Raw genomic sequence first — 288,358 nt, 5'->3', positions numbered from 1 at the left:
TGCATTACATATACCTTATTGGTCCAGCTTTTTCTTTAAGGAAAGCCTAAAATTCATCAAGGCCTGGACACAAAAACATGTAACGACTGTGTACCTCATTCCATCCAATTCCATTTGGAGGCTGAGGAGGCCAATGCACTGAACTTTATTCACTTTCCTTCCATTCCAGGACTTTCTAAGACTTATGGGCTGGAGCATTATGGTCAAAAATGACCCTTCAGTGATGGGTATACAGCTGGAATGAAGGGATATACCTGGTGTTCAGACATCATTAAATGTTGCTGTCCTCTTATGAGTGAAGTTGGTGTGTGTCTTGTTCTAAATCATTGCATCACTATCACCAACCTGCACTGTTGACACCCAAGAACACTCGTCCATGAATTTATGGGGGTTTTCCATGTTCTGTCTAATTGATTAATGCGATTTGGCAAGAATCCAGATTTGTCTGACCTCCACTTTTTTAGCCCCCGGAACCTGACAGGAATGGAGCATGGTTAGGTTATCGACTACCATATTCCATGCATGGTAAGAATAATGTGATTTATACATGCCTGCATTCATCTTTCACCACTGGCTGTATGTAGCTTGTTGGTTACTACTAGTGATGAGCAAGTGTTTCACTTTGCAGAATAAATTGTTTTTCGCTTCCAGCAAAATTCGTACCAGTCACACAAGAAGAAAGGCGTTTAGTTACAGTCCGAAAGTGTTTCCGTACATTAATTCTGCATTCATCTGCTTGTCATGCTTGTCAATTAGTGTTTTATTAAATATCTCTAGCCAAAAAGAAATCACTGAAAGTGTGCATATCCTCAAGTACTATAAGTCGGGTGTTAGGCAACGGAAAGTTTGAAAGCAATGTGGAGGAAACACGGTAAAGTACATGATCTTGTATTTTAGCATACTACATTGTAAAACAAATGTTCTGCATTTCTCCGCAGTGATGCGAATAAGAGGCATAAACCGAATTGACTTTACCAGTGAGGTGCAGTGACATAACTGCAGAAAGGACAAAGGTAAACATGGCTTTAGGGAGCAATATTCCTTGTTTCCATCCAAAAATAACCTTTAAAACTCCAAAAACTGAGTTTCACGTTTCGCAAGTGTGAAATCGCTTGTGAAACAAATGTTTTGTGTCAGTTCAGCAAAACTTTCTAAATCAAAACTTGCCTCATCACTAGTTCCTACCGTACAAGTTTTATTACCATCTACCAGCATTTCTCATTGACAGTCCATGTGTAACCACAGGATTGGAATTTGAAGGGATGACTTCTGGGTGGTGGCCTGTTACAGGCACACCTATTACACTGTCATGCCAGGCTACTGCACTTCATGCACTCATGGCTGCACTTCTGGTACACATGTACCCCTGCTTTATTTTTGTACATTTCCCCACTCATTTGTACACCCATTGTTCTATGTTACCTGCTTATCTGCTTTAAACATGGACCTAATAAAGTCATTATATAGAAATGTCAGGCATGGGAGATTAGGAGGCACTGTCAAGGCTCTATGCGGGTAAGCAATACCACCCCGAGCAGAGAGGGGGCGCTCTTGTTAACACAACCTCTCTTTCCATCCGCAATTCAGGGGAACCTTGAATGGAAGGTGAGTGATGTCACTTCCGGGTCCACATCACTAAGACCTGCCCCTTCTGGAAATCAGAGCTAGAAAACCAACTGGGACCAGAAGGAGGCGGTCACTTTGTTGACAAGCCGCAGCTGAGAAGGATCACTCAGAAGCACTACATTCTTTTCTTGTTTCAGCACCTTTGTGTGTCGGTTTGTTTTGGTCAGATATTCCCTCACTACCCTTGGATTAAATGGGCGCCCGCTTGTTCCCCAAGACTCCTTTGTGGCTCAAGTCTGCTATTATCACAGGATATATAACAATAAGCTTCCGTACTCAGAGTATATAATGCTGTGCAGTCATTAAGGGAAGATTCCACCACAGTGTCTGTACTACAAACTACTATCCGTTTTGATTTTTCATTTTGTGCCCTTGTTCCCCTCCAGTCTTCTTAACTTGACCAAGTTACAGCAGCATTTATTTTTTCCACCGTCATGGCACTTAATCATATTTCTTTGATCCTATAAGTGTTGTAACAGCTTTGGCGGCAGATTCTACAGTGCTCTCTCTACATTCTGTAAATGCAGATTTTTAGTGGGTGTGTAAGAGTTAATTTTCTAAAAGTGTTTTTTTTTCTTTCTCACTAGAATAAAATTGTTTGCATTCGATGCTAATTAATTAGCTTAAAAAGTGTGAAAAAGCTTGGAAATTGCTTGTTTCCTTACCTTTTAGCAGTATTTGAGACCACCTGCTTATGTATGCAAATACTATTAATTGATGTTTGGATATTTGTGGTACAGCTTGGTCTTGCTCGGCTGCCCTCATTGGCTTGTCTCCTAGGACCCGTTCTCAAAGCCGAATGATTATGTCTCACTGCATTTGCCTGAAAAACAAAATATTATTTAGAATAAAGTGATTCTAGACACCAGCTCAGCAGTCTTTGCTGAATTGCAGTTTGTCCCACCAGGGCTTAGCACTTTCACATTTTCTGGCAATCCTTCTTCTGTATGACTCCAAAGACTATACTGCAGGTACAAAATCTGCATTCTGATGTCAAAGGCAAACATCACATTAGGAATAAATAATGTTTTTGAGTTTTTCTTTGAAAAGGCTTTGTTATTTAAGACATTAAATAAAAAATAGAAAAAAAAATAATTTGGGAACATCCTGTATGTGTTTTATTTTGTAATATTTGGATGAATTGAGAGAGAGGCCAATTGTTAATCTGGTGCTTCTTAGCTGCAGAGTCCTGGGTTTGAAGTCCAACATCTGTCACTAACCTCATAAAGTTTGTACCGCTTCTCCTGATCTAATAACATTAACTCTTTGAGGGATGAATATTTTTTCCCATAAATCAACATAAAACGTCTGCTGCTGTGTACTGTGGCTGCTGTCGTCACCTGTTCGGTGTCCATGGCAGCAGTGGGAGGGCAGTGGTTGGCTTGATGGCCAGCAGGAATGCACGGTGGGCAGGCTGTCTTTGTATGGCAGATGGGCAGCGGTGGCAGTCGCAGTGTGATGCAATCTGATTTGTACCTCTTGCAAATGTTGCTGTGGGACATCAGCTACACAAATGTGTTCAGCATCACGATCAGCTAATGCTGGTACCTCACTTTCATTCTCGATTTCCATCTCCAGATCACTTGCATCAGAGTCCGATTAAGTGATAACATGCAAAATGTCATCCACAGAATATTTTGCTTTGCACGTTCTCTTTGGTCACTCGCCAGATGTCGATGCCATTTTAAAGGTTATTTGCTCTTTGCTATTCATGCACATGCAAGGAACTGAGGTCAAATCAACTAAGCTAACTTTCCTTCTAGCAAAGAGAGTCGAACTAAAATGAAATGGCGAGATTTGTCGCAGATTACAGCTGATTACCGTTCTCTACCCCTGAATTTCGACAAAAGTCGACACCTGCCCTGAAAGAGTTAATGCAGCGTTAACCCAGAAAAGGTGTGTGTGTGTGTGTGTACCTGTAGTATCCTGTCTTGAACTAACTCCTGGCTTGTACCCAAAGCTGTTGGTGTAGGCTGTGGCTAATTATGGAATATGCCAACCTATCAATCCATTGCTACATCCGGTTAATCCAGTTCAAGGGGCTGGGAGCCCAAACCTTAAAATAAAATCAAACTGGGATGGTTTGTCTTAAAATTGAGTTTAGGAAATCCTGCAGGACATGATATGTGGCACAGTTGGTAGGAGAACAAGCATTGATCTACAGAACACAGCCTGTGGGAAAGTTGTGAGACTGCAGAAAAATAAGTCGCAGCTATCCACAAGACAAGATTATACACCAACATTTTTAACTCATGAAATGATGGAAGGTTGTATTAAGAGTTTCAGGACTGTGGACTTTATGGGGAGCTTGTAAGTCATCCACATACCCAAATTATAACTAGAACAAACAAAGTAATAAATGAAAAAGGGGTTTTATTATCACAACACGTAAACAATTAGCAAAATACAGAAACTGGGGAGTGGGTGGGAATAACAAAGACTCATGCTGCGTTCCACTTACCTCGGAAGTCGAATGTTGGAGCTGGGAATGACGTCACAACCGAATTGAGCACATTCTAGTAAAATATTCAGAAAACCAATATGGATGTGTCCAGGAAAGCATTTGTTATGCTTGCTCCATTGGAATAAATTGCAATTGACTGCAAGGCATTATGCAATTTTTTGCAAATCCAAACACTGTAGCAACATGTCCATGGATAGACGTTGGACAGTACTGTGAACACAACTGATTTAATGAGATACAATTAGACAGAAATTCTAATAAACAGTATAATACTTCCAGGAGTTGGGTGGAAGTGACGTCAGTGATGAATATCTGTGAAAATCTGATCAAAGGGATAATATCACTTCTAGTGGTAAAACAGCAGAGCTTCATTAAGGGCCATGACTCCTATCCCAACAGCATTAGGCACCAGCCCATTACAGTGCACAATTCCTCATACTCACACTCAGGGAACTAATTTAGAGTCACAAGTGTACTTAATTTCAAAGTCTTTGGGATGTTGAAAGTAAAACTGGTGGACTAGGAGAAAAATCCCTGCAAAAAAGTGAGGAATATGCAAACTCCTCACAGGCAGTGACTGGGTCAGGTATTAACTTCATCTAAAATTAACAAGCTACAAAATGTATGCATGGCAGAACATTCAGGTGCATTGGAGAAAAAGTTAACTGATTTGAAAGTCAGTGCTTTGATGTTTTTTAGTTAAAATTGTCACATTTTTGTTTTTTAAATATTTTTGTGACAATAAGCCATATTCATATACTATATACAATTACACTACTTTAAAACTACTACTTTAAAAATATGATTTTGTACAGAACTTTATAATATCACATAGTTAAAAACGCATCTCAAATAGGCTTGTGGTGGCTCAATAGCTTTCATCGAGAGAAATGGTATCAATGGATGTGCTATTGTAAGTTGTGGAGGGTCTGTGACTAACTATTGTTCAGATTTCATAATATACTGTTAAAATCTCTATTTAAGTCTCAAGGTGAAATTGTTTGCTGCTTCAGACCATGACTGAGAGCAGGTCAGGAAGTTTGATGATAAATTGTAATGTCAGATAAATATTGAATTATTATGTAATTTAAGCTCTTTGTTTATTTAAAATTGTGAAAGTTTTTTTTTGTTTTATAACAAAAGGGATCCCAAAAAAAATCAAACCTCAATAACCACACCAACACGTATTTAGTGCAGTAAATACAACAGCACAGTCCTTGTTACATGCCTCGCGGCTATGATTTTCTGCCACCTCTCAACTGCAGTTGTCTTTCTAAACCTATCCTAGTTTTATAGTAAATAGGGCCACTGCACCTTTGACTTCTAATTAATTAGTTTAAAACACTTTTTAGCTGTAGGTTGCTAATGTCAGTTTTTTTCAATAATAATGTTCAGATAATGCAGTCATGAGGTTCTTTTAAGTGTAATGTAAATACTGAGTACAAATTTGTTCACTTGATGCTTGTAGAATGACACAACCCTTACATAACTTCTTTCTTTTTCCATTCATTTCCAGGTATTTTTTTTAACATTTACATATAATTTTCCTCAAGCAGCAAGAGGCATGGGCTGGTGTACAAGTAGCTTGTGTGCATACGCCTCTGCCGGAGTTTTGCTCTAGGGATCATCTAGTTTTTGAACTAGCACAAGAGAAAAATATTAAAAATGTACAAGCTGAAGTAACCGTTCTCAAGGAAAATTTGACACCATAAACTTAATTCATAGAAAATATACAAAGTAAACAAGTTGAAATAACCATTCTCAAGGTAAATTTGACGCCGTAAACTAATTCACAGTTAAAGTCACACAGAATGTTTCTCTGTTTTAAGACAGACAAGTTTGCAAATTCACTAATGCTTTTCAAGGGAAGATTCTGAAATTTCAAAACTTTGTACAATGCAATCTGTTCCAGAACATTCAACTGTCTTGACAAATTTCCTTGAAGAATAAGAGGTCTTACCTAAAAAAAAATAACAGCGTGTTACATACCTTGTTAAAGGGTAACATTTTTTAGAGGAAGTAGAAAATTAAGGTGAGGATAAAAATAAGATTCTAATATGGCAAACATGATGTTCAAATTCTGGTCTGTGAGGGGTATTACCCTCACCGCTACTATTTATACTCAAACAGAATATTAAATCATTTAAAACTAACAAACACCCATGGAAAATATGGAGACTGGAAGTAACACCTGCAGATGCCCTCAACGTAAATAAGAATATAAAACAATGAACTGCATGTGGGGCGGCACGGTGGCGCAGTGGTAGCGCTGCTGCCTCGCAGTAAGGAGACCTGGGTTTGCTTCCCGGGTCCTCCCTGCGTGGGTTACCTCCCACAGTCCAAAGACATGCAGGTTAGGTGCATTGGCGATCCTAAATTCTCCCTAGCTTGTGCTTGGTTTGTGTGTGTGTGTGTGTGTGCCCTGTGGTGGGCTGGCACCCTACCCAGAGTTTGTTCCTGCCTTGTGCCCTGTGCTGGCTGGGATTGGCTCCAGCAGACCCCCGTGGCCCTGTGTTAGGATATAATGGGTTGGATGATGGATAGATGGTTGGATGGATGGAACTGCATGTGCAATGAGCCAATTCTGCACCCATCTAAAAACATCACCCTGAACTCCCACTTCTTTTAGTTTGATGCCCAACCACTCATGTGGCACCTTATCAAATGCTTTCTGAGAGCATTTAAATAAACAAACCAGGTGAAATCTCTGACCGGACAATGGCAGTTTTTATCTGAGAACTGTGGTTTTCCTCCCACACCCTAAAAATATTGAGATTGGGTTCATTGGTGACTGTAAATTTGCCTGTTATAAGCATAGGTGTGTTTAGGGGTGGGACCTACTGTGGACCATGCAGGACTTCTTCCTGCCTTGTGCCCGATATTTGCTCAGAAAGGCTCCAGCTACCACAACCCTGAATTAAGGCATGAGGAACTTGCCATTGGGCGGCACGGTGGCGCAGTGGGTAGCGCTGCTGCCTCGCAGTTGGGAGACCTGGTGACCAACGTTCCCTCTAAGCTGCGCTAGCGTGCGCTGGCGCACCAACTGTTTAACCTTGGCGCACAACTTTTAATCCTAGCGCACGTGGCGGCCGATTTGTTAATTTTCGTAAAATCACGTGCCGGCGGACTGCGGCCTGGCGGGAATCCTGTTGCCTGCGTGACTCGGGAGTCTCGGGCTACATGATTCAATCGGCATAATAACGAAGTAAACTTTGGCCTTGGGCGAAGTTGGGCCTTGGCTGGTGTAATATGGCATGTGACCGGTGACCGCGTGATTGGTGCACTTTCCCACCATTCAGCTGGTCTATATTTCAATTAAAGTCCATGATGTTGTCTACTGAAAGGTCGGAAGTTCCGGTCCGGTCCAGTTCGCATTCATAACGTTCGTTAAATTACTGTTTTCGCAAATTCGCAGTAAAAAATAAAAATTTGAACTTTACAATTTCTTTTCATTATTTATGAAAATGTCGAAGCGCAAAGCTCAAGATGAACTGCTATGTAATGCGACAAAGAGAAGCCGCAATAACTTCAAGAAGGAATGGTTAACAGATTATTCGGTTGAAACCATCCTGCCAAATGGGTCCGGACATAAGAATGTGAAACTCGGAGAAATTTTTAAATATCGTGAAACGGAAGACGTTGTTTGTACGTTTTGTCTTAAAGCAGGAGTTGACGGAGAATGGAGTTCAGGAAAGAAATGGGGTGAATGGAAAATTGATTACTTGAAGCGTCACGTAAGTCACAAAATTCATCTGGATGCTGTCACGAAACTTCGAAATCAGAATCGTGGATTCATACAAAATTTTTTAAAAGAAACGCCTGAAGATAGGATTGTTAGACAAGAATTGAATGAACGTGACAGATCGAATCCCGAAGCGGTAAAGGTGTTGATTGACAATGTTTTACTTGCAGTTAAGTTGAATGCATCCATGCTGTCTGTGCAAGAAATTCATGACCATGTGGCAAAATACACAGAAATTCCTGAATGTTGGAGAAGCAAAAATTATGCTTTTGAATTCATTGAATGCATTAACAATGTTGTAAAAACAGAAGTTTTAAATGAAATTAGAGAATCTGATTTCCACACACTTATGGTGGATGAAAGTACAGATATTTCTGTTTCAAAAATGCTGATTATGTACATCAAATTTAGAAAAACTACTGATAAAATTCATAAAACTGTTTTTGCTGGAATTACCAAATTGACTGCTTGTAACAGTACAGCAATAGTTGAGGCAATAAGGAGATTTTATAATGAGAATAACTTGGACATAAATCGCATGGTCATGTTTACATCTGATGGTGCATCTGTGATGCTTGGAAAGCATAATGGTGTTGCTGCTATATTAAGACAATCAATTCCTCACTTGCTAGAGCAGCACTGTGTAGCTCACCGAGAAGACCTAGGAATTGATGATGCTTGGAAACAGTTACCATTAATGAGGGAAATTGAAACTCTCATAAGAACAGTATATACACTGTTCAGTAGATCAAGTGTAAAAAAAAATAAATTTCAGGAAATGGCCAGTGCTGCAGACTGTGATGCTGTTTCATTTAGACCTATAAATGAAGTTAGATGGCTCTCAAGACACTTTGCTGTACTTGCCTTGAATAGGAGTTATGACATTTTGTTAGAATATTGCAAAGAACAAGTAGAAGAGGACAATGATCCAGTTCACAAATATTGTATTGATAAATTAAGCAAACCTGAATATCGTGTGGCATTACATATCCTATGTGATGTACTTGGTGAACTGGCAGAACTGTGCAAAATTTTCCAGAGAAGTGCTTTAACCACTGTAGAGGCATATCAATTTGCCAAAGCTAAAATCAGGAAACTGAGGTCTCAGTATCTGGGGGAACACGTGCATTTCAGTGACACTGTAAAAGATTTAGTTGCTTCTTCCCCATCTCCAGTAAAAACAGATAACATTCTTAAATTTATTAAGCAAATTTGTGATCATTTGGACAGAAGATTTCCTGCTGATGAATTAAAAGACTGGTGCATATTTGATAAAGACCATTTCTGTAATCAAAGAAATCTGGATGATTTTGCTTTTGGTCATGAAAATCTTGCACAGCTGGCTAAGCGTTACTCTGTCTTGTTCAAGAAAGATGAGAAGATTTTTGCCAAGGATGTTTGTAAAGAATTTTCGGATTTCAAATGCATCGTTTCAGAGAAAATGAAAGCTGGATTAATGAATACATTTCAGGACATACTAGCATTCACCCAGCAGGAGCAGGAGCAATTCAAAGGACTAAATCTTTTGCTTGATGTTTGTGGAACTTTTCAAGCTTCCAGTGCTGATTGTGAAAGGGGGTTCAGCTTGATGAACGCCATTAAAGTTAAGACCAGGAATCGCTTGGACAGTGATCACCTGGAAAATCTTATGCGAATTAAACTGTACACAGCAGCTGGATATGATGTAAATATCAACAGTGTTTATAAGTTTTGGAAAAAAGAAAAGGGAAGAAGAGAAAGACTGTAAGACATGTACAGAAATAGACATTCATGATACATGTACAAGACTTCAAGTTTGATTTTAAGTTACCACACTGTTTCACTTGAAACTTACTGATTTGGGATTATGACTATCTATTGGTAATTTAATAAATTGGTATTAATATTTATAATGCTTAACTTTTGAATTTTCAAGTAATTTTACTTTGTAATTCTAAATAACATACTTTGTAAATGACATACTTCATCGCCACTAAAACGAAGGCCTACAGAAGCGTTGATAAAAAGCGCAATCAACCGATGTTGGTAAAATAACAAATCGAAGCCGGTAAGGAGAAAGTGGCTCACAAGTTTTGAAATTGATAAAATTTTGGCTCACAAAAAAAAAATTTGGCTCACAACACCCAAGTCCTTAGAGGGAACGTTGCTGGTGACCCGGGTTCGCTTCCTGGGTCCTCCCTGCGTGGAGTTTGCATGTTCTCCCCGTGTCTGTGTGGGTTTCCTCCGGGCGCTCCGGTTTCCTCCCACAGTCCAAAGACATGCAGGTTAGGTGCATTGGCGATCGTAAATTCTCCCTAGTGTGTGCTTGGTTTGTGTGTGTGTGTGCCCTGCGGTGGGCTGGCACCCTGCCCAGGGTTTGTTCCTGCCTTGTGCCCTGTGCTGGCTGGGATTGGCTCCAGCAGACCCCCGTGGCGCTGTGTTAGGATATAACGGGTTGGATGATGGATGGATGGATGGAACTGCATGTGCAATGAAGTAATTTGGCAGTAGCACTGATAAACATAACAGAAGCCATTATAATTTCTCTTTTTCATAACATTCATTATTAAAGAAAAAGGGTGCAGCTTAGCTAAGATTTGAACATTATGAGTGATGAAGCCCCGTGAACTGTCCTACACTATCATAATCCTTAAATGTGTTTGCAGAATTTTGCTTAGACAATGGAAAGAATGCATATACAGTAAAACATCTAGAGCACCATGAAAACAGCAGATCTCAAGGGTATCTCATATTTTTACAAGTTAAGCAGTGACAACTAGGATTATTTCAGTTTAAGATTTACAGCTTTGTAAATCTGTAAAGGAATGTTGAAGAAATATAGCACATTTTAATAAATATGGATAACACTTCAAAATTAAAATTATACGTATTTGTAGATATTATGGAAATAAAAGCAGAATACATTAACAGAAGTAAACTGAGGCCATGTTAGGTGCCAAGAATATCTCATGATTTTCTTCACTGATTAAAAGTCGTAGGACCTCTATTCACTTACACCCCTCTGTTTGCTTACCAATTGTTCCATGGATAAAACCAGTAAAGCCCATCCCTTATTCTAAGCTAAAATCAAACCTATAAATAACTCAGACTTTGTCCATTACCCTTTTCATTTGATTTCTCCATGTTTTCCCTCTTTTAAAATGACATGCTTTACTTCATCTTTAGTCATTCATGCCTTAATCTCTAAAATGAGGTCTCCCAATCTCATTCTGGACCCCACTACTAACTCTGACTCTTGCCTTCACATACATACACATATTCTCAAACTCAATTAATTCAGTTGCAGGTGTATTATTCATGCAGTTCTATACACATATTTTTGCATATCTAAAAGTTATCAATATTATAGAATTGAATTCTTACTTTTGATTGACATCTTGAATTGAAATTAATAGTCATTACTTATTACTGTCTTGATTTTCATTATTTATGCGACATCTTACAAGTCCTGGCCATATGACCACATTGTGCTCTATAAATACAGGATGACTCAAAATTATGTTAACACTAATGGTACTGCTATATATATACTTATATACAATTTTTGTCGACAATTTATGTATCACATATGGTACATGTGTTGAACATGATGGCGAACAGGTTGAGACATTCCTGTAAATCATCTTGCACATATGAAGTATGTTTTGTGAATAAATTGTTTCTGCCATTCAAATGTTAACATAATGTTGACTCACTCTGTATATATAAATTTGGCAGTGATTGCACTTTCAAGCTAACTCTTAGTACATACAAACATCCTCTTCTTATTTCAAGCGTCTGAGTGAGTGTTGGTTTTTTATCTTCTTGTTTTGAACACTTTGCTTTACAACTCAGTTTTTATCTTGCCCCTTTGGTTTTGGTTTCATTTTTGTGTCATGATATTTTTGACCGTCGCCTTCCATTTTTCACTATGATTCTTGTCTTACACATCATCTCTTGGTCCTTCATAAGGTATACACACATTTGCACCTACACTCCTTCACTTACACGGAGACCATAAAAGTCAGTTCCCATGCACATGTTTGGGGAGCTGGAAGAAAACCCCACTCAGTAGAATCTGCAAACTCCGCAAAGATAACCATCTGGCGTGACATTCAAACCTAGGACAGTGAATATATGAGGCAGCAGAACTAACCACTCAATCGCCATGCCACCTGTCACTGCAATAATAAATGCATAGAAAGATATAAACTGTGCCATCTGATTTTGACTATTGTGTCTGTGCTATAAAAAAGTCCAGACTTTGACGTTCATAGTTTCAACAAGTTCAGACCAATCTCCCACTTTTCTTGGAAAACTTTTTCAGTGGTTTATGGCATTCCATCACAATAAATTATTATAAATAACCCTCAAAATCCTATCAGAGTAACAAATAATTATCTTGTGACAACAAGCTCTAGGTTTTTACATGCATTAATGTAGATTTCAAGCTGTCTCTTCTACTGGTTCAAGCCCTGCTTCATTGACAGATGGCAATGTGTCCATCTTGGCAATAGCAGGTCCAGCTTAGCACCAGCCACACAACGCTCCTGGAGGATCTGTGCCTGGCTCCATGGCTTTGCATTATTGACTTAACACCCTTTGGCCATATTATTTCTAGCTTATGTCTTAGTACTGCTGCTTCAAGTATTCACTGTCCTAGGTTTGGATGTCATGCCTGCTAGCTGTCCTTGTGGAGTTTGCAGTTTCCATCGAGTGGGCTTTTCAAGCACCTACCCAAAGATGTACATGGCAAGTGACTTTGATTGTCTCCATGCGAGTGAATGTTAGTAGGTGCAAATGTGTGTGTACAACTATGAAGGACTAGGAGATGATATGAAAGAGAGGAATTGTAGTGAAAAATGGAAAGTGATGGTCAGAAATATAGTGAAGCAAAAATGAAACCAAGCAACCAAAACCAAAGGAACAAGACAAAAACTAAGAGTTCAAAAGCAGTGTTCAAATCTAGAAGAGTCTTCTTGTTTAGAAGCTAACTGCCACTAATAATAAGAGGGGTTTCTATTCACTGAGGGTTAACCTGAAAGAGCAATTACTGCCATTTTTATATTTGTTTATATAGCACAAGCTTGCCAATGCAACTATGTGACCAGTATTATGTGAATAATGAAAATCAAGACAGTAAAAAGTAATGACTATTAATTTCCATTTTTATGTGGATGATACTCGGATACATTTCAGTGTTAAAAATGAAAGATCCCCTGGTTCTGGTATCTGGCCAAAAAAAAATTTATTAAAAAACTTATTTTACTTAACACTGAAGCTCTAAAAAATGACATCCTTTAGTATCACCTTGAGTAAGGACACAGTCACATCTTTGTCAAACCTTGCGTCATTTTTCAAATATATCTGTTTTATTCAGCTCACATAAATCACATAAACAAAGTTTTCTTCTTCCAGCTTTGTAACATCTTCCATTCCCACTTGTTATGGCTTGGTTATACAGAGAATCTTATCCATGCTTTTATTTTCTCCCAAGCTAATTCTGTAACTCTCCATTAGCAGGTGCCTCTTCTAATCCATTAGCTCATTTTCACTGCTTTCAACACCCCTCACTTCGACTCCCAGTAGCGAGAACATAACAGTTGTTCTGTTTTCCCAGGCTCCTTGACTTTCCAGATTCATTACAAAATCCTGCTGTTAACTTATCCCATTTTATCTGGCCTTGTACAGGACTACATCAGCAACCTCCTGTACCATTACATCCCAGTCTACGTACTGATGCTTGTAGTATTGTCATGCCCCAGCTAACCGATCATACATGAGTAAAGGGACCTCCAGTTCTGATGTTTATTAATCTTTGACTGTATTCACTCTTTAAAAAGCAACTGAAGACCCATCAGTTTAAGAAATTGTTTTCCTTAACACTGACATTGTTACCTTCTCTTTCACTTGGACTCTCTCTGATCAAGCCTCTGATGTCTTTCTCAGTATAAAGAAATCTGCTTTTATTGATCATTATTCTCTGCTAGTTCATGTTTTTGGCATCTTATTTACTTCTGGGCTGTAGTTCTATTGTTTTATTTATTTATTTATTTACACAGTTCCTTGTATCTCTGATGTTAACCTCTAGGCAAGCCAATTTTATTTGACATTTTACTGCTGTTTCTTACTGTTCCCCTACAAATGTTTGTTAACTCCCATAACCTTAGAATAGGATCTTTAAAATGAATAAATGACTATTATTATTATTATTTATTATCATCATCATCTTCCGGAGCTACAGATACATTCCCTTAGGTCAGCAAGCTACTGCTCAGTTTAACTTTTTGGAACAGACTCAAAGAAGTAGGCAGTAACTGATACACGTCAAACACAATGCATGTTGGATGACCTAAAATGGCCATTTACTGTTCCTGCTAATTCATTTCAGTATCACAGCAGCCTTGAGAATCATCTCTGGGCAGACATCCGTTTAAATCCGTGGTTTCTGGTCCCTCTTGCTGGAAGTGCAGTTCTTTTTAATTTTCACATTTCCAATCTTTGAATGAAGTGTTTCTGTCCATCAGTCCATCTTCAAACCTACCTAATCAAGAGCTTACCAGCCCAAGAACCAACAATTTTTGGGTGTCAGGTCATACCTGCATTTTAAAGATGTCAGTTAACTTAAAATGCATGTCTTTGGAAAATAAAAGGGAAATTAGACCATCAGGAGAAACCCCAACAAAGACATGGGGAGAAAATCAAAATTCTCTACAGACAGAGGCCGTGTCTCATGGTTAAATCTTAAATTGCTAGAAATTTGCCTTTTTAAAAAAATGAATGAGTGTATTATTGAATAAATGAAAAAGTGATTTGAATGGAGAGTACAATGTGTAATAGATTCTTCTCTGTTTATACTGTACATGGTTATCAAAATTAATTTTAAATGTCCTCTTTAAATACAGACAATCTAGCCTTGTTCACATTCTAATAAAAATGTTACTATTCAGTTTTGCACAATTCAGTTACAGAATTAAATCTTTCCTATTTTTCTAATGACCCTGTCATATGTCATAATTACCACTGTACTGTACCTTAATTATTATACATAAAGCTGGTTCAAACGACAATATTACTTAACTGAGCTTTTAGTGTACAGAATGGCTGCTGTAGCTGGTGTAGAAAGCATAAATCAGAATAAGTTGGTTGGTTTCCACTGAGCAGTACAAGGACATGGATTTGAGTCCAAGAATAAAGGCTACAACACACATGAGTAGAAATGAAGTATCGACACCTGCACACATGCACAAAGCAGAGCATCGAACTTTTGTGGTTGTGCATACACACTTTGCTTGAAAGCATTCATGTATCTTGTTTGTCCGCACAGACACAAAAACTTACATGTCCATATAATGCTATTCAGAATACTGCAGTTAGAATGGCATCAGAATGACATACAGTGGTGTGAAAAACTATTTGCCCCCTTCCTGATTTCTTATTCTTTTGCATGTTTGTCACACAAAATGTTTCTGATCATCAAACACATTTAACCATTAGTCAAATATAACACAAGTAAACACAAAATGCAGTTTTTAAATGATGGTTTTTATTATTTAGGGAGAAAAAAAATCCAAACCTACATGGCCCTGTGTGAGAAAGTAATTGCCCCCTTGTTAAAAAATAACCTAACTGTGGTGTATCACACCTGAGTTCAATTTCCGTAGCCACCCCCAGGCCTGATTACTGCCACACCTGTTTCAATCAAGAAATCACTTAAATAGGAGCTGCCTGACACAGAGAAGTAGACCAAAAGCACCTCAAAAGCTAGACATTATGCCAAGATCCAAAGAAATTCAGGAACAAATGAGAACAGAAGTAATTGAGATCTATCAGTCTGGTAAAGGTTATAAAGCCATTTCTAAAGCTTTGGGACTCCAGCGAACCACAGTGAGAGCCATTATCCACAAATGGCAAAAACATGGAACAGTGGTGAACCTTCCCAGGAGTGGCCGGCCGACCAAAATTACCCCAAGAGCGCAGAGACGACTCATCCGAGAGGTCACAAAAGACCCCAGGACAACGTCTAAAGAACTGCAGGCCTCACTTGCCTCAATTAAGGTCAGTGTTCATGACTCCACCATAAGAAAGAGACTGGGCAAAAACGGCCTGCATGGCAGATTTCCAAGACGCAAACCACTGTTAAGCAAAAAGAACATTAGGGCTCGTCTCAATTTTGCTAAGAAACATCTCAATGATTGCCAAGACTTTTGGGAAAATACCTTGTGGACTGATGAGTCAAAAGTTGAACTTTTTGGAAGGCAAATGTCCTGTTACATCTGGCGTAAAAGGAACACAGCATTTCAGAAAAAGAACATCATACCAACAGTAAAATATGGTGGTGGTAGTGTGATGGTCTGGGGTTGTTTTGCTGCTTCAGGACCTGGAAGGCTTGCTGTGATAGATGCAACCATGAATTCTACTGTCTACCAAAAAATCCTGAAGGAGAATGTCTGGCCATCTGTTCGTCAACTCAAGCTGAAGCGATCTTGGGTGCTGCAACAGGACAATGACCCAAAACACACCAGCAAATCCACCTCTGAATGGCTGAAGAAAAACAAAATGAAGACTTTGGAGTGGCCTAGTCAAAGTCCTGACCTGAATCCAATTGAGATGCTATGGCATGACCTTAAAAAGGCGGTTCATGCTAGAAAACCCTCAAATAAAGCTGAATTACAACAATTTTGCAAAGATGAGTGGGGCCAAAATTCCTCCAGAGCGCTGTAAAAGACTTATTGCAAGTTATCGCAAACGCTTGATTGCAGTTATTGCTGCTAAGGGTGGCCCAACCAGTTATTAGGTTCAGGGGGGCAATTACTTTTTCACACAGGGCCATGTAGGTTTGGATTTTTTTTTCTCCCTAAATAATAAAAACCACCATTTACAAACTGCATTTTGTGTTTACTTGTGTTATATTTGACTAATGGTTAAATGTGTTTGATGATCAGAAACATTTTGTGTGACAAACATGCAAAAGAATAAGAAATCAGGAAGGGGGCAAATAGTTTTTCACACCACTGTAGTTCTGTTTTCACATAGTGTATATAAAAAGAGTGAATTGACTCTTAAGGTGCTCACATATTAAAGCTGACAAGAACTTCGCACAACAAAATGCACATACAAAGTGGATCGTCGTTCTTCCATATCTACATGCACTTTTCTGCTACACCTTATATGTTTTCTTCATCGAATGTGCAGTTAATGTATACATAGGCACACTGTATATACAGTAGGTGCACAGAAAGCTCTCCACTCAAGTACAGTTGTCTGCATTGACATCAAAATGATGCCATTTTGTCTTTCTAAACAAGTCTGCAGAGTATATAGTGGCCATAGGATGGACCAGTGGCAGTAAAAGCGTAAACCTAATGTAACATACATATTAAAATAAAAATAAGTAAATGTACAAATAAGAATGGTGAATATCCGCTGGTCACTGACAAAGCAGAGAGAACAGACAACACGTTTCAAGCAGACAGTAAGCAAATGGTTCATCATTCCAGGCGGTCAACTCCCTGAACGTCTATGCCTGAACCTGGCAAACGCCAACATTCATTCTGCAAAGTTTATGTAGGAGTTGCGGCTTCTCTTGCGCGCAGTCAGCTGTCAAAGCACACCTCTGATTATGATTAATTTAATGGCAAAGCTGTTAAACAGGCTAATTATGTTGTGCTATGATATTCCTCATCTGTTTGGTATGTTTCCATAATTAATAACAGGCTCATCTGCAGCGCTCCTTCTTGAAGAACCCCATGTGATGAGGATCATTAATACAGGGTTTTTTTCTTCTTATCTCTCAACTGCTAATAGAGTATTGCAGCTTATTCATTTCAGCACGGGGTCTGCAGTTCATACAGAGAAATCGAAGCTTTTAAGTTTGCATTCCACGCATTGGCCCCTCCAATTTAATATCCCAATAAAATTAAAGAGCAGATCTGATGCTAGTTTTATTACCATATGGCCATGTAATCCTTTTGATGTTAGGGCCTCGGATACAGTTTTAAATGGCGTAGGTCGATAGATTTACTTGTGTTTTAATTTCATTTTATTGGAGCGGCTTCTTAATAGCTTTTTTTTGTGTCGAATGCTGAAAAAAATGTAGAAGTAATCTCTTTGGTCATAATTTCTCCTTTAGCTGAAATGTACTGTCACACCAAGGGGGAGAAGGCGAAAGCGCTTCAGCAAGGACACGTATTTCATTAACTATCTGGCAGCAGTTGAAAGAGCACCATTGAAGTGCATTGTGTGCTGCTATCATGACAGCTTAAAGCAAATGGTCAAACAAATAATGCTTTCTCAATTTCACTGATGTATTTCTATACAGAAATGAAACATTTAAACTGCGATAAAAGAAATGACTTAGCCCTGGCCTAAAATGAAAGCGTGCTGCATAATGTACTGAAAGTGACCACATTGAACATAACAAAGGCTCCGGGAAAAATTGTACCCTATAATTGCATTATTTTAGTTTTAAATATGTGATTAGGCTGCTCACCAATGCCATATGCAATAATAAAATAAATATACTTTTATGTGAGGTCTTTGTTCCAGCAGTGATTGGCAGCTGTTTTGAACCTTTTGGCTTTACTTTACTAATTGACAGACTACACTTCACATGCACTTGTCTAGCTGAAAACACTTTGATCAATTGCTTTTTCATTTTATGACGGGTGATGCAGTGATTAGTGCTACTGATCCACTGTCCCTGGGTTCAATGTGCAGTCACTGACTGCATGGAGTTCTCACAATGTCTTTATGGGGTTTTTTGATTACAAATGTTTGCTGACATACACCAGTGACTTGTGGAAGTAGGTTGTGTTAACTGGTGACTGTAAAATGTCCTGCTATGGCAATGAGCATAGCTTGACATGAACTGGCCCCTCCATGCCAATTTCATATGCTGTCCTTTTAGACTCTCTGTAAATTTTTTTAGATAGATACTTTATCAATCCCAAGGGGAAATTCACAAATGTTTAAGAGTAAAACACAGTACTTGTATCATTCATACAATAAAAAAAATAATAGTTATTTTTCCCTCTTTTGATATGCCCAATTATTTCTCTCCTGCTCACTAAATTGTAATTTGAGAATGAAAATGTAAACATTGGAAATGCTTTATGAAAAATAGACTTGGGCTCTTCAAAACATTGTGTTGGAAATAGCAGTTTGTGAAAATGGGTGCATGGACTGTAGCCACTAGGGAGCATCACAGAGCCCCAAACCTTAGGCATAACTGCACAAACACAGTTGCAGGTTCAAAGGACTTTTTATTTTTACTAAATCCTTATACATGATTCTTTTTCATCCACATTCCAGAAAACAGAGTACAGTTCTTTATTTTCTTCCTTTACTCCTCCCAAGCAAGCTTTGTTCACCTCCTCTCCTGACTCTGACTTGCCTAGGGGAGGCAGAGGGCTCTATTTAACCTGAATCCAGAAGTACGTCTGGTGTGTCAAAACTATAGTGAGAAAGCTCTTCCAGGTCAGGCAGAACCTGCATGCGACATAGGAGCCTCCTCCCAGCAGCACCCCCTAGCAACCCCTAAGTACCCTACTAGGGCTTCCCTCTAGAACTACATTTCCCATACAGGTCTGGGGTGTCCAAACAGGAACTTCACCCAAAGGGATGCTGCCACCTAGTGTACTGGGAGAACACACTGCCCTGGGAAGCAATTACCTCCTATCCTTCCACTATAACCACCATATTGGAAAAGAGAGCACCAACCATCCCAGATAAAATGCCCATATATCAACAGTCCTCATCCTTTATGAGGGACTCCAGGCTGGGTAACCAATCTTCTATCCCAGCCAGGATGCCAAACGATCCTTGCCTCCCATCACAAGACATTGTGAGAGTGTTTGCTATCAGATGTCATTTTATACAGGATATCTTATGAGGGTAGCAATGTTGTACATTGGTTTCAGCTACTACTTTACACCTATTGAGTCAACAGTCCAAATCCTGAGGTGGATGTGATGCCTTCTACTTGTGTCTACAAGATTCTTCATGTTGATGCACTGTTTTCCCTCCCAGAGAAATGCATGGTAGGTTTATTAGTGAGTGACTATAGGTGGGTGAGTAAGGAAGCACAATGACTGACTGACTGATGTCTCATCAGGGCTAGGTTTCTGCTTTTCATTGAAACGCTGCTAGGATTGGCTTTGCTCTCCTATACCTTACATTAGATAAGCGGGTGTAGAAAGTGGAATGGGGGAATCATTCATAAAGATCATGTTTGTATTTTGGGTTCTATTCCATTTCTTTCATGGTGAGAGAATACAGCATGTCCTACAAAGTGTTATATGTTTATTTTGTGTTTTATTGTGGTCTTTGTTAAATTTGTATAATTTTTCATGTCTGTATAATATTACTGTTGGTTTTGTTAATCTTTTTGTTAATTTTGTATAAATACATGTCTTAATGTTCTGTTATGTCTCTTATGTTTTGTGAGTGGTTGCCCAAGGGGACAATCTGATGTCCATACTGCTGAGACATCCCTCTGGCTACATATTCTGCCAGGGAAGAGGAGTCAGGATTGGTCAATTGCCGTTTATTGGTGTCTGTGAGTATCACAGTTTTTGCTTGGATTTTCTTGTTAATTTTGATCTGTTTTCTGGATTTCAAACATTGGATTTTATATTGGGATTTTTAGACAGCTCGCTCTTTTGAGCACTTTTTGTTATTCTTTTGAATCATGAATAACAAAATTTATTTGTAAAGATACTCATCTTAGATTATCTACACAAGACAGGGTTTTCCACTGTTTCTCCCTCTTGATAGGTATTTTGATCTGTTTTGGAACATTTTGTCTTATTTTGATCTTTAAAACAAGCTTCCCCTTGTTCAGGTCTACTGAGGCCAAAGGCTACTGATCCAAATTGGCAATAAACTGTACTGGGTTAGTCTCTATTGGGCTGGCCAGTGAAAGTCCTGGCCAGATTTTCGGTCTTTTCACAGGCCTTAACCACACTTTTACCATGTTTGCAACACCAGCAAATAACATAGACAATAAATTTGTATTATTTAGGAGGTAATTAGAACTGTTGTATTCTAATGTTTTGTTTATTGTTTTATTGGTGATACTTGTTGTTGACTGCCACTACCTAAATAATTATGGCCCAGCACCTATCTGTTGATGTTAATGCACACTGCTTCCTTTGTATCTATTTCATGGAATTTTTCTGCAAGGATTTTTCAGTAAAGGAACAAAAGACCTTAAAATATATACAATCTTAGATCATCACTATTTATACATGATGCTGAGAAGCTAGTTCACACTTTCACATCATCCCACTTGAACTTCAGCAAATCTCTTTTTGTTGATTTCCCCCTAAAGGCCATCCAGCAGTTACTGAATAAAGTGAAGAAAAATAGTGCTGCACCTGTACTTACTAATATGTGGAAACATTCCCACATATTTTCAATCCTGATTGGGCTGCCTGCTAACAAGTAGACCCAAGTAAAATCTTCTCCATGCATATAAGTGTGTTACTGGCACTGTTCCCTCTTATCTTATAGGTTTATAGAGCCATTATTGTCATATGTTGAGTACAGATAAATTCTTACTTGCACGTGCTAATCTTCGGTACTTACCCACCTCAACCACTTCAGTTCACTCCAATCCGTAACCACATATTTTTGACCATCCTATGGATGAAGCTCTCTACCATAAATGACTGAGCCTCATGTTCCACTGGCCCTCATCTGCAGAACAAAATGCTGCACTTAGTCTGGCCATAGTTATTCAAGAAAGGAAACTTGAGGACTCAGCTTTTTCAGTGTGCTTGTAAGTGTATAAAGGTTATTTATCCATCCATCCATTCAAATCCAAACATTTAACCTTTATTTTAATGTATTGTATCTTGTATTTATTTTATGCATCCTGACTTATTTCTTTTTATGTGAATTTTAAGTATGAAATATACCTTGACAGTGTTTATATTGTGCTATATAAATGCATTTGTATTAGTAAAGTACTATTATTATAAAAATAATTACCATTATATGTACAAAATAACGTTGACATTGATTCATCAAGTAAGCACAAATTAAAGAAAACCCCATATAATATACCCATGCCTCTGAATTGGATACACATGTTGTGAAAGAAATGGAAGGATTAATAAATATATTAGGTAAAATCAATGCTGTTCTGCACCTTACCAGCTCAACCTGCTATGACTTATAAACACTGAAAATGTTGAGAAAACAGTCTAAAAGAGATGAAGCCTCCTCAGCATGTTACAGAAAGCAGCTGCTAGTGATTTACAGCTTTAGTGATTTCAAGCATTGCCTATAAGACACTCTGATCCCATAGTGGGTTCCATCAGTTCCTCTCCATCAATCCTCACAACTCACAAACACACACACACAAAAACAAAAAACTTTATTTACTAATTTAGTGTGTAGTATTATCTAGAGAATTTGCCAATAAATGTACACTTTCAATAATGTATATACTGTATATGTTTAAATTAGCACATACCTGGTAAAAACAAAAGATGACAAGAAATGTAAGGAGATTTAGTAAAATTGGACAGTAGGTTTCTCAGTTTAGTAGTCATTAGTAGGGTTAGGATTGTAGTAAAAGGTGTCTTGTAAAAAGTGATTGATTTTCCAAAATGAGCAGCCATTTCATGTTTAAATGGGCTTATGTGGTAGAAGAGTGAAAGGGGTGGAGAAAGAGGCAGAGCCAAAAATTAGAAGCTTAGAACATTAGAACAATCTAGACGAGAACAGGCCATTCAGCCCAACAAAGCTTGTCAGTCCTATCCACTTAATTCTTCTAAAACAACATCAAGTCAAGTTTTGAAAGTTCATAAAGTCTTACTGTCTACCACACTACTTGGTAGCTTATTCCAAGTGTCTATGGTTCTCTATGTAAAGAAACACTTCCTAATGTTTGTGTGAAATTTACCCTTAACAAGTTTCCAACTGTGTGTCCATGTTCTTGATGAACTCATTTTAAAATAACAGTGTCAATCCACTGTACTAATTCCTTTAATAACTTTAAACACTTCAATCAGGTCTCCTCTTAATCTTCTTTTTGCCTAAACTGAAAAGATTCAATTATTTAGATCTTTCCTCATAATTCATTCCCTGGAATCAGCCTAGTTGCTCTTCTCTGGACCTTTTCTACCACTGCTATGTCCTTTTGGTAGCCTGGAGACCAAAACTGCACACAGTACTCCAGATGAAGCCTCACCAGTGCATTATAAAGGTTGAGCATAACATCCTTGGACTTGTACTCCACGCATCGTGCTATATAACTTAACATTCTGTTAGCCTTCTTAATGGCTTTTGAACACTGTCAGGAAGTCGATAGCTTAGTCCACTATGACTACTAAATCCTTCTCATAAGGTGTACTCTCGATTTTCAGACCATGCATTGTGTATTCAAACCTCACATTTTTACTTCCTACATGTAATACTTTACATTTAATGACATTAAATTTAATCTGCCACAAATATGCCCAAGTCTGTATGCTGTCCAAATCCTTCTGTAATGAGTTAATGGATTCCAGATTATCTGCCAATCCACCTTTCTTGGTATCATCTGAAAACATGTGGCCAATGGCTGTCATTCAGCTCCTTATGTTTGATTCTGGTGGTTTTAAGAAAGATACATGCATGGCAGTGCCACATAAAAATCCTTTCCTCTGGTGCACCTTTGAATGGGAATGACTTTAAATGCCATACTTGAAAACATGAAACCCCTAAAAATTCTAAATTCATACATTCAGATTTCAATATTACAAATTCAGATGTTCAAATATTCAAATTCATGGTCACTGGTTCAACACAGTACATGGAAGCAGCCTAAAAAGGGAACCGGTCCATCACAGGGTCTGCACACACACATATCCACACTCACGGGGGCTGATTTAAAGTTACCAATACACCTATATATCATGCACATTTGGAAGGAAAACTCACATAGATAAAGGGAAATAGTGCAGAATCCATGCAGACAACAGTGACAGCAATGCTAAGCACAGCACCACCATGCCAACCTTGTTTAAATGTTCATTTATTATTCCTCATACTTTAATTTATATTCTTGCTTTTAATGTGTTTTTAAATGCCACTGTGTAAAATAATTCATTGTTTGATCATCGCAAAACATAACATATTTTTGTACTTGTAACATGTTTAATTGCACAAATATTGCTTCCATGAATTTGCATTTAGCCATTATTGTAGGGCCTCTTATTGCCTAAGGGTCTCTCCTTCACTGCATGCTCAGCATACACCTTTGTCGAGCTCCTGAGCTTAAAAAAACAACAAAAAATCTAAAAGCTTTCAGGATCAAGAGGCAAAGAGATGGCTGTTTGCTAGACTAAAATAATCAAATCAGCTCAGACGGAAAGTAGCTAGACAGCAGAATTCAACATAAAGAGCCTGAGCAGGTTTGAGAGATTTTGAGTGCAGCCTGGTGGTTACACACTGACGTGAGTAACAAGTGAACAACTCTGTAGATTAGAGGACAGACTTAACAGACCAGACAGCAGAAAATGCTTTCTTCTGTGTAGCACTCAAGTCATTCTGCACTGGAAAGTTTCACCACAAGAAAAGGGTACGGATGCTGATTGGGAAATTGCATTTGACTAATTGAAGAAGCGCAGGCAACTCTGAAGCAGAGTCAGCAGTTTTGCAAAGTTGTAGACTCCCCACCCCTAACCCACCACCTTTTCCAATTCTGGTACTATTAATACTAGTCTATTATTACCTTTTAAAGTAAATATGAAAAAATATACTTTTTACAGTGTAGCACTTCTCAGGGTAGAAAAATGTCTTTAGTTAAACTGGATGTTGCCGCAAAACTTTAGAGTTGAGGAACCGGGAAACCACCAAGCATTAGAACCACCTTTGATGTCTAATGGATTAGCTGTTTAGCTGCAATCAGGGAAAGTTCTGGCAACCCACTTGCACAAACATTTTCAACAAAGGACAAGTATTTCTTAATTGTAATTTTAAAAAATATGTTCAAATCTAATAGAAAAGGGTTTGAGGTGTTTTATCACATTTTGTTTTATCCACATTGTGAGAGGTCGCCCAAACACCATTAGATAAACACCAGCACCTTATAAAACACACATTTAATAAACTCAAAAGTCCCACACAGCACACAGAGCTCCCGCACCCAACACCCCTACACACGGGCTTCTCCAAGGTCCATGCATGGTCCACCTCCAGCTCCCAATTCTAGCTCCTCGACTGTAGGAAGGCGGCCCCCTTTATAGTCACCCAGACGTGCTCCAGGTGTTCGCTGACGTTCTTCCGGCGGCTCTTCCTGGTGTGGCGGAAGTGCTGCATGAGCACCCGGAAGCACTCTGGGCATCTCTGGAAGGTCCTTCCTCCACCTTCCGAGGTGTGGCGGAAGTGTCGATCTCCCGGGCTTTTTGAGGCTTGGGGTGCCCCCTGGCGGTAGCCACGGGCCCCCACGGGTTTGAGCGGTTGCCCCCTCGTGGCCCGGGGGACGTATAGATCTCCTTCCAGATGTCCCAGTTGGGTCTTCCCCCCAGCCTCCTGTCACAACATCCAGAAAGACATTAAGAGATGTTTGCACTGCTCCTCCAGTTGTATTTCATCACCAAAAGGAGCTGAAAGGTACGCCATTTATCTTTGGATCAAGTTCCAACCAACTTTTTTTTTCATGAAACCAGTTTGGCAATACTGGGCAGAAAGCAAGAACAAACCTTAAACTGGATGCCAGTCCATCGCAAGGCAAGTTTACAAACACCTATGCTCAGTCATACCAGATCATTTTCAGTACATTTTTAAAATTTCTTAACAAGAACTTAAAGAAAAAGACGAATACTCAAGAATGCATTGAGTGGTGGTGACAATTTCCATAAACACCGAAAAAAGATGCAATCACAATACTTGAGGAATGTGGTATTATTGTGACTTTATGTTTTGCAATATAGTAAGAATCACAATTTAATCATTAATTATATTAAAATTTATTATTGCCTTTATAATAATTTGGAAATCATACCCCTACTAATGTGCTTTTATTTATTTGTTGTAATTAATTTAAGAATCTAAAAGTATATGTGGCAAGACTGAGAACAGTCAACTGCTGTTTATAAAACACACATTGGCACATGAATATTTACTTAGTTCTGGATGATGCCTAACACAACGAGCTCTGGAATTTCTAATTTTTCACATCTTTTTCATATGCCAATTGTTGCAGACTGTATACTTAAATCTAAATTCTTTCTTTCCTCTTACACTAGAAACCCAGAAATGAGCCCAAGTACACACTTAAACTCAAGCAGAGCTTTATGTAATGAAATGTCTATCACTCTGTCAATGCAGGCAATTGCTATTTCTCCTCTTGTATCAGTAAAAACAAAGTCATCTGTTCGTCCATTTTCAAACCTGCTTATCCAGTTCAGACTTGAAATCAAAACAAATTTTCACATGTTATCAAATAGAAAAGAGTTTATTGCATCAGCTAATGGACTTTGCATTTTTATTATGGAAGTACAAAAAGGGAAAAAAAATATCATAAATATTCATCAATCCATCCTTTCAAGGACCCTAGGTCATGAGGGCTGGAGCCCAAAACTCATAAATTTAAATGGAAATTTAAGTGAAATATCTTAATATTTTCCACAAATAGCAATGTTTAAAAATATATTGAACTACAATACAATTTTTTTTTTTGCCCTATCTCTAGCATGGAGTGACTACGAAAGGCGTTTATAATCAACATGTAGAGGAGACCTGGGAGGGCTTCCCCTCTCTGTAAGGAATTAAATATCCATTTCCCCACGTGTGGTTATTATTGTTTTGAGAAAACCCTATCTCCATTATAGTAAGATAACTATTCATTTAGTTTCCTATTCATGTTTTTATTACCATAAATATTATCATTATGAAGGGCAAGACTGACTTCAGTTGAGAAGCTTTTATGAAATCAAAAACTATTTCTTCATTATATTTTTATATAGTATCTTACATATTGTAAGACCTCTGAACACATAACCATTGTGGAAATTAAGGGGTGTCCTAGAGCGCAAAACTCCAGAAAAAAACTCAGCTAGACACAAATTCAGGTGAAATATATGTGTATGTATACTCAACTAATAAATGAATAAATAGGCAAATAAGCACCGCCATCTCCTTTACTCCTCCCCACTCATCCACTACCTCCCGATTTTGACATCCAAATGAATGGAGACATTCCGTTTTTATCTTGAACCCTAGAGTACTTATGGTGTCACCATGTTGCATGCCAGAAGCATTTCCAGATCACATGGAAGTTCCCCACAATACAGAGGTCCATTCCTCACAGCACCCAAGGACCCCAACAGGGCTACCTTTCCATACTACAAGTTCCAGGAAACTAGCATTGCTTTAAATTTAGAGGTTTATTGAGCAAATATTCAATATTGAGGCTGTACACTTAATTTCTAACATTACTTTTTCATTATATTGGATCTTTTATTGTGCTGTTTGAATTTTTAGATGCATTTTGGTCACCATCATACATTTTAATGATTGGAGTCCATTTTGGTTATTCATCTTTAGGATAACACACCACGTTTCCAGGGATGGGTCCTCAGAATTCATGACCTGCAGGGTAATTGATAGAACTGGTTAAAAGGTTGGCTCATACTCACTTCTTTATCTGAGTTATGGATTCAAAACCCTTTTTCTGCCCTTTCCTTTAAACTTATCTCATTGGATTTTTGTGGTTCTGACCTTTTCACTTCATTTTTTGACTATGGTGTTTGTCTCGCATCTTGGCTTGAACGATTGTGCCTGTTGATTTCCCAGTTTGTCTGTCTCCTGGTTCTCTCTAAACCTACTTGTCACTCAGCTTGCTGACATAACAGTTAATACATAAACAGAAGAAGCATAAGACACAAAACTTGAAACTACATAATCAATAAAAGATAATCAATCAATAGCACAATACTTAACAGAAACAAAACACAAACAGAATTTACAAAATAATATTTGCAAGAATGCAAAAAGATTAAATAGAAAGAAAGCCAAGTTTCAAGTTCAAGGGTGAAATCCTGCCTATCCCATGACATGTTAATTCCTTTGTGAATTTCAGAGCTAATTGCAGATTGCTTCATTCTGGAGCTGAGCATTGCAATGCCAGTTTATCATCCTCAATATGTTACTTTCCCTTTGGTTTAGTAGGTTTTGTTATTCTTTTATTCAGTTTTTCTAGAATCCTTGCAACACCTACAGTATCTAACAGTGTTTCTCAATCTGCACACACAAAGTGGTGCTAAAGAGAGCTCCATTCAAGGGCCACTTATAAACAGGTCCAGGCATCTTGAGCTTGTTGTAATCCAACAAGACCCCATTTAATTGCTCCTTTTAGGATACTACATCAGTTCTTGTGACTTAGTCTTTTTTTTTTTGCCTGGTTCCTAAAAGGTCGCTCTATCTTTTCATGCTGAAACCTGTAGATAATTATTCACCCTAAGATATTAGCATTCCTGTTGCTGAAGAACGTGTCTTGGACATTCTAAATGACAAAACTTTGTAAGGCTCAGCAGGTAGTATCTAATGGAAACTCTGAATATAGTAATTTTATTTTATCCTTCCTTATAGCCGAAAATACTGCATGTAATATAAATTAAAATGGCAATACACAAAGAATCACATGCATAATAGTTGTCACCTCTAGGGTAATATCTTAACCTTTGAACCTCTCACAGCTGTGCCTTTGTGTGTATTTGGGCCTACACTGGCACAGCTGGTGGTGTAGTAGGGTACTATTTGGGGATGATGGCTAAGAAGAAACACAGCAGAATCTGTGCCTTAGGGTGAACATTTTAATCACTGAAAAAAATAAATGCTTCCTGGGCACATTATTAATGATATCAGCATAGCTCCCATAAGCACTGGCTGTTGAGTAAAGAGGCAGTGAATGGTGTTCGTATGCTTCTCACTGTGTAATTTTAGTATCTTTATTTTGCCCTGTCCAACCAGCCTTGTTAAGCAGCAACATCAATGACAGAAGAGAGACACCATTTGACGCTTCTGCTTTACTTGGAGAAATTTAGCCCCTTGAGGAAAATGCCCTTTTGACCCCCAGAGAAGCCACAGGCTTTGCTTAAGTGAGCACCAGAAACGCTTATATAAGACCTGAATTGGAAAAGCAGCTTTATAAGGGGCAAGGGAAAGGATGCCAGCTGTTACCTTGACCTTCAGCTACGGCTGACCTCATTAGCGACAGGCCACCCGCTCCTCTTCCTTCAGGCTGCCACACTAGAGGCTCTCTCTGGACTTGGTCATATGGCAAAAGTAATCAATTAGGGAGCTTTAATCCCTGATGCAGCATTGAGCAAGTGCCGTCAGGAGCTCTTGGGCTCATGAGCATCTGAAGGTGTGAGAGTGCCGAGAACGCACAACAGTAGTTAACTTACATGTTTCTGATTTGACCTTTAGTTTCTAGAACTGATATCACCTCCCATATAAAAAGAACAAAGCTGCCAGGCCACAGAGCATATGGAATAGTGAAAGTATAGGCAAACAACTCCATATCATCAACCTTTCATTATTGACTTTACTTTGCTCTTTTGTTTTGTTTTACTTCTTCCAATTTACAAGTCACATGTACCTGAAAAGGACCACTATATGATCAAAGTATTAAAAAAAAAAAAAAAACTCCTTACATCTGTGACGTTCAGCACGAGAGGAAATTCAGCCAGGTGTGGGCCATGACCGGTCACACGTATTTTCTTACGAAATCAATCCCCCAACCTCTCCCAAAAAATCCTACACGGTGAAAACCTACTCTGACTTAAAGCAAAAAAAGTTTCATAAGTATTTCCAAATGTTTTTAACGTCTGAAGGAATACTGAATAAACGATGGCTGGGAAATGTCTGTCTAAAATTAAATACACATTGCAGTCCCCCGTTCCTCTTTTTTTTTTTTTTTTCCTGGGGTTAAGCCATATTTCTGCCTTCTTACACAAGTAACGACTTGTATGCTTTCAAAATCATTGTGACTGATGTGCAAATGAAAGCGACGCAGTAGCAAGTCTTCTTGTGTTTTAAGCTGCTTTATCATTTCACTGAATCTTTGTTTTATATAGCATCTTTCTATATTAATTGTCCCCTTTAAATTCAATAACATCTTTATTTGCATGACAATACTTTTCAGTTATTGAGCCTATATTTTAGGATATCCACTCAATTCAATTCAATTTGGTTCAATTTATTTTGGTATAATGTTCTTCACTGAGTGCAGGTGTAGGGCACCCTGACACGTTTCCAGGTAGATACAAATACAGACTTTACAAGTAACTGATTGCATAAGGAGTACACATAAAGACACAGATTTGTTTAAAAAGAACAAAAATATTAATAGTTTGAAACTGATTAACATAAATGGAACCCAACAATAAATACCCATTAATTGATTGTTGAAGTATGGCTAGTTGACACTTTATTAGTTAGACACACCTTGTTCCTGGTAGGACCCACGTCTGCTTCTGGAGCTGCCTGATTTTATCAAGACAAAGATTCAACAAGGTCGATGCAAATTCAAAAGCATTATACAGTTTCTGCTGATATTTTGCGCCCACATTTATTCTGCAAACCTCCCATTCCTCCTAATTCTAAAATTGCTTTCTTAGATTGAGTCCTGAAGACTATTTGGGCCATTGGAATAAACTAAAATCACTGTCATGTTCATGTAGCCAGCTTGAAAAGATATATATTTTTGTGATATGAGACATTATCTGTCTCAAAGTATTAATTTAAAAAGCTAGACTGTGGATATCAAAAGATGTGGAGGGTCAGCATCCATAATTAGGTAACGCGTGGCATTCAAATGTCACTTAGATTGTTGGTGTTACAAGGCCTAATGTGCATGTATGCCAAGAGGACATCACCCAGACCATTATATTATTATCAGTAGCTTGTTTTGTTAAAACAAAATAGAAAGGAACCAAAGATTTTTGCTGTTTATTCCAAAGTCTGATTCTATCATCTACTGTATATGTCACAGCAGAAATTACAATTCATCAGACCAGACTACTTTTCCATTCTTCTATTTCAGTTCCATTTTTGTGATCATATGTCCACTGCACCCTTATTTTCCAAAATCTTCTTCCGCTGTAGCTCACCTGCTTTAAGATCAAATGTGATATGCTTTCTGAGACACTCTTCTGCAGATCCCTGTTGTAAAGTGATGTTATTTGCATTTCTGCAGCCTTTCTCTTAACGTGACTATGTCTGGATATTCTTTCCTGACCTCTCATATTACTGAAGTTTAGTGGTAAGCGAACAATACGGAATTCACTTCACCACGAGTTTGGGGAAACCATAGGAATCTACGGGAACTTTGCCAAACTTGGCAAAATGCAAAGTCGTCAATGGGGAAGGAGAAACTGAATTTGTTTTGAGTGGATTATAAGGATGCAATGGCCATTTCCCTGGTGGCTAGGGATATGTTTAACAACAATACTGGACTGATTATTGTGGCCAAAAATGTGACCTGAGCTATGAGGCAGCAATGCTAACCACTCTTCCACCATGCATCTCTGAGATAAAATTGATAGTAAAAAGTCTTTTAGAGAATGGCAGATAGGAAATGTGAATTTACTAAAGGTTCTCTCCCATAGATTCACTAGCTGGTAATCACCTCTCTCAAACCATAAAGTACAGTTAGTTTTTTTATTTCCTGTAACACTTTTGTCCATTCACTGCCACTGCTAAGCACAACACTAAAAGCACAAGGATTCTTGACTCTTTCCTGTTTGCTTCAACTGTTCTGCACTCTGGGTAATGCTATTAAGTGGGTAGGCTCATGTATTACATACAGTAGGTCACATACAAGTCTCTGCAAAAATACATTACCTTTAAGACACAAATACACTGACATATTTCCTATTTCTTTCTGATAAAGTATTTTGTGTTTAAATATATCTGCAAGTTTTCTGGTAATTTTTAGCCCACTTCTAGGATCGGCACTATTTACTTGAGGGCTGTCCCATCCAACATTGGCTCTTATAGCTCTCTGATATCATGCAGGCATCTCAAAGCATCATGGGGTGCTGGGGAAAAAGTTTTTCTAAGCCAGTCGCATTTGCAGGAACAAGGTCACTGGTGAACATAACATTGTCACTGCTAAAAACACTTTGGTGAAAAATTTCATGAATTTAACACATTAATGCAGTTAAAGTTAGAAATGTGCTTTTCATGTTTGTAAAACCCTTTAGGTTTTGCTAAATATGGTCATTTGTGTGTTAATCAAATGAAACTAATGTACTGAAATTATATTAAATATACAAATTGCTATTTTGACTTCGCAAAAGTTGCACTTAAGCAAGCTGTTAAGTGAATACTTAATAGCAAATAATTTACATAGATAATAATTTACATTACATAGCAAATACTTTACATGGACTCTTCAACTATCTATAGCATGCTTCAAAAAGGTATTTTAATGTATGTTGTTATTATGGAATAAACATTAAAATAGCAGGATAATTTGCATGATGTGAATGTGGCACAAGATTGATCTTACAAAACGAAGACTTTTTATTATGAATGCATGTATGAAATATCCTAACTATGTTTTTAACTTTTAAATATTACAAAGAAAGCTCCCTTCTATTGACATTAAGATAAACCTCATAAATTCTGTATTTTTATTTCTTCAAAGTATGCGCAAATATTATTTTTACAAGGGTAAAGATGACATGAAATCATAAGACCCCCAATTTAACTCCAAGTACTTGTAATATAATAGACTGTGCAGTTTTAATGTGCAGGACCTTGTCAAGGCTGTTATGTGTAAAAATCCAAACATTTGCCAAAGATATCACAGATTTTTTGGAAGGAGGTTCAATGTCAAAGGCATCTGAGAATTTGAAAAAATCCGCATTGAAAGAATTAAATCAATTGAATTTTCTGTTTAGTATATTTTATATTTAAATTTTAAACAATGTACTTATTTAAGATCAAGGTCTTCCCAATGGAATTTGACTTAGTAGAGGACAAGACAAGATGAGAGTACTATGTTGCAACAAATCACTAGTAACACATGGCCTACTTCTCCTAAAATGAAAATATCACGAAATAATGAAGTTTGTCAGATGCAGTTGTGTAGCTAAAGTGAAACAGCAGTAAGAATGATGGGGTATAAATATCCCTATCAGGAATCCATGGCACATCACCCAGCAAATAACATTGCCAGTGTGCCAGGCAAAGCACCGGAGTGTCTCAAGAATGGAGAGACACGATTGGAGAATTGTTGAGGATAGATTTCACACAAATGTTAGAAAGTCTTTCTTCACACATTAAACCACATACACATGGAACCAATTACCAAGTAGTGTTGTTGAAACCAGGGATTTAGGAACCTTTAAATCTCAATTTGATGTTCTTTTGGACTATCTATGTGAATGGGATAGACAAGTTTGTTGCGCTACATTCCCTGTTCTAGTCACAATTGTTTTAATGTTGTGTCCAGCAAAAGTCACAGGTTTTTTTGAATCTTGCATTTGGGATCTACTTTTCTCTTTGATGGTAGTGCAGCATAGGAAATGGAAATACGCAGAGCTACGGTTATGTACGTTTATAGCATTAACATATGAAAGATAGCAATGGTTTAAAAAAGATGATTTGTTGGATAAATTTGTAGGAACCAACTTAACATGAAGATAGCTTCCATGATAGAACATGTAATCACAGGTTGGCTCCCCACATCCCCATGTCAACCAAATCCTTGAATTGCACTCAGTGGCAATGGTCCAAAATAAATATGTGTTATGCTATGTAGGAAAAAAAACTAAATGCAATGCAGGAAAACCCTAGTTGAGTTTGATTTATTATGTTTCTGGTATACTGTACCCTGGGCACATCGTCACCCCAATTGATTAAGAAATATAGAAGACAGTTAATCATTTCCATTTGCTTTCATTTGCTCAATAGACTTGGGGAAGTAGACAGATGAAAGGTTAATTGTAATACTCAGTCTAGTCTGAAACCTATGTGAAAGGATTCAGACAACACAGGGAAAGGTTCAGGGGCAGCTGCCCGTATACTTGACGTATGTCTACCAAAGATGAAGGTTTGGTTCATATTAAACTGGTCTTAACAGATCTTAGTCCAAAAAATGAACAAACAGACAGGCAAGCATGGTGGTCTTAAAGTCAGGCAGAGGAAGTCATGTCATCGGGGCAGGAACCAGAAATTACATCATCAGCCCCAGAAACAGAAGTGACGTCATCAAATCCAGGTGGAATTTCCCGTGGTTGGTCGGCCAATGAAAAAGAGAAAGGATCAGTGCACTCTGCCATCCCCTGGTCTGACATATAATTACCTTCATTTGAGCCCTTTAGCTGCCTCCCATGCACACGTGTGTAACACCTAAAAGTAAATAGAAAATTCCTATAGAAGACTATTGCTGTTGGTAAACATATAATTCAGAAATGTATTTCAAATTCCACCATTTTCTTTCACTTCACTTTCTGCAAATGTACAAAACATACAGCCTTGCACAACTCATTGATAAGATCCAATGTAATAGCTTGGCTTATGAAATTTGGCAGGTCAGATGAAATATGTGCCCAAGATGCAGGCAAAGGCTGAAGAAAAACTTCTGCACAATAGTGAGGAGCCTATTGCAGAATTCCACAAGCCTTCACAAATGACTCAATGTTGTACTACTTGTACAAGACATTCACAGCTTCTAAAGAGAATTAAATCAGGAGATGACACTGTGAAGTCAGAATTCACAGAAGAGTTCTAACCAGGAAGACAACCATTAAATAACAAAGCTCTGAATGTGTAGCCACAACTGTGGTCAGAGAACAAAGCAGTAAGTCATAAACCAAAAATGGGTCATATAAAGAGATGTAAATCGTAATGCTAGGGCAAAAGAAACATCATAGCCAGTAAATCAAAAAACTAATAATATAAAATTATACATAATTTTCACTTTCAGGAATTCAAATCTTGGATGATTAGGTGGTGCCGGGTTTTTAAAAACAAGCCATCATAATGTGGAACCTCTATGAACCTTCTCTCACAAACAAGGCCTCGCATTCTAGCAACCAGTTTCCAACATGGCTGTGTCAATAAGAAAAACAAGACTGTATTGCTGGACAATAATACTAATTTTTAACAATGTTTAAAACTCAAAAAAAGTAAAAGATCAATATGACTTATTGATCAGAAATCCCCAAAACCATATTCAAATAATTTTTCAAGGCCAACAAACAGTTGGAAGAAAGTTAATTTATAAACCAGATTATGACAAATGTGTGAGCCTATTGTTTTCCTTGATCAATCAAAGGAAATAAGATCTCTCAATTAATCATGGCACACGCTATAATGCACTGTTATGCACAGTACAGCAATACTAGGTGTAAAACGCAAACTCCAATGGGTTCTTGGTGAATGGACGTCTCTAGTGTCATACATGCCCCAAACCACATAAGAAGGTGAGCTTTCCATGCAGTCCCTCATCACAAGCCTCTCCAGAGTATCAGCAGACCTGCAGGACTAAAACATGGCACTGTGTCTCAGTAAACATGGCTGCCATTGTAAACCTATGGTGAAATGCAGAACTAAATTCAAGCCTTGTCAACAAGATGTTAAATGATCTTTTATTCAAATTAATTAATTAAAAGTTAGAATCTACAAGACTAACAAGAATTCAGACAATAACATATCAAGCACAGGCAAAACTATCCAGGCTCTAATTTAATTTCTTTACTATTGTTTTTTTAACTTTTTATTTTAAACTTTGTCATGTTTGCTCTGTTTTTGGCTCCCCTTGATCTATATTCCACTGCGTGCATGACAGGACAACATCTTATGGTATGACCAGAGAGCTTGGCTTTTCCGTGAAGATGGTGTGCTACAGGCACGGATATTTCTGTGAGCACATCCACTCAGCACCTATATAACACAAAACAATATCCTAATCTTAAGCTTATCCTCTTTAATAAAATCCCTTTGTGCGTCCAGGTGTCCGTGTGTGTGTGTGTCTTCTGGTGAAGTGCGCATGCGTGGGGCTTCTGGTGAAATGCACATGTGCGGGGCACGGTGCGATGCGCGATATTACTGTCAGAGAAAGTTAGAGGCGTTTTACGGAAATACAAACCAGTATTACTGCGAGAGGAAATTAAAGGTACACAATACAGTGACGCATATTACAGCCACATACAAGCCAGTATTACTGTCAGAGGAGATTAAAGGCATATTACCGATGCGCACGCCTGTATTACTGCCAGAGAAAATTAAATGTATATTACGGACGTACAAGCCAGCGGACATACAAGACAGTATTACTGTCACAGAAAATTAAAAACACACAATACACGGCGGCAGCCCACGAAGAACGGTCAGCTCAGCAAGTAAACATCAACAAAAGAAAGGCTGAAAGAAAGAAAAATACGACCAACAAAAAGAATGAGGTCAAAGTCCCTTGCCATTTAATATAGACTGTTCCTACTAATGTTTATGCACTATTGTTCTAGCGCCCGTTATTGTAACGGGCTAAATGATTAGTTTATTAATAATTTAATTTTGGAGTAATGAAAATATGAGCCGTAAGGACAAAGTTAATTTTTTTAGGTTGATTAAAAAGCGCTGGGATTAGCTTTCCATTGGGTAAAATAGGTTTCAGATTTTTTAGCAGTCTAATGGTGTACTGCCAGAGAGAAAGAGGAGAGAGACAGCAGCTTTTTTACAAGCAATAAAATGGAGAAATGATCAGGTCAAAGTCATAACCAGGAAATCAAATGACACCACTGTTCAAGCCTAACCACTAACCAAAAATCAGTCTTCAAGCCAAAAAGCAACTGGAATTGCTAACGAAACACAATCTTGGATAATTACGGAATGCGCACATTCAGTCGCTCCAAAGATGTCATCATGCAGTGCATCCCCAGGATCCTCTGTGAAAGGCTATCATGACAATAATTTACCTGACAGTACTAAAAATGATGGCAACCATAACAAGGCAAAATGGCATTGCAATGGAATGGTAAATAAACTTTCAAGTTACTATTGAATTCCTTGGGTTGAAATTCCCCAAGAAGATGGATGGATACCTTCAAGAAAAAGACTTCAGAATAATTATAAAAATTAAACAAACCATATCATAACAAATAAATGTGCTTTCCTGAAAGTCTTGTTTATAAGATAGGATATTATAAAATTAAAAAGGTTAAAAAACAAAGGTTACTATGAATGTTTGGGGTTTGGTCACAAAGCACAAGAAGTTGTTGTGCCCCCTCCAAACAATAAAGCCACTCTTTCAAAACAAATTTAATGACTGCTGTAAGTATGTTGCCTATTTTAGCGGTAACTCTTTCCAGGAGTAGTGCTTTCTTGGAGAAATATGCTAAGAAATGTGCATCTTTCTGAACTTGAAAAAAATCAAAAGCATTAGCATGTATGTTAAAAATATAATTTACAAATAACTTGAAAAGAGTAGGTGCTTCAGCTTGTCCGAAAGGCATAACCAACTATTAACCAATTGTGGCCGTGTTAAAAGACATTTTCATCTTACCTTTCTGTTTTACACAAAGCCAAATAATATGCAATCCTGAGACTGGGTTTTGGGAAAACCATGCATTGCCTTTGCTGTTTCAGTAAGGGAGTGATCAGAGAAAGAGGGTAAATGTTAATTATGATTATTTTATTTACTGTCTTTAAATCAATACACATCCTTCTTGTTAGCAAAGTGGCATGTGGCAATATGGGTAATGTGGCCCCATGCTGCTAATCAATTGGCCGATTTTATGATCTGTCTATAGAATAATGCAGTGCCTTCTTTTTTTTTTAAATAGTAATCTAATAGTCTAACTTAATAATCTGAATTTTGCACAATTGAATTTATTAGATAGGTAGCTATTGTAAAAGGACAGCTGGGTGCAGGCATTGTTGTTGGTTTACACTTGGGTTAACTTAAAAAGTTGGGGTAAATATAAGAATCAAACTACAAAAAAGAAACTTTAATCAATACATCCCATACCAATTGGTTCTCATATTATAGCAAACTATATTTCCAGGTCATTTGAAAATTTCACAGTTCAGCTGATACACAAGTTAGGCTCTAATAAAGCAGTCAACTGCACCTGAGTAAACAAAAGCCTCGACCAAAACTGACTCATTGTTTACAATTAATGAGGCGGGCAAAGGAAACCTTGGCATATTAGGCAGAGACCCTAAAGTTATACTTAGAAAACTAAGCCCATAATTTACTAAGTGGAGGCAATTCACTGCATAACAGTGCAGTTGTTATGTATATATTCTTGACTACCACTGGGAAGCATGTGCCATGCTGAAAAGTGTGTCTGTTTATCGCAGGGTATAAATATGCACATATCCCCACACACTCATACCTGCTGACCTATAACTGCATACGGTATCTCACTATCCAAACAATCACATAGTGAAATATGCAGATGACACATCGGTGGTAGGACTTGTCACTCATAATGATGAGTCAGCATACAGGATGTTAGTGGCAAAACTGGAAGCGGTGTAAGGACAACAGCCTTAGCATCAATGATTGTGGACTTTTGGCACAATGGTACTCACCCTCCTCATTACATCAATGAAGAAGAGGGTGAAATTGTCACCTGCTTCAAATACCTGGGGGTGCATATTACAACTGACCTGTCTTGGAGCTACAATATGGCCTGTCTAGTTAAGAAAGCCCACCAATGCTTTTGCTTCTTAAGGAGGCTGAAGTGGGCTGGTCTGTGCCCCTCTGTTCTGACCTCCTTTTACAGATGTGTGGTAGAGGGCATCCTTATCTTCTGTATTATGGTGTGGTACAGCAGTGGCTCGGCCACAGACAGAGAGGACTGTAGCGAGTGGTTAAGTCTGCTCAGCCGATCATTGGCAGCATCCTACCCAGTATCAAGGACGTTTGCAGCAGTAGTTGCAAAAGCAAAGCTACCTCCATTATGGAAGATGTCACTCATCCTGCACATGGACCGTTTGCTCTGTCAGGTAGGAGACTGCCTATCTCCTTTGTTGATTTATTAAATTGTGGCCATGATTGATCCATGGGTAACCCCTACTTTGTAAACAGTAGAGCCAAGACAAGCTAGGGGTTCTCGTAAATCCATACAGGTTCAGAAATTAGACAAAGATGTGGATACATTTCAGTAATGTGTGAAACTGTATGAGAGCTTTTGTATTCCCAAACAGAAAAGGTCTAACTTTGAAACACATTATGGCAACATGCCTTTCCAAAAATCATTGTCTATTAATATAATTCTTTTTTGTGTTGAATTGGCTAAATTTGTAAAACAAGCTGCAATTTAAAATGCAAACCCAGTTGTTTATCTGCATTTTTATTATGTGGTGTATGTTTCTTAATTTTGTAAACATTAGGTATTTTCAATAATTTTAGCTTTATTTTTCATTATTTTCATGACTTCATTATTTTTCTAAATTGTGTGTAATCTTATCCTTTTGTCTGCATAATTGTTCCCCACGTATTAGGCTAATTGGCAGTTCCACATTACCTTTGTGAGTGAGAGGGGGGATGTGTACAAAAGTGGCCTCACAATGGACTGCCGTTTTGTCTTGTGCCTGATGCTGCTGACTTAGGCTTGCCACATGTGTATCCTGAATTGGATTATGTTGGTTTGAGAATTATATTATATTATATTATATTATATTATATTATATTATATTATATTATATTATATTATATTATATTACGAGGGACGTTCAAAAAGTTTCCACCCTTTTTTTTAACTCTATTGATTAAGAATTTCAAAAACAAATTACATCACTTTTCTACACAGTAACTACGTCTGCAATGCAGTTTTCCCCGTGTCAAGCCAAATTTTTAATGATAGATAGATAGATAGATAGATAGATAGATAGATAGATAGATAGATAGATAGATAGATAGATAGATAGATAGATAGATAGATAGATAGATAGATAGATAGATAGATAGATAGATAGCTACTTTATTAATCCCAGGGGGAAATTCACATACTCCAGCAGCAAAAAATATTAAATTAAAGAGTAATAAAAAATGCAGGTAAAAAAACAGACAATAACTTGAATAATGTTCAACGTTTACCCCCTCTGGTGGAATTGAAGAGTCGCATAGTTTGGGGGAGGAATGATCTTCTCAGTCTGTCAGTTTCTAAAGAAAATACGAAAGTGCGGAAACTTTTTGAACATCCCTCATGTATGATATGATATGATATGATATGATATGATATGATATGATATGATATGATATGATATGATCATAACAAGACAGCATCTTGAATAAAAAAAAATAAATGAATAATAAATCTCACATCAACAAACTCATTTTGTTGCTCCACTAGAATAAAGTGAATACTGCGCTCACAAGAGTGGCTGAAGAGCACCTAGTGGTGTGAAACTGAATCCCTGGAATGAAGAGCAGTTGCAGGGCACGTCACATTCTCATGCAGTTTTCCACTCAGTTAATTGGGAACAAAGCACAAGTAAACCACAAGTAATTACCTGCAATTAAAGAAGAGATTACCTCAAAAAAGAACGACCTAATTAAGCATAAAAATATGAAGGGATCTGACTAAGCCAAATTTAGAAAGTCGAAGAAAAAGCCAGTTGGTTAATTCTAGCTATTAAGTTTCCTAAAGTGAGCCTCAATGGTGGAGTATTGTTAGGCTGCCTCAAAGTGCCTCTGTAATCACACAGGCATGTCTCTGAGTTTCTGTCACTTTTATCTCTCCTTCCTTTGCTGTAAATGGGATACCAGCAGTTCAAAGGAGAGATGTCTTACTCATCTGCAGTGCTTAGTTGTCCGAGTTACCAGTGTGTTTTACTTGGGCTTTCACAGGACTGTGGTCAAAACTTGTGTTAAGCAGCTCTCACAATCCACACCTGCATTATTAGCGGTTTCTTTACAAGTAGTGTTAGAAAGATGGGCTTTAGTCTCAAAAAGACCAAAGGAAAAAGAGACCTGCAAGGACGAGCCTGCGGAATTGAGTAGCACCTGAGAGTACGGTCACTCCCTGAGTGTTATTATTAGTGTTACCAGATTAGATTCTGCTGGGTATAAACTAATTTTTATCTTATTATCCGCTCACTGGGGTTGTTGTCACCCCGTTAATCATTCTTTCAAGTTTTTCTGAAAAGACAACAAAAATTCCACCTAAAACAGTCTATCTATCCATTTTCTGCAAATATAGTACTTTCTTTCTGATAAAACAACCCAAAGCCTATTATTAAAAACATTTACTGTAGTAAAGTAAACCTCCCTGTAGGGGGATCTAGTCCATCAAAATGCACACATACACTTTGGATAAATAAGCAGTCGTCTGTTCACACTGCAATTTTTGGCCTTTGTCCCTTAAGAAAAGTTGTGAAACACATAGGAGACACAGGAAAACTATGAGGACCAGGAGGATACCCAGTCTACCACAGATCATCAAGTAAACTCTACAGGGAAGGCCACTTAAATGAAAACTGAACTTTAAAGTGCTACTATAATATTTCTTTAGATCAATGTTTGACTTAACATATTTGGTCTGATACTAACAACAGAGAAGTATCCTACGAAACAGCCAAATAACAGGTATAGATGGTTTTCATAGGAAATACTGTAACTAGACAAAGTCACCAAAATCAAATTATTAATCAAAATCTGCAGTCTAAAGTCTTTCATAAGACAATAATAATATACTATATATATGAGGTGAGACACAAAAATAATCGGACTGGGCTTGGGGCTTTCCTGGAAAACCGTATGGAGGTCGGCCGAATGTGAATCATAGAACTATATCCCCTCCTATACGCCCTCTCAAACCACCGACCGGCTAGATATGTCCTGTGAATAGCCCAGTCAGTATTTGCACAACAATTGCTACATGAGCTGCCACTATAATGTTTGGTGAAAAAATTGAACAGCGATTCAACATAAAATTTCTTGCAAAATTGAACAAAACGGCCACAGAAACTTATGGAATGATAAAAACAGTGTACAGTAATAACAGTTTGTGTTGCACACAAGTTTTTGAGTGCCACAAATGTTTCAAGGAAGTTACAAGAAAATGTGGAAGACGTACAACGCCCAGGTCACCCACGCTCTTCTTGGACGGTTGAAAACATCAAAATGGTCAATCAGATTGTTCGAAATGATCATACTGCTTTTGCCATAAAGAAGTTTTTGACTGACAAAAACAATCCTGTCCTCAATCATCCTCCCTATTTGCCCGATTTAGCTCCCTGTGATTTTTACTTGTTCCCGAAAATCAAAATTGACCTGAAGGGAACACATTTTTCTTCAATGGATGAAGTGAAGACAGAAACGGCAAGCCTGTTGAAGAGCCTCAAGCAAGAAGACTTCCAGCACTGTTTCAATCAATGGAAGATACATATGGAGCGGTGTAGAGATTGGGAGGGGGAGTATATAAAAGGTGGCAATATTTAGAATGCTGTAATTCATCAGTAATTTTTTTTTTTATCAATTCAGTTATTTTTGTGTCTCACCTTGTGTGTATATATATATATATATATATATATATATATATATAATCATTTTAACAAAATGTCAATTTCAGTATAACAAATGTTTATTCGACCAAAAATGTCCACCGAAGATAGTAATGGGATTCAAAAAATGCCATGCCTCCACTTCCATGTCGAGTCTTGGGAACCCTGCAACATACTGCCTTAACGAAAGAGACAGTCTGTTGCTAAATTTCCAATCTTGATCGGTCTCTGTGAGAGAGTAAGCACAACATCATATAAGTATAGCCAAATTCAGAGTCAGCACTCCATCTAGCCTCCACATGTGTAGTTGTGTCATGTGTGTGGATACTGTACTGGTGCAAGTTTCAAAGCGCTGCTTAAAGTTTTCTTTGAGATGAACCAAAAAAGTGAGAAATGGCATCAGTTGATCAGTTGATTCTGGAATGAAGAAAAGTGATGTGGCAAAAGCATTCAGAATCATTTCTTCATCTTCATCTAATGTCTTGTTTTCATTTTGTATTTTCATACCTGTGTTTCTATTAAAGAAAAGTAACATCTAATGTCTCCTTCTCATTCTGTGTTCACACCTATATTTCTACTAAAAAAAGAAGTTACATCTAACATCTCGTTTTCATTCTCTATTTTCATACTTGTATTTCTATAAAAAAAAAGTTATATTGTCAAGCTGGGTCACAGAGTTGCATAACAGACAAGAAGGTGAGTCACAGTTTTCAAGGAAAACACAGGTAATTTATTACTACAGAGAAGGCAGGTTCAGTCTCAAGACTTCATTCAGGATAGGAGCTGTTAGGAGCCACAGCACAGGTGATCATCCTGTTTTAGCTACCATCTTTTGATTAGAAGAATACCAGAAGCACGGAATCACCACTGTGACAGATATGGCCTAGAGAAGATAAATAAGAGAGTGTGAGGAAGAGCATATCAAAGCCAGGTGTTAAATGTTAAACATTGTGAGACAAGCACGGTATGCGGTAACCCTGATCCTGCAAAGGACAACCAATTGCTTTGCCCCTTGGTTAACTGTTTACCAGGCTCCTTGTGCCACTGCTGTTAGACATGGTGAATCACTGGCAGCCCTGGTTACAATACTGTATGTATTTTCCCCATATTTGTTACAATGAAATTTCTGTTATAACAAAATATTTTTATGGTCCCATGAGTTTTGTTATAACAGGATTCCCACTGTATGTGTATTTATATGTATATATATATATACCTGCGGTGGGTTGGCACCCTGCCTGGGATTGGTTCCTGCCTTGTGCCCTGTGTTGGCTGGGATTGGCTCCAGCAGACCCCCGTGACCCTGTGTTCGGATTCAGCGGGTTGGAAAATGGATGGATGGATGGATATATATATATATATATATATATATATATATATATATATATATATATATATATATATATATATATACTGTATACACAAAACATTATTTCTTTGTTTTTTCAAAGTGCAAGTCTTTTAAAATTTCAATGTAATTTCCTTGTATTAAGGTAACATTTGGATACCAGTCCTGGTATGCCTCCATCTTTTAGAATAGCTTCACAATCATGTGACACATCAGGGCACTACACAGGAGTCTTACAATAGGCACAGATGTACCCAAGAACAATGCAAAATGTTACCAAATGATGACATCATGAAGTCACAAAATAATGGTGAAAATTTATAACACATAAAAATAGCAACACAGATAATTCTAAAAATAAACTAAAATATGGGTGTTCCTCAAGTGAGATTCAGACAGATAACAGAAATAACAACAGTGTTATGATTCTACTTTTTTTTATCCGTATAAAAAACATTGTTCTTATTATTTTGTTGTTTCTTTAATTATGTCATCCTGGTGCCAATTTGTGTTCACAATATTCTCACTAGGCTTCATTATAGGGAACAGGAATTTGCTTGGCAACAAATTAAGTTGGTGGTGGTGGAAAGCCATCAGTGTCCAAGATTGTTAATTAAACTGCTAAGAAATCACCTGAGTCTTACTAGTTATATTGGGAAAGAAATGTAACAGTCAGGATTTTTTTTATTACGGATATTTTTTGTCTTTGACTTGGAGTTACATATTTGACGTTTAGTGTTTCTGCCTTCCTGGTTTTGACTTCTTCCTGTTGTTTTGAATATTCTTTCATATTTTCCTTTGGTACTTCATTTCTTGATCAAAAAGATTTTATAGATCAGTCGTTAGGGATGAGCTTTTGTATCAGCTTACAATAAATGGTAAAAATAAAATTTAACAGATCAAGACATCCTCCATAAGGAGTATACAGAGGTTAGTTACTTCACAGTTCTGCTGATTTGGGTTCAGATCTCCACTTGTCCACTAACTGTTTGGAGCTGACATGATCTGCCTTGTCTGTGTGGATTTGTTCTTCCAAATGCTCTGGTTTTCTTCTACATCCAGAAAATGTGCAGATTAGATTGAATTGTCCGCTTATGTGGACAAGCATATCCTGCATTGACCTGGAATTTCATCAAGAGTTGGTTCCTTCTTTGTGCCCAGAGCTGCAATATTAGACTTGAAATGCCTTCAACCCTGTACAAGAACTGTTCCAGTACTAAGGGACAGCTTAGCTATTAACTTAACAAACAAGTTTGATAAACTGAACGCTCTCCTTTCATTTGTCAATTTTCATATGTTCAAAACACACATTTGAAAAAATGACTGAATGAAGTCTCCTTAACCTATTTGTCCTATTCACTACTGTGTACATCAAATGCAGACCCTTCATGTGACAGGGCATTAGTGAACAGGGCCAAAAGCAACGTATTTTTGAACTGTGGAGACCTGCATGAACATGCCAAGTCCAAACAGGAGGCAAATCAGCCTGGAATTAAATTGGGATGCAAGCCCTAGGAGGTGGAAATCCAGGCTTTGATGCGGGGTGTAATTAAATTCTCTCTTAAATATCCTGCCAGCTCTCCATCTTTTCTTTTCTCAGTGGCACATATCCACTCAGGCTCTGCTCATGCCCATTTCTCTGGTTTAGCTAGGTTACTGCTGTGTGTTGCCTTTAGCTCCTCCAGTTCAGTGACTTCTAGCTTTTAAACCAATAGCTTTTCTACCTTTTCTACCCCCGTTTCCACCATAGTAAGTATATTCTGTATTCTGCAGCTTCCAGCTCATTGTTAGACAAAAACACACACATACCTTAAAACATGCGTATTTAGCTGTGTGGAGCAAACAGCTGTTCATGCATTAAAAGACACCACATTGCCAAAAAAGAGTTCCTGGCACAGCAGCAAAATGGTCGAGTTTCTTGTCTGAGGCTGAAGTCTCAGCTCTTCGGTTTAGGGGATTTAGTGCTGTGAAAAAGTGCAAAGGTGGGATGACTCAATGAATTCTAACAGGATAGCAGTCAGACATTAATTTATTGTGATACACAGACAGCAAGCAGGAGGGTGTTAGCCGCTCTTTTCATTATTGTATTCAAATATTTACAAGAGTTAGTACAATAAGTGAAATGAGTGAAACACATCCTCTCTCCCTTTCTCTCTGTGCCCAGAATATTCTGACAAGTCCTTAGCTGTATGGAAGATCATATGCCTGACGTTTAGTACCGTCATTCTCTGGATGCTTTATTTTGAAGGGGTACTTGTATCACAGCTCATATAATGTCTAATATTCCTAGTACAAGCTAACCTTTATTTATATGGGTGAAAATATTCAAGCAATTCTTGCTTGTAGAATATGTAAATATAGCAAAAAAAAAGTCCGCATACATCATATATATACTGTAAATGTCAGCATACCCCTTTAAAACATAAATCACATCGTCATGCTAATTGATTTTATTTGCTGCATACTATAGTTACATTCAATAATGCATCTTGAATAACACTGTAGACTTACAAAGTCAGGCCTAGATTAAGTAGACTCTAAAATGGACAAACGTCTACTTGCAATAGTTGTCTCACCCAGGGTTTGATTCCTGCTTTGTGCCTAATGTTGGTCATATCTGACCCGAGATGTTATTAAGTCAGTTGAGGAATTGGATAAAAGATAAAGGGACTGACAAGGTAATTATTCACATGTCCACAACGTGTTGTTAACATGTACTTGTAATGACAGTACCTGGAAGTCTGTCTTATTTCATTATTGATTGTGTGCACAGATAATAGCAGACAGTGTGGCCACCTGGTGTCTAAGGCAATGGACTGTAAATCACAAAATCAATTCCTACTGCTGGCCCTGGCAGAGTCAGCTGTGTCACCTGAACTTGCTTGCTTTTATACTGCAGCATTGGAATGGAGTTGACCATTAAAAGGGACTATATTGTTGTTTTCTTCAGTGTAGCATATGTCACTTAATTTATTATTATTTTATATCTGGCTCATGTCTTTATCTAATGCAACTTAACAAGGTCAAGGTAGAATACATCTGCTTTGACTACAGGACCACAACCTGATTAGGTGACTTGCTCAGGGTCACACAAAGAGGCCGAGACAAAAGCTGGACTGGCAAATGTGTATCAAAGATCCAGCACCTTACCTTACATTGTGATTTCATATTGGACACACCTTACATTTGTTCAGCTTGCGTCAATATTTATCATGTACAGTCTGTTATTGCTGTGTTTTTAAATATAACCTTACTGTGAATTCCTATCATTTGATAGTTTACTGTAACCTTGTGAGACATGTAAAACACCATGTGCATGCAGAAAATAGTATCATATAAAACAAAGGATATCGATTAATGAATTGATGGGTACAATCCCCATGTGTAAGCGTTGACTGTATTTGGGTGGCACAAAATGCATGGTTGGCTCTTGGATTGTAGACATCCACAGGTTTTATTTTTTTGTATATGTTGTTGTGGTTGTGTGTATGTGTAAAATTCAAAAGCAGCCACATGAGCAGTATGGGGAGATAAAAAAAAAAGGTGCTGGAATAATAATGAAAATTCATTCAGAATTAACAGGTTTTTCTGTCCACAGCTTGAAAAGAGCATCTATGTACTAATTTTTATCTCATAAAATCACACTGCAAATTCTTTAAAATGATTCACATCACATGTGATCCACACATTTTGGAATATTGTGGGCACTGATGCAGTACATAACATTCTTAAACCCCCAGTAGAGGAGGGCTAAGACCAATCCTGGCACTATTGATTGTCAGACCCCTGGATAAGGTGCCATTCTAACCCATAGACCATCCACACACACACAAATATACACTCATATTTGTAGAGAATGCCAGTTTAGGATCACCAGCTAACCTAACCTGAAAGTCTTTGGGATGTGTGAGAAAAACCAGAGTACCTGGTGCAAACAAAGGGAAAACGTGCAAACTCCACACGGGCAACAACCCAGATACAGGGTCTGTAACAGAGAAACTCTAACCACGGTGATACCATTCTAGCATGTGAAATAATGGATTTTCCTTTGAATGTGTAATGCAGTCTGCTAAACTTCTTTGAGACACTGTCTAAAGTCAAACTCATATCGAGAATGGTTTTGAATAGAGATAGACGTGTACTGTGTGGTGGATATGCAACAAAGATGTCTCTGATATCACTTGCCTTGTGCAGTGCTAACCGCACTTACATGAATAGTGTGAGTCTGACAGTCTGTGAATGTATTTACCAAAGTCTGACGACTTATTTCATTTTATGCCAGGATTTTCTATTATCTTCCTCAGAGGATCATAGGATTTATTTCTGGACTAAAGCCAGAGTTGTAAAACTCCACTAATATGTGGTTAAATGTTTGCTTAAAACGTTGACTTAATGATTTTAATATAAAGCTCAAGAATGCCGTCTCTACTCCTGCCAAGTTCATCACCAAAAGGCGGCTTTCCTTAGAGATGTTTTAAAGAAAAACCACATTGCCATACTACTTTATCATCAAATCCAAAATGAGTAGAGTTAAAAAAGAAAAAAAAAATTCCTTTGCAAATTATTCCCAAGGATAAAGTGTTTGACTCACAGCTGTTTTTTGGGAGTTTAGCATGTGTATTAAAAATAACTTTGTGGATGAGCCTTCAGGTTTTATATTTTTCAGGTGAATTTAGTGAGCCATTAAATGTGAGATGTGGCAAATAATGCTGCTGATTACAGAATAAGCTCCTTCAATCAGAGCCAACAGTAAAAAAGCAAAAAAAAAAGCTCATAAATCACTTTGCTGAGTACTGAGCAGACTTACGCTGAGCTAGGAGTTGAGATGTTAGTCTTATCACTACTGACTGACATTCATTTATAAATTGTCGTCTTTTCTTTGCTGTCCTCTTCTTTTTATTACACTGTATTGCATAATGTGACCAAATAATTTGTCCTAATGGAGTGTTTATTCAAAAATACTGCGAGGAAGATGCAGCTATTGAATGTAAAAACACTTTACCTGAGACCTTCAAATATGATATCTAAAAATGTTTAAGATATGTTACATATTCAAGATTACAATAGTGTGAGGGGGCCATGTCTTTGTGAAGTGTAGAGTGTCAAAGTCAAATTTAAATATATTAATCAAAAAGCTGATGATCAATTGGAGAATAAAAAGTATATTAAATATAACAGAGAACATAAAATCTAGCTATTCCTCAGGGACATGTTCTTGTCTTTTCTTAACGGCCGAGGTGGCACACCCACTTGTCCAAAACATTGTCTCTCATCTCCCAATCTCTTTCACCAATGTCTGGCTACATCACTTCCCAGGTAGTCAAAGTGTTGTCACAACTCCGCTCCTGACCCTAAGTTTAGAGCATCACAGGCAGGGAGCAGTCTTTTGAAACCACCAAGGAATTACTTCTCAGGTCAAGAATATTTATAGAAGTATCAAGAGTCAAATCTTCAGATGTTCTTGTGGCCACACCAGCTTTGTCAGTACGCCCAAGCAGTCACTCATATTAAATATCAGGGATCGGTCTGTTTCATGTAAGAATCATTTACTTACACTCACCACCAACAAATGTTTAATGATGCTTAGTCTTCATCACATTCCCTACTTTGATGTGAAGGGCATGCCTAGCACCAACATGTCATTAATATATATTTTTTTTTTTTTTTTTTTTGTTCTTTATTTCGTCTTATACGATTTCTCGTATTAGAAATTTGTTAGTTTTCGCATACCCCTTGGGGTTAGAGCGCAGGGTCAGCCATTGTACAGCGCCCCTGGAGCAATTACAGGTTAAGGGTCTTGCTCAAGGGCCCAGCAGAGTAGGATCTCTTTTGGCAGTGACGGGGATTCGAACCGGCAACCTTCTGGATACCAGCGCAGATCCTTAGCCTCAGAGCCACCACTCCACCCACAATATTACAATATTACAACTGTTCTCATTTTAACTTTGCACACATTTGAAATTTCTTACTATCTTCTGCCATTTTGTATTGTTTTTCACTGGCACAGTCATGTTATATGTATCACTAGGTTAGTTGCTATCTTGTGACTCTTGTTATACTACTTGTGGAATCACTAATAGATTCATTAATGAGAGCTCAGGTTATCCTAGTTTTGGGATGACAACAAAAAGATAATGCTCTGTGCTCACAATTCTTTTGTTTTGAGGATTCTGCATTGGTTAGATCCATATTTTTGAACTATAGCAACATTTTTCTGGAAACTAATTTTGATTATTGTTTTGGGTTAGACAATAGGCTTTTTTAGAATGCCTAGAGGGGGCCTGGTGGTCTCGTGGCCTGGAATCCCTGCAGATTTTATTTTTTTCTCCAGGCGTTTGGAGTTTTTTTGTTTTTTCTGTCCTCCCTGGCCATTGGACCTTACTTTTATTCTATGTTAATTAGTGTTCCCTTTCTTTAATTCTTATTTATTTTGTCTTTTTTCTCTTTCTTCATCATGTAAAGCACTTTGAGCTACATTGTTTGTATGAAAATGTGCTATATAAATAAACGTTGTTGTTGTTGTTGTTTTTTCACTGAAACCTTGTTAACCAGCCTATGCCTGTTTTTCTAAGACTACTCTTTTTCTTGCCTTTGGTGAAATTTTTGCTTCCCATCACAATATTGTTATCCATTTTGGCAGCTAATTTTTGTCTTATCACAACACATTCATTTTTTTGACACTTAGTAATATTAATTGTGTTGATTTTACACAAAGAAGGCAAGAGAAATGAAACAAAATAGCAGCAGGGATACAACACTTCATTATTGCATTTTGCATGATGTGATTATAAAAGAATGTAGCCCAGTTTGAATTTACCACCTAGTGTTTGTTGTGATATGTCTGCTTGCAAACATGGTCTGAGAAAAGGTGTAGGCTTTACCTATACAAATCAGCTTGGCCCCTACCTCAAGAAGCAGGAGTTAAAGGCTTTAATTTCAAAAACTCAGAAATAGGGAGAGAAACCGTTTAAACTCCGGACTAAATAAAAAGTTTCATTTCTTAACAGTTTAAAGGTTGTATTTATAAAATACTATAAAATATTATAAAAATATTTAAAGAAAAATAACAGTTATACCTCAGCCAGGGTACCTCCCTTGGCTGTGCTACAAGTCTTGTTTTATATCTTTTTTGTTCTTTGTTGAACCATCCATCCATCCCGCAGAATCCAAACACAGGGTCACGGGGGTCTGCCGGAGCCAATCCCAGCCTACACAGGGCACAAGGCAGGAACCAATCCCGGGCAGGGTGCCAACCCACCGCAGGACACACACAAACACACCCACACACCAAGCACACACTAGGGCCAATTTAGAATCGCCAATCCACCTAACCTGCATGTCTTTGGACTGTGGGAGGAAACCCACGCAGACACGGGGAGAACATGCAAACTCCACACAGGGAGGACCCGGGAAGCGAACCCGGGTCACCAGATCTCCCAACTGTGAGGCAGCAGCGCTACCCACTGCGCCACCGTGCCGCCCTTTGTTGAACCATTTTATGTTAATGTTATTTCTTTTAATTATTTTCTGTATTTTCTTTGCCTGTGTTAAGTTTTATGTTTTTGAGTGTCCCCTCAAGAGGTACGGCCACCTGTCAATCACTGCCAGGAACTGCCCTCCACCCTATAAATCTAAGGGGTCTCCCACAGGTGGGAGTGATGAGTTCTCATGCCGTTAGCTGTACCTTTTTTTGAATTTTCTGGATTTTGACCATTTTGCTCTATTTTTGACTTTACTTCTAAGTATCTGTATTGGAAGTTGTTTGCTTTGAATTGCATTTGTGTTACAAGAGATTCCATTTGCCTTTTGTACTCTACAGAACTTTCTTTTCTTATTTTATGAAAGCAAATAAATATATATATATTTTTATAAAGATTATGTGATGCCCGTCTTGTTTCTACCTGGGGTTTTTGATGGGATTTCTCCATCTAGTAGGTATTTTTAGAGGTGCATTTTGGACATCCATACTAGTTCATGTGAACAACTTTGTAAAGGCTAATCCTAATGAAAGACTCCAGCAAAACAAAACCAGTCCAAAATACAAAAGGCAAAGCCAAGGTCCCAGAAATAAAGAATTAAAAACAAGTGAACTTAACAAAATTTCTGAAATTTGAAAATCTATCATCAGGAGAGAGCCCAACAAACATTAATAAGACTCAATGCCTTAGCGAAGAAGTGGCTCTACACAGCCTTACATAGATTCCAGAGGGTAGTCCAGCAGCTGCAGTATTAGGGGGACCCAACCCTGAGGCTCTGTCTTAATGGTGAAAGGCACAAAAACAAAAGGAACAGATATTAACATATCAGCGTTACTTTAAATCATACAGTTAGGTCCATAAATATTTGGACAGAGACAACTTTTTCTAATTTTCATTCTGTACATTACCACAATGAATTTTAAATGAAACAACTCAGATGCAGTTGAAGTGCAGACTTTCAGCTTTAATTCAGTGGGGTGAACAAAACGATTGCATAAAAATGTGAGGCAACTAAAGCATTTTTTGAACACAATCCCTTCATTTCAGGGGCTCAAAAGTAATTGGACAAATTAAATAACTGAAAATAAAATGTTCATTTCTAATACTTGGTTGAAAACTCTTTACTGGCAATGACAGCCTGAAGTCTTGAACTCATGGACATCACCAGATGCTGGGTTTCCTCCTTTTTAATGCTCTGCCAGGCCTTTACTGAAGCGGCTTTCAGTTGCTGTTTGTTTGTGGGCCTTTCTGTCTGAAGTTTAGTCTTCAACAAGTGAAATGCATGCTCAATTGGGTTAAGATCAGGTGACTGACTTGGCCATTCAAGAATTTTCCACTTCTTTGCTTTAATAAACTCCTGGGTTGCTTTGGCTGTATGTTTTGGGTCATTGTCCATCTGTATCATGAAATGCCGCCCAATCAATTTGACTGCATTTAGCTGGATTTGAGCAGACAGTATGTCTCTGAACACCTCAGAATTCATTCGGCTGCTTCTGTCCTGTGTCACATCATCACTAAACACTAGTGTCCCAGTGCCACTGGCAGCCATGCACGCCCAAGCCATCACACTGCCTCCACCGTGTTTTACAGATGATGTGGTATGCTTTGAATAATGAGCTGTTCCATGCCTTCTCCATACTTTTTTCTTGCCATCATTCTGGTAGAGGTCGATCTTGGTTTCATCTGTCCAAAGAATGTTTTTCCAGAACTGTGCTGGCTTTTTTAGATTTCTTTAGCAAAGTCCAATCTAGCCTTTCTATTCTTGAGGCTTATAAGTGGCTTGCAAGTTGCAGTGGACCCTCTGTATTTACTTTCATGCAGTCTTCTCTTTATGGTAGACTTGGATATCGATACACCTACCCCCTGGAGAGTGTTGTTCACTTGGTTGGCTGTTGTGAAGGGGGTTCTCTTCACCATGGAAATGATTCTGCGATCATCCACCACTGTTGTCTTCCGTGGGCGTCCAGGTCTTTTTGCGTTGCTGAGTTCACCAGTGCTTGCTTTCTTTCTCAGATTTACCAAACTGTAGAATTTGCCACTCGTAATATTGTAGCAATTTCTCGGATGGGTTTTTTCTGTTTTTGCAGCTTAAGGATGGCTTCTTTCACCTGCATGGAGAACTCCTTTGACCGCATGTTGTCTGTTCACAGCAAAATCTTCCACATGCAAGCACCACACCTCAAATCAACTCCAGGCCTTTTATCTGCTTAATTGATAATGACATAACGACGGACTTGCCCACACCTGCCCATGAAATAGCCTTTGAGTCAATTGTCCAATTACTTCTGAGCCCCTGAAATGAAGGGATTGTGTTAAAAAAAATGCTTTAGTTGCCTCACATTTTTATGCAATCGTTTTGTTCACCCCACTGAATTAAAGCTGAAAATCTGCACTTCAACTGCATCTGAGTTGTTTCATTTAAAATTCATTGTGGTAATGTACAGAACCAAAATTAGAAAAAAGTTGTCTCTGTCCAAATATATATGGACCTAACTGTATATTAATTAAGTATTACATACTATCAATGATAAAAACATAATCCAAACAATATTTACAAACTGCTGTTTGAGAAACAACAAAAAGAAAACACAAATGAGCCAGGGCTAAGACCTTGGCCTGTTATTTTTCTTACTTTCATTGTTTTTAGGAATACCTTTCCCTGTTTTTTCTCAGTTAAGTGTGTTTGACCTCCTGCCTATGTTCCTATTCTAGTTTACTGACTATAAAAAAAGAATTTCGTTTTCTACTTTTTGCCCATCTAGATCTACTGTATATCCACACTTTTCTCCACTGCCTAGCAAGTGTGACGACTGCTGATGATCAAGTGACCAGGCAGAGCATGTCTCGTGGTGGTAGTTCTGGTCATCCTTATTAAGAACACATTAATTATTTATATTCATAACTGTTTAATATCTAGATTTTAAAAAACATTTTTTGTATTTTACCATTACTCTGAAGAGGTAATTCATTGCCTTTATGTGTATTTGTTTTCATGGGCACTATTATTTTGTGATTTGTTTGTGCAAATGCAGCCATTTTATGTATCTGGTGTCTATGATACTCCATAGCTGCTGGGCTGTATGACTTGTAAGCATTACATATTAAGACTTCCACTCGCATAAATCAGAATATGAAAATTAAGAAATTAATGTAATGACCTCACAAGAGATTAACACTCAGTCATATAACTAAACAGTTTAGGAAAAATCTTTTTTTTGCCTTTTGTTTTATTGTCTTCAATTTTGCTTTTTTTTTAAAGTTTTGGTGACAGATCAAAGATTATTTGATACGACTATTCCTTATGACCATGTAAATCCTTTTAGTTTGCTCTTGAAGAAAGACCTTTTCTAAACCCTGCCACTCAAAATCATTCTAACAGTACACGCCTGTCATGACAGCCATCATACAAGCAGGAGTGTTAGGAAATAATTGTTTCAAGCACTTACATTTATGCTGGTATTGTAATGAATCGTTTCACCCAACAACCTGTTGGCAGGCTGTCAAAAATTGAATGCAACCCTCTCACCCCCACCCCACCAACACACACAAAAGGTACTTCCATAATTTTTCTAACAGGAGATTAGACAGCTAATTACTAATAATAAAATTATGAACAACTTTGACAATAGCACACCACTCAGTCAAACATAGCTTTTTATTTCCTGTTCGCCTAATGTTACCAAAATATTGTAAAGTGGAGATGTAAATGGGTCCAAGGTACTACTTTCATTTCATTTTCCTATATAACAACATTCCTTTGAGCGAAGCCATATTATGTTAAACTTGTGTTAAATGTACCCTTAGGTAACTTCTAACTGTGTCCCATGTTTGATCCTGAACATAGATTTTAGAGAAACAACAGGCATCCACTCTACTACTTCTGTTCATAATTTTAAAACATGCCAGTCATATCAATTCTTAAATTCTGTTTGCTTAAACTGAAAACTTATTTCAATGAAAATGGATATGTCTGCAGGTCAGATATCAGATCTATGCAATTTTCCATGTGTAAAGTATACAGTATGAGGCTGCCTTATACCTCCAATAATGCACCACGCTTAATAAGACAGCATCCTAGTTGCCTTTTCAATAGTTACTTGAGGATGGTGATTGGTCTAGTAAAGCTCCTATATCTTTCTTAAAACATGTTCTACTAATGTATGTAATGGATTAATATGATGTATTAATACAGAAAACACAAAGAAAATATGAAAGACTCAGAGTCCCAATTTGGAAACATTGTTTATTAGCCATTAAGGCAGAAGGTGTTAGAAAAAGAAGAGGTGGTACAATTTCTTCTTTATTGTGGTAAGGAATCTTCATTATTCGATAATGGTCCTCCAAGAAAGTCCAAACCTTGAAACTGACAGATCAGAGGGGCAGGTCACGGAGGAAAGGTTGTAATTCTTCTAGTTGGTGTTCCCAGCTGTGGGCAGTAAGGATCACAGATAAGCAACTGTGACAGTCCCTGATCCTGCCACTATAAATCTTTGAAATTCTTCCGCATAACAGGCAGACTTGCCTTGTGAATCAAACAACATAGTTCTATCTCTTGTAAAATGACACAAAAAGCATAGATCAAGAGTTGGGGTACTGCCCTAACACCATATAATTTGATGGGTTTTGTGTAAATAAGCATGCGAGTCCAAAACAGAACTGAAGTAGGTAGCTGGTTTTCTGAGTTATGAAGAAAGATGTTAGGAAGGGGTGGGTCCAGGAGCATGGACACTAGAGATGACATCAGTGATGGAAGGACTGCCACTTACCCTGTCTACAGATGGAGACAGAGAGAAAGGATCAGAAAACAGTGCCAGCCCCTGGCTCGGCAGGTGACCACATTCACTACAGTTCTTAAGCTGCCTCCCATGTGCCTGTGTGTGACACGACCTCCCATGAGCCCAAACCTATGTGACACCCTAAACCTCCCAGATGATACACTGACTGGTTAATTGCTGTCTTTAAATTCCTTTTAAAGACTGACTGAGGTCTCTACAGCATTCTACCTTGACTGAATATTTTCTGTCATGGACTGGCTATCACTACAACGTAAGCTTGAACCTCTCAAAACTGGATTCTTTAGCCAACCAAATTTTGTTTCTAAATTAAACAGTCTGATTTAACATAAGTCTAAAATCAGTTAAAAGATAAAATGACAGAACTTTATAAAACAGTGTAACCTGTTTTACTATAAGAACATATATGCTACGTTAATGGTATAACTGTAAGTAAATTACAATACGAATGAATGAATGGATGAATGTTATTGTAGTGCATTTTGCCCTTGTTTTAGTAGGGTGTTGTACCGTGTTAGCCATTATGGATGCAATGAGAAGTTAAGCAAAATGACACCTTTTATTGGCTAACTGAACCAATTACAATACACACATTTTCGAAGCAACTGAAGTCCCTACTTCATGTTCATGTTCCTTTGTAAAACTCTCGCTCTGTAAAGTATGCAATATAATACATTAATTGATGGGACTTTCCATAAACACAACTGTTTTTTGAAGAGTAGGTTAAAATGCTGTGTGTTCCTGTGCTGCCCTATAATATATGGATCCCAGTATTGCTGAGGTGCCTTCTAGATGGATATACAGTTAGTGTTCTCCCTGTGTTAACATACTGTAGATGCCCTCTGAAGAATCACTTTTCCTTTCATTGTTTTGTAGTTCAAAGCCATGTTGCTCAGATATATGGCAAATATACACTGAATGACAAACGATGCGCTGTGTGCAATTGGCTTAACATTAACATTTTAGGGATGTGAGAGGAAAGGCAGAGTATCTTTGAAAAATCAGAGCGGTTACTGCTGCTGCCCTGAATTGCATGGGTGTTGTCTGTATGGAGTTCGCATGATCTCCTTATGTCTGATTAGTTTTCCTTCTACGTCTTGAAAGACATGCGGGTTAAGTAATTGGTGACTAACTTGGTTAATGCAGGTGTGCGCTTGAGTGTGCTCTGTGATAGACTGCTGTTCTGTCCAGGGGCCTCATGTATAAATGGTGCGTACGCACAGAAATGTTGCGTAAGAACGTTTCCACGTTCAAATCACGATGTATAAAACCTAAACTTGGCGTAAATCCACGCACATTTCCACAGTAGCTCAAACCCTGTCGTACGCAAGTTCTCTGCTTGGTTTTGCAGACTGGTGGCATCCAGCGTCAAAGCAGTGCTACTGTTCCTGTGTGGTTTCACTTTCTTTATTAGATCCACATCCCTGACGCGGCTTTATAAATACACTGAAATTAACCGCTGTAACAGTAGGGGGCGCTAGTGCTCACTTGAACCCTCAGGTACCACGCCAAACACCAGGTAAAAGTGTAATATTTGTTATTTTTATTATAACAATGTGCACTAAGCACCCTCCACTCCACACTACTCATACAAACTCAATAATTAAGAATCACTACAATATTCTCAATCCTCCTCTCCCAGACACTTAGCCACCCTTCCTCCCAGCTCAGCTCAGTGTTCTGGTCTCCCAGAGTCCTTTATATAGTCCATGACCCGGAAGCGTTTCTCTCTTCTGTCCATGTGACCGTGAACACTTCCGGGTCGGATAAAAGCTCCTTTCTTCAACCCAGAAGCACGTCGTTTCTAATGTTCACGTGACCAGGATGTACTTCCAGGTTATAGGGCACATAGCACTCCCCAAGCCTCCCTACAGTGGCTCCTGGTGGTCCCCATGGTATCCAGCAGGGCTGTGTATACAAACTACAAAGTCCATAAGGCCCTGCTGGAATTCGGGGAACCTTCATGCTGTTGGGAGGGCTCCACCTGGCGGCCTGGAGGTGTGGGCCAGAATATTTAGCCGGCCATCCATCACACCGCATATTGTTTATTAGTTTAATGCATCTGATTGTAATTAACCTGTAACAATATATTGGTCTACAGAATGGTCAAACTATTCTAAATACCATAACTGCTTTAGTGTTGTTACTCTCACTGCACATTCTTCTTCTTCTGTTAGCTGCTCCCGTTAGGTGTTGCCACAGCGGATCATCTTTTTCCATATTACTCTCACTGCACCTCTCATAGTATTTATATCACTGTATCTGAGTATGAATCACAGATCTACAGCGATTGGAAAGAGAATTATCGGTATACAGCATCAAGCACTCGCTGCCTCAGCCATTCGCTATTTGAACTGCTCTCATCCGACCAACGCTTCACAGCCTTTCCTGTTCGGACCTCGCGGTTCACAAACAGTTTCATCCCAAGAACTATACACGCACTCAATCAGTCCATCAAGTGCTCCTTGTAGAACTGTTTGTACTTGCAAGTTACTGTGAGGTAATTGTACTTATGATACAGTTATAATATTGCACAACTTGAGCCACTTTATAAAGCGCGTGTTTACATATGATAACGATATCATTTTTAAGATGAAATGCAGCAAAATATGTTTATTATACAGATTAAACTTTAACTTTAACTTCACGGTGCCGCAGCACTAGCGAGCTTGAGCTTCGTTCACGGTTTGTTCCTGCCTCGCACTGTATTCATGCTGTGGCTGGCGCGACACTGGAAGGATAGATGGATAGAATAATTAAACATTACAAAGATATTTCGATGTTCCTTACAAGTTTTGAAGAATCTGCGTTCTAAGCTTACAGATGGCTTAACGTCTATTACAGAGCTGATTGTGTGGCGATTGGGTATTTGGAGAAAGAAAAGTAAGGATAAGGAATTGAAGGTTAGTACGTTTGAAAAAGACAGTACTGCTACAATAAAGTATTTCATTGAAGGTCACGCATGGCGCAGCAAGCATCTTGCATAAGACATGAACAATCACTGCGCCACCATGTTCCCATGTTTAATAACATGCTTTAACTCGTATCATCATGAAAATGATATCACGTATACTTCCCAGTACTTTAATTATTCAGAGAGCTGTAATATTACAAATGAAATGGATTCTGTGTCCTGTCGGAGGAAGAGCACGTAGTGATTCAGGCACATAGAGCACATATAAGATCAAATACACAACAAAGCATTTAATGTGCTACTTTAGTTACGATGGGATTTGAGAAACTAGTAAATTAAACGATTTTAAGATGAAGTTTATGATGTTCTACTTTAATGACAAAATAAACTATGTGACATTTCATGCTTTTTTCACACTGTGTGCCTTTTTTTTTCACTGTACCCTAATAAGCTTTCATATGACACTCAGACGGTGGGCTACGAGTCACCTTTTCATGCCGACTTTGATATGTGGCAACTTTTTTATTTCGGGCACTGTGCGACTTTGTGAACTTGAGCTTTCGAGTTTCTCTGACACGCTATGTCACTCGATCAACTTCCTTTTGTTGCTTATATAACTGTTTAAACCAACAAACAGAACGTTTTTATTTGCCTCCATTTGGTATTCGCTGAAATTCTTCTATTTTTCCTCGTACTTTTGCCATTGCCTTTTCACAGAACGCTGAGTTTAAGGGCTATTTATATTGATTTGCATATTCAAAGAGGCATAATTCTGGGAGGAGTTGTGGCGAGACAGCAGGCGCGTGCATGAGCGTTACTTTTCACGCTGACCAGAATTTATGTAACGGAAGAACTTGGAAGCTGGCAAACGCACAGATTTATGCATCTGGATTTTTCTGTGCTTAAGCATATTTTGGCTTTTGTGCTTACGTCATGTTATAGTGCGAATTCTACGCACGGCGTTATGCATGAGGCCTCAGGACTGGTTGGTTCCTCCTATGCCTTTCAGAATGTATGAAGAAATCCAAGGCAAGCTTGGAGAGAATGTGCAAGTGCAACACCATCACTTCCCAGGCTGAGATTTAAACCCAGCTTATATTATATTAGATTTGATTATAGTTTAATACAATGGTAAGCACAGCCGCTTCACAACTCCAAGAGTCTGAATTTGAATCCCAGCCTGGTCTCTGTGTGCAGTCTGCATATTCTTCTTGATTCTGTGTGAGTTTTTCTTCAGGTACACTTTTTCCCGCTGCCATATCCCCAAGATATTCATGTAAGGTAATTTGGTTTTGTATGTGTGAGTGTTGGTGTGTGCATGAATTCAACCCCCACAGGGCTGCAACTCCATCCAAACAGTGTTGGTCTTTGCTCGGCACCCACTGCTACCAGGAATGCTTTTAGCTTGCCCACAATCCTAAATTAGATTAATAGGTCTTAAAAATGAATAGCTATTATATTATCTGTATCCATTAGGACAAATCCTTCAGTGTTCCAATTGCTGCTGTGACAGGCTCTATATCCCTGCAGCACAGGCCAGGAAAAGTAGGTAAAGAAAACAAATGAGTAATTTGGCCTAATGGCTAAGGTCTTACAGTGTAAAGCTCAAGGTTGCTGATTCAGTTTCCCTCCAATGATTCAATGTGTGGCCCTGAGCGAGTTACTTAACCTGTCAGTGCTTCAGCTGTTGAAATATGGAAACAATTGTAACATTGTAACTTGCTTGGGATAAAAGCATTATTTAAATAAATTAACATAAATTGTAAAGAAAGCGCCCATCACAGGAAGCAGGCTCATTGACTCAAAGCACCGCACAAATTACAACATTCCACGTTCACCCAGCCCTGCATAAAAGCTGTTGCACTTTAGACACAGCGCCTTGCTTTTTCATCTCCCTTTATGTTCTTTTACAAATTCTCATTTTGACCAATCTTTATTTTACATAGCACCATTCACAGTGCTCAGCATCACACAAGTCCAAATCTCATAACACAGGAGGTGAAGGTACACAATATGTTTATTCAGTTCAAAACACATACACTTAGCTGTATCAAGTGAGGCCATCCCAACATTTTTCTTTAAACACAGACACACAGAGCTGTGTTGTTACTCAGGCTTGCTACATTTCATTTCAGTTAATTTCTTAATAAGACCCCAATTCAGACCTTTATCTGGACTCCATGGACAAGCTTTAGTTGACACTACAGATTCACTCTGCTTTCCTAAGTGGTTCACTTTACCAACCTGCAGTCCAAATACAAATGTATTTAATATGTCATTATCCTGTACTTCATTTATAACTATGCCAGGGTTTTGCTTTAGTGTTTCTTCCATAAGGCTTGAGGACGTGGGAGCATAACTGTCCAAGTGGTATAAGGGATATATCAGGTAAGTGGATTTTGATTTTCAATTAAGACGTTTAATTCTTGATTATCGCAGCGGCAGAGTTGTCGAACATGCAAGTGAGAATTTTGAGGTACTCTGTAGACCAACTTTTATTTTTATAGCACATATTCATATAAGAAATGTATGTCAAAATGCTTTACAATAAGCAAAGGAAAATGTTACAATAACAATAAAAATAAAATAATGCAAATTTACTCAGCATTAAAAATGAATAAGTGATAGAAGTGGATGACTGGTTTTTAAGTCTCTAATGGTTATAACAGTAAGTCTGATGCTTTGGCCAGATGGCCAAAGAGAAGAAGAAAACAAAACTCCAGTCAGCGAAATGCTGAAGAAAATATACCTGCAGGGATTCCTAGGCCAAAAGAACTCACCACCACACACCCCGCCTCAATAGAGTATTGGGCATTCTTTAAAACATAAATGCAATTAAGTAATTAATTATTGTATTAGTAAGGTATTTCACTATAGAAATAAAGTTTAAAGCATGAATGAAGGAACATTTTGCTAGTATGGTAACTAACCGATTACTGACAAGCTTCAGAACTGAGCAAACACTTGGAGAATTCAGTTTATTATAGAAAAGTGCAGAGTGCTGTGCTTATGGCAACAGGAATGTCAATTATAAAATAAAATGAAAGACACCATCCTACAAGAAGCAACCTCTGGAAAAGATTTATCAGTTTATGTTGACAAATGTCAGGCAGTGTGGTTTAGCAGTTAAGGCTTTGGACATCAAACGTTAAGGCTGTGGGTTCAAATCCCACTACTGACACTGTGTGACCCTGAGCAAGTCACTTGACCTACCTGTGCTTCAACTGGATAACCAAGGAAGAAATGTAACCAGTTGTTTCATAAATGTTGTAAGTTACCTTGGATTAAGGTGTCAGCCAAATAAGAAAATGTAACTGTAATGATGTTTTCATCATCTAAGCATTGTGCAGAAGCAATTAAAAAGGCAAATACAATGTTCGGTTTTCGTTGAATATAAATCAAAGAATGTTAGACTATGTAATGCACTAATGAGACCACATCTGGAGTACTGTGAGAAATTCTGGTCACCACACTACAAGAAAGACATAGCAGCACTTGAAGCTGTAAAGAGGAGAAAAAACAGAGGCATTCCAGGACTTAAGGACATGTCCTACTATACCCAGCTCAGAGAATTAAACCTATTTAGTCTCAAGCAGAAGAGACTGAGTGGAGACGTAATCCAGGTCAAAATCCTCAAAGGCATTGATAAATTAGATCAGAATTCTTTCAACTAAATGGTGAAGCATATACTCAAGGACACCAGTGGACATTAAGGGGAAGTACATTTAGGACTAAAGACAGGAAGTATTTCTTTATGCAAAGAGTTGTGGGAATCGGGAACAAACTATTAAGCTATGTAGTTGAAGCAGAAACCTTGACAACGCTTAAGAAGTAACTGGATGTGATATCGGGACAACTTAACTATTGCCTAAATAAACAAGCTTGATAGAATCGATGGCCTCCTCTCATTTCTCAGATTTCTTATGCTCTTATATGAGGCCTCAAGCCCACCACCGGACTGTGTGACTGCTAAAAGAATTTATACAATGAAAATCTTAAATGGATGGATGGGCATGGAAACTGCCTGCCTTGCAGTTACTTGCTAGATAGTGAGTTTCTTGTAAATAAAGTGTTTGGGGACAGGAGCCACTGCAGTTGCCTGTAAATGTGTATAATTCATTGGATTTTTGTCATATATTGGTCCATTCATTCAGAAAGGGATGCAATATTTAATTGCACATATTTGTATACTCTGCAAGTACAGTACTTCAGTGCTTGTTTATAAATGTTTAGTTTCTATGCATAAAAGTCTTATTCTGTGTTAAAATTTGACACATATTACCTGAAGAATGCTCTCCATAATGGCTGACCACACAACCTTCATGATGATATTTTTTGAGAGACTACAGAAAGTGTAAATGTTAAGTCTTAGTTAAAAATTGATTCAACACAAGAATTACAGACAAATTCTCCACTATGACAATGTTGTAAGTCATGTGGTTATTTTACAACCATACCAGGGATCAGTGACACAAAACCACTGCTGGTCACCTTTTATTTTCAGGGGTGTATGTTCACATTTAGGGTCTGTGATTCGGTTTTAACACTGAGGCTCTAAATCAAGAATATGTTGGTGGGTTACCGTTCCCATCTATCACTCCATCTATTTTCAAACCCACTTAGTCCAACTCAGAGTCAGGCACAAAAAAAGAACCAATCCTGAACTGGACAGCAGTTTAATTTATCTTGTCTTATTAACCAGTTTAAAATATTTATGCTCCTGATTGATGTTGTCTGATTGCTAAGGACTCCACTCTACAGTCTTTCTTAACCTTTTGATATTTTTTTTGTTCTTACAGTTCTCGGTGGTCCAGCAGTCCAATCCTTCACACAATCAGTAGATTCAAATTTATCAAACCATTTTAAAACAGAGTTAAGAGAAGAAATTGCTCCTTGCGAGGGAACCTTACACTTAATACAAAATCTTCTTTGTACATCTGTTGCAGATTTGGATTCAGTATATGCCATAAATGTAAATATTAACTGGTTGTCCATGGCCACTGAAACCGCACTTAGTATACCACACTGCCACCATAACTATACATACCCCCATCCCGTTTAGCCATGACTTACCAACACCCTGGAAATCGTCATATCCTCATGTAACACCCTTACAATGAGAGGCCTAACAGAATCTACACCATAACAATGTCAAGGTGTTTTCATTTCATTTGTGTGTAGTTCTTAATATATTTATACCTACTAGAACAGGTTTAAATTAAACTGACAAATACTAAAAAAAAATAAAGGATGAAGAAACAATTTCTTCCTCTTTACCTCATTTCTAATAAAATACCCTCATTTGCCATATCTTTGTCATGCATTGACGCAGCTATACCAGGTAATTCCAGGCCGGCTTCCAGCATTCCTGCCAATCTTTTTATTTTAGTAGTTAGCATGAAGCAGATCCAATTGCATGAAACCAGACAAGCTTTGGCACATTTGATCTATCAAGTAGAAGCCACCAATCACGTAAAGTCATCAGTCAGTGCTACTATTTGAAAAAACCAATGAAGCCCAGCCATCCATCAGCACTGCCATTTACACAGTCCAATCAAACACTTTATTGATGCCGAGTGCTGAAAAGCAGCCATGATGCAAGCGTTTCTAGTGACTGGTTCACAATAGCAAAGCACAATTACAAATGACACATTTACTCATCGCATTGTTAACAAGCCTTTGAAGGAAAAGGCAAAAAATGTCTGCTTCAAGAAGCAGTTGTAAAAAAGAGTGCAGGATATTGATTTTTTTTTTTTTTTTTGGAAGCATCTGAAGAATTCCCAATAGGCAATTCTAGGATACTTAGTGGAATGCATTATGTTGCGGCACAAATACCAAAGAGACTTCTCTTGAGATAAGAGTGGCCTCAAGGCATCCAATCCACACTTAAAACTGTTCCATTCTCTAAATGTGATGCTCTTTAGGGTCAAATTTTACTAAAGACGGAAAAGCAGTCGTGGAGAACTGGAGGAAAGGAGGTGTTTTTTGGGATAAAAATTAGCAGTTTTGAACATTAGATAATAGTGCCTATTGTTACGAATTGCCCGGCTGGATAGATAGATAGATAGATAGATAGCACTTTATTTGTCCCGAATATGACATTTAGCTTTTTACAGATGTACAGTAAATATTGTAACTAGCTTGGGGTAAACATAAGAAAGTAGTCCAAATGAGGCATTATGCAGACATATTGCTGCCAGTAGCATTTCTTGACATACTTCTGCTGAATTATTCGTTGTCTGAAAGTACTTGGTGTTCATGTGTCAGGAGTGAAATGTGCAGCATTGTTCATAATGGCTGTCATTTTTCTCTTCACTCTCTCCTCTATTGCTGCCTCCAGCAGGTTAAGAGTGTGTCAAATAACTGAGCATGCCTTCATAATCAGCTTGAAGATTTGGTGGGTGTGTGGCTGCCACCGTATATAAATAAACAAAATTGCATTGCAAAAATGGTAAAAATTATCCCATACAGAAATGAAAAAGAAAATCCACAGAAAAACATACACATTTAATGTACATAATATAATGTTCCTGAAAAATATGACTTACCTTGTTAGCCGTATTTGTGATTGTGACCGTATTAAGTTTCTTCACAGTTACATTCCTTTTTCTTGTGGTGTTTCCATTATTTTTCCTACACCTTGAGTGTGAATATTGTTTGTAGGTTCACACTTTCAACACTGGCAAGACTACCCAGCAGCATCAGGCATAAGACATTCGCCAACTCTGGACAGGTATTAATCTATCGAGGGTTACGCTGACACTCGCTCACAAAGTGCCCAATCAACTTAACCTGCTTCCAGAAAATTTGTATAATACAAAAGCATGTTTTACAATTAGATTAAAAAGATTTATTACTTTACTTACAACTTCATAGATAAAGGGACAAAGTGAGAGACATAGCAAACAATAAATATTAGCTTTATCTTGAGATTAAACACAAAACAATGACAGACTGGAAAACAGTCAGAAATGAAACAGATGATTCAAGTCCCAATATGAGAATGATTGCACATGTCTGAGAAACTTTTTCCTTTTCTCAACAAAATCAAGTGAAATCTTCAAAAATGTGTTGTGTTGTTAGTCAATAAACAATTTCTGTTTTTTGAAGGGAAAGCTAACAATGTGGTCTTAAAAATGTGCAGGCTTTGGAAAAGTCTGTATGATGAATTAAACTGTTTAAAGTGGATCAGCAGTGCTTCTCTCTTGATGAGCTTGTAATGGCCTCTGGCTTAGTGAGACAATGACTTGGAGATTGTAGTTCAAAGCATAAAAACCAAAGACTAAATATTTCAAGGACACGTTCAATTTTTCCAAAGGTTGTAATGCATATTGTGGTAAAGGATTTTTAAATTAAATCGGCCAACTGTAAAATATTAAGCAACCATGCACTCATCCTGTCTGGAGAGCCAGAGGAACTAAGAGTAAATCCTCCCAAGCAAGTGCAGGTGCGAAGCAGACAGCCTCCATAAGCAAGAGGACCCTAGATTGTAGAGTAGACCTGAACACACACACACACACACACACACACACACACACACACACACACACACACGGGCAATGAGATGGTAAACAATGCCTGACACTGCCACAATATAAACCTGAGTCTTCCTCATGGAACTGACATTTCTATAGTCTTGCACAATCACAAAACCATCATAGCAGTACAAAGTTAATCAAGCAAAGTACAACATTAGCAGGGTGCCAGAATCAGAGCTCTAAGTGTTGTCAATGGGTTAGTCAATAACACTGTCGCCATAATGAACACCGTCTGAAAAAACAGGATAGAAAGCAATTAATATGACGCTACATAACAAATCAAGCAAGTGTACATCAAGAAACAAACAGAGGAACCAAATAAGAGGAGTAATAATTAGACCTTTTTTTAAATTTTAAGGTTGTAAAGGTTGTAGCATAAGACAAGCAAGCAAGGAACTGAATGTAGATGAGAAACAGACAAAAAATATATTCAGGGACACAAAGCAGTGGCTTGAGCACAAGCATCAAAAAGAAGTATTTCTTCATTTTATATATATATACAGTATATATATATTTTTCATTTATATATATATATAAATATATACAGTATCTGCCTACATTGTTATATCTTTGTTGCCCTGAAACCCTGATCTGGATTAAGTAGGTTTCATAGCAGTTATATCCCATGCAGAGTAAATTTGCATGGATGATGCCTGGATAAAACTTGATCACCAGAAGCCCTAAATTGGATTAAATGGCTTTAGTAAGTGAAAAATGTCTCAGAGTATCATATAAGGCCAAAGTATAACACTGTGAGGTGTATCAGAGACGAGAAAACTGTGCATAAGAGGCACACAGAAGCCTTAGGACAGATGAACAATCAGCAAGGCATTGAAAATCAGAAGAAAAACAGACACAACACTAAAGTTAATCTTTTCATACATATGTATAAGTGAAGCATATTGTGCAGATGTTCATCTCAAATTGATGTTGATTCTTATATGAATATGATTCTTATATGAATTCTTATATGTGTTGTTTGGGGGGCTATTTTTAAATGCAATTTCAGACCTGCAGTTAATGGATGTGTACCAGTACCTCACGCTCTACTAGTGTGCTATGCATATAAAATTATGCTGAAACTCCAAGAGGGACCCTGCCCCCAGGCTCATCAATTTTAGATTGTGTATTATGGTCAAAAGGGAAAATCCTTCATTCATTGGGCTCATATCTAGCGACATTAGGCAAGTTTTTGTTTTTTTTTACTTTTTGAAGGACCTGCCAACACAGCTGAGACAGCTGAGGCATGATTTCTGGACAAAAGGCAGACACGACATCAGAATTTATCTTGTCAACAATCCTTAGATCTGAGGGTAATGGACGAAAAGAAGTAAGCGACAACACTATAAAGTGGAATGACAGGTAGTACAAAAGATCTACCCTACTCACATGCGCCTGCCATTATACAATATATTTATATTTTAACTACATAGGAGAATGGCTCCAGTTCCCTGTTTCCAACACCCTGTATGTGTTGTGACCAAAAGGGTGAAATACTTGGCCTCGTTTCAGGCAAGTCATAATGCTTCTGACAAGGCAGATACCACACAAGGAGAGGATGTTACTGAGAGAATCATCTCCGCAAATACACCTGCATTATAAACCTGCAGCTCATCTTCATGCAGGGTCAATGCCTCTGGAAAGTTCAACTGTGCTGTGTGACACACCAGACATTGATGATTTGTGTCCTTGTGAATAAATAAGACAATAAAGTTTTTAAAGTATATGAGTCTGATTAATAAAGTATCTATCTATCTATCTTAAGTCAGAGAATGTATTTACCAGTTTTACATAGTTCTTTATGTAGGAGATGGAGTTTTGTTTAGTTGTTTTGGTTCTGTTCAAGCTTTATAATGCATCTGAAGTAAAGTGTACAGCTTCGGTCACTGTGATACAGAAAAGACAAAGCAGTGCAAGAAAAAGCCAGAAAAGGGTGACTAGACTGATTCCAGTATTGTAGAGGATGAATTATGAGGAAAGATCTAAATAGTTGAACCTTTTCAGTTTTAGAAAAAGAGAATTAAGAGGAGACATGATTTAAGTGTTTAAAAGTATGAAGGGAATTAGTACAGTACAGTACAGTACTTTAAAATGAATTTAACAAGAACATAGGGACACAGTTGGAAGCTTGTTAAGGGTAAATTTCACCCAAACATTAGGAAGATTTTCTTCACACAGAGAACCACAAACACATGAAGAGTGGGGTAGACAGTAGGGCTTTAGGGACCTTTAAAACGCTACTTGATGTTGTTTTGGAGGAATTGGGTGAATGGGACTGGCAAGCTTTGTTGGGCTGAATGACCTATTCTTGTCAAAATCTTTCTGATTTTCTAATGTTCTAATATCATAGAGGCAAGACACCAGACCTTTCCGGTTTTTCATATCTAATTAAACATTTAAGAGGCAGACAACTGTACTGTAACTTGATGTTGCTCTGTTCACATTGACTTCTGTGTTTGTGGTTACCATAGGCTATGCTGGACACCCACTGTTAAGAATATCTTAAACTTCTTTGGAGGAATAAGATGTGTGGCCTGCAAGGTGCGCTCAGCTCCCAACACTCAACACAGACACAAGTTCTTCAACACACACAGGTTTTATTTTGATATGGGAAACATTTCACAAGTTAACCACCTGCACTGCACAATACAAGTATGAATAAACACAGTCACAAAGCACTTTTTGTCTCTCTCTCTTCTTTCTGTCTCTTCTGCCACCTCTACTTCTCCTCCACCAAGCTTCATCCTTCACCTCCCGACTCTGGCTCCCAGAGCAGTGGCAGTGGGCTTCTTTTATCATACACCCGGGAGAACCTCCAGTGGCCTGTTAGCATGGTCTGGAAGCACAAAGTAGGGCTCCGCAGTCCCTGCAGCACCCATGGAACCCAACAGGGTTGTACCATACTCCAACTCCCATGAAGTCCTGCGAGAATCTGAGACACCGCTGCAACCTAGGGGGGCTGCCATCTAGCACTCTTGGCGAGGTAATGCCCTGTGCATGTTTTCTCCCCTGGTCCTTCCATTATGAAGGTGTCCCAACCCATTAAGGGTCCTGGCTGTCTACCACAGACATTATTGAATTTTTCTAAGCCTTGGCTGCCTGAGTGAGAGTAGTCATTGTTCTGAAGAGTTTGCTGTGATAGGTGCCTATTAGATTGCCTGACAACCACAAACTGGTGCTTTAAGAGTGATTGTGAGTATGTGCTTCCTGTTATGGATTATATATACATTTATAATTTATAAAGATAAAAGACACAAGAAGTCATAGGAAGTGTTGGAGGACCACAAACTACACCGATGTGTGTGTAGAAATAATAGCAGTAATGAACTCAAGCTCTGCTGACCGAATGGTGTGTCTGGTTCCTGGAGTAGACAACTGGAGTAGCAGTGGGGTTTTCAAGTTTGGAGACCAGAGGAGGTGGGAGAGAAGGCAGGACGCAAGGATGTCCATGGGTCTTCCAGAGACTTGAGAGCTTCTTGGCTGAAGGCAGAAAAGGAGAGTATATACACCTTTCCTTGTGTGTCTTTTAATTTGGCTCCAATAAAAGACACACAGACCTCACGCATGTGACACTATATATTGTCCTAACAACAACAACAACATTTATTTATATAGCACATTTTCATACAAAAAGTAGCTCAAAGTGCTTTACATAATGAAGAAAAGAAAAATGAAAGACAAAATAAGAAATTAAAATAAGACAACATTAGTTAACATAGAAAAGGAGTAAGGTCTGATGGCCAGGGTGGACAGAAAAAAAAAAAAAAAAACTCCAGAAAGCTGGAAAAAAAAATAAAATCACTAATAATAACACTATAGCAGAACAATAAAATAAAAATGGTTTATGATCAGGAGATGAGACATAGTCTGGAACTTAGCTAGGGTCACTTGGAAAAAATTTATGAAGTGATAAAACAGCTCAAGCTAATTTGGGAGGATCTTACAGAAACAAAACATTTAAAGAACGGGAGTACAGGAAAATCATGTCAGAAAATGTTAAGGCACATCATGCCATAGCTGTTCTGTACTGATTCATATTTACAAAAATGGGCCCTGATTCTAAAATGTAGAAAACTGAAGAGCATCACAGAAAAAAAACACATGGGTATCCATTTTATGTCCTACCATTGCAACTACACTATAATTCATAAGATGAACTTGTATATAAACACTAATGTTACGTTTAGACCATGCAATGTGAACAGCTTGAACACTGGATCAGATTGTTTCTCCAGTTTTGATTTGGGCATTGAAATCTCTTGGTTCCAAGGCAGAACTAATGGAGCCTAGCTACAGACATCCAGAGCGCCCCTTTATTAAGGGGATTATCGCTTTGCATTATACGCCAGTGATGTTATGCAATACACCTGGTTATACTATGGTTAAGGTTAGGGTTGTGGGTTAACCTACTCAAATAATGATGACTGTTGAATAAACCAAGTGACAAACATGCAATGTTTTCAGCGGAGTTCCTGATTCGTGGAACTGAGGATATTTGCAGCTAGACCCTTCTCAAAAGAACAGTGACTGTGATTAAAAGAAATGTGGCAGAGCACAGTGAAGTAAGAAACCAGTTGTTTGTGTGTTTTTAACTATATATGCACTGTACTAAAAACATTAATTTTACACCGCATAATAAATAAGCCATGAACTAAACAGAAATAGTTATTAAGGAATACACCATTCATTTTAACAATTCAAACAGTGCCTACGAAGAGCATTCTCCCCATTGGTCTAACCTACACAATGATGACAAAAGGACACTCCAGGAAACTCCATGAAAAGGTGATTGAAAAGCACAAGTTCGAGGATGGATACAACAAAATATCCAAGTCACTGAGTAGCCCTTGGAGTCCGGTTAAATTAATCATTAAGAAATTGAAGTATGAGTATGGCACATCTGTTAATCTGACATGAGCTGGTTATCAACAAAACTGAGTGACTGTGTAAGAAGAAGACTAGCTGTCTATGACAGCTCTGATGGAGTTACAAGCAACAGTGGTTTAGACTGGAGGGTCTGTGCATACAACAACTATGTTCAGGTGCTTCACCAGCATTAATGGTGAAGGACAAAGAAAAAACCACTGCTAAAAAAACACACAGAGTCTGGTAGAAGGCAAATGGGAGACACTGAGGTCAGCTGGAAGAAGCTTCTGTGGTCTGATGAGACCAATATTAAGCTTTTTGGCCATCATATTAAATACTACCTCTATTCTTTTTCTCTTAGTTTACTTTTTTATTCTCCTGTCTTCAGACTCCTTTAACCCCCAGTGAGTGTGGGTGTTCTAAACAACCTGATGAGGGACAGCTGCACCCACTGCCTTCCTGCATATTACATGCAATTAGCAAATTCACTCATCAAGATCTCTGTGGTCACACGTTTTTTCTCCCACACACCTACACTCACAGGGTCTGTGCTGACCTCAGTGTTATTTAATTAAAAACTTGCAACATCGCCCTGCGGTGGGCTGGTGCCATGCCCAGGGTTTGTTCCTGCATTGCGCCCTGTGTTGGCTGGGATTGGCTCCAGCAGTACCCCCATGACCCTGTGTTAGGATATAGCGGGTTGGATGATGACTGACTGACTGACCTTGCAACATCACAGACCCCTAACTCGCTTTACCACAGCAGCTCAGGATGGTTATTGATAGCAAAATGTCACACAAGTACACTGAGATATGTATTCCACACATTTACAAGCCCAGGAAGGTTCAAGAAGGCAGGGGAAAGCTCCAGGGGCATTGGATAAACAAAGTAATGAAAATGATAGAGGGGGATCACAGAGAGACATGGCATACCATAGTAGAAGATAATCAGGGACAATGGAAGAGTGAAGAAACAGCACCATGGCTTGTTTCAATAACTGTTACTGTACGAGGTGTTTCTTGCGGCTATAACCGTGTGAAGGTGATTCTTCTGGAAGTATGGCTGTGGATCATTCATTGCTACAATAAATGTGCCTGTTAGCAGGCTTTACTCTTATTCAGTGTGTGTTTCTTAGTCTTTCCATCTCAGTTCTAACAATTATTCTTGATTCTGTTGTGACATGGCAAAAATTAATTGCAGCTTAGTAAAATATGGTACCTTATTATGTTATCCTTGTTCTTCCTCTTCTTAATAATAATAATTATTATTATTATTATTATACAGTATCTTTGTGATGACGCCATAGCGTTAGTATCAGAAAACTGCAAAGTGTAATCCTGATTTCCAGGAAAACTACAAAACGGCATCATAAGTTCCACTTTCAGTTGGGGGGATTTAAATCATGACATCATTCACTTTCAAGCATGAATTTCTACTTCTAGCTGGGAGTGGGTGTAGGACGCTTCCTAAACAGGACAAATTCTTATCCTAGACAAAATTTTAGTGGAATTCCTAGGAGTACTTCAGAGAGTTGGATAAATACGGGCACAGATTTCAATCCAACTGAGAATTTGTCCCCGGACTTGAAAGACTGTGTGGAATTAGCCCGGCTACAGACAGACACAGGATACACAAAAGTCCCAAAACACACGGTGCACAAACCAGCAGCACTATTGCTCAGTCCTTTTTCTTTTTTTTCCTACTCTTTGTCTTTTCTTCTTCTCTGCCTCCTCTTCTCCTCTCCCACAAGCTCTGTCCTCTGCCTCTCGACTCCAGCTCCATAAATGTGTGAGGTGGCCCTTTTTATATTGTACCCGGATGTGCTCCAGGTGCTCGTTGATGACCTTCCTGCAGCAATTCCTGGTGTGACGGACGTACTGTATGGGCACCTGGAAGCACTCCAGGTGTACCTACTTCCTGTTCTGGCAGCAATTCCTGGTGTGGCAGAAGTGCTGCAGTCTAGGGCTTAGCAAATGTCCAGGCGCCCCCTGGTAGTGGCCACGGGCCTCCACAGGGTTGAGCTTCCAAGCTCTGTTCCCGTGGCCCCGACACCCACTAGGGAAGCTGCCCTCTTGTGTTCCAGGGGAGAAAATGCTCCTCTTCCAGTCCTTCTAGTCTTCAGGTGTGCCGGCCAGGGAAGGGTTCCAGCCGACCATTACAACTGTTTACTCTAGATCCCAATGCAACCTGACAGAGCTTAAGCAGTTTTTAAAAGATAAATGGTGGAAAAAAGAAGTGTCCAGACGTACAAAGCTGATAGTGTGAGAGGGAAACCTGGGCACACAGACTCAAGGCTGTCATGGATGCCAGTAGTGTATCTACTAAATGCTGACTTGAAAAAGGTGAATGCTTATGCAATTATTTTGTGTTGCACATTTGTAATTAATTTAGACCACTTCTAAGAAATTTGTTTTCACTTTGATATTAAAGAGACTTTTCTGCTGATCAATATAAAATATATAAAATATAACAAAATATAGGGCGGCACGGTGGCGCAATGGGTAGTGCTGCTGCCTCACAGTTGGGAGACCTGGGGACCTGGGTTCGCTTCCCGGGGCCTCCCTGCGTGGAGTTTGCATGCTCTCCCCGTGTCTACGTGGGTTTCCTCCCACAGTCCAAAGACATGCAGGTTAGGTGGATTGGCGATTCTAAATTGGCCCTAGTGTGTGCTTGGTGTGTGGGTGTGTTTGTGTGTGTCCTGCAGTGGGTTGGCACCCTGCCTGGGATTGGTTCCTGCCTTGTGCCCTGTGTTGGCTGGGATTGGCTCCAGCAGACCCCCGTGACCCTGTGTTCGGATTCAGCGGGTTGGAAAATGGATGGATGGATGGATGAATAACAAAATATAAAACCTCAAAGGGGTGGATACTTTACAAAGACACAGTATAAAACTTTCATAGTGCATGGTATCCCAAAGTTCTTTCTAAAGCAACTCCATTAACATGTAAGATGAATTAAACGCAGCAATGACAGCTCATATGAAACAGAAGGAACACTCAGTCCAGTGCATCAGTCAGTTGCTCTGTATTAAACATCATCTTTCACTTTCAATGTTACCTTGAGGTGCTCTACAGAATGATAAAGACAGGACGTTACAATAAAAAATCAAGGAGAAACCATATACAAGACTTAAAAAAGGTGGGGTCGCCCATGTGTTTTATTCCTTTTTATATAGCACCTTTTATAGAAAGTACTATTCAAAGACAGTTCTAAAAGTATTACAATGTAGGATTAATCAAAGTAATGACTGCATAAGAGACACAAGAAAGTGTAAAGTTGGAAAGTCAGACAGTTGACCTTTTCCTTATTATTTAGTGTGCAGTTAACTTCACAGCAGAAGGTGAATAATTCTAGGGTGTGGAAGAGACTTTACATGAGTGCAGCCGAAGGGGCAGATCAATAAAAAGATTATGGAAATGGTACAGCATGCCACTTTAGGATTGTAAGAAAAGACACATTTTTATAAGGCAAGTATTTAAATGTGTTTTTGCAATTCTGATTGCTTGTCAGTTTGCCTTTTTAGGAACAAGAGCTGTGCTGCTGAAGAAAGATACTAAAGAATGACATGCAGTCATAAAAGCCTCAGCTAAGGTGGTGACTTTTAAAAGAAATGGATATGAAAGTAAAGTTTCATCCAGGGGGGCGGAAGCAAAGCTTTTGACTGATGATTTGGTCCAAATTGATAGTAAACGCCTGGAAGGCTGCGTGGAACTGATGCAATCAGCGACGATCAAGAAGGACCCTTTAGCCAAGTGAGCTTTAAATAGCAAATTCTCCTCCCCATTTTCCTTCAGTTTCTACATTTTAGATCTACAAAAAAAAAAAAATAAAACTGCTGTGAGACTCGGTGTATTTTTTCTCTTGTTTATTCTTCAACAAAGTGGAAATTCCTTGCATAAAAAGGCAGGGAAAGTCATTTTCATGCCTGTCTCGTTGATCTGATCACTTCTGACAGGAGAGCTGGTTTTAATAAAAAGTCCACTTTTTTCCACTTTCTAGTGCTATGATCTTCAATCTTAAACAAGAGAGGTTCTTAGCAGCCTGCCTTCCCTGCTCGCACGGAGAGCCATAAAGCAGGTCCTTGTGTGTTTCGGTCGACGGCCAGCCTCTCCTCTCTGCTAAAGGCGCGGATCAGATTCAGATGTGTAAAGAAGTCGCCAGAAAGAAGTCGCTGATTCCTGAAGGTCAAATGCGATGGCCACAGTGATATAAAAATCAAAGGCTGTATTGTATGAGCATCTCTCGGTTCTTTCTTAGGGGTGGGGTAACAACTGCAGAAAGGTGGGCTTTCCTGAGGCACTTAATTTGCCTTTTGGGGCACAGTCTTTGAAAGTTATTACAAGAGTCGTGTTTTTATTGCACATAGATGATATGGGTCAATTACTTAACATAACATTCTCAAATCTACTTAAACCAATTCAGTATTGTGGTAATCAGGAGCCTCCCCTGGCTCCATTAGCTGCAAGGCAGGAACCAGCAATGGACAAAATGCTAGTTTTTTACATGGCACATAATCACTTACAAGTTCAATTTAGTGTAACTAGTTAACCTAACATGCTTGTCCTTTGGATGTAGAAGGAATCTTGGGGTACCCTGACAGAATCTAAGAGGGAGTGCATACTTTTCATAAACAGCAACTGGGGGCCACATTTTTACTCAGTATACTGAGGCACCGCCATTAATAAATTTATTTATATAGTGTTTTTGATACAGCTGTATATTTTAATTCACTTTATATAGCAAACATAAAATACAGTTTTACTACTTCTACTTCTACCCAGCATTACAGTGTTTTTGGATACATTGACATACAGTATGCCCTGTGATAGTCTGCTGCCCTATGGCCAATGCTGCCATGAGTAGCTTCAGAACCCTGTCACCAAGAATTTCATTGACTGAATTCTGGTAATGGATATATGGTAAGACAGACAAAGATATTTATCTGTAGTCAATTTAGTTTTTCACAACTGAAGCCCAGGCAAATTAAGAAATTCACTCACCGTCACTAGAAGGGATTGAGCAGTCCAACACATTAGCACTTATACCAAAATGAACACAGAAATGTTTTTCCTTGTTTTTAATTTAAAGTATGGTACTAACACCTGTATCTACTGTATTAAATATTGTAAATATCATGCACCATTCAGGAATGGATACCTCTGGACATATGTGCCAACTTATCAAAAACAGTACAGGGGGAAGCAAAAAATTAAAGGCTATGAAAGAAATAATAAACCAGTTATAACAACAAAAACAAGAACAGTAATAACAGTAATCCTTAAACTGGCATAGCATTGGAGACACAAACATGGCAAAATAAAATTAAAAGATCAACAAGGCAGCAGAAGTGAAACTCTAGGCTTTGAATGCATTTCTAAAGGCTGATTTAATTCAAAGTATAAGCATCTCTCAAATGTGTAACTATTGGCCTCCATTTTTCAACACCATCCACCTATGACTTGACTCATTACACTCTTCACATTCACTTCTTCCACATCTAAAAGTGTTCTCTGTTGTCGGTCTCTTACTGGAAATACTCTAAAATTGTTAATTGAGTGGATTATTATATTGCTTACTTGGCATACTGTACATATACTAGAATATGGTAACCCTGAATTATGGGTAAATGTTTAAAGATGATCATTATAATTCAATTGTGTTAAATCTGTATGATTGTAAATTGGGTAGTCATTTTAGTTCAGGGACCTACGTTTAATGTATATGTTTATTGGACTGCTTGGTAAGCTTACAATTACGTTGTCACCATCATCATAATGTTAGGCTCTTAGACTGGCCGGTTTAAATGGAATGCTTTCCTTTCAAAGACTTGTTCATTCTGTTTAATAGTAATTTCTTTTCCACCCATGTGATAAAAATTTGATCTTTTTCTAGAAATATGAAATGCAAAAATTAAAGAAACCTGACAGTATAGTTCAATTGCTACGTGTTTTTGTGGACTGCGTGTATATTTCTGAGACAGGCTTGCTGAGTGCGTTCCTCTGTTATATCCACAGGTTTCTAGATGGAGATTTTGCAGTAATGATTTCACTCAAAGCATATCTGAACACTTGCCTAAGTGAGCTGACAAGTTCTCAGATGTTCTGCACTGTAAATAATTTGCAGCCTGCATGTAGCTGGTATTCATGGTCACAAATGTCTGATGAATTAATTTTTATCAGTCTTGTTGCTTCAGAATAGATACTGGTACAGTATCACATTGGATTTGAATAGCTTCCAAAATTAATTTTGAATAGTCAAAAAAAAAAATTAGAATATAAGTCAAAAAGCAGAATTAAGTTATTTTTACCTACAGTCTGAATGTAGCCTTAGTAGCCTGTAGCAACATATACAATATTTAATACAATTCAATGTATTTTTGTATAGTATAGAGCACAGCACTGTGAACAAATTCTGAGGTACTATGCAAGTATAGAGTATACTAATCACTAAATACAGAATTAGTACATGTAAAGATACACATTTATTAAAAGACACAGAAAACAAAGTAGAAACTGATTAACATAAATGAAAACCAACAATATCTGTCCATTACTTAATTGATTATCTATGGTCAGTTGACAGCGGAGGAGATGAAAATTGTAAAAGAGAAAGTCAAAGACAAAGTCAGATGGCCAACTAGCTGCCCACCACCTCCCAGGCATTCTTATAGTAGAGTCTGTGCTGGGTTGTCCAATTTGATGTCAGAATCTTTCCATCCAGTAATACCAAGGCTCCCAATACCTGAGATGACTTTTCCATAGACAGGAGAGCAGCTTGGCAGTAAAGCAGTAGCACCAAGTACCACATCAAGATCCAATAAAGAGAAAATGTATGTATTACTTATACATATGGATTCAAATTCAGCTGATAATGTCATTTTACCTTTGAGACTTTTCTATAGCAGTCGTCTTAGATTTCATTTTTCTACACTCCAAATTACTTCAGGTTTAAGAAAGGGATCAATGCCCACTATGCCTCCCCAGAGATGTAGCCTATGCCACTGGATGAAGCTTCACATGTGCAACAGTGTACATCAGACCCCAGATTTCTCCAGTTGTTGCACAGTTTAGTTATTAACTGCTGGATTAACTAACTTCTAACTCCTGAGTTAGGCAGCAAGTCCATTGTGGGGTCTGAAACTTGTTAAGAAGATCTCGGTGTAATGACTGAAGGCAAGTTAGCAAAGATTTATGAGAATGACCAGGAAAAGAGATGCAGTCATAAAATATAGCATGGTTCCAAACTTTGAGTCAAGAATTGTTAAAGAAACTTTAACCAAAAATCAGTTGTCTTAAAGCCAAGCAAAAATCTAAACCAGAAGTAGCAATGAAAACAGCACATAATCACATACAGTATGTTTATCTAATCTCAGATAATATAGGTAGCCTTTACATGGTTCTACCAATGATGTCACCATTGCACAATCTTTGATCATTGGTTGCTCAGCAGGCAAATCAATTGTATTGAGAAGCTGGAGGTTTTTAACCTACTCTGTGGATTCGTCCACCCATGCATGAAAATGAACTATTGTATGGGGCACAGTGATTAGTGCAACTCTCTCACAGCTACTGGAGAGTACATTCAGATTTGAACCTACTCATTTTCTTTATGGTGTTTGTATGTTCTTCCTCTTAAGCTTCGCTGTGTACATGTGGCTTCCAGTTTCTTACTGGAATTTCCTATTCAAAATTTTAATGCCCTTATCCAATATGTAGGTAGATATAGTGTCATGCCAATGTTCCATGTGTTATGTAAAATTATCCCAATTACAATTATCCTAACTATCCCAAAACTATCCCAATTAAATGTTATTTAAGCTTTATTAGCAGAAATTGAGGCTGGAGTTATTATGACCTGATATAACAATGGTTGAGTTAAATCTAACCACGGTGTTGTAATTCATAAACATTAAAAAGTGAAAAGCAGCCTGGGTGACTAGGGTGAGCTGGCTTGATTAAATGACAATAAACAGTATGAACAACATACAGGGAGCAATTTAACTTATTTTTGTTTTTTTTGGTTTTTTTTGGCTTTGTTGTTGTTTATTTTTCCCTTTACTGCTCTGTACTTTACTACTTTCTTTATATATTTACTGTATGTACTCATCTATAACTTGTATATCCAGTTCAGAGTTACAATTCCATTGGAAATCCTGGTAGCATCAACAAATATACTCCAGGGACAAGATTTTAAAACTAGGAGCTGTGAGGCAACAGTGCTAACCAATGTGCCACTCATGTTTTATAACATTAAATAACATTCTCAAGCGTATTTAATAAAATTCATAGTTGTGAAGAGCCAATCATAGGGCACACTCATGTAAGTATAATAATAATTCTTTACCCTGGATATCAGGGTACACCCTACACTTTATGGAGGATGCCCAGGGACTTTTTTTTTACGTCTCATCCAAAGGATGGCATCATTTTTACAGCACAGTGTCACTATCACTGCACTGGAGCATTGAGATCCAGGCACAGACCACAGGCCAAGCACTCCCGGATGGCCTCTCCATTACCGCTTCCATCAGCAACCCAAGCTTTTCCTGGTTGGTCTCCTATTCAAGAACTGACTGGGCCCGAACAAGATGGCCAGCTGAATTACCTGTTCTGAAGTACATGTGGTATGTCCTGAAATAAAAAGACCTCCAGCAAAGCTCTGAAGTTTTAATCCATTTGAAGGACACCTCGGGGCTACATTTGATTAACAGAAAGCTGCAATTGATTCAGGCTAAGTAAGCACCATGTTTCATTCCTAAAATTGTATTTATAAAAGAAGTAACTACACTCTTCAGGTATCAATTAAATTCAATTAAAAACAGAAAATGCTTTGTACCCTATTATAAGTGTTTATAAAGCAGCTTTTACTGCATAAAAATCTGAATTAGGAAACTGAATACCAAACATTCAGATGGGGAAATGACTTCATTTTTGCTAATAGGTTCCAATCCAAACATCTGAAACTTGGAGAAGGATGCCTGAATGATTAGCCTATGAAGAAAAAAGGCTAATGACAATATAGGAGAAGCTACCAGGCTTTTCCATATCCTTCATGTAGTGAAATAGACTACCACGAATTATGACAATAATTAAGTAAAAATTTCCAGAATAAAAGGAAACTTCATAAAGGAAGGAAATTCGAATTTATAGATCTTCCCATTTTAATGTGTTTGGCTGGATTCTTTAAAGTGAAGTGCATTTTTATTTTAATTTAACAAAGTACTGTACTAGTAAATATTAAATTCTAAACAATTACATTTTTTTAAAATGACATTGTTTATAAGGGTAAACTTTAATTATGAAGTAGTACTGCAATTCAAAAAATGTACTAGAACTTTGGGCACACAGTAAGCTCCGAATCCCTTGTGGTTCTTGGGAGACGGGGCAAGGGGTTAAAATGTTTCATTTATTAATGGTTGTAGTGTTAACTCATGCCAGTGTGGGGAGCACGCAGGCTTAATTGACGACTACCGTTTTACTAAGATGGTAATTAGCAAATACCAGCTGTGAGTCTGATAAGCAGGATGAAAACGCAATGGGCCAGTGCAGGGAGGAGAGTAGTCTTCATAGCAAAAACAAAGTTTTGTTTGAAAGAAGGGGTCTGTTGCTTGTGGGAGAGGTATCTAGACAAAGGGTTGGAACAGTAATAATAATAATAATAATAATAATAATAATAATAATAATAATAATAATAATAATTCTTTACATTTTTCTCACTCTCAAAGCACTCTCCACACAGAGAGGACCCAGGAAGCAAACCCACAATCTCCTTACTGTAAAGTAGCAGCACTACCACTGTGCCACCTGTCCAAGAAATAGCAGGACGAGATTCTGGATTGTGGCAGTGATCCTGCCTGATGAGCAGTGGAGCAGGTGGGATAGGGAGAGACCACAGGAATTAGTAGAAGGAGAGTGGCTGATGATGCGGCGGCATCCATGATAGTGCCGTGGGAGCTGTGGATAACTGGTGGTGGTGGCAATTTGGTTGTAGGTGAAGGGTCTAAATGTGTCAGGTTGTGCCATTGAGACTCCCTTTGTCTTGACAAGGACAGGGATAAAGAAGCAAAGGCACAAGAGGCATTTTACTTTCCTTTTCTTTTTTAGTATATTTATTGGATTTATTATTTATTTGCACCCAAGGCCATATTTTGTTTTAAGGTACAGATTTTATTTTATCGAATATATTTATTGACCAACGGAAATGCACTGCTTATTGTACCTGAGCAATTTATTCTCTTTGTTCTAATAAACTGCCATTCTTTTGAAAATAAAGTCTCACTTTTTTGCTCAGTCACTCCGGTCCAGCTTTGGTTCGTTTCTGTCCAAGTCCCAAAAACGTAGATGCTGCTCAAGGCTGCAAGCACAGGGGCATCAGATCCCTGCACACCAGAGTAGAATACTTTTCTGCAGTTGAGTAATGCATATAATCTGCACAACACTGACAACATTAATTCTAATTATGCATCTCATTCACATCACTGTAGCGGTACACTGCATTTTTTTAGAATGTGACTTGCTGCATATTTTCCACATTAGATATATTTTCCACATTAGATACACCATCATGCACATTACTGTTCTCCACAGTCACTAAACAGAAAGACCCTTGCACCCCTCTGCTCTTACCTAGCAACTGCCTTTTCCGGTTTTTTGATTCCTCATTTGAGTGTTTGCAGGTGCCATGTACTGTAGAGTTTCAAGTTTCCTTTATGTCCCCAGTGCATCGGTAGGATTGTGATCACCGTAATTGTCATAATAATTGGCAAAGTGGGCATCCTCTAACCAGTACAAACACAACACATGTCTGAAGGCTCAACAAATTGTCTACCCAGGACAGGAAATGAGTCTAGTGACTATTTTCGCTAGAGTGCTCTATTTAAGTAGCAAATGGCAGGCAGTTGCATGTGTAATTAATGCATGAAAATACCTCCAGACAGGAAATAAACATTTTTCTGCCTGTGTCATTAGGACACATTTCACTGTGAGCAAAAGGGAGTGAATCATTTTGCTCATCACTAGCTCCCAGGATGACCAGGTTAATTGGAATAAACTTTACTCTCAGCAAAATAGTGTTTATCATTATTTTTTAAAATACTGTAAATGCTTTAAGTACAGTAAAACAAATGATTAAATAAACTTCTGTTTGAATTGGTACAATTATAAATTGTGCAAGTCATGTTAATCAAAATATTCCTTCTTATTAGAATAATCCTACTCTGAAATACCTTTAGGCTTCTATTCCTTAATTATGTCCGCACATGCTAAGACGTTCATTAATCTGTCTAAATGAGAAGTACACATTTCACAAATTTTGTTGATGTGGTATTGTTATAGTTGTTAACTGCAAATGGATGAATTGCTTGTGTTTTGTCTTGGTAGAGTAATATTTTACTCTACTTTCCCCTTTTGTATTATTAATATGTAGCCTTTGTCAGAATGCCTCAAATCTCACAGACTTACCACTGTTAATAAGGTATTATAGCATATAACTTCTCCCCACCTTCCCTTCTACATTTATAACCTCAGGTAATTAGGTGTAGTAAAAGACAAGCAGGAGTTTAGTTACAATTTAAATAATGTATTATTGATAATATTCATAAATAATAACTATATGCAAAGTACATTTGAATATTGGCAACCATACAACCTGATAAATGCTGATGTGTAGTTTCAGGTGGCACACAGACTTGTTAGTTACTTAAAATGTCTCTAGTTAAGGCATCATTTGTGGTCAGCTTTCTTCAGAACAGGCCGCATGCCTGTCTCAATATGGCTGTAAAGCTGTGTTCTTCATTGTGTTGTCATTTTCAGTTCATGGTGTGAGATGGTCTTTCATCAGTTTGGTAAGAGACAGGGGGTGAGGTAAAGCAAGCAAATTTATAGGTTTTCTGTCCAACCCCTAGAGCCAATAGGGTGTCGTGGTACTTAAAGGCTTCTGATACAAGCCAGTTCCAAATAGCCATATTTCAGACCAATGGGGGAATAGAACACCTTCACACCTGCCATCCCCCAAAACCATTTCTTGAGCTGAAGTTTGCCAGTTAGGCAGCCTGACTTTCCTATGGGGGTTGACTGAGAGACTTCAGAGAAACATTATCCAAACTTGTTTAAGGCACTTCCCCCCCAATCCTGTCGTAAAATTCAAAGTGATCCAGTCCTGGTGGGGGAAGGGGTTCTTAAACCATCAAACCATTGCTGTTATTATCAATAATGTAACACTAATATTACATTGCTTTGTCTAAGTTACAAATAAAGACATACAAAATATTTATCAGCTTATATGCAAAATCTCACATCACAACAGCTTGTTAGAAGAATCTTGCATTTAAGAAGATTTTTTCCCAAATTGCATTGCAGAGGAGAATAGAAGGTGTCATAAGGTGTTAATGAAAATATGTTGCCAGACAGACATGAGTGACAGGAAGTCCAGAGAGATGGATTTATTAAAAACAGGGCGTCTTTACTTTTACAGTACAGTAAATTCTAATCTTTTATTGCCAGAGTGCAATACCATTTTGTTGTTTTTGGATATTTTGTTTGTGTTGTATTTACAGTGCTGTATGAATTTTATTTGTGGCATCTATTTAATTGCACTGTTATGAGTCACTAAAGATCTTGTATCTGCATCTGTTTTTTTTTGTTTTGTTTTTTTTTTTTACTTTCATGCTAGTGAACTTTACTGTATTACATACTATATTGTACAGTACAGGTAATGCAGAGCCATGGAATTACAGTTACAGTTGTCACATTGTTACATCACTGTCTTTGACAAATTGCTTTGCTAATAAAAATCAGTCTGTGTCTAAGAAAGTAAGGGATTCCATAACTGTTTTTCAGAATTACTGCGTATACTGACATTTGGACATTGTGTCTACGCATTTTGATTTTTGTGTCTTGAACGATGTACTTTTTGGTAACGCTTTAGTTTGGGTACTGCAAAAATGCATCTAATACTCATTTACTCTTATGTAACAAGACGTTAACAAAGGCTTCTCTTTATTTCCATTGCACTTATAAAGCATCATCCATCCATCCATCCATTATCCAACCCGCTATATCCTAACACAGGGTCACGGGGGTCTGCTGGAGCCAATCCCAGCCAACACAGGGCGCAAGGCAGGAAACAAACCCTGGGCAGGGTGCCAGCCCACCGCAGTATAAAGCATCAGTAGATGGTTTATTCATACCTGTGTGGTGTGGCACACTGCCATGATGGTAAAATGATTTATTAATATGCAGAAGTCACAGGTCTTATATTAAATATACTATATAATATTAAGAGAAATGTGCCTCAGGAACGCAGTGGTAGCACTGCTGCCTCACAGTAAGGAGACCTGGGTTCACTTCCCAGGTCCTCCCTGCGTGGAGTTTGCATGTTCTCCCCGTGTCTGCATGGGTTTCCTCCAGGTACTCTGGTTTCCTCCCACAGTCCAAAGACATGCAGGTTAGATGCATTGGCGATTCTGAATTGTCCCTAGTGTGTGCTTGGTGTGTGGGTGTGTCCTGTGGTGGGCTGGCACCCTGCCCGGGATTTGTTCCTGCCTTGTGCCCTGTGGTGGCTGGGATTAGCTCCAGCAGACCCCCGTGACCCTATGTTAGGATATAGCAGGTTGGATAATGGATAGATTGATGGATGGATAATGGATGGACGGATGGTGCCTCAGGTAAGCCACCTCAGACTACTCCTGAGTGAAGTTTTACTAGCAGGTCACATTGCAGTGATGACGAAACAACTTTACCCAGTGAAGTGTATATTAAGGTCTTGTTATATAATAGCAAATGAGTAATAGATTAATTTTTGTATTACCTAAACTAAAGCGTTACCTACTTTTCATTTTTGTGGCATTTAATTAATTGACAGAATTATTTACTTTTGAGCCACTAGTTAAATGTTTTGGGCCTTTTCTGCTTTGTTGTTTTATTGCAGTGTTCTGCTTAGTGTATGACCGGTTCTTAATAATGCTGTCACAGCAGTGATAATATTAAGAATGTTTCACAAAATGTACCAAGGCAATTGAGTAAATGGCAAATCTTGCATTGTGCAAGCTATTTTGGTTTTCTTGTGAAATGGAGTAAATATATGAACAGAGAATTTGATAGAATACTAATAACATACTTATGAAACTGAGTAACAATTTTAAACTTCTAGCTACGTAATTGTTCAGGAACAAGTCAGGTTTGTGAAGTAATAAAGAACAATGCAGGAGAGACAGTGACAGATCTAATTTTTCAACAGATATTGGAAATGTAATCAGTTTAAATTACAGAACAGAGATGATGGCAGTAGAAATTCCAACACTGCAATATAAAATAAATGCAAATCTTAACACATAGGAAATTAATAGAAGTAAAGACCGAATGGCTTGACTAACTTATATTTTTAAGAACAATCCAGGATAATTTTTTTTTCTGTCATAAAATAGATAGATAGATAGATAGATAGATAGATAGATAGATAGATAGATAGATAGATAGATAGATAGATAGAAACTTTATTAATCTGAATCATTATATACTAATAAACATCCATCCATCCATCCATTTTCCAACCCGCTGAATCCGAACACAGGGTCACGGGGGTCTGCTGGAGCCAATCCCAGCCAACACAGGGCACAAGGCAGGAACCAATCCCGGGCAGGGTGCCAACCCACCGCAGGACACACACAAACACACCCACACACCAAGCACACACTAGGGCCAATTTAGAATCGCCAATTCACCTAACCAGCATGTCTTCGGACTGTGGGAGGAAACCGGAGTGCCCGGAGGAAACCCACGCAGACATGGGGAGAACATGCAAACTCCACGCAGGGTACTAATAAACAATTTTTGATAATTATTCTTCTGCATGTATTTACTATGAGAAACATAAATAAGATCAAGTTAAAAACTGGACATAGGGAGGACTCAAACCACAATGCCATTTGCTTGCAGTCAGACATATGAGCAACTCTGATATTCTGCAACCACCAAAGACCGGCCCTAAAATCACTTCTTCCAACTAAATGAGAAATGTTGTTATAGTTTTCATTAATTTGTCGTGGCGTTTTTAGGTGAGAATGGACTTTTCTGGGTTGCAGGGCCAAAAATAAGGTTGACCCACTAGTGAGAACCATTTCTCCTTAGGCTGTCTGCAAATAGACGAGATTTTGTTATCAGTCAGTCAATGAGTCAATCTGGGACATGTGGTTTTATATCTGTTTCTGTATATGTGTTTTAACTCAGTTATTTATGAATGTATGTTATTTAGCTCACTGACCACAACAACATATTGATTGTTAGTTAATGACTACTAATTATTCTCATCTCTGGAGACAATGTTGATGTCTTCATATGTCTTCCTCAATTTTCATGGCTGTTCTGCACCAACCAGGAATCCCTAGGGGTCTTTTTGTCGAAATCTTGACACCCTAGGCAGTTATTTTTCTTTATTCTGCAAATCAAGGAAGTTCTTGGGCAGTTTTTGGGTGAAAATATTGCTACAATACATATTACAGTAATTTAAAATTAATAATACAGCACTAACATTGCAATTTAATGCATGAAACATAGAACTAATTCTTTTGATGTCTGCTGGTCCAGTGCAATGATTAGTGGTTCAAATCCTGGTTCTTGGGCTGTTCCTTGAAGCTGATATGTTCTCCCCTTGTCCATGTATATTTTACTGTTGACTTCATTCCCCGCCAACCCATATATTCTAAGAATATGCAGGTTAACTGGTGAGTCTATACTGGGGCAATGTTAACGCGAGGAAGTTTGTGCACTAAGAAAGACTGCCATCCCATCCAAATTAATTTCCTTGGTTGCAAACAATGGTGCTTTAAGCCCCCAACCTTAATTTGGAGTAAGCAAGTTTGAGAATCCATGTGAATAGATTGGTATCTGCAGTTTTAATTAAAGTACTGTCGTTATTTGTGTTATTAAAAAAAATCTGTATAAGTAAATGGTACTATCTGGTGCTGTACAAACAGACTCCTAGGGATTACGGTGCATCCTATAGACCACTGGAGGACTTTTGAACTCCACATTGACCAAGGGGCTCAATGAAGTAGTGATACAGAAATTAAACGCAGTTTACTCTCTGGAACGAAATTAGGAAAGAAAAAAGGAAGGCCCAACTCCTTTCCAGCTTTAGTGAAGAATACAAGCTCAGAAAAGAAGAGGGCAGACTCAAGTGCTCCCGTAACTGAATAAAAACTGGGACCCCTGGATTAACTGAGTATTAGAGTTGAGGCTTTAATAATAAAATACACTTCTGCAAGATTATACAGAGAACACTGACAGATGGGTGTCTCATCGGGGTAGGTTTCTGCGTTGTGCCTGAAGGCTCTAGAACAACCTGTGGTCCCCCGTGACCTCAAAGTGGATTAAATAGATTTGAGAATGTCATGCTATCCCTAAACAAGAGGGAAAAAAAATTGAGTAGAGTTTGACATTGCCATCCTTTGCACTTTTCAGTTATAAACTGTTTAATTAGGCTTTTAATGTCCATGTTTTGAAAATATAAGTGAAGATGCCTAAATTAAGAAAGCTGTATAGGAATACACGACAAAAAGTGATCAACATTAGTGATGAACCAGGTAATTTGAACAAAATGAAATCTGCAGTGAAATGTACAGTTCCATTTTTCAAAACAAATGATGTTTTGCAACCTGTGAAATTTCTGCCATTGCAACAGGAAGTTTTCCTGTGCTAATTCTATCTGTGTCTGCCTGTCATTTAGTGTTTAAATAAAATTTTCAAGGGAAAAAACAAAATCACCAGACTCGTCTCCTGTCAAATGTTGAACTGGGAGTCTCTTGTGGTGTTCTTTTTCAGTTATTATGGTAATATTAGAGATCACAATCCTCAGTGAGAAACCATGCTTGATACATTCCTTCATGGCTCTTGGAGTTTTCATGTCTTCAGCTTCATGTGCAGGCACCAAGAAATTGGAGAGGGTGGCTGCTACCTAATGGCAGGGGCGAGTTCCTGTGGATTGTTGTATGTTGTTTTCCTGCAAAGAGACCACAGCCATTTTAATGGTGGTTCATTGTCATGTAGAAAACAGACAGTATGTCATATTTTAAAATGCACTGCACTCCTCCGCAAGCCATAAATGTAGTTGGTTTTAGTAGTGTGTTGCAGATTGCCCGTGTTTCGCAATTACGAAAAAAAAACATGTAAATACGGAATTGTGAATAATGCTTTATGGAGCATTATTCTTAGTTTTCCACTCAACAAAACCCTTTAAAACACCCCAAAAAATTTTTGAAAAAGTGAAAAATTTAATGAAAAATCGATTTTTTATTAAATTCACAAAACTATATGTGGAATGTAACTCGGCTGTGTCCCTAATCCTTAATTAATATCATTTTGATTTAACTAGCAATACTTCCCAGGAATTCTGTAAGGTTTAACATAAATTCATATAAGCTTCAAAAAATAATAAATTGTTCAGCCAAACAGTAAATATGAGCTTCCATTTTGTTATAATAACACATTATGGGCACAAGGTGGATAAAGGGAGTCATTATAAGTGATAATTTTAAATTAAAGATTCTAAATGTGTGCAGGGCCTAGTTTTTGTGATAATAATATAATAAGGACCCCTTGAGTTTTATACTGACACATTTAAATTGTTAATAATATACTGTATTATGACTCCCAAGTGTGAAAAGGGACTCATTTAAAGGGATAATGATGTATTATGGACCCCAAGTGGTATGCTGTACAACTGAGTTTCATGTGATAATGCTCTTTGGTGTTTCTAACCATTGCCTCTCTTTGCCATAAATACATATAAAGAGAGGGATTGAAAATAAAATATATTTTCAAATAAGTACAGTTACAAAGCACTCCTTTTAGATCATATGTATAGAATCTCGCTAATATCACAATGTGAAAGATTTTCATACTGTTACAGATCACGGGTAAAACTCTCTCAGTGGTTTTCTTTTGAAACTTTGTAATAGACGTCTGGTGGTTGTTATAGCAACTGCATATGGATATACAGAGCAGCAAACTGCAGACGTATGTGAATGAGACGAGTCTAAAATTATTGCTGTGTCCTTTGAGGAGGAATGTCAAGGTTCTTGACAGCGTTTCACCCCTCCATAATAGATGGGGACTCTGTTGAGGCCTTCATAAAGGGATTGTCCCTAATGAAGGTGCACAGTGCTCTTGTCAAGTAATATTGTCAGGGACTGCCAGCACTGTTTTGAGAACTTGCACCAAGTCTCCTCATAGTACACATTGTTTTGATTTGCTCTGTATATTTTCAGCTACATAGTGTACTACTACAACCTAGGAAAGAGTGAACAAAGCTAAAGAAAAAAGCTAAATGTTAAATTTATAGTGTCAAGTGAATTATGAAAAGATTCATACAGAACCCTAAAAAGAGTTATCAGGTATGGAATTTTGGAATAGGTGTAATAATAATAATAATGATAATGATGATGATTATGATGACTATAACGATGGCTAGGCAGCTCAAGAGACAGAGAGCTTGATAAACACAGTTCAGGAACAGGCACTCCACACCAGATACCACCATAGGAATATCTTCAAACAGCCAGTAGACAGTAAATGTAGAGTGTAAAACAATGCAGAAGAACACATAAGTCATATTGTTGCAGGCTGTACAACACTTGCACCATCTGAGTACACAGACAGACATAATAAAGTGGCCAAATATGATCATTGGACTATGCGCAAGCATCTTTGGGTTCAAGTGCTGGATTAAATATTATGACAAGGTCATTAACATCAACAACACCATCATCATGTGGGACATAGCAATAATTACTGACAGAACTATTTTAGTTAATCATCCTGACATTGTGCTGCATGATAAAAAAGAGAAAACCAGACTCTGTTGATCGAAATGGCCGTTCCAGATGATTTGAACATCAAGTTAAAAGAAACTGAAAAGCTCAGTAAATAAAATGACCTGGAAATCGAGACAAGCAGGAAATGGAACTGTAAAACAAATTCTAGTGGGAGCACTGGGTACATTGAAGAAAGGAATTGATCAGAACCTGGGCCATCCAGCAGATAATGAAGGACAGAAGATCGCACTTGTGCATATGCTTTGTAAAGTCCATTGTCCATCCCGCTGAATCTGAACACAGGGTCACGGGGGTCTGCTGGAGCCAATCCCAGCCAACACAGGGCACAAGGCAGGAACCAATCCCGGGCAGGGTGCCAACCCACCGCAGTGCTTTGTAAAGTGCTCGGGTTAATCCGTTTGATTTCCTGTTGAGTTCTGGACTTACCTGAAAACCATCAAAAGAAGAGAATAAATAAAAAGTTAAATATAATAATAATAATGTTTTCCCTCAGAGAGTAAAATCTTGCCCTTTGTTCAATGCTGTTGGGATAGGCTGCAGCCCCTAGCATTACTCTGAAATGGATAATGCTGATTAGAAAATGGATAGATTGATAATAATATTTTTGAAACAGAGGTGGCAAGTGTTTAAGTAGAAAAAAAAGTAGATTTGCTTTCCTGCCAGTTGCAAAATGAAGCTGGAGTGAGTCTTTGCATATTAAACACGAGTGTCACTTAGAACCATTAGAAAACCCAGACCAGCAATTTGTGAGTTTTCTGTCCAAGCAATAAAGCAGCAAGGCACCCAACTTGTATCTACATTTCATAAAAAAGAGATGTATGCGTATATATGAGGTGAGGTTTATGTTAAGCCAACCACTACAATTTGTTATTTATTAAGTTATATCCAACAACTTCATATATTTTTCAAGCTGCAATAAAACCAATGTTTACGCAGAAAAGGCTGACACAGCAAAAAGATTCCTCATTATGCTGTTGTGTATGACAAGAATAAACTGAAAATAGTCTGTTCATGCAGTGGGCTGGCGCCCTGCCCAGGGTTTGTTTCCTGCCTTGCGCCCTGTGTTGGCTGGGATTGGCTCCAGCAGACCCCCGTGACCCTATGTTAGGATATAGCAAGTTGGACAATGACTGACTGACCAGTCTGTTCATGACAATACAAACAAGAGTGTGCGCTGTATCATTCTGTATCAGGCTGCCACTTTTATCCAAGGTGAAATACAGGTTCAGCATACACTCATTTGTGTGTAATTTATTTGCACAGGCAAACTAAGTGACTCGCTCAGGGTCACAGGTTTGAAATGAAGCAGCAACCCTTGACCTTAAAGTCCACAGCCTGCATCCCACTGTCCACTTTAGTCAAACTTATGCTACTTTCCTTCAGTTCATTGAACCTCTTTACCATTTGAACATTATGTGATTAGTAGTACATCCATGATAGCATTGTGAATATAAAGACCTAGCTTCTTACCTACAATGCATCATATCATCAACCACGGCCCCATTATAAAGCAGCGGTTAGCATTGCTAGTACCCAAGTTGCATGTGTCATGTACTTGGACTGCATTATTTAAACATGTCCTTGTGGGATTCCTCAAAGGCACCCTGATGTTCATCCAAATCTCCACCTTGGCCCAGTCTCAGTGTGTATGTGGTGTGACCAGTTGGGGGTGTTGCCGCACCCCCAAACCCCAGACACAACTTCATTGACACAAGTCCCAGGTGCAAATACAAGGTTCATTAATAATAATTACCTTTACAAAGGCTTCTTAATAAACACAATCACACTTCCAATCCCTTCTTCTATTCCTCTATTCCTTCCAGGAGAGTTTTGTTCTCTTCCACCCGATTCAACTGTCCTGGATGAGGCGAAATGGCTCCTTTTATCTTATACTCGGGAGTATTTCTGATGCTAGCTCATAGCCATGTGGAAGCAGTTCTGGGTCAAACGAAAGTTCCGCAGAGTAGGGATCATATATCCCTGCAGCACACCTTGGCGACACCCACGGAACCCAACAAGGCTGTCCTATGTTATTCCAGTTCATAACATGCTTGCAGGTGTCTGCACAGGAAGTGTATGTCGGGGGAGTATGTAGCCCTGCCAGGTTGTCTCCCCCTGTTCTTCCATCCTACTGGCCCCCCAGACAGGTAAGGATCTTTGGACCATCCCTGCCAGGAAACCAACATTCCCACCTGCAAACTGGCACACATTATCAGTCTTCGGCAAAGGCAAGGAACATCTAGCCCATCTTTGTGCCCATTCACTGCTATGGCCCCCCAGCCAGGTAGGGTATCAGAACCCATCTGAACAGGGACCCCAGTGCATGCATGCTATCCATCACAGTGTCTATATTTGTGTTTGCCCAGGCATACCCTCTAGGGTGAGTTTCTGCCAGGTGCCTAGTTACTCTTTAACAACCAGAGACCATTGATTTGATAAAGAAAATTGAAGACAGAAAAGCCAGTTCCTCAGGTTATAGTTGTTCAGTTTGTACCTCCATCATGGTGAATTCTTGACTGGCATTCATTGAATGCTTTTTCCCCCAACAATCCTGGACTGGATGAATGAGTAAAGAAAATGAAGGGAATGCTGTCCCTCTTGAGTGGCTCAAGAGGCATTGATTTAAAAATGCTAATTAGATGAGGTAGTAAAAATCAGAATGAAAAGTAGTTAGAGAAAAGGAATGAAGCAAATGATATTTACTGTATGTAAATGTGTCTTCACTAGAACATGAAAGAACTTATTAATGTCTCAACAACAATAACAGTTTTTCTACAGCACATTTTCATACAAAGAATGGAGCTCAAAGTGCTTTACAAGATGTCAAATGAAAGTTGCAAGAGAAGAAAAACAAATTAAGTTAGGTTAGATAATAATAAAAAGTAACAAAAAAAATCAATCCATAACATAGAGATATAATTGGTAACAATGTAGAGTCCTTATACAGTGGTGTGAAAAACTATTTGCCCCCTTCCTGATTTCTTATTCTTTTGCATGTTTGTCACACAAAATGTTTCTGATCATCAAACACATTTAACCATTAGTCAAATATAACACAAGTAAACACAAAATGCAGTTTTTAAATGATGGTTTTTATTATTTAGGGAGAAAAAAAATCCAAACCTACATGGCCCTGTGTGAAAAAGTAATTGCCCCCTTGTTAAAAAATAACCTAACTGTGGTGTATCACACCTGAGTTCAATTTCCATAGCCACCCCCAGACCTGATTACTGCCACACCTGTTTCAATCAAGAAATCACTTAAATAGGAGCTGCCTGACAGAGAAGTAGACCAAAAGCACCTCAAAAGCTAGACATCATGCCAAGATCCAAAGAAATTCAGGAACAAATGAGAACAGAAGTAATTGAGATCTATCAGTCTAGTAAAGGTTATAAAGCCATTTCTAAAGCTTTGGGACTCCAGCGAACCACAGTGAGAGCCATTATCCACAAATGGCAAAAACATGGAACAGTGGTGAACCTTCCCAGGAGTGGCCGGCCGACCAAAATTACCCCAAGAGCGCAGAGACGACTCATCCGAGAGGTCACAAAAGACCCCAGGACAACGTCTAAAGAACTGCAGGCCTCACTTGCCTCAATTAAGGTCAGTGTTCACGACTCCACCATAAGAAAGAGACTGGGCAAAAATGGCCTGCATGGCAGATTTCCAAGACACAAACCACTGTTAAGCAAAAAGAACATTAGGGCTCGTCTCAATTTTGCTAAGAAACATCTCAATGATTGCCAAGACTTTTGGGAAAATACCTTGTGGACTGATGAGTCAAAAGTTGAACTTTTTGGAAGGCAAATGTCCCGTTACATCTGGCATAAAAGGAACACAGCATTTCAGAAAAAGAACATCATACCAACAGTAAAATATGGTGGTGGTAGTGTGATGGTCTGGGGTTGTTTTGCTGCTTCAGGACCTGGAAGGCTTGCTGTGATAGATGGAACCATGAATTCTACTGTCTACCAAAAAATCCTGAAGGAGAATGTCCGGCCATCTGTTCGTCAACTCAAGCTGAAGCGATCTTGGGTGCTGCAACAGGACAATGACCCAAAACACACCAGCAAATCCACCTCTGAATGGCTGAAGAAAAACAAAATGAAGACTTTGGAGTGGTCTAGTCAAAGTCCTGACCTGAATCCAATTGAGATGCTATGGCGTGACCTTAAAAAGGCGGTTCATGCTAGAAAACCCTCAAATAAAGCTGAATTACAACAATTTTGCAAAGATGAGTGGGCCAAAATTCCTCCAGAGCGCTGTAATAGACTCATTGCAAGTTATCGCAAACGCTTGATTGCAGTTATTGCTGCTAAGGGTGGCCCAACCAGTTATTAGGTTCAGGGGGCAATTACTTTTTCACACAGGGCCATGTAGGTTTGGATTTTTTTTTCTCCCTAAATAATAAAAACCACCATTTACAAACTGCATTTTGTGTTTACTTGTGTTATATTTGACTAATGGTTAAATGTGTTTGATGATCAGAAACATTTTGTGTGACAAACATGCAAAAGAATAAGAAATCAGGAAGGGGGCAAATAGTTTTTCACACCACTGTATATAATATCATATTCTAAGTCTCTAAAGATGAGTATGAGAGCTGGGAGGACAGAAAAAAACAAACAAAAAAAATTATTTGTTAAGCAGGGGATCCAAGATCATCCAGCCCCAACTGACTCATATATTTTCTTAATTATTTCTCATTGTTTCCAGGCTTTGTCCCTGATGATTCAATGCAGTGGGTCTCATGGACACCTTAGACACCCACTTTCATTCCAGCATCACAGGTAGCAAAACATCATCACGGAAAACCAGAAAAGAAAACAGAGAAAAGTAGAGATTATCAAAGATAGCAAATCCTTGAAGAATAAAATGCTATGCCGATATAATCTATTAGGAGTACAACTAAAATGTAGCAAGAAAGAAGCAAATTATAAAAGTGGTTCCACTGTATTAGCCTGGCGAATTTCTATTGGTTAAGTATTCAAGATTTTTGATGCATAACAGCAAAAGGCCGCCTCACCACTTCTTTTAAGCTTGGCTCTTGGAATAATAAGCAGACCACCATTAGAAGATCTAAGCTTATAATTTGAAGTGTAAGGGGACTGACATTTTAACATATAGGAAGGAGAAAAATCAATTAAGGCTTTATATACCATTATGTTTTGTCAACAAACTGTCAGATAAACTTTTCAGCAAAACCATGAAGATGCACTCAAAAAGCAAAACAAAAAAAATATAAAGCAAAACAAAACTGAATCCTTATATGAGAGACAATACTTGTGGCTGAGAGAACAGGAGGGTCAAAATTGAAAATACACATGAGAAAAACTTTGAATATGTCAGATACTTGTTATCCACAGATCAGATAAGGATTAGCACCCATAGCCGTCCTTTAATCCCATTGTGTTGATTACACATAGGTCCTGACCTTTGGAGGCCATGTCCCTAGTAAAACTGGAAGCGAACCTAATGATGGAAAAAACATTGGTGGTGTCTGAGGACCCAAAATCATGACACCATTAGTAGTATTTTAAAGTCAGTTCTAAAGGACAAGGGTATTCAATGTAACAAAGCTACAATTGGTGAGATGTGCTCAGATTTTCTTTTCTATTTAAGGTTCTTTTTGCTGCATTCTACACTAATTGCAACCAATTAATGTCTTCCTTAGGCAGTCCTGTTAGGAGTGCATTACAGTAATCTAGTTGACTAAAAACAAAAAAGCGTGAATTAAATTCTCAGCATCCAAGCGGCTATAGGCCAATAAGCTTAACATGCATCACAAGCTAATTAGTGGAAAGAATTATTAAGAGAAAGATTTAGCAACACATGGCAGGAACAGGAGTTTTATTAAGCAGTCAACATGGGTTCAGAAGAGGGAGGTCATGTTCTACAAACATGCTGGAATTCTATGAGGAAGCAACGAAAGAATATGATCAAAGTGGATCATATATTTTTTATTTTGACTTTCAAAAAGTATTTGATAAGGTGCCACATGAGAGACTGGGCATCAAACTAAAAGAAGTGGGAGTTCAGGGTGATGTTTTCAGATGGGTGCATAATTGGCTTAGATACAGGAAGCAGAGGGTGATGGTGCGAGGAACCTTTTGGCTGATGTTAAGAGTGGTGTTCTACAGAGGTCAGTGATAGGGCCGATTCTATTTTTAATATATATATATAAATGATTTGGATAGGAATATAAGTAGCAAGCTGGGTAAGTTTGCATATGATACCAGACTAGGTGGATTAGAAGATCATCTGGAATCTGTCGAATCGTTATAGAGGGACTTCAACAGCTTGGGCAGATTTGTGGCTGATGAAATGTAATGCCAGTAAATGTAGAGTGTTACAGGTAAAAAGTAAAAATGTTAGGTTTGAATACATAATGGGAGGCCTGATAATCGAAAGTACACTCTACGAGAAGGATTTAGGAGTCATAGTGGTCTCAACACTATCAACTGCCAGACAGTGTTCAGAAGCCATTAAGAAGGCTAACAGAATGTGGTGTTATATATAGCACGATGTGTGGAGTACAAGTCCAAGGAGGTTATGGTCAAGTATTATAATGCACCAGTAAGGTCTCATCTGGAGTACTGTGTAAAGTTTTGGTCTCCAGGCTACAAAAAGGACATAGCGGTACTAGAAAAGGTCCAGAGAAGAGCAACTAGGCTGATTCCAGGGCTACAAGGGATGAATTATGAGGAAGATTAAAAGAGCTGAGCCTTCTTAGTTTAAACAAAAGAAAACTAAGAACAGACAGATTGAATTGTTTAGAATTTGAAGGGAATTAGTACAGTGGACTAAGACTGTTATTTTAAAATGAGTTCATCACAAATACGGGGATGCACTTGGAAAGTCGTCAAGGGTAAATTATTTGCGACCAAGTAGTGTGGTAGACAGTAGAATTGTAGGGACCTTCAAAACTTCACTTGATGTTATTTGTAGAAGAATTAAGTGGATAGGACTGTTGAGCTTTGTTGGGCTGAATGGACTGTTCTTGTCTAGATTGTTCTAATGTTCACACGTATAATAGTTAATATTAATGAGCTATTATTATAATGTGCATTGACATGGCAAACATACTAAACCTCAAAGTGATGAATATGTTATAAGGGGGTCTAAGTTTTACAATGTTCCTTAGGTGAAAAAATGCATTTCTATTAATCTGGATAATGTTTTGGTTAGAGTTCATTATTACACCTAAATTATTTACGTCTGACTTGACTTTCAATGGTAAGGGATTGGGTTTATTCCTAATACTCTTATTATTTCTATTTTTGCTAACCTTATTTAGTTTGAGAAAGCTACTATTCATCCACTCAGAAATAATATTAATACATTAGGACAGAGATTGAACAGTGTCAGGATCATCAGGTGCTGTAGATAAATAAAGCTGTACGTCATCTGCATAGCTGTTGTAGCTCACCTTGTGTTTTGAGATGAGATAATCTGTCTTAATGGGAGTGTGTAGATTGAAAAAAGAAGTAGGCCCAGAATAGATCTTTGTGGTACTGTACACCACACATAATATCATGGATGTCCGAACTACAATCACCACAAATAACAAAGCATTTTCAACCTGTTTGTAAGGCTGAAACCAATTTAAGACACTGCTGGAGGGACCCACCCATTGTCTAAGATGATTTACAAGAATACTGTAGTTTGTGTTGTTTGCTGTGGTGGTCTGTGGAACACAGAGGTGCCGGATGTGATAGGACACAAGAAAAGAGGGCAAGAAAGACATGGTACCATTCAGGGCAGGAGGAAGATAGAGAAATAAATTGGCAGACAAACAAGGAGGCAAAATGGGCAGTGGCAAGAAAGTCCAGGAAAGTAGATTGAAGGGATATGAACATGTAATGAGGAGAAACAATGAATATGTGAGCAAAAGAGTGATGGGAATAGAGGCACAAGGGAAGAGAAAACACGGGAAACCAAAGCAGAGGTGGATGGATAAAGTAAAAGAAGATTTGAAGGGAAAAGATCTGACTAGGGAGGAGGTGCAGGACTTAGCTATTTAGAGAAGGTTGGTCAAGCACATCGTCCCCCAGATGGAAATGTGAAAAGATGAAGAGAAAGAAGAAGAAGCCTGTGGCCTGTGGTGTCAAATGCTGCACTCAGGTCTAAGAGAACAAAAACAGATATATGGCCTCTAATTTATCATTTAATTTGAATACTGTAATAATATAAGGCATTGGTTACAACAACTGAAAAACATGTTCACAACAATAAACATTAATTTTTGTAAATGCACAAAGGAATGGGAATCATCAGTGGATGGATACATAAAAATGTAAAGACCGGAGTAGGTACCTCTAAACAACTTGAAAATGTCCTCATAATTTTGTGCACTTCTGACAACCTGCTAGAGAGTTCTTGTCTTCTCCCTCTCCACTACCTATAAATCTGTCTGAGTGTATGTATCAGAATGGTGCCCGGACCCTAAGTTTAGCCCATGCTTTTCATGTGCTTTGTTCTATTTGTCCTACCCAAAATCTGTTGCTTGGAACCCTGATGATGATGTTACAAGTCAGGTAATTGAAGAGCAATGTAAAGCGCATTTTTTCTAATATTTTTAACCAGTTGCCTGTCTTTTTGGATTCTGTTTTTCTCTTGTGTTTTTGATACTTTTACCTGTGTTTCCTCTCTTTGATGTTAATATGTCTGCCATGCAGACAAGATTTGGAGGACCAGGAGAAGACCATGAAATCAGAAATGGATAAAAACCTGGAGATCACAGAAAACCATGCATTAAGGGCAAAAAAGAGAAAAGCAAAACTCTAAGAAAACAAAGCAAAAAGATTTTAGCCAGTGTCTGAATAGGGTTATTACATCTAAAGTTCAGGTAGGGAGATATTGCCAGGGAAGACCATATTCCATTGTGTTGTAATATCCAAGTCACAATCTCTGAGGACACACCTATAACAATAATAAACAAATTATATGGCATTGTGGTAAGACCTTTTAAACTTCAACTTTTTAACTGTTGTGAGTTTTAAGAAACCAATGTGTAATTCATATTCCTTGGGGTTTAAAAGTCCCTGAATTTGGATGGGAATTGAAGTCTTGCTTTGTTAGGTTGTGAAGTTATTTGTTGTATAAGTGCTGCAAATTTTATTTACTTGACTGTATACTATGTGACTTTCTTGATTATTAAAATAAATAAATAATAACCTAGAATTCATGCAAAACATGTGCCCAGCATCCATAGAAAAGACAGGAAAACATAAAACAAAAAAACTCACAATAACAATTGAACTGTGGACTTCAGTAAAGAATATTTTTTGTGCTTGGTTTGTGAAGTCTGTTCAGTTCAGTATGAAATACCCATTTGAGCATGGGGCATGTACGGGACTTTACCTTCATGGCTTCGCTTCTGTAGTATGATAGCCGATGTTGGTGCGTTGCAAGCCTGTCAGTTTCGTCTTGCAGACTCAAATACAGAGTCACTATTATTGGTAGGCATGATGTCTTGATGCCCACCAGGTATGCCTCTGAGCAACCTGTCCTTCAACAGAGTATGCAGGGCTCTGGAACTGGCAAGCACTACAAGAAACAAAATGAATAGGCTACTGTCAAGAAGCATCAGCTTCATGACACATGATGTGGTCACCTTGCCTGATGTGCTGATGATCTGTACAACTCTCTCTTTCTCTTAAGTTTTACGTTGGGTCCTTAAGTATCTTTGGCACGATTCTGTATGAACAATATTGTAATCATCTGTTAGACAAAATTGTCCTACAGACGTTTCCATACCAGGTAAACATTTCCATAGAAGACCAGTCAGTCAAAAGAAACAGAGCTCTACAGTATGTGTTTGCCAAACTATTCCTTTACATTTTTTTAATAGCTCTGTCTGTCTCTCTTTCTGCAGAAAACAGAATAGAATATCTGCCCATCAAGGATTGCTTCCTGCCTTACCTGCTTTTTTGGGATGTTTAGCCCTTAAACTAAACCTTAACAATTCAAATAGCATTCCTTTTTGTATATTTTAAATGTATTTATGGGCTGTGATAAGCTGGGGCCAATTAGGATTTTTTACTTTCTTTTAACCTAATATTGCTAGGACAATCGACTGGATAGATGGATTCATTTAAATAAGGATTTAATAAAGGTTTATTTTAAAAATAAATGAGGTAAACTTTAATATTTTATTTATATTTAAAAGCCTTGCTGCTTTGATTCACTTATATGAAGCTGTTAACACCACTGCTTGATTTTTTCACTTATCAATATAAATCTTCAGTTAGCTTATTATTAAAGGCCTACTATACGGGTTTTTTTGTGAATGTTTCTTTAAATTACATATGTCACATTTTGATGTTTAGAGAGTACAAGGATCATGATTCGATTCTTAGTTCCAGAAGGATACACCATTCTTTCATCTTTGTGGTGGAGTGTCATACGTCTATGGCATATATAAGAAATTATGGTAATAAAGGGTTAATCCTAAAGAGAACCAAGGTCACATGTAAAGTGCATTTTCACATGAATAGCAAACTTCAGGATCCTTGAAGTAAATGTAGGCTGAATGTCAGCGTGTAACGGTGAAGCTGGCAAATCCTTCATGGGGCTGCCTGAAAAGACGCCAGTTTCCGGTACCCCTACCATTTAACCATGTTGCTTTCTGACAAGCCTGAGTGGGCGGGAAGAAAATAAGGCAATGAGAAGGTCACACAATGTGCCCGGCATCAAAAGGGAGAGGCATCCATTTAGATTCTGTGCCACGTGCTTTATGATCTGCGTGATTTTTAACAATGCACCGCAAACTCAGCCGAGCGTAAACCTATTAATGAGAGGATCAGCCTGCTGGCCACTGGGGTCGGCCACAACTCTTGGGCTTTGTGTGGTGTTGACGGGGCGTACCGGTTTTATCAATCTGTTGATGAATCGACTTAGTAATGATTTTTCTTTTTTTATTGAACTGCTTTGTTGCCAGAGGGGGTAAAAAAAAGTGGAAGCTTAAAAAGCCAATGATGAAAACTAAAAAAGCATGCTTCATGGAGAATGGTGAATTCAAGGAAAGTCTACGCATTTTTAAAAGTGATTTTTAATCCCCATGGAAAGACCTGAGAGTTCAGATGCTGTATTTATTTTTATGTATCTTTTATTTTCCTAGTTACTAATACATAAACATTTATAGTCACTCTTCTAAAGCATTATCCATTTTATTTATATACTGTAGCACCCTTAAATAATAGTGCCATCTGAAGGAGCGTCACAATAATTACATAGCATAATAAAATTATAACAGTATTGGACTGACTAATAAGGTACATAAAACAAATAAAAAAGGCTCAGGAGTGAAAATTAATCACCGAATTGCCAAATGCACAGCTATAAAGGTGAGTCTTAAAATTTATTTCAAAAGAGGGCTCTCTTGCAAAAATCCTTGCAAAGGAGGCAGCTGGTTCTATAGGCAGAGGACAAAAGAACAAAAAGTTCAATCCCCCAGTGCACATAGGGAGGTCAGATGATCGAGATCTAAAGGAGCCTATAAAATGTACAGTGCCTATTAAAAACTATTTACCCCCTTAGAAGTTTTTACATTTTATTGTTATATAACAATGAATCACAGTGGATTTCTTTTGGCTTTTTTGCCATTAATCAACAGCACAAGGCTAATGTTAAGGTGAAAACAGATCTCTGCAAAGTGAACTAAACTAAACTAAAATTAAACTGCTGCATTCAGTGTTTTAATTGCTCCTTATTTAGTAATAAGATGTAAAAGACAAAGCAGCCAGCAGTTCTCCAGCTAGCTTTTTTCCAATTACATCTGTGTGTGTTCATCATGCACTGTTTGATTTAATAAAACACTTAATAGAAAAATGTGACAGACTGAAAATGATCTGTTTTAGGCTTCATATCATTTGGATGATATCTTTGGAAAGGAAAAAAATCTACGATATAAGAGCCTTACATTGCACAGACTAACAAGCCATAAAATTAAATAAGGTCTGAGATTGGCAATGATTGGTTTCTAATTAAGCAATTGGGTTGGAATGAAAACCTGTAGCCACTGCGGCTCACCAGGACCGACGTTGCCTACCCCTGCTCTAGTCTAACGGTGCCTGTATGTGGAAGGTCCAGCTTATGGTGAGTCAGTATGGAGGCCTAACATACACAATGAGCATGAAAAGAACACTTCAAGCAACTTTGTGAAAAGGTAACTGAAAAGCACAAGTCAGGTGATGGGTTCAAGAAATTATCCAAGTTACTGAATATTCCTTGAAATCCAGTTAAATCAGTCATTAAGAAATGGAAAGAGTATGGCACAGCTGTAAATGTGCCTCAAAAATGGAGTGGTTGTGCAAGAAGACTAGTGATGGAGGACACCAAGAGACAACTCTGAAGGAGTTACAAGCTGCAGTGACTGAGATTGCAGAGACTGCAGACAATAACTGTATCCTGGGTGCTTCAGCAGTCACAGCTTTATGGGACAGTGACAAAGAGAAAGCCATTGTTAAAATAAACCCACATGACATCTTGCCTAGAGTTTCTAAGAAGGCACCTGATAGACTGTGGAGTCAGCTAGAGGAATGTTCCATGGTCTGATGAAGTTAATTTTCAGCTAGCTGGCCATCATAAGCCAGGCACTGTACATTATCAAAACCACGCCATCCCTACTATGAAGCATGGTGTTGGCAGCACTATTCTATAAAACGAATGCAGTAAAATACATGGAAATCATGGAGGAAAACCTGATGCAGTCTGCAACAAGTCTGAACCATGGATGAAGATTTGCTTTCTAGCAATACAACAACCCCAAGCAAAAACCCAAAGCTACACAGGAATGGCTTAAAAACACCAACATGAATGTGCTAGAGTGGCTGAGTCAGAGTCCAGATCTCAATCCAATTAAGAATTTATGACCGGACTCGAAAAAGGCTGTTACGGCCTACCAAAAGGCATAGGGGTATATAAATACGCTGCACGCAAGTGAGAGAGAGGGAGACAAAACACAGAAAAAAGTAACTAAACCAGCTAACTAAAAAGACTCCATTTACTGTCAAAAAGAAAAACCTCACAAAATATGGAGAAAGTTACAGACAAAACAGAAACAAGGCACGAGGACAAGTCTAACTTAGCTACCTAGCTAAACAAAGTTAGATAGATACACGCTATCCACATTTATCACATAGATGGCTAGCTTGGTTCAGTGGCAACTGGGCGATAGTCAACTCGGCAAAAAGACAACTCGGTGAAAGAAAAGTCGGCGAAAGACAACTCGGAGAAAAGACAGTTCGGCAAAAAGACAACTCGACGAAAGACAGTTCGGCGAAAAGACAACTCAACGAAAGACAATTCGGCAAAAAGACAAGTCGGAGAAAGACAATTTGGCGAAGAAACAACTTGGTGAAATACAATTCGGCGACATCCTTTACCAGCTAGGTAATAGTTAGGTTCAAAGAGATTTTTTAATTATATTTAAATGACAAGGTGATTTAAAATGTTCAAAATAAATTTATATAATTGCCAAATAAACTTTATTCTGCAGATGGAACAAACTCTATCTTACATTATCTTCTGCAACCAAAATTGCTAATCCTTTATATAAATTGTACTGATTGTAATCGTATGATAACGTTATTTAGAATGCAAAAGGTGACCTGCGAGTATGGCTTAAGGAATATCTTTACTCTCAACGTATTGGGACTCTCATAAAGCAGGTGAAATTTGTGGATTTCATTTAAAAATCTCTTTCAACCTAACTATTACCTAACTGGTAAAGGATGTTGCCGAGTTGTCTTTTTGCCCAGTTGTCTTTTTGCCGAGTTGTCTGTCACCCAGTTGCCCCTAAACGGGCTAGCTTACAACAAGTACATTTCTTTAACCAGCAATAAGAGATAAAACCCCAAAGCCAGGCCATCCAACCCTAATTCTCCATACCTTGCTCTGTGAAACCCAAATCCTTCTCCTCTCACACTCTCTCTCAACTGTAAAACCTAAACAAGCTTCTCTTTATTACCTACACCCCACCCACAACCTAGTTGATTTAATAACAGTGGGCTACTCAATGGATGGGTAAGTCATCTGCACCAAATTAAATAAGACAAGCTGAGTTTAACAAAAAGATCTAGAGGAGGTCATAACAAACGCTTCTCACCAAAACCTGTCAGAGGTTGAGCTGTTTTGCAAATAAGAATGGGATAAAATGACAGTATTCAGATGTTCAGAGCTGACAGAGACCTGTGCACACAAGACCCAAGGTTCTCATGGCTGCCAAAGGTACAACTACTAAATACTGACATGAAGTGGTGAATATTTATGTGTTCAGTTATTTTGTGTTGTATATTTTTAACTATTCTCCCCGTGTCTGCGTGGGTTTCCTCCGGGCGCTTCGGTTTCCTCCCACAGTCCAAAGACATGCAGGTTAGGTGGATTGGCGATTCTAAATTGGCCCTAGTGTGTGCTTGGTGTGTGGGTGTGTTTGTGTGTGTCCTGCGGTGGGTTGGCACCCTGCCCAGGATTGGTTCCCTGCCTTGTGCCCTGTGTTGGCTGGGATTGGCTCCAGCAGACCCCCGTGACCCTGTGTTCAGATTCAGCAGGTTGGAAAATGGATGGATGGATATTTTTAACTAATTTACACCACTTTGCAGAGATCTGTTTTCATTGTCATTTAAGAGTCTTTTTTTGTTGATTGTTGTCAAAAAAGCCAAATTAAATCCGGTGTGCCTCAGTGTTGTATAATATTAAACTGTGATAACTTCTAAATGGAGCAATAATTTTTATAGATGCTGTATACACAATGAGTGGGGTAGCAGTACCAAATACATTTGTAAACCAAATTGATTCTGCCTTTTTTGAACTCCAATCTATTGATTATAAGATAACAGTAAATTTGCATATATGCACTTGGTTTCTAAGAGAACATATAATACGGTTTCAAACAAACTATCTTATGAACGAGATTAGCAAAAAGAGTTATGATAGACAAGCCAGGATAACATGATAGCATGTACCAGCTTTGTTGAACCATAAGTACATGAAGATGCTCGAAGTTTTGATAGGTTCCTAAGGTGGTAGAATTGAAGTACTGCATATGGCAGCAATATGGCCCTGAATTATGAATGTAGGTTTGTAGCCAGGGAGAACAAAGTGATAGGGTGGCCATCGCATACCTTAAGAAATAAAACCTAATTTCCCAAATCTGTTGAGAGCTGAAAGATTTTAAAAATGAATGAATAATCACAATGGAGATCAAAGCTGTTTTAATTTAAACATTAAATGGAAGTGCCAGCCTCCACAAACCGATACGTAAATAAAAAGTCACTAGCGAATCTCCTCTTGATTAGGCAATTATGTTATTCACTCCTTTCATGGGGCCTTCTAAGGATATAGTTAGTAATGAAGTGGAAAGCATTATACAGTACTAAAGCAGGAATAAAGTATTACATACTATTGTATAGATATTGTAAATAACATACATATTTTGTTAGTTTAAAATATGAAAAAAATAAGATAAAGCACATCTTCTCTTTACAATACAATACAATACAATTTATTTTTATATAGCCCAAAATCACACAAGAAGTGCCACAATGGGCTTTAACAGGCCCTGCCTCTTGACAGCCCCCCAGCCTTGACTCTCTACGAAGACAAGAAAAAACTCCCAAAAAAACCCTTGTAGGGAAAAGATGGAAGAAACCTTGGGAAAGGCAGTTCAAAAAGAGACCCCTTTCCGGGTAGGTTGGGCGTGCAGTGGGTGTCAAAAAGAAGGGGGTCAATACAATACAATACACAGAACAGAACACAAGTAATCCTCAATGCAATATAATAGTAAAATAAAAATATTACAAGTACTGTACAGAACAGAATTTAACAGTATATGATATCACATACAGTAATCCCTCGCTATATCGTGCTTCGACTTTCGCGGCTTCACTCTATCTCCGGATTTTATATGTAAGCATATTTAAATACAGTATATACTGTATCACGGATTTTTCGCTGGTTCGTGGGTTTCAGTGGACAATGGGTCTTTTAATTTCTGGTACATGCTTCCTCAGTTGGTTTGCCCAGTTGATATCATAAAAGGGATGCTATTGGCAGACGGCTGAGAAGCTACCCAATCAGAGCACGTATTACGTATTAAATAAAACTCCTCAAATATATTGTGAGCACGGGGGCTGTTCGCACACCTAGAGGATGCGGCCGCTCCTCAAAAAATGCTGAAAGGCTACCTTCACATTGCTCCCTTCCTTGCTGGGCTTACTTGTGGTTGCTTTGTTGCGTGATATGCTTCCCGCACGGTGCTTCACATACTTAAAAGCTCAAACAGCACCTATTGATTTTTGATTGTTTGCTTTTCTCTCTCTTTCTCACTCTGACATTCTCCGCTCCTGACAGAGGGGGTGTGAGCAGGGGGGCTGTTCGCACCCCTAGAGGATACGGACGCTTGTCTCAAAAATGCTGAAAGACTACCTTCACATTGCTCCCTTCCTTGCTGGGCTTTCTTGCAGCTGCTTTGTCAAGCAACATGCTTCCCGCACGGTACTTCTCATACTTAAAAGCTCGATTAGCACCTATCGGTTTTTGATTGTTTGCTTTTCTCTCTCTCTCTCTCTCTGACATTTATACTTAAAAGCCCAAAAAGCACCTATTGATGTTTGATTGTTTGCTTTTCTCTCTCCCTCTGACATTCTCTGCTCCTGACGTCACTCCTTTGAAGAGGAAGATATGTTTGCATTCTTTTAATTGTGAGACAGAACTGTCATCTCTGTCTTGTCATGGAGCACGTTTAAACTTTTGAAAAAGAGACAAATGTTTGTTTGCAGTGTTTGAATAAAGTTCCTGTCTCTCTACAGCCTCCTGTGTTTCTGTGTAAATCTGTGACCCAAGCATGACAATATAAAATTAACCATATAAACATATGGTGTCTACTTTGCGGATTTTCACCTTTCACGGGGGATTCTGGAACGCAACCCCCGCGATCGAGGAGGGATCACTGTAATATGATTTGGATGGACCTCGGATATCAAGCTGCCTCCCCCTATTGGCCATTCCACAGTTGAGACAGTCAATCCAATGAAAGGACCCCTCAACCTAACGATTCCTGAAATTACCAATTCGAGATGACTTTACCTTAGGCAGGCAAAACAACTTAGCAGGTGGGCAGTGGCACCAAGTGCAACTTGAAAGAAAAAGATGATTTAAAAAATCCTAATTAGACTTACCGTACATCAAGTGTTTTGCTTTATATTACAGTTCCTGTATGTTTAATTTCCTAAATATCTTATTTGAGGTGCTATGTTTAATAAAACTGACTGATTGATTCTTTTATGCATTAAAAGTTTCTCAAGAAGGTTGTCAACATGTGTCAGGTCGCTGTAATAGCTAAAACAGACCGAGCAGTAGAGATGTGCAGAGTATAGGAGTAGCTACAATTTCAAAGGACATCAAAACCAAAAAGGAAGTGATGCACAAGGAGGAAGACGGAATGATTCCCCCAAGGTTTAAAAGGACACCAGGTAAGTTTGACCTGGCACTGATTCCTTCATGCAAATGACAAAGTGCAGGCAACCTACTTAAGGCTAATAATGTCAGAACCTTCATCCAAGACAGGCAAGATGGTTGCAGTACTAAGAGGCCAACAAGGAGGTTAGTTGATGTCTCACTGGTAGGTAGGAGGGAAGCAATAAGAACAAAGAGAATCGAAGAGTGGGAAAATGGGGAAGCCATTAAAATCAACAAAGGAAGCCAACGAGTATCTGTACATTAGGCCCGTTTTGGCAGCAATTGTTTTTGCTAATTTTCATATCTTTCTCTTTTTTCCTCTGAAACTTTGTTTTCTTTTTTGATTAATTGTTTTAATCTTAAATTAAAAAAAAACATTTAGTACTGGTGCCAAACCTATGTGTAGAAAATGGCCAACAGCCTGGGGTTGAGTCCTGGGCTTTGTTGCTACCTCTTATTGCACCTGTCTCTTGCGACGGTTTTTCTCCAAATAAACCCCCAAATTCTCCCTCTCCTCAAAGACATTTTGTATTAGGTTAATTGCCATTTTATTAATACACGGTTATTAATTCATCCCATATGAGTGTATATGATTGTTCCCTACAATGGTCTGCTACTCAAAAAGAATTTGTTCCTGTCTTCTGGCTGCAGCAGACAGTTTGAAAATATTATATAATATTAGATAGATAGATAGATAGATAGATAGATAGATAGATAGATAGATAGATAGATAGATAGATAGATAGATAGATAGATAGATAGATAGATAGATAGATAGATAGATAGATAGTATCACACATGTGACTAGGGGGAAGCTGAGTGAGGGAACCAAGTGGAGGTAATTACCCACCAGGCCAGGGAGTGGCAGAGTGCATTAATCCTATTTCTATTACCCTAAGTTCTTGTCTATAAGCCGGACTCATGTATTAGCCGGAGACCAAAAATCATACGAATTTTTAAAATAAAATCGTATCATAGATAAGCCGGACTCATGGATAAGCCGAACGTACTATAACCTATAACTAATAGAAGGGAGGGAGGTCAGTGGTCTCACTCGCGCCCATTTAATTTCTTTAAGGGGGGAGAGAGTGTGAGATATTGGCGTCTCTCTCACTCCCCGCATGGCGCGGTTGGAGCGGCCGGAGCGTGTTCTTTCTGCTCTGGGCGTCGCCGAGTCAACACGAGCGCGTAGCGGTCATTTAAATTGTGATTTTATATGTAAGCATATTTAAATATATATCGCGGATTTCTGAGGACAATGGGTCTTTTAATTTCTGGTACATGCTTCCTCAGTTGGTTTGCCCAGTTGATTTCATACAAGGGACACTATTGGCAGATGGCTGAGAAGCTACCCGGCTTACTTTTCTCTCACTCTTGCGCTGACTATCTGTGATCCTGACGTATGGGGATTGAGCAGGGGGGCTGTTTGCACACCTAGACGATACGGACGCTCGTCTAAAAATGCTGAAAGATTATCTTCACGTTGCTATCTTTTGTAAAGCTGATTCCTGAAAAGACATGCTGCACAGTGCTTCGCATACTTAAAAGCTCGAAGGGCACGTATTGATTTTTGACTGAAAAACAAACTCTGTCTCTGTCTCTCTCTTTGTCTGCTCCTGACGGAGGGGGTGTGAGCTGCCGCCTTCAACAGCTTTGTGCCGCGGTGCTTCGCATACTTAAAAGCCAAACAGACATATTGATTTGTTTGCTTCACTCCTTTGAAGAGGAAGATATGTTTGCATTCTTTTAATTGTGAGACGGAACTGTCATCTCTGTCTTGTCATGGAGCACAGTTTAAACTTTTGAAAAAAGAGACAAATGTTTGTTTGCAGTGTTTGAATAACGTTCCTGTCTCTCTACAACCTCCTGTGTTTCTGCGCAAATCTGTGACCCAAGCATGACAATATAAAAATAACCATATAAACATATGGTTTCTACTTCGCGGATATTCTTATTTCGCGGGTGGCTCTGGAACGCAACCCCCGCGATGGATGTATAAGCCGGACTTATGTATAAGCCGATATTCTATTTTTTCATTTTCACAACTTTTTTCCTTAGATAAGCCGCGGCTTATTGACAAGAACTTAGGGTATCTCTGCAGGCCAGATACGGGAAAACCTACCCGACGTACCATCAATGACATCACTTCTGATTCCGGTGGCACGAACATCATCACTTTCAGTTTCATCACCACAAACGTTGTCACTTCCGGTTTCGGCCACAGATGATGTCAGTTCTGGTTTTAGCCCTTAAACCCACCATCAATTTACTATTTGAGCAGTTCAATCTGGGAACTCAACAGAGCAACATTACTGTACTTAAATACCCAATTGCAGCAGGGACAATATATGGGTGGCTGCCCCAAACCTTTTTTCATGTGTTGAGACATGATTTTTTTTAGATAGATAGATAGATAGATAGATAGATAGATAGATAGATAGATAGATAGATAGATAGATAGATAGATAGATAGATAGATAGATAGATAGATAGATAGATAGATAGATAAGGCAAAAACCACACTGTCAAATTTCTTAGACTTAGATTGTGACAAGGAGTCAAGAAAAAGGAAATTAGTGTTTTTAATGCTGACATTATTAACATTTTTGGTTTTTAGATATTTGTTGGCTGTGCTCTGTGCTGTGTCCCTATCCCGTGTTTATGCTGCCCTTTAAAGAATCCCTGTGTTATCAATGTGAGCTCTGGTGCCCTGAGGTTAGTCTGTTTAAGTTTTGGCTATTTACATTTTTCTGTTAGTGTTTGTATTTTTTATTGTTATTCTGATAATGTCTTTTTTGTTCCTTTGGTCACAATTCTTAAGGGTCTTTAGCCATATTGTTTACTGTCACTATGCTTGTTGTTAGTCACATAATAAATAAGGTCACTGTCCTCTTTCTGTATTAGATGGACATGTGCAGTTCCTGGCTTTCTGATTGACAACAAACAACTTAATTTAGAAACAGGAGTAATTAAAACAAGCTAATATTTAGATCTTATCAATGTATTTCTGCCATTTGATTTTTCTGGTTTTGATGATCATTTCAATCCTTTCTTGTCAATCTGCCTTCTTTTTGCTCTTTGACTTCGATGTCAGCCTTCTCCCTTTGCTGCTTTCATTCCCTGATCATTTCTTTCTCTCTCTCACTTTGTCACTGGACATCTTCATACATGCAAGGGGGTTCAAAACATTCAGCTTCTCCCTGTGTAAAAATAAGACGTGCAATTTTTTTTGTTAATTGAAAAGTCATCTCGCTCATGAAATCAAGTCTCTTAGGGTTTGCTTTTCCCAGCTATCTTTATGTACTTGTAAATAATAATTATCTCATACATGACACTCAATAGACAGCACAATGCCAAAAGCTCAAGTAAACGTAAGCCAACAGTCTATAAAAAATCTCCAAAATGTTGTTTAAATATATGCTCCAACACCAAATGGCAAAGACCGAGAAGTAAAGGCAAAAAATGACAGGGTCTGACTTTCCGAAAAACTGATCATCCGAGCCTTGTCAATGATCTAATTTTATAGGGGAAAATTGGCACACATTAGAATACAGACATGCCCTCTGTGTTACATAACAATGTTGTGGTGATCTCGGACCTTGAAAAACAAATAGAAGCTGACAGTGAAACAAAACAACATGAAAAACAAAGAAATATATAATACAATACAATACAATAGTATTATACAACCCAAGACTTTAGGCTTTCCTCTAGGGTTTGTTAAGACCCACTTTCAAGGGGGGACATCTTTTCACTACTTGTGGTCTCTTGTCTCACTGCATGTCCCACCCTCAAGATTCTGTTCTAACTTAGGACGCCTCCATAATGTACCACCTCACTCTCACTCTGTGCTCCCGTGTTATGAAATTATCATCCTTCCAACATTAGCAATGTTGCCTGTCTGCTGATCTTTCTTCTTGAAGACTCGCTTCTTTTCCCAACACCTTTCTCATGCCTTGATCTACTTAGAACAAGAAAGCTGTTAAAAGTCCAATCCGGTTTTGATGTTGGGTGTTCTAGTCTGGGTGATGACTGCCCAAACAGCAGTGTTTTCATACGACTGCTTTGCCAAGCACTTAAACACGTCATATGCGTTCTGATTTTTGGAGGTTAAAGGTGTCGACCAGATAAGAATAAAATTAATGCTCTTCAGCAGTAGCTGAGGGCTGCATTTAATTTTTCTATTCAGCAGGTCCCCATAACAACATTTCCATTGCTATGGACCCCAGTTAACTTTGCAATGTGACATGTTTACTCAGAGAAAATCAATTTGCTTTTCTTTAGTGTCTCTGCTTGAGTTCTCCTGGGATTGCATATTTGGAAACAAACACAGACAGACTTTTATAGGCAATTCAAGTTTTTTATTATAATTATTATTTCACCAGCATGCTATAAAAATGTCCTGATATGCCTAGAATAAAATGGTTTTGAAAAGCTTTGAAAAAATTCTGTTAGTGGATATCCCTTAATATGTGGATTATTCATGCATGGTTTAGAAAAAAAAAGCCTAGAGTGTATCATGTTTTATTTGCCTAATTACCCATCTGCCAAGCAATCAAGGTCAGGGTAGAGTAATCATTTGACTTCCTGATTATTGTTCAGATTCTCACTCCTGCACCTCAGCAAGCCATGATTTCACCGAAGGCTCTTTATGTGCTTTCGATTCAAGAGGAAAGCTCCCAGGGAATTATGTCATGGCAGGTTATTCTGCTACAGGCCATACGTGGATTTCTTTAAAAGCAAGAAAATTGCAAAGGTCGTACCGCGCAAAGTGAAAATGCAGTTCCCGTTGACAAAGATATTTATTCATTTCTGTTGCAATGAAAATCCTGTTTTCAAACCAAGGTCAAATCCATTTCTAACTAGTTCCATCCCTTCTTCATTATTAGCCAGAGATTCACTGCATGTGATAAAATTTGCCACAGGGATGAATTTTACAAATTTAACAAAAAAGAGCAAGATCAAAGGTTACTGTTCACTGTCTCGCCAGCTATCCTCCACTAGCCGCCCCCGGGTCTTGCCTAAAGTCCAGTAATGAAGCAGATGTGTCTCCCAGCGCGGTCCAGGAAAAACACAGAGAATTCTTGAGTACCTCATGCCAGTTGTTAAGATGTGAGGATAGTTCATGTCACTTGCTCTCTGTCAAACTAATTGTAAAACAAAGTCATATTCTTTATTTTTTTATAGTGATGGCACAGTGATCAGTGCTGCTGCTCCTTAACACCACAAACCTTCCTGAATGTGAGTGTGAGGGCGTTTGTGAGTGGTCTCTGTGACAGACTGATGACTAGTGCCAAATACTGCTGGGGTAGGCCCTGGCTCTCCATTAACCTGAACATGATACACAAAGGATGGTGTGAACGAAACGAGACCTTGAGTCAACAAATAGTTGGGTTCCCAGATGGAAAAAATCCTGTTCAGTTATTGGTAAGGAGAGCATACAATAATTAAAGAACCTCAAAGCAGCACCAATGCAGCCATCAATATTTGACTCCAGTGAAGAATCATTTACCCGGTCTTCTGTGGCCAGACTGACCATCTCTAGATGTTTTATATTCCAGGGGCCAGAAGAGACAGTGCTCTGGCAAACTGTTTCCTCTCCTCCTCCAGTTTAACTACTTCTTGAGGTGAAGAAATGGACATGCAATTTGTTGTGCAAACACCATCGATCTTTGTGTTTAGATCACTAGCTGAGGGTGGAAGCTACCGTCGCTGTACTTTGTATATAAGAGCCAGATCGAATGTTATTTACTTATTTACCTTTATTTATTTACTTACTTCCTACAGCATAAAGTCACAAGTAGACTGTAGAGCTTTCTGTGTATATATACAACGATGGCAAAAGTGCGACGTGCATTCTTGCTCCGATGTAGAACCGTCGTCATGATCTGAGTTCACCTCTGTTATAGCGCGTCTTTATGTGAAAACAGCAGTGTCAGATGGGGAGGGGGGTGGGTGGGATCGTGAAACGAGACTGAGAGAATAAAACTGAATAAAAACAAAAAAAGCAAAGCTAATCTTTACAAGTTTCATACATTTACACCAGCTGTTACAGATTGAAATCAAATGTATGTTTTTATTCTAAAATAGTAAGAATAAGAGCAGCTCACTTCTCAAAACGGACTTGTCCGGGATCATGAACCCTTGATCCACAAGGCTAATTTCAAGTTCAAGTTCAAGTCATTCCGGCCATATCTAAAATGCAGTTGGACAAAATTGAGCTACTTAAGACCAGAAGATGTGCAAAAAAGGAAGGGGAAAAAAACACAAAAATGTAAACTAAAACAGTGCTAAATTCACAAAGTCAAACCAATGCTTATGTAAAATAGTTTGTTAAATAGTACGGCTTAAAATAAATAATTAAATAATTATGAGTATAAAAACTGGTTTGTTATGTACCTGTTATTGCCTGTGGAAAGAAGCTATTGCATATTCTGACTATTCTTGATTTTATGGAGCAATATCTCCTGTCAGATGGCAAGAGATCGAACAGTTCATCAGAGGGGTGTGAGGGGTTTCTCACAATGCAGAGGGCCTATTTCTTGCAGCTATCCTTAAGTCCTCAAGGAGGGGAGAAAGACTCCAATAACCGTCTCAGTCATCCTCAGCACACATTGCAGAGCCTTCCTGTCAGACACATTGCAGTTGCCGAACCGGGATGTGATGCAAGTCGTCAGGACATTCTCAATAGTGCCCTTGTAGAAGGTGGTGAGGATGGGAGGAGGTATTCTCACTGACTTCATCCTCCTAAGGAAGTGCAACCTCTGTTGAGCTTTCTTGACCTGGTGTATGAAACTGAGACTCCAGAAGAGATCCTCAGTGATATAGAAGCCCAAGAATTTTGTGTTGCCGACCCATTCTACAGGAAAGCCAGTGATATGCAGTGGGGGATGTTCAGCCTTTGTTCTGTAGACCACAATCAACTATTGTGTCTTTTTGACATTAAGGGACAGATTGTTATCCTGATACCCACTCAATAAGTGTTCTACCTCTTCTCTGTAAGAAGTTCAGTCTTCATTACTGATGAGTCCTATTATTGTTGTATCATCAGAGAACTTAATGAGTTGATTTGTGTTGGATTCGGCCCTACAGTTATGCGTTTGCAGAGTAAAGAGTAATGGTCTGAGCACGCAGTCTGACGCAATGACTTAGTGACAATATGTACTGTCTGTAGTCTTTCTGGCAAGAAGTCCAAGATCCAGTTACAAAGTGAGGTGTTTAATTCAAGCACATAAAGTTTCACTATTAGTGGCTGCGGGATGATAAAGGCTGAAATTAAGTCAAAAAATAAAATATTGGCATAGCTGTTCCTTTTCTCCAGTGGGAGAGTATGGTGTGTAGGACAAGTCTGATTGCGTCACCTGTGGACCGATTGACATAATATGCAAACTGTAAGGAGTCCAGTGAAGGTGGGAGACTAGCTTTAATAAGACTCGTGACTAGTTGTTCAAAGCATTTCATTACGACAGGGGTCAGTGCTACAGGCATTGAAGTAGGTTACAATTGTTTTCTTGGGTACAGGAACAATGGTGGCAGTCTTAAAACTGTGTAGGTATGACAGACAGCTGGAGAGAGACATTGAAGGTCTCTGTAAAAACTCAGCAGCACAGTATTTTAACATCTGACAAGGTACATTATCAGGTCCCATAGCTTTATGCAGATTGACACCACTCAGTGTCCTCCTCGTGTTATCTGTACACAGTCTAAGCACCTGCTCACCACTGGGTGGGAGGTGGTTTTCTTCCCTGGTGTATATAGTCCAGTTCCTTAAATCTGCCATAGAACTCATCCAGACATGTCAGGGAGGGAGGTATCGATGACGTCAACCTGTAGTGTTATTTTATACTACGTTATGGCCTGAATCCCCTCCCACATGTACTTTGTGTATTAGGACCTTTGACATGTGTACACCAAGTCCAGCATGTTAGTTCCTGTAGTTGGAAAGTGGATGTACTGGTGGAATTTAGGCAGAACAGTTTTTAAATCTAAATGATTGAAATCTCAAACAACCACAATAGAACTGTCTACAACGGCAGTCTTTGGCTCACTGATGGCACTGTAGAGCTGCCATAGGGCCTCCTGAGTGTTAACATTAGAATCCTTGAAGCTTACGAAAATAATCGTAATGCCTGAACACCTTAAATTCCCTCACACCTCTTCATCAGCGTCTTTGTTTTACAAATGTGCCAATCAGCACAGGCAGCAGGCAGCCTGCTCACTCATCCTCCACAGAGGCATCTGAAAATAGACACAAAATTCTCAGAGTTGAGGTCACTTTATTTGGGAGTTAGGTGTCTGGAATTGTATACTGTAAATAATATATCGTTATTTGGAATACATACATTTCATGTATGTTCCGTGTCTACAACGATCAGTGTAAATGTAGGATGACAGGAAATGCAAGGCAAAAAATACATAGCTAAAACAGAAACTTTTCTCATGTTATAGTAATAATGAGAAAATGCTGACATGAAGTGTATAATGTCTGAAAACTGAAGTCCAAATATCAAATAAATACTTCAACAAAAGGTATAACAAAATAAGCATGCTTTTATTCAAGAATATAACCGAAGAAAAAGAAATTACTCAATTTACCTGTTACTGTGAATGTGTAAAAACTGAAGCCCAAAGAGGTTGCAGGTTCAATCCCAGGTCCTCCCCATATTTTCAGTATTCCTATTGTATAACAAAAATATATATTTAATTTGAGTCTGTAATACGTGGTGTAAATTAAAAAACAACAACATGCACTTTTTTCTGGACCTTGAGAAGCTGCTGCATCTATGCATGCCACCATATTGAGAGTAGATGTGTGCATAACTAGCATTTAGTGATTCATAATTTGCATGCATAACTAGCCACGCACCCAGCAATGATCTCAAAACAAGCCTTAAATGAGCCCTCTCCTCTTCCTTCTCAGGTCAGAATGAGGCCCACTTAAATAATAATAACAATGAAAGATTTATTACTATTTACAGTGTTTTTTCTTCCATCCTGAAAAAGTATCATTTCCCTGCACAGATAAATGGGAAACAACAAAGAGCAGCACCTTCAAACAACAGAACAAGCCAGTCTCATGCTGCCACTTTCTGGCACAGCCAATGTGTGTCCCAGGATTGGAACTCTGTCAGCGCAATGACGTATGCTTTATTTACTTTTTGATAGTTTGTGGCCATATGTTGTGTTTTGTTTGTGGTATTCATTCCATCAATGTGTTTTGCATGGTGGTGCCGTGGTTAGTACTGCTGCATCACAACTCAGATCACATATTTGGCCTCCATAATCGATCCAGCATAGTTGGCAATTGTTTCTCTAGCCTCCATGTACACTTAGCAGAGCACTGGTCTATTACAATTCACTCAAAATTAATTCAGTTCCTCCTTCCCCATTGACGTCAGTGCTGGAAAGTTCCCAAACATTTCTGTGAATTTAACATGGCGAAGTAAAATCCATAGGATTTACACACCTCTACTAGTCATAGATGCGTGAAGTGCATGGCAGAGTGACCACACTGAACCAGCCCAGCAATCATAGGTAAAAAAGTAGCAAAAGTAATGTTAGGTCTGAGAGTAGGTGAGAAATGACTATCTATATTTGAGGTGTACAATCTAACCAATATGGCACAATATTCAGACTGAAATAAAATTGCATGCAGACGTAATGAATTTTATTTGATTATCAAAATAATGCATTAGAACATAAGAATGCATATACTGTAATGTTTCACAAATGGGAAGACCATAAAGTCCATCAGTCTCATTTGCTTAGCTGAAAGTGGAGTTGTCCTGATATATACTGTTAAAGAGATGTCATTGTTTCCACTTTAAGTCCATAACTTCCACAATATTTTGTATCAAAAAGTGTTTCCTGGTTTCAGCTTTAAATGCAGTTCTCTTCTATGTTTACCAATGCCTTTCAGAATGTGATTCACCATTCAATGAAAATAATTCAAATACCCCTATTTTTATGAAAGTTCTGTATAGCCTTCTCTGCTCAAGACTAAAGAGGCTGTAAGCCTGTCATAATAAGACATGTCTTTTAGTCTTGAAGCACACTTGCTCTTGGATCTATAGCTGTTAAAAGCACTCATCCAATTCATAATCCTGTTTGTCTGAGTCAGAGACAATAGTCTGTCCACAAATGTGAGAATTGCTTCTGTGACCAAATGAAAGGAGCTATAAATATGTGGCATCAGAACAAATGCCCCCCAGTTCTAAAGTTCAGCTGGTGATATTTTCCTTTCCACCAATTCTAGATCGATACTAGAAAAAAAATAAAAAATAAAACAGGATGGTAAAATTGAGTTGAAAAGTTCATACCAGATGCACTTGAGTTTACACATTGCTACAAGAAACTACTAAGAAAAGGCAAATCCGTCCTTAACCTGTCTGCCTTACTGGTAGCATGCAGTGATAGTGACGCAAAATTATAATCTTACTTATCAGCCTGATAAACCATAAACATATAAATTTTGTTTTAGGTCCTTGAAATAAACTGACTAGCCTAACATAGTCACAAAATTGATGAAATTGGAATCTAATAATTACCTTTAAACTTTAAACTTTGAGTTGTGTTTGTTGTGTCCACACCAACAAAGACAGAGAACACAATATCACTGCTCAATGCACAATAACAGAGAGAATGTTTCAGTGACCCAGATGCAAATGTGTCATCATAGATGTTAGTGAACAATGGATGATGATTTTGTCAGGATGTAATACAAGTTTTGCTGTAAACCCATTTGGGAGATGCTCAAAGTTTGAATGAAGTCATCCTTCAAGAATGCATGCAAAGCTTTGAGTTGCAGTCATTGTGTTGTGTTGATCATTTAGCTTTATTTTACTGTGTCTTTGTCTCCTGTATTACTCCAGTTTGAGCATTACTATTATTTTGGTTGTTGTTTTTTTGAAACATTTGAAAAATGAAACACTAAAATCAAAGCTGCAAGTAATGAATTTTCGTTGATTCTGTGGTTATTCCAAATAGTATAATTTCCTACAAATCAAAATAAAAAAAATGAACTCCAAAGTAGTCTACAATGTCTTTCCACAAGTGCTCAATCCTAAGCTCATTTGTGTGCCAGAGCTCAGACATTCCATGTGTGTGAGCATTTCTAATGGCTCATTTAATAAAACCATTGCTGCAGTTCTCTGCTGCTGAATCTTTCAATATCGATGACCAATCTCTGAACTCAAGCAATAATTGTTGTCAATGGTAGGCTTTTGATTATGGCCAAGTTAAATTATTATTTATGCTGTAGTCTATTTTTGTTTTGTGCCCTCTGCCACCATAACCTATCATCTATGGGGGAGGAGCGAAAGCTTTAGATTCTTCAAAAATTTCTGGTTTTTGATGGATCTTGATGTTTTAGGGTCCTTTGATACCAAAAACATTGATATCTTGATGATGAGTGTGTGTCTGTCTTTGTGTGTGTGTGTCTGTGTGTCACATTTTCTTGAGGACGGTCTAGAGCTAAAACAGCTGGATGGAAAAACACCAAACTCGAAACTTAAGTCTGATGATGATGTGCTGATTAGTTTTTCAGCTAAATTGTGTAAGAGAAAGAGGCACTCTAGAGGAACTCTCAAATAAAGTAATTCTGTAATTAATTATGAATTCTTGTCAGTTATCATCGTAATGACCTATTTTATGATCAGGAAGATCAGCATCAGAGCAGTAAATAATTACTGAAATGTTATAGAATAGTTCGGGTAACTTGGTTCCTAGGGTGCAAAGCCTACTGATGCTCACGTCCTAATTTTTTTTGTATCCCTTACCTCCAATGTTTATGACAAGTTGGCGCCCATGGTGCTACATAAAGATTTACATGGTTTCTGTAAAAATTCATAGTATTAACGACTCCTACTCTTTTTTTCTGTGTAACGTTTTTTAACTTGTTCAGCTTTATGCTAATGTTAATTAAATTCATTCACTTTTATATTCTTTCTTGCACTTCTTTGTATTACTTACATATGTGTACAAAAATATATATATACAGACACACAAAATATATTTTTAGATTTCCTTGTTTAAGGGTATGCTTATTTGACCAGTGGGAAATGTTCATGTTTAATACACTGTGCTTGAATGTACTGCCAGCTGTGGCTGCCTGTTTAATTGGTCTTAAAAGCACTTCTTTAAAAAAGGGTCACTACATAAATGGGTTTTCCACTATTTAAATTAATACAATGAACCTTGGAAAATAAGCTGCTATTTGCCTTTAAGGTCTAATTGCTTGCCTTTAACTGTAATGTTTTTTACACGGATACAAAGACTGTTGTTAATTGCACAACAGGACCAATTAGTGCGGCTAACAGCTGACAAGCTGTTTGGAATCAATGTCAAAACACTCTGTGATCCAGAGATAAGCCCCTTGTGGATTCACTGGTAATGGTAGCAATCATGATGCAATTACTGTCGCGGCATAAAATACTCTGTCCCTTATTCCAAGGAAAAGTAAAACATCACAGCGTGCAATAACTTCAGATTAATGGAAAAGATGGACACGCCATAAATGGTACCCAGCGACTTGTTTCTATCTGCTATATGATAAATGAGAAATCAATCCAGTTGTGGAAAAATGATGAATATTTAAATAGTGTCTTGTAAAAGAAGGATATTTTGAAGCTCAGCTGAGCATTTCTCTGCCTTGACAGCTTACATTTCAGGGTTATTGCACATGTAGATTTGCTACTTTGTGTAAATGGAGTGAGCTTAGTGCAGATAGAAATGTAGGCCTTCCTTCTTCAGAAAAGCAGTCTGCTGTCTATCAATCAGGGTTTGATTTTATGTAGCACCTTTCACAATGATCACCATCACAAGGCTCTTTAAAAAGCCATGCAAGACACGGAATAGAAGTGGATCTCTTCTGGCCTTGAATCTAGACTTCAGAGAGGGTAGAAGAGAAGAGCATTATGGTATTAGACCTCGGTTATATGTCACCAAAATCATGGACACAAGTCAGTACCCTAGTACCCTGAAGAATGGCTGGGGAGTGGTTGGACAGCCAGATGACTAAGGTCAGATACATTTTAATTTGCCTTGTTTTAAAAACCATGAACTTCACAGATTTACTTCTCTCTTTTTCTATGTTTTGATAAACAGCCATTGTTGTGGAGAGATCGTCAGAAAAAATGAGCAGAGTCTTCAGAAAGGCAGTCAGAATTTAGACTTTATTGCAGAACATAAGAAACAATTGCAGAGCCCATAAAGCCGTCTCAGTTCATGGACTGAGCCTGGTGGTTTGGGCGCAGTTTGTTTTTATTTCAGTTCTAATTACAAAACATCCCCATTTTGTATATATATTTCTAGTCATCCACTTTACATGTTATCTTTGTAATAATGACCTCGTGCTGTACCCGTTTTCATACAATTACTTCACCTTATAAACTCCTTTCCCCTAATAATCATACATCTTTTTATAACATGGGTGGGCAGATTCAGTCCTGGAGGGCCGCAGTGGTTGCAGGTTTTTGTTCCAACCCAGTTGCTTAATTAAAAACCAATCCTTGTCAATTATTTAATTGCATGGCTTGCTAGTGCTTTAACTCTGCCATGTCAAGTCATTCTCATATCCTAGATTTATTTTCCTTTCTAAGGATATCATCCAAATGATTTGAAATCTAAAACAGATGAGTAATTCTCAATGCTTCACTTTTTTCTCTTCACTTTCTTTCCAAGTATTTAATTAAACCAAATAGTGAGTGATAAATACACGCAGGTGTAAATGAAAACAAGCTAAATGGAGAAATGCTGATCTCTTTTGTCATTTGCATGTTATTGTTAATTAGGAGCAATTAAAAACAAAGAATACAGCTGTTTAAGACAATAAGGGTTCAAAATCTTAACGAATGAGACCACTAAAGTGACGCTGAAGTGTTACTTGAGCAATAAATGCTTCTTATTAAGGAATTGGGTTGGAGCAAAAACCTGCAGCCACTGAGGCCCTCCAGGACTGAATCTGCCCATCCCTGTTTTATAACAATCATTAGGACTCGAAGGTCATGCTTGCCACCTGGCCCGAAGATGACCATCATCTGATCATGTTTTACATTCCTCACATTCCCAGTCTTCAGCTAATTAAAATTGGAGGCCTTTTAATTGATCGTCTCTCATCATTAAGTTGGAACCAGGGTGATCCACATATGAAAAACTGAATTGTTAAATTAATAACTGCTTGTTGCACCAGCATCCAGTAAGACTAAAATCATAGGCAGCTGTACTGATAAGAGCTACGCTGCTAGAGATGGGAGCAGGCGAGTGGCCTTGACTCAGCAAGCACAGTGCTAAAGCCTTTCTTAATGAACCCTTAAATTTTTATATTGCTCAAAGCCAGCTCATATAATACATGTTGTTTTACATTGATTAACTAAGATATTGATTCATGAGGAAGCTTTGACATAGGAACTGAAATGCTATCTAGAATGTATGTATACAGGCCAATGTTGCAGCCTGAGAGCAAAGGCAGCTGCCTCATCAGCCAGTGACACACAATAACAATACAGGGGCTAACCTTGATAGTCAATTCTTAAAACTCCTGTACAATTCACCCTAACTAACACAACACAGCTTGCTTTTAATCTGATCATCTGAAATGTTCATGAGCCTTAATATATAAATTTAAATGCAAAAATGTCTATATGAGTAAAGTGTTTATGCGCTAGCGTGCAAGTTTGCAAACTTTCATTTAAGTTTGGGGGTGTTGAAGGTTTTTCCAAAAACATGTTTAGTTTAGCAGAGTCGCCATATTCCAAAACAAAAACCTGTTTCCTCAGTTCCCTCAAAAACACAGCGTCCTTGGTCCTTAAAGAACAAAACAAGTGAAAAGCAAGCAGGCCACACTAAAAATAAAAGCAGTGGCCTGTAAAATAATAGTGCCTGTCCAAGCCACTTAAAAAAGATGTCAAGCAACTCCTTTTAATAGTCAATAGTTCTAAAACCAATAACAAGGCATATTGATCCTTGATCTAAACCTCAACACCATCTACTCATATTAATGTTAGTGCTATAAAAACCAAAGTAAAAAATAAAGTAATATAAAATATATCAGTGTGTTTATGTTAACTTTAGTAGAAGGCTTAAAAATTCAATTTAAAAAATATATTAACAAAAGTAATATTGCATAGTGTGTTTGCCTTTCATTGATTCTTATAACTGCTTTAAAATTGTGGGCTGGCTAGTATCGGGCTTGTTACTATCATTTTTTTAATGGATTGTTAAATTGAATTGAAGAAATGCTGCTGTCATTGCAGACTGGAGCCTCAGCCTGTCTCAACTGCCATTTTGGACGAACTGCAAACTAGAGAGATGTCACAGGGTGAGTATAGTGGAGCTAAAGGTAGCTTATGTCTACAACATCTGAGTCTGTAAGAGACTTTGAGGAACGTAAACAGGAACACATTATATATTTCTGTACTTGGCAGCTGGCCGTTCCTCTGAGTATATAGAGAGTGAAGTTCCGGAGTGACGGTAAACGTATGGTGGAAAGGATTTAAAACTGGCCAATATCCATATAACGAGGAATTTTTGATTGTTTTTTAAGTTGAAGGAGCTGTGACATTTCCTGGCCAATTACAGAGAGTTCAGGTACTGTGACATTTTTGGTACTGTAAAGAACTGCTTTATATCAGATGCTGTTTAAGGCTGGACAGGTTTCAACTGAGTGGAAAAAACAGAAGACGATCTGGAGACTCGTGTGAAAGAGAAATATAAGATGCGAGCAAATTACAATTAAAGCCAATATGTCTCCAGGACTCTGACTGTGTCTGACTTGTCAGACTAGTTTTCTACAATATGGGCGTGGAAGATATTGTTGTTTTTCATTTATGTTAAATAGTATCTACTTTGTTTTTGATGTATTTGAACAAACCTGTATCCTCATATGTGATAGTTCTGTATTTAGTGAGTGGTAGAATTTATTCTTGCATTTTGCCATGAGAGTTGTCATTGCACTTTGCGCCTGCACTTCTGCTGTGCACAGAAAAAAGTAGTTTGTACTATTGTATTGTATTTCTGAGGTGGCAATGATAGATTGTCCATCTAGCTCTGTCAAGAGGATTGCTTGTATTTTGTTGTGTGTTATAATTTATGCCATTTATTGATACATCATTGCACGCCCAACATACCTTCAAGGGGCCCTCTCTCTGTATTCTCAAGATTTCTTTAATTTTTTTTCCTACAAGGTTTTTTGAGAGTTTTTTCTTGTCTTCTTAGAGAGTCAAGGCTGGGGGCTCTCAAAAACAGAGCCTGTTAAAGCCAATTGAGGCATTCCTTGTGCGATTTTCCGATATACAAGCAATAAATTGTTGGCATTGTTGTGTGATCTAGTCTTTGATATGCATAACTAAATTTGTCCATGTTACTGCCTAGGAGGAGTTTGCAACATCCTGTTGATATTTATTTTTAAACTCAGCAACTGAAATGATTCACTCTTACTTCAGTACTGTGACGGTGAGTCATTCTGAACAGACTTGTAACACCGTGTTTCTTTTGGTGAAAACTGTAACAACACTTCTCATTTAGTTGGAAGAAGTGATCTTAGAGCTGGTCTTTAGTGGTTGCAGAATATCAGAGTTGCTCATATGTCTGACTGCAAGCCAATGGCATTGTGGTTTGAGTCTTCCCTATGTCCAGTTTTTAACTTGATCTTATGTATGGTTCACATAGAAAAATGCATGCAGAAGAATAATTATCAACACTACATAAGTGATATCAAAAATCAAAAATTGTTTATTAGTATATAATGATCTCTTATTTCTGTCAGATTAATAAAGTATCTATCTATCTATCTATCTATCTATCTATCTATCTATCTATCTATCTATCTATCTATCTATCTATCTATCTATCTATCTATCTATCTATATTTGAATAAGTCCTCCCTAGTCCTCTGCATCCCATAGAAATTAATTTGAGTGATGAGAACTGGCAATTCAGAAGTAATTGCTGGTGTGTGCATAGCTGTGACCTCTGATAAATACAGTACCGACTCAGCAATTGGTTCCTACTTTGCACTAAATGTCAGGGTATATGCTTTGGCACCATTAGGATAGACTGGTGTTAACCATTTGCCTAAAAGCAGCTACCAGACACTCTTAATTTTAGCTCAATCACTCAATCTCAATCACTGATAAAGTGACATGGAGAGATGTCTCCTCAATCCACCATCTAAACACATTGTCAGGAAACAAAGAGCCAAAACTCAACAACTTTGCACCAATTGTCAACCAAAAACCTGGGTTTATGTGAAACCTAGAAACCAATGAGAAAATGTCTACTTCTTCCTTTAAAAACCATTGCAAGCACCAGCTATATACTCTCTTTACATGCTTACTGCTATCGTCCTGGCTGTAATTCTGCTCTGTCTAATAGGACTCTATAGCCTACAGGGTGTTGCAGTAACAAAGCTTGGAGTAATCTCTTTTACTCTTAAGGGAAATCTGGTGTTGGAAGAGTGGAAGGCTGTCTGTATTTGGAGTGAGACAAAGATGCCACTATTCCAAACCTTGCTAAAGTGAAACAAGGTGCAAAGTAAGAGAGGGATTGTATGTAAATATCAAAACATTTACTTGGTTAAAGATGAAACCGACTGATAACCAATTGCCCAGCAGGCATAAACTTCATGCTAGCAGAAGCAGACACTGTGTGTATAACTGCAAAAAGAAACTTGGAGTACCGTCCACAGCCAGAAGGTTCAACCAAGGTGACGAAAGAAAAGATCGGCTGAACAGAGCAAGAAAAGCGTGCTGGACATCCTGCCATGAAAAAGCCAACTCAGAAGGACTGCAACAAAACATCACCTACACCAAACCAAAAGTACACCTAATTTGATTCTGAAACCTATTAAATGAAACTTACAAGTTAGGATAAAGCCAATTAATGTATTATGGTATTGGTATCTCTGCAACCGAAAAGTAATAACCTTTGTGAAAGACAAATTCTTAGCTATTATAAATTTCTCTTCCTAAATCCAGTTGGAAATATCAGACTTGCATCTCTCACACTGACACACACACACAAATGCACACACGCACGCACACACACACAGAACTAACTCTGCGTATGGTGGGTAAACCTCTTCTACGCAGTGGTGTGCTGGGGAGGCAGCATTAAGAGCAAAGATGCCTCACGTCTGGACAAACTGGTGAGGAAGGCAAGCTCTATTGTTGGCATGGAGCTGGACAGTTTAACATCTGTGGCAGAGCGAAGGGCGCTCAGCAGGCTCCTATCAATTATGGAGAATCCACTGCATCCACTTAATAGTATCATCTCCAGATAGAAGAGCAGCTTCAGCGACAGACTGCTGTCACTGTCCTGCTCCACTGACAGATTGAGGAGATCGTTCCTCCCCCAAACTATGCGACTCTTTAATTCCATCCGGGGGGGTAAATGTTAACATTTAACATTATACATAGTTATTGTCTGTTTTTCACCTGCATTATTATCATTCTTTAATTTAATATTATTTATTGTATCAGTATGCTGCTGCCGAAGAATGTGAATTTCCCATTGGGATTAATAAAGTATCTATCTATCTATCTATCTATCTATCTATCTATCTATCTATCTATCTATCTGTCTGTCTGTCTGTCTGTCTGTCTGTCTGTCTGTCTGTCTGTCTGTCTGTCTGTCTAAACCAGTGTAGACTAGCTGTGAGCAAATGACCGCCACAGTGTAAACACTAGAAACTTAATAAGCAGCTGAAGAACTTATCCTTCTTGACTACACATGGACTGAAAGACTAGATTGTATATGTTTTGTGCCTTTATTATAAAACAAAAAGTTCAGCTAGGCCAGGTCAGGATGGTCCTTAGGTTGAAGAATTTTGCATCTTTTCTTCAATGATTATAACCAATGCTAAGGCAGCTATGACAAACATGCTCACACTCTCAGGCTCAGGAGGGCTCCACTCTCCTTAACTGCAGCACTGTACTATGTATAGATATCTTCTCCTCAACTGCCATTTGTGCCCACATTTTCTTCCTTCTATCCCCTCAATTCATTTATTTCCCCCAAATGAGTTTTTGCTGCTTCTGTTCCTCACTGTTAGGTTGAACATTTCTGTCAAAGGCCAGTCTTTATTTCATTTTCAGTTGAAAGCAGGCAACATATCACCATCAAATACCAGTGGCTGCCTAACAAATATGAAGATTTTTTAGCCATACTCTATTCCCACTTTCTCTTGCTGTTTGTTCCTTTTTGTGAGTGTTGGCAGTGTACGGTCCAACATTAGATTACGAATGTACTTACAGTAATCTAGAAGGCCAAAGTCTAGGGCTATCTTCTGAAAAGTCAGTCAAGCTCATAGGACTTGATATTATAATTCTAATATTCATCGCTTTCTTAATGTCTTGAATGGGAACGGGGTAATCGCTTCATTGGGGTTATCAGGTGGCAACTCTGCTTCATTGATATTTTGTTGATAGGCCCATGACACCTCCATAGGGCTCAAAAGTGACACTTTGTGTCCCAGGTGCTCTCCCATCCACTTTTAATCCTTACTTGCCATTTTGCAGCTCAGCTGGGATTCTTTCTCTTCAGCCAAATTCAGTTCCTGTTTTGTTTGGCAGCTTCTGATAATGATTTGACGGCCTGTAGGAAGGCCTGCCCTCATACTCCCATCCCCTTCAGAAGCCTGATTGTCAAAGTCGCTACAAACCCTCTACACCCTGTACATCAGCTGCATTATTCTGCCTCTGCTTCTATATCTGCATACCTAAGAAGAATCAGGGGATACCTCCAGCTGAGTGCACCTCAGAGAGGGCTGCTCTTTCTATACAACCATCTTTTCAGCTACACTTTACCTTTATTTGTGGGCTCTTGCTGCATTCTTTCAAGCTGGACACCAGAAAGCATTTTTTCCAAGTACTGTGGACTAACAGGGTCCACCCTTTCCATTAATAGTGCATTAACAGATTTCACAGCACTGGTTGCTTTCCAGTGTTCTTCCTTGACATGCCCTATACTATTCTACACGTTTTTGAGGTTTGTCCTACCCTTTTACCTATTTTGGGGAAGATGTTGTGAGATGCAGGGAAATAAAATGCAAGAAAAAGGAAATAATGCATTTGTTTTTCCTCCAAATTGACATCAGGAACTGTTGAGGTCCAAAAGGTCTCAAAAAAACAGACGGTGTTAAGAAAAGTCATTTCATTTTAATGACTTTTTACAGTGAAAGTAAAGAAAGAAATTAGTCAACAGCTTAAACCAGGGGTTTGCATCTTAAGAAAATATAAATAATCGATTATCATTACACTGTGGTGGGCTGGCGCCCTGCCCAGGGTTTGTTTCCTGCCTTGCGCCCTGTGTTGGCTGGGATTGGCTCCAGCAGACTCCCGTGACCCTGTAGTTAGGATATAGCAGGTTGGATAATGGATGGATGGATGGATTATCATTACAGTTCAGCTCAAAATATTGCATGCATAATTAATTAGAAATACAAAATAGTTAATTGATAAAAATAGCCTGATTTAATGCACAGCACATCAATGTCATTTGAAAATGGAATCAAAATTATGCAGTTCTCACCAATCTTGAAAATTTGGTTTCATTTTCAATTTTACTTGCAAACATATATATGCGTACTTATTATATTATTATTATTATTATATTGTATGTATGATCACTGCATGGGACACAGCAGTTATTACTTGTGCCCCTAGGAAGCTAGGTTCAAATCCTGGCCCATAAGTCTATCTGTGTGGAATCTGAACATTCCTGCTCTGAGTCTTCTCCACGTCCTCCTATATTACCCCAAATCTGTGTTGTCTATATTATTACTGTGTATGATCATAGTCAGTGTAGGTAGTTAATGTGTCTTTTGATGAACTGGCTTCCAAATAAAAGCTGGTTTCCAATGGTGCAACAATAATAACAACAATGATAACAAAATGTATTTCTACTACACATTTTAATATACAGAATGTGGCTGAAAGTGCTTTACAGCATTTCTAAGAAAAAGTTACAAGAAAAGAAAAACAAGTTAAATTAGGTAAGAATAATAATGAATAAGTAATAAAAAAAATAAATCAATACAAAGTTAAGTAACATAGAAATATAAATAGAAAGATAGAGTTCTCATAGTTAATATATTGTAAGTCTCTACAGATGAGTATGATGATAAGTTCAGATGGCCGGGAGAACAGAAAAAAAACAAAAATAAAAAAACTCCAGTTAAGCTGAAAAAAAAATCTGCATTGGTTCCAGGGCCAAAAGACCACCCAGTCCCCACTAAGCATTCTACCTGACATAAATGTTCTTTAGTCATTCTTCATTGTTTCCAGGCTTCATCCCACAGGGTCTGACGCAGTGGGTCTTGTGGACAGCTGGGTCACCCGCCTTCATTCAAGCATCACAGGTGGCTGCACAGAGCCTCGGTCAGGTGGTAGTGAAACAAACCTCCACCATAAAAAAACAAAAAAGAAAGCAGAGAAAAGTAGAAATTAGTAAAGACTGTGGATTCCTGAAGATGAATATGACAATTCTATGCATATCTACTTTTTAAGGGTAGAACTAAAATATAGCTGTGAAAAGGCCAAATTAAAGGGTAAATTAGGAAGGTTTTAAGAGTTTTTTTTTTAATCTTCCTAAGCATTAGCCTGGTATATCTCTATTAGTAGGCTGTTTCAGATTTTTGGTGCATAGCAGCAAAAGGCTGCCTCACCACTTCTGTTATAGATAGATAGATAGAACTTTTTTGTCCTCGGGAGAAATTTGGATTTTTACACAATAAACAAACAAACAAATACATAAATAAACACACTATGGTCTGAACTCACACCGGAATGTCGAAAAGGCAAAGCTAAGAAAACTTCTGATTTTGCAGTCCCAGTCCCAGTGAGGTATTATGCAGAAGTATTGCTGTCGGTATAAAAGAGCCCCAGTGGCATTTCTTGACACACTTCTGCTGAATAATTCATTGGCTGAAACTCCTCAGTGTTAGTGTGTCAGAGGGAGGATTTGTAGCGTTGTTCATAATGGCACTCAGTTTTCTTTTAATTCTCTCCTTTGCTGCTACCTCCAGGGGGTCCAGCATACATCCCATAACTAAGCTTGCTCTTTTAAATAGCTTGATGATTCGGTGGTTCACTCTTGATGTGATGTTACCAGCTTAGCACACCACATCACAGAGGATTGCACTGGTCATCACCTAGTGATAGAATATGTGAAGGATGTTACTTCCTATATTAAAGGAATACAGTCTCCTAAGAGACAAGTCCAACTTGCCATTAATGTGGACCCCCCAGTACTTGTAGGACTGGGCCACGTCTACATCAACTCCTTAAATAGTGACCAGACATTGAGGCTCTTTGGTGCTCTTGGAATAACAAGCAGACCACTATAAGAACTTGGAGCATAGGGAACAGACACTCCAAAATACAGCAACAAGATTATTCAAAACTTTATATACCATTAGTTGCATTTTAAAGCCAATTCTAAAGGACAAGTGTAACCACTGCAACAACACTAAAACTAGCGAGATGTACTCCGATTTTCTTTTTTTACTTAAGATTCTTGCTGCTGTATTTTGCACTAATTGCAACCATTTGATGTCTTTCTTAGTTAGTCCTGTTAGGAGTGCATTGTAGTAATCTAGTTGACTAAAAAGAAAATCATTAATTCATTTCTTAGAATTGTGCATTTTTGTAAGTGGTCTAACTTTTACAGAGCTTCTTAAGTGAAAAATGCAGTCCTAGTAAAATGGTTAATGTGTGATTTAAAATTTATGGCAGAGTCCAAGACTACACCTAAATTCTTTTCTTCAGCCTTATCTTTTAATGCTAAAGGATAAGGTTTATTTCTAATACCCTCATTATTTTTGCTTTTGACAACCACTAAGATTTCTGGTTTTTTTTTTCCTTATTTAGCTTGAGAAAGTTGCTACTCATCCAGAAAAACAAGTAACATATTGGATAAAACAGTCCAGAGTGTTAGTCTTCCACATAGATAAGGTGCTATACATAAGTAAAGCTGCTTGTCAGCTGAATAGCTGTAGTGGTTCACCTTGTGTTTTTAGATAACATGGTGTAATGAATGCATGTAGATTGAAAAAAAGCAGCAGGCCCAAAATAGATCCTTGTGGTAATAAATCATTTTCTACCTGTAATATAAAATTACACTACTACTACTAGAGAGATCCACCCATTGTCTAAGGCACGGATGTCAAACTCCAGTCCTGGAGGGCTCCAGTAGCTGCAGGTTTTCATTCTAACCTTCTTCTTAATTAGTGAGGTTGATCTCTCAGGTCACCAAAACATTTTGACGGTTTTCTAAGAAAAAACAGAAAATCAACAGTTTTGGAAATGTCTGCTTTGGCAGAATGAGAGCAGCAACAAGCCGTGCAATTAAATAACGAGTTTAATTAACAGCAAGAATTAGCTTCTCATTAAGATAGTGGTTGGAGTGAAATTGGTTGGAGTTTGAAATCCCAGTTTAGCTGGTCATCCATTGGCTCATTTCACATCTCATTTCTGTTTGGCTGCCATTTAAAGAAGAATAGAATCAATTCAGAGGGCTGAATCCTTTAAAACTGGGCTATTAAAATGATGGGAAAAGAAGTTAATTAGCAGTGAAAACTGGTCACGGATTAGGAAAAGGGTCGAGAATGAAAACCTGCAGCCACTGCAGCCCTCCAGGCCTGGAGTTTGACACCCCTGGTCTAAGACAATTTATAAGAATACTGTGGTCTGTGGTGTCAAATGCTGCACTTAAGTCTTAGAGACCAAGAACAGGTTTGTGGCTTCTGTTAGCATTAACTGACAAGTCCTTACTGAAATAAGATTGAAGCTAATCACCAATTGATACTGTGATCACAAGGGGGCACCACTGAGCCCCAAACCCAGGACACAGCAATATACCATACTCTTTTAGTATAAAAGATATTTATTCTCACAATGCACTTTGTCACAATCCTCTCTCCAGAAATCAGCCACTTTTACAATACCAACCAACCAACCATTTTCCAACCCGCCGAATCCGAACACAGGGTCACGGGGGCCTGCTGGAGCCAATCCCAGCCAACACAGGGCACAAGGCAGGGAACCAATCCTGGGCAGGGTGCCAACCCACCGCAAACTTTTACAATACAAATTACACAATTCTTCCTCCTCCCAATTCTGACTCCCTGATGTGAGGTAGCTGACTTCTTTTTAAGTCAGACCAGGGAATGGTTCCCTTATAATGCTGCATCCTTGATGAAACACTTCCAGGACATATAAAAAGTAAGAAGGCCCTCCTCCAACAGCTCCCTCTATTGATATCCAGGGAACCTAACAGGGCTGCACTTCTGGACTCTGACACCCAAGCACCCCTGCAGTTATCATACAAGAACTACTGCCAGTTACTGTATGAGGAATGGAATGACTCTCGATCCCCTGCTTTTCTTAGTCCATCCATTAAATCATACTGGCTGGGTACAAATGTATTCCCTTGTCCCGCCAGACAATTCATTTGTGTCATCGCTCTGGCCTCCTGTCCAGGTAATGATATATTGTAGAATCTGGCTGAGACTCCCATTCTCCTCCTACAATATTGAAACACAATGCAGAGTCAAGTGTGGCGTGAGCAATTGCGATCATCAGGGCTTCAAGAGCTGTTTAATATTGTGTCAAATTAAACAGTTTGTAAATGGCAGGGAACACAATTATGTCAAGCATATGTTTATGTACACCTTAGCCGCAAATAATAAAACTTCCTGATGCACAATGCAACTGCACAACTTAGCCTCCACCCCCTGAAAAAAGTCCATCCTCCATAAGCAGACCCTTATTATCACTATGGTGCATCTCAGCTTTAAAAAACAATTAACAAAATCCTATGACAGAAGGCAAATCCCAACCCCCAGGCCCTCAATTCAGGGTCCCTTTGGGAACAGATAAAAGTGCTCATAGTAATAATGACTTCCTTTAACTCTTTCAAGCCTGGTTTTTAAATATTTACTGTACCAGTAATAGCCATATTAGACAGCCTCCTGCATGTTTTGACTCAAAGTACCACATAGTTCTCGGCTTTCCTGCAGATTGATGCGACTGTGTAATCATCAACTGTTTTTAAAGTCAGATTTATCACTCATTCTCAGCTTTTTGTACCAAACAGAATAGTCCGTTTTTCACAATATGTCATTTATAAATTTCTGTACATCTTTACTTCTGAACAATTTGCCCGCTCTGTTATCCCGGCAATAATTTAACATATTCATCACTTACTTTTGTTGTGCAGAAACAAATGACAGGTGTTACATTAACGTGCCTGGTTGCCGGCATTCCGAGTCTTTCTTTGTGTTAATGCCCACAGCAGGAATTGATATTCATATGAGTAGAAAATGGAATTGTCATAAACAACTTTGGAGAAAAATAATAAAATATAAGGTATTGTTTGCAAAATTATGATGTATGATTGTTTTACCTGTGGGTTGTTTCCAATCTGAACAGAAAGCTTTGCAATCTTTTGAATTTATTTATTACACTACTGAAATGTTTGTCTAGAAGCACAAGTTGTCATGTATGTATATTAATAAAGAATGAAATATTAAATAAAAGGGCAGCACAATGATATACTGGGTAGCGCTATGGCTTCACAACAGCTGTGAATCTCTGGGCTCAAATCCTGGCTTTGCCATCCTCTCTGTGAATTGCACGTTACCTCCATTGCTTTTCTCTGGCTGCTTTGGGTCCACCCCAGAGATGTTCTGGTTACCTTAACTTGTGACGCTCAACTAGCTTGGTGTGTCTGTATAAGAGTGAGACTGTGCCTTGTGGTGAGATTTCATCACGGTTTTCGTGTGTCAGGTAAAGTTAGTATAGGTTATCTCTACCTACAACTCTTTAAGGGAAAAGATGGTTTAGAAAATGGGATGAATGAATGAATGAATAATTGTTGAGGTATTTTTTATGTTTAGGGCAGCACTGTGGTGCACTAGTTAGCACTGCAGACTCACAAGCCTATTGGGTCATAGTTGTATTCCTCGCCCAGTCATTCTTCCCTCTTGTTTTGGTCCAATGGGTTCCCCTACTCTGGCAAAGATGTCCATTGAGATTACTCTGCTGGTCACAGCAGACAGGTACCCACTGAAGAATGCAATTCTGGGATTCAACGAAATGCAAACTGTTGCTATCGCTTTAGCCTTTCATTGACACCTTCCAACTAATTAAGAATTGTGGAAAATACACGGATATGACCACACAGACAAATATATACAGTCAGTTGATATATGCAGTATACCATTCTGTAGCCCACTAAGTATTATGTGACCTACTGAAAGGACACAGTGTCTTAGACAGCAGTTTAACTGCCAAAACTGGCACCATTTTTAAACTGACCTTTTGGTGCTGAAGGACATTTATGTTCATTAATTGTGAATTACTTAATTGCATGAGCACTGAGACTGGAAACATGTTTTATTAGTCCATCAGTCTTGGCCTTCCTCATCTCAAAAACTTAATTTCACTGCAGCTAGCGAGACCATTATGTAACAAGTAATTTTATTTCTTAGTTTATTATTGTAATCTGTGCACTTTGAAAAACTTCATTTGATGTTGCTTGCTGTGATTAGTGCTATAAAAAACAAAGAATGATGAATTGATTGTTCACTGTTTACAATATTTTCTTTATTCCTGTAATTAGCCATAGGCAAACTCTCTGTACATTAAGCACTTCACTGGATTATGCTTGAGGGTGCACACATAAGCAAGCAGCAATTGACCAAAAATATATAAAGATTACCAGTAAATGTTTCTGACACTCCAGCCAAAACAGGCAGCTGACACTCCTACTGTGGCGTCTGCGCCAAAAACTCAAGAAAAGGCAAAGTTGAGATAGATACAGCATTTCAAATGAGAAAGAAAATTAGGAGAAAATAATACTACAGTGATAATAATATTACCACTTTAAACATTAGCAAAAATATGGCAGAATCAGTGTAGAGTATTGCAGTGATTAGTCCTGCTGTTTCAAAGGGGCCGGGATTCAAATGTCGACCAGGTCACTGTCAGTGTGTAGTATGCACATTCTCCTCTTTGCACAGGTTTGTCTCAGGTACTTAGACCTCCTCCCACACATGGAAGACATCTATGTTAGATTGACTGACATCTCTAAACTGGCCTAATGTGGATATGTACGCTTAAGAGTACCCAATAATGACCAAGCAGTAAAACCACAGATGGCTCCTGCCGTGTTCTAGATAGATAGATAGATACATCTATCTATCTATCTATCTATCTATCTATCTATCTATCTATCTATCTATCTATCTATCTATCTATCTATCTATCTATCTATCTATCTATCTATCTATCTAATATACCATTTGTTTTCCTTCCTCTTTGAATTTCTTGGATAAATTAACAGAAGTTATGCTGCCTTAGCAGACATTTTGCTAGCAGAAGCACTTACTTACCTGACAAGTGGACATGTGTTGCATTGTTTAGGATGTCCTGGAGAACCAGGCAAAGTGACTGCTCTTTTGATAATAATGCCTAATATTATCAGGATTAGGTTTGTCCAGAGCACCTGGCACCTTCCATCAACCAACTGGTATCCCATCTAACCTGTTATGGATTTGCCATTAAATCTTCTATAACGGTGCTGTCACTGCACCACATCACTGCATGCATATCATCTTCACATATAATACACTACCATGGCTGTCCGTTTTTCTATCCAGGATTTTAAATTACCTGTAGCTCGCAAACCTATTGAACTGAAATCTTGTACACATATGCTACGTGAAGTCTACTATCCGCTTTCAGGGTGATGATTGACCTCCAAGGTTATTCCTATTTTTATTTTTATTTTATCCAGCAGGGCGGCTGTGCGGAACATGCATACGAGCGCTATTCTCATCCCCACCACCTTCGCTGTCACTTCCCCTACCTCTTCATATCTTAAATCATTCTTGAGGCAGATTGAAGACTTAAGTGCCACCTTAAGTGAAAAATTAAGGAAAACGTACTAGGTAATTGCAACACAAACACTGACTTAATCAATTTTAACGTGAAAAGATGCAGACAAAGTAAGAGAAGAAGCGGGCCGCTAGGGTGGAGAAAAGAAGAGCTGCATCAACTTCTGAGCAAACGAATGCTAAACGTACAGAGAAAGAGTATGAAAACTATGAATACTCAAGTTAAGTGTATTCGTGCGCCATTACTGGTGTATATATGTTTTGAAACAGTTTGTTAATAGTTTGTATAAGTGAGCCAAAGAACTAAAATAAAACATTCTTAAACCTGTTAAATCCAATTAATGACAATGGGGCCAGTGCCTATGACCGCAGCATGAAGTGCCAAGTGTGGACCAACTCTGAATTGGGCACCAGTCTGTGTCAGGATAAAACCGATAATTTATTGTGAAAAGGGTTAATAATCACCTGTCCAAGTCTTCAGTCTGCAAAAGAAAATTATAGGCAGCAATCACCATCAAAAGTTTAAATAAAATTTCATGCTTTTACAAATTGGTAATAGAGCTAGAAAAAATACAGCTAGAAAAAAAAGATATTTTAATATACAGTAATCCCACGCTATATCGCGCTTCGACTTTCGCGGCTTCACTCTATCGCGGATTTTATATGTAAGCATATTTAAATATATATCGCAGATTTTTTGCTGGTTCACGGATTTCTGCGGACAATGGGTCTTTTAATTTCTGGTACATGCTTCCTCAGTTGGTTTGCCCAGTTGATTTCATACAAGGGACGCTATTGGCAGATGGCTGAGAAGCTACCCAATCAGAGCATGTACTACGTATTAAATAAAACTCAAATATATTGTGAGCACAGGGGCTGTTCGCACCCCTAGAACATATGGCCACTCCTCAAAAAACACTGAAAGATTACCTTCACATTGCTGTCTTCCTTGCTAGGCTTAAATGTAGCTGTTTTGTCAAGCGATATGCTTCCTTCATGGTGCTTCGCATACTTAAAAGCTCGAACACCATGTATTGATTTTTAATTGTTTGTTTTTCTCTGTCTCTCTCTCACTCTCTCTGACATTCTGTGCTCCTGACGGAGGGGCTGTTCGCACCACTAGACGATACGGATGCTCCTCTAAAAAAAATGCTGAAAGACTACCTTTACATTGCTCCCGGGATGTGAACCCTATTTTTGCAAAAAATGTCATTTAAAGGAATATGCTGCTGAATTCATAAAGCAGCTTCTTCAATATGTGAATCAAAATACAAAAGAGACCATCAAGGTGTTGGTGTTTCTGCCAGAAAAACTTTTCTGTAATTCACTTTTGTTAAGATTGATGTCTAGACACAAAGAGACTTTTTTTGACTTCTAGGATTCTTTTACATCTTGTGGCTGCTTTCCTTATATATTTTATGATGTTCCAGGAGGAGACGGAGCTAGATGTGATGTCAGCCATCTTCAGACATATTCTCCTTCATTCTAAGCATTTAAAGAAAACATATTTTAGCATCCCGGCAGCTGAGGGACTATGGAGTCTAGCATGGAGGGAAGGCACGGAGGACTGCCGTCAGGGAAATGATTGAATTTAGAAGAAAGAAAAGGAGTGGTACCCTGAACAGAGGAGCTAAACAAGGAGGTAGGGGTTTCTGGATGGTTCAGGGAACAATGAGAAGGTGTGGTTATATAAGGGTAAGGTGTGAGCAAGGAGGGGAGAATGAAAAAGAAAGAGAGGATTCAGTGTAGGAAACCAGAATATATAGGGCATCTCTCATGGCCACAACAATGAGAGACAGGTAATTGAAAATAGTTTCTGTTCAATTTTCTACTTTGTTGTTTTACACTATTATTTTGTTGTGTCTTCCTTCCAAACCTGTTAAAATATGTATGTGCCTCCCTTACTCCATTTCCCTCACTTTCCTTTACACTACCTTTCATGCCACACCAATCAAACCCGTGTGTCTGACACTGTGCAGTTATGGAAGCTAGTGCATCCTACTGTCATGTCTTCCTCATGTAAATGATGAATACACACCCGCCCATCCTCATGATCTTCAAAAAAAACTTGATTCAACAGACTGGGTCACCTTCTTCCATTGCTACATCGTCCAGTTCTGATGCTCACATGCCCATTGTAGGCACTTGAGCGGTTGATAGGGGTCTCGGCATGGGCTCTCTGACCAGACTATGGCTATGCAGCCCCATGCACACCAAGGTGAGATATACTGTGTGTTCTGACACCTTTCCCTCCTAGCTAGCATTAACTTTTTTTAACAGTTTGCTCTGCAGTAGCTTTTTGGAATCAGACCAGACAGGTTAGTCTTTGCTCCTGATGTGCATCAATGAGCTTTGGACATCCAGATCCCTGTCGCCAGTTCTCCAGTTGTCCTTCCTTGGACCACTTTTGGTATGTGCTAAACTTTGTATAGCAGGAGCACTCCACAACACCTGTCATTTAGCAGATGTTCTGACACAGTCGTCTAGGCATCACAATTTATCCTTTGTAAGTGTCATTCAGATCCTTACGCTTACACTTTCTTGCAGCTTCCAACAGATCACCTTCAAGAGTTTCAAGAACTGACTGCTCACTTGCTGCCTGATATAACCCACCCTTTGACATGTGCCATTGTAATGAGACAACCAATGTTATTCACTTCACCTGTCAGTCGTTTTAATGTTGTGGCTGATCAGTATATACCGTGCATGCCATTGTTGTTAATTGTAAATATAGCATGATGTGTTCTACATTATATAAAATGCATTTCCAAATTTATCTGCTAATATAATGATTATAATTCGAGACTTTTCAGGAAAGGAAGATAGAAATTTTGAGGCGAGATAGTTATGCTCATAGTGCCTGTGAGTGGTGATATGTTGCGTGTTGTTTCGCACATGCAAGTAAAATTTCAAGTGCAAGTGCCAATAATGACCCTGTAAACCTACATACTATGAATATATATATATACTAGTCATTAAGCCCGTTACAATAACGGGCGCTAGAACAGTAGTGCATAAAAATTAGTAGGAACAGTCTATATTAAATGGCAAGGGACTTTGACCTCATTCTTTTTGTTGGTCATATTTTTCTTTGTCTTTCAGCCTTTCTTTTGTTGATGTTTACTTGCTGAGCTGCTTGTTCTTCGTGGGCTGCCACCGTGTATTGTGTGTCTTTAATTTTCTGTGACAGTAATACTGTCTTGTACGTCCGTAATATACCTTTAATTTTCTCTAGCGATAATACAGGCGTGCGCGTCAGTAATATGTCTTTAATTTTCTCTGACAGTAATACTGGCTTGTATGTGGCTGTAATATGCGTCACTGTATTGTGTACCTTTAAATTCCTCTCACAGTAATACTGGTTTGTATTTCCGTAAAATGCCTGTAACTTTCTCTGACAGTAATATCGCGCATTGCACTATGCCCCGTGCATGCGCACTTCACCAGAAGACACACACACACGGACACCTCGACACACACATCGATTTTATTAAAGAGGATAATGCATAACAAAGTATTGAGATTGCATGATGCAAAATTTAACCACAGTTTAATTAATGCAGTTGCCAACAATGTAGCATACTTTTCCAAGCTGAAGTTGACCACTTCCTAGAAATTGCCTGCTGATGACTGGAAATTTTTAATAGCATCTTTAATTGATATTCATTGTGAATGCTCTTCTGAACATCTATTATAAAATGCTTAGATGTAGCCATTTTAATAACAGTCTAAAATCAATACCTTTCATTTTGTTGACCAGTCAGACTGGTAAAATTAAAACTCATCTTCATAATGATATCAGAGCAGCAAGAACTCTATTTAATTATTGCTTCTCTAAGCAAATGTTGTGGGCCTACACTGTGATGTGTCATAGAAAGCACTGAAAACACCAAAATCTCCAACAAACTGTGCATGTTACTGTGGCTTATAATCATAAAAAAATGAACCAATGAAAACAGTCAAAAGAAAAACAAACTGGGATGTTAAGCCAATAGGATGAACTGACAACTTCAGTGAGAAATAGAATGCAATTGAGAGAAATTAGAAAACTATTTCAATGTTTATAGAAGCCTCCCATGGTGCTAATTAAGTATAGAATTAATTTCTAAAGACGGTGGAAGGAAAAAAAAGAAACTGCAATTACATTACCAACAGTGTACATGTGGTTCATGGGGAGCCCCTAGGTCACAACTGTCAATAGAGTGGGTGCGGCACGATCTGTCCTCAGCTTCTCTCTGTCTTTGGATAGACCTGTAGCTGGACATCACCAATAAACTGTTATAGGTAGGTGTAGAGAGGAACAGGGTCAGAGCTCAAGCCCTTTCCCAACAATGAAGTTATTTGAATTTAAATCTTTATCTTAAGACCATGTGAAGAGTCAGAAAAGAGGAGATAGCAGCCTATGGTGCTGAAATACAAAGGCAACTCATCACATCACATATTGACATGTGTGCAGTGGCATCCAGTCAATGGCAATGTGTCTTTAGCTGCACAGTGATGTCAGCAAATGCAAAACTTAAGCAGATATCAAAACAAAATGGATTGCAAGAAGACAAAGAAAATCATTTTTTAATACACTTCAATGGACCACCAGAAAATGCCATGCTGTGCCTTACAGTATTTTAACTTTGACAACCATCTCATCATTCAATATTAGATTGTATGGCAAATAAATATCACAAGATGCAATGACAGCAAATAAGATCACAGCACAAGATAAAAAATGACACTAGATGATGGACTTACAATTTAATGACTTAATGCAAAGGTGGTTTGCAAGGTTAAGATACATTACAGATGTTTGGGGATATTTCTATAGTTGGAGCAGAGGAAGATTAAGTGACTTATTCAGGGTCAGACAGCAAGGCCACCTTCTGGTTTAAAGTCATCTGCCTTAGCCACTAAACCCCACTGCTAGCATAACTGTAAGTTTAAAAAATCAGTATTAAACATTACATATTAAGGGCAACAGCAGCAGTTTTTAAAATCCATAAAAAAGAACATTAATATTAGAGTGAAGAAGCTGCATGGAGAGAAGTAAATGCGTGTTTACCTATTTCAAACATCATAGATTAATGGATAATTAGTGGTATGTTCTACTGTATTTTATTGCCACACATGTAGTAGAATGCCTACATATGTGATGCACAACTCTTTAAAAGGAATAATAACAACAGTAATCATAATTAGAGTCTTAATAACTATATTAAGTTCATTTACCTATTAGCCGGTTGACAAACATTTGTCCTTAGAATAATCCCAAATTAACTAAGTCATGGATTCAATAAGAAACTGAAAGTACTGAATGGAGTGCTGGTCCATATTAATTCTATCTAGCAGTGGAAAACAGATTTCATGATTTCTCATACATTCTTAAAAAAAAAAAAGAATTTATCTGCATACTAACCAACAGCAGCAAATAAGCATTACAAAGAATTATACAACCTATTGTGTCTTCATACAGTTTTCATTCAGTCTCATGATGACATTTCCCAGATGATCTAGTTCCTTAGATTACAGATTATATATTCCTGATAGAAAAGTAAAAAGAAGGTGTTGTGTTGGAAACAGAGCTCCTTGGAAAGCGTCCAGCAGCTAAGCAGATAGCAAGCTCCATTTAAATGTCTGTGGCTCCTCTCAATGTGTCAGAAAGCCAGCAAATGTACCAAACACTCCATTCTTGCAACAAAGCACCAACTAAACTAAACTAAAAATTGAAATTTAATTGAAAAATTAAACTAAAAACTGAACTAATTTTGGAAAAAGTTCTAATAAAGGGGAGACACTGACTCCTTACTACTCGCTGCAATTAAATGCACAAATCTGGCTTACTATTGGCTAGCAAAACAGCTAACACTTTTACAGTTCCTCAAAACACAGGAGTTATTGCACAAGCTCGATGTTGATTCCCATGGAATCAAAAGCGGCACACAAACTGGCTATGCAAAACATTCTAATGTTCTGTGTTGCCTTTTAGGTTTCAGAGAACACACTTCACTTCTGTTCAGTTTGACAATTGAAAACTATCAGTTGAAATGGATAAAGCATTATCCAAATGAAAAAGTCTATTCACTGATGCTAAAATGCTGAAAAGAAGAATTGCACATCCTTTTATCGTCAATTTCTAGGTAGCCTGCGCCATTCCAAACCTGTTTCAAGGTACTCATACGAGCTAAGAAAACACACGACACACCATTACAATGCACCACTACCAGTCTGCATTGATGGCACTCTGTAGGATGAACTCAAGCAGTCAAAATATTGTGCCATATCCTGGGCTTCCTAAAAGTGTGAATCAAAACAAACAGAATTGTGAGTCCATATAATGTTGTTACAATCCTTTAATCTTTAAGTCCATTGCTAATATATTTTATCAATGATAAAAGTAGACCTTCATTAGTTTTATAACATAGTAGTGGTAACAGTAATGGTAGTAGTATGATGAGTCTGATGTATGACATTAATCTCACCCTCTGCATGAATGTTGTCAGTCTCCCACTTTCATTATATAAGTGTTTCCAATCACAGAAACACTGCTAGATGGATGCTATTTTTTTGGTGGCCCACATTTAATACAGTCATAACACAGTAATACATAATACTCCCAACAGACTAGCTGTCCCAGGTACAAATGCACCTACACACCTGGAGCCTCATGTATAATATACGCACAAAAATGTTGTATACAAACGTTTCCATGCTCACATTGCGATGTATAAAAACTAAACTTTCCGTAAAGCTACAGACATTTTCACACCAGCTAAATCATTGGCGTACGCAAGATCTCCTCTCGGTTTTGCAAACTGGCGGCACCCAGTGTCAAAGCAGTGCTTTTGTTCCAGTGTGGTTTCCCTTTCTTTTTTAGATCCACATCCCTGACACAGCTTTATCATATACACTGAAATTAGCCACATATTGTTTATTAGTTTAAGGCATCTAATTGTAATTAACCCGTAACAATACAATGGTCCACGGAATGGCCAAACTATTCCAAATATCATAACTGCTTTAGCGTTGTTACTCTCACTGCACCTTCTTCTTCTTCTTTCAGCTGCTCCCATTAGGGGTTGCCACATTGTATCATCTTTTTCCATATTACTCTCACTGCACCACTCAGAGTATTTATATCACTGTATCTGAGTGTGGAATCACAGCTCTACAGCAGCTGATCGGAAAAAGAATTATCGGTATACAGCATCAAGCACACGCTGCCTCAGCCATGCTGTCTATTGAACTGCTCCCATACAGCAAACGCTTCAGAGCCTTAACTGTATGAACCTCGCGGTTCAGAAACAGTTTCATCCCAAGAACTATAAACACAATCAATCAGTCCATCAAGTACTCCTTGTAGAACTGTTTGTACTTATAAGTACAATTACTTCACTGTAAACTTGCGATAGTTATAATATTGCACAACCTGAGCCACTTTAGTGCATATTTATATATGATAACAATATCATTTTTAAGATAAAATGCAGCAAAATGTTTATTACATTATACAGATAAAATGTCACATCATTTAAATAATCTATATTGTTAATAATTAAACATGTGAGGACACAGTGTCGCAGCGCTAGCAAGGAGCTGATGCTCCGTTCAGGGATTGTTCCTGCCTTGCGCTGTATTCTTGCTGGGCTTGGCATGACACTGGAAGGATAGATGGATAGAATAATTAAACATATACTACAAAGATATTTCAATGTTCCTTAAAAGTTTTGAAGAATTGAAGTTCTAAGCTTACAGATGGCTTAACGTCTATTACTGAGCCGATTGTGTGGCGATTGGGTACTTGGAGAAAGAAAAGGAAGGACAGGAATTGGGGGTTAGTACGTTTGAAAGAGACAGTACTGCTGCAATAAATTATTTCATCAAAGGTCGTGCACGGCGCAGCAAGCATCTTGTGGGAGGCAAGAAAAACAGTCTCTGGACGGGGCACCAGCTCGTCACTATCACTGCGCCACCGTGTTCCCATGTTTAATACATGCTTTAATTCCTAGCATAACGAAAATTATAGCAAGTATACATCTCAGTATTTAAATTATTCAGAGAGCTGTAATATCACGAATGTAATGGATTCTGTGTCCTGTCGGAGGAAGAGAAAGCCCATTTAAGAAGCATATAGTGATTCACACACATAGAGCACAATGAGGAACACATATAAAACAAAGCATTTAACGTGCTACTTTAGTTACGATGGTGTTTGAGAAGCAAGTAAATTAAATGATTTTAAGATGAAGTTTTAAGATTTAAGTTTTTTAAGATGAAAAAGGAGCTGAGCCGCAAGGCTCAGCTCTCAATTTACCAGTCGATCTATGTTCCTACCCTCACCTATGGTCATGAGCTATGGGTAGTGACTGAAAGAACGAGATCACGAATACAAGCAGCTGAAATGAGTTTCCTCCGCAGGGTTTCTGGGCTTTCCCTTAAAGATAGGGTGAGAAGCTCAGTCATCCGGGAGGGGCTCAGAGTAGAGCCGCTGCTCCTCCGCAGCGAGAGGAGTCAGATGAGGTGGCTTGGGCATCTGATCAGGATGCCTCCTGGACGCCTCCCTGGTGAGGTGTTCCAGGCACGTCTAACCGGGAGGAGGCCCCGGGGAAGACCCAGGACACGCTGGAGGAACTATGTCTCTCGGCTGGCCTGGGAACGCCTTGGGATTCTCCCGGAAGAGCTAGAAGAAGTGGCCGGGGAGAGAGAAGTCTGGCATCTTTGCTCAAGCTGCTGCCCCCGCGACCCGACCTCGGATAAGCGGAAGAGGATGGATGGATGGATGAAGATGAAGTTTATGATGTTCTACTTTAATAACAAAATATACTACGTGATTAAAGTGGAAATTTCGAGATTAAACTTGACATTGAGCTTTTTTTCCACTGTGTCCCTATTTTTTTTTCTTTTATCTGTACTCTAATAAGCTTTCATATAACGCTCAGACAGTGGGCTACAACTTGCCTTTTCACAGCGACTATGATATCTGACAATTTCTTTTTTATTTTGGGCACTGTGCGACTTTGTGAACTTGAGCTTTCGAGTTTCTCCGACACTTCTCCGGTTCTTCAACATGGCCACACACCAACGATAATTAGGGAGGCGAAAACCGTAAACACACAAACACACATCTTGAAATGGCCGTAGTACTGGCAAAAAAAACACGTGAAATCCAGTACAATCATAACACAGATTAAATTTTAAGTACAATACTCACCTTTTATGGAGGTAATCACGCATACTATTTTCAGTTGAACACGTGGATCTGTGAGTCGTATAAGAACACTACCTGAGTGAACTTTTTTATTTTCAATGTTGGGTAAAGTTTATTAAACTTTTAATTGCAATTATAGATATGTACATAAATACTGGGGCAAAATATAGTGGTGGCGAAATGTGGGGGAAGGGGTGAAATGTGTTTGGGGGCGAAATGTGGGGGGCAACTTATCCGGACGCCATAAATTAATAAAGTATCTATCTATCTATCTATCTATCTATCTATCTATCTATCTATTCTATCTATTCTATCTATCTATCTAGCGATCTATCTATCTATCTATCTAAAGAACACCTACATTTTGTTGATGGGAACAGTGTAATCTTGACTGTTTAGTCTCTAACAATTTTAGACCTCCCTCTAACCTGACTTTTTTGAACAGCACTCTAAAAAAGTAGTTTTGTGACAATTAAATGGCTACTTGAATAAACGTACTGTTCTCAGTCAGCTTTTAGATTAAATCATAGTACAGAAATTGCTTTGACTAAACTACTTAATAACTTTTGGCTTGATGCTGATGCATATAATGTCACAGCTCTTGTACTAATGGATTTGAGTGCAGCATTTAGCACCATTGATCACCGCATTCTTATTGGCTGCCTTAGACAGTGGGTGGGCCTTTCTAATGATGGTTTGACTTTGTTTCATTCATTTATCATCAAAAGAAAACTTGTTGTTAGTTGGTTAATAATAACAACAATAATATTCTGGAACTATTATAAATTACATGTAAATTTATTACAAGTAGTGTGGCCCACTGAGTTGGATGAAAGTGACAAATCTGGCAGTCACCACATTTGAGCCATTTTGCAATCTTGAGTGATATACTTAACATGCCAGTACCATGTGTAAACATTGCACGGGCTATTTATAATCTGCAATGTTTTTTATTTTTTCATTGCTATAAAATGCCCCTCAGCCCAATAATGGTGATTGTGAAAATAAAGATAATGATATTAATCATAATTATAAGAAGATTAAAGAAGTAGTCTGTAGACAGTTTGATCTCATAAGGTGAAGGTGCATTGAAGTCATTGATAATGTGCTTTTCATTACATTTATCTGTAAGTTTTTCATGCTTTCCTACAATAATCCTTTTTAAAGCGGATTTAAACAAACCATTATGTTAGCAGGTAATGAGTAACGTCATAGTCCAATTAGGGCTGTGTGCAAACACATCAGTCATTATTAGGCGATGCGGTTCAGCCATGAGTGAAGTCATTATGCAGCCTCCGCCAATCTGAATACCATGACATTCGCTCTTCCTGACAGACAGCTTGTTCATGTTTGAATTTCAGCTAAAATCCCTGGGATCAAGAGTGACCTTTCTCCTGCTTTAAACCACAGGTTTATATTTAATCTGCGTTGCAAACCACCAACCCTCGCCGCCTCTCCAGTTCAGCTGGGACGTCTCACAAAGATCCCCAATTTAGAATAACCAGTACTGATCAGATCTAAGGTTTCAGAAACATTTTTCCAGCATTGAAACAGAAATCATTCCATTGTTTCCAATACATAGTCTATACTGTATCTTTTTTTTTTAATATCGTGCCAGTGTTACAGGTTACATCTTCAGCATTAGGTCTTTTAAATGCAGACATTTTTTGAAATACAAGAAAATGGATTGGGGGATGAAATATCTTGTAGTCATTTATTCTGGGCAAAATGGCAAATTGCAGGGATTTGTGCACAACATATCATTCATTGCAAAGCTGTCTGTTAAATGGAGAGAAAAGTCGCTTTTTCATTACAGGCTGGTGGCTTGTCAGCCGTGCAGGTGGTTCTGCGCCGCTTTGCTGTGAATAGACTGGGATTCCTGAAGAAGTAGGTCATTTGAAACATAAAATCATTGCTGCAAGAAGACGGCTGGTATGACTCACAGCGACTTTGCACATTAAGTGAGTCAAGGAGTGCTTGTAGATTATTGAGGAGTTCAAATGCATTTGGGCATTTTTTTTATACTCTCCAGTCTTCCATCTGTTTGTTACTTTTAAGTGGGTCAGAATTCAGAGCCTACCAGCCTAGCTCTACCCAAACAGGGCGTAGGTGGGCCTGCTCTTCTGCACCACAACAACTAACAAGGCTTTGAAGAAACACTCTCACTCGTGTACCCTGCACCGACCTGGAGTTGAGAGATAAAAGATGAAGTCAACAGAATATATTCCCACACACCTCAGGAAAACCATGCCAAGAAGTCTGCTATTAGTCTTAGAGACTAGTTATTTATTTGAGCTAACAAAATATGAAAAGCAAGTGTTATCATTAATAGCAGTTAGTCAAAGCTTCACACTGCTTCTCTGATTTTAAGTCTGCTTTCTTCCAATGACATACCCATATCTGGAAAAACAGCCAGTTATGATACACTTAGGATACAGTAATATTCACCCATTCATTTGCTGAAACCATTTAGCCCAAAGTGTTTAGCTCGAAGCTACCCTATTGCAATTATGCACCAATCCATCATAAATTTCCTACATCTACTCACGTTAATAACAGGCTGCAGAAAATGAACATACCTGTTTAAAAACCCACATGCAAACGTGCAAACTCCAGAAAGAAAATAACCAAGTTAGAAGTAACCACTGTGCCACCATGCACTCATCTATGCACATATCAAATAGGGAGCGGGATCATAGTGTATTTAAATGCCTGCCTCAGACACAGTTATTGATTATCCTTTTGGTGAAATTACTGTTTAACTCTTTGAGGACTGAATATTTTTTCCAAAAAAAATTCAGTTTTCTGAAAAGCACACAAAGCAATGGTTTCATACATACATTAACACAAAACATCTGTTGCTACGTGCCATGGCTGCTGTTGGCGCATGTTCGGCATCTCTGGCGGCAGTGGTTGCATGGGGGCACCTCGATGGTCAGCAGGAATGCACAGTGGGCCGGATGCCTGGCTGTCTTCACACAGCAAGTGGGTGGGGGTCGCAGTGTGATGCAATATGGTTTGTACCTCTTATCATCATAAGTGGTGGTCCTCCGAGGTGAACGCTGCTGTAGGCGCATCAGCTACATGACAGTGTTCAGCACCACAATCAGATGGGGACCGATCAGATGATGCTGGTACCTCACTTTCACTTTTGATATGCATCTCCAGATCACTTGCATCATACTCGGAGTCCAACAAGTCAGAGTCCTATTCGACGAAATTACATAAAACGTCCATGGAGTATTTTTCTTTGCACATTTGCTTTGGTCTCTCGCTAGATGTTGGTACCATTTTAGAGGTTGTTTGGTCTTTGCCACTCATGAACGTGTAGGGAATCGAGGTTAAATCAAGAAAGCTATGTAACTTTCCTTCTAGCAAAGAGAGTCAAACTAAAATGTTTCGGTGAGTTTTGTTGCAGTTTACAGCTGATTACCGTCCTCTACACCTGAATTTGGACAAAAGTTGACATCAGCCCTGAAAGAGTTAATGTCTCATATACTTTTTGGTTCTATATTTTAGTATAACTTGAGTCTACAGCTGCTTGTCAAAGGATTCACATCACAATAAGGTGCTTTCTATGCACCTAGTCTTTAATAAAACAAGAGTAAATAGATACAGTATAGCACTTTTTAGTTCTGAGATGTAGATTATGCTTCATCATTTCTCAGTATTTTTAACCATTGTCATCAACATACTCCTTTTTTAAGGAATAAACGTATAGTATTTATCTGCATATTAAGCAGATGTTCAAAGGTTATGGAAATGTCTGTAGGTCAACGCTCTCTTATGTAACTCAATGATGAAAAAAAAACAACTTCCTCTTTCTGTCTCCTAACGAGACCTGTAACTTAAATGGACTGATAAGAGCTTATCAGATTGCATTACTGGTTCAACAGTGCTCAAGTCATTCATGCACAATAACTGTAAGATGTGCATTACTGTCTTTGTAAGAGAAAAAAGAAACATCAAAAAGAATTCTTCTTTGTCCTTCACATTTGTCACAGAACAAATCAGAATTCTTAGTCATTTAAATGTCAGTATCATTCATGTAAGGGAAAATGTTCTGTTTTTTTATCTATTCTATGCAGTAAAGACTTTCAAAGTCCACCACACCCAAAAAGATCATGTGTGGAGTTGTTTTTCATAGTGTTTCACTCTTTTATTAACTGTACTATCTATACAAAGTAGTTCATATCAAATGACAAGACTACAACAGATGAAATCTAAGCAAGTGAAAAGCTTTTAAATCAAGCAATTAAATCTTGTATTTCTAATAGTGAGATTTATTAAATTTGTATTTAAGATAAATTAGCTTATTTTTGTAGTCGAGGATCGGACCGCCAAGGTCCCCGCCTTCGGCCACCACCCAACTCACACTGCACCCGACCTCCTTGGCCCCTCCCATAGGTGGTGAGCCCATGGGAAGGGGGACCCATGTTGCCTCTTCGAGCTGTGCCCGGCCAAGCCCCATGGGTGCAAGCCCGGCCACCAGGCGCTTGCCATCGAGCCCCACCTCCAGGCATGGCTCCAGAGGGGGGCCCCAGTGACCCGCGTCCGGGCGAGGGAAAACGCCGTCCAAATTTTTTATTCATCATAGGAGGTTATGTTGAACCGCACTTTGTCTCATTCCTCACCTAGGACCAGTTTGCCTTGGGTGGCACTACCAGGTACATAAAGCCCCGGACAACAGAGCTTCTAGGATCATTGGGACACGCAAACCCCTCCACCACAATAAGGTGGCGGTTCGAGAAGGGGATAAAATAAAAAAATATCACCTTAAATATCACCTTAAAGATAGGGTGAGAAGCTCAGTCATCCGGGAGGGGCTCAGAGTAGAGCCGCTGCTCCTCTGCATCAAGAGGAGTCAGATGAGGTGGTTCGGGCATTTGATCAGGATGCCTCCTGGACGCCTCCCTGGTGAGATGTTCCAGGCACATCCAACCGGGAGGAGGCCCTGGGGAAGACCCAGGACACGCTGGAGGGACTATGTCTCCCGGCTGGCCTGGGAATGCCTCAGGATTCTCCCTGAAGAGCTAGAAGAAGCGGCCGGGGAGGGGGATGTCTGGGCATCTCTGCTCAAGCTGCTGCCCCCGCGACCCGACCTCGGATAAGCGGAAGAGGATGGATGGATAGCTTATTTTTGGAAATCTTAAGAATATTTTGCTTACCCCATTGGCAGATTTGTTTACTAAATAAAAGCAAAACAACTATTTTAGTTTTCAGAGAGCTATAACTTGTATGTGTCTTATTTCAATGTCATCTTGATTTTCAGGCATGTTACCATTTTAGTTGTCCCATTATTAGGATGCATTCCCGGTTGCTCGGGGCATGGCCTCAGAGGTAGGGGCACCTGTCGTCACTGACGTGACAGGTTAAAAGGTCACTTGCGATGACCTTTAGCTACCTATTTATATATTTATTTCTTTTAAGAGCTTCTGTAAAAAGCCAAATGTATCCCTGAGGCCAAATGACCATAACATCACACTTTATGCAGCACATAATATACATGTCAGCAACAAAATGGTGGTAAAAATAATTGGGATACAAATAAGAAATAAACATAATGCAAAAAATATATATTTTGAGGCCATGACAGTTATCTCCTTAATCCTGATAAGGTGGAGGCCAATAAGCAGCTAAGCTGCAACCACTGTATGCCACCATTGCAATCAGCATAGCCAAACATTACTGTGCCATACTTTCACCCGAGTCCATGTTGTGATAAATTCTGATGGTAAATAGGATATCAAATGCTGTATGTGATAGCCGAGTCTATCTAAAGTGCTTTCAAATTATATAGTATATATATATATATATATATATATAGTTTACAGAGTAAGTTACCCATCCTTCATTTTCTCAATTAGTGTTTTTTACTGTAGAGTTTTGGAGAGTAAAATTATATCACAGTAACAATGGGCCAAAACCTGCCATAGATGAAATATAGTGCATCACAGATCCCGCACACACATGTTCACAAAACTCTCACAATAATGATAATAATGTAGCAACCTCCGCGTCAGGTTCGCAAAGAAGAAAAAATAAAACAAAAACAGAAGAAGTAAAGCTCACAAAACAGTTTACTTGAACAGTAAAGAAGAAGAAAACCCACAGGGTTGTAACAGCAAAAAAAATGAACATCTTTGACTTTGAACTATTTACAATCTCCTATATTTCTCTCATATTTGTGGTCCTGAGAGACACTGTTAAAGAAAAGCAAAACAGAAAAAGACAAACACCAACTTCATAACCCCACAACACAACCTTCTAGCCCCTTCTCCAATGAGCCTCTCAACCCTCCTCCCCGTCCCATGTACCACCCCCCCTTTCCGTGTCAATCATACTCCCACTGTCAGTCTTCCGTGCTGGACTCCGCCCTCCCTCAATCGGACCCAACAGTCACTCCTAAAGGCCTTCAACCTGGCTGGGACGTTACAATAATAATAATAACAACAATAATAATAATAATACATTTATTAAAATGCCACCCTTCCCATGCTCAAAGGGCTTCACAGAATTTCAAAATGAACAACAGGCTACATATAACAATGGATAAAAATAATATCCACATAAAATATTATATAAAGGCAAATATCGGAAACACAAAGCTATGAATTAGAATAAGAGACAATGAACCAAAATAAAAACATAAAACATATAGACAGATAGATAGATAGACAGATACTTTATTAATCCCAAGAGGAAATTCACTTAATTGATAGGAGCTTGCTGAGCGTCTGTCGCTCTGCCACAGATGTCAAACTGTCTAGCTCCATGCCAACAATAGAGCCTGCCTTCCTCACCAGTTTATGAAATATATACTGTATATACAGTGGTGTGAAAAACTATTTGCCCCCTTCCTGATTTCTTATTCTTTTGCATGTTTGTCACACAAAATGTTTCTGATCATCAAACACATTTAACCATTAGTCAAATATAACACAAGTAAACACAAAATGCAGTTTGTAAATGGTGGTTTTTATTATTTAGGGAGAAAAAAAAATCCAAACCTACATGGCCCTGTGTGAAAAAGTAATTGCTCCCTGAACCTAATAACTGGTTGGGCCACCCTTAGCAGCAATAACTGCAATCAAACGTTTGCGATAACTTGCAATGAGTCTTTTACAGCGCTCTGGAGGAATTTTGGCCCACTCATCTTTGCAAAATTGTTGTAATTCAGCTTTATTTGAGGGTTTTCTAGCATGAACCGCCTTTTTAAGGTCATGCCATAGAATCTCAATTGGATTCAGGTCAGGACTTTGACTAGGCCACTCCAAAGTCTTCATTTTGTTTTTCTTCAGCCATTCAGAGGTGGATTTGCTGGTGTGTTTTGGGTCATTGTCCTGTTGCAGCACCCAAGATCGCTTCAGCTTGAGTTGATGAACAGATGGCCGGACATTCTCCTTCAGGATTTTTTGGTAGACAGTAGAATTCATGGTTCCATCTATCACAGCAAGCCTTCCAGGTCCTGAAGCAGCAAAACAACCCCAGACCTTCACACTACCACCACCATATTTTACTGTTGGTATGATGTTCTTTTTCTGAAATGCTGTGTTCCTTTTAAGCCAGATGTAACGGGACATTTGCCTTCCAAAAAGTTCAACTTTTGACTCATCAGTCCACAAGGTATTTTCCCAAAAGTCTTGGCAATCATTGAGATGTTTCTTAGCAAAATTGAGACGAGCCCTAATGTTCTTTTTGCTTAACAATGGTTTGCGTCTTGGAAATCTGCCATGCAGGCTGTTTTTGCCCAGTCTCTTTCTTATGGTGGAGTCCTGAACACTGACCTTAATTGAGGCAAGTGAGGCCTGCAGTTCTTTAGACGTTGTCCTGGGGTCTTTTGTGACCTCTCGGATGAGTCGTCTCTGCGCTCTTGGGGTAATTTTGGTCGGCCGGCCACTCCTGTGAAGGTTCACCACTGCTCTATGTTTTTGCCATTTGTGGATAATGGCTCTCACTGTGGTTCGCTGGAGTCCCAAAGCTTTAGAAATGGCTTTATAACCTTTACCAGACTGATAGATCTCAATTACTTCTGTTCTCATTTGTTTCTGAATTTCTTTGGATCTTGGCATGATGTCTAGCTTTTGAGGTGCTTTTGGTCTACTTCTCTGTGTCAGGCAGCTCCTATTTAAGTGATTTCTTGATTGAAACAGGTGTGGCAGTAATCAGGCCTGGGGGTGGCTACGGAAATTGAACTCAAGTGTGATACACCACAGTTAGGTTATTTTTTAACAAGGGGGGCAATTACTTTTTCACACAGGGCCATGTAGGTTTGGATTTTTTTTCTCCCTAAATAATAAACACCATCATTTAAAAACTGCATTTTGTGTTTACTTGTGTTATATTTGACTAATGGTTAAATGTGTTTGATGATCAGAAACATTTTGTGTGACAAACATGCAAAAGAATAAGAAATCAGGAAGGGGGCAAATAGTTTTTCACACCACTGTATATATATATATATATATATATATATATATATATATATATATATATATATATATATATATGAACTACTACAAGAAATCTTTCAACAAATAAGTAAACCAGTAAAAAAATCCTTTGAGCCTTTCATGGTTTTTCTAGTTTCACATCTCCCATTAATAGTTGCTTAAAAAAAAATAAGTCCTATAAAAAATGTTTGCTTGTTTGGAACAGATTCAGGCAGCAAATCTCAATCAAATGCAGCTTGTATGAGAAATGAAAACATACATTTACTTTAATTTTCAGAAAAGCAGCACATTAACCCTCATTTCACATTAGACTGTCAAACAAGTTTTTGTAGTTTGTTCCACTTTGCTGTTCTAGTGCTGTGGCAAACATCAAAAGAATTGACTGGAAACTCCTCTCCTCTCAGTATCGTAAGAACAAATATGAAAGAAGGGCTACATGGCAGTGAAGCATGTAAAACCTATTTTGTTTTCATTTGCTGGAATAATCAGTTTAGTACAGAGGCACTTGCAACTGCTGAAGGGGTTACTTTAGAAAGACATCAATAATGTCTTATAGGTTTATGAAAGACTGGCAAATATTATTGTTCTCAGTTAAACAGAATGTCTTAGTTTGATATTGCAGCTCTAACCAAAATCAAGGTCTTTTGTCTCATTGTGTTTTGAAGAATATTAGACGTCCTGCCAGTCAGCTCTCATTGGGGTCCTGGAAGTGATAAGGGTATGTGACAGCTGTATGGGTCTTTGTATTTGAAAACTGTCAGTCAGTACTTTAAATCTACTAAGATAAGAACACTGCTAGAAATTCCTCATATTCTCAGAATTGGCACAATAAATTATTCCACAATAATGTGAAAGCATCTTTTGTAGTGAACTATTGCGTAAGCCTCTGAAAGTCACTGCAGACTTCAGGGTCAAAGGGCACTTCAGTAATATGTGCAGCACTAGACAACAACAAGTACATCAGGTACAGGAGAATCAATATCTCGACTTAGTCTGAGGTACACAGCCTTCTATACTCAGTAGTCTCAGAATCAGAAATCTCAATGGTTTAGGCAAGGAAGGGTGTCTGAGAAGGAGTCAATCATATAGTAAGGTTTAAAGGAGTCCAACTTTACAGACAGTCAAATTCTGATGGAGGACTTCAAAGAATGAGCTGAAGCTGAGAAGTACAGCTTGAAGGTCAGTATTAAAAAGATAAGAGACTAATAAAATGAACAAAGGACATTGCAGACAGAGAGAAAATCAACCAGGTAGGCTCACTCATTTCAGACAATAGAAGTGTAAGACTGACACCAGAATTTAAATGACCAAACGTGTGCTAATGGAATTTAGGAGCATATTGTTATATGCTGATATGCATGACAATTAGGAAAGGCAGAAGGAAAAGCAGGTTACTGGAGTATAAAACGGGAAAGAAACAGACATTGAAAAAGAAATGAATATCCATAACAACAAATGAGCATCCAATTCAACAGGACCTGCGGTACTAAGGTAAATGGTGCTTTAACCCTAAGACCAACAGAGCACCCTACATATTAGTATGTTGATCATTCCAGACTGCCAGAGGCTTGTAGCCGAATGCTCTCTCATCTGTAGCCATTTTATTAAGTGCCATGCGTGTCACAACTCTATTGTATTTATGGCAGATTTTTTCCTCAATTATGAATCTTCTCCCAGTTTGCATCAAGTCTGCCATTGCATTTTGTGGTATCAACTTGTGTTTTTATTTAAAATAATAGGTCAAACATAGCATACCAATAGATGGTGCTATCAGGATCTCTACACAATGAAGGCGTCATTTCAACTTTCTATATTTTTCCGTTCCTTGCCTTTGATAACCTAATGAATTGTGGCTAATGCATTGCTTAGAATAGGCTACAAATTGATCAGCCTTTCAATTTTGTTTCAACCCTAATATACAATGGGAATATATTTTTAGAATGAAATATTTATGGGAATATAAACTTAGGTTAAGGTTCAGTAAAATTAAATTTGGCTTCATGGACAGGTTCAGAAACTGTGTGAACTTTTATTTTTCAAGCACTGCTTCCATGTCTGTATGAATATTAAAGTCATCCATCATGATTATTACCAGCATTTATAGCTATGCCAGATTATTAAACTCTATAAGAATAAGGAGTGTGGTCCAGCAGGTCTCTAAAAAGAAAATGTAATTATTTCAGATTTTAATACTTAAAATTTGCACCTCAAAGGGTATAAAAATATTTAGTGTTAGCGGAGAGATTTCTTGACTATTACAAATCACTCCAATTTCATTTCTTTGCTTTTAGGATCCAAAAGCATTTCACTTCACAGCTGGCTTCATTCCATGTATAGTGGATGCCACATTGCTGTATCCCAAGCACCATAACCACAAACACACACACACTCATTTTCAGATATGCAGTTACTTAACGGTGTATGATAATACAGTGGAACCTCAGTTTGCGAGTAACTTGGTTTACGAGTGTTTTGTAAGACGAGCAAAAATTTTTAATAAATTTTGACTTGATAAACGAGTGAGGTCTTGCAGTACGAGTAGTATGTATACGCTTTGTCTGCTGAGTGTCATGTGATCACAACTGAGCTGATGGTTCTTCTCTCTTTCTCGCTGCAGGATTGTGGGCAATCGTCTCCTATTCTCTGTTTGAGTCGGCGTGCCTCACTCATATAGTCAACATCCATATGAGCGTATACTGTTTACTGCAGCATTAGCATTGTGACTGTGTGTGCGCATGCGTGTGTGGGTGTGTGTGTGTGTGTGTGCTCGCGCGCGCATGTGTGCTGTGACGTGTGAGTCCCTGTCATGCACGAGGCTGAGTCTTAGTTCTTTAGCAACACCAGCTTTATTCAGCTTGAAACAGCAACAGCGCAGTTATTTATTGCAGCGGGATCTGCTGCTCTCCTATACACAGACACAGCAGTCAGGCAGGGCCCTGCGCATTTATAAAGTTCCTTGTTCCTTGTATCACCCATCGACGGCAGGCACTTATAGCATGTCCGCGATCTTTTCGGATTCGCTTTTATGGCGAACTGCTACGGCGTTGGGAGACTGCGATTGCTTTGGGGCGCTCTTCCACGTGTCGTCCCGTTGGGTGCAATCCCATAAGAGTTCAGAAACTCACTCACACCAGCCACGATTCTTTTCAAAGGTAAAGTGCAGGTTAATTTGTTTTATGTATTTTTACTTTATATTTTGTATTAATCATTTTTATATGAATAGTTTTGGGTTGTGGAACAAATCATCTGAGTTTCCAGTATTTCTTATGGGGAAATTCAATTTGATATACGAGTGCTTTGGACTACGAGCACGTTTGCGGAACAAATTATGCTCGCAAACCAAGGTTCCACTGTATTTGCACCACCTGATGCACCACAAAAAAAAAGACATTCAGAACTTCCCTTTGTGAGCTTCACTGGTGCAAGTGAGAACTGATCTTTTAAATACTTTAAGAGCTATCTGCTCTACTTCATCAACAAACAAGAAAAACACGTTGTGTAATAATTTAGGGACTGCTTATTGGAAAAGATTTGCAAGTGGGCACCTATTAGTAGGAAGACAGAAAGGTGATAGTCGGATTCCCATGGGGAAAATTAGTTTTAAGCTTTTTGTGAGTTTAGAAGCTGTGTTTTTGGCACTAACCTTGCCATGCTTATGATTAACCTTCTCCTTTTGTTCTGACATCTTGGCTCCTCTTTCACTTATTCACCAGGAACCAGCTTTGGTATGTTGATTACAGTTTAGTCTAGTGTTTATGTTTCTGAATCACTTATTCAAAATAAAATTACTTATCTACTAGCCAATAAGAAAGCAATAATTTGTATTTTATCTGGCTGACTAGATAATGACACTTGTGTGATTTTTGGATAAAGAACATCATTGGGGAGGCTTCTACTAAGACAATGGTGTCTGTATCACTATGACAGGTTTCAATACTTTAACAGAGAACCTGCAGTTAAAATAAGACCATTAATGAAAACAGTGAGGAGAAAGTTAGCAATCTACACTTTAAAAATGCTTAGATGTTAAAAGAATGGTTTTATTTTCTAATTTTTGGAAGTAAAATAACTGGTGAAATATGGAGATCAACAGCTTTAAAATAAAATGCTACAAAATGGCTAGATATAAACAAGAGTAAACTCCCCACATGTTGTTTACAAATGTAAGAACTTACACTTGATTATGGATTCCGAATACGTATTCACTGTGCTCTGGGGGACAATCAGGTACCATGCTTTATTTGCAATATGCTTTTCTGCTCCCTCAGTAACGTGCCCACTCAGTTGCTGCTACCTACTTTTTTTTTAAATTTTGAGAACATATCAGATCATAAGCTTTCGATTAAGATCAAGATCAAGGTACACATACATATCTTATATATAAATGTGTACACGGGGAAGTGTGTGTGTCTGTCTGTCTTCTTCAGAAGTGCGAGGTTACAGTTTGAAGTTCAAAGAAAGCGACTGTGTCGCCAAAGTGAAACCGCTGCTGCTAAAACACAAGCAAGGCAAGCACATCAGCAAAACGAAACCTCCAGGGACAGAAAAGCTTGCTTAGTTGCTGATAGACAACGGAGGCAAGTGCTTTGGCAAAACGAAACTGATGAGGAGCCACTAATACACAACCGATGTGATTGATTGATTGAATGACCCAGGCTTTTAATAGTACGGGATTACACAGCTAGTATATACAGAATATACAGTGCATCCAGAAAGTATTCACAGCGCAACACTTTTTCCACATTTTGTTATGTTACAGCCTTATTCCAAAATGGATTAAATTCATTTTTTCCCTCAGAATTCTACACACAACACCCCATAATGACAACGTGAAAAAGGTTTACTTGAGGTTTTTGCAAATTTATTAAAAATAAAAAAACTGAGAAATCCCATGTACATAAGTATTCACAGCCTTTGCTCAGTACTTTGTCGATGCACCTTTGGCAGCAATTACAGCCTCAAGTCTTTTTGAATATGATGCCACAAGCTTGGCACACCTATCCTTGGCCAGTTTCACCCATTCCTCTTTGCAGCACCTCTCAAGCTCCATCAGGTTGGATGGGAAGCGTCGGTGCACAGCCATTTTAAGATCTCTCCAGAGATGTTCAATCAGATTCAAGTCTGGGCTCTGGCTGGGCCACTCAAGGACATTCACAGAGTTGTCCTGAAGCCACTCCTTTGATATCTTGGCTGTGTGCTTAGGGTCGTTGTCCTGCTAAAAGATGAACCGTCGCCCCAGTCTGAGGTCAAGAGTGCTCTGGAGCAGGTTTTCATCCAGGATGTCTCTGTACATTGCTGCAGTCATCTTTCCCTTTATCCTGACTAGTCCACCAGTTCCTGCCGCTGAAAAACATCCTCACAGTATGATGCTGCCACCACCATGCTTCACTGTAGGGATGGTGCCAGGTTTCCTCCAAACGTGACGTCTGGCATTCACACCAAAGAGTTCAATCTTTGTCTCATCAGACCAGAGAATTTTCTTTCTCATGGTCTGAGAGTCCTTCAGGTGCCTTTTGGCAAACTCCAAGCGGACTGCCACGTGCCTTTTACTAAGGAGTGGCTTCCGTCTGGCCACTCTACCATACAGGCCTGATTGGTGGATTGCTGCAGAGATGGTTGTCCTTCTGGAAGGTTCTCCTCTCTCCACAGAGGACCTCTGGAGATCTGACAGAGTGACGATCGGGTTCTTGGTCACCTCCCTGACTAAGGCCCTTCTCCCCCGATCACTCAGTTTAGATGGCCGGCCAGCTCAAGGAAGAGTCCTGGTGGTTTCGAACTTCTTCCACTTACGGATGATGGAGGCCACTGTGCTCATTGGGACATTCAAAGCAGCAGAAATTTTTATGTAACCTTCCCCAGATATGTGCCTCAAGACAATCCTGTCTCGGAGGTCTACAGACAGTTCCTTTGACTTCATGCTTGGTTTGTGCTCTGACATGAACTGTCAACTGTGGGACATTATATAGACAGGTGTGTGCCTTTCCAAATCATGTCCAATCAACTGAATTTACCACAGTTGGACTCCAATTAAGCTGCAGAAACATCTCAAGGATGATCAGGGGAAACAGGTTGCACCCGAGCTCAATTTCGAGCTTCACGGCAAAGGCTGTGAATACTTATGTACATGTGCTTTCTCAATTTTTTTATTTTTAATAAATTTGCAAAAATCTCAAGTAAACTTTTTTCACGTTGTCATTATGGGGTGTTGTGTGTAGAATTCTGAGGAAAAAAATGAATTTAATCCATTTTGGAATAAGGCTGTAACATAACAAAATGTGGAAAAAGTGATGCGCTGTGAATACTTTCCGGATGCACTGTATATACTGTATATTGTAGATAGATAGATAGATAATTCCTGATGGAATATCTGAATATAATTTATATAATTTATAACTTTTGTAGAATATACTGTATATGACTCTATGATGTACTCATAGACTAAGCAAAACACTTCCAGGAATTTCCCCATAGAGACACATTTATTTGATAATTCAATATGTTAAATATTTAATCATACCTATTTATTTGTATATTCTACTCATTAACAAATGTCTCACATTATTCTATTTACGTGTTGTTAATTGTAAGCTAGTATAATAAAAAAAAGAAACTGCAGCAGTTTACATATTGTAAAATAGGAAATTCTGTACTTTCATGTGCTAATCAACACACAACATATCATCATTAAAATGAATATCACCTTACGTCAAAGCTGGATATTGAAAACATTTACTGATAACTCCAAATTGCTTAAGGGTGATCATATTTTGCAATGGGTTTTGCACCAAATCCAGAGTGACCAGTGGCACATCCGACTGGGGCTGTGCTTTTAGTCCAGTGACTTGAGTTCAAACCCTGGTGTTGGCACATAGCACTTTTTTTGTGAAACATTAGTTACTAGCTAAAACAAAACGGGCTTGATGTACTGAATGGTCTCCTTTTGTTTGTCAGATTTCTGATGTTCTATGTAAGTTACCTCCTGCCTTGTGTATAATGCTATTAGGACAGGCTCCAGCACCAGTAGGAAAGATGGTGTGAAATGAATAAATGCTTAGTGTTTCAACAAACGTAGGTGGAAGCCTTTTACATAAACTATACTCTGTTTCGATGCCTGCTTACTCTTTGGTAACAACTCTCAGTTCCTTCCATCTTCATTTCTTATATGGTACTCCTCACTATAGTATTAATAGTAGAGAGGTCAGGTCTTAATTCAGGTTTGTTTTAATTTCTCGATATTGAAGTTTCTCTCACAATTAGCATCAGAGTGTTACAAGGACAGTACAGCTTTTCTGAATTTAGCCATGGTTGGATACTTTTAATTTCTTGTATCAGCACTTTGTGATTAATCATGAGAGACATGGGAAATACAAGCATCACAATGGAACATTTTACATGGCTGTTATTCTACATGATAGGCTGAGTTTGCTTTATGTTAGATCTATTTCACCAAAATGTAACATAATCCCTGGCCATTTGTTTCATTTCTTTATATATATTTGCTTGTGAGCCAGAATCGCCACGTGAAGCTGCATTGAATATTTAGCAGTGCAATAATTGTCCAGTTACTTTCAAGTATGAAGTTTTGACAGTGCCATTGAATGACATTTTGTAAATTTAAGAGACAGTTTAAAGTGCAATGTAAAAGGTTGAATTAAGGCTTTGGAATAACTTTCATCTTCTTTGATAGGTTTCTCCGTGTTTTGAGTAACATGGAGTGCATTTTGTTTGTTTGTTTGCTTCGCTCTTTCATTGTATTGAAGATTACCATCTCAATTTGTTTAACTGCATATACAACAAACATTTGATATTGGATCAGGGTCACGTGGTCATGACAGCCTTTTTCATGACAAAAGAAGCCAGATTGCTTTGGTTTCAATAATATTTTGTGGAACTGTTTCCATCAGTACCTGTCCTTTTGGACACTGTATTTTGAACATATTTTGTTGGTTAGAGCTAATGTTTGCTGTTGTCTTTTCTAATTCTCCAAGCTGATGGTGTTTTAATGTACATTTAGGGGCTATTTAAAACCTTCATTCATATTTCCATGTGTGTTTGCCACATCATATTCAGGGGATAAAATATGCACTTGATCAGTGTTGTAGCACTGCCATTGACTTTCATGTTTTAAGTGAGTGATAGCATCAGAGGAACCTGTTGACTTTTTCGAATACTAATAATGGCCATTTGTTGCATTTTGTCTCCTTGTTCCTGATTAGAAAAAAAATGAAAAACCTTGGTGGCTCAACGAATTGCATTGTGCAACTTTCTTTTTTTTCACATTCAGAAAAAACGTCATAAGCCAAAATAAATTATAAGTAAACAAAAGAAACAACATACTTTTCCAGAAGGGCATTATTAACTAAGGAGCTACCGGTTAACACAATAGATACCTGTTGAAACATAAGATCATTGGATTGGCTCTACTATTGTTATACATCTTTTTTATAATACATATAGAATTTTTTGAACATCTAGAAAATATTGTTGAACGTTTTGAGTTCATGCGATTTGCTTTGTGCTTTATTAAAATATTTTATCAATATGGTGATGACATAATTTTGACACCACCATAAGTAACCTTTCTTTTTGTTCCTCTGCCATTTTGTGGTAATTCTTCATGGCTTTGCTATACTTTTTACAGTTACTATGCCCTATGACGTGAGGGTCATATGACAAGTTTTGTTATCATGCTTCTTCTATTTAATATGGCAAGACAGTCTCTAATATCCTAGCTTTCAATTTTTCCTCTCAAAAACACTTTGTTAATGGGAATTATTGAAACAGGATAGTACTACAAACTTTGTTGTTGACAATGACATTGGTTTTATACTTTCGATGTGATGATCTATTTTCCCATGTCTATTTTGTTTTTTGACCCCTGCCGGATCACAATTTTTGGCTGTTGATTCCTAAACTTCCTGTTTTTTTTTGTTCTTTAGGGTTCTGGTCATCATAAAGTGCTCATATCTATTGTGTACCTCGGACAGTTTCTTTTTCAGAATAAGTATTTTATGTTACTGAAAATTCCTTCACTGTCACACACAATTATCTTTTTTTATTTTGTTAGCAATAACTTTTTAAATATCTTTTGGCTCCACAACTTTTCATGTTAGCATTGTCTGCTTATTGTTAGATGACTACAATTTTTCAGGATTACATGGACAGCACCTTATTTATTTGTTCCTTTATATTTTTTCCATTATTTCAGTGATACTGTGTTGTCTATATTTTGTGTGTTACGGTTTCATGGGCACTGACATTTTATGTGGCTGTTTGGATGAGTACTGCCACTTCACAATCTGGTTGTTATGATGCTATGTAATTGACAGTCATGTGATGCATGTGTCATGTGACTCATGACATCATGCCACAAATGTTATGTGAAATCAATGCACTTTATTGAAATATAAATTAAAGTCCTGATAAGAAAACATTTTCTGGTTTCATCTTTGTATTGCTTGGTGGTTAAATTGTGTTTTGTTACATTGTATTTTTTTTCTCTTCTTGCTTTTTTTTTTTTTTTTTTAACTTTTTTTGTTCTTTTTTTTCTAGTTCGTTTATGAATTATGAAATGTTATTTATGTGAAATTAAATATGTATAAATTAAAAGATTTTGCAAACTCCATTGAACCTGACCACCAATCTCTTGACATTTCATGTTTTGGCCAAGATAAAATTGGTTTCCCTTCTGTAATATTCCAAAAATCTATGCTGCTTAGTTCAATTAAGGGTGGTCCATTGAAAGTTTATGGAAACATCCTGACAGCCATGACACATGACCAGTAAGAAAAACAAGTTTTTTTTTTTTAAACAAATGTATTAAAATAATGAACTTTTATAATAATAATGTTAAAGAAAATGCTATATAGCTCAGGATAGTTTTGAAGAATGACAGCTCAAAAAGAACTGTGCAAATGAGGGGGCCAATTAGAGAGCCATGGGACACATAAAAGATGGGCTAGGCACTTGTAAGTGTATTTACTCACCATTGAAAATTTTATGACTTTCAATAAACAGAAATACTTCTAATTGCAGTAAGTGACGTAAACATTAGAAAGTAGCATAAGATACTGTAAATAAGTCACTTAAAAAAATATATATATACATATATTATATATACACACACACACGTATATAGTTATATCTAAGAGATTTTTGCAGGTGCCTCTGATTCTTCCCTGTTTACCTCTCTGAAGAGACAGTGCCTCATTACTATAGGTACTGTATATCTTATAAATAATTGAGACACTGTAGAATCATTGACAGATGGCCCTCCACGTGATATTTTCATTTCAACTTTGATGTAACCGACATGGTAAAAGGCAATTGATTTAGCAGGGTTATCGCTGTTGACTTTGTTACTTTAGGGAGAATCCTAAAGCGTTAAGCCTCCAATACGAGGCACACACTACTGTGGATCATGAATAAATGCTGATAAGCAGATGTGTGCGGTCATAGCGCATACTTACAGTAGTACAACTTTTGAAAGTCTTTAATGAAGAATTCAAAGAGCAGATGCTGTACTAGGAAACACATGGACTAAATCAGGATCTTTGTGAAAAAGTGCCAAGATGATAAGTAGCAATCACTTTTCACTGCTGACTATGTCACTTTGATGGCTACTTTCAAATGTCACATCCTTCAGTATCAGGTGAGATGACTGGTTTGGGCTGACTGTTCCACAGGGGCCATATTGTCAACGGATTGACAAGTTATATTTAGCACACACAACACGAGTGGTCTGACAGATGTAGCAAACAGCACACATAATATACAGTACCCCCTAAAGGAGAAGAAAATGGGTAATACTTGAAGGATATAATAAGAAGAACTGGCACTGTTGCAGGGGCACGTTAGTAGGAAACTAACTGATATACTGAATCAACAATGATATACACTAAGGTATAGTGCAAGGATATGTTACCTTTGGACTGTCCAGATCAATGTACCTTTGGGAGATTTGGCATTAATTATATTCATTGTACTGTGTCTGTTTATGAGGTAGTTAACAATTTACTGTTTTATATGACTAGATCAGAATTTTAATAACATGATTTAAGTTAACTGGAAACTAGTATAGAGAATTAAAAACAGAAGTTATATGGTCAAATGTCTTAGGTCTACATGTGATGCTTTGCCTGCAATGTTTTAAATTAACTTTAGAATAAAGAGGAAAATTTGCTTACCTGAAACTAAAGCATTACCACAATCAATTCTATTTGGAAAAAGCTTAGCATGATGCAGAAAATAAAAACAAATGTTACATTATGCAACTTCTAGTAGGAAGTGATGTCAGATTTGGGGAGTGCAGTTGCACCCAAGCATGTCAGTTTCCACAACTATTAATTGCTGGACATGTCAAATTGTGTGACTGCATGACATCTTATCAGCACATTTTCATACTTCCGTGCTGCCTTGTGAACATAAGTTCAACTTTACTGTCATGAGTACAAATTACAATGAAATTCTTACTTGCATGTCTCCTCAGAATGAATTATAAGATTCACATTGTATGCTTAAGATTTTCTCAAAAAATTGTAAAATAATCTATAATTATTAAGAGCATTTTTGTTAAAACATCTGGTTTAATCAAAATAAATCCAACAATGAATGCTTTGAAGGAATCCCTGACATAACATTTAATTAACAAGCCTTACTTATCTCCAATGTTAGTTGTGTAACTATAGCATTTAATTCATTAGGACTGGATCAAAAAGAAAGGTTATTGGTATAATTTTAGAAATTATTCTTCCAATTATTTACATTTACAGTGGTGGAGTAAGTGGAATGAATGTCATAATGTGACATAGCACTATGTGATCAGGAAGCAGACTTTTCTATCTGCAAATGTATATTATGAAAGAAATTAAAATTGTGCCAGAAATGTTTTATTTGTCAATTCATCTGCTGTTATAAATAAAATACTTCAGGGGAGGTTTTTCAATATAATGTTTTTATGTATTACTTCAGAACAGTGATAATAATGTGCCTTGTAGAGAGTCTTCTTGTACTGCTTGATACTTACAGTCTATGTAGACCATTAAACTTGCAACTTTATCAAAGTCTACTTTCAGCATTCTGTGTGAGATGTTGTAAGATATTATTAAGGTTTCTTTTGAGATAGTTTTATGTAATGTATCATTTTGCTATGATCTATTATGACAGAAATGTAAAGACTATGTGTAATTAAGGTGCAGCACAAAATGGTAAAAAGAGTTAGCAGACCTCCATATACCACCAGCCAGAACAGTACTAAGTCAGACTCCAAAACAGGCCTTACCCCAGCAGCCTAACCCCAAACTCAAAAAGTACATTTCACAGCCTGCCAAGGCCAAAATGAAACTCTAGCTTTTAAATGTTTAAAAATGCACTATAAGGGAGCAGATAACCAGAGTCCATTATAAATTGACAAAAGAAGACAAAACAAACTATCTTGATAAATAAAGGTTTTATTTATATAAATGAAAAGAGCCACAAAGATGGCAAGGCACTGAAAAAGATTAACATAAGACAAAAGAGGTTTGCCTAAAAAGGCAATCCAAGGTTCACAGGTCCACATTGTAATCCAGAGAACCATAATTCAAAAATAAAGCAAGAAACCACTTTAACTGCATAAATTCACCAACAATGTTCACAAATAAAATGCACTCCACAACAATCACAATCAACCTCTTAGATTTTTGGAAATATAATAATTAAGTGTGGTCCCTTAGCAGTGACATCATGGTGTCAGGTTCAGCACACAAAATACAAGAAAGGTGACCAAGAGACTCATATTCACAAGACATACCTACTAGATCATATGAAAAAATCACAAAAAACATCCAAATGTGCATAAATAACAAAAATCTGTAATTCAAAAACCAACAGAAATTACAATAAAAGGAACAACATACATAAGCCAGGATTGTAATATAACACTATGAAATTCTACAAACTAATTATTTTATTAAGAATAATTACATAATAAAGTAACACCCTAAGGAAAAAAACCTCAAATGGCAAACGAAAGATCTCTTAACAGTAATTCACAAAATTTCAAGATATAAAGGAACAAACTCCAAAACACAAAATCAAAGACCTCAAACCAGCTCCCTCGGCTCTCTGCTAAGAAACACACATAATAAACAAAAAAGGATGAAACTAACATAAAATGTGGGGAAAATGGTCAAAAAATGAATATGTAAAAGAAGGGAAAATTACAAAATAAAAAATTGAATGCACTCAAATGGAAATTGATAACGTGAAAAGAAAATAGAAACAAAACAAAAATAAAACAAGACAAAATTTGGGGAATGGATTCCAGCATGACCATAACATATATGTACTTTTCTGTCAGTTTGATATTATTTAATTACTAGCCGACGCCCGCCGTAGCATATGGCGGTGTAAGAATAGGAACAGAAAACGGTGAGAAAGGAATTCAGAAATCAAGAAGAAATAAACAGCATGTGGGCATGAGGAAGGCCGCGCTTCTGAAATTCGATTACGTGAATATAATCAATAACAAACCCAAAAAGATTTTGTAGAATGTCTCTAAGTAATTCCTGCAGCTTAATCCAAAAGACTCGTACTACAATATCAGGTCTGTGCTCTGTTCGTTGGGTATCTGACAGTGCATGTAGAATTTCCGGCCAAGCAGGATTACATGTGAAAGTGATAAAGAAATCGGGCTTTCCGAATTTACATACTATGGCCATGGCATCCTGATAGTTTTGTTGCATGTATCTTGGATTTCCTGGAAATGTGGACGGTAATAATAATAATAATAATACATTTTATTTATACAATATGATCATTTTGCCTGCATGTACATTGTTATTTTCAGTGTTTGCTTGCAGTGCGTCTGATAGTCCTTTGTATTGTTCCACGCACAGATCTTGTTGATGTAATCTGAGATAGTTGAGACGTGCCCTCTGTTTTAACATACACATCTACGACATACTGTTGGAATAGTTTGCCGCTGGAGTGAAAAATACTAAATGTATTCCTCATTGGTAATCTGTATGCGTAAAATTGGCATTGAGTAAGCCTTATTTGCTTGGCGGTTCTTTTCTCGGGAACATGGTGTAAATCTTTGTGCCAGCCAATGTCTCCATAAGGGAATAAAAGTGGGTAAACCATAGGATCGCAATTCATATTGAGCGTGGAAATCTGTTTACAGGAGTTGCCTATGGGATAGATGCAAATGTCCCTTTTGGCAGGCGGTTCGTCATCTTCTCCGACGAAAATCACTGCAACATCGGTGTGACATGTCGGGGCATTGTATCGTAGTAAATCCTGCCTAGGGTTTTCCTTGAAAACCATTCGTACAGATGCTGTTGGATTGGAATGAGCGATTTCATGCATGTGTTTGTATGATTTAGCGAAGGGGTTGATGGTTCTGAGCATGGAATCTAGCTGGAGAAGTAAATTTTCGCTGCATGCAGAATTTGCTTTATTTTGTTAGCGTACTTCAGTAGCTTGCACTGTGTCAAAAACATACAACTGTCCATATCCTGGAGAGGTAGAAGTGTTAGCTTATAGTGGAGAAATTTGGTGATCTATTTGCCCGTATATTTTAAAACAGTATGGTCTGTGGCCAGGAGGTTGAGTTATCTGTGTACCCATGGAAGCAAACACTAGAGAAGAGTTGTACTCTCGAATTTGTTCACGATAATTTTTAGCTTCTGATGTTTGCTGTGTAAGAAGCTGTTGTAAAGACACAGGTGGCTCCCTCAAAGGTGGTAAAGCTACTTTACTGTTGTGGCAGCACCTTGAGCACTTGTTGGATGTATTACACTGAGCAGGGCAGTATAGTACATGACAGTGTTTGCACTGCTAGTCTGGAGTCCCAATGTTGTGTTCTTGGACGGGAAGACAGGAATTAGGTGAAGAAGTATCTGTGGTAACGGGAAGAGGATTGTATGTATGTTTGCTGAGACTGTGTTGGTTTTGAAACATGCTTTACAGATGTCACATTGCAAGAGTTCTGAATGAGTTTTGTTGCGTTTAGTCAAACAATCCTGTATAGTGAACTTCTTACTGCATTTCTGGCACTCATATACAGTAGTTGTTGGGAAGAGTGCCTTTTCTTGTGTTAAGCAAGTGAAGTTCACGTTTGAAAAGTTTTGTTGCAGGAATTGCACTAGAAGAATGTATTACTGGAGTGGGAGTCAGGTAATTTTTCAGCGGAGTGAATTTTTGTGTGTTTGTGAAGATAGTTCTGCGTTGTGAAACGTTTTGTGCAAGTGTGAGACTGAAACAATTTGTCGTTGCAGTGAATTTTCTTGTGTTTAGCAAGGCTGGGTTTTGTTTTGAAAGGTTTACCATAAATGTTGCAGAGGAATGTTGTAGCAGTAGACAAAACTGTAGTGTTGTGGGTGGGTCCAGTTTTGAAGAGGAGCCACAGGCAGCGTGGGGATGGGTTTGGAAGAGGACGAATAGCAATCGAGAAATGCCGTGTCGCCTGTGTGTGGGCGGGACTGCTTTTGAACAGGAAGCAGGACGAACCAGAAGAGAAATATATATATAAGAGATCTCCAAGATGTGATATGAAATGGTAAATAATTGATCTGTGATGATAAAAGGCAAGGTGTCTAATATTGTGTGCTAGATAGTTCACTGGAAAGAGCACACTTTTATTCAAATTAATTTTAAGTCCATAAATCTTTTGAAATTCTGCTAGTGTTGTTACGACGGCAGGCACAGTATTTTGTGGATCATATATATATATATATATATATATATATATATATATACAGTGGAACCTCGAGATACGATCACCTCTGTATACGAGAAATTCAAGATACGAGGAAAGTATGAGTGAAAAATTCGGATCTAAATACGAGCATTGGCTCGTGTAACGAGTCACGAGCCAGGCTGTGGTTATGCGTGACGCATTTCCCGATCCGCCTCGACTCGGGGATTCACCCAAGCTGACGCTGCCCGCCTGTCAGCTCACTCAGTGTTCCTTGTTCTCGCCTACATGCGCTTGTGATTTCATTATTTTTTTTGCATTTAACGTGAAAATAATTATTCCACGATGCCTCTCAAGAAGACTGTTGCCTCAGATAGTGCTGCAAAGAAAAAAAAGGAAGCCATGGCCGTTGAAATTAAGAAAAAAATCATAGATTTCTTCCCCACCTCCCTATCGTCTCCCTCAAGCCAACCAGGACTCTTCATAAAGGTAAACTACAGTTATATTATTTACCAGTGTTATTTATTAAAGTTAAACTACAGTATATATTATTTATCAGTGTTATTTGTTAGGAAAATTGATTTTTATGTTGATATTTTTGGGGGTGCGGAACGGATTAACTGGATTTCCATTATTTTCAATGGGGAAGTTTGTTCTACTGTAGATACGAGAAATTTGCTATACGAGCTCAGTGCTGGAACGAATTAAACTCGTATCTAGAGGTTCCACTGTATATATATACATCCATGCACATATGTTCGGACCCATTCAACCATATCAAATGCTTTTTCTGCATCCAACGATAATAATATATCTGGGGTGTTAGACTTTGAGGGTGAATATATTACATTAAACAGGAGTCAAAGATTGGAATCTAAGTATCTGCCTTTAATGAATCCAGTTTGGTCTTGTGATATTATAGAATGAAGCACTTTCTCAATTCTTCCAGCTAGAACTTTGGAGAGTATCTTAACATCATTATTCGGAGGTGAGATTAGTCTGTATGATGCACTTTATAATAAGTCCTTATTTTTCTTAGGAAAGACTGTAATTGATGCTTAGCGAAAAGTTTGAGGTAGAATTATATTGTCTCTAGCTTCTGTAATGTTGTTAAAAAAAGGGGAGCTAACTTAATTGAATTTTTTTTTTATAAAGTTTGACAGGGTAGCCATCAGGGCTTGCTGCATTCCCACTCTAAAGTGAGTTTATAGTGTCTAGTAATTCTGAGAGTGCCAGAGGTTTATCCAATTCCTCTGCACTGAGAGTATCTAGTTGTGGTATCTGTAATGCATCAAAAAAAGCATTAGGTTGTGTCTTATCTTCTTTAAACTGAATAGAATATAAGGACTTATATTAGTCTGTAAATGTGTGCATTATATTTTTATTGTCAATGATTTTGTCTTTGTCCGTGTATTACAGGTATTGCATTACTGGCATTACCAGTGGTGTGCATTACTGGCATTGCATTGTAAACTTCCTGCTTGTGGATTTGTTGAGCTAAGATCTTATTAGCCTTCTCTCTATGTTCATAGTAATGATGTTGTGATTTAAAAATAAGTTGTTCTGTTTCTTTTGTTGTCAAGAGGCTGAGTTCTGAATGCAAAGTCTGCCTTTTCCTATAAAGTGTGTCATTTGGACACCTGGCATGTTCTTGATCTATTCTGGTAATTTCAATGATTAGCTCTGATGCCTTCTTAGTTTCCAGTTTATTTTTGTGTTAATGATATGAAATAATCTGTCCTCTTAAGAAAGCCTTCAAAGTTTCTTAGTGTATTCCTGCAGAGACCTCTGAGGATGTATTTGTCTTTAAAAAAATCGATTTGCTTGGTTATAAACTCTGTACAGTTCTTGTCTGCTAATAAAAGTGGGTTAAGACTCCAGCTGCAAGGTGAGTACATGGGGCATAATGATTTGAGTTCCATGATCAAAGGGGCATGGTCGGAGATAACAATAGCACAAGATTTAATAATGGGCAAGAAACTGTCAACAGTGATATACTGGTGAGAAGAAGGAATGTGCTGTTGAATTTGAGTTTAGAAATCTCCAGGGTTCTGATAAGTTGTGATCAATTACAAATTCTGTCATTGTTTTTGCAGTGTTAGATGTCATTTCCCCTGTGGCAGGAGAAATGTCCAGGGGCCTCATGCATAACGCTGTGCGTAGAATTCACACTAAAATATGGTGTAAGGACAAAAGCGGAAATGTGCTTACACACAAAAAAATTCAGATGCATAAATCTGTGCGTTCGCCAACTTCCACGTTCTTCCGGTCCATACATCCCAGTCAGCATGAAAAGTAACGCATGTGCACGTGCCTGCTGCCACTCCCCCAAAATCCTCCCAGAATTACACCTCTTTGAATATGCAAATCAATATAAATAGCCCTTAAGCTCAGCGTTCTGTGAAAATGCAATGTCAAAAGCATGGGGGAAATAGAAGAATTTCAGCGAATACCAAGTGGAGGTAAGGAAAAACATACTATTTGTTGGTTTAAACAGTGGTATAAACAACAAAAGGAAGTTGATCGAGTGACATAGAGTGTTGGAGAAGCTCGAAAACTTAAGTTCACAAAGTCGCACAGTGCCCGAAATAACAAGTTGTCAGATATCAAATTCGCCATGAAAATGTGAGTCATAGCCCACCGTCTGAGTGTCATATGAAAGCTTATTTGGGTACAGAGAAAAGAAAAAAAAAATAGGGTCACAGTGGGGAAAAAAGCTCGAAATGTCAAGTTTAATCTTGAAATTTCCACTTTAATCACATAGTTTATTTTGTCATTAAAGTAGAACATCATAAACTTCATCTTAAAATCGTTTAATTTACTGGTTTCTCAAATCCCATCGTAACTAAAGTAGCATATTAAATGCTTTGTTTTGTATGTGTTCTTCTACGTGCTCTATGTGTGTGAATCACTACATGCTCCGACAGGACACAGAATCCATTACATTCATGATATTACAGCTCTCCGAATAATTAAAATAATGAGATGTATACTTGATATAATTTTCATGATGATAGGAATTAAAGCATGTATTAAACATGGGAACACAGTGGTGCAGTGATTGTTCATGCCTCCCACAAGATGCTTGCTGCGCCGTGCACGACCTTCGATGAAATAATTTATTGCAGCAGTACTGTCTCTTTCAAACATACTAACCCCCAATTCATGTCTTTTCTTTCTCCAAATACCCAATCGCCACACAGTCAGCTGTGTAATAGACGTTAAGCAATTTGTAAGCTGCACGCCGATTCTTCAGAACTTTTAAGGAACATTGAAATATCTTCATAGTACATGTTTAATTATTCTATCCATCTATCCTTCCAGTGTTGCGCAAGCCCCAGCAAGAATACAGCGAGAGGCAGGAACAATTCGCAAACGGAACGCCAGCTCCTTGCTAGCGAGCGCTGAGACACTGTGTCCTCACATGTTTAAATGACGTTAAAGTTTTATCTGTATAATATAATAAACATATTTTGTTGCATTTCATCTTAAAAATATATTGTCATCATATGTAAATACGCACTTTATAAAGTGTCTCAGGTTGTGCAATATTATAACTGTATCACAAGTTTACAGTGAGGTAATTGTACTTATAAGTACAAACAGTTCTACAAGGAGCACTTGATGGACTGATTGATTGAGTTTATAGTTCTTGGGATGAAACTGTTTCTGAACCATGAGGTCAGTACAGGAAAGGTTCTGAAGCATTTGTCGCATGAGTGCAGTTCAAATAGGCAGCATGGCTGAGGCAGCGTGTGCTTGATGCTGTATACCATAATTCTCTTTCCGATCAGCTGCTGTACAGCTGTGATTCCCCACTCAGATACAGTGATATAAATACTCTGAGTGGTGCAGTGAGAGTAACATGGAAAAAGATGATCCGCTGTGGCAACCCTAATGGGAGCAGCTGAAAGAAGAAGAAGAAGAAGGTGCAGTGAGAGTAACAACGCTAAAGCAGCTATGGTATTTGGAATAGTTTGGCTATTCTGTGGACCATTATATTGTTACAGGTTAATTACAATCAGATGCCATAAATTAATAAATAATATGCGGTTAATTTCAGTGTTTATGATAAGGCCGAGTCACGGATGTGGATCTAAAAAAGAAAGGGAAACCACACTGGAACAAAAGCACTGCTTTGATGCTGGGTGCCGCTAGTTTGCAAAATCGAACGGAGAACTTGCGTACGCTATGGTTTGATCTGTCATGAAAATGTGCATGGCTTTACGCCAAGTTTAGGTTTTATACATCGCGTTTTGAGCGTGGAAATGGCAGTACACAAAATTTTTGTGTGTACGCACCGTTTATACATGAGGCCCCAGGTCTGGATTTAAAACACAATTAATATCACCAGCCATTCTAATTTTATGAGTGCTCACATTAGGAATGGAAGCAAACATATATTGAATGAAGTCCCCATCATCCACATTGGTGCGTAGATATTTACCAAAATCACTTTACAGTTAAATAAATTGCCCATGATGATTACATATCACCCTTCAGAATCAGATACTACATCTGATACTACAAATTAAATTGCTCTATGCTTAAGAATTTCCACATCTCTAGTTTTCTTTATATAGCTGGAGTGGAATATTTGGCCAGTTCAATCTCTGTGCAACCGAACCTGACCCTTGCTTAATAAGTGGGTAAAAATCCTGTAAAAATACAATTTTAGCATTTAGACCTGTTAGGTGAGAGAATACTTTCTTTCTCTTTAACTCTTGATTGAGACGTTTAACATTCCAGCTGACAAAGTTAACTGTTTGGTCATGGAGGCATTGCTTCTGAACTTTTGTTGACATTTTGTAGTCTTAATTTAAGATAGTATATTATTACGAAAGATATCTTTGACCTTAATTTTAATTTTTTCCAGGAGTTATTGCCATGAAGCCTATTGTTACGTTGGCACTTACAACTGTAAGGATTAAAACAATGGATTAGAGATAGCTTGCTCTCTTTCTCTCCCCCACCCCATTTTGCCTTCCTACATTTGGTTAGACCACACTTCATGAAGTCCCAGTCCTCTGACATACCTAGAGATGGAGCACATCCAAAACAAAACAAGCGCCCCCAGCAGCGGTGTATAAGGATTAAAATAGAGATATCTATTGACAATACAGTCCACATACTATAAACATAACATAGTCTTAAACAGTCCTGAAAAAGTAAACCCTGGGAATGATGTTAAACAATACCCATGGATAAGCAGATAATGTGTGATAGTAAGTCCTAATACAATAAACTAAGGGTATGATGTTAAACAGTCCCCTATGAGAAAAAAGAAAAAAACAAAACATACATATAATTGTAATTAAAATGTAGTAAAAAAAATAAAGGGCAGAGAAGAAAATATGATGTATAATTACAGCATGAGTCTCATTGCAAGTGGATCAAACAGCAGGTAAGATCTTCTTTACCTTGCCAGGACACGATGCAACTTGCAATTGTATTTCAAAAAGTGTCTGAATCAATTTTCTTAGCTCTTTTTCTGCTTCTTCCAGAGAAGTAAACATGTAAAACTTGTCTTGAATGTCCACTTTCAATTTAGCAGGATACAAGAGGCTATATCTGATCTCGACTTTCAATCAGCGATGTTTAATGCTGTAAAATGTGGCACGTTTAGCAGCTGTTGAAGGTGAGAAATCAGGGAAAATATGAATGAGGTTATTTTTAAATGTAATCTCTTGTTCTTGTCTAAGAAGTAACATTATATTTAACTTAGAAATGAGCACCACCATCTTTTATAGCCTTTACATAAAGAAATAATGCCTACCATGTCACATGACCAGTAACAGATTTACCAAAAGTAACTAACATGACCACAGCCTTACAAATAAAGTCACAAAATAGCACAACCAAACCAAGACGAAAAACAAAATGGTACAATTAGAGAGATGGGGGAGAGAAAGAGGTTAGGAGCATGTTCTGATACAGCACTTTGCCGCACCCACAAATATCCACCTCAGGATCCCAAATTAGGATCCAAGTGCAGCTGTGCAACAGGTGACACCTCAGAACTACCCTAGTTTGGAATGGAATAGAACAGTGTGAGGTTTTTTTTACAGTGGCTGGAGTGCCATTCCTGCCACCAACCACTTTAAAAGTGGAGGACATGCTTGCAAGCCTGGATGAATGTTAATGTGACACCCACAACAATAAAAGTTATAAAAAGTCTAATAAAAGCGAAAAGTGAATTATATACAATTCTGAATGCCAAAAACCCAAATTCATCACACTGCTGATTTAAATAAACACCTCCACCTCATCAATGAATATTTTAATGTGGAGTGGTTTTAATTCTTTCTGACTTTTATATTGTTTTTCTGTTGTCTTTTCTCAGTGTTCTCGGTTTTGAAATACCCAGATTCTAATTCTGAGGTAAAATTAAATTTTATCTCTATTCATTAAATTATTTTTGTATGTCTTTCAACACTATTTTGTTTTTTCATATGTAGTGATCTGTTGTTATGGGGTATGGTTTCAGGGGTTGCAACTTGTGACTCATAGTCTGTTGTTAGCCCTGTTAAGGGTAATTTATGCAAAAATATTAGGAATTTTTCTTCACATAGTGGACCATAGACATTTGGGAATAAGTTACCAAGTAGTGTAGTAGACAGTAGGCCTTTAGGGGCTTTCAAAACTCGACTTGATGTTATTGTAGAAGAATTAATTGGATAGGAGTGGCAAGCTTTGTTGGGCTGAATAGCCTGTTCTCGTGTAGATTGTTCTCATGCTGTAATGCTCTAATGTTATATTCCATGGACCTTGCCACATGTGCCTGATTGGACTGCTCAAATTGTGCTTTTACATATCCCCATATTGCCATTTAGCATTTCTCGCCTCTCCTTAGGCTGTACAAGATGGCTTTGTAATTATTAATATTCCCTAACATAAGCCATGAAGACTCCCAGTGCCTACTCTTTGAATCATAACTTACTGTCTTCAAATCTTGAGACCTTGGATATTTGTTCTTAAAACTTGTACAGTAATTATGTACATGGCATCTAATATTACTTTAAGAGTGGATAAGAGGACACACTGATATTTGTACTGGGCATTTGATAGTTACTGTGTAATTGTGTTTAATTCATAAAAACCATCAGCTAAAGGAACTACAATGCATTACCAAAATCATATTGTTGCCTTATTCCATTACAGAAACCTGAATCAAAACTGCATTAATAAGCAGAGGAGAGTCATTAGAGTTGTTTGTTTAGAAGATGAGACTGCAGAAGGGATGAAGGTGGGCAGCTTGTGCCACCAGTGAGTCTATTACCAGTTATTGCTCAAATTTGATTGCCCTACCTCCGAGTCTGTGGAATTCCTTTTTGATAGAGGTTATTTCTGTCTTGGAAAGACAGAATGTGTGTGTGTGTGTGTGTGTGTGTGTGTGTGTGTGTGTGTGTGTGTGTGTGTGTGTGTGTGTGTGCGCATATGTGTATGAGAGAGCAGACGATGCTTCAGATTTAAGTGTGGTTTTGGAGAGATTTGGGTTTGGCCCGAACATTTGTGCATGGATCAAACTACTGTATACCAATCCAGAAGCTTCAGTTTGTATTGACAACATTAATTTAGACTACTTTAAACTAAAGCGTGATACCAGACAAGGATACATACCCCTTGTCACCACTGCTTTTTGCAATCACCATTGAGCCACTCGTAATTCACTGTCAAAATGCTGTTGAGATAAAGGGGATTATCAGAGAAGGACTGGAACAGAAAGTTTTCTATATGTAGATGATATGGTATTGTATACATCAGATCCACAAAATACTGTGCCTGCAGTCCTAACAGCACTAAAAGAATTTCAAGATTTCTGGTCTCAGAATCAATTTGAATAAAAGTGTGCTCTTCCTGGTGAATTCTCAAGTCTACAATCTTAGATTGGACACCTTCCCTTTTATCATCGCAGATCAGTTTAAATACTTAGGTGTAAACATCACAAGTAAATATAAGCTCTTTATCAACAAAATTTTGCCGTCTGTATGGAAAATTTAAGCAAGACTTGAATAGATGGTCTACCCTTCATCTCACTTTACCTGGAAGAATTAACATTGTTAAGATGAATATCCTTCCTAAGCTTCTCTTTTTATTTCAAAACATTCCAATATACATCAATAGATATTTTTCAGAAATTAGATTCAACCATAACCTCATTTATTCAAAACATCCACATTTCCAAAGGGCGACCCTACAAAGACCTAAGGCGGAAGGTGGCATGGCTCTACCTAACTTTCAATTTTATTACTGGGCAGCAAACATACAAACTATAAAAACATGGACATGGGCACAAATAGACGAACATACACAGGCTTGGTCCGCAACAGAAATAAAATCCTATAGTACTTCTTTATATTTCTTGCTTTGTACCCCAATAAATACAAGTTATCGCTGCTATACCAATAACCCAATTTTGCTTCACTCACTTAGAATATGGAACCAATGTAGGATGTATTTTAAGTCAGAGAACCGTTTATCTGTGGCACCTTTGCACAAGAACCACCTTTTCCACCCTCTCAAACCTAAGCAGTTTTTAGTGCCTGGAAAACATTCGGGATTAAATTACTTAGAGATCTTTATATAGACAACATCTTCGCATCCTATGAACAATTACACTCCAAATTTAACTTTCCAGCAACACATTTTTTTCAATACCTTCAAATTTGAAACTTTGTTAAACAGAACCTGCCCAGTTTTCCTCACCTCCCACCTACCTCTATGACGGAAAAATATTGATCAGTCTCAGACTCAGACAGCATTACCGTAATATATAAAACTATTTTACAGTCTCTCTCTTTCTATGATCCAAGAGTACAATGGGAAAAAGATCTCTTACTCAACAACTTCAGAAAAGGAGGGGAGATGCACAGAATTTTCACTCAAGCTCCATATGTGCAAAGCATAAAATTGTTCAACTAATGATATATCGTGCGCATCATTTAAAATTGTCCAAAATGTTTCCAGGGCAAGATCCAACCTGCAAACCTTGCAATCGAGCTCCAGCCTTATTGGGCCATATGTTTTGGGCCTGCACCAAATTAACATCATTTTGGACCAAAATCTTTAAATGCCTTTCAGATAGCCTTGGTGTGACAATTCCTCCTGATCCATTACCAGCTGTGTTTGGTGTTCTTCCAGATGGGCTTAAAATGGAGAAGGACAAACAAATGGTTGTTGCCTTTACTACACTACTGGCACGTAGATTTGTCTCGGTCAACTGGAAGAATCCTAACTCTCCTATTCTAAGTCAGTGGGTAACTGATGTTTTATACTATTTGAAACTGTAAAAAATTAAATTCGCACTTAGAGGATCTGTACAAAATTTTTTCAAAACCTAATCTAATCAATAACATATTAGAATAAGCATTTAAATTGAGGAAGCAGGTTCTCTGCCCTCTTTTACTCCATTTATCTTTATTCATTTATTAATTTATCTATTCACTTATCCATATTACTAACCGAGAATAAACCGGATATGGATGCAGGTACACGGCGATGGGACCATGAGACGTACTGCGCAGGCGGCTACAGCACGCGTCTCATAAACCGCAAGCGAGGTTTTATCCACCGCGAACGAAGGAGTCACGGCCCAAAAACGAAAGAGCTCAACTAACGTGAATGAGAAATGAAGCAACAACGCGCCCATAGCTAATGACTAACGACACAGCCACACAAAAAAGAGGATTCTGCGCTGCACCCCAGAGTCAAACGGAAGAGGCTACGGAGGCCCCACAGGTCCACAAAGATAGTACGGAAGGCGCGGGAAAGTACGAAAGGTGCAGTCGCCTACAACGCGCTTCTGAATAGGACATGAAGCAACAACGCGCCCATAGCGCTGCACTGCACCCCAGAGTTACACGTAAGACACTACGGCATCGGCAAAGGTCCACAAAAATAGTACGGAAGGCGCGAGAAAGTACGAAAGGCACAGGCGCCTACAACGTGCTTCTGAACTAAACCTCCACACTATCCAGCATGGTCCAGGTAATGAGAATAAACGAACTCTACGTATTAAATGTACAGCATCCTCACACGTCCAAACCATATAGCATATGTGAATCACATTACAGTGATGCATTATTAACGGTACAACCACAGAAAACGCTCCGTATTAACAGTGCAATTATCCATATTACTAACGGTAGACAACGGATAACTAATGGAGTCACGGTCACAGCTCCAAAACGATCCAGCTCAACTAACGGAGCTACAAAAGCGAGCCCACATGGATAAAAACAATAGGCGTAGGTGCCTACAACGCGCGTCTGAAACCGCGGAAGCAAAACTGTCTCGGCTCCAAAACCTAACAGCTCCACATGAACAAATACAATGTACATAGACGCCTACAACGCGCGTCAGAAACTGCGGAAGCAAAGCAGGCACGGGTTCAAAACAAAAGACCACAACTGACGGAGATACACACACGAGCCCGCCTGGATATAATCAATGAACGCAGGCGCCTACAGCGCGAGTCTGAAATGCCACAAGCAAAGCAGGCACATATCGCATACATTCATCAATGTATTTCGGGTTACCCAACACCGGGGGTAGGCGAGCGAAGCGAGCAGGGGGCGGAGCCCCCTTGTCTTTACTAGCATAAAGTGTTACACTGCTGGCCTAGCTCTCTTTATCAGGGGTAAGGGTTGATTTGTTTAGAACCTTTATTTATTTATTTTGTAAAATGTTGAGTTATGTGTATGGAATGTTATTTGATTTTAATAAAATCAATAAAATAAAATAAAAAAAAAGATTTAAGTGCAGTTTTGTAATTGTTTTGCCGTAATGTGCGACATCTCCAATGTTGTGAAGAAAACTGTCCTTTACAAAAAAAGAAAGAAAAAAATGGCTGGAAATATCCATGATTTTTATAGATGTTAGCTGAAAAACACAGTGTTGTGTCTTTGAAGGTAGCTTCATTTTAGAAGGTTGCTTGGATATATTAAAGCATTGAATATATAACAGAAACATTCATCCAGACCCTGCTCTGGGTTTGCTAGAATGTCTAATCGTGGTCTGATTGATTTTTTCTGGGCAGAATATGGCAAAAAAATTGTTGTTTTGTGTTGACTGCTTGTTCATTTATACATTTATAGACTTTGATTTTATGATTGGATGCTCTGCTCCTTAGTTTTCGATCCTACAAGCATTAATCCTTCACGTTATACCTGTTCTTTTGCAGGCTAGTTTCAGGGCACTGGTTGCTCCAGTAACTGAGCTGGATTTTGTCATATCTTTTATTCTGGAAGAGCCAAATCCTGAACCTGTCCCAAAGAGCATAATTAGCATGTTATCCATATTTCTAACTGCACAGATCACATAATTCTGGCTTAATATGTTCTAGAAACACAAGTTTGGCTTAATACAGGTTTTCTGGAAGGGAATTATGATTTCTCTGGATCTCAACTTACTTTAACCAGATTTCACACTACGGTAGTCCTGCTTTCTGGGACAGACCCTTGTTGATGATTTTGGGAACAATATCTTTGACAAGTTAACTAATAAAGCCTGTCACTGCTTCTGTAAACACATTAATATCGTCATTAGTTTGTCAGTGAGGGCTAGGTGGTCTTTTGGCATTGCATCTCCTTCAGATTTTGTTTTTTTTTTCTCCAGCTTATCTGTTTTATTTTTTTCTGTCCTAATGGCCATCTGATCTTATTATCAGACTCATTGATAGAGATTTTGAATACAATACTATAAAAAAGACTCTACTTTTCTGCTACTTATATATCTATGTTATATATGCCTATAATTAATTTTTTTGTTATTTATTATTTTCTGTTCTTATCTAATGGAATTTTTTGTTTGTATTTGATATTTTGTAAAACACTTTGAGCTTTGTCCTGTTTATGAAATCTATTATAGAAATAAAATGTTGATGTTGTTGCTATCAAAACTTGTGCTTCAACAAATCCCCTTCAACATCATTCAGCATTTCCTGGAGAACAGCTTCTGACTGATCTGACTAACACACAACCTCACAAGGGACTGGAGCTTCCTGTTTTAGCCTTTGCTTATATCTGAGCCTAACGAAGATGGTGGCATGGTCAGATTGGCCCAATGTAAGAAACAACTGGGCTTTCTAGTAATCTTTATATGGAGTATAGCAGTGATCGAGTGTCCTTTCCTCCCTGGTGGTACATGTGCTAATAAAAGTTCAGTATTACCCTCCTGAGAATTGTCTTGTTGAAACTGCCTGCAACAATGATCAGACTATTGGTTTTAGATTAGTATTTTGATTTTGGCAACAGTGTTAGACTTAGGTGTATATCCAGACTGCTCAGTGCATGTATTAGCAGTATAGAAGAAAATATAAAGGATTTGCAAAAAGTTGGTTATTTTTCCTGTGTAATCATTTTCTTATTTTATTTCATTGGGTGCTTCAGCCTATGCTACTAGTATCAGGGCATACAACATGAAAGAAAGTCTAACAGGCAGTCTAAGATATGGCCATGTATACAGCAGCACTGATTCACGCAAGGCCAATTCAGATCTGCAATAGAACAATGGAACAAAATATTAGAAATGCAAAACTCACTAAGAATTCCTGATTACTTAATTGTTACTGAGTTCAATGTCATGTTATTTAGTTTCCATACCATGCATGAATGTCTTTTTACAAGTATTATAATAGCACTTTTCAGTAAAGTCACATTGTAATTTTTTAAACATCATCAAACATCAATGTCTAATCACACACAATCACATACACTAACTGTCTGTGCACAGGCACCAGTGAAATATGTTGTCAAAATAGCAAAGTGACGTTCAGTTGAGTACTTAAGCCCTGTGACTCCAGCATTGTGTTGTCTGATAAGCACCCGGAAAATATAATTGAGGTTACCCATATGTCTAAATTAGCACCTGTGTTATTGTGATGGCTCTAGGGAATGTACCCATTGTGGCCAATGGATAATCTAGCTCTGAAGCAGTTGTAATTAAAAGCCTAACTGACAAGATGGGGAGCCTGATCACAGACAAAAAAATCCACAAGTAAAGGGGAAATTAATTAGTCCTTTGTAAAAAAAAAATCAGTAGGCTAGTAATACTGCCATTTTGTAACAGTGGCTCCTTCTCCTGACTCCTTAGGAACATTTCCTTAAAGCAATTGGTTAATTTTGGTATTTTAACAAAACAGCTTTGGCAATAAGTTTCTCATATCTATGCACCATATTAAGGAAAAGACCAGATCAACAGAATTTATAATGCTTAACATCAGCTAAGGAGAACTGGGATTACAATAATCATGTGCCATCTAGAGAGACAAATTCTTCTGAAGCATGGTCGTGGTTATGTTTGAGATACTGTGTGAGTGATATTTATTTTTAGTTTTTAAACCTTCAATAGTATATTTCTTTCTCTGTGTCTCATAAGGCCCTTAGCAAGATAGTGCCAAAGAGATTTCTAATTATTTTATATTGCAAATACGGTTACCTGATTGATTGAAATTTGAGACTAGCATTTTATTTTAATATGCAGATACATGAGGTCCAGAAATTTGCATTAGATATTGATATAATTACATTTTGATTTACATTTTTAAGGTTACTAGATTACCTTTTTTCTCATTAAGATTAGACCCATTCATCACGTTAAACATGTCCGCTCCATTCACTCGACCTCTTGATAGACCATTCTTAATTGAAATGTAGGATCTATTGTGTCAGAATCCATCCGAGCAATATAAACTGTTCTTTAACCATGAAGTAAGACTGTTGGCCAAAAGGGCATATGCTAAAGGAAATGGAAGAAAGACTGTTTGTCAGAAAGTCATCCCAAAACTAAACTCATAGTCATTGTTAAATGCAATAATTTGTAACCCTAATTGTTTCACACAATCACACACCAAAGTCTCAAGATAGTTGCCTACAATTTTAGATGAGTTTCTCTAGCTCAGCACCAGCTTAATAGCAATGTGCTATTGTGCTACGTCAAACACTGCAAATTTTGTGACACAGGAACTTAGTACTGGGCAACCAAATCTTAGCCACAATTACAGAAAGTGGTAGCTTCTTCAGAAATCAAAACGGTAGCATGTAATGTCAGAAGCATAAACAAAATTAGCGAAATTTAGAGTGGAGCAAAGAAAAAAAGTTCAATCTCACAGACCTGTTTAATAAGAAAGTATTACAGAAAGAAGAGTATATTTTGTCAGACAGGACTCACCCACTACATTCTCAATTCCAGTTGTTGCCATCAGGTCACAGGTTCAGGATTCCAAGGATGAAAAACAACTGGTTTAACCAATCTTTTATCTCAACTGCCAGTAATCTTCTAAGTAAGTTTTAATTTTAATAAACATCTACAGGCTTAAATCATAAGAAGGACAGTTAGCATTTGCATCATTTATCAGTCAAGTCTTAATGTTGATTTACTTTTTAGGTGTAATACTCTTGATCTAATGTTCCATCATAAGTATCATGCTCACAGCTATATTATATTTAGTTGTACTAAGTTTATGCTTGATGATGCGTTCTTCGTTGATGTGTTTCTAATGTTATGTCATGGTCTCTTTATGAAACCTGATAACAAACCAAATTTCACTCTTGGGACAATAACATTGTGTTAAATTTCAAAAACCAAACTAAAAAACATAAAATGCATTTATGTATTAATTCAACCTGAAACAAAATATTTCTCCACAATGAAAGTTAAACTAATCCCTAACTAGCTTGATAATAGTGGAAAAAGTTACAAGGAGGTCAGAAAACATTTTATACATTAATGAAAAAATTCAACAATAATTTTCATATCTTAACAGCACTTACTTTGGGTAGGGCTTCAGTAATACTACAAACTAATATTTCAAATTCATATCATCCAAAACTCACGGCATTGACACGTTAGAGGCGGCTTCTTCCTATTAACAAGCCTGGAAATATCCCATAGCCATAACATTAATGCTGGGTCCCACCTTGTAGTAGTGCTTTAACATGTTGTGTTATTTTGAGATGTTACCACCTTCGGAGAAATTAAACTAATGCAGCACAAATTTAAGAGTTTTACTGATATAATTATGATGGGAAAGAATTACTTCCAACTAATGGGCTTTATTCTTTAGAGGAAAGATACAGAAACTGCACTTTCAAATACGTGAATCCTCAGTGTGATTGGAGCAGTTCAGGACTACTTGTTTGGATCAATAGTTATTCAATTTACAGATAAGGCTGTTACTGGAATAGCCATAGATGCCAGTAAAAGGGACTGAATATATAAATCAGGTGCCCGTTTCTCAAAGTAAAGGTGGTGTCTGCAAAGTTGGCTGATATTGAGCATGAAATGTGATTGACTTAAAACTGCAGAGTACCAAGAGTGTGCAGTGCCACCCTGCTGCCTGTGGATATCGGCACTTACAACAAGTGCTATTATCGGAGAGTGATATCCCTGGAAGTCAGAGTACTTTCCACCTTGACCATTTCTAATCATCCTTGCTTCATTCTTACTTGACAGATGTTGACTTTAATTGAAGTATAAATTGCCATATGAAGTAAAACCTCTAAGTGCATATGTCCTTATGTCCAGCTTTTGTTAAATAATCTCAACTTGATGCACCATTGCCCAGACAGCACATATCTGAATGATTACTCTTAGTGTTTCTACACTCAGGAATCAACAGGAGGAATGGAATTCCTTTCAAGGCAATGTCACTCAAAAGCTTTTGATACGAGTTAATTACATCTTTCATATCATCAGTTGAAATTCAACAAAGCCTTTAATTTTACCAAACACCTTTTTAGAATGGATGGCGCCGTTCTTTCCTGTGAACAAAGGTGTATAATTTCTGCAAATGATAGCAGCTTTAGATTGCTGAAAAGAGATTATTGAATGCACTTGCACAGCAGGGCCTTCCCTAGGACAGGAGCTAAGCGTGTCATTGGAAAGTTCTACGCAGCTACTGTATACTAGGCGGCAGAGCCACACTGATTAGAGGAGCAACTTGTCAATCACCCCATTGTGGACGTTTTGGTATTTGACTGCTGAAAGTGAGTGAAGCTTTTTTTCAGTTTAAAGAGATTATTGAAATTAGATGTGTACAGTAGCTCATATAAAAGTGACAGCAGTTTCACAGAAGTTCAAACAATTTTATTTACATATCTTTAGAAAGCAGTAAATAATAGAAATTCATTGTTATGTTAAAAGAGCCACTGGTTTTCGTAGCATCCAACATTAACTGTACCCTTTTCCTACCTTCGATAAAGGTATTTATTAACAATAATAATAATAGTAATTTGAGCCTTTTCAGTTTAAGTAAGGGAAGATTAAGCAGAAATGTGATTGAAATCTTTAAAATAATGAAGAGAATTAGTACAGTGGAACGAGACTGTTATTTTAAAATGAGTTCAACAAGAACATAAAGACACAGCTGGAAACTTGTTACGGGTAAATTTCACACAATCGTGAGGAAGTTTTTTTCTTCACAGAGAACCACAGACACTTGGAATAAGCTACCAGGTAGTATGGCAGACAGTAGGACTTTAGGGACTTTTAAAACTGGACTTGATGTTTTTTGGAAGACTTAAGTTGGATAGGAACAATGAGTTTTGTTGGGCTGAATAGCCTGTTCCCATTATAACCACAAGGGGACACAACCGAGCACGAAACCACAGACACATTATTATCCAACACAATTCCAGGTTAAAATAAAACGTTTTTATTTGCAACCAACATTTTTCAAATAATCATCAGATAAAATACTTCAAAGTAAGCAGATTATCTTCCTCCTTCAGCCTCCAGTTGAGTGTCTCCAACTGCCTCCTGACGCTGACTCCCCAAGGTGAAGTAGCAGACTTTTTTTTAAACTGGACCCAAGACTGATTCCAGTATGCTAGGATTGGTCATCCGCTGCATGTCCGGGTCAGACGTAAACCGGGGTAGTCTTCCCCTGGCAGCACCCCCTTGCGACACTCAAAGACCCCACAGGGTTGTACTTCTGGACTCCAAGTCCCATGCCATGAGGCAGGTGTCTCAACTGGGATTAGCCTGGAGGAACACTGCCACCTTGTGTGTGGGGGAATGAATTGCTCCCAGCACTCACATTCAGCCAGTCTGCTTATCAACGTTCTCTCTGTACCAGGATGAGGAATGTAAGGCGTTCCTGCCAGGTCAAGTCTTAACTCCCGCTGTTCTTCCACAATGGCCTCCCATCTGAGGGCCAGGAAGCGTGTCCTTCCTCTCTGGTTCTTACACCGTCTAGATTGTTCTCATGTCCTAACCCATTCAAAACCCTTTAGACTATGGAGATGCAGGTTACATCCTGACTCCAGTTAGCCATGATGAGTTACCTTCCTCATATTTAAATATGTTAAGTAATTTATTAGATTCTTTGGGCACAGTCAAACTTGGATTCCGTTCAATAAATTTTCTAAACCCACTTTGTCCCCTACTAAGTCACAAGAAGCCAGAGCACAGCATTGGGTGTAAAAAAAGGAACTGATCCTGGATGTGAAGGAAGACCACCACGGGACAAACTTCTGTATTATCTCACACTGAGGTTTTGACCTGGTGATGTGGTATTCCTTTCTTTTTTTATTAGAATATTTATTTTGAATTTGAAATTATTTGATAGTGTTATTTTTGTGATGTCACAGTGTAACTAATTTGTGCACGCTAGTGCAATGTCATTTGAAGTTCTGCTACATGGTTGCAGCTAGTTACTGTGCCTCACAGCCATCATATGTTTATTAGACATGCAATCACTACATATGTGACCTACGATGTCATCACCGCAATGTTATTTAAAATGACGTACTGTTCAAGTTTTTGGGTAAATACTGAACAAAAAGTATGTGTGTGATAAAAGCGCATTGACTTTGAGTTTTGGGGGCTTAAATTCTTGGTAAATAAAAGAATATGTTTCTGATGTATGTTTTGGGTTTTGCCATTTTGGTGTGTTGCTTTTCTGGTTTTGACTTCATCCTGATTCAGATTTAAATTCTTTCTTCTCATCGGCTGGTCCTTCTTCAATATTGTGCCTTAGTGTGTATAGACTGACGGCATATGAGAAAGTGGTGCATACGGAATTGGTGAACTTCTGGTTTAAGTCCCAGGCCTTAACCACTGTACCACAGTTCTGGCAGCTAGGTGGCACTGCATCGTACCACTACCCACACTGCTGCATAATCAGACAGACCACATTCACTGAGCAGAGCTGTAATAGCATCTAACACTGAACAGCTCACCTCCTGCATGAGAAGATGAGCTTCCTTACTTTCTTCACATTAAAACAAGCAAGTATCCCACAAGGCTGGTCCAAAATAATTTTCTTTTGACACATTCTTCAGACTAAAAAAATCTGGAATCCATTTGGACAGGACAGCAACCTGTTAACCTGAAAATCAGAGTCACGTAATCTTAAACCAAAAGTAGCAATGAGAAGCAGAAGGAAATGAGGGCTAGATGTTTTGTTTACAGCAATTACTGTTCGCCCGTCTGACAAAACTGGATGGAGCTTAATAGCAGTGACACACCACATGCCCCTCGTAATGAAGAAATATTAGAAAATTGATGAATTATGCGGCTCTTAGAATTAAGACCCATTTTCATTTTCCCAGCAGGTAAAGTACGTGAGATTTCTAGCCTCTAATTTTATCTCATAATTACTTTACTTATTCAAAGCACAGGGTCTTCAGCTCTAGCAAATACTTTTCCAGGTTTGCATTCTAAGAAAATCCTCCTCACTGTTTAATGAAGACTGTTGACATTTTAAATGAGACATTTTTTCCCTTTTTTAATTTCTCAGTAAAGAATAATTAAAATAAATAATCTTAGTTGTCTATATATGATTATGATTTTAATCGCCCGGCTCCTTTGCCCTGTCAAGTGGTTTATAATGAATATTCATCAACTGCTCACCATTAAAATGCAAAGTGTCTAAGAAGTGGCAACTAGGTGTCATTGCCTGGTTACCCAGTCATGTCTGAAGTTTCACAAGGGGCAGATTAAAGTGGAAAGTTAGCCATCACAATGTATTTATAGATTGAAGACTCTTTAACCCACAGATTGAGCAAAGAAGGCTTAAAAAAGAATGACATAGTGGGAGAAACAAGGGGCTAGCGAGGGTCACAGTGTGCTCAGTGTTGCCCACTATATGGGGAGGGAAATGTTAAGAATAAGCTGGAAATGAGAAACTAGAAAGTCAGTGAAGGTGAGGGCACAGTGCATGGGGGTTTGGGGGGCATGTCCACCAAGTGGCATCAGGGAGTTAGTGAGGTATTAATCTCAAAGATGATTGCATAAATGAGTGGGTTTAGAGGAACTCTGTTTAGAGAAGGAAGGGAGGTGCAGTATGAGGGGTCTAGTCAACAGTGGTCTTTGAATCTTCTTATATAATATGGTACCTTGGCTGTCTGTTTGTCTGTCCAGGATTTTAAATCACCTGTAGCTCGCAAACCGTTTGAACTATTGACATGAAATTTGGTACACATATACTACGTGACGTCTACTATCCGCTTTCGGGGTGATGATTGACCTCCAACATTATTCCTCTTTTTATTTTTATTTTATTTTATTGTAGAATCAACTCTTGGCAGTGTCCAGCAGGGCGGCCGTGCAGAACATGCATACGGATGGCGTTCTCATTCCTTACTACCTTCGCCATCGCTTCATCGTGCAGTGCGCCGTTACTGGTTTTTTCATAATTGTTGTAAGCTTCCATGAAATAATTAACATTTCATGATTCCCCTCAAGTCTCTTGCCTGCTGAAATTCAGGTGAAGAATAGAGTATGTGAAGAATTGACTCCCAGCCTTGCAAAAATTTCAACTCTCCAGATTTCTTTCGTAATGAATCTCTCATCCAGTTAACAGTAAAGTAGTGACTGATCAAAAACCACAAGCCAAAGAGGATAAAAGTGTGAGATAAAATATCTCCAGATATCTTAACTGACCCACATGGCCTGGGTAATACAGGTTTGGTATCCTGACCATCTGGTGGAGTGGCTTGCACTCTAATGCCTGGCATACACTGTGCAATTTTGGCACATTGTTAAGACAGATCTATAGTTGCCTACTGATTCTGGAAATCAGTGTGAATTTCAACTTCATTGGCCATCGTTTCATGTGTAATATGAGAGGGGTTGAGATGCCCAATTGCGTTTTATGATTGGGCTGTCATTCAATGAGGAGAATTTCTGTCATGTCAGAAATTTCAGTTGGCTGTCTTATAGTGTGAGCAGTCTCATTAGCTAATTTTCTAATATCACTATCCACTTTAACCAAAATTCATTGCACAGCAACTGCAGTGAGTGTACATTGTACGTTGGGTTTTTCATTTGCCATGCTCATTTTCTCCTTTTTGATTTCTAAAAGCTAGCTATCACATTGCAATACACATACAACTAAAAAGACAATGACAAAAGCATTTTAGAAAATGTTTACTGGAAGAAGCTAAAATAAACACACATAACAGCAAATTAGATTATGTACGTCCAGTTCTCGCTACAAAATACACAGACTTGTTCACACTTTCCCAACCATCCATGTTTGCAGTTTCACCTTATTCTTTTTTTCACAGTTTCAGAGCACAGTAAGTAATGCAGCTCTTTTCTTTGTTGACATTTTGAGAAGCTTGTGGAAATATTGCCTTTTTGAATAGGTAAAGCTTTATTGCAAAATTTTCAATGGGTAAAAATGTCCCATCAGGGCCATGTACACTTATGGTCTCCATCAATATCGTGGCATGTCAGTCGGATTGAATGTGTTTGTGCAGTTTGAGCACATATATGACAGGCATTGTTGTATTGTGCAGTGTTAATAGTAACTTAACCACGATTTATAAAAACCGCACAGTGTATGTCCAGCAAATACCACCTCTGATGTCCTACCTCAACCACTAAAGCACTCCAGTTTTCTTTCGCTGGCCAAGGTATTCTCTCTGCCAGTTTTTGCCATTCCCTAAGCTCAACAGGCCACTGGCAGAGAGCATTCTTAATAATAATAATAAAAATGATATTTCTCAAACTAATGGAACATTATCCTATAGAGATTTTTTATATTAAATAGTAAAAATAAATAAGGAAGAATGCATGCAAAAACAAAAACTTAAAAAATAATAAGCAGTGAAAATAATATACTTGTAAGGAATAAAGCTACAGAATCTTCAAGTAACTCAAACATTAGGTAAAATTAGGAGGTAATCTAAGACAAAATGACAATCAGAAAATAACCAAAGCCAGTTAACAAACGTTAAAATGCAAATCTAAAATCAAAATCCATTTGAAAGCCAAGGTCTGAACCAGAACTATTCTAATAATAAAAACAATTTTCATGATACACACATGCTCTTAATAATTTTTTAAGGTCATTTTGACATTTTGGAAGGTTTTACACATCAGTATGATTATTGTCTCCAAGCATTTAATAATTATTGTCTTAATGTGTTTGATTTAATACAAAACCATTTGTAGGCCACGCTACCGGAAGTCAATTCATGTCAAGTTATCAGCACTATGCTCAGTGACATCTGAGATTGGTGTTGGTAGTTCAGTGCATTTGCCTCTTTTAGTGATATTTGGCTTAAGAATTACAGTGAGCCTTTTTTTGAATACAAATTTTGCTTAGCGTCTTTGGTATTGGTGTCTGCTTCTTTTTCTCTTCTACTTCCGTCTTTGGCTACATTCCATTTCCTTATCCTATTTTTGCCAGCTTCTTTTTGTAGCTGTGTTGTTTGGGTTTAAAAATGCAGGTGGGTTTTTCCTGTGCTGTGAGCCAGTTTGAAACATTAGCTCTTCTTCTTCATTCATTTATTTTTTTCAGTCATTTTTCATAGATAGATAGATAGATAGATAGATAGATAGATAGATAGATAGATAGATAGATAGATAGATAGATAGATAGATAGATAGATACTTTATTAATCCCAAGGGGAAATTCACATACTCCAGCGGTGTATCATGGTGGTATTGCATGATTGTGAATGGCACAATACAGTAACTTTATACTGTCTTGATTTTTAATTTTGCTTGAATATGGATTTTGTACACTAAAGAATATATTGTGTAGTTTTGATGCATGCTGCTTTTGTTTTTCTTGTAGGTTATCATTTCTTATCATTGTGATGACATCACCATTTTGGGTTTCTGTTATTTTTACAAGGCATGTCATTTTTAGGTGGTCTTGTCACAGACACAGCCATCTTGTTTATACATTACTGTGTCTTCTGTTGGTCATTTGTCAAGATATTCTCCTGGTCTGTGTTTTCCAGCTGTGATTTTCAGGCTCCCAAAACTCCAAATCAGGTCTTAAAACTCAAAGCTGGCCTGGCTCTGGAATTCAAAGTCAGGTCTGCAGCCTGCATTCAGAAGTCCAAGGTGTATAAATCCTAAATGTGAGAAGGTGTCTTGATTAGACCATTTCTTTTTCTGTTATTTATTTATTTATTTTCTAGTGATCATGTGTAAATAGAACTAATAAGTCTTTGAAATGTGAAATTAAGTTTGTTGATTTTGCCACCTCTACCACTTTTTGATAATTTTTCGGGCATACATGCCACCCTTTCAGAACCTGCCATTTGTCTGTGACTGTGTTTTGGTTGCCTCTTTTTAGGCACATGTTCACAGTACAGGCAATATGTGACTGCCATTTGCACTTAGATGATGTCAGCGGGTGCCTATTTAAGAGGGCTGCACGCTATGCAATACATTCAATCATCCATATTAGTTATTACCTAATCTCTGGTCATTTGAATCACATTTATTTTTGGTTAGGGACTCTTTTACCAATGGCGCTCTTCACTTTTGACATCTTTTTCACTGTTTTCTGCTTCACATTTTAGTTTTAGTGCTCGTTTATTCTGACTCTTAGTCTTGGCCCTTGCCTGTTCTTCCGACTGCAGTTCTAGCCCCTTTAAAGAAAATATTCCCTTTCAGTTTACTAATCCTTTCTTTTTTAAGACAACAGTCCTTGGCTGGTTTCAATAGAAGAAAGCATAAAAACACCTGGCCCAAAGAACAAAACAAAGTTTTATATAATGACAAAGATTGCATAACAAAATTGCTGAAAAAAAAACAAAACTAGAAGTGTTTTAAAAAATTGTCTAGGCATTTACCAAATACAATCTCCAAGGGGCAACCCAAAAGCAAACTAAATTCAAAGTCGAAAAACAACCATCCGAAACCACGGGCAAGAGTAACATATTGATAACCAAAATAATTAGAATTAACAACTTACACATTTAAAAAGTGGAATCCAAGAGATGGAATCTGAACAACACAAGCCAAGGTTCCTCACCTGGTTGGGGTTCAAGTTCTTGTTTTATGCAATTTTTGTTCACTTTTGGGTCATATTTTTATGTTAATGTTACTTTCATGTGCTATGTTCCATGTGTTTTGTGGGTGGTCAACCCAAAGAGGTGGGATCCCCTGCCCATCACCACCAGAAACTACTCTCCACCCTATAAATCTGGAGGGTCTCCTATAGTTCCTGGCTGTTTAATGTGTATGCATTCTGGGAGATTTGGTGAGGTTTCATGATTTTTCTGTGCTTTGACATTTATTGGAATTTTGACCTTCTTGCTCATTTTTTTTTTTGAGTATATTTCTGGACCACCATATTGGGACTTTGTGTGTAGTGGATAGCCTTAGGGATTCTGGACAATTCCTTTGCTTGTTGAGCTCCATAGAACTTAATTGTGAAGAATACATCTTTTATTTTCTAAAGATCCTTTAAAGCCTATTTGTATCTAGCTGAGGATTTTGATGGTGCCCAAAGCAGCAGACGTTACTGGGAAAACTTTTGAGCCTTATACACTTTGAAACTCCAAGGTCACCACACACATGAACTAGAGTGAGGTATCTCAGGCCTTTGAATAGGCTAAAGGCAGTCTTAACGCATACAAAGTCAGGGGGCCCACCCTCTTTGGCTCAGTTTATAAATAACAATGACAATAACAAACTAAATTAACATTCTTAACAAACCCACAATAATTCAGAAAACACAAAATGAGAAATGAAATATCAGATAACAAAAATTAATATACTGTAGAAAAAAACAAAAAATAATTAAAAACAAAAAAAACCAACAATTAGCATTCATTTTTTGTTATTGTTACTCATATCATTTTTTGGTGTCTCTTAACTACCTCTTACCCCAACCTCCTGCACTAATTTCTTCCTGGGCACCAGTCCTAGCTCCTTATAAAGAGACAATCTCAGTGACACCCTACAAATTGCCTACAGATTGTTTAGTCAAAAGAAAGCCCACCCCTCTGATCCTCAGTGAAATAAATGAACATCAGTTTCTCCTCTTCTATCATCCCTAAAAAGGAAACCCTCAACATCAAAATCTCTAAAGGTAAATTTACACTTAATTTAGAGGTTTTATATATACTCTTCATGCATCCATGTAGTTTGTGAATCACAGTTCGCCTATGGACATATTCTTAAGTTCTAACTTTAAAAAATCAGTCCTTTTGTTTGTATTTGTACTGTAGGTTGGCAGTGCATACATAAGGCTGAATGGCTCAGATAAGCCCAGAAGGCTTTTGGGGTTTGCTGCATGTTGTAAGGTCAATCAAACTGGGTTGCATATAGTGCCTTTGTACTTTTGGCTCCTGTTAGCACCAGACTGTGTAAGGCGCAGGCCTGTATACTGTGGGACATGCTGAAGTTGGATCAGGCTGCAGGAATCCATTGGTCTAGTGTGTGGCCACTTGTTAAGCAAATGCAATTAAATTTTTAAGCACATCTCCCAGGGTACAAAAACAAGGTGTGCCCCTCCTTTCTGAGACACCACTGACCCTCCACGCAATAGGAAATCTTTCTGCACAAATGAGCTTCATAATTACAATTTCCAGAAAATAACTGCTGTGAATCCAATAAGATAACAGGTTAAAAATAAATGAAGTCATATAGGATGGCACAAGCTCAGCTTCTGAGTATAATACGATTACCCAATGCCAAATCCAGGCATTTATCTACATCCGCTGATCCCAGCACCCTGGCAGTCTGTTTGACGTGATGGATGCTGAGACCTGAGAAGGACAACTTGAGGCTTTTTTCCTTCTGAATATATAAGCTGCTACTCAAGTGCCTTGCTGTTCCAGACCTCCCTTTCACCAGATTGGGCATGCTGTGGCTTGATGGGCCAGCGGGGGGCAAAGTCTGCTCTCATAGCGGCCGGTTGCAGAGCTTGACCTTGAGATCTTCCTGAAAACGGCCCCAAGGACAGAAAAGAATTAACATTTTCTCCACAGCACTGCTCTTATCTTGTACGTCGACAAGCTCCTGTGATGCAGATTAATAGGAAGGGCCTTCAGTGACTTGGACTGCCGCCCAGGGCCGCCCTCGCCAAGCGTGACTGAAAGTGTATTTCAGTGGAAAAAGCATAAGTCCCGTCAGGAATCAGTATCATGCCTCAGAAATGTGGAGAAACTCATATAGGAGTTCAAATAGTCTCTCACACAATACATGTGAATCCCCATTTGGCAGAATCTCTCTCTCACAACTGGCAGTCTTATTTATGTGACTACTTTTCATCCTGCTGCATGTTGTGGGCTATGGCTGGCATTCTGTTTGACAGTGGCATGCTGCTTTCTTTGCTGTTCAGCTCAGAATGCCTGATTTATTGTATATTCTAAATATAATATTAAAAGGCTCATCTCATATTTATGACTGTACTGTATCATATGCATTTTAGTTCACTTTATTATAAGTATGAAATATTTCTCCCAGAGGGCTAAAAATCTCTTGCATAGATCATGCATCTGTCAAAAGTTCATTAAGTTACGTGGATAGAAGCGGTGCTCACATGGCCATCTTGAGTGTCTTATAGAGGAGGACACCGATGGGGACACAGGGGAAAGGGTGATCAGGGACCAGCTAAAACGCACACAGGTATAAGGTGAATGCATCAGAAACAAGAAGCCCAGGAAAGGATTCATCATGTGGTTTGTGCTATTGCAAGGGCACAGTGGCTCTCTTACAAGATTTTTAGGAAGCTGTTAGTGATGGTAGGGCAGGCTGGAGCTTGGAACTTAAGAAAGCTCTGGGGAACTTAACTAATACCAATATAAGTTGTAAAGTAAAATGGTGTCTTCAGGTCTTTTTTTAATAAAGCAAGGATGTGGGTTTACAGTGTGTACAGAGGCAGTCCCAGGGTGCTGTACCATTGTGGCCTTGGTGAAACCTGACACCACAAGTCACACAAATATATTAATGGCTACTCCACGTCAAACCAAGACACTGGCTCACAAAGTAAAGATGTGCTTTTTTCTGTTTTTGTTTATACATGCTGTCAGATACTCACATTAGAAAACACATGGACCTCCAGTTCTCCTAAGATTGAGATTCCTGCCCCAGTAGTGTGGAAGTACCAGCAGGTTGCTGTGTTAAATGTGTTTGTCAGTGAGTGGATGCCCAAGCTGTCATTCTTCTTCTTCTTCTTCCTATCGTGTAGTCAGCTTCTGCAATTTGCTCCACAGTCAGCAGGCATGTCACCTTCTTGATCATTTTCTCTGTGTAGTTTGCCAAAAGAAAAACATCAACCCCAATAACTTTGTTTAGGCCAGAGCAGTCATTCTTCCTATTCCTATCATGTATTTGGCTTGTGCAATCTGCTTTATGCTCTGCAGGTCCGAACTGAGTAGTTTGCAAGTGGATGGTCAGGCTGTCATTCTTCTTTTTCCTATCACATAATCAGCTTCTGCAGGTTGCTATACTGTCAGCAGATATCACCAAGGTTCTTTTCCTGTCAGTAACGTCACATGCCCACACCACTGTTCTTTTCCTGTCACCCACACCATGAGAAGGACCTGAAGCCCAATTTCATGCGTGAGGAAGCCTGCATGTCCAATTCATAGGTTGTATGATGTGTATTGCAGCATAAACTCTCAGTTAAGACCGAGATCAAAGTTCAAGGCCAAGTGTTTCATAAATGTTTGTGTGACAGACTGACACCTTATTATTTTATATATGGAATACTAGCTGTTCCCCGCGGCTCCACCCGCGTAGTAGTGAAACAGGGCAAACCTTAAAAAAATCATTTAAAAAAAAAAAAAAGGTATCGCTAGCTAAGCGGAGGCAAGTTATGCTCCAAAATGCAGAGGTAGATCGACTCCCCACTCCTGACATCACGCTTCCCCTTCCCCTCAGCCCACAGCTTCTGTCTCGGATTAGTGCGAATATATCGCTCCTGCAAGCAAACTATGATTCTTAGCGTGATGAGAGAAGTCGCAAAATCAACTAGAATGTTCAAGCAAATTTTAGAAAAAATCCCAATCTAAATCCGTTAAGTAGTTCTCTCATTCGCTAGTTAAGTGGATGTAACGTACGCCCCGAGGCTGGCATGTGAGTGAAGAGGGACCTGTCCCACTCCCCTCAGCTTGCAGCGTCTCTCTCGGATTTGCGCAAAAAAGTCAGTACCACAAGCGAATCTATGATACTTAGCATGATGAGAGAATTCGCAAAATCAACTGGAATGTTCAAGCAAATTAGTTTGTAGTTAGTTCTCTCGTGAAAAGCGGACAGAGAGACAAGCAGACAGATGTTGGATTTTTTATATATATATATAGAGATACCTGTTTAGAGTTAACAATGAGTCAAACCATGCAGGTCTTAGTGACCAGCTAGAATCGCAAACTCAGTCTTTTGAGGCAGTAGTACTAAGTATTATGGTACTATTCCACTCTCTTTATGTTTATGCCACAGCAAAATATCTGATTAAACTCACCCACCCTTCTATTATCAAATCTGCTTCAGGGTTGAGGTGGACATAAAACATTCCAGTCATAGGTAAAAAAAATACTAGAGAGAACACAATGATGCACATGTCAACATTCACTTATATAAGATCAGTTTAGAGTGACCACTTCATCTGCCCTGCATGTGTTTGAGAAATGGAAAGAAAGCAGAGTACACAGGAAAACAAAATCATCCCACTCATGCAGAGAATGTGCAGAGTCCTCACAGTTATTGACCAGGCTGGAATTTTGAGACCACAGGCTAACAGCTGTCCTAGCACGTCACACCTTACCTAAAACCAGTTGCTTTCTATTCCAGCATCTTTAGAGTAACTTGAATTTAATCCTTTGACACCAAGTACCACATTTCTGTGTCTGTAGTTTAATTCTCTCGTCAGAGTCGATTCTCCTTCAGACTAAAAATCCAGATGGATGTTAGACAGTCATGCTGACATCTATTTTTGGAACATTCTCTTTCCAGTACTGAGTGACAGAGAAATGATTTAATGATATTGTCATTGTAGAGGTACAACGAAATGGAGCAATTGCAGGTTAAAGGCCTTGCTCAAGGGCCCAACGGAACAGAATCCCTTCTGGCACTAACGGGAATTGACATACCAGACCATGCCAGGTATCATTCATACACACCAAGATCCTAGACTCTCCCAGTTACATGAAATCTGGACTGTAGGAAGAAACTATGTAAAGCAAATCCATCAATGGATTGCCAAGTTCAGCTTTTAATATGAGACCCAGAAGGTACAGAACAATCCTTTTTTGTTTCAGCACCATTGTTGTTTTGGATCAGCCCTAATTATAAATAGCACTAAATCAAATAAATGTGTTTGATTCCTCCAATCTGCTAGATTGAGAGTCATGGACAGCCCTGGTCCTGCACTACACCACAACTACATTTCCTATCACTTTATTGTTTTTCTTTTTGTAAGATAGAGTGCTAGCAGACTGACTATTTGTCCTTTTTCATTTAAACTGCACTTTTTCTGTTTTTCTGACAAGCAGTTTCTAAAATATCCGACCCTGAATATTGAGATACTATGATAACATCTGAATTTTTTAAGCAAGTTGCATCATGTTTGCCTTGTTACAAACTTCAGGCCCATTGTTCCTCATAAACAGTTTGACCTGTGTCCAATAACATGCTTCAATAAACCTGAAATTTTTAAGTCTGTTCCATTTAGCCATGAGACCAGACCTATTGATTTTCAGTATTTTTGCATAATTAGCTTTTGATGTACATAATATATTTAAATATGTGTGTACGTATGCATGAAGGTACACGCAAGTTCTCGGTACAGGCACACTCAAATTTATAAGTGAAGATGGCTAACAACTTATTTGCGCTACTTGATCATATGTGTATGCTGGATGACAAAGAGAAAGAAATTAACACACACACATACATGGGTACCCTGGTGCTAACGCACCCCCAAAATTTCTTTCTTAACAACATAAAAATACCACACAGTCTACTTATGTTCATCATGTTCTATTGGTACGTGACTTTTTAAAATGCTTTATTGCTTTCCAGTTGAAAAAGTCTTCCAACTCAACTCACAAGAAGGACAACTCTGGTAAGCAGTGGCGTAGCTAGGGGTAGGCGGAGGGGGCGGTCCGCCCCAGGCGGCACATTTTTGGGGGCGGCATTATTGGCCAAAAGGCTCAGAACACTTCACGTGTAAGCAGCAGGGTTTGGAAAAATAGCACTCATGAATGAAAAAAGTCAAATTCTCTGATTTTCATCCACAAATGCTTCAAAAATCATTTTCAGACGGTCCTCCTGTGACGGCATCAGACACGGCAGTTGAAATTTATGAGGCAATAACAAAAATAAACAGAAACATTTCACCAATAATAATTTCTAGGAAGATAAACAACTAATTCACAATGTATAATTTCGTTTCGTTATCAATCCGAATGCGTTCTTGCTCATCCTCACCTATCACTTGTACACCACACCGGTTCTGGTTTTCGCAGTGTAATTGTATTAAACTAATAATCAGAACACGGCTTATCAGTGTGTCTGTACTATATTCTTGTCTATTTGATGCTTATAAATAATTATATGTGAAAAAAATATTGCTGTTTCTCTATATATAAATAAATCTATGCAAAATGTATCTTAATTTTTCTCAATATGTCATTTTAATTTTCTATTTACTTTTAAGTTAACATATTCAGATACGTTGGAGGGCGGTAAATTGAAGCCCCGCCCCACCCCGAGTGGCGCGAACTTGAGCTACGCCACTGCTGGTAAGCAGTTTTATCTCACCTATTTAGGGGTGGAGAAAACCAATTTTCATTAGAAAATTTGAACAGTACAAAATATTACAGATTAAAACAAGGTACAGTGGGATCAAAATGAGAAATAAAACAAATGTTGCAAAGCTTCCTCAGAATAAAAAACTTCAGAAAATTAAATATACTTAGACTGTAGATTGTTTTTGGAAGAAATAGTGATAACAATTGACATATAATAAACACACTCAGTAGATACTTACACAGTAAAACGTCTAAATAAATCCACACATACACACAGATGTAACCCATTTCTCGTAACATAGCTCACATCAGTCCCAGCCAATCAGGTGAAGCCCAGCAACCAACTCCGAGCACAGAACTGCTCTTTCTTTTTGCCATGACTGGACACCAATTGACAGTACAGTGATCCCTCGCTATATCGCGCTTCGCCTTTCGCGGCTTCACTCTATCGCGGATTTTATATGTAAGCATATTTAAATATATATCGCGGATTTTTTGCTGGTTCGCGGATTTCTGAGGACAATGGGGTCTTTTAATTTCTGGTACATGCTTCCTCAGTTGGTTTGCCCAGTTGATTTCATACAAGGGACGCTATTGGCAGATGGCTGAGAAGCTACCCAACTTACTTTTCTCTGTCTCTCTTGCGCTGACTTTCTCTGATCCTGATGTAGGGGATGTGAGCAGGGGAGCTGTTCGCACACCTAGATGATACGGACGCTCGTCTAAAAATGCTGAAAGATTATCTTCACGTTGCTACCTTCTGTGTGCAGCTGCTTCGTGAAGCGACATGCTGCACGGTGCTTCACATACTTAAAAGCTCAAAGGGCACTTATTGATTTTTCACTGTTTTGTTTTTCTTTGTCTCTCTCTCTCTCTTTCTCACCCTGCTCCTGACGGAGGGGGTGTGAGCTGCCGCCTTCAACAGCTTTGTACCGGCGGTGCTTCGCATACTTAAAAGCCAAACAGCCCTATTGATTTGTTTGCTTTCCTCTCTGTTTCTGACAGCCTGTGCTCCTGACGCACACTCCTTTGAAGAGAAAGATATGCTTGCATTCTTTTAATTGTGAGACAGAACTGTCATCTCTGTCTTGTCATGGAGCACAGTTTAAACTTTTGAAAAAGAGACAAATGATTGTTTGCAGTGTTTGAATAACGTTCCTGTCTCTCTACAACCTCCTGTGTTTCTGCGCAAATCTATGACCCAAGCATGACAATATAAAAATAACCATATAAACATATGGTTTCTTACTTCGCGGATTTTCTTATTTCGCGGGGTGGCTCTGGAACGCAACCCCCGCGATGGAGGAGGGATTACTGTATTAAATAAGAAAAGAAGGTGTAGGGTTGATCAATGGTGATAAACGAATGTCAGCATTATGTACTGAATGCAACTGACAATCAAAACCCCCCAGCATACACATCAGACCATCAACGAGATTTCAATGTGATTTCTCACTGGTGTCACGAGTGTGCACACTGGAAACAGCTTGAGGGCTTAGGTGATGCTAATTCAACACTGAGACAGAAGATGGCGTTGTGTATTAACAACCTCTATTATTCCCCATTAGCAGAAAGGAAGATTGACACAGTTCCATTTCTGATGTCACGTCTGGGGTCCATCCAACAGAACACACCTCTTCCTCCCAGAATGCCTGAAATCCAGAGGAGCTACCATCTTGGGTAGTTTACCAGAGATGGAAGTTTGGATGATTCACTTTTTTACATTATACACGTGTTTATTTTTCATATCAATTGTTCTAATTATACAGGGTTGGCCGCAAGGTTCCCAAACTTTTTGGCTTTGTTCTGCTTTTTCTTTACATTGGTCATTTTACTGACCCTGGAGGCTCATTGGAATGTTTAGATGTAATTAAAATATACTACCTGGATACAATGCAAATAGAAAACAAGTGATAGTGGCAGGTGTAAAACCAGGGTGGAAATTTACAAAGCAAGCACTTTTTCTAACTGTTTTCTGGCACACTTTCTTTTGGATTAATCATGTCTGCCAAAGTGTTCAAAATCTGTGAGAATGGTGCAGTAAAATGCATAAGTAATAGAGGCACCTTTATGTTATGTGTAGCGATTGAGGACAGGCTGAAATTCATGGTAATTTATTCAAAAAAATGCTACCATGTAGGCATACATTTATTTTTCTTTTGCACTCAATGCTGTAAAGTATGCTGACACATGATAGGATTTGACAATTGGCACTTCCATTCGTTATTGTATTGTAATAATGAAACATAACGATTTAAATTCAGCATATTATTTTTTGGAGATGAATTATACTTTTGTAATAAAAGCAACAAGTGGTCACATTTAGGGAAAAAAACATGTATGTGAATCAAAAATCGAGAGGCATTAAGAATCACTTTATATTTGTATTGAATGGTGTGGTGTCTCGTGATTACCACACTGCACACTGTGATGCCAGTTTAGGCATAGTAGGCTTATGATTTTTAGTTAATAAGAATAATCATTTTTCATATTTATATAGCACTTTTCTCACTACTCCAAGTGCTTTACATATTGAGTGGGGAGCCAATTCAGACACCACTAATGTGTAGCATCCACCTGGATGATGCAACGGCAGCCATTTTTGCACCAATACGCTCACCACACATTAGCTCTTAACGTGAGCTTATTGCAATGAATCTGTTGAACAATATTAGGGTCAAAAGGACAAATATGTGGATAAGTCAGTTGTGAGGCTAAAATGCATTTTCATCAACACAACTCAGATAGATCCAAACAATACTGCATAGACTACAGATTCAGGCAAAAATGAGGCAGCCAACAAAGTGCTCATTACTGCAGCAGGGACAAATAATACAGTATAGGCTTGATTATGTGGATGTCATTCTTATATAGGCTATTATGGGCGTGCATCTGTGAAAAGTGCACTGCCAGTACATTTGAAATTTTGGTGGTTTTGGCCACAATAGATCTGTGAAGGCTGATGTGGACAGACACATTCAGCCACCCCTCTTCTAATCTGTCTATCTGTGCAGCTTGTTTACTTCATTTGAACCCAATGTGTTGTAGGTGCAAAGGTGTGCAGACTGGCATACCAGCAAAGTAGTTCCTTACCCAAATCGGAGGCCAAAAGGGAAGGACATGGATGGACAGACATCCTGGCTGGGGTAGTTGTGGATACCTTTCTTGGTTGTGAAGATATAACAGAAGGACAGGAAAGGACTGTATAGCCATGTAGTCCCCCAGTACACAAGATGCTGGCATCCCTCAGGTTGAGCTCCCATTTATACATCCACAGGGCACCTTGGAAATTGTAGTCCTGATGGAGAGCCCTTTCAGGATATGTAGGTGCCACCAGAGTGAGCTGTGGGAAGAGGATTGACAAATTGTAAGGAGGTTCCACCTGACCTGGAAATGCTTCCAGGGTGTAAACATGTGGCACCAGTCTGGCATAAAAGAAGTCAAAACTTGCCTGGAGGGGAGTTGAGGAGAATTGTGCTTGTGAGTACTTTTTGAAGAAAGGACCTGAAAAAGGTATTTATGGACAATAAAATTTACTTTATTTTGAACCATTGGCTGTGTATGACACTGAAGTTTGGGGCTCAGTGGCGCCCACTATCTGTCTCAGTGGTTAGGTTCAAATTAAATATTATTGAAGTTGCCAGACAGATATGATGTAAGTTGATGTACTTGACTGTATATTACTGTTCAGTGCAATCGGTTATATTGTATTGCAAAATCTTCCATTGAGTGATTTCCTGCAGTCTCGCTAAAGTGTAATTTACATAGAAGTACTGTATGAGCCATTCCATGCCGATTTTTTCATTTATTGACCTTTAAATCAACATATAAAAGTAGTTTTGAAAAGTCCCAGTAGAGAGTGGAATCTCCTGTAGTTTTTTGCTTCATGCTTGACTGTTAACATTAGTTTATTATATTCCATCTCAAAGAACTAACAGGATGGAGTCCTTGCAACAGTCTCTTCTGGAGTCATTCCAGGCCGGCTAGCCGGGGCGCTTTGTGTCTCATGATCCTTTACTCTGGCTCCTTTGTGTCTTCTTCCGGAGTTTTTGCAGTTAAACATGATTCATAATCACACCTGTCGCCTAAGGAATACCAAGTAGGAATTCTGCAGCCAACAGACACAACTATAAATCCTCCTTAAACCTGTTTTTCATGCCCCTGTCCAGCATTTCATCTCTTTTACAGTTATTGAAAGCCACCAAGATAAGTCGTGAAAGCTGCAGGCTCTCCTTCATCCGGCCAAGCAGCCGCTGAAAGATGTGAGCAGCGGCCTGAGTGGAGGCATCGCATAGTCAGCCTTAACTCTGGCTTCTGTCAGAAAGTATAAAGTCTTATCTGAGCCTAGAGCAAGACAGTGAACAGAAGGGGTGACGGACTCAACACGAAAATGCTTCCTCAGCATTGATCAATTAGGAGTTTCTGGGTGCAGGTTATTAGATCATAACAACTCATCATCTTCAGTTTTTGTTTAATCCAACACACACCTGCAAGCACTCTCATGGCAGTTGTGTTATGAATTACTGCTAATCACACCCTAATTGGAAGGCAGCCTGTTTATGAATTCAGCAGGAATTAAAGGCGGTTAATAATTAGACAGGAAATGGCAAAATGTGCAATGTCAGGAATGCAGGATGGAAGTAATGATAATGCCCTTACACTCTTGAGCATTTCTCAAACAAGGAAGAGCTGCTTACATACTGTATCTGCCAGCGTTTTATATGCCTTCTTTGAAAGCCTCAACATACAGTTTCTAATATCCACTTGCATCTACCCACGATTGCTGACTTTACAAAGCCTGAAAGAAAATATTTTCTTCAAAAAGTTCTCAACATTTAGTCGGTTCATAAAGAAGCATCTTATAATTTAGATTAACAGCTGTACCACTTATACTGTGCATACAATACAACTGGTATCGGGTGATCAGCACAGCCAAATATGAAAGCGATTAGGCTGGCACTTCTGTTAAACTCACCACTGTTACTAGAGGGCCATCCATCACGTTTAGCATAACTAGTTACGAGTGAAATGATTCATGTGAAATCCAATTCGCAGCAAAACTCTGAATTTTGCTTCATAATTTGTAAAAAAAAAATAAATAAAAATCATGAAACAAATTGTATTTCAAAATTTGTGCCAATTACACATTCATTCCCATCAGGAAGTATTACTGTATTTTAATTCTGCATGTATCTGTCATTTATATTTAAATAAAAATCTCTAGTGGAAAAAAAAATCCTCAAACTCACTTTCTGCCGAGCTTCCAGCAATGTTCTGGTAGTACAATTCCCAACTTTGCCAATTACAATGACAATCTTGGTGAGTAAAATCCTAAGGATGAATCAGAGACAGAAAAGAAACTGGTAATTAGGAAAGGGTGATTGCTAGATAATCACGGGAGATGGCTTCCCATGTCATGGGAATTTTGTTAAGTCTAACTTTATTTAAAAACAGCATAAACTAAAAAGAAAGTACTATATAATGAAACAGTTAAAATATATATACTGTGGCATACAGCCGGGGCCCTTGCCTGGCTTGGATGCTTTTACACTGGAAAGACCAGACCGTATTCAGAGCATTACCTCCCCTGGAGCTCTAGATGGTAGCCCCCCTGGGTTGCAGCAGTGCCTCAGACTCCTGTAGGGCTCCATGGGAGCTGGAGTTTGTTGCAGCCCTGTTGGTTTCCGTGGGTGCCACGAGACCCTTAATTGCAGCACTTCCACCATACCCAGGAGTGCTGTGAGAACTAGGTGAACGAGCACTTTGTAAAAGGAACCAGCAGCCACTACTCCAGGAGCCAGAGTCGGATGGAAGAGGACGAAGCTTGCTGGAGGACGAGTGAAGGACAAAGAGAGGAAGAGAAAGAAGAGAGAAGAAGTGTGCTGTGCTTAATGAACTGTGCTGTGGGGAGCAGAGAAAATAAATAAACATGTGTTGCACCAGCACTTGTGTCTTTGCCTCTCTGTGTCAGGTAGGGTGGCTGGTGGTCCACAAAAACCACAATCATGACAAACTGTACATGAAAGATAAGTTTAACTCTTTTAGGGTAGATGTCAACTTTTGTTGACATAAGGGGTTGAGGATGGATATCAGGGACAGAGGGTGAAAGAAAGCTGTAAATGTTGATAAAGCTCACTGTTACGCTATAGGTAGACCCTCTTAGCTCGGAGGACTGTTAGACTCGTTGACTTGACATTGAAACCCTGCGTGTGCGTGAGTAGCGTAAAGAAAGCAACATCTAGAACGGCATCAACGTTGGGCGAAAGAGTGAAGTGTCACACACGTGCGAGTAGGAGGCAGCTAAAGGGTCTGAGTAATGGTAATAAAACATCCGACTAGGGGGGCAGCGGAGTGCGCCAACTGTCTTTCTCAGTTCCCTACAGACCTTTCCCGTAAAATCCTGCAAGGTTCTGGCGCCTCAGAAGACATCACTTCCGGAGTCGGCCCATTTGCTGACGTCACTTCCGAAGCCAGCCCCTTTGCTGACATCACTTCCGAAGCTGGCCCCTTTGCTCACATCACTTTTGAAGCCGGCCCTTTTGCAGACATCATTTCTGAAGCCGGCCCCTTTACTGACATCACTTCTGGTTCCGGCCCTTTTGATGACATCATTTCCTCTACGGGCCTTTAAAGCCTCCATATTTGTCTACTGTAGTCAGTTCTGTTGTGGACTCTGTTCTATGCACATCGTGCTCAAAAACGTAAACTTTTGCAGCTGGGAAAACAATATACGGGTGGCTGCCCCAAATCTTTATAATGTCTATGTTGTATTATTGTCACAGAAGAAAATGCACAAAGCAAAATAATCAGTGCATATTATTTCTTTCTTTCTTAAATTTTTGTGTATTATTACTGAATCGGACTCTTGACTTATCGAACTCCGATTTTGATATCTGTGAGATCGAAAAACGAAAGTCCGGTAGCTGCATCTGCTAATTGGCTCCCAATTCGTCCTGCAGCTGACGCGCCTACAGCAACATTCGCGTGGGAGGACTACACAGACGCTTATCGAACTCCTATTTTGATGCAAACGATCTGGGAATCGAAAACGAAAGTCAGGTGCCTGCATCAGCTGATCATAGTGTTGGACACGCTTGTGCAGCTGACGTACAAACAAAAATGTTCGCCCAGGAAGGACTACACAGACATCGATGTGTGGGAGAGAAGCTAGCAACTGGACTTCACCAAACGACATAGCCTGCTGCTGTACACTGCGGATTAGCAGCCCCTCGACTACTTCAAGCCATTTTTTATTTACCAGAAAGTGCCTTTCAGCTTATGAGTTATGGGACAAATATGTATGTAATAAGTATGTGAATATGCCTACTGTAGGGGCTCCTGGAATATAAAACAGAGTGACATTTCTCATAAATAAATAATTTATGTTGATTTATGAGTGAAACCATTGCTTTGTGTTCAGTTTTTGGAAAAATATTCAGCCCTGGGACAAAAGAAAGAAAAAATAATTAGCCCTAAAAGAGTTAACATACCCACACACACACATACACACTCTTAATCAACACAAACATAATATTTAACCACTTTCAGGGTCAAAGGCCAGCGAAAACAAATGAGTCTTTAGTGACAACCTAAAAGTAACTAATGTCAGGGCAGACCAAATATAATAAGGTAAGCTATTCCAAAGAGAGGGAGCAGACACCGCAAAAGCCCGATTCCCCCCTTTGTTTCAACATTAACCTTAGCACAGCGAAGAGTATCTGACTGGTTCTTCTCAGTGGCATGTAAATATGAAGGATTTCCACAAGGTAAGAGTGGGCCATTCTATTCAAACATTTAAAAACAAATAACAAGATTTTAAAATGAATTCTGTAGTGGACCGGAAACCAATGAAGTAAGGTCAGTATTGGTAAGATGTGGTCACACTTGCGAGAGCCAAGCAGCAGCATTCTGGTCTAGTTGCAAGCGTCGTAACGACACCTGATCAATACCTACATACAAACAGTTGCAATAGTCCAAGCACAATGTTATAAAAGCATGAATGGCCTTTTCAAAATCACTAAGGAAAGACAGGCCTTTGCCTTACTGAAAAGTCTCAGTTTGAAAAAAGCTACACTTAACTTCCTAGTTTACCTGTATGCCAAGTCTGAATGAGCTACCATGCCCAAGTTCATAACTGAAGATTTATGATGTATGGCGAATGATCCAATAACAACATCAGGGACACTCAAAATTTCCAGGTGTCCAAACATCACAGTCTCGGGTTGTGTTATCATTAAGTTTAAGAAAGCTCAATGCCAGTCAAGTTTTAATATCATTTAAACACGCATGGAGAGATTGTATTGTGCCTTGCTCTGCATGATTTCCGTGGCAGATATTGTAAATTTGAGTGTCATCAGCATAGCAATGAAAGGAGAAGCCATACCTCCTGAGAATCAAGCCTAAAGGCAGCATGTATAAAAAAAATGAAAACTGGCCCAAGAATGGAACCCTGAAGAACCCCACAAATAAGAGGGGCTTAAGAGAATGAAAACACCCTTAGATGAATGGAAAAACTCATATTGCTTAAGTAAGATAACCCATTTAAGGGTATTAACATGAACACTTACATTGGCAGGATATAAGAATCACAAGATCCACAGTATGGAAAGCTTGTTTGTGTGAAGAAAACACAGTGAAGTGCACGTTGAAGTGTTCCAGCATGTTTTCACTTGGAAAATGTGCAGCATTTCGGATTTTTAAAGAATGCAATGCACTCCTCCTGGATGATGTGAATGAAAGGCATTAATAGAACTGGTTTTACTGGTGTGCAACAGATTGCCAGCATTATGTAAGAGCAGAAAAGAACACAGATAAACACAAAAGTGTGATTGAGGCTTTAGGGAGGAATATTAACTGGTTTTCAACCCCTAAACCTATTTCACACTTTCCAAAAACTCTTTTAAGTAAATTTTCGATTTTACGATTTTGAAATCATCTTCAAAATAAATGTAACTGTCAGTTGTTCGAAACTGTATGCAAATCAAAACTTTCTTGTTTCACTCATGACTAAACAAAACAAAGCAATAACTGGACGTGGGCACTTGTTCTACTGATAGAGTACTCTAGGAATTTCTTGACATTGTGTTTTGTTAGTTATCAGTCTTTGGGAGGGCAAGTGGTTGCCGCAACCTGTCATGAAATATGTTGGCTGTATGGTGTAGCAGACGGCCGGAGCCCTTGGGACGACTCTTCTATATATGGTGCGGGGGAACAAGTATGGACTGAACAGTACCTCCCCCGGGATGCTAGACGGCAGCCCCCTTGGGTGGCAGTGGTGCCTCAGATTCCTGCAGGGCTCCATGAGAGATGGAGTTCTCTACAACCCTGTTGGGATCCGGGGGTACCGCCAGGGGGCGCTGCAGTTGTTCCTGAGCCCATGTGGGCAGCTCTTCCGCCACACCCAGAGGTGCAGCTGGATCCCAACAGGGTTGTGGGCTATAAAAGGAGCCAGCAGCCACCATTCCGGGAACCAGAGTCGGGTAGTAGTGGATGAAGCTTGCCGGAGAGGAGTGGTGGAGAAAAGAGAACGAGACGAAGTATTGGGGGATTGTGCTTGGGCTTACTGGAACTGTGTTGTGTCTGTGGGAACGAGGAAGGTGTTGCCCACAGGCAAAGAAAAGAAAAATAAAACATTTATTTGTTGTATCAGTGTGCTTCCTGTGTCTGTCTGTGTCGGGTTGAGCACTGGTATAGCGCCTGTTGTCACAATGGATGTAACGGTTAGCAATGGCTGTAAGAAATCCCCACCTGTTATGATTGATCTGAGATGCGTAGAGAATCAACACCACAGACGAACCACTGAATTATGAATCAGCTTTACTGTTTCTACCTCAGATCTTTCCACCATCTACCAAAGTGTAGGCTATGATCTGCCAGGCAATGTCCAGGACCATGAACCAGTGACTTGTGCATTCCCAAGTCTTCCAACATGCGGAGTGGTGTTGGACTCAAGGATCTTGGACTACAGTAGGCTAGCATAGGGTCGTCTTTTTTTGATGTTGTCTTTTCTCCCTTGCAGAAGATGCCTACATGTTTTGGCCATGGAGAACCTGCAGTTTGCAAAACTTTCTGGTTAGACACACCACCATAACAGTCCTAATGGGGACACAAAGACAAATGCTAACAAGTTAATTGTATTGCTTGTCAGGTGCAGTTTGATGGTACTCTGAGGAGGCACTCTCACCTATCTTTCAAACCGTTCACGGCTGGTCAGCCTGGTGTAATTTTCCAGGAGGACAAAGTTTCATCACATTAGGGTATCATTTTATTTTGCTTTTTCTATTGCATTCTCCTGTGCTCTGTAAAGTGCATTGTGATGGCTCAAATTCTGGCTTTGACACTCTCTGTGATAGGTTAGCACAGTTTCCTCTTATCCATGGTGAATATCATTCCCTACCTTAAAGATGTTAGGTTCATTGCTGACTGAAGTGTGGGAGTGTGCATAAATGTGGCCTGTGATGGACGGACACCCTGTGCTAGAACTGGTTCCTGCATTGAGTTCAGTGCTGTCAGGACATATACTGACACCCTGTAACCCTAAAATTGTATTAGGTGGCTACAGTAAATTGATTGATGGTAGATTTTTTTGTTAAATATTACAAGAAAATATTTTTGTGTGTGGATAAAAGAAAACATGAATTGTAGGCCAAACTTGACTAGCAACCTTGCCACTTATAAAATTCTATTCTTTAATAAAAGTTACCACAAGCAAAAAAACGCTAGAATTCATTAAATTCAGCACACAATCACCCACTTGGAACGTCACTTGCTTTGTATTAGCTACTGGAAATACCGCTTATTTACATATAAATTGGATGATCCATTAACATGCATTTGCATAAACAGAGCATCCTCTAACGATACCTCATTAGCATGAATGCTCACAATTTCTAAGCCCCAGTCTCATTTGGGAGCTCAAAAATGAAATGAACAATCAAACACTGTGTGCTTATTCTCTTATTTTGTAGTAAGACATTTACCATTTAATTGTTATGAAAGGCACTTTATATAATATTACTTAATATTCAAGAATGTGAATAAAAGTCACCGTGAGCACTTCAGAATGAGAGACCACTAGCGATATGTAGGAGCTGGCTGCGTTTTGAAGGTTTGACTGGACAGTATTCTCGCTACTCATCCTAAGATGCTTTCCAAATGCACAGACCTCTCATTTTCAGATAAAGATCCTTCGGCTCTGACTACACTAACTTCTATCATTATGCTACTTCTGTTATTTAGCGCTCTGGTTTTCCCATGCTAATTTGAGCCAGTAGGGGGAGTCACTGAAGTTGCTATACGTGAGTGACAAATCAGGAGCTGAATTTTGTTTTTTTATTTAGATTGCAGTGAACACCTGATGAGATGAGCAATGTCGGTTTAATATATGAAGCCCGAAGTGAATCATGCCTGCTATTATCATAGGTAAGCCACAATGGCACCCCTGGTGACAACAATTACTGACTTTCACATTTGCATCTTCATTATTTCTTTGACAACGGCATGCAATTTAACCTTCCTGTGCCCCGCTGTTTGCAAGATGCTGCTGTGGTAAAATTAATTTCTTTAGGTTATTATAATATGCGAGCGAGAATTCTCTGACTTCAAAACTCATATACTCTTCCTGTAAGTCAAGGGTTTTTGATTACTAATCCACCATTTTGTAAATCTGCTTATAATCAGACTGTGATGCCACAGTACAAGATTCTGGTTATCGGATAATCCCTGATCCCTGCTGACTCACATCTTACTTCAAAACACATTTTGGCAGCTCAACAACACAGATGTTAATAAAGCTTTTGCTCTACTTTCAAACTTTTGCTTTCTAAGCAGAGTTTCTATGCACTCTACAAAGAAGGTTCTTATAGGGGACAGTGTGGTCACACATAAGACAATTAGGGATCAAATACATAATGCAACTAACAGCTCCAAGAGGCTTTGCTAAGCAACATGTAATTGGAGGGCGGCTTTCAACTTTTATTCACTAAGGACACTTCCCCTATCCCTGTAGCCCCTCTCTTGACTTGGTTGATTGAGCCATTTTAACACATAAGATCATTAGAACAACTGAGACAAGAATGGGTCATTCAGCCCAACAAGTTCTTCCATCCTATTCACCTAGTTTGTCCAAAATAAAATCAAGTCAAGATTTGAAGGTCTCTAAAGAGGAACACGTGCTACCTTCCATCAGCCAGAAGGTGTTTGATCCTCCAATTATCCCTCACAGGCTTTTAATGACCTTCAGAAGGTGAAGCATTCTTACTAGTTGCCGAGTCGCATGCCATCCAGTGTCCTGGGGTGTGTTGTCCAGTTGCTCCCAGATTGCATCCCTCTCTCTTGTACTCCTCAATATTTGCTCAGCCCTATACCTGCTCAAATGTCACCCTTTTCTCCTTGTCATGCCCTTACCCACACTGCAGGTTCTTGCATTATATTGCATTAAAAAGCACACTAAACATATAAGATGTAATCTGTCAATATATATTAATGTCAGTCCTTGTATTTCCTAGCAAAGATCGTAGTGAGGCAGAAGGCAGAAAGCAGCTGTGATTGAATGAGACTCAGTCTAGGGCATGTGTGTATGGGTACTTCTGTCAAGCTATGATCTTGGGCAGTGTGAGTAAAATAAAAGAGAAGATTGTAAAGAAAGTGGGATGAACGAACAATCTGGATACTCAAGCAGGCGAAGAAACTATGGTGTAAAGAATGTAAGGCAAGAATTCTACCTGAAGCGTGTATGTTGTCTTTTATGACAATATTAGTTTAGGTAAGGCTAGTTTTATAAAACATAACTATTTTGGGTTAAGTGGCACAGCTAAGCAGAGCTATGGCATCATCACCCATACTAAGAAAAAGTGACAGGAGCATCACAGTCTCCAAGAGTATGTCCCGTTTACTGAACAGCCCAAGTGGTTCAGTTTATCCTCGACTGGGTATAAAGTGTGAGATTTGAGCCAGGGAGGGAGCCGACTGTCACATAGTAGGGATCTCCTTCATTGTACCTTTATTTAACACAATTCCAGTATATATGAGAAAAGTGCAACCCAATGTGTACATTTCAAATAAAAAAACAAAATAAATTAACAGCTTGTTTCACACATACAACGATAAAGATTTCTCAACATTTTCTAATGTTTCACTCTTTGCTGAAATGTTGCTACTATTTATATCACCTTCTAAAGTGTCTCACATTTTATGATAAATGTTCTTTAAAAGTAGTCCAGGTACATTGAATAAACCGAAGAATCAACTGGCAGCTTTGTGATTAAAAGTTTATTGCTCTGGCCACTTTGTTTTATGAAACTTTTTTTTTTGCTGTTTGATATACTGTATATATTTTTTAATTTCTTTATCAAGATTTTGCATTACAATTGATGGATTATAGGCTTATATAATATTATCTTTCTTAGTAATCTTTGGTCTAATGTGGCTGTAATAATTCAGCCATAACAGTTCATCTATATAGCATGCTGTGTATTATTATTATTATCATCCATTGCTGTGCATAGGGGTTCTCCATAGCTCCAGCAGTTGGCTGCTGTGTAATAATGTCTCTTCTCTTCCTCCCTCTTTACAGCTTTACAACTACTGAAGTCATTTCTAGTGTCCATCCACCTGGACTCAGAAGAAAATCTGCCATCTTCTGTTATGAGCTTGTGTCTCTGAAGATGTTTCCCCAATTGTTGCATGTTTATTAAAAATGATTCAATTATTCAGGGTTACCAAAGTGGAACCCTAAATCTTTATCATGGTTTTGTCTGTTCTCTTACACCATACATTTTTTTTCTAATAAGTGTTATCCATTATCCATTGTCACATGAACTGCAGCTCATTCCAGATCTATTAGATATTAAAACCTGGATGCAACCCTACATTATTATTATTATTATTATTATTATTATTACAAAAAGGCCCACATACAATATGTGTACACAACATTACATTTTAGTATTTTCAAAAAAAGTAGAAAGTTAACAGGCAACAGAGAGCAAACACATTTCACAGTTCACAGTCCTGAACAGACAAACATGCCAGCACAAAAACATAAAAACACAGCAACATTATAGTTCAGGGTACAATAACAAAGCAGTCAGATGAAGATTAATAAACAAAGCAAAAGCAATAAACAATAGCAATTAATATCAATACATATGCTGCAATACCAGAATACATGATAAACATAACGTATGTGCTAAACTGAGCAATTAATATTAATACATATGCTGCAATGCTAGAATACATTATAAACATAATATATGTACTAAACTGAGCAAGTAACAGCCAGCTGAGTTGCAGAAGGGCAGTAACAGCAAATAAGCCGTACAAACAATCTGGCTAGTGCAGGGGCTTTTCTGCATAGGAGTGTTACTCACAGATGACGACCATGCAGACATTAGGAGTTTAACAGACGGAAGGTGAAAAGAACTGGATTTGCAGGTCAAACGATGTGGTCTGGCTTGGTGGATGACAGGATATAAACAAAAGTGTTTTTTGCCACTGTTGGAGATATAAGAAAATGTATAGAGGTTCTTTCACCAGTGATTTTAATAATACATTTTTTTAATATAGCAACTTTCTCATGCTTAACAACTTGCCGGAAGGGCTTTTCAGTCTGCCATGCCACAGTGTGGGGACTGAGATGTAGCTAGTTGTAATGTTTTCCAGTAATCGTGTGCTGATGCTGATGACGTTCCAAATGCACAAGTTGACTTTCCTTTTTTTCCTTGAGTCTCTTTAACAGTTGTCACACACATGCGAGTAGGAGGCAGCTAAAGGGTCTGAGTAATGGTAATAAAACATCCGACCAGGGGGCAGCGGAGTGCGCTGACTGTCTTTCTCAGTTCCCTACAGACCTGTTCCCAGGAAATCCTGTAAGGTTCCGGTGCCTCAGAAGACATCACTTTCGGAGCCGGCCCCTTTGCTGACGTCACTTCCGAAGTCGGCCCCTTTACTGACTTCACTTCTGGTTCCGGCCCTTTTGATTACATAATTTCCTGTATAGGCCTTTAAAGCCTCCATCTTTGTCTATTGTAGTCAGTTCTGTTGTGGACTCTGTTCTATGCACATCGTGCTTAAAAAACTTAAACTTTTGCAGCTGGGAAAACAATATACGGGTGGCTGCCCCAAATCTTTATGATGTCTATGTTGTATTATTATCACACAGTATATGTAGTCCTAATGGCCATCACAAGAATTTAAAACTACTTACTCTGTTTTTGCAGTAGCACCATTGATGCCAGTTGGCGCATGACCCCCACCACATCTCCCAAAGTTCCACATCAGCTTTCTTTTTTGATGGTACTGCATGATGATGTTGCCTCCACGTTACTTAGTAAAGTTCTCCCCAGTTTTATCATTTTTTGTGAACATACCAAGTAGTCTTGTGTAAACAGCAAACTTGATGATGTAGCGTGCATAAAGAGGAAAGCAGCAATGACCCCACCACCTAAATCTGTGGTCCTCCAGTATTTGGTGCAAAATTGTTAGATATCTACAGTCACTGGCATAGCTGGGGGTGACAAAGGGGGTCCACCCGGGGTGGCACTTTTTTAGGGGTGGCACATTTTAATAAACTTTAGTACTAGACTTTTTTGACAATTTTGTTTGATAGGGCTTTGGCAAGCTAATGTGTGTTATCTACATCAAATTTTTAAAAACTGTAATGTTTAAAAGCTGTTACAAATGCATACTGTATGTTGCAAAGTTATATTTTACAAATACTAATCTTGACCAGTTCACCAACTTACTCCATGGACTTGTTCCAACCGAAAGGGATGAACCCTTCAGTCTCATTATTAATATTTTATTATTCTCTCAATCTCAAGATGAAGTGTGCAAAAGAGAGCAGTGCTGCTTTTAGAAAAAAGAAAAAGGTAGGGAAAGAAGTATTATAAAAGAATGAAGGGGCATTATATACAGTAAATACCTCAACCGTAATTAATAATTTAAAATGTAGGTAAAATTTTTGTCATTTTCATTTTTTTTGATATGCATTATGTTTTATTTTGTAATTTGTAAGTCACCTCGGGCAACAAAAACTGCAGCTACGCCACTGTCTACTATGCCTATAAAAACTATTTGCCTCTATGGACATGTTGACATTTTGTTATTATACAGCTTATCCAAAAAGACAGAAGGTTACAACATTGCCAAAGATGCTGACTTGAAAGAGGAGAATACTTAAAAGATCATATTTATAATTAATTTAGATCACTTTGCAGAGATCTGTTTTCACTTTAGCATTAAGGAGTCTTTTTCTGTTTATCAATGTCAAAGAAGGCAAATTAAACCCACAGCAATTACTTTTTATAGACACTGTATTTTTCAGCCTTGACATCCTGATATGTAAGAATTCTGAATCCAGTTATCAAAATATTTGGATCAAACTTTTTTACTGGTTTCAATGGGATGAATGTCAAACAGAACTCTGCAAACAGCATGTTCGTGTGAAGGGGTCCTTCTATCAAGGTAGGTTAGTGCTGTGCAGATGTCTGAAGAAACTGCATACTGTTTGCGCTAACTACTGTGGTATCTTGTTGACTCGACAAGTGGACAAAAACTTTAATATCTAAAAGGAGGAGAATAATAACAAGTCAGAAACCAAATGAATCCTGAAAAAAAAAACCCTGATAGGACCCCGGGTTTTTTTGTATGAACTGAACACCAACAATACACCAACAAAACAGTCCAGTGTCCAGTACTGAGATGGTCACCAATACTCTGCAATCACACTATAATGAGTGTTTTCTCATGTACTGTAAACCCATTTCCAATAATCGACAATGATATGACACTGAAGAACCTTAAAATATTCTTCAGGTTTTAATAACTATAAAATAGAGTGAGTGTTATGCATCACCCCAACAGCACGTCAGACCAATTGGCTAATGTTAACACAGTGTGTCCCAGCTTCCACAATATTCCAGAATTTAGATCCCCAGGAACTAAAATATCCACCTCCTACAGTAATTCTACTTGTACTTAAAAACTTATACTGATTTCATCTTGTATATAAATGTCTACGCATGGAAGTGTGTGTGTCTGTCTGTCCTGGAAGTGAGAGGTAGAGTTGGGGTAAGGGCTCCATCTCTGAGCATACGTAAGTGAGGCCAGCACATCGGCAAAATGAAACCTCCGGAGAAAGTCACTCACTTAGCCACTAATACACCAGCGAGGCGAGCACATTGGCAAAACAAAACCTCCAAAGAAAGACAAAGTTGCTTAGCCGCTAATACACAAGCGATGCAAGCGCGTCGGCAAAACGAAACCTCCTGGGAGAGAGATGCCCAGAGTAGTTCCTTTCAATTACCTGACATCTCTACATTTCTATTTTTTTTTCTGATGATTTCAATAGTTTCTAGGACACCAGCTTTTTACAGCATGGGCTTACACAGCTAGTAATATATAATAATATAACTTCCTCACACCCACTTACTCCAATTCAGGGTTATGGGGCTGAAGCCTGATCTTCTCTGCATTGGGTGCAAGGCATTAACCCACCCTGGACACTCACACACACACACCTACACCCACAGACAGCCAATTTGAAATCACCAACCTGCTCTACAAATTTTTGTGATGTGGTAGGATATTTGGAGTAGACATAAGAAAACTCACAGAGACACAGTGAGAACATAGACAACATCTGAATGTAGGATTCCAGCCCAGGACAATGTATCTGTGAATTTTAACTGAGAGAATTTTTGGATATTCCTGCTGCAGACTGCTTCATTTTCTCTATAAATATACCAATACCTGAACTTTCATTCCATTAAAACCTTCAGACTTTTTTGGTGCGTGAGCTCAGAGAGCATTAGGATCCCCGTTTAAACCTGTCAGTCAGCTCTGTGAACCGCAGTGTAACTTTAGTTTAAACACAACAGATGGGCTCCATTAGTCAGCAGTTCCTTCAAAATATACTTCTAATAGACACCAATTCTGTTTTAATTTTTAAAACGCAAAGAATTACTCATGACATGGTTTCCATATGGCTGTCAGTTAAATAAAAAAACAAGCTAAGGAAAAAAAGATGTTTAGTTTCCCCTGTTTTAATTACCTACGGTATTTTGGGGGGCGAAGGATGTAAACAATGAGTATGCGCTGCCGCCAATCATAGCTAGGCAATGTAATGAAGGAATTCCTTGTAGTTTGCATTCCGGATATTGACTGCTCTGCAAGAAGTTTTCAGGTGATTAGAAACTGGTTCTCTGAATGACAAATCCCAATTTGCTTGTGCAAAATTAATAAAAGTGCTGAGAAGAATTGAAAAAAGAAATAGCAAATAACTTTAACTGTTATGGACAGAACAGCAACTGCCTTGCTTAGCTTATGCTCATTTTTCATTGAGAACGGCATACCAAACTTAGTATAAAATGTGAGTATGAGCTCATAGGAATGAGCCTGGCTCAATGTTTACTTATTGTTATTTCAACATATTGCATAATTCAGGATTTGCTCCACTGCTGGCATTCAAGGGCTTTATGGTAAGGCATCTCTAAACCATTACTCTCCATAAAAACATTTGCAGAGGGAGCGTGACTTCTGCATCAGCCTCATGATCTTATCACTCATTGTGCTGTGCTGTTCTTTAATGTAAGCTATCACAAATGAGCCTGTTAACTGCCACCCGTGAATCACAAGTCTGGGGCCTGTGCTGATAGACGTTGATATTAAACCATTACTTCACCTGTCTTCAAGCTTGGCCTGCTCTCATGCAGGTCATTTCATTTATACAAATCTGGGGAGATACTGTACCAAACTAAACTGCTTAATGTGTACAATTTTAAATCACATCCAATATTCAGCCATGCATCAAGTACATCTTCAGGACTAAAGGGCATTTCCTACTTTAGGAAGCTCAGGGAATGAAACCTCTACATAGAACATAACATGAAAACCTAATCCTGGACTTCAAAATTCTCAAAGGCATTGCTAAATGTTTGATTAAACAATGAGTCTTGCTCTTGAGGGCAAGGTGGAAAGTGAATTTGATGGAAGCCAGAAAGCCTGTCTTCAAAGAAAGGGTCATGGGAATCTGAAACAAAGTACCAAGTCATGTAGTTAAAGCAGAAACTTTCACAACTTTTACAAAGTAGTTGGATGAGATATTGGGGGATGACTATTAGTTAACCAAAGAATGGAAGGACTCATCTCATTTGTCAGGCTTCTTATGTTTTATGTTTAAGTTTGACTTTTTGTCTGTTTTTTCTTTGTTTTTTTACCTGGTTTATTGATTGAGGGTTGTGGATTCAAGGCAAGAGACACCAGCCTATCATGAAATACACTGGGATCACATCAATTGTACCAACCACAGATTTTTAAATGTAACGACAGTGCAAACTCCAGAGTGAAGGCACCACATCCAGAAACTAAGCCACGGCTCAGTAGTGTGAGGCAGCTTCTCTATCCGCTATCCCACTTATATACGGCTTTGACACTGATATTTAGAGTTTTGCACAAGACATGCTAACAAAGCTCTTTATTTTTATTATCTAATTTTAATTCTTTGATATCTTATAAAACACTTTGAGCTACATCATTTGTATGAAAACTCAATATAGAAATACATGCTGTTGTTGTTAAACTAGTTTGAAAGCAAAAGAATATTGTTCACATTTTTTTTTCTAGGTTACTGCATAGGAACACTTACATGTCATCTTGGCTTAAAGAATGGTAGGGCACCTCTAAATGATAGTGATCCACACAGCGTGTTAAATAAAGTGTATTTATGCTTTCATTAGTTGGTATTCATACTACACACCAACAGGGGAAGGGAAGATAACAACAACAACAATTTATTTCTTGTATAGCCCAAAATAACTTTAGCTTTAACAGGCCCTGTTTTTTGAAAGCCACCCCCTGCCTTTGCTCCTTTTAGAAAAAAATCTCCCAAAAAACTTGTAGGGAAAAAGGGAAGAAATTTTAGGAAGGACAATTCCAGGTAGGCTGGGTGGGCAATGGGTGTCAAAAAAACAGAACACAACTAATCCTCTTCACAGAGCTAGATGGCCAATCTATCATTGCCACCTCAGAAATACAATACAGCAGTACAAACTACTTTGTTCTTGAACTCTTAACCAAGTGCACATGCACAGCAGAGCGAAGACTCTCAAGGCAAAATGCAAGAACAAATTCTACCACTCACTAAATACAGAGCTATCACAGATCAGGATACGGATTTGGTCAAATACTTCAAAAACAAAGTAGAAAATGATTAACATAAATGAAAAACAACAATATTTATCCATCAGCTAATTGCAGAACCATGGCCAGGTTGTAGAAAAGAAGTCAAGCCAGACTTAGCCAGAGTTCAAGAGACATCGGCCAACAAGCTGCCTCCCCTACTGGCCATTCTACAACTGAGTCAGTGCTGGGCTGGCCAATCTGATGAAAGGACCCATCTACCTGATGATTTCAGTGGTCCTTTATCAGAGATGACTTTTCCATGGTAGGCAAACAACCTGGCAGTAGGGCAGTGGCACCAAGAGCCACATGTGAGTACTGAGAACAGAAACAGAGTAGCTGCGGGATAGTAACAAATTAAAACTATCATATTACTTATGTTTTAGTGCTAATGACTAACAACTGAGATGCAGTCTGTACAGTTACTCAGCAGCTCTAGTCAGGGTATGCTAAACTGAAGTAGTGAGTCTTCAGCCAGGATTTAAAAGCTGAGATTGAAGGGGCATCTCTTATAGTAGCAGGCAGACCATTCCACAGTTTAGGGGCCCTGTAACTAAAAGCTTGACCTCCCACTGTTATTTTATTAATCCTTGGAATCATAAGCAGACCGGCATCTTGAGATCGTAATGTGCTCTCTGGTTTGTAAGTAATGATTAGTTCAGATATGTAAACAGGACCTTGGCCATTTAAGGCTTTATATGTTAAAAGGAAGATTTTGAAATCAGCTCTAAACTTAATTGGGAGACAGTGTAAGGATTTAAGAACCAGAGTTATGTGTTTGTAATATTACTTCCAGCAGCATTTTAGATTAAATGAAAGCTACATAAAGAACAAATTGAACAGCAAATGAACACCGCACACTAGAAATAAATGCATGAATTCATTTCTCAGTATCCCACTTATTTAGAAAACACCTTAATTTTCCAACATTTTTAAGATATTCACCCAATAAGTTTTAAATTAAAAATATTTTGTTGTAATGTTTTAAATCTATTAAGGTATGAACCATAAAATCCAGAACTATGCAATTAAATCACTGTATTAGTTATATCTTAATTCACAGCAGAGTAGTCATCAGCCTCATATTCTTGAAGATGAAAAGGAGCCAAACTGACATCTGATGGCCTGCCTATCTATTGCTTATATAAATCTGTATTATATAAAGGCAAGAAAGTCTTTTATTCAGAATCCCATAAATTACCTGCAGCTCCATTGTTTTTTAATCACATTAATCTATTAAGAGTTTGCACACTTGGAGTAGTTCCTGCCTTTTGGACCCATAGTTTCTGAGAGAGGCTTTGGCCTTTGATGACTTTGCATTTCATTAAGCTCCGGTTCAATGATGGATAGATGGACTGAGTTTGTCTATTTTAATGCCCGAAACGTGCTATGAATTGAGAGTGAGGTATGATGATGAGTTGATTTCTGTGAAGAGAAGGTTTAAGCAGCTCTGCCAGTGCACTGCAATTTCATCTTTCAAACTATGCTTTGATAATGTCAATAAAACATCTGGGAAAAGTAAGCTGCATAGAGCACACCATTTTACTCTTTATTGGTACCTTGATACATAAAAATCTCCAGTTCCTGATGCTAAAGGAATGCACATCACTGTAATAAAACCCTGAACAGAGATTTATACCTTATATTTTATTATGCAAAATGCATCAAATTATTCAGCTGTCTGAGAAGATGCATTAATACAACAGGTAATATGACTCTGGCGCATTATTTGAAAAGTGGCAGTGTCAATTGCCACCCTGCATTAAAATGTATAAGGGGTTGGAATATTTTGGTGTGCAAACTGAGCAATTAGATTACTTTGTTGCATAAAAGGCATAATTAGTCTACCATGTCCTTGTGACTATTTGGAAATGTATTTTCCCCATATTTAATTGATGCTTCTTCATTTTTGTTGTTGATAAAGCTCTTATTTAGGGAGAGCTCTCAAAAGATATTCCACTTTGAGTAGCTACAAGCGCGTGCCAATTACAATAAATGAAATGAAGCCTGATGAATACTGGACTGTATTCGATAAGAGTGAGCACAGAGTAGCATACAGCTTTTCACAAAGTCTTTACAAGTGGCTTCGCACACCATCTCAGCAGCCCTGCTACCTGGTCTTTAAAAAATAAATAAATAAATTGAGAGTGTGGGTTGAATTTGTATAAAACTCAGAAGTTGCCCCATTAGGACAGCAACTGCTGAAGTGGAACACTTGTGGATCCTGCTTCATACCTATTAGAGCCAACAAAATTTGTTGAATTTATATGCATGTGCTGTAGCCCATAGCAATCTAACCCATGAAAATGTTAATGGGAAAGGAGAAATTATTTTCTGGGAAAAAAGAAACAGGGCAGAAACACAATTTTCTTACCTCTGATAAATGTAGGCATGGAGTAAGCAGGATGGTGCATGCCTATTGGGCAGTGGCAGTTTGTAATGCGGGGCACTGGGGTGCTCCCCCCTCCCTCCAAATATTTTAAAAACTCTACTTAAATTAATTTATTAAATAAATTTGCTTATTTAACATGCGTGGTGTCAGTGCATGTCAACATCAATTAAAAACTGCTTCCGACTTGTATTTATTTAATTTCTGTATGAACAGAATAAAAACAAATTCTGTGTGAATATCTATACAGTATTTCCAGAGTGAAGGATGCTGGCCAAGATTATTATAGCTGTGCTCACATCCCATGTTTCTAAACCTGGTAATAAATGGGTCCGCTGTCAGAATGTCCTGTGCCTGAATTTGCAGGGGCCCATGTCTTATTCACCATTTTCCTAATAGCAGTTCATAAATCTCTAGTGTTTTTCCCCTGCTCAAGCCGTGCAAGGGTGAAGTCCACCTAACTGGAAAGCCCCACATTGCTTCTTTTAAACAAGCATAACTGACCTAAATCCTAATATACCTCATTTGTTGTTTTTCCAACATCAACAACTTTCATTTAAAGTTTTTTATCATTTCAATTATTGAATTCATTTGTCATCTTGAACTGTTTACTCAAATAAGCCTATTCTCTACTTTTATCTGTAAAATTCTCAGTTATGAAAAAGGGCAAGTAATAACATTTCTGTTACCTCAGGTTCCCCCCACAGAGCCATTCACTTAGCAAAAGATAACACCACTGCCACCAATGCAACTTTTTGTTTAAACAGTTTTAGTGGTTACTGAAATAAATACACCCTCCTGTAAACTCAATACTGCTTTGTCAAAAACTCAATAGCCCAGTAACTGCCCAAAAAGGAACTTTGACCAGACACAAGTCCCTGCTATAAGAAAACCTCTTTCTAAAAGAACATAATAAAAAAAACAATAAAACAGCAGTGTACAGACTTCAAATTATTAAAACATCCATCCATGCATTATGCAACCCGCTATATCCTAACTACAGGGTCATGGGGTCTGCTGGAGCCAATTCCAGCCAACACAGGGCGCAAGGCAGGAAACAAACCCCGGGCAGGGTGCCAGCCCACCGCAGGGCACACACACCCACACACTAAGGACAATTTAGAATCGGCAATGCACCTAACCCGCATGTCTTTGGACTGTGGGAGGAAACCGGAGCACCCAGAGGAAACCCACGCAGACACGGGGAGAACATGCAAACTCCGCACAAGGAGGACCCGGGAAGCAAACCCAGGTCTTCTAACTGTGAGGCAGCAGCGCTACCCACTGTGCCACTGTGCCGCCCTATTTAAATATAAGAGTGCAATCAGAAGAAAAAGAACAATGATAAAACAGATCATCCTTCTGTTCTGTTTATTGTATTGTATTGACCCCCGTTCTTTTTGACACCCACTGCACACCCAACCTACCTGGAAAGGGGTCTCTCTTTGAACTGCCTTTTTCCAAGGTTTCTTCCATTTTTTCCCTACAATGGTTTTTTGGAAGTTTTTCCTTGTCTTCTTAGAGAGAGTCAACGCTGGGTGGCTGTCAAGAGGCAGGGCCTGTTAAAGCTCATTGCGGCACTTCTTCTGTGATTTTGGGCTATACAAAAATAAATTGTATTGTATTGCATCATCCAATATGCATATTAATGTACAATAACATTTGTATTCTGGAGGCAAGTATGTGGGTCAGTCTAGCACCATTGTCTAACTTAGTCCTTGCCAGTTGAGTCTCTAGGCTGCCATGTTCACTTACAGTCCACCTCACACTTGACGGCTCTCTCTTTCATTTGGGCTCCTCTCTTAGGGAAGTTGCATGAGGCCTGTGCCGGCATCCTCTTCTCATTTATAGACTTCATTACGTTATATTAGCACTACACCAGTTTTTCTTTTGATGTGTTTTATATACCTGATTGAGTTATTTTTTATGTTGCCCACTTTGTCCAGCTTAAATTTCACTTTTGTACTTTCTTCATAGTTTCTTTAAAGAATATTATCACATTAAACTGCAAAACTGCGATGAGTGTTTTATGTTGTCTGCGGTCCAGCGAACTTGCGACTCTCATAAAACAATACAAAAAAAACAGTAATTGTTCAAATATGGCAATAGAGGCAGAAATACTTCAACTATCATCTAGTTGTCTACTGCATAAAAACAAATTTGAAATTATTCAGTGCCAATAATGTCACTATAGCCTCATTTGACTCATTCACTTAAGTGCAGGTTCCATATTTGGCACAGTAAACAAGCGAGATTTCACACCTGAAAAAAGGTAGCGGAAATGGCCACCTGGTACCTGGTGCTAAAATAAAACAATCGATTTATATGAGGATAAGCAGTGGCAGCAGGATTTCTATAGGCCCTGACAACATACAGCTTTGTGAGTTATGTGTCCTTGATTCAGAATCTGACAGAAAGCCTGCACAGTTGAGGCAGTGAAGAGCCGATGTGTTCATCGTGTTCAGTCGGAGTGAGAGCTCTGGCAGCAGTAGACACAGATGCAGAACATCACTTTGTGTACACTGTGCCGTTTTCTTTTGTCAGCACCTTTCCAAATGTGAAGTCAAGCCTGCAGACATTGCAGATCATTTAGAAGCTTAAGGGATTTCCCAAAATTGTCCTTCTGCAGCCTTTTTTTCTCGCTTAAATATTCGTCTAATAAACAAAACCGTATAAAAAAAATGGCTAAGAAGCCAATGAGCTTTGGCAGCATTACAAGCTTTCCAATGTTAGCTTGTAAACCTGTCAAGTAATCGTTTCATGAAATGTTTTCGGTGTAGCCTGAATAATCTGGATCAGCTCAAAAGGAAGAGCTGATTATTTGGAGATTTTAGCTGAAGCTGCTTAAATCTGAGGCACTGTTATTAATGACATCATTAAGTCTATTCAAGCTAGTATTTGAAGAGCTCATATTTACCATAAGCTCGTCTGGATGGGAAACATTTGTCGCCCACTGGAGAACCAAGACACACCACGGCATTCATTCTGAGCGTCCGGCCTCACTGTGAGTTCCATCAGATGAGTAGTTTTTTCTGAAAGGGCCAGTTGGGAAGAAATGTCTAAATATATTAAGTTCTTTTGTTTGACATGTGCTTTTGAGACTTTACAAATTCAGCTCACAACCATTTGTATTAATAAGAAACTCCAACTTTAGCTGCATTTTAACGGAGATATAGATAAACACATCGGGCACTGCCTGGAAGGCATTGTGTATTGGATTTGCTAAATTTTCATAAAGACAATGGAAATCAGTTATGAAATGGACCCTTCTTTCTCTGGTTCTCGATATCAGTGTCAATTAGCGTACGCTGTTTTTTCACTAGTGGGGTACAGCTTGCACGACTGTAGTATTTCTCCTGAGCCCTATACTGTAATTGCTCACTTTCTTCTGAGTGACTTTCTGTCATGAAATACGCAATTAATAGCTTTATGTAAAGCAAGGAATTGTGAAAAGGATAAATGAAAATGCATAACTGTACGTTACAGTAGTAGATCAACACACAACAATATGATAAAATTCTGACTTTTTTGGGGGTGTAGAAATGTCAGAGAAGAATTTGTGTCATATGCTTGTGTCAAAAGAGCTGAATCTCTTTCATCTGTAAGCAGGAGGTCAGCCTTAGAACATCCAGTACAAATAAATGAATGAAACATATCATTGCCTCGTCAGGATCACATCTTGAACCAAGCGGCTCCGCTCTCATGAGGTACTGTACAACATGGCCTCTTTCACGATGCAGGTGGTAACAGTACACCCTCCTCAAAAGGGGGTCTGGACTTCTTCACTGCTCAGCACACTTCACTTTTCTCTTTATTTATTCACAGATTCAAATCTTTACAAAAAAGAGAGAGAGAGAGAACTAGCAGCCTTTGCTTATTTTACTAGCAGTTATTACCTTCCGTCTGGCTTTAATTCACTTACGCCTTTCAACAATTTAACATCTGTATCTCTCTTTCATTACAACACATAGTTGCTAAGCTTGAGCTTCCATGAATAAACATCAATTCCAGTTGGATGTGACACTGAGGTGTGCTTTAAGAAAGAAATTGTTATTTAATAGCTTGATTGTTTAAATCTGTGCTTTGAAAAAACAAGTTATCGATAAAATAACCTAACTTTTAATTAACTGTGAAACTATAAAATTCCTGAACATTACTTGTCCTATTTTACCCCGCTTCAGCTACCAGGGTTGTCCAATGGTGAGAACCAACAAGAACAGTCATTTAGAACTCCTGCTGCCCCACGCTGATCCTCCCTGACTGATGAAACATCGGGCAGATTTATAGAATCGGATATCCCCGTGTACACAGGTAATACTGGTCTTTATTTTTATCCACTGTCGCAGTAGTATATACCGGCGATCAACAATGGAAATGTTGCTGCTGGAATCAAAAAGGGCTTCCACTTTAAATCCATTAACAACTACCTCGCCCATATGAGCCATTGACAAGGGGTTTGAAAGTGCACACAATCCACCCCCCACTCTCCACTTACATTCCGCCTTGCTCCCAAGGGAGGGCCGCGCCCGCAGAATCGGAGACTCCGGTACAAACCGAGGGGGCAGATTAGGAGGGACGTAATCTCCACATCGTCCACTAAAGGACCGTTCTGCTCTCCCAAATTGTGAGGCTGTCCTAGATGTTTCGATGAGCTTGATGAGCTCGTTCATATTAGAAAAGTCTCCCCAGACCAGCTGGGTGAAATGGTCAGGAAGATTATTTATTAATAAAAAACAAACTACCTTTTTTACTATTTGGAAGGTGGTGCACTCAGAGGGCTTTAACCAACACGCCACCGTTTCCCACAGAGCATCAGCCTTCTCTTGGGTAGACTGCTCAGGATCTAGCCTCCAAGCCTGTAATGACTTCACCTGCTGGTCTGGGGAATCCCTACTTTGCTCTGGGGCCTTGGCCCCTGTGGGGAGGACAGCTCTCTCCTCCAAGAGAGCATAATAAGTCCCCTTCGCTTCCCCCATAGAGACCAGCCCACATCTGTGTGTCCCATCAACACTCTCCCTATTTATTTTATGTGGCCCGGAATTAGACAAAGGGAGCGAAGTCTGCACCGGTTCTTTCCGAAATCTGAGACAAAACCCCCACCTGGAAGCTCAGCCCCTGGTCATGATTCAGGTCCGGTCCCGTTTTCTTCTTGGCTGTTATCCTGCCGACTACACCACTGTAACAAGAATGACCATAAGACATTGAGAAGGTTTGGGGCAGCCAACCGTATAATTTTTCCCGGCTGCAAAACTGATTCAAGAGAACAGACATGTTCACATGACTGAGTGCAAAACAGAACTGATTTAGTATAAACAAGATGGTGGCTTTAAAGGGCAGTAAGGGAAGTGATGTCATCAGGACCGGAACCGGAATATGACGCCGTTGGCTGCCCCAGAGTCGAGCGGGATTTCCCTAGAATGGTCTGTAAGAGATCGAGAGAGAGAATTAGTGCACTTCGCCAACCCCTGGTCCGGCGTGGAATTACATGTACTCGAGCCCTTTAGTTGTCTCCTAAACACACGCGTCTGACAATATATATACGTGTATATATATATATATATATGATGGAAGGTCTGGGGGGGTTAGAGCCAATTCAGGCCATTAACTCTACCGGAGCACTGGAGGGCAGCCCCACTGGTGTGCTGCAGTGCCACAGGTTTGGAGCATGGAAGAACAACCCTGCTGGAGCCCTTCACCTGGAGAACTGCTGAGCCCTTGTATAGAGCACTTCTGCCACACCCAGAAGTGCTGCCGGAAGTAGATCAACAAGCACCTGGAACACCTCCGGGTGCCTTATAAAAGGAGCCAGCAACCACTACACCAGGAGCCAGTGTCGGGTGGGAGAGGATGAACCTTGAGGAAGGAGTGGAGGGGGAAAAAAGTGAGAGAAAGAAGAGAGAGAGAGATAAAAGGACTGTGAACCATGCACTTTGGTGCTCTGTACTGTGCTGTGCTCTGGGGAGTGAAGAAAAGTGCATCCCAGTCTGCACTTGTGTCTCTGCCTGTCTGTGTTGGGTTAATGTGGCTGTATGCGCCATGGTGGTCTACAATATATATGTATATTTTTATACATACATACAGTGTATGTAAACTAGAGTCAGAAACACCAAAATGTGGTGACATTTTTAGTACTAAATTGCTGAATGGGGCACCCTGGTGGCACAGTGGTTAGCACTGCTGCCTTATGGGTTCAGTGTCCCAGGGTTATCACATGGCCTGCCTCTGTCTGTGTCAGGTTTACATGTTCTCCTTGTATTCTAGTTTTTCTACATCCCAAGGATGTATGTGTTAGGTCATTGTCCACTATAAATTGGCAGAATAATGTGTGTGTGTGTGTGGGTGTGCACATTCATGAACTGGTAGCCTATCCAGGGTGTATTTCTGCCTTACACCTAATAATTCTAGGATAGCTTCTGGCTCCATGTGACTCCCTGAATAGCAGGTTTGAAAATGTTGTTATATTGAAAAGTACTAAACACACCAGTAGCTGCTGCATCACAAGCCTTTGAAGGCCAGTGGATGAGACTGTGAATGTGTTACAAAGCCATAAGAAGAGAAGATTTACTCCATCATTCTGGGTAAGTCTGAGAATCTTTGACGTGGCTCAACACTCAGGTGGCAGCAGCCACTTTCTGTTCTTTGAAAGAGGATGATATCAGCAAGAGTAGCTACCCAAACAAAGAAGTCTGGCAGCCAAATGCGAACTACACAGCTGGATCTTCCCAAATGGAATGAAAGTAAATAACATAAAAGCATTCTCAGACCTGTTTAATTTGATTCAAAGTCTTGGAGTGCCAGAGCCTATCGAAGCAGAACTGAACACAAGGAAGAAAACAGCACTGGATAGAAACCAATACACACACAAAAATACATACACACATATGCACACACACACACACACACACGTACTGGACCAATTTGGAGTTATGCAAGTTACCTTAACCTAAGGATGTGAGAGGAAAACTGGAATAACCAGAGGAATGGGGGTCCAAAAGGGGTCCAAACCCAGGACAGTGGATTTGCAAAGTAACAGATCTAATGATTTAACAATCTGTGACAATAAATTTAAATTTAAATTTGTGGAAAAGATTAGAAAACCTAACATTACAAAGCTCATGAGTCATCACAAAAAGGGTGGAAATTTTAGACACATGTCCTCCACTCCCACCCCATGTTCATTTTGATCTCCTGCACAAAGAATTAACAAATGTGAACTTATAAACAGAGGCCTTTCATCTTTAAAAATTTGTATCTGTCCGCCCAGTTTTGTGCAGTACAAATGATTTCTGTGAAGCAAAGTGTTCAGCGGCCTGCTGGACTTGCAAACAAAAAACAAACATGCAGAGAGTGCTTTAATAAAGGCGTTGCGTTGTGCATGTGGGCATTCTGGTGTTGTGCTCTTGAGAAAGAGTAAAAGAAAGAGAAAGAGAAGTGAACTGACAATGACCTGCATATGCAGACAATGTCACCAAAAGCTCCCTTGTGCATAAATCTGGGCAAAAGAGATGTGCTAACAGCTATTAGAGGAAATGCACACATCAAGAAGCCCTGGTGGGCATAACAACACCAATTTGCCAGCACTTAGGGGCAGCAAGTGCATCTGGCAAAAATTCAGTTGGGGAACTGCAACATAATGTACAAATATTCTAAGCTGAATTAAACTAATAGGGTATGATCGTTGTAGGAGTACCATGCTGTACTTTGGTATCTTTTATAGAAATTTCATGAATAACACATAATAAAGTCACTCACATTCACTCTTTTTCTTTTAGATTATTTCGGTGAAGGTCACAGTGACCACAGGCAAAGCAAGGAAGAGTAGATTTCTCTATCCTTAACAACAGTCTCTATCTTATGTTCCAGAATTCTCATTTGCTTCCATGCTTAACTCATAAGGATCTTTTAGTTCTGCTCCTATCTCTACACCCAGTTGATTGGGCCAATTACAAATGCCTTGGAGGGCATCCTGGGAATATCCTCAGTGGTTATCCAAAATTTTAATTCAAGGTCCACTAGGATCTTGTGAATAGCAGGGTGTGCAACACCACATATTCTTTCAACCACTGCCCAAATCTCATGAGGACAAGGATCCAGACTGCCCAGCTAGCCGAGAGGTCCATACTTAGCTTCTGGTACAAGACCTCCACCATTAGCATCACTGCAACAATCCTTAGGATAGGAAACCATGATGAAGATTATCACATAATGTTACAGCAGATACTTACTTCTAATTGCAACTTCAGTTAGAATGACAATCAACAGACACAGTGAGACATTGGCACCAGAGTGAACAGCCTGTGGCACAAGACCCAGCGCTCAGCCTGACACAGCTGTACCCAACATAAACGGGAGGTTGCAGTTCACTCATTCACAGGAATGTTCATTCACCTCATATCTGGAGTTTCTTCTTCAAAGACATGGGTGGTAGGTTAATAAGTTTGAAGAATCCACATTTTTGACATCTCTAATTCAATTAATTTCATTTCTGGAATTTTTGTTATATTTATTTCAACTTTTGTTATTCAGGTACTGCAATTGTGTGATTTTTTTTTTTTTGGTACGCTCATCACGGTGATGTGATTTGTTGCATATAAGTCAATAAATGTTTTGTACCCCCAAAACATTAGGTATGTGGTTTTTAATGACTGAATTACTGTGACAGAGAAGGCTAAGCTTTATTGCTTAATGACTTGCATTTCCTTTCTTGGGTTTTTGTTTGAAGGATTCTGACAAACAAAATTACTTGAGGTGGATGGGCCATGCCTGAGCTAGGGACAATAAAGAGAGCAATTTGCAAAGGAATGCCCTCTGTGTTGCATCGTGAAGAAAGCAGACCAGATGATGAAGGAAGGAGGCTGCCTGAGCCTCTGTAGATGATGAGCTGACCAGAAAGAATCAAATGCAACTAGAAGTTATTACATATCCAGCATTACCAGGTTGTATGTTCTTGGTTTATAAAACCACATTCTATTTGCTTGTATGGCACTAGTTAAAATAAAATGTATTACCTATACTACAAAGTTAATAGTATAACTCTTTCTGCTGCTTGTTCTTTCGCTCTGTCTAATTGCCTGAGGTTACAGACAAAGAAGGGAAGGGAGGAGAAAGTGTTCAACTGAAGCAGCGTATCTGACCACAGAGGGGTTAAGTTTATGGGATTGGAGGAATTTTGGTTAAGTCTTCACAATAAAAACATAAAAGGGAAAATAGGTTCACCATAAGACGCCCACATGACACAGCAGTCACCATCATTAAATGGCTATCGTTGCATGGCTGCAGCTATGATGTTTACAGTTGTTCCGTGACGTATCGTGTCTTATCACGCTCTGCCTATTAAAGATGGTGTAACACAGCTTTTCCTTATCGATCTGATATTAAATAAAGACAAAAAAATGACTTAGAGCCAACAAGAGAAATTCAAGTTAAGAATTTTCTACATATCATAAAATTCCGACTTTGGCTTTTGCTTTGTTAATTGGTTCTGACAGTTCTTTTGGATTTTTAACTTTGGCTAATTTCTCTCACCTCAAGAATGATTGTGAAGAGAACAGGCCATTCAGCCCAACAAGCTTATCCATCCAACCCAACAAGCTCATCCATCCCAAAGTGTTATTCCCTTTAAGCGCCTTCCACCTCCTTGTCCATTTTTCCATTCCTCCTAATCATTTCAATACTCCTGCTTAATCCCAAGTGATCCCAACAAAAAAGCCCTAAGTTAGTGTGGGCATGTGTGCATGAGTTGGCCCTGCTATGAACCAGAACCCCACCAAGGATGGTGCCCTGCCTTGTACCATCTGCTGCCAGAACGGGCTCCATCTTTCACGTGCTGAATTGGATTAAGTGAATTTGATAATGTTATGTTAGGTTAGTTCTCATGCTCCAGTACATTTTTAAATTTTACTGGATGCACTGCATTAACTACAATTTCAAAAACATTGTCAAGTTGAGATTTAAAAACTGTAAATACAACCCAGAATTTCAGCAGCATTAACCATTGCACCATCATGCCATCCACTAATGGGATAATACCAAATAAATATACTGTAGATTTTCCAAAGGTATTTCATTTTGAAAGTGAAGGTTTAAGCGTCTCGAGTGTTCATTATTACTTGTTTGACAATTTTCTACTTTCAGAAAGCTATCCCTTGAATGAGACCCCTTTACAGTGACATTACCTGCTATAGTGTGTCCAGACAGTCTTCCTGTGGCATTAGCTCACTGGAAAGATCCTTCCCACCCCAACGTGAAGAGAGGCCTCACCATAAACTGACAGCACTTTCTACAGTCTGTTTGCATTGCATTATGGTGTAACGGAAAGTGAAAAATCTCAGAGTGCTTCTATACTAAGCTGCAGGCTCTACCTACTAGTACACTTACATCTGATAAGAAAATTAAATTTGTCTGTATTTGCAGTGTATGAATTTTGACAAACAAATTAAGTAATTACCTACAAATCTCTGAGAAGCAAAGTGCTTCCCGCTGCCAAGTTTTCAATTACTGTCCATCAAAGATATTGGGCCCAGGACAGGGGCTGTCTATCTCACAGCTCACTGTAATCCTGTTATGACTGTGCAAGCAGTGTGGCCTAGCGGTTATGGAGACGGACTGTAAGCCATGGATCTGTGACTCAATCTTCCCACTGAGTTACTGCATGACAATTGTAGAAAAAAAGGAAAGTATTGTACTGTTATAGGTCAGCAAAATAAATACATGCTAATGTAAAGTTGTTTGTGTAAGTGATTAGGTGCAAATTTCATCTTGTTGTGTCAGTTGAAGCCAACCTGCAGGATGTGAACATCACAACCTTTGAACGTCCTAATGCAGCAAGTGTGAAGTGAGTAGGCGTGACAGAGAGTCCTTAGAAAAAGAGCGGAGGCTCATGTCGGGGCAGCTGGGGTGTGAATAAACAGTCGACAAGTGTGAAAGCCCAAGACTGCACAAATGAAGGCCACATCTCCAACACCTGCTAATGTATACTACATCAGGGTTTGGGAGTAGCTCATGGAATTCAGACTTTTCCTTTTTTGGACTTTTTCTTCTGCCTCTTTTCACAACATTCTCAAAGTTTGAAATTTCAGACTAGAGAGCGGGACTTTGTACTCTGAAAGCTTGTAGTGTTTACCACTTTTGCTGCGCTTTAGCATAAGTGCAGTCTGTTATATTCCTGCTTGCTAAAAGACCAAAAAGCACTTTCAGGTCAAGACAACTTGATCTGACACACATAGTCAGTAAAATGAAATTCTTAATGGTGCTTGTTCTCAAATTAATTGAAAAAATTATATAAGGAAATACAAGAGAAATGCTAATGAATGAGGACCATAGATAAGTGAACACAAATGTGCCATATGTAAAGCAAACGTATAATATTTTTTATATATTTCTGTTAAAGCATTTCCTGGGGAACCTCATTTCAAGAAGGTGCCCTTTTGCCTTTCTCAGTGTGACCACAATCAGATGATAAGGGTGCTAGTCATATATAAATGGAATCCAGGACAGGAGCCAGCTGTGCTCTGTTTTCTGCCAGAAAAGCCTGCCGTGACACCTAAACTGGGTTAAAGTGAAGTTGAGAGTATTATGTTATTTATTACCAGGCTTATTTGAATGTTTTTTTATTTTTTTTTTTTGTTTTATTATAGCAGTATTTTTAGGTTCTGCTGATAATCTCACCTTGAGGTGTTGTTCTTTGTTTTCTTGGTATTCTGTTTTAAATGCTTAGGTTGTAGTGTTCTGTTTTAGATTTCCAGTAAATTCTCTTATTATTCATAGTCATTTTCTTTTAGTATCACTTGTTAGGTTACTTTTTTCTTTTTTTAATTAAATTGATTAATTGTTATATTATTCTTGATGGCAGTGTAATTCACTTACAGGTGCTTTCACTCATCATTTTTATTGCACCTGAAGGATATTTAAAGATGCTATGTGAATAGAGTGCCATTACAATCTGTCTGTGTACTTCCTTCCTTCATTTTGGAAGGTCATTGTCTGCTTTTGCAACATGTTCTTTAGGTGACAATGGCACAACCTAGACACTGAGCTTCACGTCCTGGGTGCTCCCTGCTTGGAATTTGTATGCTTTCCCCATGTCTACATGGATTTCATCCCACATTCCAAAGACATGCATGTTCTCATGAAACTTCACAAAGAAAGAAAGGGTGTAAGGTGTGAGCTGGCCGAACACAGGTTCTAACAAAGCTGGAACAAATCACAAATATTTGGGACACCAACTGGGTAATCCCTTTTAATTCTAACAAATCTCTCTTTCTAACACTTAACATAAGGCAGCAGGGAACAAAACAGAAAATAGATTCAGTGTTAATTCTAGCTGACAAAACAAAGGAAGGCTTTCCTAGAGCTTTCACTCGTTGGAACTGGTCTCATCAAAAGACAATTTAGTGGAGGCACCCGGTCTTTTTATAATGGGAGGACCAGAAGAGGCGGAGCTAATTTCCTTCATTGGGAGGTTTCTGGGAGCTGTGGGGAGAAAAGGAAACAAGAGTTAGCGACAGTGCCCCCTCTCACCCTGGTGGGTTACTGTTTACCTCGAATGAGACAGTAAGGAGATCCTCAGATGCACATGCGTGACAAAGGCCTCTAAAAATAAGCAGAGTAGCAGGTTAGGACCTTAACATACCTACCTAGAAGAGACTCACCTCAACTTAACCAAGCCCTAAATTCTTCCTGAGGACTTCAGCCACAGCAGGCCCCAAAAAATTGGAAGCTGGCAAAACAACACAAAATGTCCAAAAATCTGTCAAAATGCCCCATAAGGAGGAGAATAGCCATTAACCCCCTGCTTGTGAGCAAAAAGTTTAACAAAGGGATTTTTTAAATCAAACATTATTGGCAAAAATAGAAAATTAGGTTAAATCACTCATGAGTGCAGAAAAAAAGGTAAATGAACTTGCCAAGCAAGCAATTTGGAAGCAAAAAAAGAAATCCAATCTTGAAAACAGAGTAGAAAAATTCCAAAAACTATTAACTCAAACAATAAACACAATACTCACTTTACTCCAAATTGAAATGATCTCCTGCTCCTGAGCCTTCTCAGATAAACAGCCAGAATGAGGGTTTAGGAGTGGTGATGTCAGGGTGGCCCCGCCTCCTGGGGCTTCACCACAAAGAATAAGTAACAGACGTACATTTAAAAGGACAGTATATAATAATAGACATAATAGAAAAAATGTACAAAAATGACACACATAATACTCTTAAACAACAAAAATAACAATAAAATACATAAAGACACAATAACACACAGGACAATGCTAAATTGACCCTAGTGTGTATGTGTATGTGTGTTTGTATTCACCCTGTGATGGGGTGGTGCCCTGCCTAGGTGTTATTCTCACCTTGTACCAAATGCTTGCTGGGATAGGGTCCACCTGCCCCGCGACCCTGCTCAGGATAACTAGGTTTAGAAGATGGATTGATGGATGGATGGTTCTTGTACTTTCTTTACTTATTATTGGTCTTTTTGAAAATTCTGAAATTAGCTATTTATTTATAATGTTTTTGGCTTCTTACTTTGCCGTTGTGTCCGGGGTATGGATTTCTCTTTTTTGTAATTATTAGCCATATCCTTTGGTTCCCTTTTTCTTGTGTTCAGAACACCTTTATTTAGAAATTGTAAGATTTTTATTGTATTTTGTATTAGTTGTATTTTTAAGTTTAAAATTTCAGATATTTTGTGACATTCTTTTGTACTTTCTTTATTCCAATTTATAATAAATCAGTTCATCTAAACTCTATTTGGATGGTTTCCCGTTCCACATATGGCTAATCCTATCAAATGTTTGATAAATGTGGTGTTGCTGCTTTGGTCAGTAGATGGTCATATGCAAAGATATGGCAATGTAAGACAAGAGGAGACGTTTGAAGTGAACTGTGGGTTACAATTCTGTCTGCCTGCTTGCTGCTTCTTTGTTAACAAAATTTAGTGCTGTGTCCCTAACTCACTACACAATAACCTGCACCATTGGAAGAGTTAATAAGTCAAACACTTTGATTTTTGGGATAGATGTCATCCATTGAATGGCCTCAGTCTATATGACATAGTAATGTTGTCCTTCAGGACACATTGTGTGAATGCAGTTGGAGTTTGGAATGCATTCTGCATTTCCTAATGCACATGAAAAAGAAAGATGCTTTTAGAAACTGTGCATTTTGACCAAAGTGTGGACCTAGCTGCAGTCACTGATTGTCTATAAACCCAGAAGACCAAGTTTCCTCTGTTTCTTCACTGCTGCTGAATTTATACAACTCAATATAAGTCATTCCAGTCTCTTGACATCTGTTTACCAGGTTTTCCAACTTTTTTGTATATGTGATGTCAAAACTGACCCCAGCAGTAACAAAAATGGTAGCCTACAGTGTTGATTTAAAATATGTTCATCAAGCCCCACTCTCTATACTAAAGGCATTTATCCTCAATGGTAATTTATTTAGCATTTTCCCTTTGTGCACTACCAATCAGAAGTCATCTTGAGCCTGTTTTCCTCTCTCTACTTTTCCAAGGCTATCTTTCTTCTTTTTCTCTCATTTTTGTAGCTCTTAATCAGTGTATTCTGGCTAAAATAAAATTCTGCAGTAACCCTAGAAAGTTTCATCATTTTCACAGTCAGATAAGTCATTGGTATAAAATGTGTGCTTGCTAGTGTAAATTCATAGAAAAATTTACATTTCACCTTCAAACAGTATCGCCTGATTTTTGAAATGGTTATCAACTTGACTGGAGGAAAAACAAGAGAGACAAATGACCAGGAGATAAGACTCAAAAGGAGCAAGCAGAAACCTTTGTTTTTAATTTTTAGAGAATCCAAATTCTTGGATGTCAGCTACAGCACACTGCCATCTTAAATAGTGAGGACATGATGAGACAATGTGACATGTGACTTCCAATCATAAAAAAAAATAAGGCTATGACAAAACATAAGCAATCTGCAAAATACCAAATGAAACAAATGAAATGAACAGAATCTAAATGGCCAAAACATCGACTGATCACAGTATGATTGCTAGTCTATCATTCAGGAAGGTAACATATCTCAAGAATGGAATGTTGTGTATGCATCTTATAAAAATAATATTCCTACAAAAACAAAAAGGACAAGCATTTTTACAACATTTGTGGATCAATATGCAGGAACACTTTGTGCTTCAATTTAAAAATTGTTAGTCAGTTTTAAGGCTTGTGTTTCATATGTCTTCTTTTTTTGATAAATTTGTCTTATATTCACTTATAAATACAGCTACACGTAACAACACAATTTCCTTAGACAAATGAATGAATGCCGCAATTGGCAAAAAATACTATTGACTTCAGAAACTTTATTTTTTGAAAGTCTCTTCCTCATAGAAACAGTGGAATATACTTACAGGTTAATGTGCACTGTGGTTTAAAAAAATGTGCAGCCAAAACAGGAGGTAAAAAAGATCAGCCTAAGGAAAGATTATCTTCAGGTAAAGGCCTAGAGAAAGATCCCTTTCTGACATGAGGGGATTGCCGGTATTCTGCAGTAACCTCATTATGTACAGGCTAGACGACAAAAGTAAAGGAGAAACAGGTCTGTGCAAGAAAAGATTATGGAGAGGAGCAGATCTTGGGTTTTTTGAGTGGCTTTTGCTGTCAATCAGCTTATACTTGTACATTGTTGTGCACTATGGGGAGTGTAGAGTTGTAAATCTAACTAGTAGCTGAGAAACTTTGGATTGGAGTTTGTAGGCTTTGATTTTTAATAGTAAGGGTGTCTGTACCTTTAACTGTTTGTTTATGCTCTAGAGTTGCTGATGGAGGGTACAAAGGCCTAAAAGCAGTGCTGACACCAGAACAGATTTAGCAAGGGGCACTGGATTTTCACACTGAAAGCTGATGTGATAACATATCACTGCATGCATCTAACTATGTTAAACTAAAATGGCTCCATTAATCCATCCTCGACTTTATATTTTATTACCAGAACATGTCACTATATATGAAGTAAAATTGCACCAAAGCAGATCTGTGAAAGTGTACGTAGGCTGCTTTGCTCACAGTCTTCAGCTTTGTATTCATGATTCCCTGTTTATTCAAAATTCTGTCAACAATCTCATTACCATAACAGGAAAAACTGTTGGCCATTTTTAACATTCCACAAGTGCTATGGCCAGACTGCATTAAATAAAAAAGAACTGAAATTACCTGAACTGATGCAAGATGTTGTCACAGGATGGAATTCTTCATATTACACGCTTGAAAGATTATTAGAACAGAAGCTTGGAATTATTCTCTTTTTGAGTGAGGAAAACGCAAGTAAGAATTTAACTTCCTTTTACCTTTTCTCAGTGGCAGTTGATGCAGATTCTTTTAACTGTTTTCTATCCATTTGAAGAATTAACTAGAGCTGTATCGAGTGAAGCAATTTCCATTTCCGTGGTATTTCTAGCATGCAAGGGCCTCACTCAGTTTTTGAACAATCCAGTACAAGTAATGATGGAGTAAAACAAATGGTGCAGCAACATTTGAAGTATGCACATGAAAGATTCCGGGATTTGAAGCAAATCCACTCCACATTGTTTCAACTATACTCAGCTGTACAAGTTTTAAAGTAAAATGTTTCACTTCAAAAATTACTTTAGCTAAAGTAAAACATCATGTCTCACAAGCTGTGGAAAATATTGATATACGTGCAGCCGTAAATTCCAATGAGGAAAGGAAATATGGGACAACAAAACCTCATGCAAAAGAACAACTAAAAAGTGGTGCAGGATGTTTGGAAATGCTGGGATTGTTTAGTTGACAAAAATATCAACAGTTCAGCATCGTTGCCATTTGAGGCGTGACAGAGACCTTTTATCTTAGTGGAAAGACAATCAATTCTGATTTCCTTTACTCTGTAGAGCAGCCAAAGTCTATTTGAAACACCAGCTTCAAGTGTAACAGATGAAAGATTATTCAGCATTGCTAGTAATGTTTGTTCAGTGAGAAGATCTAGTCCAGTACAGATTGAGCTGAACAGTTAATATTTCTGAAATGAAACATGGACTTTTTGCTTTGGTCGAAAGAAGCTAGAAATACTGGTTATCTGCAAACTAAAACTGTATGACTATTGAGTTGTGATTAATGTTTTAAAGAGATAAAAGATACACTTTTCAAGTGACACTCCAATCATTCAGCCACCAATCTAAATCAGACAAAATTCACTACAAAAGACTTGATCAGCGATCGGTACATTGGCCGATAAAAAAATATTTTTTCAGCTCCTGCTTTTCTATTTTCTAAAGGAGCAATACCACTAAATTACAGTAAAGCTTTGCTGCAGTGCTCCTTTATGTGAGATATTATGGTAATCGAGCACATCTTTGTTTTTACTTTCTCATATACGAAATACAGAGTAAGTGTTGTAACACTGGTAAACAAGCATTTTGCTACTGGGATTTTTTCACCTGTACTTTAACAAATTTCACTTGCTGGCACCAAATCTGAAAACCGTTTTCATCCAGCACGTCCCATTTTTTAGTTATGATGTTCCAGATCTTGGACAACTAGGGTGACTGGGCAGTAAAGGCGATGCGTTTCAGCATTTAAGACATAAGTTTAGTCTCGAGAAAAGTGAAGCCAAAATTAAGGAAGGTGTTTTTGTTAGCCCTGAAATCCATGAACTAATGCTTGATGATGAGTTCAAAAGGGAACTAAAGCCAACTGAATTAGCACCCTCAAATGTGCAGGTTGTCCAGAATTTTCTTGACAGTCACAGAGCAGAGAATTATGCTGAGCTTGTGGAGAATATGCTGAAAGTATATTAGCTTACAGGAGCCAGAATGTCACTGAAGATGCATTTTTTACATTCTCATCTCGACTTTTTTCCACCAAATCTAAGCAATGTCAGAGATGAGCATGGGGAAAGTTTTAATAAAGATATAAAGGTGATGGAAAACTGATATCGGGGAAAATTTACTCTGAGCATGATGGGTGACTACTGTTGGTTCATGCAAAGAGAGACAGATGTGCAGTACAAGTGCAAAAGCGAGTGCCTCCAACATTTTTGGGCACACTGACCTCACTTTTATATTGAGGTAAATTGACATAAATATGTGTCTCTGGTATAGTCTTCTGGTTTGGTTTCAGAATAAACACATCAAAACAATTTTGGTGGGACAGAGTTCAAACTCCAGATATCGTGTTGATAAATTATATATAAATGTAAAGAATTATTATTATTGTTATTGATATTCAAAAGTGTCAAAACGTCAATGATGTGTTTTTCAAAAACCTGATGTGCTAAGTTAATTCCGACTTCATATATGAAATCAGTGTAAAAAATGAATAAACATCTGCTCTGAAGTTAATAATAACAAAAAATATTTTTTGTAGACCAGTGTAATTGTCCAAAAATGTGACCTTCAGATTTTGATGAGTCTGAAAATACCTTTTTTGGAATTATGTCTGTATCTCTGTGTGATGTGTTTGTATGTAAACACAATATATCTTGAGTACGCTTTTAGTTACGTCAACCAAATTTTGCATACAAATATTAGGTATAAAACGTAGATTTCTAAGTGGACGTGGTACTTTTTTATTCATGCAGCTACAGAGTTTGATTTATTCAGCTTTACTTTTATAATAATTGTTCAATATATTATTAATTTGATTTGATTTGTTGTTGATGGTTCTTTAATGTACATAATATAAAAATTTAATCATTGTCCTGTGGTTTACTCCACAATTATCCATCCCCATATCTGAGTACAGTGATCCCTCGCTATATCACGCTTCGCCTTTCGCGGCTTCACTCCATCGCGGATTTTATATGTAAGCATATTTAAATATATATCGCGGATTTTTCGCTGCTTCGCGGGTTTCTGCGGACAATGGGTCTTTTAATTTCTGGTACATGCTTCCTCAGTTGGTTTGCCCAGTTGATTTCATACAAGGGACGCTATTGGCAGATGGCTGAGAAGCTACCCAGCTTACTTTCTCTCTCTCTCTCTCTCTCTCTTGCGCTGACGTAGGGGGGTGTGAGCAGGGGGGCTGTTCGCACACCTAGACGATAGGGACGTTTCTACCTTCTGTGTGCAGCTGCTTCCTGAAGGACATGCTGCACGGTGCTTCGCATACTTAAAAGCTCAAAGGGCACGTATTGATTTTTGACTTTGTTTTACTCTGGCTCTCTCTCTCTCTCTCTCTATTTCTCTGCTCCTGACGGAGGGGGTGTGAGCTGCCGCCTTCAACAGCTTTGTGCCACGGTGCTTCGCATACTTAAAAGCAAACAGCCCTATTGATCTGTTTGCTTTACTCTCTGTCTTTCTGACAGACTCTGCTCCTGACGGGCACTCCTTTGAAGAGGAAAATATGTTTGCATTCTTTTAATTGTGAGACGGAACTGTCATCTCTGTCTTGTCATGGAGCACAGTTTAAACTTTTGAAAAAGAGACAAATGTTTGTTTGCAGTGTTTGAATAACGTTCCTGTCTCTCTACAACCTCCTGTGTTTCTGCGCAAATCTGTGACCCAAGCATGACAATATAAAAATAACCATATAAACATATGGTTTCTACTTCGCGGATTTTCTTATTTCGCGGGTGGCTCTGGAACGCAACCCCCGCGATGGAGGAGGGATTACTGTATACGAGAATATAGGGGAGACCACTCCCAACTTTTTTTTTGTTGTGAACTCCCTATAAACGGTGAGCAGCAAGGCACACTTTACCAGACAGAGAGAACATTAGAATATTAGTGTTCACATTAAAGAAAGTGAATTAATAAACTGAGAAAAAGAAATCTGAGTCATTGTCCTGTGCAATTAGACAAACGCCAATAAAAGCTACTTACAGTAAATTAATTCAAACCTTTTTATTTTGTCCTTTCACATTGCTTGTCTGAGTATAGACTGCGAGTGAGCTTGTATTAAGTACAGCAGCTGACATTTTTAATTAGGAAAAGTAAAGATTAAGAAGAATTTGAAATTACTGCTTAGTAAACAAATGGTTTGTTATGTTAACAGCAAAATGTGTCTATATTACTTGTAAACATGTTAGTTTTGTATCTTCTTGATAAAAATCTTATGAACATTTGACAGATTTGCAGCTCTTTTAAAGATCTGTATTACTTTATGTGTGTGTCCATGTCTCATACAGTATAAGTTTTGTTTAGAAACAAGTACTGCATAATTAAAATAGTAATCCATATTTATAATTACTAGCTTCAAGAATCTGGAATGTCTAGCTGGAAAACAAAAAACCTGTATAAATATAGTAAATTTTTATTTTATATGCAACAAAAATGTACTACAATTAATATTTAAAAATAATTAAAACCTGTAAGTACATCTATATATTCATTTAAGCAGTGTTTAACTGCCAATTAATTGAATCTGTGAGTGAGAATATACATATTTTTCAATTAGACAAATGGTGAAAACTACTTGTTTAAAATGATCCTTTGTTTCATTACAGAAGAAATTAAAAAATGACAGGTTGTAATTATGAGAAGTATTTTATTTTCTTTTATACCATTGTCACACATGTGCCTCTGTGGATCATCCTCTGGGGTCCTCTAAGGTATGTAGTGCCATATCAGAGCAAGAGTGGGGGCAGTCTCTAACAATGTCCTCTCATTTTCCTCCAGGAACACCAATAAGATGCCCCCAGAGGGCACCTGACTCTGCCCCATCTGGTTTTTCAGCGATAAACTGCGAGGCAGCAGAAGGAGGACGCTCAGTACGAGCAAAGCACAGCAGTGCTCCAGTGGTCTGAACCTGACGCTGACTTAAGCCCGTCTGCAGATATTTTGTTATTTTGTTGCCTTTGTGCCTGGGAGTGTTGGTATTTTTGTTATCATTTGAAGAAGTAAATGGGGATGACTGGTTTGATGCCCCAACATTCTTTTGCTTAGGACTTGCAGTTCCTCACTTGTCCACACCATATATATTATGGATAATTATTTTTATACATATTTTATTAGCTAAAAAAGTATGTATCTTAAGGGAATTTTATTTATTATAGTATTATATTGTCACTGAACTTTTTTGTTAAGAAAAAAAATGAACAGGTAACACCCATGGTCTATAGTTTAACTATAAAAGTTAACTAATAAATAACTTACAGTTTAATATAGAACATGAGGATTCTATACTTCTGGTCATGCAGGACCTTTATTAAAGGGATAAAGAAAAACAAATGTACTCTGTACTGGAATCAGCCAATTCAATAACATAAAATTGGTGAACGGTGTCAGCCATAAAAAAAAAAAAACTGACCAGAGCATCCCTACATATTTTAAATTTTCAGGTTTTTAATTTTGTTTACAGTATTAAACCATTTTTCATTTAATGTCAAACTACTTTTAATAATAATGGCTAGGACTTCAAAAAAAAACAACACATTAAATACATATTACTGTAAACAAGTGTTCCCATTTCAATTAATGTAATATTTTTACATTAATTGGAAACCAAATACACCTATTTGCCAGAAACATTATAAACCTGCTATTTGGTACAGACCTACTAATAACATTATATGCAGGTAAACCTACTTGTCATTATTTTTGTAAGTACAATAATCCCTCGCTATATTGCGCTTCGCCTTTCGCGGCTTCACTCCATCGCGGATTTTATATGTAAGCATATTTAAATATATATCGCGGATTTTTTGCTGGTTCGCGGATTTCTGCGGACAATGGGTCTTTTAATTTCTGGTACATGCCCAGTTGATTTCATACAAGGGACGCTATTGGCAGATGGCTGAGAAGCTACCCAACTTACTTTTCTCTCTCTCTCTTGCGCTGACTCTCTCTGATCCTGACGTAGGGGGTGTGAGCAGGGGGGCTGTTCGCACACCTAGACAATACGGACGCTGGTCTAAAAATGCTGAAAGATTATCTTCACGTTGCTATCTTTTGTGCAGCTGCTTCCTGAAACGACATGCTGCACGGTGCTTCGCATACTTAAAAGCTCGAAGGGCACGTATTGATTTTTGATTGAAAAACAAACTCTGTCTCTCTCTATCTCTTTCTCTGCTCCTGACGGAGGGCGTGTGAGCTGCCGCCTTCAACTGCTTTGTGCTGCGGTGCTTCGCATACTTAAAAGCCAAACAGCCCTATTGATTTGTTTGCTTTTCTCTATCTCTCTGACATCTGCTCCTGACGCGCACTCCTTTGAAGAGGAAGATATGTTTGCATTCTTTTAATTGTGAGACGGAACTGTCATCTCTGTCTTGTCATGGAGCACAGTTTAAACTTTTGAAAAAGAGACAAATGTTTGTTTGCAGTGTTTGAATAACGTTCCTGTCTCTCTACAACCTCCTGTGTTTCTTCGCAAATCTGTGACCCAAGCATGACAATATAAAAATAACCATATAAACATATGGTTTCTACTTCGCGGATTTTCTTATTTCGCGGGTGGCTCTGGAACGCAACCCCCGCGATGGAGGAGGGATTACTGTATCCACTAAATGGAATTCCTGGTTTTTTTCTCCATAACAACTGCCTATAATTGAAAAAGCAACAAGTTGTGCCACAGGGAAGAGAGTTTTACATGTAGTCTGGTAAACATGAATGGTAAGTACCTGACAGAAAAGGCAAACTCCTTGAATGTGAGCGATTTGTCGCTGTGCCCATTTGTCATTGCAGTTTAATTGTGTTACAGTGCATTGCTGTCCATTAAAACTGTTACACTTTACATTTTGCGCTAACTCTTCATAATGGCCCCAGAAGGAAACTCTTGGTGAGGTTTACAAGTTGGTACCCTGCTACAGCAAAACAAACAAAGTACCTGTTTTCCATTTTATTTTATGGAACTCAATCCCCAAGTCACTTTACAATCACCAAGCAATAGTATTTGATTTATGTTTATTATTTTACTATTGAAACACAATCAAGTGTAATGACTCGCTCAGCATCTCTCCTGAAAATGCAACAGCAAGGCAGAACAGCTGCTCGCTCTTGTAGACAGGTGAAGGTCTATAATGGGCTGCTACTCTTGGTGTTTCATTGCTGTAAACTGTGAGTGTGTGCTTTTGTTTTTAACCCTTGTTACTCCTCTTCATTGATATCTAACCACTTCCTGAAACTGTATTTTTCCTTTATATGGTCACAGGGGACTATGCCACACAGCTTTGACATTATTGAAGGCGATGACAGTTCACTCACACAAATACTTTCACACTGAGTCAGTTCACTCACCAGACAGCATGACCTGCACATCTTTAGGAAGTGATTAGAAAGCCAAGTATTCAGAGAAGTTCCCTGAAAACAATGTGCGGTCTTCATCTGAACAATGAGCAGTACCAGGAGCTGTAAGGTAGCAGCTGTAACAATTTTGTTACTGTGCTGCCATGTCTTATTACTATTGCTCAGTCAGCTTTTGATTCATAAACAAAGTCACAGTTAATTCAGCATTTATGACTGTATATATCATGATCATATCCACCCTGGCGAGTTAGTATATATCGGCAATGGCATTTTCTTTGCACAAAAATTCTGGTGGAGCAATGCTGATCTGGGAGAGAGTGTGCCTTCCTAGAAGTTATAAAGAGGGAGGATGTGTGAGTGAGTGACAGAGTGGTGAATCAGCGAGTGAGTGAGTGAGACAATCAAACACTTGTGAGACTCACTCCTCTGCTCAAACCCTTTGGCATGATTATGTGGCTGCCAGTGACCCTTGCGATGGATCCTGGCTTGGATCATCTCACTGTGTTGGAGAAAGTGAGAGGTGTGAAGTAGAGCTGGCAGTGTAAATGTGCAGGCAGGGGACATGACAGAAAAAGATAATTGGCAATGGAATGTGATAAAGTAAGGAGATGACCTTCAGTAAACCTCATGTGAGGAAGTGAAGTAGAGAAACTGTGTTTCATAATATGTTAGGCTACCATCACCAGTGATGATAAAATATCAGCCAAATAATGCCAGAAAAAATCACAAAAATTAAGATGTATAAAAAATATTTTCATGGAGTACAACCATCTAAAAACAGTATTAAAAGATATCTCAACATAAAATACTTGCACTTGAAAGTGAATATGTATAAACGTCAAATTCTTTGTTTGGCGGGCAAAGTGCTAAAGGCTGATTTATACTTCTGCATCAAGCCTACACTATAACCCATGTAGGCTATGGCAAAGGTACAGTATAGCCTGATGTGTACCTTCTCAAAAATATGACTATATGACTCTGATTGGTCAATTTGGTAAATACGTATTAACTAACATGTAATTTTCTTCTACTGAGAAGTAATCATGGAACAGAAAGGAAAGGCTTGCCACAGACCAGAAAAGCAATCAGATGGCGCCCAATTCAGGCACGAAATATCACCCAACATCGATTTAGAAGTATGAGAATGTAAGAAAATGTGGAAAAATACAACAGACAAATACATAGCGTTCAGACATATGTCTGTAGTGTGGTGTGATGCAGAAATATAAACTGCTTTTGACAATGTACACTTTAGTGAAGGCTTGACTCAGAAGTATAAATCAGTCTTAAATTGTATTGCACATAAACAATCAAATACAGTAAGATATAAAAGTTTAAACACTCCTTAAACTGCATCACAAAAAATAAACCAATGGGATGCTTCAATCTGCAACGTGGAACTGTAAACAAGTGTGCCAAGGAAATTACACGGTCCATGGTCCTGTCCAAACAGCCCAGAAACAGAGGAGCAGTGCAAGGCATAAAAGAAATTTTACACATTAAGAAAAATAATTTTTTATTTAGATAAGAAATTGTATTGAGCAATATCATGGAAAATTGGAAAAACTTGATAACATATGATGACTAAGTTTGCTATAAACATTTTAACAATATATGAGTTTACTGTTTAGATTTTGCACAACATTGTCGTCAGTGGGTAGATGATGGTGGCCCACTTGCCCTGAATGTAGAAACACTGACATATAACAGACACATTGGCATATAGACTATAATTTTATACATTAAATGTGCTCAAAAAAATTAAAGGAACACTTTTTATTCAGAGTATAGCATCAAGTCAATGAAACTTCTGGGCTATTGATCTGGTCATTTAAGTAGCAGAGGGGGTTGTTAATCAGTTTCAGCTGCTTTGGTGTTAATGAAATTAACAACAAGTGCACTAGAGGGGCAACAATGAGATGACCCCCAAAACAGGAATGGTTTAATAGATGGAGGCCACTGACATTTTTCACTCCTCATCTGTGTTTTCACTAGTTTTGCATTTGGCTACAATCAGTGTCACTACTGGTAGCATGAGGCGATACCTGGACCCTACATAGATTGCACAGGTAGTCCAACTTCTCCAGGATGGCACATCAATATGTACCATTCCCAGAAGGTTTGCTATGTCTCCCAGCACAGTCTCAAGGGCATGGAGGAGATTCCAGGAGACAGGCAGTTACTCTAGGAGAGCTGAACAGGGCCATAGAACGTCCTTAACCCATCAGCAGGACCGGTATCTGCTCCTTTGGGCAAGGAGGAACAGGATGAGCACTGCCAGAGCCCGACAAAATGACCTCCAGCAGGCCACTGGTGTGAATGTCTCTGACCAAACAATCAGAAACAGACTTCTAGAGGGTGGCCTGAGGGCCTGATGTCCTCTAGTGGGCCCTGTGCTCACTTCCTGGACACTGTGGAGCTCGATTGGCATTTGCATTGAATACAAGAATCAGCTGGTCCACCACTTGTGCCTTGTGCTTTTCACACATGAGAGCAGGTTCACCCTGAGCACATGTGACAGACGTGAGAGGGTCTGGAGAAGCCGTGGAGAACGTTACGCTGCCTGTAACATTGTTCAGCATGACCAGTTTGGTGGTGAGTCAGTGATGGACATATCCATGGAGGGATGCACAGACCTCTACAGGCTGGACAACGGCACCTTGACTGCCATTAGGTATCAGGATGAAATCCTTGGAGCCATTGTCAGACCCTATGCTGGTGCAGTGGGTCCTGGGTTCCTCCTGGTGCACGACAATGCCTGGCCTCATGTGGCAAGAGTATGCACAGAGTTCCTGGAGGATGAAGGAATTCATACCATTGACCCCCCACGCTCGCCTGACCTAAATCCAATAGAACACCTCTGGGACATTACAGTATGTTTCAGTCCATCTGACGCTGCCAGGTTGCACCTCAGACTGTCCAGGAGCTTGGTGATGCCTTGGTCCAGATCTGGGAGGAGATGCCCCAGGACACCATTTGTCGTCTCATTAGGGGCATGCCCCGACATTATCAGGCATGCATAGAAGCATGTGGGGGCCACACAAACTACTAAGTACGATTTTGAGTTGCTGCAATGAAATTTCGGCAAAATGGACAAGTCTGCCACATGTGCAAGTAAGGAGCCACTAGTGGGTTACAAAAAGGACAAAATCACCACCAAGCAGAAGAAGGCCCTGTCGGACTTTTACCTCCAGGGCTGAACCCACCATGAAGCACTGACATCACTTCCTCCAGCCATTCACCTGAAGTCTAACCTCTTCCTCCCAGGACTCAATTTTAAGATCGATCAAAGTTGTTGTTCAGTAGCAAAATTTGCCAAAGCCTTTATCATAGCAAATATTCTGTGTTTGCCTGTGACTTTGTTCATCTAATATTTATCCTAATTCATTTTTTTCCACTCACGGTTGTTTCAAATCCGCAGGTTCTTCAATTGCTGTCTGTGGGTAATCAGTGAACTTAAAAAGGTAAAAATGTGTCTCAAAGCACAAAGACTGAGAAACATATTTATATTCTGTATGTGTTTAAAAAAATAAACAAAAAACTTACAGTATTACAAGTACTGACAACAGATATATAACACTGATCATTGTGTGCTGGCAACACAGCACTGCGTGGCTAACTATACATACAAAGTAGCCATGTGCTTGGCCATGATCTTAAAACAAGCCTTAATGGAGCCCTTCCTTCTTCCCACTTCCCTCACCAGAAAACACAGGACAAGCTGTGAAATAATTACAAAAGATTCATTACTATTTACAAGGCGTTTCTTTATTCTTTATAAAAGAAGAAAGCATGAAGCATCTGCACAGAAACATGGGAAACAAAAAAGACCTTCATGCTTATTCTGGAGTCATGACTTCAGTCCCATGACAAACAAGTCTGTCCCATGCTGCCATTTTGGAGCATAGCTAATGTGTGCCCCAAGATCGGTACTCTCCCAGCACAATGGACTATATTTTATTTATGCATTGCTAGCTTGTGGCCAGTTGTTGTATTTTATTTGTGGCCACTGTGATATGTGTGGTGGATACTCGACATCAAAAGTCTCAGTCTCATTTGTCAAATGTCTTATATTCTTATACAGTGTAACTCTCTTCTGAACTGGAATTGTGCTGAAGAGTTTAAAATAAGTGTGCTTGTTGCATAATATAATACAGTAATAATATAAGTACAAAATGAGCACAAATAACAAAGGAAAGAACCCTACTCTTCATGTGACTTGAACAATGTTTCTCAGCTGGGGTGTCTCACCAACTTATCATTGTGAAATACTTTTTTTCTTTGTACCATTTTTGACCTAATATTTTGCTTTTTTATTTATTTCACTACTGTTAAGGAGATGTCATCATTCCACTGTCTTGTGAATGTTTTTTTCCAGGCATCAACATTTGACATTAAGTTTTAATGGCTACATGGTAACTGAACTGAACTGAACTGTGGTAAATGATCTATATTTTATTTATGCATTGCTAATTTGTGCCCATTTGTTGTATATTATTTGCGGCTTTCATTCCATCTGTGTCTTTTGTTGTTTGAGGCATGGCGTCACTGTGGTTAGTACTGCTGCCTCTCAGCTTGATTCACATATTTGGCTACAATAATTGGCCCAGAATTGTTTGCGGACTTTTCCCTAGCCCTCAGGGGCACTTAAAAGACCACAACACTATTACAATCCACTCAAAACTACTTTCAGTTCCTCCTTTCTTATTAGCTTCAATGAATTTCAACAAACTTATGGCAAAGTTAATTCATTGGGGTTCGCTCACTAGTGTTCAGTATTGGAGTGTAAGAGCAGTACACCAGAAGTGACTTATTTTGCATATCATGACTGACCTTAAGGCTTCTTTGTATGTTTTTTGTAGAAATATTAACCTTCTTTTTGTTTTCATTATACTTCTGGGTAGCCTAACCTTTTGTCCCGTCTTTGTTGTTTTATTACAATAAACATTTTAGGCACCATGGATTCTATATTTTACATAAAGTGAATATCCTTCCATCCATCCATTATCCAACCCTATCCTAAGTACAGGGTCACAGGGGTCTGCTGGAGCCAATCCCAGCCAACACAGGGCGCAAGGCAGGAAACAAACCCCGGGCAGGGCGCCAGCCTACTGCAGGGCACACACACATGAACACCAAGCACACACTAGGGACAAAGTCGGATCGCCAATGCACCAAACCTGCATGTCTTTGGACTGTGGGAGGAAACCCACGCAGACACGGAGAGAACATGCAAACCCCACGCAGGGAGGACCCGGGAAGTGAACCCAGGTCTCCTTACTGCGAGGCAGCAGCGCTACCACTGTGCAGCCCTAAAGTGAATATACACATTTAAATAAGTTTACATTGTGAATGCTTTCATCATTTTCAGTTTCTTCCAAAAATCAGACTTTGAAGTTTACATGTAAAAGATGGGATAAAGTATCTGCAGTCTGATCTAACAGTCAGTCAGTCATTTTCCATCCAATATCCAACCCTCTATATCCTAACTACAGGGTCACAAGGGTCTTCTGGAGCCAATCCCAGCCAGCAAAGGGCGCAATCTGCTGATCTTGTTCTGGAAAATGAATAAACAATCTGTAGTATTTTTCAAGCCAAAAATTAAATTTGTAACAACAAAACAAATTGTTATTTAAAAAAAATCTGAAAAACACTATTCCTCAGGGCAGCAATTTGGTGAACTTTGAGTTTTTCTGCTTTTGTGTATAAAGCTAGTTTGGTGCTAATAATTTTAATACTCTAAAGTTATCAGAATAAGTATGCTCAGATTTTTGAAAATCTTCTAAAATACATATAAATTTATTTAGGGTGAAATTTTTGAAATATAACAGACCACTACTCTGGGACTGAAAAACAAACTTTGACATTGTTCTGTGCAGAATCACAGAGTTTTATAGCAATAAGTTTTTCATAGCTTTGATAGCATCTATCGCAGACAGCTTAAATGACACACAGCCCCATATGGGCCCAGGCGAAGCCCCCGGTTTTCATGATGCACATGCACAGTCTCTGAGCATCAGTCTCCGTCTCCCTTAAGATAGCGACATGTTATTTTCAATGCACGACAGGCCCCATCTTCGCTTCAGATCTCCATATGCTTCTTATCTTTGCAGTTGGCCGTGAGGTGAATTATAGGTGGGTTGATACAGGGTCCTGAGCCATCAAGTGTCCTTATTCAATTATGCACATTTCACACAGAAAGTAATGCACTCTTCAGCATTCCATAAATCACTTGAAACCACCAATTTTTCATTTATTTTAAAGTTAATTTTTGTAATGTGTTTTTTCTACTTTGCAGCTATAAAGGAATTTCATATTCCAGCAAAGAAGGCACTGGAAACTGGTGTGGAATCTTTAATGGTTATATGAAAAACAAAAGTTCAGTTAGAAAGTTTGACTGGAGCACCAATCTCTATATAAAAACAAAACAAAGAATCAGCAGTATTATTACAGTAAATCAATATTTTATTTGCCACTTTTCATTTTGACCATCCATACATGTTACTCTCTACTTAACAAAAACACTGCAAGCCCTACTTACAGCAGAGGAGAATGCTCCATGTAGGGTTGAGGTCACCTGTAGAGTCCCTCAATGGTCTGTCCTGGGACTGTTATGGTATAGTTAGTAAACCTGTGAAAAAGGTGGAATGGGAGACACCGAGGAGGCAGCAAAAAGACTCAGACAATCTTCAGAATTGGGTGAACACTTGGAAAAGGAAGTTTAATGTAGAAAAGTGCAAAGTGCTACATGTAGGCAAAAGGATTTAGGGGTTTATGTTGGAAGATTTTCATTAGCTAAGCAATGCACAAAAGCTATTGTAAATCAAGAGATGTTATGTTTAGACTATAATGCACTATTGACAACACATCTAGAGTATTGTGTACAGTTAAGGTCACCATGCTACAAAAAAGACATAGCAGCACTCGAAGATGTGCAGAGAAGAGCAACCAAGTGCATCCCAGGACTTAAGGACATGTCCTACTCTGACAAACTCAGAGGATTAAATGTTTAATCTCAAGCAGAGCAGACTATGTGGAGACCTAATTTAGGTCTTCAGATTCTCAAAGGCATTGATAAAGTAGATCCAGCTGAATTCTTTCAAATAAATGATGAATCATGTACTCAAGGACACCAGTGGAAATTAAGAGGAAGTCTATTTAGGACTGAAGCCAGGAATAATTTCTTTACACAAAGAGTTATGAGAATCTGGAAAAACTACTGAGTCATGTAGTTGTAGAAAAAACCTTCAGAACCTTTAAAAAGTACATGAATGAAATATTGGGACAGCTTAGCTGTTAGCTAAATAAGCCTGATGGACTCAGTGGTGTTGTGGTAAGTTGCGCAATGGCGACAGTGTTTACCCATGTGTATGTAACTATTTATAGTCTTTTTTGTTGTTTAAATAGTTATGGGGTAATTACCTTGAGCATTGGAAGGTGTTGTCGATGAGAGCTTCAGAGGAGGAAATGTCATGACAGCTGTACGGGTGTGAGCATGTCTGAGGCAGTGACAGAGTGAGTGGTGGAGTGCTACACAACTTGGTCCAGCCTGGATGACAAGAGACATCGCAGTGCAATGCACTATAAGGGTGTGCATAAAATTTGTGAAACTGTTTCCAGTGTGAGTTAAAGGGCCTTATAAAAAAGAGGGATTACTTACCAGAGAGTAATTGAAGCTGTATTGTCTGTGGCTGTACACGTGAGCACAAGCATGGGTCATGGATTTAAACCCTATCTTCTGGAGTATGGTGCACAGAGCAACCTATGTTAAGGTGCTATTTAGTTGTAAGGGGCCAGGTAAGGTGTTCATCATGATTACAGGAAGAGATCCTGAGGTCATATAAAAATGGAAAAATGGATGTAAGAGATGGCTGGCATTTGAGTTCGTCTTAGTGGATGGTGCAATTTAGTACTCCTGAGCAGCATGAATAAGGATAGAAGGAGGGTGTACGTTGATTAGCCTGGGACAACAGTGAAGAGGAAAGGGCTCGCCTATCTACCAAAAAACAAGTCACTTGTTAAATTTAAAAAATATGAGTTCCATCAGTCATCAGTAGACTGATGTAATTGCTGTTTTTATTTCATTTTGAATGTGATTTTCTTTTTTTTTTAACGATGTCTCCTTCCACAATGCCATGTTTGTTTTGTTATGGGTGCCACCAATTTCTGATGCTTATGTTGGTACGTTTCGATGGTAAACTGTTTCACTCATTGTTAGTAAATAATCCTTTTAAGTTATGAAATCATCAGATCTGGTATTGAATAAGTATGGAAGGATTAAGTATGGAAATCTGGTATGGATTTCCATACTAGAACGGAAGCTCCCTAAATCTGTGAAACAAGTATAACATTTCATTGGTTTTACCAATTATAATTGCAGATTTGTTAAAAGGTTTATTACTAAAATACCTCCGATTACTACTCCACAACAGTGGCTTAACACTTGAATTAACAAAGCCTACGAAAAAACTTGTAAACCCGGCCCACCTTAAATCCGATTGCACCTCTCCATCAGCGTCTTTTGTGTTGTAAATATGTCGATAAGAAAAAGCAGCAAGCAGCCTACTATCCCTTCCCCCCACCCACTGCCGCAGCTCAATTTGCAAAGAAGAATCTCAGTGCTTAGTGTTTATCTTGGAGTGAAGTTCCTGGAGATTTATAGGGTAAATAATATATCATCATTTGGAATACATTCATGTGTGTTCCATGTCTACAACAATCTATGGAAACACATCGTTAAAACAGAAACGTTTTTCATATTTTAGTAATAATTGACAAAATGTGGACATGAAGTGTATAATGTGTGAAGCCTGAAGTCCAAATGTCAAATAAACACTTTCACAAAAGGTACAAGTATAACAAAACAAATATGCTTTTAGTCAAGAATATAACTGCAGAAAAAGATCCTGCGTTAGGGTGCCACATTGACACGCCCTTAATATGATCGCCTTGGTGGCGCAGTGGTAAGAACTGACTGGTAATCAGCAGGTCACGGGTTCGACTCTGGACGCCTCAGTTTTGAGAATTGAGCTGCTTTTATTCTTACTATTATAGAATAAGAACATACATTTGATTTGAGTCTGTAACAGCTGCTGTAAATTTATGGTATTTGTAAAGGTTAGCATTTTTTTGTTATTCAGTTTTATTCTCCCAGTCACGTTTACGGCGATCTGACACTGCTGTTTTAACATAAAAATGTGCTATAACAGAGGTGAACTCAGATGATGATGAGGGTTCTGCATCGGAGGAAGAATGCACGTCGCACTTTTGCCGTCGCTGTACTTTGCATAGAAAAGCCGGATCGAATGTTTTTTACCTGTTTACCTTGATTTATTTACTTATCTTCCTACAGCATAAAATCACAAACAGACTGCAGAGCTTCCTGTGTTTGATTGACAAGGGCATGCTAAAAAATACATGTGTAATGCCACGAAAAGTGTACGCTGAAGAGTCTATAGCTGCAGGAGGAAGCTGTCATCGCTGTACTTTGTATATAAAAGCCAGATCGAATGTTGTTCACTGTACTTTGTGTATAAAAGCCAGCGTACTTGGGAACATTACCTACTTTTCTGTAGGCTCCTCCATCTGTTATCCTTCATAGTGGTGCTCACATTTCGATTCCAACATGACTTCTGCTTCTTTCATTTTGTTTGGGTTTTAATGAGCAGTACTTCAGCCTAATTTTAACTTTTTCTGCTTTCAATCTCCCTTTTTATAAGGCTGCCCATTATAATAGTGACTTTCATGAAAGCAGTAGACAAAACAGATCAAGATCAATATTGTGTGCTGGGATGTACAAGTATACAGCTGTCCTCAAACAAATTTGAAAGAAAACTTTGAATAGGTGACTACCTCTGTTTATAAAGTCTTCCAACCTCTCTTGACTCTGAATAATGATTTTGAACTTGGTCAGCATGTTCAATCATTCTTCAACTTTTTCTTGAGCCAGTGTGCTGTACAGGAGACAGTATCAGTACATTTTTCCATGATAGCACTTAGAGCCTAAGATGTGTGAAAACTGCATCTACCGCTGTGAGTCTTCTCAGCTTGACAATTTGTCATGAGCTACTTTCTGTTTCATTTATTTCTTCTTGGTTTCAGACTATAAATCTGTCTTGTTGAAATCTAATATAAACCTTAGACTTCCCTACATCAATATTGTGATATTGTTTTGTCACAAATTGACTTCTTTTTCTATATCCTGATCCATATGTGGCCATCACATTATTAACTAGTTCTTTCACTCTCGACATCTATGAATTTAACTGATGTTTAAAATGATAGAGTATTCAGACAAAGGTATAACAACGCTGGCTCCCCACAGCATGTATCTATCATATACACTTAATGCCAGTCATTTTGAAAAGTATGGTGTAGTCTGAGAATCTTTTACATCAGCCCGTCGACAGATGTTAAAGCTGTGTACTTAGCACAGTGTGCTGTCCAGCATCTTGACTTTAAAATGCTTGCCAGTAGATCATGTGTCTGATCCAGCATCAGCGCTCAGTGTTGTAAGCCCTCATTCTCCACCATGCTCTGCAAAAGAACATCTCCTGAGGGCACTGGACATGGTGTGGACCTGTTCAGGTTTAAAATCATTTATGTTTGTGCAACTTAGAAGCAGATCTATCCAGATGTATATTGTCTATAAAAATCACCTGAGGGCACAGCTGGTATCTCATTGCATAAGGAGACTGGAAACTTGAGGTTGTGAAACCTGTGAAAGTACAATTATATAGATACTTAGACGCTAGTTTTGCTTAGTTTAGATAAAATTATCCTTTCTCTGCAAATATTAAAGTTCTTCTTTTACAGTTTCCTGTTCCTTTCAGGCATTTATTAACCAGACACTCTTTCAGAACTGTGCAGACTCACTCAATGGAACCCACCCAAACATTAACTTCTGAGTTGGAAAGGCTGATTTAATAAAATTATGAATGGAGTCTTCCGCATGGCGAAAGTGATGCGAGGCCTCCAAAAGTTCCATTAAAAAGCAGGCCATCAGCTTAAATAACCTGCCCAGAAGAGGCTTACATAAACCCAGACAGGCTCCAAATGCTACTTGCTGGTTTAAGCTTGAGCAGGCCCCAAATATAGGGGGCTGGCAAAGCAATTTGAAATATTCAGAAATTTAATAAAAGCCCTACAAGAGGAGGGATGACCATAACTCTCGGCCTGTATAAAAAACAGGAAAAACAAAGAATCTGGATAAATTGAAGACTTATTTTACAAAAAAAATCTTCAATTTATCCAGATTTTCTTTGTATTTAGAAAAATAAAGGGAAGAGCTCAAATAAACAAAAAGAGGCAAAAATCCACAGTAATCAAGTCCAAATACATGGTTCCAAAAATCAGAATCCTTAAACAGAGCAAGAAAATTTTTTTTACAAGAAACAGTACTCACAAATACTCCATTGTAAACAAACGCTCTCCAGCTCCTGAGCCTTCTCAGCAGACTTATATAGCTGGAGGGAGAGCTCAGGAGTTGTAATATCAGGATGGCCCTGCCTCCTGGGGCTACACCCCGAAACAGTGCAGAAGAAAGTTGCTTAGAGAGGTCAAATTCTAACTAATAGTAAAAAGTTGTACTTCACACAGGGAAGAAAATAACACCTGAAGGTAAGTTACCATGAAGTGTGCTAGATATTAGTACTTTGGGGGCCTCCAATTTATTTTTCTTACATTTCTTACATTTAGGCACTACATTGGGCTGAATGGTCAAAACATTTTTTATTTTGATCTTCATTTTTCTTAGATGCTATTTTCTGGGGTTTTTTTACAGTCTGTGGGTGGTCATCCAAGCATAGAGCAAACATTAAAATGTCCTACAGGCATTCCATTTCTTTTTGAAACATGGCAGACTTTTATTATACTCCAAAAGTAAAATGATTGTAGATAAAAATTCTTTCTCCATATGTTTTTGACCGGATATTTCTTTACTGTTTATATATGTTTTAATTGTTATGCACTGCTTATGTTGAACATTGTTTTCAACAGGCACATTCACATTCACTATGGTCAAATCTGTAACAATTTTCAACTTTTGGCATAGAGTACTAATATATAGAAGAAACTATGTAAAGTTCATCTCACAAAGTAGAGTGATGCCATCAACTTTCTGAAGAGACACTGTCGTTAAGCTTCATTCAGAGTGTCTAATAAAAGCAATAATTTACTTTTACAAAACTTTGTTGATTTCAGCTTCCACTTTGAAACATTTTCTGAAAGACATTGACAAAATCAAGGAAAGAAATCTGGTGCAACATCTATTGTTGCCTTTCAGAGTTCTTAAGACTTACGTAAACATTTTCACAACACCATTCCTGCCATGTCTTCATGTATGTTTTTACTTGCTTAACTTCTCATGAGTCCCATTCTGTTTCCCCTATTCATTTACTTTTTTAAGCAGTTCAATGGCACAGTGATTAGCTCTACTGCCTTACAGAACACAAAGACTGACATTAAATCCCACTATGGTCACTGTTCGTGTCAGTGTGCTCACCCAGTATTGCTAAGGGTATGTTTCTAGGTTTTTTCCTCCCACATCCCAAAGACATGTGAGTTGCCATATTTGATGACTATAAACTAGCATGTTAAGAGTGAATGTGCCTGTAAGTGCACTGAAATGGACCAGTGCTTACTCCCATTTGGTTATGGCCTCGCACCCTATGTTGCTGAGGTAGACCCCAGTCCCACATGACTCCAACTAGATTAATTGGCTTTACAAGTCAGTGGATGGACAATTCCTTACCTTTAAACAGATATGGCTACTATAAAGATTATTGTGCTTTCCTATTATCAACACTCAATGTCACTGTATTTTCCACAGTTATATATCTCTAGTTTAAACAATATGCATTTTGGTATTTTTTCAGCTTTTCCTTAAATTTGGACTGATGTATTAACATGGCACTAGTTCAACTGTAACTTGTTCATTGATTTCATGTCAACCTCTATTGGTTTTATTTTCTTCTGAACCCCCTGCATGCTGTACAGAGTAAGCTCTCTACCCTCAATTTTATCTGAATTTGAAATAATGTGATGTGAGCAGCTCCAGGTTTTCTGTTTCTCTTCATCTCTCTTTTGTTTGTGCAAATTTCAACATACCTCTGTTATCTAGCTATCTATTTCACATGGTAGACATTTAAATTTCATTAATTTGCATTCACACTCATACCGTAACTGACTTTTCTTTCTGCATCATGTATACTATTCCACACCTCAGCATTAGCTTATAAATCCAACATATTTCTGTTTTATTTTTATATAGCTTAAGCATTCACATGTAAATTCTGCCTGTGATGACAACCCTTTCCATCCATCTATCCATCTTCCTAACGTTGTCATCCAAGGTAATGTCCTGGGGCAACTGGTTATAAGGCAGAACAAACACCTGGACAGCTCATCACAGGGCAAGCACTCACACACCCACCCACACCTTCATTAGGGTCAGTTTAGCAGTTCACTTGACCTGCATATCTTTAGAATGTGGGAGGAAATCAGAGTACCTGGAGGAATCCTACGTGTGGACACATGGAGAACATGCAAACTCCACATAGGTAGCAACTGGACATGAACCCTGGTCTCCTTACTGTGAGGTAGGTGCTCTTCAACTGCATGATATTCCTTTTTGACAGCTAATTATTTATTTCATATACTAGCTGTGTTACTTATCTAAGATAGGATGAAATCTAAGTAATCAATGTAGACCTCTGTATTAACATATGCAGTTATATTCCATTTAGTGTGGAATTTGTAAAAGCAATGCTAATAATTGTCTGCTATGCCTCATATTGGAATGACACAGACACAGCAACCAGACAGACATACAGACTCTTATCCTTTTATTAAGGTAGACATTTCAAGCATTTTAGGGTAGATGCTTTAACCGTTTCAACTAACAGGTTTCAGTTAAATGGCAGAAACCTAAAAGGATTGTCAAACTGGAAAGGAGTGAAGTGCATTCTGAGAAAGCTAAAAGTCAAATTAGGATATGTATTGTTACATATGTACTGTTTGCAGCTTAGTGAAGCTTTTGAATCCCATGAGAACTGACCTTGAGCTTGTTTGATAACCTGCCGGTGTTTTGAGAAACTGTAAAAGTGGCAGCCACTTTGCTAGCAGACAATAAGCCAGGTATGTGAGCTGACCTTGGGTGAGAAGTAGAGAAAGAGTGGCTGCCTTTTATTAGATCTCCCAAAATTGTCTCAGTTCAGTTTTTAGTTTAGTTTTAGTTAAGTTGGTGTTTTGTTGTCTTTCTGACACTTTGAGAGGAGCCACGAACATTTCTTTCATTTTTTTTTTACATTTTATTGAATTTATTTAAAGCATATAATATTCCATACAATCAAATTAAACTTAACAAAACTAAATTCAATTCAATCCCCACCCATGAGAAAGAGAGAAAGGCCAACAGCCAGAGTAAAACTTTTGAGAGTAATATAGAGGGAAAGGAGTCTTTCTCTCCAATGTAAGTGCTTATTCTAAAATGTTATTGATTAGATTGTGCCAGGTTTATTAAAAAAGTTTTGAACAGATCCTCTAAGTGAGAAATGTATTTTTTCCAATTACAAATAGTATATAACAACAGTTACCCACTGACTTGACAGAGGTGGGTTAGAATTCTTCCAGTTGAGCAAGATAAGTCTATGTGCTAATAGTGAAGCTGCATTGAAAATTGAAAATTAGGTAAAGCCATGCCGCCTTCTGATTTGGTTCATTGTAGGGTCACCCTTTGGATGCGTGGATATTTGAAATTCCAAATAAATGAGGTTATGATTGAATCTAATTCCTTAAAAAATGGTTTGTAAATTTATATGGGGATGTTTTGAGATATAAACAGAAGCTTAAGAAGGATATTCATCTTGATAGTGTTAATTCTCCCTTCTGAATTAAGATGGAGGGTAGACCATCTATGCACGTCTTGTTTAATTTTGTCCATGCAAACAGTAAAATTTTGTTGATAAAGAGCTTTATATTTACTTGTAATGTTTACCCCTAGATATTTAAACTGATCTGCAATGATTAAAGGGAAGGTGTCCAATCTAATGCTGTTTACTAGAGAATTCACTGGAAAAAGCAAACTTTTGTTCAAATTAATTTTGAGTCCTGATATCTTTTGAAATTCTGCTAGGACAGTTAGGGCTACAGGCACTAAAATTTGTGGGTCAGATATATACAATACCATATCATCTGCATATAATGATATTTTCTGTTCAAGTAATTCTCTGAAAAATCCCTTTTCTCTCTGATGCAGTCCGAAAGTGAACAGCCAATGGCGCAATGGTGATTGCACATAGCAGTGGTGACGAGGGGCATCATTGTGTAGTACCGTATTCTATCTTGAACTAATCTGAGATAGTGTTGTTAATACAAACTGTAGGTTCTGGACTGGTACACAGTACCACATACCCTGTATATTAGGGCCAAACCCAAATTTATGTAAAGTGGTGAATAGGTAATCCCATTCAGCCATATCAAATGATTTTTCTACATTCAAAGATAATAATATCTCTGGAGTATTGGACTTTATGGGTGAATATATTACATTAAGATTGGAAGCCAAATATCTACCTTTAATAAATCCAGTTTGGTCTTGTGATATTACTGAAGGAAGCACTTTCTCAATCCTTCTAGCTAGGACTTTGAAGAGTATTTTAACATCATTATTCTGAAGTGTGATTGGTCTGTATGATGCATATTTTAATAAGTCTGAGGTAGAATTTTACTGTCTGTGCCTTCTATAAAAAGTTACTAATAAAAGGGTAGCCAACTTGATTGAAAATATTTTACAAAATATTTATAAAATTCAGCAAGGTAGCTAACAGGACCTGGGGCTTCATGCATAATGCCGTGCATAGAATTCATACTAAAATATGGCATACGGACAAAAGCGGAAAAGTGCGTACGCACAAACAAATCCAGATACATAAGTCTGTGTGTACGCCAACTTCCACATTCTTCTGCTACATAAGTCCCGGTCAGCGTGAGAAGTAACGCATGTGCACGAGCCTCTTTGAATATGCAAATCAATATAAATAGCCCTTAAGCTTAACGTTCTGTGAAAAGACAATGGCAAAAGCACAGGGGAAAATAGATGAATTTCAGCGAATACCAAGTGAAGGCAAGGAAAATGTACTATTTGTTGGTTTAAACAGTGGTATAAACAACAAAAGGAAGTTGATCGAGCGACATAGAGTGTTGGAGAAACTCGAAAGTTCACAAAGTCACACAGTGCCCAAAATAAAAAAGAAGTTGTCAGATATCAAATTCACCGTGAAAGGGCGAGTCATAGCCCACCATCTGAGTGCCATATGGAAGCTTATTAGGCTACAGAGAAAAGAAAAATAAATAGGCATACAGTGGGGAAAAAAAGCTCGAAATGTCAACTTTAATCTTGAAATTTCCACTTTAATCATGTAGTTTATTTAGTCATTAAAGTAGAACTTCATAAACTGCATCTTAAAATCATTTAATTTACTAGTTTCTTGAATACCATCGTAACTAAAGTAGCACGTTAAATGCTGTGTATTGTATGTGTTCTTCTATATGCTCTATGTGTGTGAATCAGTACGTGCTTCTTAAACGGGCAACATTTTTGTGCGTACGCACCGTTTATACATGAAACCCCTGGTGCCTTCCCACTCTGAAGTGAGTTTATAGCATCTAGTAATTCTAAGAGTTTCAGCAGTTTATCCAAATCCTCTGCACTGAGAGTATTTAGCTGTGGTATCCATAATGTATTGAAAAACTCATTAGATTGTGTCTTGGATTCTTTAAACTGAGTAGAATATAAGGGTTTATAGTAATCTCTAAATGTGTGCATTATATTTTTATGACCAATGATTCTATCTCTATCTGTGTTGGTGATTAATGATTTTGCATTGTGAACTAAGATCTTATTAGCCTTCTCTCCATGTTCATAGTAATGATGTTGTAATTTAAAAATGAGTTGTTCTTTTTCTTTTGTTGTCAAAAGGTTTAGTTCTGACTGCAAAGCCTGTCTTTTCCTAAAAAGTGCCTCATTTGGAGATCTGCTGTTTTCTTGATCTTTTTTTGGTAATTTCACTGACTAACTCTGAGGCCTTCTTGGTTTCTGCTTTATTTTTGTGGGAGAGATATAAGATAATCTGTCCTCTTAAAAATGTCTTCAGAGTTTCACAGAGTATTTCTGCATAACAATAGCGTTGTATTTGCAAGATTTGATTGTGGGCAAGAAATTGTTATGTATAAAGAAATAATCAATTCTTGAGTAACTGATGTACTGGTGAGAAGAAGGAATATGCTCTTAAGTATGGATTTAGAAATCTCCATGGGTTGATAAACTACGATCAATTAAAAACTGTGTGATTATTTTTGCAGTGTTAGATGTTGTCGCTCCTGTAGCTGAAGACCTATCCAGGTCTGGATTTAAAAAACAATTAAAGTCTCCGGCTATTATAATTTTGTGAGTGTTCAAGTTAGGAATCGATGCAAATACATTTTGGATAAAGTTTCTATCATCCACATTGGGTGCGTAGACATTTATCAAAGTCACTTTACAATTAAATTACCATTACCATCACATATCGCCCTCAAGGATTAGATACTACATTTGATGCTGCAAATTAAATTGTTCTATGAATTAAGATTTGCACGCCTGTAGTTTTCTTTGTATAGCTGGAGTGGAATATTTGGCCAATCCAGTCTCTTTGAAACCAAAACTGATCCTTGCTCATTAAGTGAGTCTCCTGTAAAAATATTATCTTGGCGTGTAGACCTGTTAGGTGAGAGAATACTTTTTTCCTCTTTAATTTATGATTAAGACCTTTGATATTCCAGCTCACAAAGGTCCCTGTTTGGTCATAGAGACATTGCTTCTGAACATTTGTTGTCATTTTATTTCAGTGGAGCTTGCCATCTGCTTAACTGCTGGATACTTTCCAAGGAGCTCTGTCTTTGGTAAGAAATATTTCTTTTCACTTTTCAATTAGAGATTTATGATCTATAACTAAAGAACTACCATATAGGAAATGTCATCTGGAACTAAATTTAGACTGCATGGACCCACTCCAGTTGTAAATTTCTTTGAATTGCTAATATTTACTGCTGTTGGTTATTATGCAAATGAATATAAATTTTAAGTAGAAACCTAAACTCAATGTTTCTGTCCAATTACTGATTACTATCTTTGCCAAGAGGCTAAGATTGTTAATTCGTTGTCTTACATGTATTAAAGACACTTTCTCCACTTTGTACCTCTTTTGGTGGTAATCTGGGTTGAAGTAAAGAAGTGAAAATGAAAGACAGTCCCAGTCAGGGAAAAGCCTACCATTAGTGGTCCCTAGGGTTTAACATGTAGAGTACATTAATCAGAGTACATTAAGCAGTGAGACAGGTAGAAGTTTATAGATAACAATTACAGTACATAGTTGGATTTGACATTTCTTTCTATCACCCATTAAGAAAAAATCCTAAAAGGTAATTTGGTATCTTTTGTATTAGGTGCATGTGACAGGTGATTTGATAACACAATAAAACAAGTGTACCAGAGAGAACTTTGAGTTAAGGTAACATCTTGATTTAATGTCCATAGTTCACCCATATGCTCAACCAGAGTTTCACTCAACTTTCTGTAGGAGGAATGTAAATTGTTTGTTTGGGTCAGCCTATCTTGGATAGAGCTAAAGTAACCCTTTTGCTATCAATTTAGATTATGTGTGTTTGAAAATGTATGCATTTATTAATTAATTTGAGCTTAACAGCATTTGCCAAAGTTTTCTTTAAGCCAAATGTCTGTATCCTGACTATCATGAAAAGAACTAACCTCTTCTTGTCATCATTTTGGGTCCCATGGCAGCAAAGAACGTTTTTTTCTATTTCTTTTTCTAATTTCTCTCATGTTTGAATATTTTGTTTAAAAATGTTAGGTGAGTTTCTTGACCAGGTCATTCTTCTAGGCTTACTGGGATCAATGAGTCCTGTCCACCACTTATTTGGTCTTACTCAATCTATTAATTACTTGATTTAAGTTTTTGTAAAATGTCACATTCAGCACAGTTCAGTTATCATTACCAAGATTGGTACTATCGAGCATGAGCAAAAAATGCAAAACAGATTGGTGTGGACTCTTTAGCTATTGCACAGAAAGTAATTGATTAAAATCCATCCATTATCCAACCCGCTATATCTTAACTACAGGGTCATGGGGGTCTGTTGGAGCCAATCCCAGCCAACACAGGGCGCAAGGCAGGAAACAAACCCCAGGCAGGGCGCCAGCCCATCGTCGGACACACACGCACACACAAACCCACACACACAAGGGCCAATTTAGAATCGCCAATGCACCTAACCTGCATGTCTTTGGACTGTGGGAGGAAACCGAAGCACCCGGAGGAAACCCATGCAGACACGGGGAGAACATGCAAACTCCACGCAGGGAGAACCCGGGAAGCGAACCTGGGTCTCCTAACTGCGAGGCAGCAGCACTATTGATTAAAATAATGCAGCAATTCATTCTTCTGTTATCAAACTATAGCATGCTTCTCTATAGCTGCATACATATAAAAATAGGAACAGAATATCTTTTCACAGCAGTAAAGAACTATCCGGGTCAAAAAATGCAGCACCATCTAGTGATCCTCCAAGAAAGTTTCCAGTTACTACACTATGTAATCCATTGACCTTGAGTGGACCAGTGTGGCTCCAGGTGTTTGTTCCAACAAAGAACTAATTAGAAACTGGCTCTTTTGGTATAAGAAACATGTAATTTAATTAGACAGTCAACTGCTTGTCCCTGTCATCTTACTGCTGTGTGACAATTTTCTTTTGTGATCACTTTTCTGGGAAAAACAAAAAAAATGGCTTGGAAACAGTTAGAACTGGTTGTTGCCCTACACTTAAACCATTTTGAGTAAAAATATTTGTACATTCCTCAGATAACCTTGAATTTAATACAATGTTTTATGCATTAAGAGAAAAGTTTGGAGTAATACCAACAGTGATAAAAGTTAGCATTGAAAAAATCAGGTGAACAAATACTTAACCAGGAGAATTTCAATCCATGATATTTAACTTAGTGGGAAAGTTCTTTGATTGTTATGCTTTGATCTTAAATACAATAAAAATTAAAAATAATGCCCTTTTAATGTCGACCAGATGAAATGGAATTTCTGGTAATATCATGAGTGGCAGAACCTCTCTGAATGAGTGGACAATAAATGCCAGTTGTAGTGTGACTTAATGTAGATCTGAGATGGACTGCTGAGAAGATGACAAAAGGGATAGAATGGAAAGGCAGTAATTATAGTTAAAAAAACAAAACCAAGGAGTTAAAAACACTCAAACTCAAAGACTGTGCAGAAGGTGTTATGACTTGCATAGACTTATGAGCACTATTTTTGAAAACTGTGGTTCCAAACCGCGGTCCTGGGGACCCCCTGGGGCTGTGAGTTTTTGTTCCAACCACCTTCTGTTTTTAATTGGACTCTTAGCCTAATTAAGTGAGCTGTTATTTCCCAGTTTCTGTGTTTTGGGTTCAGTGAAGAATTTACAAAAGTAAGTGTGTTAATACATTTTAATGAAAATTAAGCAGCTACAGGTAGATGATGTTTTTTTTACTTTTTTTTTATGTTCATCCTGATTTCCATTCTGCCTTTCCATTATTGACTAATTATTGGGTTTGACGCTGAAGCAGTTGCACTTTTCATCATTTAGTGTTGTTCACCTGGGTGTCTGTTTGCTTGTTTTTAATTTTCACTATTAGAATGCAATGAAAGGAGCAGACAACACAGAACAAGGGAAAAATAGTAGGAAAACAACAAAAGAGAATTAAACATTTAAATATAGCAAAACACAGAATTATTTCTAAATGTCTTATAATGTAAAAGTCACACTGCTGTGCTTTTCTGAATGCCGAATAAGAGACGAGAAAAAAAGACCACTAACTAAATAAGAATACATTTTTCTCAATTATTATCACTTATTGTGAATCTGGTTAGAACAAAAACCTGCAGCCACAGGGGGTCCCCAAGAACAAGTTTAGGAGCCACTGTTTTAAAAGACTGAGGCAGATTGTAATTGGAGGCAAGCAAACTATGGAGTGAGAGAATGAGAGATGGAGAAATGGCATGTCAAAACCCAAAACAGAAATCATGGCCAATGCTTACTCTGCGCTCCTGAGATTCGAGAAATAAAGAGAGATTAAATGAGAGGATACTGGAAGTTGCTCACTTCCAACTTAAATAACAGCAGTTATTTAAATATTGATTTTCTTCATATAATGGGTCTAAAGCTAGCAGCACATTACACGCCTTTTAGTCAGAGGGGATGACTTGATGATTGCAGTTGCTGATCTGTTTGCCTTTAAGTAGTCAGATTACACAACTTGAATAACACAAGGGCTGGCAAACTACATAACTCCATGATGACTTTTCAGTACAGTTTTACGTTTCCACGATATTATGAGCTTGACCCATCCTTACAGACAAATATCATGCTGCCTGATAAACACCGATGCTGTACAACAGGAAGATTTTACAGTTATGGTGAGCTTAACCACAATATAGGGCCTTTCTGATCCTTTATCCATTCTGTTGTGGTACAACAAACACCAGACATCAGATAGATAATCCTCTCTTCTGTTTGTGTGAGCTTCTTATGACTCATGCTTGCATTGCATGCATTGTACTTCTGAGTGAGCACTCATTGGTTATCAATTTTTGGACACATATGAGCACCCTGCCAAATGCCCCAAATGATTTAAGACATAATTTAAAGCAAGATATCAGAGTATACAACAAGTAGTCACAAAAGCGTACCATAACTATTCCCGACTTGATTAAGACTATGTGAACGAAGTCAGTGATTGAAAGTCACTGGAAAAATTGTGCAGTGTAACAGGACATTAATCTAGAAGTAAGTGAAGTTGCCTTTGTTAAAATAAGGGTGTGTAGTCTAGAGATACTTGGTATTTCAAAAGTGAAAGCAGCACCATTATCACAGCAGTCACTTTCCTCATAGAAGCATGAGCTTTGAACTAATGTTCTCATATTGTAGTATAACTTTCTCAGACCCACTCAATGGGGCTCAATGGGGGCAGAAACTGCAGGAAAGGAAGCAGTCCTGGACAGGCCACCAGACCCATCGGAGGGCCCACAATCTCACAAACTCATGATTTCCCAAGACTCTCCAAAGCCCTAATACCTTGTTTTTGACAAACATTTGTTCACTTTTAAAAAGGCTCTCTTCTTAAGTCTGTGAGGTTTCATCCCTCATGATGTTATAACCGAGATTGAAGACCCATTTGATCTGTAATGCATTTAGCACTTTTCATCTGGTTCTCCTGTACGTCAACATGATAACACAGTCATAGCAATGTTGTCTGATGATGATGATAGTAATAATAGTAATAACAATACATTTATCCACCTTAATAAAAGGATACATGTCTGTGTGTCCATCTGGTTGCTATGCCTTTGTCATTTCCAAAAATGGCACATCACAAACATTTTTAGTAATAAAATGTATTGCATTTGTCACTGCAACAGATGGCGCATCCCAAACAATAACACTGCTTTTATGAATCCCGTGCCAAATGGCACATAATAGAGACATGTGTATTACATGATGAACTGCAAATGTTAGCGCCGAGGTCTACGGTGATTACTTCGATTTCAACCCATCTTAGACGGGTAGCACAACTAGAGTAGCATATTTCATACACTGAACTCAGCTCAAAGTGCTATACAAATGATTCAAATACCAATTACATGTAAGGTATGCTACTGAAATAATAACAAATAAGACATGAATGTTAAAAATATAGCAAATAACTAAAATATACAGTACAACTTAAAAGTTGCTAATACCATTGCCTGTTTCTTCTACAGGTGATGATGTGACAGTATGTTACCATTACCACAGTGAAAAAAGATGTCAATTGGGTAAAGGTCAGGTTAAATCAGGTTTGGGAGCATGGACCGGTACTGCACGTTGCTGCACCCCCCACACGACAAAACACCTTGGCAACCCCCCAGGCGGACATGTGGCCCAGTCCCACCCTCTGGAAATGACCAACTATCTGCCGCAGCCAGGTGTTACGTGGGCATCCCCTTGGTCTTGTCCAGGCACTTGGATCCTCCACAATGATGATCCTGCAAGCTGAATCATCCTTGGGCTATGGTGCCGTAACTGACACTCCCTTACAATGCATAATATGCCTCATTTGGGACTCCATGAGCAACTGCTCATTTGACACAAAGTCAAACCAGTGGTACCCAAGGATTCTCCGAAGAGACAAAGTAGCAAAGGTGGAGAGGAAAACAAACTCTCTAGCAAACTGAAAGTAGGAGAAAATAAACCTCTGGGGACACACAGTCTGTTCAGTCTTCTTTTTCTTATAAATTGCTAAATTTGCTGTGGTGAGATCATTTTTCTTTATAAAATGCATTATTTTGAAAGGCACTATATCAAATACAGTGAACTGTCATCAGCACACTTTCTGTTGATCCCAAGAAAGCACCTCACCGATTTTCCTCTGCCTGTTTTAAGTTGGCATATCCTTCCCTGAGGGGCATTTTCCAAAGGCATGAACTTGTAACTACTTAGCAGCTTGCACATTTTTAGTTAAAAGTTAACAAAAAAGAATTTGGACAATTAAATAATTACTTTCTTATCATGTTTGACTCTCTTAGGAGTTTTATAAAATAGCTGTGCCAAGTTACAGCCTCAGATTTGTCAACACTAAAGTGACACACATGTTTATTCGAGATTGGATGCACAGAAGTGGTGGAGAGCTGCTAGGAAGATAAAAACACTTTCAACGAATCACATGGAAGCGACAGCCTGTCAAGCACAAAGCAGACCCAAGAAATTAGGAATGTGGTGAGTGAAGAAGAACCATCTCAAATCATCTTTGATAATGATCAATGGATGGCTGCTGCCACCACACTTGGACAGATCCTGCAGTGATAAATACCACCTAAGTGATTCTTTAAAAGTAAAAAAGAACAAGAACTCGGCTTCAAATTGCCATTATGGGATGCTCAGTATATCTGTTTGTCTGGTCTGTGGAAGAATATAGAAGATTATTTTACATGAAAGATGTATGCCTATACCACGTCTGAGCCATGGCAAACAATACCAATGCCACAGTAGACAGACGCTGTGGCATTATGCAGGTCTACTAATTACTGAACCCACTTAGTATGAGGGACCAGAGTCAATCCTTCATTCATTTATTTTCCATCACTTATCCTAGACTTGTTCGCTGGTGCAAAAGTCTTAGCAAAGAGGCCCATACATCCCTTTCCCCAGACACACTTACCAACTCATACTGTGGGATCCAAAGGTTTTTCAAGCAATGTGGGAGATATAATCCTCCCTAGGTCTCCTCCCAGCTGGTTGCACCCCTAAAACTGGGCATCCAGGAGGCATCCATATCAGATACCCAAACCATATTAAGTTGGCTCCTGTCTACTCCAATCCTCTAAAGGATATCTGTGCTTCTCACCCTACCTCTAAGGGAGAGCCCAGCCACCCTGCAAAGAAAGCTCATTTTGGCCACATAGTACCCATGAACACATTCATTACCCAAAGCTCATGACCATAGACGGGTGTAGGAATTTAGGTGAACTGGTGAATGGAGAGCTTCACCTTCTGGGTCTACCCCTTCTTCACTATTACAAATCGTTATAGTGACTGCATAACCACTCACCACCCCAATCCATCTGACTAACTTACCCAATCCTGTCAAACCTAAAATACAGAGCAGGACCCAACATTCAATGAGTGCCCATCCATTGCCACACACATTAATGGATCCCTAGGGCCTCATGTATAATGCTTTGTGTAGAATTCACACTAAAACATGGCGTACAGACAAAACTGGAAAAGTGCGTATGCACAAAAAAATTCAGATGCATAAAACTGTGCATATTCCAAGTTCCATGGACTTCCCCTTTATAAAATACAATGAACGTGAAATTTAACTCATGTGCACGCACCTACAGCCCCAATGCATAATTAAATATGCAAATCAATATAAATAGCCCCTTCCGTTCAGTGTTTTGTTAAAAATTAATGGCAAAAGCACGTGGAAATAAGAAGAATTGCAGAGAATGCAAAGTGGAGTCAAGGAAAACATACTATTTATTGGCTTAAGCAGTGGTATAAGCAATGAAAGAAATGATGATGGAGTCATAGAGCATGATGGGGACACTCTGGAGTTTCTAGTTCAGAAAGTTGCACAGTGCCCGAAATATAAAAGAAGTGGTCAGATATCAAAGTCGACATGAAAATCGAGTTGCAGCCCACTGTCTATTTTGTTTCAGACATTATTACAAAAGCTGACCCCCATGCTGGGGACATAACTCCAGGCGGTGATGGTGGTGCTGCTGTGCCCAACACATCAGGTGCTGGCTGCTCACACACTCTGCCTCAGAAACCTCTGGGCGACCATTTGACTGTTTGCTGATGGACGCTGTTCTGGTGTAACATAATGCAATAGTGAATGCTGTAAGAGATGTGGCCAATAAACTAAGGAATATAAGGGCTGTACTATGTGATATTCACTACAAATTAAATTAATTGGTTAAAAAATAAATGCTGCATCTGACTACCTGTTTTTACATTCTGCTAATTACAATCAAACAAAGTTGTAGCACTGTCTGATTTGGCTGATCATATGGTGGGTTAGGGTCAGTTTCATCATACCACATCTCTTCAGGTATGGGCAAGCCACAATTGTGTACCGCATTATGCAGCACACTACATGCTTGCACAATGCAACTCACTTTCTGTGGACTAAAGAGCAGCACATTACTAGAGCGGAAATGTTTTCTATTTACACAAGCATATTCATTCTCTGAAGGCACCTTTATAGTGTTGCATCAGCACTGATCACCACAAGGGATTGATTCTCTGATCTTTACATGGCTCTTTCAGGTGACTGGCCTCTCTTTAATAGCACTGCTTGACTTTTGCCACACTAGTTGGAAAAAGAACCTGCAACTGTGCAGAGTTGCCATTTTTATACGCTCTCCTGCTATAGATGATGCAGTTCCAGCTCATTTTTTTGTCATTCATCCTTGGCTGATGTAACTTGTCCGGTGCTGTTGCAATAGCAATGTGCATGCAGTTGATTGCTCCGATTACATTTGGAAAACCAGACATTGTTACAGATTGTGTTTTGATGTTTGCCTGTTTAACCATAGTGCAAGGAAATCTTATATATCTGGATGACAAGCGGATAATACGATCCTATAGATAGATAGATAGATAGATAGATAGATAGATAGATAGATAGATAGATAGATAGATAGATAGATAGATAGATAGATACTTTATTAATCCCAGGGGGAAATTCACATACTCCAGCAGCAACATACTGATAAAAAAAACAATATTAAATTAAAGAGTGATAAAAATGCAGGTACAACAGACAGTAACTTTGTATAATGTTAACGTTTACCCCCCCCCCCGAGTGGAACTGAAGAGTCGCATAGTGTGGGGGAGGAACGATCTCCTCAGTCTGTCAGTGGAGCAGGACAGTGACAGCATTCTGTCGCTGAAGCTGCTCCTCTGTCTGGAGATGATACTGTTCAGTGGATGCAGTGGATTCTCCATGATTGACAGGAGCCTGCTCAGTGCCTGTCGCTCTGCCACGGATGTCAAACTGTCCAGCTCCGTGCCTACAATAAAGCCTGCCTTCCTCACCAGTTTGTCCAGGCGTGAGGCGTCCCTCTTCTTTATGCTGCCTCCCCAGCACACCACCGCGTAGAAGATGGCGCTCGTCACAACCGTCTGATAGAACATCTGCAGCATCTTATTGCAGATGTTGAAAGATGCCAGCCTTCTAAGGAAGTATAGTCGGCTCTGTCCTCTCTTGCACAGAGCATCAGTATTGGCAGTCCAGTTCAATTTATCATCCAGCTGCACTCCCAGGTATTTATAGGTCTGCTCCCTCTGCACACAGTCACCTCTGATGATCACGGGGTCCATGAGGGGCCTGGTCCTTCTAAAATCCACCACCAGCTCCTTGGTTTTGCTGATGTTCAGTTGTAGGTGGTTTGAGTCACACCATTTAACAAAGTCCTTGATTAGGTTCCAATACTCCTTCTCCTGCCCACTCCTGATGCAGCCCACGATAGCAGTGTCGTCAACGAACCTTTGCATGTGGCAGGACTCTGAGTTATATTGGAAGTCCGATGCATATAGTGTGGCGAACGGCCGGGTCCCATGCCCAGCCGGGATGCCCCTGCTGCTTATATTCCGGGGGAGCAGCCATGGGCAGCTCATACCTCCCCCGGGACGCTTGGTGGCAGCCTCCTTAGCCGGCAGTGATTCCCCAACCTCCCGCAGGGCTCCATGGGAGATGGATTCCTCCACAGCCTGGTTGGGGCCCGGGTGGCCGCTAGGGGGGGGGCTGTGTGGTTTCAACAGCCTGGCTGGACGAATCTTCAGCCCCACCCGGAAGTGCAATTAGGACCAGGTGGTCAAGCACCTGGAACGCTTCCGGGTGGGCTATAAAAAGGGCCAGCCACCACCACTCAAGGAGCCAGTATCGGGAGGAGGAGGACTACGCTTGTGGAGGAGTGGTGGTAAAAGGAGAAAGGATTGTTGCTGTGTTGGAATTGTGCTTTGGGACTGTGTATTGCCTGTGGGTCACGGGGAAGACGTGCACCCACAGGTGAAGAAAAATAAAAGTCATGATTGGTTTTATACATGCCTCTGTGTCCATCTGTGTCGGGTTGGGTGCCTATATAGCGCCTTGTTACAATAGGCTGAACAGGACCGGAGAAAGTACAGTCCCCTGTGGCGTTCCTGTGTTGCTGACCACAATGTCAGACCTGCAGTTTCCGAGACGCACATACTGAGGTCTGTCTGTAAGATAGTCCATGATCCATGCCACTAGGTATGAATCTACTCCCATCTTTGTCAGCTTGTCCCTAAGGAGCAGAGGTTGGATGGTGTTGAAGGCGCTAGAGAAGTCCAGAAACATAATTCTTACTGCACCACTGCCTCTGTCCAAGTGGGAGACGGATCGATGTAGCATATAGATGATGGCATCCTCCGCTCCCACCTTCTGCTGGTATGCGAACTGCAGAGGGTCGAGGGCGTGGCAGACCTGTGGCCTCAGGTGGTGAAGCAGCAGCCGCTCCATGGTCTTCATCACATGTGATGTCAGAGCGACAGGCCGGAAGTCATTCAGCTCACTAGGACGTGATACCTTTGGGACTGGGATGATGCAAGATGTTTTCCAAAGCCTCAGGACTCTACCCTGTTCCAGGCTCAGGTTGAAGATGCACTGTAGAGGACTCCCCAAATCCAACGCACAGGCCTTCAGCAGTCGTGGTGACACTTCATCTGGACCAACTGCTTTGTTGGTACGAAGTCTCCTCAGCTCTCTGGTAACCTGGGCTGTTGTAATTGTGAGTGGGGGGAAACTCTCCTATGCTGGTATCAGCAGAAGGATGGGTGGAGGGTGCAGTACTCCGAGGTGAGAGTGGGTTAGGGTGGTCAAACCTGTAAAAGAAGTTGTTCATCTGGTTTGCTCTCTCCACATCTCTTTCGATGGTGGCACCCCGCTTCAAGCTGCAGCCAGTGATGACCTTCATCCCATCCCACACTTCCTTCATACTGTATCTATCTATCTATCTATCTATCTACTGTTATTCTGCAACTTCTGCTCCAGCTTTCTCCTGTACTGCTCCTTCGCCGCCCTGAGCTGGACTCGGAGTTCCTTCTGCACGTGCTTGAGCTCATGCTGATCACCACCTTTAAAAGCCCTTTTCTTCTGGTTCAAAAGGCACTTGATGTCACTTGTAATCCATGGCTTGTTGTTAGCATAGCAGCGTACTGTTCTTACTGGAACTACAATGTCCATACAAAGGTTGATGTAGTCAGTAGTGCAGTCAACAACCTCCTCAATGTTCTCACTATGTGATTCCTGCAGGATATCCCAGTCCATAGTTCCAAAGCAGTCTCTCAGAGCCTGCTCTGCCTCAGGGGACCACTTCCTGAATATGTGTGTGGTTGTAGGTACAGTAGCTCCCTCACTCTTGGTTTGTAGTGAGGCTGAAGCAGAACCAGGTTATGATCTGCTTTACTAAGCGCAGGCAGCGGGGTGATGCTGTACGCGTCTTTAACATTTGCATACAGTAGGTCAATAGTCCTATTTCCCCGGGTGTTACAATCCACATACTGGGAGAAGGCAAGTAATGTTTTGTCCAGCTTCACATGGTTAAAGTCTCCAGTGATTAGCACAAGTGCCTCGGGGTGCTGCGTTTGTAGTTTAGCAACAGCGGAATGGATGATGTCACCCACTATTTCCATGTCCGCCCAAGGAGGGATGTAAACAATAACAACAATGAAGTCCAAACTCTCTGATCAAGTAATAGGGACGCAGACTTACAGCCAATAGTTCAATGTCCCTTCAGCAAGTGGAGATTTTGACGTTTACATGTCCAGAGTTGCACCACCTTGTATTCACATAGAGAGCGAGTCCTCCTCCTTTCCACTTCCCGCAGGTATTTGCATCTGTCCGCTCTAACTGTGCTAAACCCAGGTAGCTCCACGTTAGCATCTGGGATGTTAGTTGTTAGCCCCGTTTCATAAAAACACAACAAACTGCATTCTCTGTAGGTCCTGACATTTTTCACCAGTGCAGCCAGTTCGTCGATCTTATTTGGTAGTGAGTTCACATTTCCCAGGATCACAGAAGGCACCAAAGGCTTGTATCACTACTTTCTCGCTAGTCACTTGGCTTTTAGCTTAGCGCCAGCTCTGCTGCCACGATACGACCTTCTTACCTCATCGGGCAAATAGGGAATCACACTGGTATGGCACGACTCAGTGATATTTGTGAAATACTCAATCTGTCAGCATGTTCATGTTGAAAAGGTCCTGTGGCTAAAAAAACCGAGAGTGCACAGAACTTGCAAAGGAGCAGGTAAAGCACAACTCCTCAACGTCTTTGTAAAGCCAGTGCCAATTCAACACACAGCTCCAAGAGGATATCTCTAGGAAATCAAAATCAACTTTAGAAGCCAGTCATCATCATTTGTAAATACATGGTCTCTTCTACTTCTTTCTTTTTTTGTGATGTCTTCTAACAACGGTAAAGCAGCCATGGTAGTTGGAGCAGTTTGGCCATTTTGTGCACTGTTTTATTGTTACAGAATGATTACAATCAAGTGAATTAAAGTTGTAAATGATATGCAACTAATTTCGGTGTGTTTGATAAACGCTGCAACATAGATGCAAAACTAAAAAAGAAAGGGACACCACAGAGAAACAGCAGCACTGCTTTGACGCTCGGTGCCGCCTGTTTGCAAAACAGGGCAGAAACTTGCACACACATGGTGTAAGGTTCCGTGAAAAAGTGTGTGGCTTTACACCAAGTTTAGCTTTTATATATCTCAAAGTATGCATGGAAATGGGCATACGCAACATATTTGTGTGTACACACTGTTTATACATGAGGTTCTTATAATACATATCTTTGAGATGTTGGAGAAGTTCCCCCAAAACAAAGAGAGAATATGCAGACTCCACACAGTGACGAACAGCACTTAGCGAAAGGCAACCCTCAGTAGGCACCAGTAGATCTTGGAGCTCACTTGTTCATAGTAGGCTAATTAAAAATAATCCATCAATCTAATACACAAGTATTTGGGATACAGGAGGAAAATACTACACTGATACAGGCAGGGCATGTACACTCCAGACAAACATAGACAAATCAAAAGTTTGAGCCTTGTCTCTTGAATGCAGCCAGCATGCCTCCCTTCACTTGATTCCATTATTTGATAAACTTTGTTATATAGCACCCCTCAGGTTGATCTGTGTTTCAAGGTGCTTCTCAAACGGTCTTAGAATTACAGGACAAGATGAATAGGGAGGAATTAAACTAACTGAAACACAAGGTAAATGACAAGACAGTAAGACACAGAGAAGAAACTCTGTATTTCCTAGTATCAAATCTGAATCTTGAGGTGATGACTGATGGTTAATGGCCATAGAAATAAAAGAATGAGGACTAGCAGTTCTAAAGCATGGTACCAAAAAGAGGAATGATGTCAGGAATCACTTCAATGATATGATTAATGGACCCTCACTGATAGACCAATGAGGATGGAGGAACACAGCAGAAAAGCTGACGTCAGAGTATCTCAGGAGTATTCCGTTCTTGGCAGTCAAAACCTTCTCGCAGTACAATGCTTGTGGCAGCTAAGAAATCTACCAAAAACATTCACTTCCACAGATCCATCTCTCACAAAGCATTGCTTTTTTGGCAGGAATTGGAGGAAAAAGAGAAGCAGAGCTGAGACACGTATGGCACTTGCTGCTCCTGCTCGCTCATTCATTGCCTATAAACAGCTGTTTCATTTCAGACCACGCCAAGCAGAGTGAGAAGCCTTGTTATGGATGGAAAAGACTTTTCAATTGAACTTGATTAATCTGCAAGGCGTATCAGGGACTGGTTTATATATTCATGTAAAGGAGAAAATGTCGAGTGATTTTGTATTGTTTTGGGTAGAAAGCAAGCAAGCCATCCTACTCCATTTTCCAGTTTTCATGCACTGCCACCATATAACTTACTCCCAGCAGAGACTCGCTATTCCTTTTTTAGTTGACAGGCTGATGCTGTCTGATGAGAACACCTAAAAGAAAGAACAATGGAGAGTTACCACTGGCAACATTTGTGTTGCAACTGACTCAATTTGGAGTCCACAGACATAGCTTACAGTCTGCCATCTTAATTTTATAGAACATCTTTAATCACATGGGGGTCGTGTTGGCCCAATGGTTACACCTAATGAATGCTACATCTCTTACAGCTTGAATTCTGGTATGGTAATGGCCAGAGCACACTTTACACATCCATTGATATTCTCTGTGGTGTTTACTCTGGCTGGCCTCTCACATCACAGAAACATGCATGTTAGGCTCATTGGTGATTCTAAACTAGTCCAGTGTAAGAATGATTGGTGATTGTAAACTAGTCCTGTGCGAGAATGAGCATGTGTGCCCAGTGATGGACCATGCCTTGTGTTGAGTGGTCCTGGGGTTGGCCACAGCCTCCACAATTCAGAACTGACAGAGACAGATTAAAAATTAATGGAGGTTTACATATGGCTTGATGCCATAAACATGTAACCTTTCATTGTAGGATGACACGTTTCATGCAGTGGTTAACGATCACCTCAGCTCCAGTGTTTACGTCCTGAAGTTTGCATGTTCTTCCAATGTTTGCATGAGCTATTCTTCCATCAGGTAAGTGAACCTGAATAGTCTAAAATTGGTAGAAATGGTTGTGGATTCCTTGGTCCTCCCTGCGTGGAGTTTGCATGTTCTCCCCGTGTCCGCGTGGGTTTCCTCTGGGTGCTCCGGTTTCCTCCCACAGTCCAAAGACATGCAGGTTAGGTGCATTGGCGATTCTAAATTGTCTCTAGTGTGTGCTTGGTGTGTGTGTGTGTGTGTGGTGCCCTGCCCGGAGTTTGTTTTCTGCCTTACGCCCTGTGTTGACTGGGATTGGCTCCAGCAGACCTCCGTGACCCTGTAGTTCGGATATAGCGGGTTGGATAATGGATGGATGGATGGATAGTTTTTAGGAGACATCTCTCCTCACCTCTTGTTACAGCTCTGTTTATAAATAATGTCACTGTAAAAAGTGTGGAAGCATTTCAGCTTCTTGGAACCCTTGTCACTCACAATCTGAACTGGGTTGAAAACATAATTTATCTTATTAAAAAAAAACTCAATGGTGCATGTTTTTTTTCTCTGCCCACTTGAAAATCTTAACCAGTTTCAATCAGTACTGCCAGTTTTATGAGGCAGTCATTGAAAGCATCCTGCTTTCCACCATTATGTTTTCCAGTGCATCTGGTCAGTCTTGACATAAAGTGCAGTGTTCTGTTTGGACTGCAGAAAGGATTGCAGGCCTAAAAGTAGACTCTGTTCTAGACTTTTATACTTTGTAGGGTGGGAAGCAAGCAGGCAATGTAATAATTATTACCATCATGAAAACATCGCTGGTCACCCTGGTCAGTCAGAACACCTGTCTATTCTCAGGTTTCCAAATAACTCAGTCTATTCTAAATTATATTTACTTGTAAAGAGTGACATAGTAAGGGACACTGGTATAGTTTTATATATTGTAATATTGTTTTGTGCATTTATAATGTTTTTATACACTATTATCATTTACGTCTCTTGCCTACAGTCTTCATTTAGGAAATCCTCCTCCCCCCAAAAACATGAAAATGTCGTTCCCGCCTACCTCAGCAACTACAACTGCGTTTATTTCCATAGCACATTTTCATACAATACACAGGATGTAACTCAAAGTAATTTAAAAAGTCAACATAGTAGTTACATGCATAGAAAAACAAATTAAATTTAGATAAACATAAAAAATAATAAATAGTATATACAAGATAAATAAATAATGCACACTTACATAAGAACGTGTAAAAGATAGGGGGTGCCACTGAGCCACAAAACCCCAAACACACCACACCATAACAGTCCTGTGCGCAAAATAAACTTTATTTCACAACAATACCTTTTTGCAGTCCGTTCCCCGTTCCTCCTTTTTCTCCTCCAGGTGAACTTTGCCTTCTGCCTCCCGACTCTGACTCAACTGGAGGAGATTGGACAGCTTGCTTTCATGTCAGACCCAGGGGACATAGCCCAATAGAAGCACTTCTGGATCAGATGGAAGCTTCCTGAAACAAGGAGTCCTTCTCCCTGTGGCACCCTCTGGTGGCACTCAAGAACCTCAACATGGGACTCCGATGAATCCCTGAGGGTGTCCATACTGCATCAATACCAGCGGAGCACTGCCATCTAGGGGAGGAACTGCTCTTGATATACCAGCTTTCCCCCTACAACCTCTTTGAATGGGATATCCATTCATTCCCATCCCAGCTCCAGTTATGCCTCCTTCCATTATGGCTTCCCTGTCCCTTCCGAGGCAAGGGTCTGATATGGCACTTACAAAAGATATATGATTAAGAGAAGTAAAATCCTTGAATATAGAATTGTTTTTTTACGTTTCAAAATGACAGTTTGATGATAAGACCAGATGGCCAGAGTGGACAGAAAAAAAATGTTAAGATGGATAAAGAAAACAAAATCTGCAAGGGTTCCATGCCAAAAGACCACCCAGCTCTTACTAAGCATTTTTATTGTTATTTTTAGGCCTTTATTGTTTTTATTTTTTTTTCAGACCTTGTCTTAGAGGATTTCACGCAGTGGGTCTTGTGATAATACAGGGTATCCGCTTTCATTCAGAAATCACAGGCAGCTGCATAAGACTTTGAACAGGTGGTGGTGACGTAGAATACCACCATGGAAGAACCAGAAAAGAAAACAAAGACAAGTAAAGATTAATGATGATTGCAGATTAACTAAAGAGAATGACATTATTAAGGTTATTAAGAGTAAAGCTAAATAGAAGCTACAAAAAAAGCAAAATTAAAAAAGTGTGTTTTTAGGAGTTCCATAGTATTAGCCTTGCATATTTCAATTGGTAACGTATTCCAGATTTTTGGTGCATAACAGCAAAAAGCTACCTCAGCACTTCTTTTAAGCTTGGCTCTTGAAATTTTAAGCAGGCTGCTATTAGAAGATCTAAGGTTATCACTTGAAATGTAGGGGGATAGGTGCTTCAAAATATAGGAACGAGTAAGACGATTTAAGGCTTTATATGCCATTAGTATTTTAGTGCATTCTGAACTACCTGTAACCAAGTGATGTCTTTCTTATGTAGGTAGACCAGTTAGGAGTGCATTACAGCCATCTAGCAGACTCAAAACCAAAAAGTGAATTTTTTAGCATTTAGCGGTGTTATAAGAGGTTTAACTTTTACAATATTTCTTAAATGGAAAAATGCACTCCTAAGAACATGGTTAATACGTGATTTAAAGTTTAAGTCCAGGTCCAAGATAATTCTTTAATTCACGCTTGACTTTTATTGCTAAGGGGTCAAGTTTATTTCTAATATCCTCACTATTTCCATTTTTATTAATGATAAAGACTTCAGTTTTTTCCTTTATTAACTTGAAGAAATGACTATTCATCCATTCCAAAATATGAGGCAGACATTGGATCAGAGAGTCCAGAGTGTAATGGTCATCAGGGGCTATAGATAAATAAAGATGCATGTCATATGCATAGCTGCGGTAGTTCACCTTGTATTTTGAGATAATATGGCCAAATGGGAGTATGTAGATTGAAAACAACAGTGGGCCCAGAACAGATTATTGTGGTACACCATATACAATATAATGGACCCCCAAACTAAAACCTCAAAAACAAAAATGAGAAAATTAAAAAATTAAAAATGCAGATTACGGATAACATTATATTGTAAAAGCAAAATCCCATAAAGAGTAAGGTACTTACAACATGCAGGAGTTTAAAAGACAATACTTTAAAGGAGAAGAATGTGATTGGCTGTCTAAAATGAATTCCCATCTATGTAAATTCAAAGAAGAATGAGTAGCCTGAAATAAAGATTGACATACATATCTCATTTCTGATGATTAGCTGGGAGTATAAAATTGGGCAGGTTAACTGCCATCATTGTTTTTGTGTTTGAAGTAGGAGGGAGGAAAGAGATTTTGGTGGAGGGTGGAAGCAGGAAGGAGGAAGGCATTTTGTCACACAGATGAATATGAATAGCATTTTATGTGAGCTTGAAATACGGATTCAATTTTGGAAGGGGTAGGAGGGAAGATGGAGTTTTGCCAGAGGAAATCTCGTGTTTTGCTGGAGGAAGGAGGTTATCTTAAGATAGACACTGAACTTGCCTATAATGTTTTGATGATATCCTATCAATTACATTTTTTGTTGCTGTGTCTGTGACTTGAACATCAAGACAAATTCCTACCAACTATGTTATTTGGCAGTAAAGTTCAAGTCCTCACTGGTGGCGCAGTGGTAGTGCTGCTGCTTTGCATTAAGGAGACTGTGGAAGATTGTGGGTTCGCTTCCCGGTTCCTCCCTGTGTGGATAGCGCTTTGAGTACTGAGAAAAGTGCTATATAAATGTAATGAATTATTAATTCTACTGAATTCAACATACATGATATATGGTCTTACAATGGATTTGAATAGGGCCATTTCCATCCTTACACTGCCACGAGAATAGGATCTGAACAATGACCCTGAATTGATTTACACAGGTTAGACTATGTTATGTTATGTTATGTTATGTTATGTTATGTTATGTTATGTTATGGTGTCTTTGAGGGTGTGAGTGCTGATATTTGAGTGAATGAACCCTGTGTTGTCCAGGCCTGGTTACTCCGACTCACCCAGTATTGCCAGGATGGGCTTTGTAACCCTACACAAGCCTAAAATGGATTAGCTAAGTCTGAGGATGAGATGATATATAATATGGAAGGGGAAGAAAAATTGCTCAAAGCCTACTGTGCGCATCCTGAAAACTAGCTAAAAAGGAAAAAAAAGTAACATTATGTTACGCTACATTACATTATGTTATGTTATATAAAAAGTGTGGATATGAATATAGGTATGAGTGGAGGCCCTGCAATGGACTTGACCCTGCCTGTCTTGTTCCCAGTGCTACTAGGATTGGCCTTGGCCTCTAACTTTAAATTAGAGTTTAAGAATACAATGTTATGTCATGTCATGGTATGTTATGTCATTGGCCCTGACTTGGTGTCAGTGTGCCCTGTGTTGAACTGGTACTCCGTTCAGAGGTGGTTCCTGGTTTGCATCTGATGCAGCCAGGATTTTTCTCTGACTCCCATGATCCTGTGCTAGATTCAAAGACAGATATATACACAGAGCTTTTTAGACATGCCTAGGGTGTCCAGCTCCACAACAGCACTTGATTTAATAAGGGCCATAAACATGTCGTACAGCCATGTTTATATAGCACTTTTCAACACACCCAGTATACTCTGGTCTGTTATAGCACTTGACTCAATTTGAGGGTCATTATATGCCACTTAGCCAACAGTCTGTAATCTATATATTGCATTTCATTGTAAGCACTGTAGTTTATAATCAAATTAACAGAGATAATAACAATTTCTTGGTGGCGAGGATAAGGAGTTGGTCTACAAAGCCTAAAACTGCCATCTCCCTTCCCAGCTTTGCCTCCTGTGTGACCGTGATTGAGTCTCCTAACCTGCCAGGGTACTGATTATAGAATTATGGAAACAATGGTGCTATGATTTGCAAGTCTGGATAAAAAGTGTCAACCAAATAAAAGCATGCATTAAGAATAGACAGAGACAATCGAGACGTCGGCACATCAGTAGAGTGAGAATATAGGAGAGCTGACAATAAAGTGTCTGATGCTAAAAATAGCAAGAGCTGCATTAAAATACATGAGGGTGAAGAGAGCTCTTCAGTGAAAAAGGCAGACACCTCACAGACAGATTCACAGAGAGCCATTAAAGCTTAGGGACAGTGGTAGGACCAGTGACTCAACATCTTAATGTCTCACAGGTACAAATGGGGCCATTAACCGAGGGGGCATCTTAGTGATTTGAATTTTCAGAGGTTTGGAGGAAAAATGCATCAAGGAGACTTGTAACTTGAAATCTTTTGCATTTTTGGCCAAGCTGAGGCTAGTTCTATAAAACTGAAGAATTATCCATGTCCATTTAAGCTTTATTTCCATCCTTTCCAGTGTTGTTTTTTTCCAATGAGCCTGATATTGGATTAACTAGATATGTCATGGGATAGATGGATAAAACTGCAGCATTATTTAAGGTGTGATTCTCTATGGGTCTACCTAATACTTGGGAAATCAAAGCAGAATTAAGATTTTTGTTTTTCAACGTATGGATTAATGCTGTAACTACTAGAGGGCAATATGTAGGTAGGTCACTGAAGGTGTGACATGGTGCTTATAAGAGACTAAGTCCTTGAATGTGCAAACACGTACAGATGCATTACAGCAAAAAATCATAATTTACGTCCCTGTCTTGTGACAGTCTTGGAGCACATTCTCACACCAGTACTGAGAGGGTTGCACAGTCAGCAACTCAGATGGACAGACAAACCAAACGTCTCAATGCAAAGATAGTAGCATGGTGGCCAACAATGACCTGTGGAGATCCAGCTCCACAACTGGCTTGCGAAACCCTTATCTGAAGGTGAGCAGTAGGTATTTACATGGCAGAGAGCTGTGGCTCCAGGAATAGCAGGAGTGCTGCAGCCTGTATGCATCCGCCTGCTTAGAGATAGGCTGGTAACAAGAGGATGTTCTAACAGTCTTCAGGTTGTAAGAGTTGATCCCTTTTTAAAGGTGTCACTGAGGATTAGTGGGACCACCAGCAGAATGTGGAGCTTTCAGTTATGTGACACCCCATAAAGTATGAAAGGTGTATTACTGTGGAGAAGAATGGGCTTAGTCAGATGGTAAATAATAACAAGGCATGGAGATGATTGTTTAAATATTGTGGGGAACCCTAACCCCTGCAGCACTTGGGAGTTGCTGAAATGCCAGGTAGTATTTATATTCTGTTTGTTCATCTATCCAGACATTTATTATTTATCCTGCTAAGGCTTGTTGAAGGTCAGACAGAATGTGGTGCAAGACACAAACCAACTATGGATGGGGATGCTAGTCCTCCACAGGGCACACTTGTTTATATACACACACATACGCTTTCTCGTACAAGAGTGATTTTACACTCACTAATTAACGTGGCATGCAGAACATTGGCATGTAGGACAAACCCCATAAAGACACATGGAGTACATGCAAACTCCACACAGGACTAAATTTACATTCACAACACTAGATCAATGAGAGCCGCACTAACTGCTGTGCCTATGGTGTCTGTGAATATTACAGATCTCTATGTAGGGTGAAGGTAGAAGGGAAAGAGAAGAATGGGGTACCTGGTCACCCCTCAAATAACTTTTCTTTTCCATGATTTCTGTTGTATTTCATTTTTTCTATCCCTCCCATATTATGCTACTGGGCTGCTTGGTATTGTTTTCTTGTTTGGTTTTGTAAAGCTCCCTTTGATGGCCCACACTATGAAAGATGCTATAAAGATAATGTCTGATTGATTAAACCTCTGACTAGAAAGTCCTAGGAAAAGATAAAAAAAATGTCAACGAGGATGAGTTATTGTATTGCTTTGTGCCATGAAGCAGAACTGTTGAGAACAGAAAATGTGAAATGGATTCAAACAATGAACTATGTTTCCATTTAGGAAGAGAAGATGGAGAGTGCTTAAAAAAAGGACAGAAGAATCTGTGAAGAAGACAATGTAATGCCCAGATAGATAGTCACTCTGCTCACAGTCTATTATTATTATTCTTGAAGCTCTCTCTTGTTATTTTCCATTAATGATTATTCTATATGCCAAGCAACAAGGACCCTCAATATGAAAATCCAACCATATGAGGAAAACAAGACTTATTTACACTGATTAGCAGACATGTGACAAAATATATAAAGCTTTTTGTGAGTGTGTTTTGCTTCTGCCCAGCTCATCTCAAAATATTAAATTTTTATTAAATGTTTTCTCAACCACTAAAAACATGTATTAAAATAACAAAGGATGCTGGGCATTTTTTTGGATGCTTAAACCTTTAAACTTACTTTTATTTTATACATTTTGACATCAATATGGCACTGTCGACCATCAAGGTCCCCTTTCAGAATAACGCATTTATGACCGTGTGTTGCTTGTTGGCTTGCATTGCATAAAGTATGTCTATTCACAGGTGTTGCATAATGAGTGAATCTGCATAATGAGCTCATTTGCATTTGCTTTTTGTTTTTAATCTGTTACCAGGTTGAGTAAAGGAAAGAAAGAGAAATGGCATTCATTTTACCAGTGTGACTCCAGCATGGAGGGCGTTCCAGTGTCATGAAACTCAAAATTTATAGGAGGCAAATGGAAATGGCTCATCTCAGAAACATCAGTCAATCTCTTATAAGAGAAATGTTCGTCAAACCTGAGCACTAGGTCATTCCTGGAGATTTATTACAGCACAAGAGCACATTGTAGCTGTTTAAGAATCTGAGGGTCAAAACAGTCAAAACATGGTTTAATGTCATGTAGAGAGGAGGAGGCTTGGCATTTCTAATCAATCTGATGGGACAATGCTGTAAACAAACTGCATGGAGCGCTCATTACCTGCAGTCTCAGTCAGACAGTTCCTGAGATGTCTGTCTGCCTGTCAGCACAAGTAGGAAGTGCTCCAGCTCAATTACTTGATGCATTTGATTGCAATTTACATAACAGAACATAACATCCTCAAACCCACTCAATCTACTGCAGGGCTTTGTATGGCCTAGTCTGTTCTGACAGTCTCAAACGCAAGAGAGAAACCATCCTTGGACTTATTCTATCACAGGGCCCAGCCATGCACCAATACCCCCCACTCATTTATACTGGGCCAGTTTATAGTTGCTAATTAACTGTGGGCGATATAACAGGAAAACCAGTACCTCAAGACAACCCAACATAGTAGGTACAGGGAGAACATGCAAACATGGTACAGATGGTAACCAGGCCAAGATTCAAATCCAAGAAACTAGACCTGTGAGCTGCTATTTTGTATCATAGGTGATATAAAATAACAGCAATATGAAGTATTCAAACCTTCTTACAATAGAAGCAGGGAAAAGTCTTATATATAGAAGTTCCTAATTACAGTAATCCTTATATAGTTAATATTTATAGCATGTCTGTAGTACTAGGGTGTTGTACTGTGTTAGCCATTGTGAATGTAGTGAGACATCAACCAAAAAATGACACAACATCTTGCTTGAAAAAGGGGCCTGAGTTGCCTCGAAAGCTTGCATATGGTAATCTTTTTAGTTAGCCAATAAAAGGTGTCATTTTGCTTGACTTCTCACTATATTTATAGCATGGCTACTTTGTCATATGTTGAAAAAGTATGAACAAGAAACAAAAAGTGTCATGATGTGATTCCATTCATTACAGGCTTTGTCATTATGTTTTGCTCTGCTTTTTGCACCTAATGTATCTAAAGTAGTTAAAGTGATTTCCATACCGTTTTCAGCGCCTGGTTTAGTTGCATGGACACCGCCAATTGTTTACTCATTGCCTCAGACATTTTCAGAAGTATGGCACCATTAATTGGGTGTGTTAAGTGGGTGAAAAGGTCACCACAGATGTCTCTTCCTGTCTGAGATTGTGGATCAGATACAAACCTTTGTATTGTGAATCTATGGCAGTAACTCTTCTGGTTAATGATCTTTAAACCTGCATGAGAATTTTGAAACTGGAGAAATTTTCATGTATGTGTGATTGAACCTTTTTGTTGTTTATCACCATCATAACATAAGAGTAGGCCTGTTCCTTTCATTTTCTTAATAAATGAATAAATAGCCGAGACAGGTCTGCATTGGCATGCACGCCACCAAGACAGGCATTTAAAATATTCACTACCCATGAAGAAAGATGCAAGCCAGCCCCAGTGCTTTGGAAGACCATTCCAACACTGACCACACTAAGGTAAGTTGATACATACATGATGGAAACAAAAAAAAAGCAACACCTCAACCAGTGACCTGTTTCATGCATCTGCCTTTACAAGCTGTCATGCATATGCACCTCAATGCCTGTAGCTATTTACTTGTAAATTCAATTTCAACTAAAAAAAAAAACATTGTTGAGAGAACCAGGAGATGCATGATGAAATAGAAAAAGAAACAAAATCAGGAGATTGAGAGTACAACAAGAACAGAGCTTAAGAAAAAATCAAAGTCAAAAACAAGGCAAAAGGTCCACACCAAAAAAGCAATAAAGAAAAGGATTTTAGCAAAGGTCTGAAAAAGAGTTTTGACCTGCAGCCAACCTAATGAAGGTTGAGGAAAATGGCGGGAGATCGTTAATATTTCAAAATAAAAGACAAAATGGTCCAAAAAGTTATACAATCAGTAAAGCAGGGTTTCTTAAACTTTTGTTTTCTTGTGACCCAATGTTGCCCTTCTTAGTGTCTTCAAGACCCTTTCTATGATGTTTATTATTCTCCCCCCTTGGAGAATCACCGGCGATTGTCATAGTTTCCACCTTGGAGATTCATTTAGCCTCTGACATCATTTAGACATTCACTTATTTCTCTGATTGTTTTATGCAAGGAGACTTACAAGATTATGATACAATTAGTTGCATTTCTTTTTAGTTTTCAAATTGCAGCACAGGCAGGTCAAGGAACTTGTTCAGGGTCACACAGTGTCAGTACAAGGACTTGAACCCACAACCTCAGGCTATGAAGTCCAAAGCCTTAACTACTACACCATACTGCCTGCCATAGAATCACCAGCAATTATCATAGCTGGGGTGGGATCCCATCTTGTAGAATCACCAGTAATCAATGTAGTTGGGGGACAACCCCCTTAAATTGCCGGTAATCATCAACTGTACCTTGGGTCCAATCCTGTGGGATTTCTGTGGGAATGCAGAGCTAACTGTGCAGTCCAACAACCTGGACACTAAGGTCACTTTCTTACCCTTCTTAATGTCTTTGAGACCCATTCTGTGGCGATCATCATTCTCCCCTTTGGAGAACCACCAGCGATAATCATAGTTTACATCTTGGAGAAGCATCAGCAATTGTCATAGCGGGGGGAACTCCTTTGGAGAATCGCTGGCGAATGTCACAGTGGGTGGAGGTTCAAGAATCAGCAGCACACGTCATCACAGAGCAATTGTTGATTGCTTTAACAACCTGCGGCAACCCACCTGGGAAACCACACTCGACCCATTTTCATTAAATATAATGGTGACTCATGACCAAACATGACCCAATGTCAGAAATCTTTGTGTCGCAACATGTAGTTTAAGAAAAACTTGCCCCTAAAGTATTCGAGGGTTCAAAAAACAAACTAGTATTGAATTCTCTAGCTAAGAGAAACAAACAAAATGAGTCCAAGACTGAGCAAAAGAATATGCAAAGTGTCATAAAAAATGATTAACAAAACCCATGTCACAACACGGTGTCACATATGTGCAAGCTATCTTTTTCTTCTTCTCCAATTGCATGCACTTTTACAGAGAAACAATTATTGATTGTTGCAAAATTAACTATTTTTAAAGAAGCCATTTTCAAAGAAGTTCATGTATGCTCTGACCATTCATCCCTGACCATACGAATGCAGTCTAACTGCCTATGTCCAGTTACAACTCTTAAATTTAATCCCACACCACCAAATCTTGGGTCCAGTCCTGTAGGATTTCTGCTGAAATGCAGAGCTCAACCGTGCAGTCCAACAACTTGCCCACTAAGGGACCACACTACCCTCCGATTTCATTAACTTACTCAAGTTGTCAGTGATGGGGCTTTTACTTTCCCACTGTGAGACCAACAGGGGGACACAATGTCAACAAATACACACTGATTCACTTTACAGTCATTACACAGATCTACATTCCAATATCTAGGCCACTAGGGAACCATACTATTTTTGAAGACAAGTTGATTAAGTTACTTAAGAATCAATATAAAGAGTCAGTGGTTGGAAAATAACTTTCAGTCATTTTCTTTACTGTTTAATATGTTAGCTCTTCTGGGGCTGTACTGCCTTAAAGTCAATGGTTATACCAAGTGGTGGGAGTTGTACAGTCACTTAGCCCACCACACTATCTGTACAGAGTCATTGAAAAACTGTCCAGGGTCATAGGAAGCAGCAGTGACAAGAATTCAATGAGTAGTCCTGAATTTTATAGTAAACAACCTGGTACCCAGAGGACAAGACTACCTATAGCAAGATGATCTTCAGTAGGGGTCATACAATCCAACACCTTATCCACAGGGAGACACTGTGAAGACGTTTTGATTAACTTACTACAGTCAATACTGAGTCCTAAGGTCTTCAACTTTCTCCTTGACATTTAACACCTTAGCAGATAGGAGACCAAACTGTTTGTAAAGAGGTGATGTTTTACTTCCGAGGGATTCAAGGAGTTATCTGCACTACAGCAGATTA

The sequence above is a fragment of the Erpetoichthys calabaricus genome, chromosome 2 (genome assembly GCF_900747795.2).
Source record: "Erpetoichthys calabaricus chromosome 2, fErpCal1.3, whole genome shotgun sequence".
NCBI classification, from domain to species: Eukaryota; Metazoa; Chordata; class Cladistia; order Polypteriformes; family Polypteridae; genus Erpetoichthys; species Erpetoichthys calabaricus.
The sequence above is the reverse complement of the archived record's forward strand: the minus strand, read 5'-3'. Positions refer to the sequence as shown.